The sequence below is a fragment of the Hemicordylus capensis genome, chromosome 3, assembly GCF_027244095.1.
Source record: "Hemicordylus capensis ecotype Gifberg chromosome 3, rHemCap1.1.pri, whole genome shotgun sequence".
Classification (NCBI taxonomy): domain Eukaryota; kingdom Metazoa; phylum Chordata; class Lepidosauria; order Squamata; family Cordylidae; genus Hemicordylus; species Hemicordylus capensis.
The window spans coordinates 287,566,329-287,832,638 of record NC_069659.1 but is presented as its reverse complement, the minus strand read 5'-3'; the positions used below and the strand labels follow the sequence as shown (position 1 = coordinate 287,832,638).

The window sequence follows — 266,310 nt, the reverse complement described above, 5'->3', positions numbered from 1 at the left end:
ATGGAAGTAATAGCAGCTTTACTAATGCTGTTCCATGCCTCTCTTTGTTTTATGTCACGTCCACCTTACGCACAGCTATTTTAGAATCGACAGCAATATCTGGAGGGAGGCACTGTGTCCACCTTAGGGCTGAATGCCTTTCTGTTTGAGAAGGGGGTGGAGAGGGGAGGGGGCAGATGGACAGTGGGAAGGAAGGAAGACGAGCACAACATAGGACTGGGCCTGCTTAGTACCGAGGAAGCAAACCCTCTGCCACTGATTACACAAGCCACCTTCCAAAAGCAGAAAATGCCGTTATTGGCCTGTTTTAACAGGTCCCTTCATTGTTAGAACCAATGATAGCCCCTGCTGTGGCATAGGCACCTTTCAAAGTGCTGATTCTCTTTAGAGTCAGCAGGGGGCCAGCAATTGTCCCTATCCAGCTCAGCACTGCATTTGGCGGCGGCTGCTGTCTTGCTTATGTTTCTTTTTCGATTGTGAACCCTTTGGGGAACAGGAAACCATCTTATTCCTTTTTCTATGTAAACCACTTGGATAACTTTTTTGTGTGGGGAAAAGTGGTATATAAATAATAATGGTAGTAATAGGTAACAGTCTAAAGGTGAAGTGTGCCGTCGAGTCGGTTTCGACTCCTGGCAATCACAGAGCCCTGTGGTTTTCTTTGGTAGAATACAGGAGGGGTTTACCATAGCCATCTCCCGCACAGTATGAGATGATGCCTTTCAGCATCTTCCTATATCGCTGCTGCCCGATATAGGTGTTTCCCATAGTCTGGGAAACATACCAGTGGGGATTCGAATCGGCAACCTCTGGCTTGCTAGTCAAGTCATTTCCCCATTGCACCATTAGGTGTCTAGGTAACAGTCTAGTGCCCCATAATTAGAGAGAATGCCTTACCAATGTGGTGTAGTGTTAAAGTGGTGTAGTTGCTGAGCCAGCACTGTAGAGACCTGAGTTCAAATCACCATTCATCCATAAAGCTTATTGGCTGGCTTTCATCCAATCTCAGCCTAAAGAAAAAGAGGATGCAGGAATGAAGAAGAAAGGAGGAAGACATCTAAAGTGTGCAACATATCCATGTACTCTGCCCAACATGTTTAAATTTAAAATGTAGAAATACCTCACTGAGGTCATTCACACAATCAAAAACTGTGTTCTAACTAGGTTTGGGAGCTGTGTGTGCACTATTGTTGGTTGTGTGGAAGCAAGAGGAAAATCTGGGTAGAACTGATTGTGTGGAAGCAAGGTAGGAGGAAAACCTGGGAAGCTTTTCTTCCCACATTGCTTCCACACAATCACTTCTACCCAGGTTTTCCTCTTACCTTGCACACAACTGAAAATTGGGAGCGCAGCAGTGATACAGCAAGGTGCTGAAAGGCATCATCTCGTACTGTGCAGGAGGACGCAATGGTAAACCCTTCCTGTGTTCTACCAAAGAAAACCACAGGGCTCTGTGGGCACCAGAAGTCAACACCGAGTCAACAGCATGATCGTTCCTTTCCTTTAATTACAATATTGCCCTACCTAATCCAGTTATTGTGAGGATAACATGGAAGGCAGAAACTTGTAAGATGCACTGAGCTCCTTGGGAGAAGGCCAGGGTAAAAATGAAATAAGTAAATAGAAAAGGTCAACTTCATGATCAGACATTTCCCAAGGAGCACAGAGTCCCCTTCATGCAAGGAGTCCCACCTAGGGGACTCCTGAGGATCACTTCTTGGGCCATAGTTTCCTACGTGGAGAGTAACATGACTGAGCAACCTGTGGGTGTTGGCTTCCCAGGACACAGTTTACTCATGGTGGTGGAAACAGCAAATGCCATGGGCTGCACTTCAGCAGTTAAGGCACCTTGAAGTCACATAAGGCTTTCCCTCCTCCTCCTCAGCCTTCTACCTGTCTTCAACCCTTATTTGACTTTGGGTTAATCATCCCTGCAGTCCCTGGACAATGCCACGACTTGGCATCTACTTGGCTTAGAAAATACGACTTGTTTTCCTCCCTGGGGTTGGCAAGCAACTGGCTCACCCTACCCCATGCCCCACCCATTGCCACTGGCCCAAATGTATCATAGGAGCACAGTTTCTCAAACTTGTTGAACTTGCCTTTCCTTAAATCTACTTTCCCTTCTATCCCCCATCCCAGCAGCACCAGTTTACTGTCCACAAGGTGCCACACGGAAATTCTAGCATACAGCTGAGGCACCAAACATACATTGACATTGGAGAGTAACAGAACAGGACATTTCTGGCTCCTTATTAACCTTGGGGAAAGGGAAACATAATTAGAACAAAGCAACAGCCTTCCTGGAGAGAGTTCTCCCAACCAAATTAGGTTGAATGATGAAGTAGTGAAGATGCAGTTATTGGGCTGTTACTGTACTGGTGGTAACAGCACATACTATGCACTGCAGGGGACAGTGTCCTTGTAGGGGGAAGAGGGTGTCATTTGAAGGTGGCCCAATGTTTATTTTGAGATATAAACATATTATTCCTTATTTCTAGGAACATAGAAAGCTGCCATATACTGAGTAGGACCATTTGTCTATCTAGCTCAGTATTGTCTTCACAGACTGGCAGAGGCTTCTCCAAGGTTGCAGGCAGGAATCTCTCTCAGCACTATCTTGGAGAAGCCAGAGAGGGAACTTGGAACCTTCTTTTCTTCCCAGAGCGGCTCCATCCCTTGAGGGGAATATCTTACAGAGCTCACAGTTCTAGTCTCCCATTCATATGCAACCAAGGCAGACCCTGTTTAGCTAAGGGGACAAGTCATGCTTGCTACCACAAGACCAGCTCTCCTAAGGGTTGCCTGTGAGTATTACATGCCAATGCATGTTACATTAACACAACACTTAGGGCCAGAAAGAATGCTACTGGTGTGCTTTGAAAGGGAAAGTCGCCCAGTTATGAAAGTGTATGACATGGAGTAGCCCAAAGCTTGTTTTGGAGTGCAAAGGTATGTACACTTCAGTTCCTGATTGAGGAGGTTGCTCATGCAGTTCAGTGTCAAATAAGGAATAGGGAACAACAAAGAGCCAACTTCAGCCTCGGAACATCCAATGAGAATCAGTAAGGGATCTTCAGCAGCGGACATTCCGCCCACCCACTTCACAGCTGGTTAGGGACTGGAGACTCTGCCTACCTCAGGAGTCCCTTATCCCAGTCCTTGCACGTGCTGTCCTTCAAGAGGAGGCTTGTTATTTGTAACCAAGCCTCTTCCCAGGAGAAATCTTCTGTGCCTTCCTTGAGATCTCTGGAGTGTTTCTGGACCATACTCAGCAGGGGGTTGGTGGACAGACTAGAAAACTTCCAAGGTACGCTCCACTTCTAAAATTCTGTGCTTCCGTGGTGTGTGGAAGGGGAGGAGTCACAGGAGCTAAACTGGAATGCTTAACAGGGCAAAGAGAACTTTGCAGCTACTACAGACTGGCACGTGGATGGCTACGGAGCAGCATCTCTGGTGTGGCAGCTAAGCGTGATCAGATTTGGACTGTAGCCAACTGCTATAGGAAATCTGTGGAGAATAGGCCATCCCCACAACAGTGGTGGTACAAAAAAAAAATCGAGGGGGGGAGGGCACAGAAGGGACAAAGAAGCGCATTTGAGTGGGCAAGCTGTGTCCCACATATTAGATTTCTGAAACATGAATGGGGTGTGTGTGTGTGTGCGCGCCCACACATGCCCCCCCCCGAGACACCCTTGCCCCCTGGACCCACCACCCTAGCCACCCTTGCCCCACACACCCCAGACGTGGCATTCGCCCAGAGGTGCGGAAGCACAGTTGCCCTCAAGCATCGCGCGTGACCTCTCTCTTCAAACCCAAGCCAGCTGCCAAAGTCGTCCCCCTAGTATCAGCAGATGCCTCCTAAGTTCCAGCCCCCTGTCGGAACAAGGGCCCTGCCGCCTGCCAGCACAGAGCCGCGCGCGCTCCGAGCCCCGCCTTCCCGGCCCTGCCTTGGTGGTGGCACCAGCCTCACGCGCAAAGGCGGGGGCTCCTGGTCTCGCGTGGGCAGGGCACCCACTCCCCGGCCAGGTGAAGAAGAAGAAGAAGAAGAACGTGCCGCCAGGCCTCCTCCTCTTCCCGGCCTTTGCGACCGGCCAGGGGTGAGAGGTGGGGGGATGTTCCCCGCCCGGCCTCGGCCTCCCAAACCTCCTCCTCCTGCTGCCGACGCTGCTCCCAGCTGAACTCCGTGCCCTGCCTGCCTGCCTCCCACCAGCCAGCCCCTAAATAAAACGTCTCCGGGAGGTGCTGCTGCACCTGAGACAGCTATATAAATATTGACGGGATGAGAATAGCTCCAGGCCGAGCTGTTTTTAGTGCTGCCTGCCTGAGCGGCTCCCAGCCCTGGGCTTAACCACAGCACAGGCCGGCCAAGGCGCTGATGACACGTGCTCCGGCGGCAGCTCGCAGGGAAGCAAAGCAAGCAGCCGCGCCGCGCCGCCGCCTCCTCCCCCTCCGCCCTGTGCCACGTCGGACTGGCGAGCGGGGTTGGCGGGCCCAGGCAAGGAATGACCCAGCCCTGGGGCGGCACAGAAGAGGAGCGAGAGGCAAGCAAGCAGGTGCCGCAGCCAGGGGAAGGCCATGAGGCTCACCCCACCGCCTGGTGGATGGCAGTGACGGCATCGGAGAAAGGAATGCTAGCGACTCACGGGAAGGGGAATCGTGGCCATATATTCTAAGGCTCTTTTCCTGTATCCAAGACTCGTGTTTTTTTGATGTTTCCATTCCAAATTCTTCAATGTTAGAAATGTGGGGGTGGGGGTATCGTCTTAATTTCAGGGTCGTCTTCTTTTCGGGTAACCTGTATTTATTAACCTGGTGTTTTTTTAGCGGAGGCGCGGGGTGGTGGGTGGTGGTCTGTGTCGTAAATTCAGATGCCTCTTCTATTCGGGTGAATACGGTAGCTCAGTGGTAGAAACTAGGATGCATATTTGAATACATAGAAACACAGGTTTCATCTCTAGTTTGAAGATCTTGGCGGGGAGAGCGGGGAGATTGGGACTAATCCTTTCATCTAGGCCCTGGAGAGTTGCTGCTGCGACAAGTTATGGCAGTGCCTCATGGGACAGGTGGATCTTTGGCAACATGCAAAGCACATCTCATTAATACAAAAGATTACTGACTGCTCCTGAAAGATGGACCACGCACTGCATTTGACAAATATAGATGGAAGTGGAGAGAGTGCTGGGCCTTTGTACATTGGCAATTTGCTAACCATTTGTCCTGCTTTGTATCCCATGTCTGAAAAGCACTGTGCTAAATCAGTGGGGTGACAGGCTCCCATTATAAGCCATGGGGTGAGGGTGGGGCTACAGAGGCTTTCATTGCACATTCATCTTTGCAGACCAGATAAGTTCTTGATGAGTGACCCAAGGCACAGCAGCATGCCTTGCCTGTTGTGGCAGGGCTGGGGATGGGAAGGGATCTACGCTTATTCTTTTTGGTATTCCTCTTGACCAAAAGGACAGCCAGTTTTGATCTGGCAGGCCTGCCTCATCCACAGAAGAAGTTTTCCATCTGCCACATTCAGCTACCTGGTTTTCTTTCTCTATTTAGCTTGTACAGATTCCACATATATCCATGCTTGCTGTATTGACAACCATCCCCATATAACCTAAGTCTAAACCTGCTTAGTTCTTCTATGCTACTAAGATAATAGTATCACAAGTGTGGAGACCAAGACTAGAAAGCCCTGTATCACCCCATGTAACTGGCATCAGCAGCTAGGTTTCCTGGTGGCCATTTGGGTGGCTGACTACATTGGGCCTGACACAGCTTTAAGAACCAGTGATGGTAGCAGCTGCCCCAGAACACCTTGGCTGGAGTGAGGATTAATTTCCCCCACACCAGCCCTTTCTGCTACTTAAAATCCCTGCAGAGAAGAGACAGCAGCTGAGGGGTACTCCTACATCTGGGAATGAATGGAGGTGTCCCTTCCCTTGTGGACCAATGGAAGAGATGCAGCTCCCTCTGTGGAATGAGGACAATCCCTTTCTCAGTGAACCAATGTAGGAGAAGCCCCACCCTGCTTTCAGTCAATGGAGAAGTCTCTACCTCTTTAGACCAATTAAGGAGAAGTCCCTCCCCCCTGTGGGCCAATGGAAGAGAAGCCATGCCCCATGGTGCCAGGTTTTCCTGGTGGCTGTTTTCATGGAGGGTATATTTATTATTATTTTCATTCGTTCGTTCATTCATTCATTACATTTCTATACCGCCCTATCCAAAGGCTCCGGGCTGTGTACAACAAGTAAAAAACAAAGGCAAACACCATTTCAAACAAGCTACTTAAAACAATGTTAAAAAATTAAAACTATTCAGAATAATTTAAAACCAATTAAAATACTTTAAAACAATTTAAAAACCTTTAATTACATCAAACCAGTTATAGCATTCAGAACCAGTGGCAAATGACTTGATTATTTTCCATTTCCTGTTGTATGTGAACGGCTGACCACAGCCTAAGCTCAAATATCAATAATCAAGCAAACAAACAATCTTTATTTTTACCTATGTTGTGACATCAGTGTGGTAAGGAAGTGGCAGATGCATTAAGAAAGGGGCCATTGTTAAGATGGTTCACCTATACCTGTTTTAGGCAACCCGGGGTGAGCTGCCATGTGAGAAAGGTGTTGGCTTGCTTGCATCACCCATAAGATCTATGATATTTACAATTCCCTGGTCACAGGTATGCCCTGGCCCATCTCCCCAGAACTGGCACAGGCTTTAATTTGTCCTTTTAATTTCAACGGGGGTACTTTCCCTCATCGTGTCGGCCACAGTGGGCATGAAACAACATTTCACGTTGTTGTGAGACTCCAAGGAGCAGGAGGGGTGCCCCGTCTGCTTCTGAGATGCTTGCTTGGGGAGGACAGCCCCCTTCTTGTGACTCATCCACCTTGACTACTCTCCACTTGTTTTGCACAGAACAGCTGTCCTATTGCTGACAGTCCTAGGTCACAGGCAATAACTCTGAAAGGAATCTAGTACTTTGGCAGCTGCGAGTGCCTTGACATCACTGAACCAGAAGCCATGCACCGGACAGAAATGCCAAAAGGTGCTGCTGTTGTCAACTTTTTGGCAGACAAAGTTGGACACAAGAAGGTATCCACAGGGCGTAGGACTGAGCACCAAGAAACAGGGCAGATGCTCCTTATGCCCATCCCATAAGGATGTGGCTGGCATGGCTATTCCTTTAATAGTGAATCCTTCCTTGTGAAGAACTCAGCAACATTGTAGTGATGAGCTCATGGGGGATTTGGGGCCATGTTTTTTCTGGCTTCTCTGGCCAGAAACATACTCCTTAAACTCTAAACAAACAGCCTGTAGCCACTGGCACATTCCTGCCTGGGATGCGGGCTACGGCATGGGCAACACTGCTTCCTGTTTATTTCTGGCCTCACAATTGGACTGATGGTGGACACTGTTGCTATTTGGCCACACATGCCACAGAGAGTCAAATAGGAGGAACCTCATGGGAGAATTGTTTGGGGAAGGCAACCACTCAGCAGGAGTGGAGCTGAGGACCAGGACTGGGTGGAGGCTTTCTCAAAGTTGCAGGAAGAACCCATAACTGGGAAGTGCTGGACAAGTTGCTTGGCAGGTTGGAATCAAAGGGTAGTATGCCTGTGTTTATTTATTTATTTGTTTGTTTGTTGTAAAATTTATATACTGCCTTTCATTAAAACAATCCCAAGGCGGTTTACAGCAAACATTTAAACACAAGATGGTAAAAAAGACACAATTAAAATATTAAGTGAAAAATATTAAACAAATCTGATTAAAAATTTAAAACAAAAGCATAAAAGCAATACAGAGTATAAAGAGCAGCAGCAGAGAATCAAATAAATGCCTGGGCAAAAAGCCAAGATTTTACACTCTTTCTAAAAGCTGTGATGGAGACCAAGGAGCGACTAGCCACCGGGAGAGCATTCCAGAGTCTGGGGGCAGCACAGAGGCATATTTAGGGAAAATAGCGCCTAGGGCAAGCATTGAAATTGCGCTCCCTGTCCAAACATCTGACACCCATCTTTCAGATAACTTTACCATAATATATGTGGAAAAATACAAGTCTGAAGGTCACATACAAGTCACATATCTGAACATGTGTACAGTGACTATATATCTATATCTATCTATCTATCTATCTATCTATCTATCTATCTATCTATCTATCTCTATCTATCTATCTATCTATCTATCTATCTATCTATCTATCTATCTATCTATCTCTGTAGAATTACCTGTAGAATTACTATCTATCTATCTATCTATCTACCTATCTATCTATCTATCTATCTGTAGAATTACCTGTAAAATTACCTGTAGCCCCTTCGGGGGGCTTCCTAAAGGCGGGGGGGGGTCTGCAAAGGTTCCCCTCCCCCCTGCTGGCCTCTAGGGCCTCACAGGGACCATTTAAGCATGTGCGGTGGCCATTTTTTAAAATATTTTTTTTAAATGGCAGCTTAAAACAAAATGGCCACCACAAATGCTCAGATGGCCTCTGTGAGGCCTGGTATGGCCTAGGGCCTCACAGAGGCAATTTGAGCATGCACGGTGGCTATTTTGTTTTCGGCAGCCTTTAAAAAAAATTAATTTTAAGAAATGGCGCCCCCCTTCAAGTGGCGCCCAGGGCACGTGCCCTGCCTGCCCCACCCTAGATACGCCCCTGGGGCAGCAACAGAAAAGGCCCTGTCCCACGTACACGACAACCGAGCCTCCCTCCTTGTCGGTACCTGGAGCAGAGCCCCCTCAGATGACCTCATCAAGTGGGCAGCAACCCTTGGGAGCAGGAGGTCCCTCAGGTATCCCGGGCCCAAACCTTTAAGGGCTTTAAAGGTCAAAACCAGCACCTTGAATTGGACCCGGAAACAAACTGGTAGCCAATGCAGCTCTTTCAAAATGGGTGTGATGTGCTCCCACTGGGCAGCTCCAGATAAAACCCTAGCTGCTGCATTTTGCACTAGCTGCAGTTTCTGGATATTCTTCAAGGGCAGCCCCACGTAGAGCACGTTACAGTAATCCAGCCATGACGTGACTAAGGCATGGGTAACTGTGGCCAGATCTGCTTTCTCAAGAAAGGATTGCAGTTGGTGCACTAGCCAAAGCCGTGCAAAGGTACCCCTGGCCATCGCCTCCACCTGAGCTTCCCAAAGCAGAGCCGGGTCCAGTAATACCCCCAAGCTGTGTACTTGCTCCTTCAAGGGGAGTGCAACCCCATCCAGAACCGGTAAAATCTCCTCATCCCGATTGGATCTCCTACTGACCAACATTACCTCCATCTTGTCCAGATTCAATTTCAGTTTATTAGCCCACATCCAACCCATCATGACCTCCAGCCCCCGATTCAGGACATCCACCGCCTCCCTAGGATCAGATGACAAGGAGAGATAGAGCTGAGTGTCATCCGCATATTGCTGACAACTCAGTCGAAGTCCCCAGATGACCTCTCGCAGCGGTTTCATGTAGATGTTAAACAGCATGGAGGACAAGACGGAACCCTGTGGGACCCCACAGGCCAATGGCCACGGAGCCGAGCATCAGTCCTCCAGCACCACCTTCTGGACCCTCCCCCCAAGAAAGGACCGGAACCACTGCAACGCAGTGCCTCCGATTCCCATACTCAAGAGGCGGCCCAGAAGGATACCATGGTCAATGGTATCGAACGCCACCGAGAGGTCCAGCAGAACCAACAGGGACGCACTCCCCCTGTCTAGTTCCCAGCATAAGTCATCCACTAGAGTGACCAAGGCAGTCTCAGTCCCATATCTGGGGCGGAAGCCAGATTGAAAAGGGTCCAGATAATCCGTATCATCCCTCTGCAGCTGGGACGCCACCACACACTCTATCACCTTGCCCAAAAAGGGCAGGTTAGAGACTGGTCTATAGTTGTCTGGGTTGGAGGAATCAAGGGAGGGCTTTTTAAATAATGGTCTTACCATCGCCTCCTTGAGGCACGATGGCATCTTGCCCTCCCTTAATGAGGCATTAATAATCACCTCCAACCATCTACCTGTCCCCTCCCTGGCAGCTTTTATTAGCCATGAAGGGCAAGGGTCAAGAGCACACAATGTCACCCGCACACTGCCCAGGATCTTGTTCACATCCTCAGGCTACACCAACTGAAAAGAATCCAACACAATAGGACCAGATGGTACCAGAGGCACGTCTGCCAGAACTGCCAAAACTCTGGAGTCCAAATCAGCACGGATGCGAGCGACTTTATCCGCAAAGTGACATGCAAACTGATCACAGCGGGCTGTGGATGGTTCCTCCCCCATTACCTGGGGGGATGTGTGCAGCAATGTCTTAGCTACACAAAACAGCTCCACCGGTCTGCACTGAGTAGATGCAATGGAGGCAGAGAAAAAGCATTTCTTCACCGCCCCCACCGCCACGGAATAGTCTCTAAAATGGGCTCTAGCCCGTTTTCAGTTGGATTCGTCACGACTCTTCCTCCAGCGTCATTCCAGCCATCGCCCAAGTTGTTTCATCACCCTAAGCTCCAAGGAAAACCAAGGAGCCGAACGGGCTCCACCAAGCTGGAGAGGGCGTTTAGGAGCAACTGTGTCAACAGCCCAGGCCGTCTCTTCATTCCAGAGATCAAACAGGGCCTCAACAGGGTCACCAGCTCTGGACACTGGAAACTCCCCGAGGGCCTTCTGGAATCCAATTGGATCCATAAGCTTCCGGGGGGCTGTTTAGATCCTAATGGGAATGGTGTCAAAAAGAGATGCAACCTAGAAATCATAAATGTGGGGGGAAGGCCTGTTTTTGGCCTCCCCTTCTTTTTTCATTTTGTTTTGGAGAAAGTGTGTGTGTGTCACAGTGTGTGTGTATGTGTGTGTCTGTGTGTGTGCATGTGTGAATATAGCGTCTTTTTAATATCATGCATGTATTTCTGCATAGATGGATACACACTCATGACCTAAAGCATATCTTTATACACTATTCATGTTCATGTGCTCATTTTTAAGTCATTAACAATTGATGTAAACATCTAAAACAAACAAACAAACAAACAAACAAGTGTGTCTTTTCACACCATGCATCATTAATCTTTGCAACTTGCAGTCAGAGGATGTAGTGATGGCCAGCATTACTGAACATGGTTAAAAGAAATGACTAGGCAAAATTATGGAAGATAGGCATATCAGTGGCTGTTAACTAAGACTGACAGGAGATAGATGGCCTTGCTGAGGGTGTCTTAGTCAATCAGCTCCTTGGAGGTGGAAATGATTGACGGGGAGTGGAGTTCTCTATTAGTGTTCTGAGTGGTTATACAACGTCCTCTTAAACCCTTGCTAGAAAGCAGTATGTGGCCTTGATGGGTAAATGGTCTGAATCAGTAAAGATTGTGCTTCTGCTCTAGAAAAATAATGCACACATTTGCACAAAGCTTTCCAGAGTGAGGCCATTACTCATTTGCTGCTTTCCTGCCATGCTCTACAACCACTGGACATATCCAATAATATTCTCATCCCAACAAAATGGTAACAGCTAATCTTGTTGCCAGAAGATACCCTTGCTGTAGGTGGAATATGTATTATGGTTCAAATAGTTCCACAGTGTGTTCAAATAGTTCCACATCTATTTTGTTGCTTAGATGCCCTTTTTCTTTCAGCATCATAATTCTCTAGCACCAGATATTATAGGATCCCTGTCCCCAAGTCTTACATTCTAAAGCACATGAGGAGAATAGAGATAAAGATAAGAAATAAACATAAACAAATTTAAAATGCATAGGCACAAATGTATTTACAATGGAGGAACAAAGAGGCAGATAGCTGTTAATTGTAACAGCTCTTCTTTAAGTAACCTTCTGTATTGTCACAACTGGAAGTGCCATATGCCTCCACAGCACAGCAGAAATTTATAGAAACCTAGAAATGATAGGTTTCTAGTAAGTGATAGTGCACATGAAAAGGATCAGATTATGTAGTCAAAAGAAGATCACTCTGTGATGTTTTGAAGAGCATGGTTGCAAATGACCAGCCATGGTTTTTTCTGGGCCTATACATCTCTGATATTGCAACCTCTTTTTAATTGGAAGCTAGTTACAGGAGGAACAATCTTAGGTTGAAATAGCCATGCAAGCACTGAAACTGTCCTGACTGGATGTAAGCTGCCTCCCCATTCCATGGGTGAAACATATTTTTAATTCTTTTCACAACCTAAACAGAGGGCAGTTCACACAACTGCCTGTAAACACTTATAAAGTAGTTATGAGAGGAACTGGAGGGCATAGAGATTGTGTGCTCCCATCGTCGGGTGTGACATATGAACCCACCCAAGTCTGGTTCCCAATCCCAGTTAGCCACTTCCACCTTAGATTTTACCAACTTTCAAGCCAACTTCAAATCCTGGCAGTGGGTGCAGAAAGTAAAAAAAATCTAAGGCAGAAATGGTTAACCAGGACCTGGACTTGGGCAGATTTAGATGTCACACCCTACGGGGGCATCTGCTCCCTGCTCATACCTACTTTGTAAGTACTTAACGGCAGTTTTGTGAACCCACCCTGTGTCTCCCAGCTGAATGGGAAAATGCAAATACAGATCTGATTCTTTCATTGGGATGAGTGGTGGGTACTCCTCGGAGCTCCTGCATTTGTATTCTTCAGAGTTCCTGCATCAGTAAAAAAAATTTGGATCAGAGTGTGTGTCTTTGTGTACATAACTTTTGAAACAAAGGTCTCTCATTTGATTGGATGACTTATTTTTGAAACTCACATATATAAAACAAATACAGCCAGCCAACCAACTAATAATCTTTTTGACTGTGAAATTTGGGTCCTTTGGAGAATGCATGGACATCAAGCTGATTCTTAGCGAAGCCAAACTGTACTGTTTTGACCTTCAAAACCCTAAACAGTTTGGGTCCTGGATACCTGATGGACCACCTGCTCCCAAGGGTTTCCTCTGCCTGCTCAACAAGGTCAACAGAGGGGGCCTTGCTCCATGTGTTGATAATGAGGGAGGCTCGCCTGTCATGTATGCAGGACAGGGCCTTCTCAGTCATTGCCCCCAGACTTTGGAATACTCTCCCGGTGAGCCTCCACTCCCCAGTCTCCATCACAGTTTTTAGAAAGCAAGTAAAATTTTGACTTTTTACCCAGGCTTTTAAATGAGTGTTTTGTTTGCTGCTGCTTTATATCTTATGGTTAGATTATACATTTAAAAAAAACTTTTAATTAGATTTGTATTTTTATATTCCATTTTAATTCTTATTGTGTAGTTTTTATGGTTTTATATTGTTGAATGTTTTGTAAACTGCCTTGAGATTATTTTAATGAAAGGTGGTATAGAAATTTACTAATACATACATACATACATTACCCACCTAATGGTGCAGTGGGGAAGTAACTTGCCTAGGGATCAAGAGGTTGCTGGTTTGAATCCCTGCTGCTATGTTTCCTAGACTATGGGAAACACCTATATCGGGCAGCAGAAATATAGGGAAATGCTGAAAGGCATCGTCTCATACTGTGTGGGAGATGGCAATGGTAAAACCCTCCTGGTAAAACCACATGGCTCCGTGGTCGCTAGGAGTCAACACCGACTTGATGGCACAACTTTATTTTACATACATACATACATACATACATACTGTAGAACTTAACCATGGCCACATTGGCAGTCTGTGGCAGAGCTGAGCATTGCTTTGCCTCTAGCACATGGCTGGATGTGTCAATGAGTCAATTTCAGAGTCCAGCTCTGCCTCAGAAGCTAAACTAATGTTTGGGATTCAGAAGGAGGAACATATTCTGTAGCCTCCTTAATCCACCAACTCCTAATATCCATTCCATAGGTAAGCCTTTAATTGCCTTCCACAGTTCCCTCTGGCTCTGATAATCCCATTGCCACATTGAGTCTCATGATCCCTACTTTATTTTGTGGCCCTCGCAGTCCTGGAGGTATGGAGTGGGAGTCTGTGTAGACAGTACTGAGCTAGATGGACCAAGGGTCTGACTCGGATAAGGCAGCTTCCTATGTTCCTATGGGCAGAGGCACACTTATCCCTGGACTACTTTGGGCCAAAGTCCAGGGCCTCCACACACCCTGCCCCCCCCCATAGTCCTTAGTCTGTCCTGGGTGGTGTGGTTTGTGCCCTCAAGAACCTACCTGTGAAAAAATGATGCTGAACTTGCTGGGGGGCTCCAAAGGCCTTTAGGTCCAGGCTCCAACGTTACCTGGGTGCAGCACCTCTGCCTATGAGGCACACAGGGATAGACGCTGGACCAGCCATGTCCAAGCAGGGACCTTTTCCATTCCTCCCTTCCCGTTTGCACACATCACTGCACTTGTCTGACCCCCTGAGCCTAACTGCTGCACGGCAGGCTGAAATCCAGTCAGGGAAAGTCCCCCGCTCTGCATTGATGCTTCGGCGGCTGGATTTCTGCCTATCCTAAAGCGCAGGGAGCGAGGTGGGCGGGTGGGGGTGGGGGTGGCGGCAACCCTATTTCTGGGCCGTTTGTGGAGCTCCCCCCCCTCCCGCTCTCTCTCCTAGTCAGTGGAGGCTCCCTCCTGCCCGCCCCCTCCACGAATTTGTCCAGGAGCCAGAATTCAGGGGCGGCTGCCAAGATAAAAAGGCTGGGACGGACGGGACGAGCTCCAGAGAGAAGTGAGGACGGGGCGGAGGGTCCCGAGGAGGTCGCGCCGGTCCCGAAGTGGCTCTTCTCGACTCGCCCTCGCTGCCAGGCACAGAGCCGCCCGCGGTCCCTTTCGAGCAGCAGGATCCTGCGCCCTTGGCCCCACTCTGCCCAGACCCACAAGCGCGCTCCTGCAGCCGTCCTTCGCCCACTGCTGCCAACAGCCCCCTCCTCATCCTGCTCCCCCTTTAGTGCTGCTGCCGCCTGGGTTGGTGACCCATTTTCCCCTCGGCCGGCAGGTGAGTAATGTTGGGGGGGGGCGCGCGGCGGGCTCTGAAACTGGCAAGCCCTGTTAGGGTTGGCGGTTGTAGGGGCGCCTCGGCATTTTCTGGCTGGTGATCCCCGCTGTGTCCCCTGGAATAAGAGTGTGCGGGCGGGAAAGAGCTGCTGCCGCTTGTGTTGACGCTGCTGCACCCCCCCCCCCGTGGGCAAACGCAGTTGTGTGGGTCGCGGGTCCCCACCAGCTGCAAGTGAAATGCCGCTCCAGCTGGGGAGAGGGGCTCGCTCTGGGGAATAAAGTTGGCACCGGGGAGGCTCTCAGGTAACGCGTTCCAACAAGTGAGCTCTCTGCATGCTCGGAGCGATCAGGTGTCCAGACGGAAAGACTGACCCCCGCCCCGCTTCTCCCCACCCCCCACCCCCGGAGGACCCGAGGCAGCAGCGCCTAAATATAGAAAAGCAAAGAGACAAATAAACACCGCACCCCAGGGATCTGGCGCAGGATTCTAGAGAAAATTACAAGTCACCATCCCCTGTCTGTGGGTGGTTAGGATGTGACACTGTGCCTTGGCTGAACCTGCCTTCGCTGTTTGCACCCACCCACCCATCCACATCTGCCCGACGTCACCCGTGTCTGTTGATCTGTCCACCAGGCTCTTTTCGGGGGCCGGCCGATTCGAGTCGAATTGTGTAGGTTCAGCGTGCTCCGCTCTCCCAAGGGGCAAGCCTCGGTATCTTTCTAATGTACTATACCCAGTGGCTTCCGTGCAGCTAGAAACAACAACCATAAATACTCCATCCATCGGGCTGGTTGGCTGACTCTACTACAGTCTTCTACTTGTCGGCCTGTCGCCAAAAGTGGAAACACTCAAGAGATGTTGGATCCTGCGAGAGGATATGTGATCTTGTGGCAGAGTGGGGGGTGCGTGGGGGTGGAGGCAGGAAGTGGTCTGTTTAGGATTTACATGTAATGTCCACCGCAACCCAACCCACCTGGTGCCCTAGCTGCTTGCTTGCTTGCTTGATTTATTTATCAATCACATTTGTACACCACCCCAAACTTTCATCTCTGGGTGTTTAACAATAGCATATAACAAGTTAAAAACATATACAAAAACTTAAAACAATTTAACAATTTAAAAATAAACCAGAGATTAAAACCCCCAAAATTTAGGAAGCTGAGAAAGCTTGGGCGAAAAGATGGGTTTTCAGCTGATTTTTGAAAATTGCCAGAGATGGGGGAGGATCATATCTCAGCAGGGAGCACATTCCACAATCTCGGGGCAGCAACCCTCGGTCCATCTCTGTGTAGCCACCAAACGAGTTGGCAGTAACTGGAGACAGACCTCCTCAGATGACCTCAATGGGCGGTGGGGTTCGTAGTGAAGAAGACACTCTCTTAAATACCCAGGACCTAAGCCGTTTAGGGCTTTATAAGTTATAACTAGCACTTTGTATTTTGTCTGGAAACCTATTGGCAGCCAGTGTAGTTCCATCAGTGAAGGTGTAATGTGGTCTCTCCGAGATGACCCAGAGACCAACCTGGCTGCCTCATTGTAAACCAACTGAAGTGTCCAGACTATGTACAAAGGCAGCCAGCCCCACGTAGAGCGCATTACAGAAGTCAAGTCTGGAGGTCACCAACAGATGTACCACTGTTTTGAGGTCACTGATCTCGAGAAACGGGCGCAGCTGGCTTATCAGCCAAAGCTGATAGAAAGCCCTGTCCTGTAACTTCCGGCTGGTATGCAGTGAATGTGGTGTAGTGGTTAGACTGGGACTTGAGAGACCCAGGTTCAAATTCCCACACAGCCATGAAACTCATTGGGTGAATTAGGACCAGTCACTCTCTCTGTGTGTGTCAGGCTATCCTATCTTGGAGGGCTGTTGTGAGGACAAAGTGCAGGCATGGCGGGACATACACTGTCCTCAGTTCCTGGGAAGAAGGGTGGGGTTAACATGTAGTATTGTGATGCTGCAGGGCACAAAAAGTCCAAAAGGAGTGAATCAGCTCTAAAAAGAGGGAGCTTTAAAGGGTGCATCCTTCCCAGTGCATGATGGGGCAAGTCAGCTCCCAAAGCAGGAAATTTAAACTCCCTGCTTTTGGAGTGGACTCAGAGCAAGTCTGGGCCACACACCAGTTGAGAAATGCTAGTATAGACACATCAGCTTCCGAAGGGGAGGGCAAGGGGAGGAGCAGCTGCAGCCCCCGCCCCTTGCATTGAGCCAGTATTAACATTGGACACAACCTGTTGTGTTTTGATCTCTATTTACATACTCTGTACGTAAATATCTTTTATATTTTGTGCACACACACCCCATTCAGAAAAAGTATTGTGGGTGCCCATGTAGAGACCACACACGTCCCTGGTTGCATATGAATCGGAGACTACATGTGTGGGCACTGTAAGAGATTGCCTCTTAGGGGATGAGGCCACTCTGGGAAGAGCAGAAGGTTCCCAGTTCCCTCCTTGGCATCTCCAAGACAGAGTTGAGAGAGATTCCTGCCTGCAACAACCTTGGAGAAGCCACTGCCAGTCTGTGTAGACAATACTGAGCTAGATGGACCAAGGGTCTGACTCTGTATATGGCAGCTTTCTATGCTCCTATGTTACTAGCTGGACTGATGGTCTGATGAGTAGGAGGCAGCTGCCTAAAAAGACGCGATACTCTTAGAGTAACCCTCCAACCCTACACTTGTTTACTCAAAAGCAAAGCCCACTGATTGCAATGGGGCTCATTCCCCAGGACGTGTGCTTAGAACTGCCCCCTTAATCGGGTTCCCTGTGTTCCTCAGGTACCGCTGTCATCCTTGGGCCAACGATGCTGACTCTTACTTGTCTTCTCCTGGGATGCTTGGCAGTGCCCAGCTGGGCACAGCGTGCAAAGATTCAGCTGAGGCTGGTGGGGCCCAGGAGCCAAGCAGGCGAAGGGCGGCTGGAAGTGCTGTACAACGGGCAGTGGGGCACAGTGTGCGACGACGACTTCAGCATCCATGCAGCAGGGGTTGCCTGCAGGGAGCTGGGCTATGAGGAGGCGGTGAACTGGGACCACAGTGCCAAGCACGGGCCAGGCAATGGTAAGGAAGGGCTGGGATGGAGGACCATAGCAATGCATGAGGTTGGGCTCTACGTAAGGCAGCTCTCACCAAATCTGAGCCCTGGGAACTTGCTCTCCGTGATAGAACTAAGTCTGGGAACTTGTAGGACTAAGTACTCTGTGCATGTCTAGAGTGCATTTCCCTTGAAGATGTTCCATCGGGGGCCTGCACCTGGTGATTGCTGCTCATGCCATGCATGCAGATCGTGGGTCAGAGACAGGGTGGCCCAAAGGATTGCAGCACCTGAGACAAGATGCCCAATGTTGCCCTGCCCCACAACCTTCATGGGACTCAACTCCCTTTCAAACTGACGGTTGCAAGCAAGTTATGCAGGGGGCAGGGAGGGAGGGAGGCGGACAGCAGCCTCTTCTCTCCTCCTGCTTACAAATTTTGCAAGGAGTGTGAGGGGAGAAGGGCTCACTGCAAAGCGTGCAAGGGTTAGATCCAAAGAGCTGCTCCAATGGTGGTGGTGGTGGTGAGTGTCTCACCTCTTGCCTCATGAAAGAGCCACCCCAGTCAGGGATTTCCCAATCAGAAGTGTTGCTTCCAGGCAGGTTTCAGCCTCAGCATCCCTCCCTCTTCTTGTAAACTGACCATTGAGGTGACGGCAGCAATACTCTCTGTGGGCAGGCGATAACCTACTTACATCATCACCAAAACAACCAGCAGTGTAGGGGAGTCTGTCTGGCACATCTCGGCACCAAGGGACACCATTCACAGTAGGGCAAGTGTGTTTCCTGCAGTCTCGTAGAGGGGACTCCCTACTATGGGTTTGTTTCAGCTCTCTTTACTGCTCCCTGGCACCTGGTGCTTTGCCAAGGGTACAAAGCTGCCACCCTGGAGTGGCATCAAAGGAACATAAATGAGCCTTTAGGAAACATGTTTGTGTAGTACTCCCAATGGCACATCCATCTTCAGTGTAAATCTCCATCTTGAATGTGGACTATTCAGGTCAAGAGGCCATGAAAGCCCCTATAAACGATGAGTCAGGCCACTTGACATCCCGTTACCTTCCTTTTACCATCCATCCTGTCCCCCAGTTCCGCAAGTATCTTCTGCAGGCTCAGAATGATTGCTCTAATTTGAGCCCCACGGATTTCTCTACCTTCCTCCAATGCCCAGTCAAATCAACGATTAAATGCAATCTTCATCTTAATATCAGTTGCTTTGGTTGGTTTCTCAAAATGTAACCTGTCCATGTTACGTGCATGCTGATACAGGCATGCAAAGGTTTGCCCTCCAGTCTAGCTGGGGCCGTGTGACTTTCTTCCCTAAGAAAACAGCAGACTCTTGGGGGGCAAGTGGGCCATTAGAGCAGTTCATGGGAAAGAATGGTTGGCCCTCCTAGTTGTAACGCTGTTGTGTCTGCAGGCCCCATCTGGCTGGACAACCTGCGTTGCTCAGGCACAGAGAGTTCCCTGGCTGAATGTGACTCCAATGGCTGGGGTGTGACTGACTGCAACCACAATGAGGACAGTAGCGTGGTGTGTTCAGGTCTGCGCCAACCGAACTCTGTGACTGCACGCCTCCAGCTCCAGGTGAGGGCCCCTCATTGCATTCTGTACCTGTTTTGTCCCCATATTCATCTGATGTTGATGATCCGGATCAGGAGTGCAGATTCCAAGGCAAAGAGTTGTGGTGTGCAAGGAAAAGGCAGTGGAGTGGAAGCAGGAATATTAATAGTTTAATGAAATAGCTATTATGTGCAGAGAGGCAAGTGCAGAGGCAAGTGCTTTTCAATGCTCTTGCTGCTGGCTGTTTGTTAGCCGTGGTCCTGCCTCTACCCCAGAACTGGAATGCAAATTTCTAAAGCCCCATTCAAAAGCTGGCCTGGATCGAGGAATGGGTTAGCAAAAAATACCACACTAACCTGAGGCTCTTCAGCTGTTGCTTGAATACACTTCCATCATTCATTCATCTATCCTATTTACAGACCACCTGATATGTATACCTCTAGGTAGGATTTTAAAATACAGGAACCATAAAGACAGCGGGGGGGGGGGAGTGGAGGACAATTAAAACAATTTTTACAGAATAAAAGCAATTCAAATATTTTTAAACTGTTTTAATTAAAAGCCTGAGAAAACAGGTGTATCTTAAGGGCGTTTTTAAAGGCAGCCAGAGATGGAGAAGCTCTTATTGTGACAGAGAGTGCATTTCAAAGTACTGAGGCAACCACAGAGAAGGCTCGGTCCTGAGCCACCACCAGATGAGGTGGAGGCAACCATAACTGGACCTCCCAGATGATCTTAACTGATGGTAGGGTTCATGACAGAGGAGGTGCTCTCTTAAATACGCTGGACCCAAGCCAGGGGCGTAGCAAGGTTGGAGTGGGCCCAGAGACGAGGTTTTAAAATGGGTCCCCAGCCCCTCCAAGTCCAGGGCCTCCGCACACCCCAGGCCCCCAAGGATTTAAGTCTGATATTCCAAAATAAGCGTGCTGCCTGGAAATACATTTCACTGAATGCACATACACACACTTCACAATATATAATGATATACATTGAATACTATATACAGTGGTCCCTCGACTTACGAAGATAATCTGATCCGAACGCACGTTCGTAGGTCGGAATTTTCGTAAGTCGAAAAGCGCATCCACGGAGGTCCGGAACACTCGTAAATTGAGGAAACCGCATCTAAAAATTCGTAGGTCGAGGAAGCCGCATCTAAACCGGCAACGACTTCCGGTATTTTTTGTCGTTCGTATGTCGAAACCTTTGGATGTCGAGTGCTTCGTAAGTCGAGGGACCACTGTATTTGTGCTACTTTTAATGCCTAGAACACACTAGAAACACTAATTATTAAAATGGGCCCCTCGCTGCAGATTAGCAAAGGAGACTGTCAACCATGTCTAGGTATGTTTTCTCAGAATTCTGAACAAATTCAGTCAAGTTTGATTCCAGGAGGTTTTTCACAGGGGGCTGTTAAAGCCCTTTAACACACCTCGTCTCCTCCTCTGGAATGATGGAAGTGCTGCATTCACAGGTGGGCCAGATTGACCCTGAAGTCCCTGCAAGTTATTGGGGAGCAGTTCACACACAAGAAAAATAAAATAAAATAAAATAAAAGCACAACATATGCATCACAGTTCTCACTCAGACCTTCTGGGTTGCAAAACAACTTGAACATAAGCACATTTATGAATGAATGAATAAATAGATCAGAGACTTCTCAGTCTCCCCCTCCCCATATCAAAGCCCTATGGCAAGCAGATCCCTATATATGGGTGGGGGTGGGGTAACCGCAAAAATGAATTCACATTCTACCTGATGCTGGCTGGCCTGGGCAGAGGGTCTGCTGCAGTGGTGGCTACTCTGGCTGCCTCCTTCCTTCCTTCTTGGGGCCTGCTGGCCTACTCGAGTTCAGGCTTCACTGAGGCCTACAGGGGCTGAGGGGCCTTGGGGCTGGGCAGGGGGCCATGGAGAGTCATGTGAGGTGTCTCTGGGGGGCCCCTCCAGGCAGTGGGGCCCCCAGACAACTGTCTCCCCTTGCCTAATGGTAGTTCCGCCCATGACCCAAGCTGTTGAGGGCTTTCTAGGTAATAACCAGTGCTTTGTAGTTTGCTTGGAAACATATTGGCAACCAGTGCAGTTTTTTAAAAAATTGGTGTTCTATGATCTCTTCAGGTTCTCCCAGAGATCAGTCTGGCAGCTGCATTCTGTACCAATTGTAGTTTCTGGACTAAGTATAAAGGCAGTCCTATGCAGAGCGTATTACAGAGCGTATTACAGTAGTCAAGCCTGGAGGTTATTACCAACACATGTACCACTGTTTCAAGGCTGTTTTACTCCAGAAATCCCATCACTGTGACTGGAGATTATGAGAGCTGTAGTCCAAAAAGCTGGAGAGTCTTTGGTTAACCACCCTTGATCTGGAGCTTGATTATTGTTTCAGTTTTGAATGTGGGGTATTTAACCTTATTGTTGTGCACCAGCTTGAGTGCCTTTAAATAGAAAGGTGGTATATAGCTTCTGTTACAAATAAAGATACAAGTGGAGCTTAGAGCCCAAACATATCTAAGAAGTAGGTTCCTCTGAGCATAATGGGACTTACTCCCAAGTAAGTGGGCATAAGATTGCAGCCTTAATTTGGAACGGGGCTCACTGGGACTTGACCCTTGAATGTGCCTGGCTTTCTTTCTGTGTCTTAAGGGAGAGAGAGAGAGAGCATGAGAGGGCCCTTTCCTTACCAGCTCTTTCTAGCAATTAGCCCAGCCCATCACCTAGAGAAGCTAAGTTGGAGGCCACCAACTTTACTTTACTTTCCCTGTACCCCAGTCCAAGCCAAGAGTAACCAAACCCTTTCCAGTTCCAGACAGGTAGCCATGTTAATCCCTTAGTGAAAAAACAGCCACGGCTTTTGTGGCCTTTAAAGAGTAACAAATATGTTGTAGCATAAGCTTTCTTAGACTAAAGCCCATCGACAGAAATCTGAAGTGATATCCTCAGTTGGGGATTTCTTTAGATCAGGCCTGCTCAATCCCCCCTCCCCCAGCTGTTTTTAGACTACAGCTCCCATGATTCTCAGGCACAGTGGCCAATAGACAGGGGTTATGGGAGTTGTAGCCACCTAATGGTGCAGCGGGGAAGTAACTTGCCTAGGGAGCAAGAGGTTGCCACTTTGAATCCCCGCTGGTATGTTTCCCGGACTATGGGAAACACCTATATCGGGCAGCAGCGATATAGGAAGATCCTGAAAGGCATCATCTCATACTGCGCAGGAGATGGCAATGGTAAACCCCTCCTGTATTCTACCAAAGAAAAACCACAGGGCTCTGTGGTCACCAGGAGTTGACACTGACTCGAGGGCACAACTTTACCTTTATGGGAGTTGTAGGCCAACATCTGCAGGAGGGCCAAAGCTGAGCAGCCCCTGCTTTGGATCCACGAAGTGGGCTCTGACTTCTCCTACAATAGATGTGTTCAGGGTGCCCAAGAAGACCTCTGTTTTTCAAGCTAGCCTCAGCTTGCTCTCTCCTGCCATCTCATGCCTGAGGCACATTCCACGGCAGAAGAAGTCGGTGGGTCCCTTAGCCCTGTTCCCTGACCTCCGGGCCTCTGCTGATGGATGTAGCCACACATCCCTTCTTTCTCTTGGGCAGGGCTCCAAAGTGGAAGAGGTGCGGATCAAGCCGATACTGGCCCGGGCCAAGTTAAGTTCCCCCATCACAGAAGGTGCTGTGGAAGTGAAACTCCAAGGACGCTGGCGCCAGGTGTGTGACGCTGGCTGGACTCGCAACAACACACGAGTGCTGTGCGGGATGCTGGGCTTCCCCCGTGAAGGACGGGTTGCCACAGGGTTCTACAGGTAAGAACGGGAGCGAGTGGGGAGGCGGGGCTCACGGGTTCTGTACATGCAGAACGTCACATTGCCATACGTGACGTGTTACTGGGAAAGTGATGGGTCCCCACGTGGGATCAAATCCCATGTGAATATATGCTTGAAGGTGCAGCAGGCAATGTACACATGCGCGGACGTAATGCGGTGCAATGTGTATGCCAAAAGGCATCGGTGTATATAGATAGATACTGAGGCACAATGCCCGCTCTGTGTCTCGCCTCAAGGTTTGTTTTTTTGTTTCTCACGAGGGACTGTCCAGTTCCTGTGGCTTTGTGGGCTCTGTTGCCCCTTCACATCCTGGTAGTCCCCATGTGCCTCTTCTGCTGCTGTTCCTCTTCGACACCCCACCCACCATTCTCTCTATAAATACAGCCTTGCAATAAGTAGGTGTGGGTGCCAGGGCTGTCTCACCATGGGGATCAGCCAAACCACAGTGGGGTAATTACAGAGAAGACTGGGCTGGTCCAGGCAGCTCCTCATGGAGAAGCAGAACCTGCTGTTTCTGGCTCTGGGCCTGCATCTCAGTCCTGTTGGACTTGCAATTGAGCTTTAGCCCCTAGATCAACACATTTCTTGCAGCCAAAGTGGACCATGGCCCATCTTCCCTGGTCTCAAGCGGGCAAGGATTTAGGCAATGATGCCAACAGCCTTGGGATGTCCTTTCTACACGAGGACAATTCGTCCCTTCCTATGGGCAGACCAGGCTGCTGGCACACTCGTAGCACTGGCTTGCCGGATACTTTAAAAAAAGCTAAGCCATAATTGTTGTGGCTGTAGAATTTCCTTGTAGGAGCATCAGTGCAGGTTCTAAGGATTGCAGTGGTGATGAGGGTGGAGGAAGTGGTATGAGCTAGTTGCCATATTTAGTGCTCTCACGCCTCCCAGAGGGGGAAAAATAGGAGCAGAGAAGGAGGCCTTTTTAAAAGGAAAATTCAGAACTGCACAATAGCATGCTATTCCTGTAAATAGCATACACCACTACAACACATGCTTATATATTTCCTGTGTCTGTACACTTTGTTGCCTAGAGTCACATTCCATGGCATTTAGAAGCCTACGTCAAATGGGAGCAAATCCTCAGAACTGGGCATCTGACAGCATTATTGCAGAGGAGGGTTATATTCATTACTGAAGAGTCTGCAGGGAGTATTTTTGGGAGGGGGAGGAGCACTGGGTAAACTTGATCAGGGTCTGGGTGCTAGAGGAGACTGGCGGACTCACTTTCCTTTTCTCATTGTTCTCAGTCACTTTTGACACCATCTAACATAATACAATTTTTGCGTGACTTAACTGCACAAATGTTCTTTTAGAATGGCACTTTTTAATCTTGGGGGAGGGGGCGGGGAGCAGGGGTGTAGCAAGGTTGGAGTGGGCCCAGAGACAAGATTTTAAAATGGGTCCCCCTCACTGAAGCTCAGTGTGTGTGTGTGTGTGTGTGTGTGTGTGTGTGTGTGTGTGTGTATATATATATATATATATATATATATATATATATATATATTTGTATCTCACCTATGTGCCACAACAGAAAATCTTCCTAATTTTTTTTTTAAGGTTTTGTAAATTGTAGACGATGCAAGTCATTTAATGGTACTAGAGAAAGACATGCTGTTCTGGTAGCTCCAGGTCTTAACACTCACATCCATTTCAGAGGATGAATACAACTGAAGGAAGCCCGGGCGGGTGCATGGCTGGGGGAGTCAGTCATGTGACTTGCCTCTGGGGGTCCCCCAAGGCAGTGGGCCCCCAGACAACTGTCTCCCCTTGCCCTATTATAGTTACGCCCCTGGCGGGGGGGACTGCATGTCTTGAAAAGCTGCACATTTTTAAAAGCCCTGGGCTAGAGTGGCGGAGGACCATTGCTCCACTGGGTATGCGAATTTGTTTAAATAATTGTTCAGAATGTTGGATGATGAGTTCTTCACATGAACCTCACAACAAAATTCCGGAACCAAAAAGGACCTTTGGATCCATACAGAACCAGCCCAGTAGCAACTGGGGTCCATACAGAACCAGCCTGGTAGTAGTCATGCACTAAGTAGTGTTTCTCACGGCCACTCCACACATGCACCCATTGATATTTGGCCTTCTAACCTTTCAGGAAGCTCTGGAACCAGAAGCTGAAGGATCCAAGGTCCAGGTGAGGAGCTAGTTTGCCTTCTGAGTTTTGCATTGTAAGACTCAAAATCTGCGGAGAGAAGATTTGGGCTGCTAGGAAAGAGGAGGGGCATTCTGGCTAGAGGGCAGGATGGACAGGGCTGGAGCTGAAGGTGGGAACACTGCCTCTTAGGGGATTCCTCACCAAATGTGTAGCATTGCACTTGGAGGTTCAGGCTGGGAGGGGTCTGACACAGATCAGAGGCAAAATGAGAGGTGGGTGATAGGAATTGAGGCACTACCCCCATTCTCGACTCCGGCCATGATTACTCCTGATGGAGCTCTGCAGTGAGTTCTCCAAGCCCAAAGAAGATTGCCAGCAGGAAGGTTATCTGAGAACAGGGCTACCTACTTCTCCATCACCTCTTGTTGTTTAGCTTAAAAAGCCTGAGTGAGAAGAACACCTTCTGGATCCACCGGATCAACTGCCTCGGCACAGAGTCCCACCTAGGTGAATGCAAGTTGCATGTGGCCCCACCAGCTCAGAAACAATCTGCCTGTCCCCGTGGCATGCATGCCCTGGTCAGCTGTACACCAGGCCCTGAATTCCAGCGCAGCAAAGGCAAGCTGCCTACGCATTCCAAGCCCCAAAAGGTAAGTAGGAGACAACACATGTTCCATAAAGTCAGGGTTTGTTCCAGATGTCCTGGGAAGTAGGAGAGGAGAGCTGGTCTTGCAGTGTAGTGAGCATGAATTGTCCCCTTTGCTAAGCAGATCCACCTTGGTTTGCATTTGGATGGGTGACTACATGTGATCGCTGTCTACTGTAAGATATTCCGCTGAGGAGATGGGCCTGTAGATCAGTGGTAGAGCATCTGTTTGCATGCAGAAAGTCCCAGGTTTATTCCCTGGCGTCTCCAGGTAGGGCTGGGAGAGACTCCAGCATGTAACCTTGGAGAGCTGCTACCAGTCTGTGTAGACAATACTGAGCTAGTTGGACCAATGGTCTGACTCGGTATACAGCAGCTTCCAATGTTCTTAGGCCAGAAGTGTTCGTCTCGAGGGCAGGAGCAATGGTTGTCTGGTGGAACGCCAGAATCTGCTAGCCATAGCACTGCTGGGGCAAAGACAAGGTGGTGTTTTTCATGTTCCTCTCCAATTCTCGCTTTCAGAAAGAGGTGCGGTCTCTTGGTCTTTAAATACACACACACACACACACACACACAGAGAGAGACAGCCACAATGCCTGCTTCTTTGCCTGTACTATCTCATCCTCTCTCCACTCCTGCAGGAAGCCAAGGTGCGCCTCCGAGCAGGTGCACAGGTAGGCGAGGGGCGTGTGGAAGTGCTGCTGGATGGCCAGTGGGGCACGGTGTGTGATGAGGGCTGGGACCTGCCTGCTGCCAGCGTGGTGTGTCGACAGCTGGGATACGGTACAGCACGAGAAGCTCTTCTTGGGGCCCAGCTGGGCCAAGGTGAGTGGAAGCCAGGATTATATGAGAGGGCTGAAGCAGAATCTCAGGACCTGACAATTCATGTGGGGAAGGGAAGACAGGAAAATAAAGGTCTAGTTCACACAGTCTAGGTTTGAATATAGGTTTCATGTGGGTTACTAACATTAATGTGATTGTGCGAACTCGCATCAAGGCGGGAATCTCAGATTAATCTCGGGCCATAAACCACCTTGACATGGGTTCACACAATCACGCTCATGTTGATAACCCATATGAAACCTAGATCCGGATGGATGTGTGAACCAGGTCAAAGGGACCCATTGTGGGCAGGATGCTCTTCATTTCGGAACATAACACATTGCTCCTTGGAATCACCCAGCTTGATGGGAGCAAATGAGAGCCACAACGCTTGACAGAGGCCCCTGCCATTCTCTCTGGGGCATATCTGGCGTTGGGAAAGGGAGTGTGGATTTGGGGTGAAAAAACTCAAATCACAAGACTTCCGGGCAGGTGGGCAGTTTGCAGCCGGAGGCAAAGGACAACATGATGCCCATGGACCCAATCCCAGACTGAAGGTGGGCACTCAGTATTCTCAGGCTATGCTGCCAAGGGAATGGCACCATGAACACACTCTGACTGTGCCATCAAACAAGGCAGTGATGGCAGGGCCGTTCCTAACCCAAGTCAGTAGTGTGGGGAGGGTGAATAGGTGATCCCCAGTGGGGCAAGGAATGGTGGCAGAAGTGGGCTGTGAGGTGGCACCTGTGATGGTGGGAGCCCAGCATTTGCCAGCCCCTGCTGCCCTCCCCACACCCCAAGGTGACTGCTTTGTTGAAGAACAGCCTCTCCCTCTCTCACAACACTAGAACCAGGGGTCAGCCCATGAAACTGAAGGTCGGGTAATTTAGGACCGACAAGAGGAAGTACTTTTTCACACAGCGCATAATTAATCTCTGGAATGCTTTGCCATGGGATGTGGTGATGAGCACCAGCTTGGATGGCTTTAAAAGGGACCTAAACAAATTCATGGTGGACAGGTATATCAGTTGCTACTAGTCTGGTAGCTGTGGGCCACCTCCAGCCTCAGAGGCATGATGCCTCTCAATACCAGTTGCAGGGGAGCAACCGCAGGAGAGAGGGCATGCACATACCTCTTGCCTGTGGGCTCCCCAGAGGCATCTGGTGGATCACTGTGTGAAACAGGATGCTGGACTAGATAATCCTTGGGCCTGATCCAGCAGGGCTGTTCTTATGCTTCTGAGGGAAGGTGCAGAAGCAGGGGAGGGGCAGAGTCAGGCAGAACCAAAGTTGGGGCAAGGCTACCAATGTAGGCAGGAAAGAGAGAGAGAACCATAGTACTGGTGGCAGTGGCAATGTACAATCTGGTAACTGTCCGCCCATCTCAACTGAGTCTTCTCTTGCAGGCCTGGGTCCCATCCACTTGACCAGGGTGCGGTGCAGGGGCTATGAGCGCTCGCTGGCTGAGTGCAGCTCCCAAGAGGCACGGCAGAGTGGGTGCCAGCATGAAGCTGATGCTGCTGTTCGCTGTAACATACCTCAAATAGATGCCCAAAGCCAGGTGAGATCCAATTCCTTGGCCACTCAGCCCTATCACCACCAACCAAAAAGTGAGATGAATAATGCAGGGAGGAAACTGGGTCATCGGTCTTGGGGTAGCAAGCATGAATTGTCCCCTTAGTTTAGCAGGGTCTGCCCTGGTTTGCATTTGAATGGGGGACTATATGTGTGAGCACTCTGAGATATTCCCCTTAGGGGGTGGAGCACCTGCATTATTATATGCAGAAGGTTCCCGGTTCCCTCCCTGGCATCTCCAAGACAGGGCTGAGAGAGACTCCTGCTTGTAACAACAACAAAAACAAAATATTTATATACCACTTTTCAACAAAAGTTTCCAAAGCCGTTTACATATAAGTAAGTAAGTAAATAAGATGGCTCCCTGTCCCCAAAGGGCTCACAGTCTAAAATGAAACACAAAATAGACACCAGCAACAGTCGCTGGAGGTATTGTGCTGGGGATGAATAGGGCCAGTTACTCTCCCCCTGCTTGGAGAAGCCACTAACCTTGGAGAAGCGACTGCCAGTCTGTGTAGACAATACTGAGCTAGATGGACCAAGGGTCGGACTCAGAATATGGCAGCTTCCTATGTTCCTATGATTAAAGAGGGCCTGAGAAAGTACACCTGAACCAGAAGCTGGATGGAAAGCTGCCAGGGGCCATGCAATGCCTAGAAAGTCATGGGACACAAGTGTCATTTGGCAGGTCAACGCAAGCAGCATTATGCCCCTCACATGCCAAAGCACTCTTACCCCTGGACCTCTGGGCCAAAGTTGAGGGCTTCCACACCTCCACAGCCCTTGGGCCCCCTCAAATCTTCTTTAGTCTTTCCCAGGTGGGGTGGTCGCCCAGCCGAGCATGATGATGATGCTTAATTTGCGGGGTGGGGGGGGGCTCCAAAGGGCTTTAGGTCCAGGCTCCAAAATTACCTAGCCTCACCTCTGCTCACATGCCCATCCCAAGATCCATCTCTGGTTCTTTGGGAATTTGGGCCTTGCTTCTCACAACTTTGATGGCTGCCTGGGACGCAGGTGTGTCCAAGGTGTCATGGTTGAGTTCCTTCACTCCATTCATCCATTTCCTCTCTCTTCAGGTACGTCTGGCTGGTGGACGCAGTCCAGAGGAAGGTGTGGTGGAGATACTGATGCCCAGGGGGAACACCTTGCGCTGGGGAGCTGTCTGTGGGGAGCACTGGGGCCTCAAGGAGGCCATGGTCGTGTGCCGGCAACTGGGACTGGGCTTTGCCAGCCATGCCCTCCAGGTGAGAGCTTGTCCATGAAAGTGGATTTGGGAACATCTTGGAGCAGTCAGCTGCACTGAGAGAGGCTTGGTTTCCTTACCCAGGCTCAGAGGTGGAGCTTGAGAGGAGGAGGCGGGACTTTCCTCTTCAGACCTTCCAGAGCTGAGTGTACTCTGGGGAAGGGTTCAGTAGGAAGCACTGGAGCTCTGTCTATGGTGGGGGCTCAACGCTTTCTTCTGGGAGCTGGGAGCCCTTCCCAGGCTTCTCGTCACCTCTCTTGTCACCTTTGCTCTCTTTCCAGGAGACGTGGTACTGGAAGGGCAACGCAAATGCTACCGAGGTGGTGCTGAGTGGCGTGCGCTGCAAAGGCACAGAACTCTCCGTCCTGCAGTGCCAGCATCATGGGCCCGTGCACTGCCCAAGTGGAGGGGGCCGCTTTTCGGCAGGGGTCACCTGCACCAGCAGTGAGTAGACATCGGCACAAAACCAACACGGGGGTGCTTAGAGCAAGCACACTGGTTAGGGTGTCATGATATGGCAGCGATCTCTGGGGGAACTGTAGTCACATAAGAAGAGACTTGCTGGATCAGGCCTGGATCAGGCCCAAGGCTTATCGGGTTCAGCATCCTGTTTCTCACAGTGGCCCATCAGTTGTCTCTAGGAAGGGAGGAGAGCTAGTCTTGCAGTAGCAAGCATGAACTGTCCCCTTTGCTAAGCAGGGCCTGCCCTGGTTTGCATTTGAACGGGAGACATGTGAGCACTGTAAGATATCTCTCTCAGGGGATGGGGCCGCTCTGGGAAGAGCATCTACACACTTGCATGCAGAAGGTTCCAAGTTCCCTCCCTGGCATCTCTAAAATAGGGCTGTGAGAGAATCCTGCCTGCTACCTTGGAGAAGCCTCTGCCAGTCTGTGCAGACAGTACTGCGCTAGATGGATCAATGATCGGACTCAGTATAAGGCAGCTTCCTAAGCCCACAAATCAGGAGGTGAAGGCACGTTGCTTCCACATGACTGGTGTTCAAAGGCATCCTGCCTCTGAACCTGGAGGTAGCCTATAGCCATCAAAACTAGTAGCCACTGATAGACCTGTTCTCCAGGAATTTGTCTAAGCCCCTTTTAAAGCCACCCAAGCTGGTGGCCTTCACTGCATCCAGTGGCAGAGCATTTAACAGATTTAATTATGTGCGGTATGAAAAAAATAGTTCCTTTTGTCTGTCCTGATTTTCCTGGCAATCCGTTTCATGGGATGACCCAATTCTTGTGTTGGGAGAGAGGGAGATATGGGAGTCTTTTCTTGGGGAAATAAAGGCTGATTTGCTTCATATTATGTCAAGGTATGGGATAGCAGTAGAGAGGAATGCATGGTGAGTTTAAAGATTTTGGCCAACAGAGTGCTTTCCAGATTGCACCCTGCAACAGAGTCATGGCGGATCTCTGAACTGTGCTTCCACACTTCCTGTGTTGTGACCCCACCGTCCCTACACCGACAGCAGGGTGCCGTTCATATTTCCGGTGCCCTGTTTTGAATTTAATTGCTGTGATCTAGTGCTATGGCATCATGTAACTGGCATTAAAAGGTTGCTGTTTTTTCGGGTTGTTAGTTTCCACGAGACTGCTCCCCCTGCTGTTTACGTTTCAAATGCAATTTGCCTGAATGGAAACATTCTGCTGCTGTTGAGCAGCTAAGCTGGAAAGCGCCATGGGGCAACTTGGAGGGAGTGATGCAGCTGGATGGGGGTGTCTGAGTCCTGCAGTGCATTGCACACCCTCCCCTTCAATGGGGTAGTCCCACATCACCCATGTGGGGTTTTTGAGATGGATCATTCCTTATCCCGCCCGCACCCTCTCCCTGCAGCTGCCCCAGACCTGGTGATGAATGCCCAAGCGGTGCAGGAGACAGCTTATCTCGAGGACCGTCCACTGAGCCAGCTGTACTGTGCCCATGAGGAAGGCTGCCTTTCCGCCTCTGCAGACCGCATGGAGTGGCCCTACGGGCATCGGCGCCTGCTGCGCTTCTCCTCCCAGATCCACAACCTGGGCCGGGCTGACTTCCTACCCAAAACTGGCCGCCATGCCTGGATCTGGCACGAGTGCCACAGGTAAGCCATGCCACATGCCACCAGCGTGGTCAACATTTGAAGGATGCCGAGTCCCCCTGGTGCACCTGCTCACTTTGGAGCAGAGAAGCTGGCTGCCAGAAGATTGTTGCCAGGCCAGCAACCTCTTCCTGCTGAGGTAGAGTCTTCTCTCCCGCAAGCCCAGCTCCTTCCTCTCGCCCTGTGAGATGACACTCACGTGTCCCAAGGAGAGGCATTCTGCCCCAACAAGCTGTTTTGTGGTGGGAGCTCAGTTGGTTGCAGCGGGGAAAATAGCAACGTTCACACCGGGGTTGTCATTATGGGTAAGCGCGGCTGAAGAACTATAATAGTAGCTGAGCCGACAGCCCCGCCTCATCCTTCTGCACCATCCTGTTTCATGGATCAGCAGATTTCTCCTCCTCCCCCACTTCCACCCCCCCCAGGCAAGGGTTGTCGCTGGCCTCTCCCCAACCCCCTTCTCCTCAAGCCTTACATTTCCTGACCTACAGCAGCCTCCTGATTTCCCTTCTCCCCACAGACACTACCACAGTATTGAGGTTTTCACCCACTACGACTTATTGACAGTCAATGGCTCTAAGGTGGCTGAGGGACATAAGGCCAGCTTCTGTTTGGAGGATACCAACTGCCCAGAAGGTAAGGGGCCATTCATGGGACAGGCTCACAAAGAGCAGCGGCACAATGGGAGGAGAGCGGGTCTTGTGGTAGCAAGCATGAATAGTCCCCTGGGCTAAGCAGGTTCCACCCCTCTGGTTTGTGTTTGAATGGGAGACTACATGTGTGAGCTGATCCCTCTGAGAGGAATCCCCTTAAGATATTCCCCTTAGGGGATGGGGCCGCTCTGGGAGGGGCATCTACTTCCTTTACGGAGAAGGTTCCATGTTCCCTCCCTGGCTTCTCCAGATAGGGCTGAGAGAAACTCCTGCCTGCAATCTTGTAGAACTGCTGCCAGTCTGTGTAGACCAGGGCTGCACAGCTTTGGCCCTCCTGCAGATGTTGGACCCCAACTCCCATCATCCCTCACTTGGCCACTGTGGCTGGGGATGATGGGAGCTGTAGTCCAACAACAGCTGGAGGGCCAAAGCTGTGCAGCTCTGGTGTAGACAATACTAAGCTAGATGGACCAATGTTCTGACTCAGTATAAAGCAGCTCCCTATGTTCCACAACAAACTAGAATCCAAACCACAGCTCCCAACTACAACTCCCATCACCCCCAGCTACCATTTATTGCATAATGGGATGATGGGAGTTGTAGTGCAGCGACATCTGGAGGCCCACAGCTTGGGCATCCCTGAGTTAGACATTGCCTCTTCCTGACTCTCTGCACTAGGGCTGCACAACTTTGGTCCTCCTGCAGATGCTGGAGCCCAACTCCCATCATCCCTGACAACTGGCCACTCTGGGGCTGGGGATGATGGGAGTTGTAGTCCAAGAACAGTTGGAGGCCCAAATCTGTGCAGCCGGGCTCCATAGCACCACCCTCCCTAGAACTGCCTCTCATTACTGTGTTGCATCTTTCTAGCCAAGAGAGGTACCCAACAGCCCTGCAAGCCATGGCAGCTGGGGAGATGCAGGGCAGCACCAGTTCCTTACCACCCACCCTCTTATCCTCCATACAGGGGCGCAGCGGCGGTTTGCCTGTGCTAATTTCGGAGAGCAGGGTGTCAGTGCGGGCTGCTGGGACACCTACAGACATGACATTGATTGCCAGTGGGTGGACATCACCGACGTGCCAACGGGGAGTTACATATTCCAGGTAAGAGCGGAAAGGAGGATGGCCAGATCTGGCTGTAGGGACATTCCCTTTCCCAGATGATATGTTTGCAATGTGTGTCCTGGACCCAGGAAGGTGGATGTCACTGTCCCCTGCTGTTGGCTTCTATGGAGGCAGGGCTGGAGGAAATGGGCCAGTTCAGGCTTGAACGGCCCTGGAGTGTGAGAAAACATCTCTCTCTCTCAATCCTCTTGACCACAAGCCACTCTTCTGGGTCTCCAGCTCCCTCTCACTCCTCCCTGCTTTCCTCTCCCTTGCCAGGTGGTTGTGAATCCCAAGCACGAGGTAGCAGAGTCCGATTTCTCCAACAATGTCCTTCGCTGCCAGTGTCAGTATGATGGACACCGCATCTGGATGCACGGGTGCCATACAGGTCAGCGCTCAGCAGGCAGCCTTGGTTAGCAATGCCAAACAACGTGCTACAGTCAGGTGGCCCGTGCTGCACCGGCGCCACAGAACCACCTCCTCAGGGCCGGCTCGGCTAACAGCCCCTTTCCTCCCTCTCTCTGCTAGGTGACGCCTATGGTGCCAACATAGAATGGGATGAGGAGGCACAGCAGCGATTGTCCAGCAACCTTGTTTAAGGCAACGGCTTCCCGAGGAACTGGGGTTACCGAGGATCCCTGGAGCCAGAGTTGCTCAAGGGCCAGAGGAGCCCAACAAGGGCTGTGTCAAGGTAGCAGCAGACACTGGCTGGCGGGAGAACTCTGGTCAGCTGAAAGGTTATCGGCGTGCCTCCCTCTGCCACCATACCACCTTCTGCCTTGGGCGGGGGGGACACCTGGCGGCAGCACCACCATCCAGTCGCCCCCAGCCCTGTTGCCCCTTTGTCTGCTTATCACAGCCCAGCCTGGTCTGCTTTCTGTATTTATTGAAGCCGGCAACTAGGACAGATAGGGGGCTGAAATGAGCAGTGGGGGGGGGCGTCTCCTCCCTACCCTCCAGCCAAGAAAGTAGCATTACTAAGAAGAGATGCTGTCCTGTGGCCTCTTTGGCAGAAGGAGCGTGTGAGCAGCACAGCACAACTACCTCAACCAGCTCCACCTTCCAGAGAATTTTGTCTCAGGAGTCCAGCTCATGATTCTGGGGCCACCCCAGAGGTGCTTTCCCATCCTGGGCGTGCCAGCTGCCTGTAGGCCAAAGATCCACCCACCTGCCACTGGCACAGAGATCTCTTCCTGGGTGGGCACCAATGCCCTGCCCTGAGTCCAAGAACACCCCCCCCCCACTGTGTTTTGGACATGGATCCATGGCAGAAGACAGAGAAGCCACCCCTGCCACAGGCATAGTCCATCCTCTCCCTGCCTCAGAGAACTTGCTCACCTGTGACCCCCAACTATGATCTGCCTCGGGCTTAAATACTAAGAAGGCAGAGAACAAGGGTCTGGTACTCTCTGTGGAGTTTTTTTTGTTGTTTTTGGTGTGCAATGAACTGTGATGGGCGATAACACAGAGGGTCAACCCCCCTACAAGGTAACACACTCACCTCAGGGAGGAGTCCCATGTCCCACTCCACAAAAAGGGCTCCCTATTTCCACATTTCATGGGGATGATTCTGCCAATAAAGGCTTTTCCAACCAGACTGTGGTTTTAATGACTGAGTTGCAGAGAGAAATGAAAACACAGAGGTGGATTAAGATTGCCCTCTGGGCTTGCTCCTTCTACTTTGGATATTTTATCCTGCTTTTCAACTAAAGTTCTCACAGTGGCTTACATACAAACAAACATGGTACCCTAGCCTAAAAGAGCTCACAATATAAAAGGAAACATAAGCAACAACCACAACAATGCTGGAGCTGGAGAGGGGCAGGGGCTTTAAGTACACCCTTTAAGAGACACACAGAAGAGGGACTCACACAGGAGGAAGAAAGACGGCCCTCGTCTGTGCATCTTTTAGGCCTGTCCTCTTTTCCATATGGCAGGCCTAGCCACAGGGTCCTCATTCTTCCTTTTTAAGGCCTGGATAGTTTAACGGGGGGGGGGGGCAGCGAGTGAATATGGAGCCACACAGAACACACACAAACAACCCTCCACTTGCAATACGACTGAGGCAGCTGCTGTCCCAGAGTTAAGGGGTCCAATAGGGGCAATGTGTGCGGTCAAAGGCAGCACCTTCTTCACAGGATGCAAAAGGAAGTCCGGTTCAGCACAGGCTGGAGCAAAGTGGAGTCAGTCCCAGCTCCTTCCACGGCCGGGCTCCCTCAGGCAAGCCTGGATAAATGGCAGATGAACAGCAGCAGCAACAGCAGTCGCCACCTGCAATCCATCAGGCACTCTGGCTTGGAGGGAGCAGCCCTCAGGCCTGTGTCAAGGAAAGAAGAGGAATGGGCAGGAGTGATTTATGCCTGCCTGCAGCAAAGCCAGGACCCTGGCGGCCTTATTGATCCCCAGTACTGCAGTGAAGGTGTGCCAAGACCAAAACTCCCCCCATACCTTTCTGCCCCCACCCCCCTTGCAAACAAACTCACTAGGAATGCCTGTCCCCACTCCTGGAATGCCTGGCCCCCACAGCAGGCCAGTAAGCACCCCAAAGCCTGGCTGACATGACAAAGCTTCTCCTGGAGTCAGATCCAAGCCTGACTGTTTTCGGAGTGAACCTTGGTCTAAGGCAGGGTTTCTTAGCCTTGGGCCCCCAGATGTTGATGGACTAGAACTCCCATCATCCCCAGCCCCAATGGACATGGCTGGGGATGATGGGAGTTGTAGTCCATCAACATCTGGGGGTCCAAGGCTAAGAAACCCTGGTCTAAGCTACCACTTGGGGAACAGAGGCATTTGGTCCCTATCCTGATGGGATGGAGGAACAGCACTACAGTCTATGGCACTACTCACCTCTGAAAAGTTGCCTAGGTAAGCTTTCACAAGGACAGGTTGAAAATGATGCCTGGAAGCACAAAATAAAAGAAACACCGGGGAGAAAAGGCACGGAAACAGGGGGTGAAGAAAGTGTCCCCTCAGTGCCTCTGCAGAGCATGTCCTTTTCATCCAGCATCCTTTAGCTGCATTGTCTGATAATACAGCTTTAAAAATGCAGCTGACATTTTGGGTAAAACACCAAAGAAGTTTTCATAGCTTCTTGTCCCAGTCACTTGTCCCATTCTCCTAGCAGCTCTCAGGCTAACTCTGGACGGCTGCAGACTTTCACAGATCTGGATGCCAAGTCCCGTGCCATCGTGGCCAAAAGAGTCAGCTGCGCCCAGGGAAGCCTGGGATTGCTCTCTCTCTCTGGTCTGCATGCTGCCAGATGGAACCTTCCTAGCTGAGCAGTCTGCCCATGCCTGGCTAAAGGCTGTTATGGCACTGATATAATACACCGCAGAGCATCTGAAAGGTTAGTGATTTTGTCACAAAGCTTCTGAGTGATGAACAGCCCAGCCAAGGCCATTTTCACACCAGATGGGAGAAAACACACACAGAGAGATTTCTTCTAGTTTGGGTTTTTTCAGGCTTCCTACCTCTAGGGAAACCCTTTCCACGTCAACTTGTCTGCTAGGAATCCCCAAGCGTCTGCCATGAAACCCCTGCATGCTCCAGAGGCTTCTGGATCATGCTCCACAGAACACAACATGGTTCATGGTGGGCCTCACCATTGCCCAGCATCAGCTGAGACCACCCCCTGGAATACTCCCAGCATTCCCCTGAAATTCTGGCTTTCATGGGGCAGGTTGCTAGTGACAGGCAAATACTGTTCTTGTACTAGCTCTTTGAGCTAGAAGTATCTGGCAATGTGCATCTATGAAAGAAGCCTTAGCTAGCTTCCTTCAGCAATTTGTCTCCTTGGCAGCAGTTTTTCAGGTGGGAGAAATGTCCGTACAGCTATGCACAAGCACAGGCCTCCACCCCTCAACTCAATGCCATGCTACCCTTTTCAGATATAAAACCGAAGCGATCCACCTGGATCTCATCTCTTTCCAACCCTCCCTGCTATCTTCCTGCTGGAGGAACAGGGATCAGTACCTTGGAGCTGATCTGAAATATTCCAGGGACCACTGCTAGCGCTTGCTTCCATGCCTCTGCCTTGTTCTCACTGGCTGACATCCTATGTGGGTTTCAGGTGGTATGTAAATACGTTGGAACAAATCCTAACAAAGCGGACACATTAGTGGGGGCTGCAGAGATGCAGGAGGAGCCCTCACCCAACTCCCCTAGTCTCCAGGCACTTGTGCAAGAACACGAATACTTCTGAGCACTGCCTGCATTCTGAAAGTGTTCTTACAAAGCAGAAACATGATGCGGAGGCAAGGCCCAGCAATGCATATAATAAACAAACCACCGTTGTGTGTATTGGCTGCTCCATAACCATTGTTCTCTGGGGGGCTCTTACAGAGTGCTTCCGGAGCATGGGCAGCGCTTGGGAGTAGGAGTGCTCTTGTGGAACAGCATGAGTGCAAGAGGACTGGGGGACTTGCACAAGAGCTCATGCTCAATCCCTAGAGACCCCATGGACATGTGAGCTGTTAGCCGGGAGGATGTCGGTCAATGTCTTGTCTTCATTATTTGCCTCACCCACTGAAACTGCCCTTCACTTCACTTCTCTGTCCCTTTTGCCCCCTTGGACACCCCTTCTCTCCCACCCTCACACACATACGCCTTGCATTCTTAGCGTTGTCTTTACCACCATCACCAAGCCTTCTCTCCACGGCTCCGCCTGTCTAACCAGGCACTCTTTCTACATTTCAAACACACTGCCATTTTGCCGACCCTGAAGAAACTGGCTCCTGCTTGTACACAGCCATTTCTCCTTCCTTCCTCCACGCTCAAACTCCGTGTCTAGCCTCTCAGTCTTGATCCACTGCAGTTTGGCCTATGGCTGCCCCACACACGTTGCCCTGAAGAAGCATCATTCGTGGCCACTTAATAACCAAACCCAACAGCTTTCCTCCCAACCATTGTAATTCTTTTTGACTTCTATGTACTTGATCATCACTTTCTCCTTGATTTGTCCCACTTCCATATTCTTATTTGTGTGTATACAATCTCCCACACACACACACACACTGTCCCTGACTTGCCTGCATGGCAGACTTAGAAGGAAATAAGAAACATCCGCTTAAACCATTGAGTCCGAGGTATCTAAGCCTTCCTTTGTTTGCACTCCTATCAGTTTCACCACCATCCAGCCTGTTGCCTAGCCATAGAGCCTTGACTTCATTTCACTGCTCAATGCCACTCCAAATTCAATCTGACTTCAGCTACGAACCTTTCCACCCTTGGAAGGAGAAGCCTTGCTTAGGGCCTCCATCACTAGGCTAGCAAGATGGTTTCAGAGATGTAGCATAGTATTTTCAATTGTGACCCCAATGCTGTGAAATTTGCTTTCACAAAAGGTCTGTTCCAGCCCAAACCTTGTTTTTAAGGAAGCAATGCAAGGCATTCCCTTTTAGAAAAACTCTGTGTGCGTTTTTATAGAACGGTTAGATATTAATAGAAGTCCTAAACAAAACATGTGTAGGGATAGTCTGGCATTCCAAATTGGTTGGCACTTTTAACTATATATATTGTGGCCACTTCTTTTTATTAGTTTCTGAATTATATGTTTGATTTCGGAAGCAGTTCTGTAAGCCACCTTGAGCATTTCTGGGTATGAGTTATAAATCGATTAAACTAATGACAGTTGCTTTTCTCTCTACAGTATTGCTTAGATTTGCCCTTTTCCTTCATTCTTATTAGCAAAACTCTGGTACATGCTGTTGTTTTGACAACAACCTTCCCTGACTTTCCTTTAGAGCACTTCCATCTGTTGGTCTCTGTTCTAAGCTCTGCTAGGATTAGCCAAATATACCTGCTACATTGATCCTGTCAAATCTCCATTGGCTTTCCTTCTCCTTGGAATCCTATGCAAAACTTGTCTTACTGTCCATGATCCTGCTTCTGCTCTGAATTTCAGCTCTCATCTTTTGTTACATCCCTTCCGCAGAGCTTTGCCCTCACCGTTCTGCCACCTGAATTGGCCTCCATGACTCCTGCACCTTTATATATTCCCTCATCTATATGCCTCCACCTTGGCTGTGCTGCTCCTCCCACATCTTGTTCAAACTTCATGCTCCCTTTACAGACTTCATTTAATTCTCATCTTCCTGATTTCACCCTCTAAGACTTAGCAATTTGGACAACTCTGTGTTCATAGTCTTCATCTCTGTCTCTTCCTCTCCTGCCCCAGATCTTGTTTCTTTTACTTCAATTCCTGTAAAAGGACCTGTCTTGCTTTAACTTCGAAAACACAACACATGCTAATAGTGGAATGCAAGTACCAAATACAAATAAACCTAGGCCCAGCTTCTTTTAACAAACATATTGCCTTATATTTTGGAGAACCCACTGCCAGTCTGTGTAGACAAGGCCTGCTCACCTAGCCCCCAGAGCTATTTTTGGACTATAGCTCCCATAATCCCCAGCTACAGAGGCCAATAGCCAGGGATTTTGGGAGTTAGGTCGGGCAGCAGCGATATAAGAAGATGCTGAAAGGCATCATCTCATACTGCGTGAGAGGAGGCAATGGTAAACCTCTTCTGTATTCTACCAAAAGAAAGCCACAGGGCTCTGTGGGCGCTAGGAGTCGAAATCGACTTGGCGGTACTCTTTACCTTTAGGCCTACATCTGCAGGAGGGCTGAAGTTGAGTAGCCCTGATGTAGACAATACTGAGCCAACGGTCTCACTCGGGAGGAGGCAGCTTCCTCTGTTCTTATGCTCTTTCCTCTCTAGCAACAGGAAGAAATCTCCATCTTCCCTGCTCCAGATATCTATGTACTTCATGCTCTTCTCTGTTCCCCCCCCCCACGTGCAATTTTTTTGCCCTAGGGGGAACATAACTTGCACCTGCAACCTTACCTTCCAATCTGCATTCTAAGCATTTCATCATTGACTTCTCTTTTCATTTGCTAATTGCTTGCAATACACTATCCAACCAAGAGAGAAGAGCAAAATGCAAAAACATACAGGGCCAGAAAGATTTAAAGTTCACTGGAATACAATCAAATGCTCTCCACCCCCTGTTAAGACTCTAATATGTGCCTTTAAACAGGCTTTGCACAATACTTCCACAAGTCCCTCGTAAATTACAACTCTAGTGACATCTCTTCCACACATTAACAGATTTGCTGGAGGAAGGAGGACAGCCTTGCTGAGGCAGACAGATGGACAAAGAGATACAAATAAAATTAAACACATTCAGAAAAGTGGCAGGGAAGCAAGGGTTTCTACACCAGTATTCTGCGGTGGGGCAGTACAAATAGTTTTAAAAGGTTCACAAGATTGTGGCTGGAAAACTGCATTGCTCATCTTGAACTGTGCAGCTTGGGGGTATTGCTGGACCCGGCTCTATTTTTGGATGCTTAGGTGGAGGTGTTGGCCAGGGGTGCTTTTGCCTGCCTCCCTTTCTCAAGTGATCTGGCCACAGTTACCCAAGCCTTGGTGATAGGAACATAGAGAGCTGCCATCAGGGGCGTAGCTACAATAGGGCAAGGGGAGACAGTTGTCTGGGGGCCCACTGCCTTGTGGGGGGGGTCCCAGAAGCAAGTCACATGACTGACTCCCCCAGCCGCACACCCACCCGGGCTTCCTTCCGTTGGATTCATCCTCCGAAATTGATGTGAGCGTGAAGACCTGGAGCTACCAGAACAGCATGTCTTTCTCTAGTACCATTAAATGACTTGCATCGTCCACAATTTATTAAACCTTTTGAAAAATAATTTATGATGAAGTTCTATTGTGGCACATAGGGGTGTGTGTGTGTGTTACCAATATTCAGCCTCATTTAAGATTTCTTTTCTTCATGAGCTGAGCTTCGGGGGGGGGGGATTTTAAAATCTTGTCTCTAGGCCCACTCCATCCTTGCTATGCCCCTGGCTGCCAAATATGGAATCAGACCATTGGTCTAACTAACTCAGTATTGTCATCAGATACTGGCAGCAGCTTCTCCAAGGTTGCAGGCAGGAAGCTCTCTCAGCCCTATCCTGGAGAAGCCAGCGAGGGAACTTGGAACCTTCTGCTCTTCCTAGAGCAGCTCCATCCCCCGAGGGGAATATCTTACAGGGCTCTCCCTTTCATTTGCAACCAGAGCGGACCCTGCTTAGCTAAGGGGACAAGTCATGCTTGCTACCACAAGACCAGCTGGATTACTGCAATCCACTTTACCTGGGACTGCCCTTGAAGAATATTCAGAAACTTCAGTTGGTGCAGAATGCAGCTGCCAGGGTTCTCTCTGGAACTACTTGCTCAGAGCATATTATGCCTATTTTGAAAGCACTGCACTGGATACCAATTTGTTTCTAGATGCAATTCAAGGTGCTGGTTATGACCTTTAAAGCCCTTAATGGTTGGGTCCTGTTTACCTTAAGGACTGCCTGCTCCCAAGGGTTTCTGCTCACCCAGCAAGGTTGTCATGGGTGCCTTTGCTCCATGTGCCCACGGTGAGAGAAGCTAAATCGTCATGCAAATAGGGATGTTGTTGCCTCCAGGTTCTGGAATGTTCTCCCAGTGAATGTCTGCTCTTTGACATTTGTGGCTGCTTTAGAAAAAAAAACACTAAAGACCTTATTTTTTCAGGTTTTTACCCCTTAGGGGCTGCCAGGTTTCTCAGCTCTCCTGCTTCTGTTTGTCTTTTTTAATGGTGGGTTTTGGGGGGTATTTTATGGTTTTTAAGGTTTTAAGGTTTTAAGGTTAACTGATTTTAAGGTTTTAAATGTGATTTTTATGGAGTTTTATTGTATTTAACTTTTGTATACCACCTTGGGATGCCTTTTGAACAGCACTATAAAAACAGATTAATTAAATAATTAAACAAATGCTAGAGCTAGTAGTTGCCTATGATAACATTCATGCAAGCGCATATCACAGAGCAACTGCAACAATGAACACATATCGGAGGCAGGGAGCATTGCATTTCCCTAGATACACAATATTGTTCAAACTGTTCAGTATTGTTCAAACAGGATTTGAGCAATATCGTTCAAATGCTGGTAAAATGCCATTTCTCTACAACAGAAAAGGCAACCTTGAGAAAACAAGTGAGGATTTTGTGCAACAGATGAATAACAAATGCACATTTATTGTGGACTAATAGATTGACTCACACAGTCCACACAAAAGGCCTCCGAGACCAAACTGGATCTCCACAGCAACGACTTACAGTGATTCAAGCCAGTTGTCTGGGAAGACCTGTGTGGCCAGAACAGCCACCCTGACACAAGTGAGGGAAGAAACCCATCCCATTGAGACCACCCCTGTGAGGATCCTAACCACCATCAAGCTAGCTGTCTGTGGGAATAGCTGTGTGTGGCAGGAACAGCCCTGCCTTCCTGCTCCTGCCCCAAACATTGTCATTGCTCTGGGAAGTGTGTCCTACGGGAGGGGTTGGTCTTTGTCCTGCCATCACCAGTGAGGTACTGCTGGAGGTCAACCCAGAGGGGCTGGCCTGGCCCTCCAGAGCAGATCTCAGGCACCGAGTATGGGAGTCAATGTTCCCTCTAAGGTGTGAGCACATGCCTGCACTCACTTTTTTTTTTTTTTTTAATGTCAGCTCGGTAATTTTAGATCCTGCTCAGGTTGAATCAGGAAGGCCCCATTCTGAATGCATGTGGGCACACATGCCTTGACACTCCCACCCAGAACAAAACTCATTCTGCACACAGATGAAAAAAGTTAGAGAGAACACTGGTGGGAGTCTCTCTTTGCTTTGTTCTAGAGTGGAAGCTCAGAGACCGAAAATGTCTTTATTCAACCGTGTTTGCAAGCCACTATGAAGACCTAATTGGCAGAAAAGCAGGATATTAAACTGAAATAATTACATTATATTGACAGTTGGGAAATATCCAGACTTTTCCCAGAAGCCAAAATGGATGTGATGCAGAGAATCTATGACATTAAAATAAATACATAAATTAGTAATTAACAGTCCCATGCAGCAGCTGCTTTGAAGATCAGGAAATGGCGCTCTGGAAGCACATATTTAACCCTTTCCCTGTTTGAAATCATACCCCTCTCAAAGCTGGAGGGCAGCGGGGGGAGAGGGAGGAAGATGTGGTACCTGCCCCCCACCCCCACCCCACCTTCTGTGGAGAGCTCAGACTGGGGAAAGAGCTAAACACCCTCTCACTTGATGCCACTTTCTTGACCTCTAAAGCAATAGGGCAGGGCTGCTAAGTTTTCTTTTTCCTTTTTTCCTTTTAAAGGAGATTCAGAATTAGAATCACATAATAATCACGTCTAGCTTGGCTCTGGAAGGCAGCATATTCAGGTGACACGATTATGGTAGACGTTGCTGGAGGCATCATTTCTGCTCCCTAAAGTTCCCCTTCCGTGCTGGAACCTGCTCAAAGAAAAAGCTGGATTACTTCTACCATGGAAGAGTCAGAAGATGCCTGTGGGCCAAACTGCTAGGATGGCTTCATCTAGCTCCCTGGGCATGCAAGTTGCTCTTCAAAGTCTTGAGCTAGACGGAGGTGGGTTCAGAGTTCAGGCAGAATATGCCTTCCCGTGAAGAACAGCCTCTTCCATGAACTTTCATCCCCAGGGACCAGCATCCATGCCACCATATCAATCGGTGGTTCAGGGTGTCTCCTCACTGAAGTCGCCGTCCTTATCAACAGGCCCACTTCTGTAGCTGGGTGCTGATACTCATCATCACGCTACCCTCAAGCACATAACGGAGTGCGGGGTGGGAGGGGACAAGTGGCCCTGGCCTGCTGGGACCCATGCAATTTCCGGGGGCCTCCAGAAGCTCCCCACCCCCATATTTTCTTGGGGCATCTGGTGCCCAGACACCCAACACTGCTGCACCACTGCTGCTCCCCTCTCTTGCTCCCTGCCTGCCTTTGGGGCCCCTGCCAGGCACCTGGTTGCTCGCCCACGCCACCAGCCCACCTCCCTTGGCTGGCCTGGATGCAGTCGAATAACAACTCTGCCGGCTTGTGCCATCATGAGACTACAATGCAGCCCAGCAAGGGGAAGCTGGATGAGTAGCTGGGCAGCAGGTGAGCAGCAGTGGCAGAGACAGGGGCAGCCTCTTCATGGCTACATCGCAGTTGCAGCTCCTTATTTTATTTTATTTATTTATTTACATTTATATCCCGCTTTTCCTCCAAGGAGCCCAGAGCGGTATACTACATACTTGAGTGTCTCCTCACATCAACCCTGTGAAGTAGGTTAGGCTGAGAGAGAAGTGACTGGCCCAGTCACCCAGCAAGTCTCATGGCTGAATGGGGATTTGAACTCAGCACTCCTAGTCCAGCACTCTAACCACGACACCTGTCAGGTGGTTGTTTTTTTTAAATTCTATTGTGCCAATCAGACTGTGTACTGATATTTGCCTGCACTGTGCCTCCAGCCTTGTGGTGGGCTACTGTGATGGGGAATTGAGCATGTGAAATCTAAGCATGGCTGTCCATGGATGCTGGGAACAAGCATAGCAGCTGCCACCACAATTGTAGGTCTACACGTGAGCGCTGCCTGCTGTAAGATGTTCCCATAAGGGAATGGGGCCGTAGCTTATCGGTAGAGTGGTACCTCTCTTGGTGGCAAAGCATCTGCTTGCATGCAGAAGGTCCCCGATCCAATCCCTGGTAGCATCTCCAGGTAGGGCTGGGAAAGACTCCTGCCTGAAACCTTGGAGCAGTCGCTGCCAGCCAGGGTGGACAATACTGAGAGAGCTGGAGCAATGGTCTGGCTTGGTAGAAGGCAGCTTCCTATGTTGAAGGAGGAGCAGAAGCCACCAGCATAGAAAATAAATAAATAAAACCTCTCAGACCATAGGAATGCTCTGCATGGTGGCATTAACCCAGGAAGTTCCCCGATGGAGGAGTTACAGAAACAGAGCCAGCTGAGCAGGCCTAGGAGAAAAAGAGTAGCCAAGGAGGTCTCCTTCCCGGGCTTTGGACTGATGGAAACCCATTCCAAAGTTGCTCACAAGGCATAGATGGCTCTTCTGTTCCAACTCCCCTGTTCCTGCCCTTTCCTCTCTCATGACAGGCCTCTGCAGGCTGCCAGGAGCTATAAACAGGGGTGGGCCACAGTTTCACCACTACACTGTATCAGTATTTAGACGGTTTAATTGGCCAAAATAGAAAGGGGCTTGTTTTCAGGGAAGAGCGGGCAGGGCAGGCCTCACTGGGGGGTTAGAGAATTGCCAGGAAAAGCAGTCAGCACCCACCCGCTCCATCCCAGCACACTGCCCACATCAGAGGCCTGCACTCCACCCTGCCCACGAGAAGACACAAGCAAGGGCTGTTCCAGGCAGGGAGAGGGCGGCAGGCTTGGCTGGCCCGTAAACACAAGGCTTGCCAGCACATTCCAGTCTTGCGAGCCACCTTGGCCTACCTTGACCTGACCCCAGGTAGCGTTAAAGGGGACTGGATGTTTTCTACAACACTTCCCAGGCAGCCTCCTCCTCTGGCTCGGAAAGGACGGCTCCAGGCTCCCTTTCCCCTCTCTGACCAGTTCATCGGCCAGGCCACACTGGGGAGACATCCCCTGAAGAACTCGGGGAGAGGATTCTGCCCTCCCCACCCCGCTGCTCCCATTACGGCCTACTCATCACCAGGCTGCGCTCCTGGGACGTGCTGTGCGGCTTCAGCCCTCGGACTGCAGTTGCAGCAGCTCCCACGCGGGTGTGCTTGGGTCTCACTCTTTGCGACGAGGAAGCAGTGACAGTCCAAGGCTTCCTGGCCCAAGCTGGTCCCAGAGTGTTGACCCCAAGCACAGCTGGGAGTGTCTGACCACAGGAATCTCCGGCAGGGCCTGGCCAAGGTGTGCAGAAGACGGAGCTGTGCGAGGAAGTGGCCAATCTGCCTGCTACTTAGGCGGTGGTAATGAAGCTGCCTGCGACAGAAGGGTCTTTGTCCATTGCTCCTGGAGGAGCATTCCTGAGGGGCCCACAACCGTCAGGAGAAATCCAACCTTTCCTGCAAGCTGCCCAGAGGCCAAAACAAGCATGTTTGTGCTGGTGCCCTGTGCCCGGCTGTTCTGAGTTGGCTATTCACTGAGTGGGGATGGTGTGCTGCAAAGGCTGCTGCCCAGACATTCTGGCCACGAGGAGGGGAATCCCACCAGCATGCCTAGCTTGGAAGGAAGTCCCTCTTCAGCAGAGCCCCAGGCATGGTCCTCTGACAAGCGGCTTCCCAGCAGCCACATCAGGAAGGAGCTGCTTCTGCCTCCGCAACAGCTGCTTCTCGGCACAGGAGAGCCACCCGGCTGAATCAGGGACCCTCCGTCTTGTCCAGCAGCCTGCCTTCCACACTGGCTAGCCAGGTATCTCTGAGGAGCCCACACACAGGGCTTGAAGACAACAGCTCTCCCCTTCGGTTGCTCTCTAGCAACAGCTATTTAGTGGTTACCACCTTTCAGCACGGAGAAGTCCACACAGCTATCCTGACTTAACAGCCACTGAGAAAGCGCTGTTCTCCTCCCTGAATTCATCAAACCCCCTTTTTGAACCATCTAAGCCAGTGGCCAGTACCACATCTGAAGTCCATAAGTAAATTCTGCTTGATGTGAATGTGCTTTCTTTTGTCTGCCCTGAATCTACGGCCATTCCATTTCACTTGATGGCCCCAAGGCTGAGCATTATGGAAGAGGGAGAAAAACCTCCCTTTCCTCCCAGTAACAGGAATTCCCAGAAGTTGCTGTCTACAGCTCCCAGCATCTCCAGCTGCAATGGTCTTTGGCCCGGGGATTACGGGAGCGGCCATCAACAACCTCTGGGAATCCCTGTTACAGGGAACACTGCAAGTCCCTTCCCCTCCCATGCACAGCTTTCTGATCTCTATCATGCCGTCATGCCATCACCAGCTCTCCCCCTGCCCCCCACCAACTAAAAAGCCCCTTGCAGGGAAGGTGCTCCAACCCCAGGCATTGCGGCTGCCCTTTTCTGAACTTTGCTGCATCACTAAGGCAGATGCCGACACTGTATACGGTGTCCCTTGTGCTGAGCTCAAGTGAGCATCCAGGCTTTCTGGAGTTTATGGCCAGCCCAGCCACAGTGATGGCAGCTCACTGACCTGCACCACGGACTAATCCCAGAGCAAGTAGCAAGGCTGCCTGCACCACACACAGTACTATGCAAAATAAAGAGAAACTTTAATAGCAAACTCAGTCGCGGGCACGGCTCCGTCTTGTGCAGGGGAGCCCTGGGGACAGCACTGCTCCGGGCTCTGCCCACTGCCCACAGCACAGAGAGGCCCCACTTCCAGGCTGAGAGGAGCCGGGCAGCAGAGTCACTTTTCCGCGGCACACCACCCTGCAGGGAGCCGTGGCTGGCAGACGCCTTGGGGCGTGAGGTCCAGGTGGCGGCTCTAGCAGAGGCACTGCCCAGCTCCAGCCCCTGTTTCAGGGGCTCCAAAACACCCGGGGGGATGTCTGCTTGGGTCCACACCTGCCACGGTGCAAGTCCGGCCACTCCAGAATTGCCCCACTTGGCTGCACACTCCCGATGGCACGGCAGCGCCTCCTCAGGGACCCAAGGGCAGCCTGCCCACTCGGCCCAGGGCCCCCCCCTCCAGTCCTCAGGGGGCTCTCCAGCAGCTCTCTCGCTCCTCCTGCTGGCCACGGCGCAGGCTCAGCCCCGGCCTTCCCAGGCATCCTCCCTCTGCTTGGCTTCGAGGCGCTTCCGCTCTGTGGAGAGAAAGGGGCAGCGGAAGCAGGCATCACTGGCGAGGCCGGGGGCAGCCCAGGAGACACTCCGGGGTGAGCCCAGGCATGAGCTCACCAACCACCTCGGCAGGCTTGGCGCTCGCTCTCCCTCCCTCCCTCCCTCTCAGCACACAGGTCTGGGCTTCTGTGGCGTGCCACACCACTTTCCTCAGCAAACTGTGGCCGACCACCCGGCTGGCACTCGGAACGGCGTGCCCTGTGCTAACTGTGCTCCAGCTTGGGGTATGCTCACTCCTCTGCGCTGAGCACTGGGCCTGCACCCGGCCCCTACCGTACAAGCCTCAGGCAGCGCGCTTCAGTGGGATGCAGATCTACCGGTGCCAGAATTAGAGATCCTCTCTGGTGACCCAGGAGAAAGGCTAGCGAGCAGAGAAGAACAGGGAGACTGCAGAGCTGACAGTTGTAATTAAAATAAATTAGTTGTCCCTATGCATGACTTACACTGCCTCCTGCAGCTGGGCTGGGCTCCCAGTTCTGTATCCTGAAGCAGTAGTTGGGGGCAGAGCGCCACCTAGTGTCCAACGTGGAACACTGCAGCCTGATGCTACCTCATTTCCCGCACAGCTTTCTCCTAGCGACGGGGCCAATCAGTCATATGGGTGCTTCTCCACCCCTAACCCTTGTTGCTGAGGCTTGTAGGTAGGGGTGGGGTGCAGGCACAGTGCTTGGCGCGGAAGACAGAGGAGTGAGAATACCCCAGGGTGGAGCACAGTTAGCACTGAAGGGCCTCATTTCCCTGCCTCACTTGAACCCGGGGCATTTGAGCAAAGTGATCTTGCCATTCCTTGCTCCCCTGAAGTACCACCAAGGAAAGAGGAAGGGAGAACAAGAATCCCTACCTGCAAGGATAGCGACCTAAGCAAAGAACAGCAAGACCGACATGTCAAGCCAAAACGAGGCTACAGTGACCTGGGCACTGAATGTCTACAATGTGAAATCGGACACAGGAACCATTCCAAAATGCGACATTCACAGGGCACATACAATCACTGGCAATGGTAATCGTGCTTGAAACACTACACTGATTATTGAATTCAGATCCTATTCAAAATGCTAATGCTATGGAGAAAAACAATCTTCTCCAACTTCTGATTATGCTGGGAATGTCATAGAGACCCAGAGTAATCAACGCTCATACTCCAGCTTTGAAAAGGAAAATTGGGCAGTGGGAACGTAAGAGACATTCTACAAGGGAACTTCCTAAGAATGAGCCATGGGGAAAAGCACGAGGGGGAAGCACAGAAGGTGTTCTGAGTGGACTGAAATTATCAGGAGGTAATCACATGAAAATTTATCGGCTAAACTGTCAGCACCTTCTTGATGTGCAAAAAGCTTGTTAAAGACAGAGACCCTCAATGACTAAAATATTTGCATTGTTAATTACTGGCACCTTTACTTCAGATTTTCATTTCTGCCTCAAGGGCCTCTGAAAGCTTGAAGCACTGGCTCACACACACACACCAGCTTCCATCCAGGCTGCAAGACAACGTGCACACAGTTGCTCACGTGCGCTCTTGTGCACATATGAGAACTGTGCAATCACAGTTGCGCAACAGTAAAGCCATTGGAAATCATGGCTGTACTGTCGCAATGGTGGTTGTGTGGTGTTTGCAAGTGTGCAAGAACACATGAGCACATGCATGCATGCTATATTACAACATGCACAGCATGTCAACCACTCCATTTTGTTACACCAACAGATCTTAGACCAATAAAAGTTCAAACCTAACTTGCTCTGTCTCTTGAGATCCAAGAAATGGCCCTTTGAGGTTGGAGGTCGTCCAGCCTCTGCTTTTTCTCTCGCCACCCTTATCCTGGATCGTGTCCAGAGGTTTAGGTTCTGCTGCTGGTTCTTTGGGACAAGAATTCAGCTGCGCCCCATCCTGCACCAGGACAGGGAAACTACTTTAATGGCCCCGCCCCACTCCCTTAAGTCAATTCTGCCCTTCCACACTGAAAGACATCTTTGCCCTAATAAACTTCAGAGGTTCTGGATACACTGAAGATATTCCCCTTAGGGGATGGAGCTGCTCTGGGAAGAGCATCTAGGCTCCAGGTTCCTTCCCTGGCATCTCCAAGATAGGGCTGAAAGAGATTGCTGCCAGTCTGTGTAGACAATACTGAGCAAGATGGACCAATGGTCTGACTCAGTATATGGCAGCTTTCTATGAAGACAAGACTGAACATGGAGACAATAGCGGAGTATTAGACTTTAGCTCCCTTACCCCAGAATATGAGGTAGGACACAAGGTGTTCAGGAGAGCCATCTAGATTGTTAGGTCAATAGGTCTATGCCTGACTGTATACACAGACAGTCATGTAGACCATTATCAGGAGAATGGAATCAACCCAGAAGCTGAGCAGAGGGAATATATTTGTCTGTGATTTTTATAACCAACTAAACATTGTGTGTCCTTTCTGTTAATGCAGTCAAGTTGCTCCTTTCATAAAGCCTTCTCTGTGAGTCCCATCTGTGACCCTCGGCTCTGTGTCTCCAGCTGCTGCTACACCAAAGGCAAATGGCTCTGGAGAGTCAAAGCCTCAGTCCATCAAGAGGATATGGTGCACACATTTGGATCTGGGCAACCCCACTGGGTGAGGTCAGGGGAAGCAAAGCTAGTCAGACTCCTAGGAAAAGGGGCACTAGCCTGACAAACAGGGACCGGGAAGGGGATGACCCTCATAGACAGGGGTCTGGAAGGCTGTGGCAGAACCACCAGCACTCTGTCACCCCCTCCTGACACCCCCTGCGAAGGATGCTAAAGATGTGGTTCAGGCACAGGACAGGACAGCACACTCCCCAGGCCCTCCTATGCACCTGACCGGCTGGGGGCAGGGCTTGCCCCTGGTTCCTGAGGCCAGCTAGCGAGGAGAGCCCCAACAGGGAAAGACACAAGATGCCCTGGGAATCGGCAAGGACTTCACGGATCTCATGGGGGCTCCCAAGCAAGTCGGGCCCAGCTGTGTGCTCCCCAGCTGGGCCAGCATGCTCCATCACTGTTCTCTGGCTGGTGCAGCTGAAGGGTAGGCAGGGAGCCAGCGACCACCACCCCAGAAAGGGGCCACCCGCCAGTGGCCTCCCTCTTCGCCCAGCAAGGCCACCTCCTTCCCCTTGGCTCTGAAGGGCCACACGGACGATGTCTTCACACACTGTGCCTCGGCAGCAGCGAGCGGGAGGAGGCTGCATGGCTGAGTGCAACGAGGGCACCCCCACCTTGCATCCCCGAATGCAACCCGACACCAGAGGGATTCTCCTCTCTCAAGGCCCACTTCTTGCCTCTGCTGACCGAGACAACGGCCTCACTGGCGGCCTCGGAGCCTCCCTGGGGGACTGAGAGAGGCAAAGCTGGCTGTGTGACAGCAGGGAGAGTGCCTGGCTGGTCCGGCTCACTTGTCCTCCTGCTCTGAAGCAGAGAGCTGGGCTGTGCAGACTCCCCAGGGCCTCCCCGGACGTGGCTAGTAAGTGAAAGCAGAGCAGCCTGACGCCAAGACGGCGAGAAACCCCGCAGGAGCCCCAACCCGCACTCCACCACGGCATCGCCCGGAGCACCTCCCAGGCTGGCTGGCTCCAGACCACAGCAGCTCCTCTCTCCGCCAAGGCCAAGGCCAGCACTGGGGCATCCCCACGCCTCCGGGCTTACCTCGGGCTGCCTGCAACTGCTTGCGTTCGGCTTCACGCTCTGCCTTGCTCTGGTTGCTCCGCACACCAAGGGCGCCGGTCACCAGCCTCCTGGCCAGGGCAGCAGAGGTCTCCGGGCGCTCTTTGGCTGGCTGCAGGAACTCTAACAAAGGAAGAGCAAAGAGCTCAGTGCTGGGACTCAATCCTGCACATCCTTCCTTATTCCCAGTAGTGGAGTGGGGAGTGTGCTTAGGCCCCAGGTTAGAAGACGGGTCCCTTCCCCAAAGCATGCACAGACTCAAAGGATATGGACGGCTTCCACTAGGGGGAAGAGACAACTCTGGCCACAGCCTGGATACTCTCCTTAGCCAAGAATGCACCAGGAGGAGTAGAACAGGCGGAGAGGGCACCTCTGAGGACCTTCTCACACGAGACTTACAAGTAGGTGTCAAAGGAACAGCACAGGGTTTCTTAACCTTGGGTCCCCAGATGTCGTTGGACTACAACACCCATCATCCCCAGACATGGCTGCTGTGGCTGAGGATGATGGGAGTTGTAGTCCAACAACATCTGGGGGCCCAAGGTTAAGAAACCCTGGAATAGCACATTGGACAAAGAGTGAGAGAGACCCTGGGGTCCATTCAGCCCAGTATTGTCTCCTCTGCCCGCAGTGCTCTTCAGGTTATCCCCCTTAGGGAAGGGGGCTGCTCTGGGAAAGGCACCTGCCTGCTTGCATGCAGAAGGTCCCAAGCTCCCTCCTTGGTATCTCCAAGGTAGGGTTGAGAGAGAGATTCCTGCCTTCAACCTTGGAGAAGCCGCTGCCAGTCTGTGAAGACAATACTAAGCTAGATGGATCAATGGCCTGATTTGGTAGAAGGCAACTTCCTATGATCCTATGGGTCTCAGGCAGGTGTATCTCCCCCATCAACTGCTACCTAAGAAGAAGAAGAAGATGATGATGATCATTTATATCCCGCTCTTCCTCCAAGGAGCCCAGAGCGGTGTACTACATACTTAAGTTTCTCCTCACAACAACCCTGTGAAGTAGGTTAGGCTGAGAGAGAAGTGACTGGCCCAGAGTCACCCAGCTAGTTTCATGGCTGAATGGGGATTTGAACTCGGGTCTCCCCGGTCCTAGTCCAGCACTCTAACCACTACACCACACTGGCTAAAATAACATTAACTGGAAATGCCAAGGATTGAACCTGGGGCCTTTGGCACTCAACGCCTATGCTCTGACACTGAGCAATGGCTCTTTCTGCTCCAAGCACCCTGAAGCAGCAGGGACAGTCGGAAATCCACTGGCTGGAGGTGGGGCATACAAGTACCAATAAGGGTATTTATAAATACTCTTGTCCGATTAAGAGTATTTGAGTTTGACTTGGCACATCGTCCCACTACAAACAAGTCCACGATCTGGGCTGTTGGTGCCCAGGAAGCATTCATGAGCACAACAACTTCATGAGGAGTGAGTGACGCTGGCAGCAACGGAGCTAAGCCATACACCTTTCTCTTCTCCACATGCTAGCTGGTGTGGGAGTCAAGCTGACTGCGCTTCGTGCTGATGTGACCCATGAGTGCTTCCAGTTTGCTTGGAGAGAGAAGCTAACGGACCAATGCAGTTGGCAGCATCTTTAAGAGGGTAACCCAACATTTAGCCTAAAGGAAGCTGCCTTATACTGAACCAGACTATTGTCCATCTTTCTCAGTCTCGTCTGCACTGACTGGCAGCGGCTCTCCAAGGTTTCAGGCAGGAGTCTTTCCCAGTCCTTCCTGGAGATGCTGCCAGGGATTGAACCTGGGACCTTCTCCATGCAAAGCAGATGCTCTACCCGCTGAGTGGCATCGCATCCTCGGGTGGATTCTTAGTAGCTGTAATACTGAAAAATTATCCTTCAGTACCAATGGGACATCCTCAGCTGGCAGAAATTGCAGCGGCTTCATTGGAGGAATGCTTGGAGGCTTTGGGAAACCCAATCTAAGAGGGAAGGAGACTTTCAGAAGAACCGCTTTCATGCGGTTCAGAGTCATTTTTCACCTGCACTACCTGAAAACCTGCACTGATTAAGACACGAAAGGCAGAGGGGCCAGGTGAACATCGCTGCCTATAATCAGGATGATTTGGGTTAGTATCTGTAGGAAGATTATATGCAGCACAGCTATGAGTTAATGTCTGGAGGCTATTTTGTGCGGTAGGAATGGGACCAGATGATCTTTGTGTCTCTTCTGGCCTCACCAGCATAGGCTCGTGCCTTGATCTTGGCTGCTCGCGTGGCCTGCGACAGTGGGCAGGTTTTCACCATCAAGTGCTTGGTGCTGAGAGCATCCCGGGCTGCATGAAAAGAAGCAGACATCACACAGGGAACAGGAGGAGGAAGCAAAGTGGGCAGGGCCCTGCGACTCCCTAGCCACTGAATACTGCTGAGAGACACACTCCCAAGACAGCCCTTCCCACCCAGCCAAGCCCGACCTGGACGCAGATCATACCTGTGATGGGACTGGAGAAGATGCCCAGTGCATGTGTGTCATCTACCCATTTAATGTCAAAACCCTTTTTCCTAGCGGAGGGAGAGAGAGAGAGAAACATATTAGGGATGTCTCGGTACTTGTGGTGGGGGAGGGAGGAAGAAAAAGCAAGAACATACAGTCCTGAAGGGAGCTCAGACAGGGGTGCAGTGCCAGGGGGCTTCATGAATCCACTCTGAACCTCACTGGAGGGTGGAAAGGACATCTGTGCAGCACTCCATCAATGGGGTGGCAGTGCCCAGTGTGGAGGATCTTGGGCGCAAGACAGGTGCTATTGACTTTGAGCCAGGGATCACCTCTGGCTCAAAGCTGTCTTGTACAAAAATAATTTTCAAGTTTAAATAAAATCCAAGGTGTGGCCACAAATCTCCTCTCTGCTAAAGGGGAACAAGCCTGAGAGGCTGGAGCAAAGGCATCACTCCAACGGCTGGGCGGAGGACACCAAGTCGGCAGGCAAGAGGAAAGGAAGTCCAAAGTGAGGGCAGGTCTCACACTTGTCACAAGCCCAGCATTTCAAGCCCTGCAGGCACAAAGGAGAAAGCACAGTGGGGGCTTCAGGAGGGGTGGGGCGAATGGCGCTTACTGGTAGCTGCAGAAGACACGCAGCAGGTCCTCCGTGCGAAATTCGGGCGGGAAGTCATAGATCTCGATGACATGGGGCAGCTCCGAGTCACTCAGGTCCAGATCAGCTGGAGAGTAGTTGTAGTAGTCAAAGCGTGGCTCCTGCAGCCCTGCAGGGGGTGGGCTGCGGACAGACAGCTGGAAGGGAGAGCAGTGGGCGACTATGAGCCAAATGTGCAAAGGCCCCCCCGGCTTGCCCCTTTCCTCCAAGCAGCACAGGCCACCGGGGAAGAAGCCCCTGGGGTCGCTGCCCGGGAGCAGCCAATCCTTAAGCTGGTCCCCCACCCACTGAATGACAGCCAGGCACAGCCTCCGACTGCCAAGCAACTCGGTGCATCCCAGCCCCTGGGCCTTTTGGCAGCCCTGGAGCGGGTGCACGAGCTGATTGATGGGGCCGTGGGCTCATGCTCTGGAGAAGGATTGATGGCCCACGGGAGATGGGGAGGTATTGATCAGTTATTCCTCCTGCCGCTTGCATACTTTCCCCATTAACCATTTCCTTCTGCCATTTGCCCAGGTCCAGGGAGGAAGCTGGAGCGGGTCCTTGCTCCCAGGAAGTACACATCCTGCCCCTTCAACGCTCCCCAGAAAGGGACTTGGCAGAAAAGGGGCTCAAACAGATTCCTAGCTAGTAGGGAATCTGCCAGCTAATGAAATTCCGCTTGCAAAGGAAGTGTGACAAACAGTCCCCTGATAAATGGCGCTGGGAGCCTGGAATAGAGATAAGGGGTGGGGGGGGGGGAAGGATAGGGGCAGGACTCAGACAGGGGTGGGATGGGGAACCAAAGTGGGCACGGCAATGGTGTGTGTGGCCGGGGGGCGGGGACAGGGACGGGGACGGGCTTGGATCTGGGGAAGGGGCTGCCCCTGCAGACTCTGAACCAGAGAGCAGAAGCCAGGCTAATGATACACAGTGGCCAGAGAGTAGGATTTAAAAAGGAAAGAAAAAAGGCAGACTCAACAGGTGATGAGAGAGGAGACCCTGTCATGTGTGCTGGCTTCCAATGGTACCATGAGTGGAGGTGCAAAACCAGTTGATTGCACAAACGGTTCTTTGTAGAAATTAGTTACTCTGGGGAGCTACAATCCCCCCCCCTCGCAAGAGGATCATCGTCGCACTGCCTGCCATGGCCTCCGTAGTTCTCAGAGTAGGCAAACCTGGTTCTTATCCCTGGAAGGAAGGAACGAAGCCCTCTGGGAACATCGCAAAATGCTGGCAGAGCCCGTACAAGGAAACCTTTGCTTCTGCCCCCACATCTGCACTGTGAGGAATTCATGAACAATGCCTGTCAGTCCCCGCAACAGATTGCCTTGGCCTGGCTACTCAGCCCCCCTCCAAGGGGGCGGCCTGATGAACCTTTACCCCAAGAGGGTGCCAAATTACCCATGGCTGCTCGGAGATGGATGGCTAGATGCAGGGCCCAGTTGCTGGCAATTTGCTAGTGAAACCCTGGTGCTGGGCCCCTTTGTTGCACAGATCAGCACACGTCCTCTTGGCGACAGAGTCCATAATTCAGGCAGGCAGTCCTGTCTGCTTCCCCAAGCACCTGCACCAACACCAGCGACGGCCGTACAGGGAGAGTCTATAAATTCCAGCCACTCGGGTCAATAAAAAGACGGTAATTCAGATAATTTCGCTGGGAAGGTGGATTTGTGGGCGGGTGGGGCCTGAGGGAATAAACCGGCGAATCGGAAACGAAGGGGTGGGCTTACAGCAAGAGGGACGTGAAGCAGCGTGTGCCTCGGTGGCTGAACAGGAGCCAGGCTGGGAACCTCCGCATGAGGAGCCTAAATGCACGACACGAGGCCCCAGCAGGACTGGACCCAAGACATGCTTCGGGGAGCAAGATGCTCATAACCGCAAGTGGCACGGCAGATTATTAGAGGCCAAGGAGCGCACACTGCATGAGCACCCCTGCCCTTCACAAGCCACTGGGTGCAGCAGAGGGACATGGACGGCTGGGGCTGGCTGCCGAGCAGGAGGTCCAAGCACAGCAGTTCACCATTCTTGAACACAGGGAGGATTCTCCCGATGAAGCCTACTAGGACGGGGCACTCCCAAAACCTGCATGCGCAGCACCTCTCCCGACCAGTGTTTTCTCTGATTTTTTTGGTCCTGTGTGTGCAGAATGAGTTTTCTTCTGGGCGGCAGTATCAAGCCAGTGGGTGCGCTCGTGCATTCCGAGTGGGGCCTTCCTGATTCAACCTGAAGAGGATCTAAAATTGACGGAGCAGACTGATCAAAAACGTGTGAGCGCATGCCCACGCACATGCCTTAGAAGGAACACTGCTCCCTACACCACTTCACTTTTGACCGATGCAAGGCTGCTGTGGGGCTATTTGATGCATGCATGTTTCGGGCGCTGCAGCTGGTGCGTGTTATCACATTATTACAAATACATTTGCAATGGCGCGCTCTCTCTCTCTCTCTCTCTCTCTCTCTCTCACACACACACACACACACACACACACACACAGCCCATTAATGCTGGCGTTTCCTGTGGTGGCTTGCTTACAGGAACCTTGCACCCTAGTGCCGCATTAACACAGTCCCCGCCTCCTGTTCACAGTCTCCTTCCCAGAGATGGCTAATGTGCAAGAGTTGTCCTGTGCTGGGAAAGGGTCTGCCGGCGGATGCACAGGCAGCAGGGAGCAAGAGGACACAGGAAATGAAGACTGTCTGCCACGGCTCAACGCTCTCTCAAGATTTATCCGCAGCCCTGTGCGTTCCAGGCAAGCAGGGCCGCGTGCTGATGCCGGCTTCTTTGCTCGGCCTCAAGAGCGAGGGGACATGCAACAAGAGGGGTGGGAGGGTGCGAGAGAAGCTTCATGCCCATGGGATATACAGGCCTTTCAGCAGGCGGCAGGAATTTGTCCCCTTGAAACCCTGTGCTAACTGCCACCCACCTCTGAGTACAGAGGTCCGGCCAGCCACAATTTCCCCAGCAGAAATGACAGATTGTATAAAAAAATGGATCTTCCACATACTGTACTGCTAATGATTGCATATTTTGTATGGGTGACTGAAGGAATGCACTGCACCCTTTGATATGCGGCTGGACACAATAGTCATATTGCTTGTGGTGTAGGGATCCAAATAATAATAATACCCATTGTTTTGAAAACAAAGGAAGGAAGGATTTTCAAATTGCCTATTGCAAACGAAAGTTTTTGTTCTGATTTGGGAAGATTATTTTTGTCTTGAGTGAGGAGCATGTCATTTTCTGACTGAGTCAGAGGATATGGGATGGGGCTGGATGTTCCCTTCCCACTTTGATTTTGTGAAACCAGCATCCTCCCTCGCCTTCGGAACGCCCCCCCCCCCAGGATGAAGCAAGGCCTCAAGCCTCCCCTGTCCACTGGAAACAGGGGGCCACACTAAGGCTAGGCCGAAGAAACAGATTCCAATGTGTCCTCCCTAACAGAAAACAGCCGCCGCAGCTCCTAGGCAGTGAAAAAATGCCACAGCACTGTGCCAATAGAAGGCAACCTTCACACACACACACACACACACACACACACACACTGTACCCTAACATCAATCGCAACCATTTCATCAACAGTATGCACAAACAGTCCCCTGCTCCCCAGGGAAAGATGCACAGATGTGCTCACCCACCCCCACCGCTCTCCCTCTCCCTCACACAAAGAGCAGAACTAAGCAGTCCTGGCTCCCATCCCATCTCTCTCACACATGATCTGCAGCACAGCGCCAACCAACTATGAGGCCATGCAAGGCACCCCCTTTGGCGTAGGGACTAAGAGGCGACCACCCCTCTTCCAAATCCTGTTCTTCACAAACCCCAATCACAGCACACAGCTATACCCCTATAAAACGGTAAGGTTTACATTGACCTTGGTGTGAGGAATTAGGGTAGGTTTTTCACTGGGGCGAGTCAAAGCACAGCCAGCTTTATTTAGACATCAATTGTTTTCTCAGGGTTGGGGTCCCCCCCCGCCCCTATTTTTATCTCACCTTCTTCTTTTTAAAACACAAGCAGGAAGATATGGATAAGTGCATCAACAGCCACAGGGCTGGAACTGCAGAAGAAATGCCAAGTCTGGACTGTGCCGATATCCTGCCTGTAAATGTTCACTTCCACATTTCTCCATCATACAGAGATACCCCAGTACCCAAACTCATGGTGCAATGACAGTTAAACATGGAGTGTTTTGACGTACAGCAGAAAGTCCCTGAATGGTTTAAAACATTCCAGTGAGTAATTTACCGTAGGACTCACACAAATTGACCCAAAGGAAGAGCGTGCCCTGCAGTGAACACCACAGCAAGTTCAGAAGCAACTGCAGGTGTTGAGTACACCCTCCGAGATATTGCCTACTCACAGTTTTTTGCATGTTCTGCTGCCGATATTCTTACAAGGAGAGAATGCAGCCCACACCACGTCTCAGGATCTGTCACGGCAACTCAAGCCCTGTTTTATCCACACAAATCTTGTACCTCATTAAAGAAGTACAAGCTTTTGTGTAACTGGTCTGGACAAAAGTCTCACACTATCCCTCTTCCCGGCTATTGTCCCACTTTTTTTCTTTCATTATCAAAGCCCTTTTATTTCCTTCTTATGGCAAATTTCCACCTCTATAACAGAGTGTCAAGGCAAAGGAGTACGCAAAACGGGTACACACTTTGTCTGTTAATTTTCTTTAGGAGACAGCAAACCTAGGTGTATCATGGCCCCAGAGATCTGGCTGTTTCACGAGCCGGACTCGAGGTTCCTGACTTTTCAGGAAGGAGGAGGGGTCAAATCCAACAATACATATTGGGGGAGGGATGCGTGGGTTTATTGATGCAATTACAAAAGTTTACTCAATGGGGGTGGGTGGGGGATGAGCATCCTGAACTACAATACAGAGAAAAATGTGTGTTGATAAGAGAAACACACAAAAATGTGCTTTAGGAGGACTGAGGTACAATCCTGAATTAGATTGCAATGTGACCAGTGCTAGTCTGGAGATCACCTAAACCAATCCCTTCTGTAATCCTTCCAGAACATGATATGAGAGAGAGAGTGAGAGAGAGAGAGTCACCAAAGTATCCTGCATACCAGCTTGGCTCATGCATCCATTTGAAAAAGATGCCCCCAAACTGCTGCTTGCTTGGGTCCATATCAAACCTGGCAAGCGGAACTTCTAAGATCTTCCAAGTCTAAGATCTTCTAAGATCTTCCATACAAAATAGTTTCTAAACTCTGTAAGCCATGCCTCCCCCAAAGTGGTTCTGTGTGAAATAATTGAAAGGAAGCTACTCCTGACTTTCTAAAATTAGTGCTTTCTAATGCATGCAGTTTACTGGTGTCAGTTCTCTTATAAAAACAGATGCTGGCGGTTCAAAACAGCAGAATGATTTTATAATGCAGAATTTATAATTCTGCCAATAGGTCATGCCCACACTTGGCCTAATCCATACATCAGCCCTGTGAAATCTCAAGTGGAAGCCCCACTCTTGCCACTGCAGGCCAAGCAGCTTCCAATTTGCTGTAAAACGGCTCCCTCCTGCCGTGACAGCACCAACAGAGCAGACCCAGCCTTATGGTTACTGAAAAGAAAGATAAGGACACAGTCCCAAGCAAGATAATCTAAATTGTTTTTCCATTTTCTCACATTTTTCAGCATGCAAACATTTCTCCTGCCCATTTCTCAGTCCAAAGCGGTACCCTAGCTATCAAAGCTCTAGAGACATGTGAAAATATGCAGGTAGTCTCTGCAAATGTGGGTCTAGAACAGTGTTTCTCATTTTTGGAGTCATGGACTGGTACATTATTCATGCGCAAGTTCCTGGACCAGCAGTTGGTAAGGGGGTCACCCCCCTCGCCCCCAACCCCCCAGGCACCCCCCAAAAAACAATTTTGGGCAGCTCTCCGGAGCTCGTTTCCAGACAGCCCTCGCTTCTGGATAATGTTCATTTCGAGGAAGTGAAATGAACATTATCCAGCAGCGAGGGCTGCCTGGAAATGAGCTCCAGAGAGCACTTGGTGGTCCCCGCCGGCCCAAAATTTTTTTGGGGGGTGGTGGTTTTTTATTAGTGATGCCTCACGGACCAGGACCCAATCCCTCGTGGACCAGCACCAGTCCGCAGACCGGTGGTTGAGAAACACTGGTCTAGAAGTGCCCAGGAACTGAGGAATGATGCTGTGCTCCTGAATATGTGGGACCAGTAGCACATGGGGGAAACTTGAGCCCTGTGTGTGCAATGAAGTGTACATACACACACACACACACACCTCTCTTTAAAGGCAATTCCATTCCTGCTGCTCCTTCGACACCTGTGGAGGACAATTCCACCTGATGCACTAGCACTTCCGTGGCAGGCATGGGAAAGGCATATGCTCCCCTTGTGCCAGATGCGCCAAGCACACAATCTAGGCTGGGTTTCGATTGGTAGGTTACCTGCCTAGAAAATGAGATTTAATTTCGATGCCATTACTGCCTGGAAGAAGCAGCAGTGAACCCAAAGCTACTTCCTGTAAGAGCTGCCCCCATGGAGTTTTAACAGCTTCCATTACCAGGAGTTTAGGATGGTTTATGAGCTAACCCTTGGTAATGAGGCTGCCTAGTTAATTTCAACGGTTCACAGCAGCTATTAGCATGCTGAATCCATTCAAATCAACCCTGACTCCTAAGGCCTGGATGCACTTCACAGCAATATTAGGCTACTTTGTTACTTTAGGCACCTTTGTGTCACTCTAAAAAGTACAGGGTTTATGGTATTGATTTAAGTTTTAATAAGGGGCTTTCAGCCATCCAGCCGACACAGAGCTTTCCCCATAAACGGAAGGCAACGCTGCACATTCCCCGTGTGGAGTGTCTCACTGCAAGACATTCAGCACTCTCCTTACAACAGGGCAATATGCTAACAAGCCGGGGCCAATTAAAAACCTGCCATTTCCATGAAACTTCACAGTACATCTCTCCACGCCTTTTGGTCATCGGGACGGCTCAGCTCCACAGCAATGCAGCTACCACGCGTAGCACTTCCGCCTGCTTTATTGCTCACGTTTTATATACTGTCAACCGAGCATATTTCTCCTTGAGTCAGAGGCATGGCCAGGCTGAGTCGCATTTTGGAGCTCACAGGCACTGGATTTCTTCGTCAACTGCTGCCCGTCTCTTTGTTTACCAACGCCTCAGCCATCACTTGGAGAACTCCATAGACCCGCCAGGCAGGGCAATGCTTTCCCTTGGGCAAGCACACACTCTCCTTCTCTGGCTGCATCACAGGGTGGGTGTGTCCCTCTTCCCACAGTTAATGGGGCGGGAGGGGGGAGAGAGAAATTTGCAGAGGACAGAACATGGTCACTGCCACACATCCTTTTGTACCAACTTTTTCAGAATCCTGAAACTCTCATCAACGCTTTCAAGAAGCAAGCTTTTCACCCTCCACGGCTGCAGAGAAAAGCTTCAAAGTAGGTGGGCAGTCTGTGCGGAAGGCCCCAAGCCAGAAAGGAACATGGGCAAGGCATTTCTTTGCCCTTGCTATGTCTGTCAGCCTCCAATTCCTTGTCCTTGTAAAGTACCCCATAGGGTCACCTCTTCCCTTCACTTTCAGAGAATTACAAAAATCTGGAAGCTATAAATCAAGGCTACACAACTCTGGCCCTCCAGCTGTTGTTGGACTACAACTCCCATCATCTCCAACCATGCCAATAATCAGGGATGATGGGCATGGTAGTCCAACAGGAGGGCTGAAGCTGTGCAGCCCTGGACTAAATGATTAAATAAACAAAAAGCTATCCTTTTGAATAAAGTTCACAGTTTATTCTGGGAACAGAGTTTGGCGTTTTCAATACAGAATTCTAGATCCAAAGCTTATGATACCATCTTGCAGGAGAAAGGGAAAGATAGGAAGCGTGCCTAATCACAGAATACAGACAACCCGGAGATGTGAGTCAGACTCCAAGCCGAGGCCATTGCTCAGGACCCAGAGATAAAAAGCTTCCACCTGACCCCAAACAGGCTCCCGCAAAGCGCACAGAGCTCCTACAAGCACATTTCATGGCTTTCAGCTGTGAAAGAGGTCCATGCAGAGTACTCACCCCCTCCAGCAAGCGTGGATCCAGGCAGTCGCCATCATCATTAAACAGAACATCCCAGCTCTCACTTTCCGTGTTGTCATCCTCACTATGGGCTGTAGGGCCAACATCGGTTCTAGTGGGCTCCTCCAAACTGGACAGCAAGCTCTGCTCCTCTTCTCCTTCCATCTTGGCTCCAGAGGGTTGCCACAACTTCATGCCCACATCCCCATGGATTGGCTTTTCCACAGAGGTGTCCCCTGAGGGTGCTTCTGCTCCATCCAGCAAGCCCTCTGGACTCTCCATAGCTGACAAACCTGCCATCTTCTCAGAGGCACATTCCAGTAAGCAGCTAGCTGCCGAGGAGGAGGAGGAGGAGGAGGAACCCCTTGCCTCAGCACTGTCCCTACCCTCAATGTTTTGATGACCCATGCCCAACACGGCATATCCTGCTGTCACCACAGCCTCAGAAGCATCAGCTTTGCACTGGCAGGTGCAACAAGAGAAGTCGCTTCCCCTCTCCTGTTCACTGCCACACACAGGCCCCAATTCCCCCTCCGTGATCCTGACAACACAACAGGGCAGACCATCCCACCTCCCACAGGAAGGAGGGGAAGAATGACGGCCTGCAGCCACTCCTAGGTCACCTGGGAATGGCTGGCTTGCATTCTCAGTCAGGCTACTTGTCACTGTCTGAATCAAGCTGCTCTCACCCATGTATTCAGACACATTATCCAAGCTCATACCAATCTGATCAGACAGGTGTTCAGCTGCATGACTGGAAACCCTACTTGCACTTTCCTTTCTCTGTGCGGGTGCAGGATGCTCTCTTGCTGCTTCTGCTTGAGCAGGAATGCTCCTTTCTGCATCCTCAGCCACACTGCCTTCCTTTACTCCCCTCTGATCTAGAACCCTCCTGTGTGCATATCCCAACACGCTGTTGCCACTCACCTCGGCCTGGCTGGAGTTGCTCTTGTCGGTGCATTTACATGTACCAAGCTCATTACGCCCTGTGTGAACCACAATCTCCTTGTCACTGCACTCCAATGCACAACTATTGCTTGCAACTGTTGGAGGGAATACTCCCTCACCTGCACACAGTGACGGGCTATCCTCATGCACCTCTGTGCCACTGGCTGGACACCCCTGAGCCTCGCTTTCCGACAGGTCATCTTCACTCACTCCAGTCAGTTCTGAGGGGCCTTTACTCCAAGGCTTCATTGGGCTACCCTTGCTAGCCGGCCCGCAATCTTCACTCACCTCTGTCTGATCTGAATACGTCTCATGGGTGTCCTCCAAGACATTCCCCTCACTCAACCCTACCTGATCTGGGAGATGTGCTGCTGTTGCCTGCTTGCTTGTGCCAGTGCTGCAGGTCCTTTCCAAAGACAAAAGGCCCTGCCCTGCCGACGGAAACATGTGCTCTTCTTCCCAAGTGCAGTCCACATCACCGGGTCCTGGCTGAAGTTGAAGCCCTGCCACCCTCTCCAGTGAGTTAGAGGAGAGTGCAGTGCAGCACTCAGCTGGTGCCGCTCCTGCACCACCTGGCAGAGGATGAAGAGCCGGATCTAGGAGGCTGGAGCATGGGAACAGCCTACGTGATTCGGGCTTCTGTTGGGACTGCAGGCCCTCCTCTTTCTGCATCTCTGAACTTGCACTGCTTTGGCATGATGAAGCACTATGAGTCCACTCTCCAGATGCAGTTCCCTTCTTGTCCCGGACTCTGTGAAGCAGGCCTCTCCCAGCTCGGGGACTCTGACTTGCCTTGCGTCCTTTAATTATCTCCTTCCCTGGGGGGCAACAGCTCTCCTCCCTCCCACATCTGGCGGCCTGCAAGGTGCTGCCTGTGGAGACTGCCATCTCGCGTCGTGCTCTGGGGACATACAGGGCCATGTCTGGTTTCTTGGGGCGCATCCGGGTCCTCTCTGTATCTGGCTGCATAGCACTGCCAACACCTGTAAGAAAGGGAGGCAATCAGTTCTGTGCACTACTACAGGGATGTAGGCCCAATGTGACAGGAGAGACCTGAAAGCAGCAGCACAATCTGCTGGTCTTGCCTGAACCAATCAGCTGCTCTTACCTAAGCCAAAAGTGTGTGGAAAGAGGGGGAACTGGAGGTGCAACAGGCTGAGACAGCAATTTCCTCTTGGCAAGGGGCAGGTATATTTGCACATGCCATTATGTGCTGTTATGACAGCATCACGGTCTCAATAGTATGATAATGAAATCCAAATTCCAAGCCCAAAACAAACTATTCTTCGGCATTTCCGTGTCACTCCACAATTCAAGTTTTCAGCACCTGTGCCAGATTTTTTTTTTTTAATTAAACACACACAAACTGGCACAGCAGTGACCTAGGTGAGGAAGAGGAGGAGGAGGAGGACACAAAAAAGAGCTGAAAATCCAGCCGAGTTGGGGGGTGGGAATAGTGAGTCATTGAGAAAGATGACAGAGAAATGAAAGCAATGAAACACCACCCACTGACCTTTTGGAAGCCTTTTGTACTCCTCATGCAGTTTTTTGCAAACATCTCTCTACAACCATAAGAGCTTGAAACAGACTTTTAAAAACAACAGTGGTGCTATATGTGATTCCATAACAACTTCTGAATCTGAAGTAGCAATATCTCTTTCAGTGTCCTTTCACTGCACATAGCAATGTATGGAATAAAATGTTTCTCTGAAGAAGAGCTCTACAGCCCAAACACCTGGGCATTTTGATTATTCTTTTGACTCCTCAAACTACCTGTACAGGGCACCTCTTATTGTCCTTGCATCAGGTTCTGACGGCATCAGCTCTAACACACTCAGATGCAGCTTCCCTAGGAAGCAAGACAGCTGCACCCAAATGAGCCACAGTGGGGCTGGGTGTGCACTGGGTGCAGAAGAGAGTGCTTACATCACAAGCTTCGTCAATATGTGGAATCCAAAAACCAAAGTGAACAAGTTCCTACTTGCTCTCTCCTGCACGTCAGCACTCTTGAACTCCACTGTCACAAGCCTTAACCAGGCTCCTCTAAAGCTTTTATCAGCTTTGCCACTATTTGGCAGGGAAGCACAGGTCTCTCTGCAACATTTTTCAGTCCCTGCCCCCCTTTTCTTCCTTCCTTCTCTCTCTCCTCTGTTTTTTGTTCCCCAGCCTGTTATCTCTAGTCTTCCTCTCTGGAGTTCAGTGGAAACAATACCCAGGGCTTTCACACTTCCAACAGTTCAGATGCTGAGAGAGTCCGAGGAGATGCAGGCAGACTGTGGGGCATGGCTGTCTGGCAGGTAATGCTGGTGCCCATCCCATCATGCGCTTGCCTCTGAATACATGGAAAGAAGCAAGGAATGCATCCATAGTGATGCAGGAATTCTCCCATTCCCAACCCCATTTTATGGGGTTTGGCGTGCCTTAGATGTTTCTACAAAGAAGTGGGATGGAGTCATAAACAATGGAATTCCCCACAGGGGACCAAAAACAGGCAAGGAAGGGCCCTGCGATCAGCCCAGTGTCTCAGCCCCTCCCCAAGAAGTGGGGAGAATGTCTGTTTAGACCTTCTTCTTTTTCCATTCAGACTTCATAACCACTCTGCCACTGGACTGGCAGTGGGTTCTTTCCTCTCCTTCCTTGACATTTCCACTTTCCAAACCCATCAAGTTAAACCTCTCTTCAATCCCCCTCCCTGCACTAGCAAGCCAGATCCTCACCTAGGTCTGCAAGGTGAAAACGAAGCCCTGATCACTGATCACCACTGTTGTGAATTAGCTGGCAGGGCAGATCAGCACACTGGGAACAAAGCTGTTTTCATCTAGTCTGTAAGTTAGGGCAGATTTCTGAGCAGTTGATAATTTGGGGGCAGGGCCAGCTCCAGAAGGTGTCAAGGTCAGGCATTTCCTGGGGCCGCAAGACCAGCAAAGCACCTGCAGCCCCAGCGGCGCTGCCATCCCTACTTTGCACAGAGCTGGGGTACTATCTGGGATACTACCTGGGGTGGTAGTCAGAAGCAGAGGGAGAGAATGCTCAAGGGATGGGCAATGAGAGCAGTTTGCTCAGCGGCCCCAAGAATCTTAGAGCCAGTACTGTTTTGGAGAAACAAGGACCCAAACAGGGAACCCAAGTCACTGAGGTGGCATTTATACTTTGAGCACATGGAGTGAGCAAATAATGAGCCATCTGGGACCACCTGCTTGTCTCTAGCTGGAGAGGAGCCTAGGCCAGCGTTTGTTTGTCGTTGATCCAGGGAGCAGCTCTTTCTGCTTCCTAAAGAGACAGCACCAAGCCCCACTTTGTTGCCTCCAGACTGCAGTTACCCAGGTAATTAAAGCCTTCCAAGTGTAGATAAGAACACAAGAGTGCTTCTCTGTACACTGTCTCCCCAACACTAATATCGATGCATTCAGCTCAGTGCTGGTGGAGAAGCAACAGGAAATAATTATGGGCAAAAGGAGGAGAATTGTACCCTTTTCTTTTTATGATCACAGTCCCAAGGAAACGCAGTAAGCACAGTACATACATCCTAAACTGGCAAGCGCCAAAGGGACAGATTTACACCCCTAAAAAACCTGCAAGTAAAAGGTCTTCAGAATATGCTCCTGTTAGCAACACTTTTCCTGCCATTCAATTAAGATTCATACATCAATATATCAGGAACAGAAGATGCTACACAGCACATGCCACACACCTGGCTTCAAGCTAAGTGCCTTCCTAGGAGCACCATCTAGTTCAATGGGCAAAATGACGGGTTACACGGAAGTGACTTGATGCCAAACCCTGCTTTGATGATGACCCCCCCACCCCACTCCCAGAGTAGGGGACAATAACCCCCACATAGGCCCAAAGTTACACAGAAAATGGACTCTGCGCCCTTCTCTCTCACTGCAACTGGCAGGGCCCAATGGATTGGATGGTGCTTGTGGGATGACATGGGAGATAACATAACCCCTGGACTGTTACACACAGGTGGTGTGTTCAGAGTAGAACCTTCTCATTCGTTTTATGCATATGCAAAATGTTCCTGACTCCCAGAAAAAGAAACCCGTGGCCCTAAAGAAAGCGAAAGCACAGCAATGTGTGCAGTGGAATGTCTGGTAATGGTTACACAGGCTCTGTTGTTACACGAAGCAAAGGTTACACTCATATACAGAATCTGATTTCCGCAAAGAACTAAGCAATTTAGTTACAACAGGGGGCAACTGAGCAGGGGAAATTGGCTGGATAGGACTAGCAGGGGGTGGGGTGCCTCTACCCACCCAACTGAGAGCAGGCCATTCAGAAAAAGAGAGAGGGGAGAGTGTCTAAGTTTGCCTTGGTCAGCTGTCACCAACCTTGAACTTCAGAAAATGGGAGAGCAGACCAGAAGCATCCAGAAGTGTTAGGAACAGGCCCACTGTCATACACACGCAGGGTCTTGCTCACTTGCCACTCACTAACTGGGACGGCAGGCGAGTCACCTTGGTGTTATCCGTTCTGGTCAACACCACAGACAAGTAAGGGAGGGAGAGGAAAGGGCCAGGTGAGGTTACCTCCGGCAGAGCGGAAAATGCCAAGTGTCCTGAGAATTATCACCCCATCAAAAGACAAACCAGCACCTCACATGCTCAAGGTACTGGAGCAATAAGGGACAGCAGGAAAGAGGACGAGCAAAAACCGACAGCATTTAGCTTGCCTTCTACCAGAACACCCGACCCAACTCATTTGGGAGTATGACTGCAATGCCTCCCATAGCCAGCGTGAGCAGCTCCTGAGCCCTCCACATGCACAAGGCATTTTAGAAACAAGTGCTCAGCCCGGTGCCACTTTAAGAAAGGATTCAATAGATCTACAAATCCACTTGGCAGCTCGCCAGCGCCCTCAGCCCTCTGACAAGCAAGACATCCAGCAACCTCACAGATCTCCTTGCCAGAGCTCTCATCTCCACTGCCATTTTTGAGAAGGTAAGAAAAAGCAGGAATCCTTTCTGAGCGGCAGGAGAGGGCTCGCCCTGTTTCTTACCATCTCTATATCCCAGCGCTAACTGAGCAAAGAGACACCTTTATAAAGTGGTGATTCTCTTTATTTAGGAGGGAGAGAGCAACTATCCATCCCCAGCACAGTGTCCTTCCAGTGACTGTTGCTGGTGTTTATCTTATGTTTCTTCTTTTTTTTAAGATTGTGAGCTCTTTGGGGTCAGGGAGCCATTTTTATTTATTTATGTCTATATAAACCACTTTGGGAACTTCGGTTGAAAAGCTGGATGTAAATACTTGTCATATTCATGTTCATAAATAACAGACGACCTACTTCTCTCCTAAGCCCTCTGCCTGTGGGCCAGAAAAGGATCTGATGGGATTGGTGGCAACCACAAACGATGGCTGGCTAGTAAACTAAGCCTAAACATGTGGAACCGCCCCCGGCCCACCTTCCCCTCCAAGGGCTGGAAGCACCACCTCAGACTCCTGCTTTGCTGTTTTGTTCACCAGAGCCCACCCCTTTTGCAATGTGGTAGAAACAGAGCCCAGGATCCCGGCCTCTCCGGCCTCTTAGCTCTGTGGCCACCTTCTCTTCCTCCTGTTCAAAACCTCTTGACCCCTTTCTCGAAACCCCAGACCGCACAGCCTCCAAGCCTAACCGCCACCCCGAGGCCCCACGGACTTGCGGCCCCCTCTTGCCAGAGAGATTTATTTTTCATAAGCTTTGGCACAAACAGCAAGGCTGCTATCTGCCAGGCCCCAGGCCCCTATAAATATGCATCAGGCCACGTTTATGGAGACGGATGGCTTGGGGGTCTGTCGTGTGGTTGGGGGGGAAAGGAAGAGTTGGGGAAGGGTGTGGCCACATGATTAATCACTGCCCACTCTGTTTAGGGGTATTCATCACGGCCCACTGTCAGGTAAATCATTGGAAAAACACCTCTCTGGTAATTAATGGGAAGTGACGGATGGACAGCCCCTGGGCCCATTAATCTGGACCATCAGCAGCAGACCAAGATTATGAATGTCAGGATGCATAAACTGTATACCAATCAATAGGGCCAGGAATTCATCCAAGGTTCTCATTTCCGAGGCACCTCCGGTGCATTAGGCTCCGTTTGCCTTCCCCGCCTTGCTCTGCTCTGCTCTCCCCTCCCCAGGTCTGAACTGAAAACGGATCCCATCCCCGGCACGTGGAGTGGATGGCTAGCACAGAGGGCAGGTATGCTGCACAGAAACTCACAGCCGCTTTAGACACACCACCATATAGGTAAATAACCCCTGAAAGAAATGTGGATTAGCTCAGCCAGGCTGGACATCTAACCTGCACTTCAATCTGTGATGGCTTTATTCCATCACAGAGACACCCACATCTAAGAAGTTAAAACCAAGTGGACTGCACATCACAGAGGGACACTGCGAATCCCACCTGGACTGTGCTAGTTGTCAGAAGGTACCTGCATACTCGGCCCCATGCCAAACCTCAGCCAACACCCTCAATCAGACTTCACAGAAAGTTCATTGAGTTTGGAACAGCCTGCTCCATCGAATATACAGTTTTCAGTTTGGGTTACACCTGCTTTCCCTGCTCCCATGGTTTTCACTGCTATATGCAGTCTCAGCACCAGGTGAGAACCATCATGCCAGACACAGAGCAAGGTGCCTGCTCCACACTTGAATATTATCCTGCTCTTGGGTCTTGAAGGAAATGACCAAGGATGGTGAATCCCATTCCTCTTCACGCACTCCAGACGGAAAGAAGACTTTCTCTAGGGCCTAGCCAACCCTTTGGAAACCAAAACTAAAACGGCAGCAAATGGTTCACGCTTTTGTAGGAGCACAAGGTAGTGATAACACTGGGAGCTGAGGTGTCAAAACAAGTTCGGGACAAACTTTAGACAGACTGCAGAGTCTAGAGAAGAGTCCAATCCATTTCCTAACCGAGATGCAGGCAGAGCCCGTTGGATCTTTTCCATTCCCCAATAAGCTAATTTCAGCAGCAGAATGCTCCCCTTCATCTTTATTGACTCGGTGAGAAAAGAACGCAACAAGAAGACAGCTTCAGCCCGGAGGAGTCATTTTTCAGCACAAAGCATAATCCATTTCTTTCCAAACAGCCACACCCACTGAACAAGGGACTGTGCTTGGCTAGCTAGGTGCTCCGGGGGGTCTCTCCAGCAACAAACTCTGCTACAGCTCTGAAAGGGCAAGGGCAGAAAAATGCACTGCTCATCATCACCTTTTAGAGCCCATCTGTGTGGTGCACACACAGAGCTGGGCACCAGTGAAGCAGCTCTACATTTGGAAAAGACTGTCATGTTAGAGCTATGAACGTAGCTAGCTGTCGTTATCAGAGAGTGCACCAGAATGGTGCAGATGCTGAGGTGGAACCCAAGTATCATCACAAGGACTTCCAGGCTTTGTAAGCTCCTCCTAGCTGATCTACTGGTCAGCTTGCTACAAAACCAGCAGGATGGAAAAGCGAACACTCACGGCTGATGCTGGGAAAGCCAAAGACTTCACCTTCACGTGCACACCAATAAATCTGCAAAGCCTTAGCACACAGCATTATGCCTAATTGCAAAGTCTGCAAACATGGCTAACAACTACGTCTGCAAACCTAATGCAAAGAACAATAAACCACCACCCATCAAATCTGATGGGCAGGGATGGAAAGTTCCAGTTCTTTCCTCAAACCCACTCACCACCCCCATTTCCCTACAGACTCTCTACCGGCTTTCATATATCCCAGCACCAGTACACCAAGCCATAACTCACCCTGCGTTTCCACACACTTCACAAAACCAGTAACTAATTACAAAATCACAAACACTAAGATACTTCAAGCATCAACCCCATTTGCAAAGATAGTTTCCCTTGACTTGAGTGACCTTCTATAGATTCACATTCAGATTATCTTTGAAATCTCCAACAAAGCAGATTCTTCTTTTTTCTATTGGAAATTTTCTTACAACTAGGAAGCATTTCCTGATATCCAGCCTAAACCTATCCGGTTGCCATTGGTTCTGGTCCTCCCACAAGTACCCATTAAAACCAGCCATTCTCATTACATAATAATAATTTCTGTATTTTTTCATCCAATTAATATTACATAATTCATACCATAGAATGAGGCCTGCTGGCCAACACACAGGGTGATGGGAAACAGCCTTTTAGACAGAGTTGGGGAAATCTCAGGTGTCTGGTTTCTAAAAATGTGATGCTAGCTCTGAGGAACTGAAGCATTTTTTCAGCTCTCTGCAAGGACCAGCTCCTAAAAATGCAGTGATGGCTCTTAGGAAGTTTATCAGACCTGCTCTCAGGCCAACCACATTCAGCAGCATGATGGCAACAGAGTGAATTTGGGGACACTTATTATCTCAAGCTGCTGACATTTGCTGATTTCAATGCTTCCTTGCCGTCACAGCTGCTGAAACAAAGGGGGTCTCAGGTTCTGTTCAATGCTTTTTAGTCCTGATGATCATAGAGATAAGGAAAAAACGTGACTGCAATGAATCTGAAAGCTCAAGGCTCAGTACCAGGAAGTCCGGAAACACAAATCCCAATGAACACAATATGTATGCTAAAGAGTGGGGACTCTGGAAGTGAGTCAGAAATTTTTATTTATCTACAGCGTTGGTGACCCTCTGATCTCCTAGACCAGTGATAGCCAATAGATGACCTGGATTTGGCCCCCAAAGCAGTTTTTTCGGGCTCTCAGTCATTCTGCCAAATTTTAATTGTGTGGTAAATTTTTTTGCACAGTTTTACTCTTAAGGAAAAGAAGCATCGATTCTGTGTACACCTTTCACTATCAATCTGTCACTTAAGGGGATCTTTTATGAAACACATTTGTTCCTCATCCCCCAACATCAGCATTCTCAGATCATCTGACTGCACGTGCTCCATACCTAAAAGGCCTTTTCTGCCAGATGATACTGTACTAACTTAATTATAGAATCTGACGAGGCATGAGGAGGTTGGGTTGCTCTGGCCAGAGACTACTGTCTGGAGAATACAGCAGTTAAGCAACAATTCCTATGCTAAGTCCAAACATCCACTGTAAGTCCAAACTGGGCCTACAAAGGGCAAGCCTCTGTGAAAACGTCTCCTCTGCTCCTTGCCCAGCCACCTCTGGGCTGGAGAATCATCCTTCATCTATGTTGCGACAACTCTTATCACTCATGTGCAACCTGCACCATGCCATGGCCAGAAGGTAGAAGATAGAAGAAGAAGAAGAAGAAATCACAGCCCCATTCAAACCTCTTTACTGTAAAAACTGCAGCCCTTTCAACAACTTCCAAGACTCCTTGTCTCATCCCTTAGGAAAGCCCCACATTTTATGCAGCAAACGTGATCACTGTGTATACACTGATGTTTTAAGTGTGGACACCACACATCTGGGAGCCTTTGCTTTCTCATGTACCCAGACATGTCTACAAGGGAACTCAACTGTAACAATAGGGTACACACAACAATGTTTGCTGGGTAAAGTGTAGAACTGTCATCATCCACAGGGTTAAATGATACATAGCAGCGTTGTACAGTTCCAATTGCCCCATCTCAAAGGGATATAATAGAGCTGGAAAATGTGCAGAAATGTACAATCAACACTATCGTTGGAGCACCTTCCTGACATGGAAAGCTTAAAGTGTTTGGAACATTTTTGTTTAGAAAAAAGGCAGACATGGTAGATATTTTAAATTATGAATGGTGCAGAGAAAAGAGAGAGTTCTTCCTCCTCCACCACCACTCTTACAATACAAGCACTTAGGGTCATACAACTGAAATTGGTTAGCAATATACGATTCAGGAAAGACAAAAGGAAGTCCTTCTTCACATAACATATTAACAGCTTGTGGAATTCACTGTCACAAGATATAGTGAGGGCAGCTGGCTTAGATGGCTTTAAAGGGGCTTTAGGCAAGTACACTGAAGATAGGTCTATCAACAGTGATATGAAACCTCACTGCTTATTTATATTTATATCCCTCTCTTCCTCCAAGGAGCCCAGGGTAAGTTTCTCCTCACAACAACTCCATGAGATATGTTAAGCTGAGAGATGCGACTGGTCCGCAGTCACCCAGTGAATTTCAAGGCTGAATGGGAATGTGAGCTTGAGTCTCCCCAGTTGTAGTCCAACGCTGTAACCACTACATCTGAATACCAATTGCTAGGAGACAAAGAGTGGGGGGAAGTGGTTACCTTCATGCCCTGCTGGTGGGCTTCTCCAAGGCATCTGGCAGTCGGAAGCAAGAAGCTGGACTAGGTGGATGTTCTTATCTCACTTGCCCTGCGATGCTCAAAGTCTAACTAGGCCACGGCTGCCGCATCAGTCTCTGCAGAGGTCTTTTGTTTTGTGTTTGGGGGCGGGGAGAGGAACCGCAGCTCACAAATTTCATTTCTCAGGATCCTGTATCTCCCTTGCATCCGCAGTCTATTACACACTCCATCAGATGCCCCCCGCCACGCCTCGGCACCAACTCATTTCATGCTCAGAGGGCTGAATCAGTGTCCCTTGGCGTGTCTCCTTTTCACACTACGCCAAGCAACATAACTCCAACTTGCACTGAGTTCTCCACCAAACCCTTTAATCCACACTGCAGAACATGGAAGCTGAAAACCAGGCAAGCAACAAAATGCCTGCTATGACTCGCCTTCCAAAGGCAGCACTGGCACAAGGCATCTCCCAACTGGAAGGAGCTAAACCTTGGCTCTCAGGCAGACAGCATCTAGGGCAAGGACACACCACTCAAGTTACTCTGGGGGACACTTGTTCATTGTAACTGACATGCAAGGACTATCACTATGCTGACCGCAGAAAAGCATTTTTTTTGGTTCAAATTTAACTGTTTCTTTTTTAGCCTGTTCTGTTAACCCTGTTTTGTTTGGGGCTTTTTGCTTTGTACCCCATAGCAAGCTCTCTTCTCTGTCTGCAAGCCATAGATCCTTCTAAAACTCTTTATTAACCCACCCTCCTTTTCCCTCTGCACCCCATAGGCACACACTTTCTCTCTCTCTCTCTTTCCTCTCTTTCTAAAAATCTCTCTGCCTATTATCTCTAATCCTCCTCATTGGAGTTCAGTGGCAACAATACACAAGGCTTTCACATCCCCAGCAATTCAGATACGGAGGGATTCTGAGATGCAGGCAGACTGTGGGGCACGGCTGTTTGGCAGGCAAAGCTGGTTCCCATTCTATCACCGGCTCCTGAATCCATGGAAAGGAGGAGCAATGCAAACATACTGATGCAGGAATTCTCCCATCCCCACCCCATTTTCAAGGGCTTTGGTATGCTTTAGATCTTCCCACAAAGAGGAAGGAATAGATCATGCTGGGTATCTGGAATCCCCCCCCCAGGGGGGCACAAATAGAGAAGGAAGGGGTTGCACAATCAGACCATTGGCCTTACTTTGTTGTACAGGTCTGCTAAGGACAGGAGACCTTAAGCTGACTGAGAAACATGGACCAGAGGTACATGTAGGGGACAGGACCATAGTTCAGTGATAAAACGTCTGCTTTGCTTGCAGAATGTCGAGGTTATATTTATTCAGCTATCTATCTATATTTATATACCACCTGATATGTGCATCTCTAGCTGGCATCTTCAGGTAGGGCTAGGAAAAACTCCTACATGAAACCTTGGAGAGCTGCTGCCAGCCAGTGCAGACACAACTGAGTGAGAGGAACCAGTAGCCCAACTCAGTATAAGGCAGCTTCCTACATGAGCAACAGGTGAGCACAAAACCACCCAGCAACAATCCTAGAGCAAACCCAAGGAAATGCAACACATCAAAATGCATTCCAACCCTCATGATGTGTTTCATCTGCAGTTGGCCTCCTGCTACATCTCACCCTTGGAATAGGATCCTGTTGGAGCCCAGATCCTGGCGGCAGCAGCAAGTGGACCCCATATACTGCATCCCACCGAGGCCAGCCGCCGAGAACAGCAGCTGCTGCTAGTGGAGGCAGAGCACTCATTCCTTTATGGGGAGACGGGGGAAATCCACGTAGCTGTTAGGCCAGAGGGCGCCTCCAGAGCACAAAGCCCTCCGCCAATCCAGCGCCAATGCAGCTGCCCATAGTAAAGGCTGAAGTGGCACCCCATGAACTCCCAGCAGCTGGGATGGCTTCCTGGCAGCAAACTGTATTTTTAGCCTTTGAGGTTTCCGATTCCACTCAATCCATAATTCCATCAATAGAATATTTAACCTTAGAGCCTTGATCACAGGAGAGAAGAGAAACGGCAACCCCCTGGGCTGGACAATGAAGGGAAGGCAGTGCCAGATATCCCTTGCCCCAGAACACAGAGAGGAAGCACAGCTTACACCAACTCCTTCCTTGGCCCTGTGGATTCGGCTGCCACCCTCTGCGGGCTCTTCAGTGACCAGAACTCCTCTTCCTGTCTGTCCCTGCCCCCACCCTCTTTTGCAAAGTGGGAGAAGCTCTGGATTGGTGCTTAGGGAGCAGTGAAGTGCCCTTGAGGGACAGCACCAGGTGTCACTCCGCACTCGCACATGCACAATGTCACTCTTTATGGCCTGCTGCAGAATGGGCACTTCCTACAAAATAATAACGCTAATAAAAAAAGAGAGAAGTGCAAGGAGACTCCAAACAGCCCAAATTAGAAAGCCCTTTGGACTGTTCCACTCATTTAGTCTCCAGGCACATGGCAAAAGTGCCTCTCCCTCTCCACAATGTGTCAGTGGGAACACCTTGGCAGAGGAAATATGAGGCTGCACCGCATTCATTTCCCCAAGTCTCCTACTATGAGCTGGAGGAGTACAATACAGACAGAATACCCTCTCGCACTCACACGCACACAACACCAACACTCACAGTACAGTCACACTGGCCCAGAACCTAACATCTAAGTCACCACGTGCGCACACGCACACACACGCACAGCCCCCAGATCTTGCAGCTGAGGGATCTTCCATACACAGCTAAGGTCTAACTACTGGGACAATTGATTGTACATTTACTCCTCACCCTGAAACCTTCATTGCTGTACAGGAGAAAAGGAATTTTGGTTCTGAACACATATTGCCTCCCAGAAACATACTTGCAACTATTATTATTATTATTATTATTATTTCTAAACTGCCATTCCAAAAATGGCTCAGGGCGGTTTACACAGAGAAATGAAACTAGTACCCAACTCTCTTGCAGCATGCAAAGCTAAGCAGCCAGCCTGGGACCAGCTACTCCTTCCAGCCTTCTGCACAAGCCACACAAACCCCAGCATATCCTGCCATCCATACACCACAGTGGCAAGTCCCACACCCAAACCACTGCCCCCTTTCCACCTCTCTCGCAGAGTGGCCTAGGCACGGTCTATTGTTCTAGGGTGGCCAGGGCTATGATGCTGGCATAATCCCTCACACACAGTGGTGGTGCCATGGAGCTATCAGTATCATATCATTAAGTCTGCCTTGGGAGTAAGAGAGATCAGAGCTCCCCATTCAGCAGCAAAAGCCTGAGCTGGCACACATCAGGAAGCAGCCTGCAAAGCACTGCCTCAGGGCTCTGTCATGCTCCCTTGCACTCCAGGAACACTTGCAACACTTGTCATAAAAGCCAGTAAGTAGCCTTGAATCCAGCCGCTGGATGTCAGGAGATCAGCTCCGTATCCCACCCCTGCCCTGATTCTCAATCACTGTTTAAAGTGAGACGGTGCCACATATGTTCTCTCTCCCTCATACCGCAAAAAGCTGAGGCCATATGATTCTACATCTCTTTATCGGCGAGGGGCAGGGGAGAGACTAACCTTCCACCCTTGCTTTCTCACAGGTGAGGAGAGATCCACAGAAAGAGTAGCAGATCAAATGCATTTCTCAAGGTCGGCCGGTCTGTCGGTCTGTGTCTCGCTCTCTCTCTCTCTCTCACACACACACACCCCAACCACTCATTTTCTTCCCATTTCGAGTTTCCTGAATAAAGTGCCGCTTCTTACATCAGTAACATTAAAATAGGGTTTGGCATCAATAGCATTTCTTTAAAGCTGCATGGAAAAGACAATGCAACAAAAGGAGGAAAGTGAATTAATGTCTGACCAAACGGACTAAAGAAATTAGGCAGGATTTTACAGATATATCAAGGGCAGAGACCTCGCTAGAGAGCACATCAATAAATAAGGAAAAAGATGAAATTAACACGGAGTCCAACTGGAATAAGATTTAAACAATCTGTCTCGAACAAAAAAAAAAAAAAAGATGAGAGGAATGACCTTGCGAAAAAAGCTGCTACATAGATCCATACATCTAAAACTAGTACCTCACGAGTGCCATGCAAAACGGGGCAAATTGGGTTTCACTAATTAACTTACTGAGCCCTGACTAGCTATTGTTAAAACATTGAATTCTGGTGAAGGGTCTAAGCAAAAGGCATTTTGGAACACTGGCTCCATCTGCCTCTTTCTTTCCTCCGATTGGCAACTTCTCCTAACTGTGTCCAGATTTCCAGCAGGAGATAGCTGTGAAATTTTGAAAGCATCTGCTGCCAAGTCTCACTTCAGAGTATTAAAAAAAAAAAAAAAAGACCAAGAAAGAGTGAACACAAGCCTGCACACATCTAGACAGTGAAGGGATCATGGGTGATCAGGGCAACCAGGATTAAAAGAGCACAAGATTGACTCTATCAGAATTGACATCAAAAGACACTGGGTGAAGAAACAGCATTAAAATTCAATGCAACTGAACTTCAGTGAAAGTTTCCCAAAATTTTATTTCCAAATGCCTGACAATTACATTTGCAGATGACACTAAAGGGGAATTTGCGGCAAAGAGCTGAGAGAACAAGGAAATAATTCAAAGGAAGTGAGTGAGGCTAGAAATAAAACACGATTCAGCCGGGCAAGGCGCAGCTTGCAGAGATGGGGAAATGCAGACATTGAGCGGGGACAGAAACCTGGAAAGAGACACAGGGTGAGAGCAAATTGGAGATGAGCTGACAATGATGAAAGAGCTGCTGCTATTTCAGGCTGCAGAGACATCACACCCCAGAGGAAGGGGGGATGACGGACAGGATGCACCCAGGATCAGGAAGATCAGCTTTGCCCAAAGCAACCTGGCAAACTGGATGGAATTGGTGGGGCGCACCAGGAGGATTAAGAGAGGTAGAGGCAAAAGCAAGTGACATGTCTGTGATGGATAGCCCTCTGATCTCCTGTCTCAGCAGCCCCTCCATCAATCACTGTGCAAGCTCCTCCCTCCTTCTCTACTTCAGCCTGGTTCTCGGGCAGTGGGATTCGACAATCATTCTGTCCCTCTGCAACAGGAAGAACCCTCTATGGTGGGAAGTTCATATAATATTCCTCAATGCTACCAGTTGAAGGATCGTAGCAAAACGTAGGGCTGCTGCTCAATGACAGATGCGATCCCTGTCATCTCCAGGCAGGGCTGAGAAAAGCTTCTGTGTCTGAAATCCTGGAGAGCTGCTGCTCGTCAGAGTAGATAGAACTGAGCTAGATGGACCAATGGCCCTGACTCCGTATAAGGCGCCTCTCTATGGAAAGGTCTCAAAGGGGGGGGGGGGCAAATCATGCTGTTAGAGGCTGAGCTTGTAGGACAGATAAGCTTCAGAGCGAGCGGATGGTTACACTGTCTTTCCAACACCTTGCTAGCATTCCCAAAGAGTGGGCTCCCTTCAGTCACTCGATACTTCCCTCTCTCTTGCTCTCTGGGGTTCCATGTGTATGTGTTTCTCTTACTGTATTAACTGTGTACATTTCCCCCCCAGGAGAGACCAATAATTTTAACAGGAGCAAAGGAGCACTTCTGATTTTAGTTCAGGGCATATAAGGGAAGCCTGGGTCATAGAAATGGGAAGTACATAACTACACCTGCACAGGGACACGGGGCGGGGGGTGGGGGAGGGTATAGTGAGTGGAGCCATAAAGCTCTGAAATGCAACATAATTAATGTTGTAGCTTTAGAAAAGCTATTATGAATGTATCAATGGTAAATTGCTAGATTCCAGAACACAATATTAATTTTGCTGCTGCCTGTGTCTACAAGAAGATCCAAGCCTCAGAATGGTTTCACAAGGAGGGTACTGGCATCCTCGATTAATGCCATTCTTTACAAAGCTCAGGCTTTGCTTTTGTTACTTGCATCTGCCTAAGGAAGAGCTCTGTGAAGCTCAGAAGTCTGCTGTCACATCAAGAAAAGTTGTTGCAAGCAAAACCATTGTATGCCCCAAAGCCCAGTCCCTGCATTAATCGCAACCCCTCCCAGTCCCACCAGAAATACAGTTCTTGCCAGAAAGTGACCCATCACACAGCTGGTCACCAGCAGCAGTGTATGAACGGGAGCTAAAATGCCACAATGAAGAATGGCAGTTATGGCGGGTGCTGGCAGGAGACAGTGAAAAACACAGCCTGGCAGCCAGGGGTATATGTTTTATGAGGCAAGTGCTTGGGACTGCGTGTTCGCCAGGAGAGGAGGGAGGTGCGGCACAACGCTGCTGAGGGACATCATATAACTTCCCTCATGCAGGGACTCTGACAAACAGAATCTCTTTGTAATTCAATAAAGGCCCAGCAGTTACAATACCGTAGTTCATCCATCGTAGCCAAAGGACTACAACTGCTGCTCATATAAATTGTCCCAGTCCAATATGCAGAGGGAGAGGGCTCACCTATTGGGTGGGGGGCACCTACACCCCTCCTCAAAAGACAGCACCAGCTACTAGACAGTGGGAACATAAAGAGCACTACAGCTCAGAGCAGAGGATTCGTGTAAGCAGTGAAAGCAATCAAGACTACTCCAAGGAAGATGGCTCCTTGTTAAACATGAATGGGGAGCAGGTATTTGCTCCCTAGTAAAAGTTGGGTGCTCCAAGTGCACATATTGAGTCTGCCTTGAAGGAAACCGCTGGATGGGGCTGCCTTGTGATATATTTAGGGAAGGCCTTCATACCACTACCATCTGATTAGCTAAATGGGTTACCTTTTCAGTGTGTCAGACTTTGGGCTCAGGCTAAAACTGTTACTCAGAAGAAAAAGAGGAAAAAAAGGAAGGGAAGTTCTTCAATTACTACAGCCATAATATGTTTGCAGGTTGCCTCAAACCCCTCCCTACAAAAGACATGGGAGGTACGATGGTGAGGAAATGTATAATGGCACAAGCAGTTTCAGTGCCAGACCATCATATGCAACATCTTAAAGCAGACAGTCATGGGCCCTCCTGTTTTCACATCCTATACAAAAGAATATTAGTAATAACAGAAAGCGCAAAGTGAAAACTGTGCCAAGGCAAGGGTGGGATCTAAATTACTTGGTCAGACTTATGCAAAGTAAGTTTCCCAATCATTTCATCATATGAAGAACACATTTGAATTTTTGAACAAGGAATTGAGTGATAGATGGATGGCCATTGCCTGTTAGGTCAGACAACAGCAGCAATTATAAGAAGAGAAAGAAACGTTGGACTTACCATGAAAAGCTCTTTTTCACAGTTGAGGAGGTCATCCTTCAATCATGGGTTGTGTACTAAGCATGCTCCAAAGACAGGACCAACTTTTAAACTGGAAGGCATGGCTAGCTTCCTGCCTAGAAGGAAGCAAATCCCCAGTTCCGGGACTGTTGCGCAGAAGGAAAAGGATGAAGAATCACACAGTCCCCAAATATACATAAGGAAGGAGATAGCTATATAGGCAACAGAGTATAATAAGGATAAAGGATACTATAAGGTTAGAACCATGGAAGTCCACAAAGGGAGACTGCAATACCAGCAAAAATGGTGAAAATCTTTTTTCGAGTGAATCAGATAACCTCAACTATGAAAGAGAAACTTTCACAGCAAGTCCAATGTTTCTTTTTCCACAGTTTGAGGCGGTCATCCTTCAGTCATTGGACATGCCCAAGCTGATGATGTTAGGGAGGGAGAGGATGAGAGTCATACCACCTGCTACAGGATGGTGCACGTAAGGGCTGCCTGAGCAGAGCGGAAGGAGGAAATTTTGTAGAGTCTGATGAAGGGTGTTTTGGAAGATCCTTGCCTATTTCCAGGATAGGAGCGATGGCTGAAGAAGGCTGCTTAAGTAGCCTTGCTGCATGAAGAATGAGCAGTAATGCCCTGAGTGTCTGGAAAGTTTGACACACCATATATCAATAAAATGGAGGATGTAATTCAGCTGACTAAGGTGACCTTAGAGACCTTTGTCCTCAAGGAGGGCTGGTGAAAGGAAATGGAGAGCAAGCAAGAATGGAGAACAGCTTTGGTTCTTCTTAATGTAGCTGTGGAGGGCCCTCTGAACACCCAAGCTATGCCACGCTGTTTCTTTTGGGTGAACAAGATGGGAGGGGGGTGGGGGAGAACCACATCTTGGAATCAATGAAAAACCAAGTTGACCTTGGGCAGGAAGGTCGGGTCAGTTAATACTACATAGTATGGTTGGAAAAGGAAAGCTCTTTCCAGACAGAGAGCCCCCAGCTCAGACACCCTGCGTGCCAAAGAGATCGCGGTAAGGAAAAAGCACCCTGAATTCATCCATTCATTCAATTTATGTACCGCCCTTCCTAAAGTGGCTCAGGGCGGTTTACACTAAACATTCCTTGAAGGAAAGGAACTGCAAGGGAGTATCCACCAAGGGTTTGAAGAAGACCTTGGTGAGTGCATTAAGCCCATGTGGAGATCCCCAGACAGAAATCTATGGATCATAAGTGGGGCAAGATCAGTAGCTCCCCTGAGGAACTGATGTAGCTAAGGATGTAGGAGGGAGGAATTATCAGTTAAGAGGTGAAGAACCAATGACAGAGCTTGATGCTCCAGAGCACTCAGATGAAGCCCAAAGTCTAATCCAGACTGAAGGAAAACCAGAACCTCCAGGATGCAGATGAAGAGAGGATGGAACTTCTTTCTGCAACACCAGTGAGAGAAAGCCACCCAAGACGTCTGGCATATGTGATTAGTAGAAGAGCATCTTGAAGCCAGGATGGTGTATTGGATCGCATTGGAGTAATCTTTTTCAAGCTAGGAGCAAGTGCTCAATCCCCAGGCGTAATGTTGGAGCCACTGGAGGTCTGGATGAAGTAGAAAGCCTTGCTCCAGGAGGTCTGCTCATGGAAGCAGATGCCAGAGAGGACTAGCTGAAAGGTTCTTCGGATTGGAGAACCAGGATCTCCGAGGCCAGTGGGGTGCGATAAGGATGAGGTCTGCCTGTTCTAGGCATAGTCTTCCTATGAATGCTGTCGGAGGGAAAGTGTAGAGGAGGCCTGTGGGCCAGGGCGAAGAAGCGGGAGAAGAACCTTGAAAGAAGATGATTGTGTGGGGAGGGGAAGAGGTCCACCTCAGGGTGCCCAAACTAGCGGGTGATCTGTGAAATACTGAAGGGTGAAGGGGCCACGTCAAGGGTCTGACAACTGAGCCAGTCAGCCTGAGAATTGGTTGTGTCCTGAACCACAGGTGAAGCTCTGCCCAGCACAAAAGTAGGAACGATTCTTCAATGAGAGAGCGGGACTTGGAGCTGCTCCGGAGATGGATGTGAGACTTTGTGGAATGTTGTCCATGCGTACGAGAATGTGAGTGTCCCAAATGATGGGCAGGAAGTGGAGCAGGGCTAGACGGACCGCATGAAGTTCTAGCCAACTGATGTTGTGCATCTTCTCCTGGGAGGTCCATGTGCCTTGTGCGTATTGGCCGTTGCAATGAACTCCTCGGCCAAGGACACTCACATGGGTAGTGACTATGACTTGTTCTGGCACTATCGGGGGAGTCCCTGGGGAATGGCTGAGGACAGCCACCAACCAAGGAGAGACGAACTGCCAGAGGAAGGAGAATATCAATTTCGACTCCTGGAGACCACAGAGCCCTGTGGTTGTCTTTGGTAGAATACAGGAGGGATTTACCATTGCCTCCTCCAGTGCAGTATGAGATGCATCTTTCAGCATCTCCCTATATCGCTGCTGCCCAATATAGTACCAGCGGGGATTCAAACCGGCAACCTTCTGCTTCCTAATAAAGCAAAACCATGGTTGAGAGCAAGAAGGGTGCAGTGGAGCACTTGATGAGCCTGAGGATGTGAACACCGCTCATCTTCAGGTGTGCAATGAGGGCTACCATGAGCTTTGTGAAGACCCTCAGGCTGATGACAGTCCAAAAGGTATTGATAGTGACGGTTGTTATAGCAAAACTTGAGGTATTTGCGGTGGTCTGGGAGGATCAGGATGAGAAGGTAAGCCTTGGGTAGGTCTATGGAGGCCAGGTAATGTGTGCATCATGATTAGAAATAGCCCCTTTAGAGTGAGAAACCTCTAAACCAGAGAGAGGTAGGTGGTTGGTCTCCTCCCCTTTTTCCTTTTCGTGTTTGTTTTTTAAGCACACCAGCAGGGATTGAACTCTCAGCCTCTGGCACTCCAGCTAGCAGCCTTCCCCGCTGCAGCACCACAGCTGATACTGAAGTAGTGATATTGGCGGAGGCCATGGGAGAGGAAGGGCCAGGTTCAGTTAAGGGAACAGCGGGAGGAGGAGACAGAGAACGAACCGGCCTTTTGGAAGCAAGCACCTCCTCAGAGGAGGAGGAAGGTGGTGATCTGGCCCTCTATTTACGCTGCAGGGTCCTACTTCATGGTGGGCAAAGGCAGCTGTGGCTTGAGGAAGAGTTGCATTGTCTGAAAATAAAATCTTTTAGCCATGAGTACCCGGGCGGGGGGGGGGTCCTTGACCGGCAAGGGGACTGTACTTACAACCTCCGTAGGTGGAGCACTACATTCAGCTGGCTCTGCTGGTTGATCAGGCGGCGGCTCCAAGAACAGCTGGGCTGGAAGCTGAGTTGGTTTACGCTATAGAGAGAACTCAATCCAGCACTGCAGGCTGTTTGAACGGGCAAAGCAGGCTAGAATGGAGGAGGGAGATGTGGCAGAGCCGTATCTCTTGCTCTTGGAGCCGATACTGGGCGCAAAAGCAGTGTAAGCCACAAATCCAGGGTAAGGCTGGCAGTGAAAAGCAGTGCAGCCAGCTCCTCCTAGGAGGGTGGCAGGGAGATCAGACCTCACAGACTGTCTGCAGGAAAAGCCACTCACTCAAGCAGATGGCGCTTGCTGGCATTGGGCACTTTCAAGCCTGTGGCACACCCCCTTTTCTTGTGCTCCTCCATGTAGGATATTTTCTTTGATGCGTTTTTGTGTGCCCTTTAGGGCTTCTCCTGAGTGTCACTGTGAGCCTCGGGGGATTGTGCGCAAAGTGCTCCCGGTGGGGGAGACACGGAGCGGGGCAACTTGGAACCCAAACTGGGCTCTTAATGCGAAGTTTGCTCCTGGTCTTTGAGTGAAAACCTTCCAAACCTTCCAATATGGCTCCAGCATGGAAGCGTTCCATAGTATAATGCTCTGTGCCTTAAGCAGATATGCCCAACAATCAAACAAGGAATAGGGAAACTAAAGTAAAAGAGATCCAATCACCCCAATGAGTAAATATAAATTTTGTTTTACATTTTAGTAAAACAATGCTTCCTTCCCATGCTGGAACAATGTTAAAGGCCAGAAAGAAGGAAAAAACACAAAAAGGCTAGCCAAAGGCAAAGGAAAATCAGAGCTCCTTCACAGTCCTATGTACTGAAGCAAGACAAGACCAGAACTGGGGATTTGCTGCCTTCTAGGCAGGAAGCTAGCCACGCCTTCCAGTTTAAAAATAGGTCCTGTCTTTGGAGCATGCTCAATACACAACCCATGACTGAAGGATAACCTCCTCAAACTGTGTAAAAAGAAAGATATGTAGGGCTAGATGACTGGAATACATTTTATATCATGTCCAGTAAAGATGTTCATTCTACCCAGGTGCAGTAGTCCATCTCTTAACTATCAATTCTCCAGTGCCTGTACTGGCTTCATATTGCTTTCCAGGCACCAAGCTGCTTGAGACTAATAAAGTCCTTAAGAAACTGAATCAACATTCCCATAGGATGACCTGTTTTCCTATACCTCATTGCAAAATGACCAAGGCTTCCCTATTGAGCTGCCATCTGTTTATTTAAGAGAACAGCTAAGAGATTTAGGGGCTTTCTTGAGTCTTACACCACATATGGAATCCCACCCCCAAGTCATGATTTTGTTGGAGTCAACTTAATAGATTTTTTAGATGATCTCAAATATATTTTATTGTAATAATCCCTGTTACAAATGCTTGGAATAAAAGATTACTATTAGACTTGCCAGGAGCTGAACATCTTCTCTAATTATTGAGAGGGTTTTGCGGGTGAGGGGCTGGCTCTGAGGGCTGCAGCTAAAGCAAGAGAAAATTGTAGTTCTCACTTTTTTTAGCTGAACTTTCACTGGGCATGTTGCACATATTGAAAAAATGTGTTGGAGAAAAGACAGACTATACATTCAGTAAGTTAAATAATGAAAACTTCATTGTCTGACCATGGAAGAGGTTATCCAGCCTCCCTCTAGCTTCTGTATCTTCACCAGATGATTATATTTCCACACTTTTCTAGAAGCAACTCAACCAGTCTTCTACGGATGTGCACGGAATGGGATTTGCATTCTGTTCCGAGCTCAGAATGGAACACAAATGCCCAAAACATTCTGTCAAAACAATTGGTGGAGTCGGTTGTTCCAACGGAATGAGCTCAGTACATTCTTAGTGTTCCAAGTGCCATTTTGGAGGTCTGTTTTTCCCTTGCTGACTGGTGCTGGCACTGGCTTCCAATGGGCTTGCAATCATACAAGTCAAGTTGATTTGTATGAACAACCAAGAAGCAAGGAAATCAACTCAGGTCTTATTTGAAAGGTGTTCTGTTTCGAGCTTGAAACGGCCCATTTTGAGTTGGAATGTTTCAAGCTCAAATCATTCTGCACATCCCTAGAGTCATCTTACACACACTGAAAGCTGCCTATAGAGAATGACTCCATATAAAGTCCTGATTCAAAATAATAAGAGAGACCAACATTTGAAGCTACTTCAGTTTAAATGAGCTCATATACTGGTTGAAGTCAATCTGAGCCAGAATTCAGCCCTGGAATCTGTTCCAAGAGTCAAGATGCAGTTCCAAAACACATAAAGTGCTAATAAAGTGGAGACTTCAAGGGCCTTTCTAGATATCCGTATCCCCCTCTCACCCGCTACATGCAGGCTAACAAGTACATGGAACCAGTACCACACTATGTAACCCCCATGAACTGGAAAGAGTAAACATACATAGGATCAGGCTATCATTCCCACAGGGTTCAATGAGACTTACTCCCAAGTAAGTATGCATAGGATTGCAGCCTTGTTGCTGGGGGAGGGGACAATCAGTTCACTGTTTTTAAAAAGAAGAGAAAATGAAAGAAAAAAGATAAGTGGGTATTCTAGCACTGGCAAGGAGGGGCACACAGCCTTCAAAACACTATGTCTCAAAAATAAAGATTACACGAACACTCTGAAAAAGCATACAATTTATCTCCCTTAAAAAAAAAATCCTGATGTAGAGTAAGATTTTTTAAGAATGCTGTAAAGTAGCAGAAGCACTGCGAAAAGAGCAGAGAGCTGTGCTCATCACAGCCAGCTTTGTCACAAGCGCTATCCTGCAGGGGTCCATCACACTTGCACAACTGTATTCCACAGTGTGAACTTTCAGAGGAAGTGTTAAAGAGGAGGAGGAAAGGGAAACAGAAAGTGATCACATCTGCTAGTGGCAAAATACAGTGGTGAACAGAGTTGCCAACTCTGAGTAAAGCTATTCCTGGAGACTTTCCCCCTTATCTTTTTCACAACAGCAAGATCTCCAGAACCGCTTGCCATAGCCTTCCGGCGATTGGTGGCAATGCCCCTGGAACCTCCAGTCCAATCCTGGACGGGTGACAAACGTGCGGGCAAACTACGAATCGCACTCCCCAGTCCCCTCAAAGCAGCCTACGGGACATTTATTGCACAACATGGTGCTCATTTGGAAAAGCCCTGGACAAAGGCTAGATCCCCCTCAAGAGCGACCTCCATCCGAATTAGTAGGGGGGGCAGGGCGCCTCGACCAAGGCACTCCCCACCTGTGGCTCTAACTTGAAGCAACTAAGCACGCAGCCCGAGAGCACAGCGGACCGGGTGGAAAGCAGGGGGCGGGGGGGGGGAGGCTGCTGAGCCAGCACTGAGAGCGACCAGCCCCAGGAAAGAGAGAGAGGAAGAGGGGAAAGCGCTTTCGCGAACGAAGCCTCTTTTAAAAGACCCGTCACGCAGGATTTGGGGAGAGGGGAAGAGAGACAGAGAGCCAGTTACCGGGCGCTGGGCGGTCGCGCCGCTGCCTCAGCCGCTTCCGTCTTCGCCGCTTCCGCCCGCCCCTGGCCTGGTCGTCCCCCTTCGCTGCGGAGGCCGCTGGGAAATGTAGTCTGGCCCGCAGAAAAGCCCGCGCCGAGGTCGGAGGAGGCGAAAAATATGAGATCCGAGTTGACTTCCCTCAGTCCTCCTCCCCTACTTCCCCTGTTGCTGGTCTCCAAGGAACTTTTCACCTCCCTCCGCGCGTTACCTGTTTCTGTGGCCAGTATGAGTCACATCGCGTAAGTTGAAGCCGCTGGTTCCGATTTGCTTTGCACAGTCTCTCCTGCATATAGCGCGTGAATAAGACGCCTAGGCATGCAAGTCATCCTCTAACCTCCCTGTGACCTGCTGGAGAGCAGTTTTCCTCCCGTGGGTCTCACGTGTGTGGGGCACGGCCTGGTTTCTGGTTACTCACCAGCGAAAGAAAGGCACTCTTGCACGTGCTCACGTGCACGCTTTGTAGAAATGAGAGGGCACGTCCAGACTCCAGTTAAAAACCAGCGTCGTTAACATGCCATGTCCTAAGCACCAGTAGACAACAAGTCTTCTTCTTTAACTTGAGGAAAAGACGCCAGAAAACTGCTGGGATAATGTCATTATCTCTGCCTAACTCACGGGGCTATGGAGCAAACGCATTATAAAGATAGCAGTAGCCGCAGTAAAAGTCAGATCTTAGTCAACCTCCAAAAGATTAGGAGGAAAGAAGCAGACCCAATCTCACAGGGGAGGGAGTTTCAAAGGATGGGGGCTTCTGCGGAGAAAGCCGCCAAACGAACTACACGCAACAGCAGCACACGCAGGAGGCCCCACTATACGATCTTGTCCATCAAGCAGGATTACCAACAGCCCCTTATTGGCAGGGATTGGACGTCCCTTTTTTCAGCCTCAAATTGTCTGTCCCTTACAAGATGTCACCTGCCCCTTATTTTCAGCTAATGAGAAGAACCTATGGCTCAGAACAAACCAGTTATTTTCACTAACAAAGAAATTATTAATAACCCCAACTCCTTCCCCTTCTTCCTCCCTACAAGAGAACTCTGTGGTTCTGGTGGGCTCCAGGCTTAGGGTTGCCAACGGTGTCCCCAGTATGGGAAATTAACAACAATATTAACATTAACAACCATCAATGATTGGCTAACTTGACATTATCCAGGTATCAGGATCATTAAAATCATGCAAGCAAATGACTATAGAGCTTGTGTGTGAAACCTTTTTTACTGGCTAACCGCGCTTCTCTTTATAGAAAACAAAATTACATCACATGCAGTTTGGCTAACCATGGTTATATCAATAAGCAGAGGATAAGCAATCTAAGTTGTAACTTATACTGTAGTTTAAGTTGAAAGTGGTAAAAACACATAGAGCACTCAGGCTACCAATTACTGATATGGGGGAAAGGGCAGATACCATGGCCGCAAACCATTTAGGGCTTTTAAACTATGACTAAAGGATATTTAGATGCTGTGACGTGTTTATACCTACAAATCATTCGGACAATGGTTTTCCCCATGACACTCTATGGATGTGAAAACTGGACTTTGAAGAAGCAAGATAGAAAAAGTATTGACGCTTTTGAACTTTGGTGCTGGAGAAGACTTTTGAGGATACCATGGACAGCCAGGAAAACAAACAAATGGATCCTAGAACAACTCAATGGAGAATTTTCACTCCAGGCACAAATGACCAGGCTCAAACTCTCATACTTCGGACACATGATGCAAAGACCCAGCTCCCTTGAGAAGTCCATAATGCTGGGGAAAATTGAAGGAAAGAGAAGAGGAGGATCAGCAGCAAGGTGGGTGGACTTCATTACGACAGCAATAAATGCACCAATGAGAGACCTTAAAGATCAAGTTGAAGACAAATCATCCTGGAGAGTCTCTTATCTATGTGGTCACTAAGAGTTGACACCAACTTGACAGCACTTAATCAATCAATCAATCAAAATATCACTACAAAGTAGAAGGTTGTGTTTATTAGTCTTTGTGTTGACTATCACTACTGTGGGTCAATGAAACAATACAATTGTGTTTGGGTATTTATCATATCCCTGAGCCTATCACAGTCAGAATACACACACTTACCTAGGAGTAAATCCCACTGAAATCAACATGTTTGGGGTCGTTGTAAAGCACATTTCCTCCCCAAGACCCAGGAATTATTGCTATCAATATCAGAAGTACCAGTTAGGCAAAAATAATGTGATGGGAGTGGGAGTAGTAGTCCCAGATCATACCTTTGGAGCCTGCATCCTTGGCACTGGATTTGCCCAAACTGAGTTTGCCCTTCTCTGCAACAGAGTTTTGCTATACTTGTATTATTTGGGGGGCTAACCGAGAATCACATTTAGGGTCAAACAAGAGTTTTTCCCAGGTCGAATTGGCAATGGTCTTGGAATGGAGGTCGCCTTCCTCTGCAAAAGGAGGATTGGTTCATTTGCTTGAATAGTCTTCTATTTGTTGTTGTGACAGCATCTTCAAGTCTGAATTTTGTAGGCTGATCTGCTGAGGGCTGGTGGCCCTGCACTTAGAAGCAGGTTGGACTAGATAGCTTCATGATGCCTTGTGTGATGGGAATCAAAAGACTGGCCCATTTGAGTTGTTAAATCCCTGGGTATTCAGGCTAAGCGGAGATGACATTTCTGCCCTGGACTTCTTTTCAATATGAATGCCTCTGTTTGAAGCTGCTTATCTGATTCTGGTGAGCGTGTTCATGTGTAACTGAAGAATGGCAATGCCACATTCCGATGTCACAGAAGCACCAACCAGCAGAATCTCTTGAGAACTGCCAGAAGCTGGAAGGCTGATGCTGATAACAAGACTTCCGACAGAATTGAAAATGCACATGTAAAAGCTAGAGCCAATGTGGATGGCAGTTGGGGAGGCACACACAACAAGGATTTATAGGATTGTCAGGATCCAGCTCTCTAGCCTGGTTTAGATTTTAGGGAGAAGAGTTCTGCAACCTTATCAAATTATTAAACTCCAGGAGTTACAAAGTACAGTACTAAGGATGCCAGATCTGTATTGTAATATTGGTCCACCCATTACATATTTACAGACCCTAAAAGGGCCTGAGTAGAAAAGAAGCTGTCATCTGCTTATAGCCTGTCAACTTGCCCTTGGGTCTAAATGGTTCTGTTTTAATCTAGGATCTTTGCAATTCCAAAAGAGACCTTTTATTGGAGACCTTGTCCACTAAGACTTGACTGCTAATACCTTACTCATATATTTTGCTTTATTAAGCACTGATCTTCTCTAGAGTCTTACACCCCAACAACAGACACCTCCTTCTTTATAAAACAAAAACAAAAGCCAAAATCTTGCTTGGTCTGTTCCTCATCCTGACTCTTATATCTTTATCCTTGAGTGTCAAAGCTTAACATATCTAGGATCATCTAAATGTACACACATGAAATGTAGTCTGCATCTTTCTTTCTCTTCAAGAAGCTTTTTATGGCTCAGAGCAGCAAATCAAGCAGTGGTGTGACTCCTATAGCACTATTGCTCCTGCAGCCACTGATCTCAAACCTGTCTTTGATATGAATACTTCCTGTGATTCCAGTTCTGAACTTATTATAATCTCTAACAATGGCAGTTCAAATTATTTGTATGTACAGAGTCCTAGGTTCTATCCCTGGCATCTTCAGTTAAAGGCTATCCGATAAGAAAGGGTGGAAAATAACTTGCTCTAAGTCCTGTGGTAAGCTGCATTGTCAGGCCAGGGAAAACTGATCGGGGTAGACCATGGATCTAATAAAGGCTATACATACGATTATTACCAGAGTGGGGAGCAGGTGGGGGGGGGGGGAAGCAAGGATGGACCTAGCTTCCCCCCAGACAATCAGTAGTTCCCTGTTCGGTGTGCTGCTGTGCACCCACATGATCCATGCTGCTCCCTGTTGGAGGCTAAGAAAATGAGTCCCGGCCTTCAGGAATCCCTAAATGCACCACACAAGCAGTGCGGTGCATTTAGGGATGCCCTCATGAATCGGGGACTCTAGGTGCACACTTAACCTTGTTGCACGGTGCATTGTGGGATATCCAGAGGCCAGGATGACCATTGTTAGAGGTTACAACAGGCCTAAGCCCTGATCTTCTCATGGGCTGCTACGGCAGCCCAGCCTTGGTTGGGCTGCTCATGTGCAGCACCAGAATCCACACAGATCCCGGTGCTGCCCACTTGCCTAACCCTACTCTGAAGCAAGTGGCCTGAGTGTACACAGAGACGAGTGCCTAGAGCACCTGTCTCACGAAGGTATTCCTCAATTCATAGTGCTCATGAATTGCATTGTGGGATATTTGGAGGCCGGGATGTCACGTCTCGGCCTCCGGAGACCTACACTGCAGTAAGCTTGGCTCATGCACCAAAGACAAGCTGAGCCATTGTCTGGGGGGAAGATAGATTGAACTCTCCCTTCCCCCCTGCTCACCCTCCCCACCTTGGTATTGGTCATGTGAACAACCTTGTGTATGTTCAGGCTGCGTGCAGCCTGAGCATACACATGACCCCAGTGCCAGCGTTAATGGCATGCTCACACCTTAACCCTGGCTAAAGGCCAGGGTTAAAAGTTGGGTTGGGCGGGAGGGCAGCACTCGGATCGGGCTCAATCCGAGCATTGCACACGAGCAGCCCAACTCAGGCTGGGCTGCCCTAGTTTGGGTTGGGCTGCTCTTGTGAATAGGCTTAATGTGTCATAATTAGGTCTTATGGTGTCATCTCTGGGTTTCTATTCATTGTCAGGGGCCAGTCCTTACCTGTGTCTCTAGAAATGTATCTGACAGGCAGTTACCCAAGAAAGGAGATTGACTGTCTGTCATCAAATACAACAGAGAAAGCTGTGAAAGTGACATTAACAAAAAAATCATTAACTCATACCTGACAATTTGTGGACGTGGGCCATCTCTTAGGAGCTCTGTTTCACCTATAGTCTAGTACCAATCACAATGGGGCATTTTTCCACTCAAAGATTGCTGCCCCTGATGCCAAAAATAGCAGAGAAGCTGTAGAGTGTGTGTGTGTGTGTGTGTGTGTGTGTGTGTGTGTGTGTGTGTGTGTGTGTGAAATGGTAGATCACCTGAACTTTACTAAAACATCAGTGCTTATGTTTCAAGATTCTTTAACTACACCAGACTTTGACAGGCTTTCTTTGGATCTAGGAGCCAGCCCAAACATTTAGGAGAGTCAGACAGCAGTCACCTGAAAAAATCACCAGACTTAATGATGGTCATTGTTGACAGATGCAGGCAGTACAGGTGAAACTCGAAAAATTAGAATATCGTGCAAAAGTTCATTAATTTCAGTAATGCAAATTAAAAGGTGAAACTGATATATGAGATAGACACATTACTGTACATGCAAAGCGAGATAAGTCAAGCCTTAATTTGTTATAATCTCAGAGTCAGCAATTGTGTGGGCGGCTGATCCGGCCACCCAAGACGCCCTCCCCATTCACTGCAACAAACCGGGTCTCACGGATCGTGAGACCCGGTCCTATGACTTTGTTAAATAACTCTGCCTATTAAATAACTCAGAAGGAGGTTCCAACCTCGAATTGGTATGTTAAAGGATGCCAAAGGACAGATAGTAACTGATTCAGAGAAGATCAAACAGAAGTGGAAGTATACTGAAAATCTGTACAGCAGGGACGTCAACATCCAAGATACTCTAGAAGATATTCCCTACTTGCAAGAACCTCTATTACAGGAAGATGAAGTTAGATCAGCACTCCAGTCATTACCAATTCGGAAGGCTACAGGAATTGATGGAATAGCTACAGAAATATGGCAGGCAACAGAAGAAGAATCAGTCAAGCCTCTAACCAAACTTTGTCGGCAAATCTGGAGAACTACACAGTGACCAACGGATTGGAAGAGGTCAGTCTACAAACCCATACCAAAGAAAGGAGACTTAAGAGATTGCGCAAACCATCGCACAATATTCTTAATTTCACATGCTAGCAAAATAATGCTCAGGATCATCCAATGCAGATTAGAGCCCTACATGGAAAGGGAAATGCTGGATGTTCAAGCTGGTTTCAGAAAAGGCCGAGGAACAAGAGACATCATTGCTGATACACGCTGGATAATTGAGAAAGCCAAAGAATACCAAAAAGAAGTCAATAAGTGCTTTATTGACTACAGAAAAGCCTTTGATTGTGTCGACCATGTCAAGTTGTAGAATATCCTTAGGAAAATGGGTGTCCCATAACATCTCATTGTTCTCATGAGAAACCTATACACAGGCCAGGAAGCCACAGTCTAGACGGAACATGGTGAAACAGACTGGTTCCAGATCGGCAAAGGAGTAAGACAAGGCTTTATACTTTCTCTTTATTTATTCAACTTATATGCTGAACATATACTGAGAGAAGCTGGATTGGAAGAAGATGAGTGTGGTTTTAAAGTTGGAGGAAGATATATAAATAACCTGCACTATGCTGATAACACATATGATAGCTGAGCATGCGGATGATCTGCAAGCTCTAGTGATGAAAGTCAATGAGCACAATGAAAAAATGGGACTATGAGTAAATGTAAAGAAGACTAAACTAATGACAACGGGTACAGCAACCAGTGTCAGAATTGATAATAAAGATACTGAAGTGGTAGGTAGCTTCTGCCTTTTTAGGGTCGACCATCAACAGTAAAGGATCCATCAGTCAAGAAATACATCACAGACTAGCGCTTGGTAGGGTTGCAATGAAGGCCTTGAAAAGGATATTTAGATGCCGTGAATTGTCTATGCCTACAAAGATTAGAATCGTTTGGACAATGGTTTCCTCTGCTCCCTTGAGAAGTCTATAATGCTGGGGAAAGTTGAAGGAAAGAGAAGAGGACGACCAGCAGCAAGGTGGATGGACTCGATTAATACAACAATGAATGCACCACTGAGAGACCTTAAAGGTTAAACTAGAACCAGGGGTCATCCCATGAAATTGATTGCCAGGAAGTTTAGAACCAACAAACTGAGGTACTTTTTCACACAACACATAATCAACTTGTGGAATTCTCTGATAGCCAACAACCTGGATGGCTTTAAGAGGGGTTTGGATAACTTCATGGAGGAGAGGTTGATCAATGGCTACTAGTCGGAGGGCTATAGGCCACCTCCAGCCTCAAAGGCAGGATGCCTTTGAGTACCAGTTGCAGGGGAGTAACAGCAGAAGAGCGGGCATGCCCTCAACTCCTGCCTGTAGGCTTCCAGTGGCATCTGGTGGGCCACTGTGTGAAACAGGATGCTGGACTAGATGGGTTTGGGGCCTGATCCAGCAGGGCTGTTCTTATGTTCTTAAAGGTCAAGTTAAAGACAGATCATCCTGGAGAGAATCTATCTATGTGGTCGCTAAGAGTCGACACCAACTTGACGGCACTTAACCAGTCAATCAATCAATTAAATAACTCTACTTTGAACACCACCTAGAGCTGTCTATACCGCCTGATATAGACATGTGATAGATCGATAGATAGACCGATAGATAGATAGATAGATAGATAGATAGATAGATAGATAGATAGATAGATAGATAGATATCCTAGTCCAGGTGCTACAGTTAAATTTCTAGATGCCATTGTCCCCTGATGCCTGGGGTTTGTCAAGCCCTGAATTATGCAACACACCAAGCCCAATTATGAAATCTCAGGAGTTAAAAATCTGGGGCAGCATCCAGACTAAACATTCCATCAATGTCGCTCCTTCCATTGATAGATGGATCCTTTGGCTTATGCAGGGATCTCTTGCATTAGCGCAACACTCTTTATGTTGACAGAAGGAATAATGCTGACTGGGTGCTTTGTCTGGATGCCACTCCTAGACCACTGTCAAGATAGTGCATAGTAAGTCATCCAACTCTAGTCAGATTCAGTTAACAGTTCAAAATGGGAAAGGGAGAGCACCTTCTTTTATTTGCCTTTCCTAAAATATTACAAGCACTCAACTGTGAGTGGCTCATGCACATTTAAATGGCTAGAACAACAAAAGAGTCTTGTGACACTTTAAAGGCTAACATGTTTACTTCATATGAAGTGGGCTCTAGTCCAAAAAACTGAAGGGGGAAAAAGCTAAATATGTCTTTCTTTAAATAAATATGTTCCTCTTTAAGGTACCACAAGGCTCTTGTTTTTGTTGCAGCAGACTAACATAGCTATCCCTCTAGAAGCAATCTGGAAACTAGATTGCCTTGCATTAAAAACCCAGAAGCATCCGAGTCTTTCCTGATTGCTGCTTCGGTGCTTAATACAGGGAAATCTGTGCATGTCAATGTGCATGCATCACACATGCATTTTGTCATTTGAAAACCGGCCAGGAATTAGCCCCTAATAACGAAGAGAAGGTGAACTGCCTGTTTCATCCAGCCATGTGTTTGCTTGGCTAGAGCTGGAACAAAGATTTGGTGAAAAGCTGATATTTGAGGGGGCTCCAAGAAAAGACTCCATCCCAGGAGTTTGAGTGTCTAGGGCTCCCCAAATTTATGTCTCCTTAAAATAGGGTGGAACTCTACAGTCTCTCTCAGTTGCTGGCTGGGCCAGTCCTTCCTAGGCCAGGGTGGCCATCAGCAGTGGGGGCCCTCAGGGCCCTCATAAGCAGCCCAAGGAATCCTTGTGCTAATGCCAGCCCTATTCCCACATCTGGAACAGATACAAGGTGGGCATCTACATCATGGGACATCCCAGGCCTCCTCCATCCCCATAACCTTGCCTGCCATAAGAGCATTATCACATCAGTATACTTGAAATAATATAGACAACAAGGACTAAACTTTTATTTCATATTGCTCTTCATCTTACTATGTTTCTCTCTTTTCCTTTTCAAGTACCTTCCCTGTCATCAATAAATTAATTCATTATAATTGGACATGAGATGTGTGTTTGAAGATGGAATATAGATCTGAAACAAAGTTTGGAGGGTTCCATCTCTTTGAAGACAGCTTGCAGCTCAGAGAGGCCACTCAAGCCAGTGATGAAGGTATAGTGCAGTTGGAAGCTTGCTTATGTTAGCTTTAGGCAGCAGCGGGGCTGAACTGACCTGGGGTAATGGAAGAGGGTGCATAAAAGGAGTTGCAGCAGTTGCTCTGTTCCAACAGTTTCTCTGCTTGAGCTTTTTCCTTTCTTGTTCCTGCCTTCCATTTTGTTGCTACAGCGTGTTCATTTTATGTCCAAATTAAGAAGGGTTCAAAGCAAGGAACAGGGCCATTAAAACATTGGTTTCAATTCCAATTCAGGTTCAACAGCATTTTTTAATTCTTTGTTTCAGTTCCAGCTCAGACACTGTCTTTAAAAATGGTGTGTTAAACAGTTAAAACTCTCAAACCAGTTTTGAATTGGTTTAGGATACATTTCATGATATGAAACTGTTTGGCCTGAACTGTAAATCTACAAAACGAGTTCAATGATAACTATTAACCTGGAAAAAAATTATTTTAAGCTGCTCATTGTTGAATTTTAAAATTGATTTTTAACACAAATAAAATAGATAACAGGATAGATTTGTAAGAAAATAATTTACATTAATGTTTTTATACCCCCTATCCTATAATTGCAGTAGAGCAACATAACATGATAATTGTTCCATCGTTCTTCTGGGTTAAAAAAATAAATAAATCTTAATTTGCCTGCAAACCTAAATAGAAATAATCAAGCAGAAAATATGCATTGAGTTTTCCATATGTCTGGGAAGGAAGAACCCTCTAATCATCAAGTCTTAGTGAGTGCCCAGAGGAGAAAAAGCTTTAGGCCCAGCCTAAAGGGATGGCAGACCTAGGGAAGGCCTCAACAAAATGATTATTAATCAGGTGTTCATATCCATCTCCCCTCCTCCCAACTCATTGGGGCTCTGTCTAAATATCCATCTCCCCTCTCAACTAGAACTCTACCCTAAGGTAACAAAAAGGAAAACTTTAGTAGCTTACCCTGCTTAGGATGAATGGTAAGGAAATAATAAAAGAAGCTTTCAGACCCCTGCAGCCTCATAGTCTAATGAGGCCTGGTGGCTGCTGGACAAAAACAACAGTCTATGAATGGGCAGTTTCTACTTGATTATCAGGCCTAGGCCCTACTGAACAACCTCTATTGGTCTTCCTCTGTTTCTTTTCAGATAATTTGCTGGCAAATATAATTTCTTTCATTTATAGCTGGAGCAGAGCGGCGCCCTTGTCACTCCTTGAAAAAGAATTTCTCAGTGCCAATTTATTGAATCATTTATTCTGAACTGGTTACCACTTTTTTTGTTGAGTGGTTCCATTCAGGTTCAAGTCAACTTTGCCATTTTAGATTCAGGTTCAATTCCGGTTCACTGAAAGAAACTCTCTGAACCAGTTTGTGGGTCCAGGTTGGGTTCAGCTCCTTGGTCCAAAGCAAGTAAAGTGGGCCCAGCCGAGTCTCCCTTCCTTGGCAAGGGCTCTGTGTGGACTTCGCTTTTGCACAGTTGGTTCAAAATGGACCTCCCAAAAAAGTGAACCTCCTCAGCTTCAGTAAGAATGTACTGAAGAGACCAGATCAGAGACAGAAGAGAGGGAATGAGAAAGAAATGGTGACTGTGGATGTAGCAGCAAAGGCTGCTGCTACATGGAGATGTCCGACTCTGACAGTATCCAGGACCCCAGAAAGTCCTGTCACCCTACATAAATAAACTCTACTTATACTGACATGTGCATCAAGAGTCCTATTTTACTCTCAAGCACACTAGGTCTGCAAGAATTATCCTTGCATGCATAGGAAAGTGCCTTATAGGAACATAGGAAGCTGCCTTATACAGTACCAAGTCAGACCATTGGTCCATCTCATTCAGTATTGCCTACCCAGACCGACAGCAGCTTCTCCAAGGTTGCAGACAGGAGTCTCTTTCAGTCCTATCTTGGAGATGCCGGCGGGGGGGGGGGGGGATGTTAGACCTTCTGCATGCAAGCATGCATGCAAGCATGCAGGTGCTCTTCCCAGAGTGGCCCCATCCCGTAAGGAAAATTTCTTACAGTGCTTACACGTGTAGTCTCCCATTCAAATGCAAACCAGAGTGGATCCTGCTTAGCAAAGGGGATAATTCATGCTTGCTACCACAAGACCAGCTCTCCTCCCATGAATACACAAATATGTTTCACACATGACATTTCCCCCACATGGATACAGTAAAGCCCATGTACAGAACATGTGCTTGATAATGTGTGAAAAGCACACATGCAGTTATGCATGCTTGAAAGCTGCAGCTGCTGGATATCTTCTTAATCAATCAGTCCACCTACCTGTTGTTTCCCCATCTGCAGAACAACCAGGGGCGTAGCTAGGGGAGAGGGGGCCTGTGTTCATCCCTCTCTCTGGTGGCCCCCTAGAGTGAGGGAGACAATGAAGAAAATAGGGAGGGATGGAACTGGAGGGCCCTCAGGAGCTGGGGGCCCGTGTTCTTTGAACCCTTTCGCTCAATTATAGCTACGCCCCTGAGAACAACACATATGCCAATCAGATATGTCAGGATTCATCATGCAGAATAAAGCTAGGTTTACTGTTTTACTGGGTTTGGTTTTTTTTTAACCTGGCTTACTTTGCACTTGGGGGTGGGGAACCTTTTTGTTACTATTAAACCTTAATGATATGCCAGAAGATTTTTTTAAAAAACATGCATTTATTTTAAGTGATTTAAAATATACGATTGAGCAATGTATCCCCCCACCCCAAGGCAGCAATCCTCATTAAGACAGCTGTGCCAGCTGTTGTGTCCCCTCTGGGGACCCAGCTGTGCCCATATGAAAAAGACTGAGAACATCTGCAACAACATGCAGCACTCCAATATCCACAGATTCCCTCCTGGACTGGATCACTCAAGTCTAGGAACCCACTGAGCAAAAGATGCCTGTGTATTAGTTTCCCTTCAGGCAGTAAAAGTTAATTATTCTTTGATTAATCTGTCTCTCAGGTAATGAAAGAGCAGTTATCACAGCCTTGAGCACACAGCACGCACCCAGCATCACTACATGCTTTCCTGCAGCCACACCTTATCCCTTCACCTCCCCTCACCTTACTCCAGGGCTCTTTCCCAAACAATTTGCCCTGAATCTATTCCTGCTTGCCTGCCTGCACTCTGGCACAAGCAGAGCCACGACTTCTGAGAACATGGTCCCCACTTGGTGCCATGTTGTGCATAATTAAAGCTTGCTTGGACGTGAATGCCAGGGTGTGTGTGTGTGTGTGTGTGTGTACATAGAGAGGAGGAGGAGGTGTTTCCAAACCATCAGAATTAATTCTCTCTGGGAGGGACAGGCTGCTCTGGAGCAAATTATTAGGTAGAGCAAGAAAGGCAGAGTCTTTTATGAGACCTTGGGCAGCTTCTTTTGAGGTGCCAATCTGGGACCCCTTCACATTAGAATCTATTGCACGCATGACATTGTTCACACAGGGCCCTCAGCTGTAAGCGTCGAGTGCCATGCCTCTCATTCTGGCAGGAGCTAGCACAGGTAATACCAGCCTGTGTGCTGTTCTGTGTTGTGTTTAATTTGCTAAGCAGGGAAGTTTTACTGATGAAAGTGATAAGCATCCATTTCTCTAGCACAGAGAGGATGTAATAACAGCGATAACTCCTGCCCTTCACTCCTGGGATATGAATGCTTCTTCAGCTCTTAATAACTCAACCTTGCATTAGCACATGCACGCCAGAGTGCAGGCTGAGGCAGGCATGCATACACATAAACATACACACAGCCATCAACCACCTTCACAAGTATCAAATTGCTGCCCCAAATCCATGCCTGCTCCTGGCTCCCACCACTGCTGATCAAAGGAATTCTGCACTGTTTGGGGTAGGTGCCGCTGGCACCTCTGTGAGGCTCTACTGAGACTCCTGCAGCCCACAGCCATCATGGCCATCACCACCCCTTACCAGCTGGTCACAGCCAGAATGATATGTCATCTGCTTTTGTGTCCACATCTTAAATAGGAATATAGGAAGCTGCCTTATACTACCAAGTCAGACCATTGATCCATCTAGCTGAGTATGACTGGCAGCGGCAGTGGCTCTCCAAGGTTTTAGGTAGGAGTCTTTCACAGGCCTACCGGGAGGTGCCAAGGAGTGAACCTGGGACCTTCTGTATGCAAAGCATGCATCTTCTAACCTAAAAACAAGCACAGTACTCTCTCCAGTGAAAGCGAGTCCTGCCATTTGGAGTTTCTGGGAAGTAAGTTGTCACCAGCACAGAACTGATGGATCACTTTCACCCCATACACTTATTTTGTTTGTTATTTGCTGTAAACCGCCCAGAGACATACATTTGGAGTGGTATACACATATACTCAATAAAATAAATAAACATTGTCAACTGCAGGCACCCATAACTGCAGGTCCTACACAGGAGGAATTTGGAGGTTGCCCTTTGAGCTTTTGTGCCTCTATTGGGTTTATAAGGTAGCTGCCAGGCTGGGATAAGATAGCCCAGTACTCTACCTTTGGCAGTGGCCAACGTTGCATCCAAAATAATAGAAACACCTGTTGGGCTACCCCAGAAATCCTGGGCATTGGGCTCACATTGAGACCGCACGATGCAGAGAGTGAGAGTTAATGGGATGTTAACATAAGAACATAAGAACAGCCCTGCTGGATCAAGCCCAGGGCCTACCTAGTCCAGCATCCTGTTTCACACAGTAGCCCACTAGATGCCTCTGAGAAGCCCACAGGCAAAAGCTGAGGGCATGCCTTCTCTCCTGCTGTTGCTCCCCTGCAACTGGTATTTACAGACTAGTAGCCATTGATAGACCTGTCCTCCATGAATTTATCCAAGCCCTTCTTCAAGCCATCCAAGCTGGTGGCTGTCACCACATCTTGTGGCAGATAATTCCATGAGTTAATTATGTGTTATGTGAAAAAGTACTTACTGTTTCTGGTCCTAAATTTCATGGCGATCGGTTTCATGGGATGACCCCTGGTTCTAGAGTTATTCAAGAGAGAGAGAGAATTGTATGTTACATAGAACTGTCAGCGTCTGAGTCTTTCTTCGGTGTGTACGAACCTTCACTTTAAAATGGGAGCTGGTGCTACATGAACATCCAGCTTCTGGCACAGCAAAAGGCATGCAGCACCTGACACCTCTGGCTCCCACGGCAGTGCCAAACAAATACTGCTGGTTCCTGTGTTGCACTTGCTGCTGAGGGAACCCTGCTGTTGCTGGGATTGATTTTCCCATTACCTTTTAATGTTGCATATTAAAGGCATATGGATCCACTCCGTTACTGCTTGGCTTTATTAGCTTCCGGCGGGGTTGAACTGGCATTGCTGCAACTTGCTAGGGCTGGGTAGCAAGGGTGCTGTGGGGCAGGAGTGGGCACTGAGCTGGATGGGGAGGGAAGTGGGGCTTGTGCCATGTAGTCAGAGAATCCACCCGTGGGAATGTCTCTGGCACAAAGACTTGAATAGATCAACAAATTGATTGAAACTGAGGGCCAGACCAAAAAGATGTGACCGCAGCAAATGCCAAATCCCTACAGTGGGGTGGGGTTGGAGTGTGTGTGTGCGGGGGGGGGGGGGGTGCTTTAAAGCACAGCATGGATTGGTGGAAGAGGGAAGAAAACCTGCCTGGGAAATTGGACATTCCATCTGTTAACTGGTTTAAGGGTGCAATATCTGTAAAACCAGCATAGGCGGATGAACGCTGGGGGAATGAGGGGGAAGTAACATACCACACAGCTGCAATTGGCTAGCAAGCCCTTGCTGTGACTACTGGGGAATGGAGAGAGAAATTGCTGACCAGAACTTTCCTATGGCGCACTCCACTCTTAGCCACTGCTAAGAGAAGAATATGATTTGGTGCAATGCAGGAATTAATCAGAGTCAAGGTTCAGCAGGGTTATGCCCTGGTTCCCATTTTCAGTACCACGGGCTAGCCCAAGAACATTTGACGTAATTTTAAAAAGTGTCACTGGTCATGTGCAGAGTACCTTTCCATCACACATGGGTAACTACAATGCCCCCCCTCCTAGGTTTAGGATCTGAGGATAGAGCAGGAGGCTATTCCCACGATCAGCCGAAATCAGGCTAGGGGAGCTTCCGAGGGCCACGCGGCCCCCGATCCTCCCAGGCCCCGCTGGCTCCGTCACGGAGCCGGCAGACCTGTGGGCAGCTGATCCAGCCGCCCAGGGCTCCCGCCCTGCTCGTCTGCTCGCCCCGCTCTCTCCGCTTACCTTCCTCACTGATCGTGAGACCCGGCTTCAGATGTATTTTATTATTTTATTTATTTGTTTGTTTATCATATTTTTATACCGCCTAATATATACGACTCTAGGCACTGTATGAAATGTAAAAACAATATAAATGTCACAGATTAAAATCCACAAAGCAGAATAAAAACAATAGCATAAAACAGTTATTAAAACAAATTATTAAAATTAATTCTAATTAAAAGCCTGAGAGAACAGGAGAGTCTTGAGGTTCTTCCTGAAAACAAACAGAGAAGAAGATGCTCTTATTTCAGCAGGGAGCATATTCCAAAGCCCCACGGCAGCCACAGAGAAAGCCCGGTCCTGGTCTGCCACCAAATGAGCTCTCAGGCAGACCTTTCCAGGCAGGATGAGACCCAGGCCTCTGCCCTTTTAATTAAGCACACAAAATTAAGCCAGAGAAAATACTGTTCTTGTAACCTTCTAAAGCCAGGACAGATCCATCCTCAAAGTCTGACACTTCTCAAGATAGACTAGCAGGTAAACAGATATGGAAAAGTGCAATTGCCCTCCACCCTCAGTACAAATCTGGTCCTTACCACGGTTCCACCACGGCTATGACTAGGGAATCCAGCAAAGCTTCTTGAGCCCTTACAGAGCACATCCCATTGGCAGCCATTCCTGGCCTAGAAAGAGCTCTCACCCCGCGCAAATTCCCCATGCGTTTGCTGGCGCCACAGCAGGAAGAGTGAGAGCATGAATCGTGGGGAAGTGACCCTCCACACAAGTAATCAATAGAGGGAGCCCCGGTCATTCCACCGTCAGATTATTATTATTTTCTTATGCATGTGTGCACAGGAGATTTATCACCGAGGCTGCCACGGCAAAATCAATTATTCATGTTATAAATTAGAAAATGATTTATGGCATCAGGAGGCGAAGGGAGTGGCAGGGAGCCCAGGCCTTGCACAAGACACAGCAAGTGTAGGTATGTCTTGCTCCACCTACTTGGGATACCCTCCTCCTAAAAAGGCTCCCAGCCCTCTGGCTACCCTGATGCACACGGTACCTTCTGGTGGCCAAAAGATGGTTTGCAGCTCTTTTTCTCAGTGAAGCTCAGTTTAAATGAGACACCAGTTATAAAAGAAAAACGCCCCCATTCAACATTCCATTGCAGCCAGCATCGTCTTTAAACAGTTGCCTCGCATCTGCGTGCATCATTCACATGCCAGAGATTTGTGACCCAGGTGGCTACTTTGTTGATGTGCTAATGATGCACACATAGAGATTGAGTGCCTGGCCTGAATGAGATGCCAGTTACAAGAAATGCTACACTGGTACTACATGTACATACAACATTTCTTACATGCTGGCACCACATTCAAATCAAGTCCAGTGGTCAAACTGCATGTTACTTTAAACATGCAAGTTGAGCTTCCCCGGCTTGTTTCTAAACCAAAACAGCAGGTGTGGATCAAGAGAGACAGCAGTACAGAGAGGGGCTTTACCTCTTGCCTCTGCTGCAGTCCCAATCCAGATCAGGGGCCATCTGCACCAATGCGTTTATCCTGGAGGAAGCTCCTACTGGCATCTTCATGTCTGAAGACAGAATCATCAGGACCACATTGTATGGGATAGCCACTCTTAAGAGGTTGGGCCCCCTGCCCAGTAACAGAAGCCCTTTGCACAAAGGTGGGACTGGGAGACCCTTTCATTTGCTGTTGCAGCAAAGGTATTGGTCCCTTCAAATGGGAGCAAAGAGGCACCTTTTTAAAGTGGTCATCCTCTTATTTAGCAAGGGGAGAGCAATTGGCCCTACCCACCCACAGCATAGCATCCTTCCAGTGGCTGTGGCTAGTGTCTATCATATGTTTCTGCACTAGGGAGTTTCTTCTAAGCTTCCAAGTAGTAAGGTCAGCTCTGCTCTGAAATGCTACCACAGTCCCATAAACAGTCCATGGGGCTGTGATTAAATATATGAAGCTGCTTTATATGAAACCAGACCATTGGTCCATCTAGGTCAGGATTGTCTTCACTGACTGATAGCAACTCTCCTGAATGTCAGACAGGGATCTTCCCCAGCCATACCAGGGGATGCCAAGGGTTGAACTTGGGGCCTTCTACATGCCAAGCAGATGCTCTACCACTGATCTAGACCTCTCCCTGAAATATAAATATGGTACTATAAAGCTGTCTTATACCAAGCTGGACCATTGGTCTGTCTAGGCCAGTATTATATATATTCAGGGGCATCAGAAGGTTGGAGGTGCCCCCCCTTCCCGCTGCCTTCATTCTCTGCTGCTGCCACTTACCTGTTTGGGCATCAGGGCACAGACATATCACCCTCTCCCAGCTGGCAACTGCTTTGTTTGCCAGTTGGCTGCTTCCTTTCTCTCTCTTACTCACGAGAAGAGGGCAACAGGCAGTGTGCCCATGCTCTGATGCAGGTCATGCCTTCTGTGTTGGCATGCTGGCACAAAGGGTGTGGCCAGCCTAAGAACATGGACACACCCACCTGTCGTCCTCTTCCCAGCTGGCAAGCACTGACTTGGGTGTCTGGGAGAGCTAGGAGCCCTCTCAGGAGGCCCCCAGATACTGGGGGAAATGTGTCCCTCAAAGTTCAGTGGCGTCTATGCTACAGGATATGCTGACTGGCAGGGGCTTCCCAGGTTTCCAGATGTGGGTTTTTCTTTCCCAGACCTACTTGGCAATGTCAAACACTGCATCTGGGACCCTCTGCATTCACTACCTCTGAGCTAGGGACCCTCTCATAAGGCAGGTGAGGACTCTGGATTCAGCATGAGGCATGCCTATTGCGGACGACTTGGGTGGAGGATTCACCACGAAATCTCTAGAATCAGAGTGGCGAGAGTTGCCAGCCCTACAGAACTGGCCTAGGAATCTGCATCAATCTCCAGGTGGCTAATGAAACCAATCCTAGAGAGGTTAATGGCTTGATGGTCGGTGTGTTGGGGGTGGGGATATCTGGGAATAGCTTCAGTTGGGGTGGGCTACTCTAAGAATGACCTTTCCGAGAGCCCTTCAGGGATGGGAGGCTTAAAGTTCCCTGGGGAACAAATCTCTTCCTGTTGCTATGCAAGACCACTGGGAGCATTGCAGGAATGTCCGGGTTAATACAGAACAGAGCTCCTGAAGACCCCGGTAAACCTGAGCAATTCAGCCTGTACCTCAGGACCTCCTGTCAGTCCAACCATGGACACTTCTCTGGCTTTAGCAGCTGTTTCCATAGCAGCAGCAGAGTATCAGATTGTAACCAAGTTCCTAAGGCAGACCGTCTCCCGCCCCCCCACCGCCCCGCTGCCACCCACCTCAGCATCCAGAGCACTGAGCAGCTGGGGACGAAAGCAACAGTAGCTCCAGTGAGTCTCTGCTGTGCCTCCCCATTTACAAGCCCTTGTCCCTCTCTGAACAGATTCTCCCATTCCTGATGCAAGCTCATTCAACCAGCACTGCTTTGCCTCTGTGGGATCCCAGGAAAAGTTCAGCATGAATCAGCATCCAGGCAGCAAATAGTACATAGGACTGGAGTCAGAATGAGAATTTCTAAATGACCACTCCAGGGCAGGATGACACCACAAATCTCTCACTAACCCCTTTTTTGTGCTCAGGCGGAGCTGCATGATGCTCTCTAACATTCAGACAGAAGGGCTGGCTTTATGGAAATGCCCTGTCAGGCATTGCAGGGCAGGGAAGGGGAGGGCAGGGAAGGGGTGGGGTGGGGAGGGGAGGGGAGGGCAGGGGAGGGCAGGGCAGGGGTGGGGAGGGGAGGGGAGGGCAGGGGAAGGGAGGGGAGGGGAGGGAGTTTCAACCCTGCACCTACCCTCACCAGATGCTGAAGAAAACATTCATTGAATTTACAGAGCTAATTATGTCCCATAACAGTATCTCCTGTCCTGTTGCAAACATAGTCTAAAGGAGGGTGCAGGGGAGTGTCATGACCTCCCCAATTGCATAGGATGGTTAAAACCAATTACTCAGTCCCTAGATAACCTTGGGCCACTGGGACACCGCCCCCCCCCACACCCACGCACACACACATGCACACATGAGAAGAACCAGGGGGACCTGAGCCAGCAGCTCCACCACAACCTAAAGATACAGCTGTGCCTTCATCCACTGATTCAGTGAAAGTGACTGAGGTCCCACCAGAGAGCCAGCGTGGTGTAGTGGTTAGAGTGCTGGACTAGGACCGGGGAGACCCAAGTTCAAATCCCTATTCAGCCATGAAACTAGCTGGGTGACTCTGGGCTAGTCACTTCTCTCTCAGCCTAGCCTACTTCACAGGGTTGTTGTGAGGAGAAACTTAAGTATGTAGTACACCGCTCTAGACTCCTTGGAGGAAGAGTGGGATATAAATGTAAAATAATAACAATAACAATAACACCTGTCAATAATAATAGTAATAATAATAATAATAATACCTGTCAATAGCACCTGTCTGACTGTGTAAACAACAACAACAACAACAACATAATAGTAGTAGTAATAGTAGTAGTAGTAGTAGTAGGACTGCCACCACCGTGTCACCAAAACCAATGCCTAAGAAATCAAGCAAGGTAGACACAGAGCCTTCCCTGGAGAAGAGGCAGCGCCAGTTTCCTCTGCCTGGGCAGCACCCATAAAAACCAGCTGTCTCCTTCAGGACACCACTAGAGCAACATTTTGGTAGTGCTGCATTACCCAGCCCCCTAGGACCCCGCTTGGCTCTAGCCAAGGTGCTGACTTTCTGCACTAGGAGCTGTCCATGGTGCTTATGCATTCCTTCCTCAGCTTACCTCTGAACAAGATAGCAAGAGGAAATAGCGTTGCCTACACTCCAGGTCCACATGGTGAGAGGGCTCCTGTGCTTTTAAGTGTTGCTTTCCCCATCGTTGATTTGCACTGTTGGGAAAAGCTGCTGCTACTGCTGCTGCTGCTGCTGCTGCTGCTGCTGCTGGTAGTGGGAGAACTTTACCTTTTGTGCAGCACTGGTCCTAAAACACTCAGAAGTAACATCCATTGGTTTCAATGGTACTTGCATCCATAAAGTATGTGAAAAATAGTTGCCTTAAAAGTTTAAGAGATCTCTAAGAGTCTAAAACTGGCAGCTCCACTTTTCTCAGTGCTGTGTGAGTCCCTTGAGCCTTAGTAAAATACAGGACTCCTTAAGCTTGCCCATGACTAGGGCTGGCATCTGGAAATTCTACTGTGCCTCTATACTGATGGCTTCAACATAGTACAGAAGGCCCTATGTGCAGCACATGGTGTTTGATTCAGCCTTGTTTTGGCTTCTGGCACTGTTTGCAGTCTCTATCCCCTTGTTGTCTGTTGATCTATAACTGCAGCTGGAAAGACCACAGGGACCTGGTGAGTGAAAGGGTGAGCAACAGAGAGAATGGAGCTGTCAGAGTCTTGCGGTGCCATTTGAGAAGGCCTTTCATGTCCAGCCATCGCCCCATAATGCAACTGGAGCCCCTCTTCGTGGAGAAGGTTCAGCCACGAGAAAATATCCAGATCAAAATTTTCCAAAACAAGGAACGGTCTGGAGCTGTGTTGTCAATTGTACAGAATTAGTCCTGAAACGGTGGTTATGTTCCATGCAGCAAATCATGTTCCAGAAAAATTGGATCCGCTTTTGAAATTCAAGTAGCTATTGAAATATGGGACACTAGAGCCCTGTTCCGGTGTTATAAAAATGCGGACACTGTGCATTCGCAAAAGCGTGCTCTGAAACCCCACCGCTGCTGACATGCTCAGAAGCTCCACCCTCGCCCCACCCCCCACCGTCCATTTGTTTAAAGCATTTTTCTGCAAAGACAAACATTGTACTCCTGGACAGATTCTTCCCATGATCAGAACACTAGCAGAACAGGAAGGATCTATCCATGAGTACAACATTTTTGTCTCTGGAGACAAATGCTGTAACCGTGGGCAGTGGGGCAGAGGGAGCTTCTGAGCACATCAGTACAGCCTCAGGGCTTCTGAGAGCACTCCCAAGGATTCTGATCAGTGCCCCTGCTTGTTGTAATGTCTGAAGACAACTCCCCACATTCAGGTCCAAAGCTCTCTATATAGGAGAGTCCTTTCCCGCACAAACATGCCAAGTAAAAATTACCTCCAATATCTCCCTGCTATTGGAGGTGAGACAGGCAGTGACTGGAAAGAAGCTTTTTAGTTATGGCACCCCTTCTTTGGAAATCTCTTTTACGGGGCGGCTCACCTGGCACTGTCTCTGCTTTATTTTTGTGCCTGATGAAGTCCTTTTTTATTTACCCAGGCCTTTCAGGCCTTTTAGGTGTATATCATCTGTGGGGGCGCAGCGGAGAAGCAGCTTGCCTAGAGTGCAAGAGGCTGTTAGTTCACATCCCGCCGGTGTGCTTCCCAGACTGTGCCTAGTAAATATATTTGTAGTCACCTATATTGGACAGCAGCGACATAGGGAGGTGCTGAAAGGCATCATTTCATACTGCATGGGAGAAGGCCCTGGTAAACCACTCCTGTATTCTACCAAGAAAATCACATGGACTGTGATCGCTAGGAGTCAACACCGACTTGACGGCACAATCTTTCTTTTTTCCTTTTAGGTGTATGCTGTGCTGGAATGTCTTTGTTCTGTTATTTTATTCTTTTGTCTTATTGTTTTGTATTGCTGCTGATATTTATATTTTGATCCAATGTATGCTGCTCTGAGAATCTTGTTGACTGAAGAGCCTGGTAAGCCACGTTCTAAATAAATAAATGTTTGAGGTGAGTGGGTGGGGATCTCCATTGGCAGGACTTAGTTTTGTGCCAACGAGTCATAAGGGAGCTCATTTTCAGCCATTGTCTCTGTGCCTGATGTGAATAGCCCCTCTTTGCACCCTATTCAGGAGAAGGCAAAAGTGTCAGAGCAATGGCAGCAATTTCACACTGGAAACTGCAGCCTGCGATTTTTAGACCAAGATCAGGCACTCAATAAAGAGGGCTGTTCATCATCTGCAGTGTTGCATATAATGAGTTTCCTGCAAAAACTCATGCCACAATAAATGTGATAGCCTTTAAGATGCCACAGGACTCAAACTGTTTTCATCATCTGCAATTGTGCTTGTGCAGTTTTATGTGATATCTAGTCCCTTACACAGAGTTTGGATCCCTGACAATCATAGCTTTTTCTTTTTCTTTTTTGTTATAGTCCTAGCTTTCATAGCTGTGAAGATAAGACGTTAAAATGTACAAGCTCCCCCTCTGTCCTGTCCTCCTCTCAGTCTCTAACCATGTTGTTTGTACTCATATACCCCTCCGTTGACCTTTTTTTGCCAATGCTGCTCTTCCAGCAAGCACAGTACTCCACATCAAAAGGATTCCACATGTGGCAGCACCTTAAACTGATCATCTTTCGGCAAAACAAGCATATTTTCATACACTGGGCAATATTCAGACTAAGGTAGTCCTGTTTAGGTTCTACGGAAATTAATGGGACTTGTTAGTCATGGACAACCTGCTTCATTGATTTCCAGGATATTGAATCAATTGCATTGGTTGCCACTATTGTTTTGAGAACCGAATATTCATTTTCTGGGAGCAGAATAGGGGAATCCTTAGTCCTTTTAAATGCTTTCAATTTAATTTTCATTTTGCAAACAAAATATAAATAGGTCTAAGTAATAGATAAGCTTAGGCCTACATATGTCTCGCTCTCCTCCTTTTCACCAAATCAAATATGAGATTCTTAGAAAGCTGAATTCTGTGTTTGTTCTGCACTACTCCTGAGGAAGCACAGCACACATACATCCCTGCCTCCAAGATACAGTCAGGATATGGATCCACTTACCTCACCTCCCAGCAGAGAAAATGGGAGCAGCAGACATCATAGACAGTTATACACAAGAGGTCCAATTTAACAGACAATCTTAAAGAAGGACTCCAGTGCTGTGGCCAGACCCAATCAGCTGCTTCTGTGGGTATAAATTCCAAACTAGAGCTCAGACCTTTCCCTCCAAATATCCCAAATCCTGGAGCTGAATTCAACATTCTGCATCTATTTAAAAGGAGGCCTTTTCTTTTAACAGATATACCAGCTACAAGTTTGATGTAGTCATAGCAAAGCAAGCCAACGTACAGCAGAGAGGGGTGAAAGATGATGGCAGATTGTGAGCAAAGATCCCAAATCAGGTTGTTGAGTCTCCCCTCCCTATCCCAAAGATTTGTTATAACCCATATATTGGAGTTTTGTTGTTGCTGTTGTACTTATTATTACATAAATGTCCATGGCACTTGCATTTATGTTCTTATATTCTAGTCTTCCTCCAAGGAGCCCAGAGCAGTGTACACGGTTATGTTTATCCCCACAACAACCCTGTGAGGTTAGTTAGGTTAAGAGATAAGTGACTGGCCAAGAGTAACCCGTGCGTTTCATGGCTGAATGGGGCTTTGAACTTGGGTCTCCCCAGTCCTAGTCCAACACTCTAACCACTACACTACACTGGCCACATAACAATGAATCCCTGCCCCAAGGCAATTACAATCTGCACTGAAAAGGGTGGGAAGGCAACAATGTAAAGGAAAGGAATAGGTGAGCCAAGGTAAGAGGTTTAGAGCAGCTTGGAGTGTGCACATTCCACTGACAGGCTAGGGTGGCCTAGTTTCCCTTCTTTCTCCTAATGCTAGGGACTGGGAAGGCAGCATGCCTGCACAAGCATTCATTCCTGCACTTTCCTGGAGGCCACAGAACGTTTCCTCTTCTTGCAGAGATGTGTGATTCATTGTCAGCGTAAAGAGGTACGCATCCCCCGGCTAGTTCAAGTGATCACCTCCGCGCTGAGCTCCCCATTCCTCTCTAACAGTGCACTGCCTTTGGGGGCTCCTGGGCTTGGTACCAACTGGTGGAGCTCGAGCAGAATTTGTGAGCAAGGCTCACTGTCAGCGTCTCCAAGTAACAACACGGCAAGTCCGTCCCCAGAGCTTCTTGGCGGAACGCAGACGTGATGCTGCTGAGCCAATTCAAATTGTGCCTCTGACCTTGCTGCAGAAAGGGTTAACCCCAGAGCTCCTGGCACATGGGCAGATGGGAGCAGCAGCTGTGTGGAAACAATCTAAAAAGATGTGCGGAGGAGCTGCAGCTCCGGGTTCTTCTAGCTCCATGGCTCCAAGCAGCTCCCTTGCATGGCTGGGTTGGGCTGGCCTCGACGAGAGACAGCAGCCAGGATCAGAGAACTGTCCAGCACACGAAAAGAGCCACAATCCCCGTGAAAGTGTGCCTGGAGGAGACTGTGTGAGGCAGACCAAGCAGAGAGCTGCACCGCTCAAAATCTGCTGACAGTTCTGATTCAGATTCATCAGTATATTTTAGCTCCCTGTTTCAGAGGGTAATTTTAAACAGTAGTTCAGTAGCTGATTCAAAATAAAAGGTTTGATATTTAATTTATTAATTTGTTTGTTTGTTTGTTTATTCAATTTTTATACCGCCCTTCCAAAATTGGCCTTCCAAATATGACACGTGTGCTGCCATGCTGTGCCCCAGCTGGCACTTAGCATAAATGGCACCTCATGCCTAGATGCAGCAACGGCTTCCTCCTGTCTTCTTGCCTTTTGGTGGGCAAAGAAACATGCTGGAGAGACCAGGGATGATGGGAGCATCTCTGGCAACTGCATGCGGTATTCAGGAACATTTGCAAACTGGAGGGGACACTTGGAAAGCTACCTTGGCAAGTTGGAAGGAAGATGCTATCAAGAGAGAAAGCTGAGACTGCCCTTCCAAAGCAAGCGGGGGGAGCTGGGCTTGCAGTAGCAAACATGAGTGGTCCCCTTGCCTTGGCTAAGCAGGGTCTGCCTTGGTTTGATTGCAATCACATGGTGGGTGATTACAAGTGTGAGCGCTGTAAGGTATTTTCCTTAGGGGATGAGGCCATAGCTCAGTGGAAGAGCATCTCAGGTTCACTCCAGGAAGGACTGGGAGAGACTCCTTGCTTAAACCTTGGAGAGCTGCTGCCAGTCAGTGTAGACAATATTGAGTGAGATGGACCAACAGTCTGATTCTGTATAAGGCAGCTTCCTGTGTTCCAATGTAAAGCAGATTCCAAATCCCCCTTTTTACTTGACAGCAATAGCCTGCCCTGACATGGAGATTGATTGATTGATTGATTGATTTTTACATGTATATCCCTCTCTTCCTCCAAGGAGCCCAGAGTTGTGTACACAGTTATTCTTATCCTCACAACAATCCTATGAGATAGGTTAGGCTAAGAGATAAGTGTCCCAGTAGATAAGTGCCCAGAGTCACCCAGTGAGTTTCATGGATTTCATGGGATTTGAACTTGGGTCTCCCCAGTCCTAGTCCAACACTGTAACCACTACACTACTCTGGTTCTCAATGCTGGCTTTGCTTGTGGCACTTAGAGCAGGAATGCACGACATAAGCTGCATACAACTTACAGAAACCTTTGGAGAGTGGCACAGCCAGGAGGCATGTGAGCAGCAGGGAGGGAAACTACCCGGCTTCTCCCTCCACCACTGAGCCTCATGAAAGATTGATTAGCACCAAATGGATCTTGCTGATTAATCCGTTCCAATCATTGTCTATCAGGAGTATTTGGGCTCCAAATGGATGGATACCTGACACCACAGCCCCTCCCAGCAGAAGCCGGTGCACACTGATAAGGAACATCTTTCTACTACTGCATGGATTGAAATGAGCGTGTTCTCTGGGCAGTGCCAAACTCTAGGCATTGTACACTGCAGCCATCCAAGCTTCCTTCTCCTAGAAATGGAGCGCAAAGGTCTGTGTCACCAAAAGTCCCTGTGGCTCAGAAGATCTAGCCAGTTAGCACCTTATAGCCAGGAAGGAATGACTTTCTTTCTTTCTTTCTTTCTTTCATATTTATTTATTTTACTGGTAGCTCCCAACCCTGCTGGAAGGTTATAACTTGCACATCTCCTGTGCTGGTCAAAGACCGAAATAAAGACTATGACTATACACATCTCTTTGTGGGTTATTCACCACTTTGGTTTCCATCCCATTCCTGGCCCTAGAGATTTGAGCCAAATCTGAACATGAACCTGGATCCAAACCCAAAGCCAGTTCAGAGAGGGGTTTTCAGTGGACAGAACTGAACCCAAACCAAAAGATTTATAGTTGCCTTCAACTTGATAATTTGCCTTTTGGAGGGGTCCCATTTCAGATCCCACAACAACCCCTGGATTCTGTGTGTCCTCAGAATAGGAGCAGGGCTAGCCAACCAATAAACAGGACAGGCAGATGCTGGGCGGGGGGGGGGGATCAGAAATTGAGAGGCAACTAAGCCAACTACTCTGAAAAACTCAAGGAGAGGAAACACAGCACTCCCCACCCCAGAATCCTGGGAGAGCATAGTTTGCAAGGGGAAATGTGTCCCACCCCAGCCTCTGGTTTTCTCAATTGCAGTCGCTTCCTTTCACTTTTAAGCAGGATTGTTCAAGAAATCCCTGAATACAACCCCTCTTCCCTGGCATAGCAGAGGCAGCAAAATTAACGCTCATCTAAGATAACAAAATAATTTGTGCCAGCCCTGCAGAGGGTTTAGTGAGGTGCCAACATGCATTTGGACATTATAGCTTGTGTGCAATCACGTATGCATGTTTGTTTACTTGTATGCACACTGAGTAATTCTCACAATGGGTACTTGGGAATGGTGCCATAATTCAATGGCAAGGCATATGCTTTGCTTGCAAAAGGTCTCAGGTTAAATCCCTGGCATTTCTAGGCAAGGTTAGGAAAGATTCCCTGTCTGAAACCCTAGAAAGCCACTGTCAGTTAGTGTAGACATTACTGAGCTAGATGGATCAATGATCTGATTTGGGCAGTTTTATATGTTCTGTGTATGCACATTTATTTTATGTGTTCAGTCCTAATTATGCATGCTTGGGCAAGCATGTTTCTGGATGATATCCCTTCCAGTGGAGACCACAGCCGAGATGAAGCAGGAAGCAGACATGCAAGAAATGTATCAAAATGCAAATGAGCAGCAGCACATGCTGGGTAGACAAATAGCATTGCTGCATAGTGTTTGGAAGACAACTGTACATAAATATACAGTTATCATGGATGCACTAGTTCACACAATTGCACATAAGTACCATGCATGCACAAGGGAACACACAATCATCTCCCAGGATTTATTTGGGTTCTCCAGCTATGCACATCTACTCTCATTCTTATGACCTCTTTTATATATATGTACACATGTTTGATGCCATGTGTAATGTCCACACAGGGCTTGAATCTCTGTCTGAAAACCCTAGCTCTATTTTCATGATATATCCAGGCCAGGGTGAGTGAATGTGCATATGTGACATGGCAGCAGATCCTACTCCTTGAGGTCATTCACACCATCAAGAACTGTGTTCTACCCAGGTTTGGGTGCTGTGTGTGCTCTCAATTTTCGGTTGTGTGGAAGCAAGGTAAGAGGAAAACCTAGATAGCTTTTCCTCCTACCTTGCTTCCACACAACCAAAAACTGGAAGCACACACAGCTCCCAAACCAGGGTAGAACACAGTATTTGATGGTGTGAATGAATTCCCTGAATCAATGCATGTTATCTTGACTGTCTGTGTGAAGTCAATGCATATACAACTGTACACATGAAGGCAATTTCCACACACTTTGTAACCCTGGGAAAACAAGGTCCCCATTGCAGGGAGAGAGCCCTGCATGCCTACAGACCCTTGCTAAGAGGCACCTTGCATGTGGCGGCAGGGGGAGAGCAAGTGGGCAGAGCCACTGTGACCCTCTTCATCCCCAGCACAGTGTTCTCCCAACAACTGTTGCTGGGGCCTCCTTGAGTATCTGTTTGGATTGTGAGTCCTCTGGGGACAGGGAACCATCTTATTCTTTTTCCCCCTATGAACCACTTTGAGACTTTTTGTTGGTTGAAAAGTGGTATAGGAAGGAAGGAAGGAAGGAAGGAAGGAAGGAAGGAAGGAAGGAAGGAAAAGAAAAGCAGACATTCAAGTGAATGGGCATTGATTTCTCCTCTCTGCACAGTCACTCACCCTGGCTATGTCATGAGAAGAGGGCTACCGGGAACCCAATGTACCGACAGAGAAGCCATACTTTTCTTCCTCCCACCCTGCCGTCTTGTTACAGGTGTTTAATTTTTTTCCACAGTTACTCCTTAGATTCAACTATGAAGCTAGCCCAGAATCCCCCAGTTGAGGAAGCTTGATTCCCCGTCATGTCTCTTCTCTCACTAGAGGAAGCCTGCAGCAGGATCCCTTCTAGACCAGGGATTCTCAGCGTTGGGTCCCCAGATGTTGTTGGACTTCAATTCCCATAATCCCTAGCCCCAGTGGTCTTTGGTTGGAGTTTATGGGAGTTGAAGTCCAAGAACATCTAGAGGCTCAATGGTGAGAATCCCTGCTCTAGACCACTCTAGACCAAAAGGATATCCTGCCCAGTTTGAACAAACTATTGTCTTTGGAGCCTTGGAATGGTCTGAAGAGGAGGACAGTGCAGGAGTGACAGCAAAATAACCAAACATTGATTCCTGCTCATCTCTACCCTGCTGCCCTTCTCTATATCAAGACCAGGGAGTCAGGAGCCTCAAAGAAAGATCCACCAGGAAGAGACCTGCCATGGCAACCAAGCCATGGCAACTCTGCCACAAGATGTAGTGACAGCCAACAGCCTGGATGGCTTTAAGAGGGGTTTAGATAAATTCATGGAGGACAGGACCATCAATCACTACTAGTCTGAGGGCTATAGGCCACTTCCAGCCTCAGAGGCAAGATGCCTCTCAATACCAGTTGCAGGGGAGCAACAGCAGGAGAGAGGGCTTGCCCTCTCCTCTTGTCTGTGGGCTTCTCAGAGGGCTCTGTGGTGAGCCACAGTGTGAAACAGAATGCTGGACTAGAGAGGCTTTCCTCCCCAACCCTGATACTGGGAGATAAACTCAAACTACCGTGAGACATCTTTTTCACAGGGTCATGGATCTTTTCTGAGCTTATGAGTATCTGCATAGCATACTGAGCAAGAAAATTATTGAGAACATAGGAGCTGAGAGGCATCCCTAGATGGGATGCTTGGACTAGATGGGCAGGGCTGTTCTTATGTTTTTATGTTCTTGACTATAGGAGATGCTCCAGCAAAGTGGCTTGGGCTTTCTGAGCAGGAATATCACGGTTGGCAGTCAATGTGTTCAAAGTTGCTCGAGGTCTAGAAGCACCTAGAAGCGTGGCTGAGGAAATGGCTGCCTTGGGCCCTGGTCTGCTTTCCCCAGCCCCCACACCATGTATGTTGGCAGCAGGTGGGGAGGTGACCGCAACGAAGGGGACTGTGTGGCAGTAGCTCCGGTTACACAGCAGTAGCAAGTGCTTGAGAACAGCAAGACAGCAAAAAGGGCTTTTAGTGAGAATGAATAATTCACATTTTGAGCAATGTCCTGGCGACAGGAAGAGTCCAAATAGGTCCCCAGGGCATGGCCCACCGAGGGAACAGTGCGAGGGAGATGTCATGAAAAGAGGGGCAGGGAGAGCAGAAGGGCGAAGTGTAACGGAGGGGAGCTTGGGTAGGGTTGGCAGAGGAAAGAAGGGAGCGGGCTTCCGAGCTTAGAATAGCCATGTAGAAGGGAGGGGCAGCTTCACTTTCTGTTGAAGAACTGCGTCAGGAGAAGCTGTGCCTACCCAAATTCCTCTTTCTGCATGGCTACTGAAGGCTGGTTGTCCTAGCTCTTGGTGGCGTACATAAGACCATACATAAGAACAGCCCGGCTGGATCAGGCTCAAGCTATGATGGATTAACGTAGGAGCAAATGGCCCCGTGTTTTTGAGGGCCCCGCATGCCTGGCTTCCAATAAATATCCCTTTCCTGCTAAATGTGCCTTTTAAGAGAAGGCCCAGCACAGCATCTGTCCAGTGGCTGTTGCTGGTGCTTACCACATTTTTCTTTTTAGAGTATGAGCCCTTTGGAGACTGAGAATCATCTATCCACTCTTTATTTTTCTATGTAAACCACTTTGAGAATTTTGATTGAAAAACAGTATATAAATGTTCACTGTTGTAGTAAGTTATGCTGGCCTTGGGCCGAAATAAACAAATAAACACTGTTGTAGTAAGTGTGAGTTTGTGGCTTGGCCTCCCATACTCCAAAATATAGCAAATGAAAAAAATTGAATTACTTTACTATGCAAGTAAATAATTTATGTTTTAATATTTATGTGCATTTTTGAAAATTTGGGGCCCCTTTATAAAATATGCTACAGGCCCCGCACTAGTTTAATCCAGCCCTGGGCTCAAGGCCTATCCAGTCCAGCATCCTGATTCACACAGTGGCCCACCAGATGCCTCTGGGAAGCCCATAGGCAAGAGCTGGGGGCATGCCCTCTCTCCTGCTGTGGCCCCCCTGCAACTGGTATTCAGGGGCATCTTGCCTCTGAGGCTGGAGGTGGCCTAAAGCCACCAGACTAGTAGTAACTGATAGACCTGTCCTCCATGAATTTATCTAAACCCTTCTTAAAGCCACCCAGGCTGCCGGCAGTCACCACATCCTGTAGCAGAGAATTCAACAAGTTGATTATGTGTTGTGTGAAAAAGTACTTCCTTTTGTTGATCCTAAATTTCTTGTCAATAAGTTTCATTGGATGATCTCTAGTTCTAGTGTTATGAGCTGCGGAGGGAGGAGAAAAACTTCCCTCTCTCCACACCACGCATAATTTTATAGACCTCTATCATGTCTCTCCTCAATCTTCGTTTTTCTAAACTAAAAAGCCCCAAGGTGCTGTAGCCTTACCTCATAACGAAGGTGCTCTAGTACATCATGGCAACTGAGGCAGAACCTAGAGAGGCTGAGATCTGGAGCAAGATAAAAGAGTTGTACTAAAGTAGCCCCACCTGCCTCTCTCTAGAACTAGCAAGACCCTAGAACCTTTATTAAAACACCCTTTTTGCTGCCAACTCTGGGAAAATTCACTTGGTCCTGCTTTCTTCTTCTCCCAGCCTGATACTGGGAGATAAAACTCAAACTACGGTGACACATCTTTTCCAAGGGGTTATGGATCTTTTCTTAGCTTATGGGTAGCTGTATAGAATGCCGGGCAACAAAATTAATGAGAGCATAGGAGCTGGGAGGCATCCAGAGAAGAAGGGAGAGGACAAGACTTGCAGGTCCGTATTTTCTTTCCAAATGCTTCATTTGATGTTTTCAAATCAAACACAAAACATATAAAATATTGGCAGGTGTGCTGGGAATTGGGATATGTAGAAATAAATGTTAAGTATATACTGAGGAAACACCTTACAAATTATATGTTGACTTTTATAGGACTCGTTTTATTGCAGGTCAGTATTGATGTGCACTGTTGACAAAAGGCAGGATTAAGAGATGACTTCTGTTTAAGAGATGACTTCTGTCCACATACTACTCATGAGCCATTTGGGGTGGGGGGCATCCTGTCTTTGGTGACATGATTTGGAAATGTCTCACCTTCCTTTGTTCTTGATGTGCAATCCCACCTGATTCTTAAAATATTATGAATTTTTAAAATATTGATTTTATGAATCCATAAAACTTTTTATGATTCATAAAATACTATGCATTTGGATTTTTTATCACTTGTTTTGAGTCTGGGCATGTAGAGAAACCATTACAAACCAATGCAGAGCGGGGGAAGTTGTTGGCTCAAGATCCCTGAGTTTCCTCTTGGCTTGGCTCGACTTTTCAGCTTGTAGCCCTTCTCCAGGTAACTGTGAATTCTACCTACTCTACGTCTAGCTACTCCCAGGAGAGAATTCCGACCTTCTTAAGTCAGTTATTTGAAAATAACATGGCTTGCTAAGATGAATTCAAGGGCCAACACATCCTTTTGCTTAAACAAAAGGATTTGTAATGTTTGGAATTAATTTAATGTTCATAATATGGAATGTTCGGAAGACTGGTTTGCAGTTAGAGAAAAGAAAGACCAGAATTATCTAGGCAGACAAACTTCAATGGCCTGGCAGAATCGGTCTACGTCATCACCCCACATAAAACGATCTCAGGCTTTCAGTCCTCAAATCCACTTGAATACCTTACTAACCCCTGGGATCTGTCTTCCTGAAGAAAATTACTTTGTTCTCTCTGTTCCTAGACATTCCATCATTTTTATACACAGGTGTCTAAAAGAATCTCTTTACCCTTTTCCATGCCCTGGTTGAAATCACTCTAGCAATTCCCAGGTCATCTTTTCCCCACCCACTAAAATGAAAGCTTGTTTGTGTATTCAACTTAAGCACCTTCTGTCTGGCCCTTTGTGAACCAAATCTGATCTGTTTTCCTTGTAATATCTCTATTCTGAATAATATTTTCTCTATCCTGTAATTTTTGGTTTCACAGTGTCCCTCTGAATGTGCTGATGTGAGACGAGTCTTTTGCAGTCCAGACCTGCCAGTTCACAGTGTTTTACCTTTTTAATTCATTCATTAGATCACACAAAGCTCCTTACACTTGTACAATGATGTCAGCGACAACATCTGTAATATTTAGACTTTTGCCAAACATGGACTGAAAGAGGAACACAAAACATGTGTGTGTGCGCGCGCATGCACACACACACACACACACACACATGCCTCTCCATGCAGGCCTTTCACTGCCATATCTCACTACCAGCTCCTGCCTAATATCCTGTCCATTGTTCCCAGCTCCTCAGCCCGCAACCCCCACTGTTTCTGTGCCTAGCCTAGCCATCACGTCTTGCTGCTTCAAGCCCCCTCCCACATTTGCCACTCTCCCTTTCATCACTTCTACCCCACCCGCTGCTGTTCTCTCTGCTGTTTTGACACCTCCCAATTTAGTATAAACCGCCAATATCGTTAGCACTGTTTATTCTTCTGCATTGTTAATGTGGAGACACCACCTGAGCAGGAGGTATCCAAATCATTCTTCCTGAGACCCTGGGCCCCAGCTCCAGTGCCTATTGCTCTGCTTTGCTCAAGGCAGCGCTCCTGGGGGCAAGATCCCTCCCCTTTGGTTATCTTACAGTCATCGGTATCATCTGTATCAATTTTACATACCTGGACTTAAAGTGACAGCCCCTTGCTGATTTCCAGACACAGCCACTATTGCAAGGGAGACAATAAGGACTGTTTCTTGTTAGGAACATGCATGAAGGAGCTCTACAAACAGAGTCAGGCCACTGATTTCTTTAGCTCAGTTACAGGTATACTGTGACTGGCAGCAGCTTTCCAAGAGATATCATTCCCAGCCCTACCTGGAGATGTCAGGAATTGAGCCTGGGACCCTCTTCGTGCAATGCATGTGCTCTGCCACTGAGCTATGCCCCACCACCACCACCACAAGGAGTGATGATGTCTAGGATGGAGATAGCATATCTGCCGACATATCCCTGCTTTCCCATTCAGGTGAATAGGAACATGTTGGCAGGTATGAGACAGGGGCGGGCAATCTTTACATGAGGAAGATGACAAATTAGGGGGGCACCATGAAGCAGCAAAAGGTGCACACGCGCACACACGCGCACACACACACACACACTGCTGCCGCTCTTCAGGGCTCTTCAGGGCCGATCCAACCCTTGCAAACTTTGCAAGAAGCACAGAGGGCAAAGAGACGGCTGTCCTCCCCTCCTCATGCTCCTTGTATCACTTGAAAGAAGCCCAAGGAGAAAAGAGAAGGCTGCTGGCAGCCCCTCCTCCCTGCTCCTCTGTGCCACTTTCAAAGCTTGCAAGGGTCAGTCCTGAAGGGGGGCTGGCTTCCATCAGGGGCATGGAGCAAAGCAGCATTTGGCCCCTTGCCTGCTTGGGCCACCCCTGGATGGAGACAAGAACTGTTAACAGCCCATACAGCCAGGCCTCACTCTCCTATTACCCTTTGTGGTCCTCTGGATGGTGCTAAAATCCATGCATTGAATTGGATCTAAAAGAGACAGTGAGAGCATATAAAGCTCTGGCAGGCAATCCCACTAGTTGGCTCAGAAAATGTGGGTTTCCTTCATTCTCGTATGTGTCTTCTGGTCTGGGTGATCTGGGGGAGGAAGCAGAAGTTCATTCCATCAATCCTATGCCCACACAGGCAAGTTCAAGCCAATGTACAATCCAAACAGGTGCCCCATTTCTGCTAGCAGAAATGTGCCTATTTATATGCACCGATTGCACATAAATTATAGCTGTGCTTGTGCCTGAACAGTTTTCTTTAATTTTGCTTTAATTTTCTCCCACCGAGCCTCAGCAGACACTTTCTCAAGGAAGTGAATGTTCCAGGCATATACTGCACAGCAGAGAATCCACTCAGATCAATGAAATCTTCCATTACCTCAAAAGGAGTAACAGTTCCAGGCACATGCTGTACACTAGTCAATGAAACTCACACAGATCTCAGTCATATTGATGCTCTGATAATAAAATTTATCAGAGTGAATCCCTGGGTGCCTAGATTTTGGGGAAAGACCAGTAATTGTTTCTGTGGCAAAAGTAAAAGGACTTTAAAGGAAAAATCAGTAAGAGCTGACCTGTCTGAAGTTCTGCTACAGTTACATGTGACTGCCTGCTTCTATTTCCCCCCCCCCCATTTCTGGGTTTTTTTAGATTATTTCATGTGCTTGAGAGATATGAAAGATTCAGCCTGTTATGTCTCCTGCTGACCCTCAAAAGTAGAGATGGCATTAATACATTTCACTCTCCGCACTTCTCTTCTATCCAACCCCATCACATACCTGCTTCCTAAACTGTTGCTAATCACTCCCATAGGGACATGTTAGTCCACACCTTACCTATGAGCCTCCAGAGCTCACTGTCCTCTTACAGAGATGAAACAGGAGCCCAAAACAATCAGACCACCAGAAGAGGATGAAATGAAGGTATCTCTGGCTGAATCTACACATGCAGCAGAATGAGTTGACTAAAGTCCTGAAGTGACAGAATGGACTATACCACTGTAGACTGCGGAGGGAGGTGGATCACAGTTTTGAATTCTCCCTTGCACAGAAAAACTCTTACAAGTAGAAAGATAGCACAGTAAGAAATAAGCTGGGCTAAAACTTTTCATTTTGATGTGCTAATTTTCTATTTGCAGGAAGTTTTTGTACATGGAGATAGTTTTTAAAAGGTATTCCCTGCCTCCAGTCTGAAATGGTGCAGTCAATTCTACAGCTTCAGGACTCTGCTATCTCATTCTATTGCATGTTTAGATCCAGCTTCTGCCTCTATTCCTGATAGCACACACACATTCACACGCATTATGCATATCTGTGTGCACATATACACATATGCACAGGAACATACAAATCCATAAACGGTCAGTCACGTATCCACCTACTACATATATGCAAGAAGAGTGTGTGAGCATGCAAGTACACTCATGTGCAAGTAGCTGACAGTGTGTATGAACAGGTATGTTTTTGTATCAGTTCATGTGTACCATATGTATGCTGCTACATATGTATTCATCTTGGTTTATTTATTTTATTTATTTAATAGAGACAGTGCACAGATCTGTTTTGCCAATGTATGCAGGCCGTAATTGTGTGTGTGTGTGTACACGTACTATCTGGAGTAGGAATAAAAATATCTTAACTTCTTCCACTTCTCTGTAGGAGATTTCATCTTGTGTGGAAGCAGCTCCTAATTCTCCCAAGAGGGAGAGGAGTCATCACGGTGCTTATAGCTCTAGTATGCTTAGTTGAGAGGAAGGAGCTCATAAATTTGTCCCCTAAAAGCAGCTGTTTGACATACTAGGAAAATATTATCTCCTCTAGTAGCTGTACTAAAACAGAATGAGCCATTATGTTTGTAACTGAGGTTATAGGAAAAGGAAACATGAGGAGTAAGTGTTTATGTTTTGCCACCTATTGCATATAAATTATAGCTGTGCTTGTGCTTGAACAGTTTTCTTTAATTTTGCTTTAATTTTCTCCCACCGAGCCTTGGAAGACACTTTCTCGAGGAAGTGAATGTTCCAGGCATATACTGCACAACAGAGAATCCACTCAGATCAATGAAATCTTCCATTGTCTCCAAAGGAGTAACGGTTCCAGGCACATGCTGCACACTAGTCAATGGAACACACACAGATCTCAATCATATTGATGCTCTGATAATAAAATTTATCAGAGTGAATCCCTGGGTGACTAGATTCTGGGGGAAAACCAGTAATTGTTTCTGTGGCAAAAGACCCTAAAAGGAAAACTCAGTAAGAGTTAACCTGTCTGAAGTTCTGCTACAGTTACATGTGACTTCCTGCTTGTATTTTTCAGTTCTGTTTTTCTTTGTGAACCTGAATTTTGGGCAGAATTATTGCTAGGTTCAAGACATTGTGTATAATAGCCATGAGAAGAGAAGTAAATATAGCCATGAGAAGAGAAGCAAATTAGCACTTGTCCTGCTATGAAATGTCCTGACTTGGAAATGAAATTACACTGTTGAAGGGGACAGTGGTTACATCTCCCACAGAGAATTCCAATATCTGATTGCATTTGGATGGCATGAGACATTACCATTTTCCCTGTGCATATTCAGCCACTCACATATTACTCACCTGATCAATGTACTTGTGATGCAAAAAACTACACTCATGCCACACTTGAAATGTCAGAGCATCCGTGCTTTTTCCTACCTGGAGATGTGTGATATATGAAACAGCCCTTCCAGTTTCTGATGATGGTGTGTATGTCTTGAACTGAACAAGCACCTATTAACTTTGCTTTTCTATTGATATTGGAGAAGTGGGATGTTATAATTTTCCCCCATTAAACTCAATATCTGCTTCAGAAGCAGCTGCAGTATAATTAATGTGACTGAGTAGCTAAACTGAGGATTAGTCTGCTGCTTTATAGCTTGGACATTTTATTCGCTGATTTGTACCCAGGACCACAGAACCCTGGAGTTCTTTGCAGAATCGTCAAGGACTGATATAGAAAGGAGAATAGTGTTGTGCTGCAAGATTGAGTTCCAAGATTTGCACATGGACTGAATCATCTGGGATCCTTGTTGTCACTTAGCTGAGAAAAAATCAAAATGCCACAATCTAGTGATACTTTTATTAAAAAGTAAAATATGCCATCAAGTCAATTTTGACTCCTGGTGCCCACAGAGCCCTGGGGTTTTCTTTGGTAGAATGCAGGAGGGGTTTACCATTGCCTCCTCCTGCACAGTAGGAGATTATGCCTTTCAGCATCTTCCTATATCGCTGCTGCCCAATATAGTACCAGTGGGGATTTGAACTGGCAACCTTCTGCTTGTTAGTCAAGCATTTCCCCGCTGCACCCAAAATGACACAAAAGCAAGCTTTTGAGTTCTCCAGAACTCTCCATCATATTGGATATTAAGCAAAACAAAAGCAGAAAGGGAGCCTGATTAAGAGTTCTGGAGAACACAAAAGCATGCTTTTGGGGTGTCATTTTGGTTGGTATTACTAGAGTGTGGTATTTGGTTTCCCCCCCCCCCCTTGGATGCACATGGCTGTGACTTTGGCTGAAAATTGCTGTGTATATCTTTGTCACTTCTCTGTGTTATATTTGACTACCATTCACTTCCTAGTATGCAGCTGTTGGAGACATTCCGAGGAGCTTTTGATTCTTCTACCCAACAGCAGCAGAGGAAATTCCAGATCTCTGTGTAGCATACTCCTTGCTAGCATACAATCTCCTGGAAGACTGTTTTGATCCGGTGCCAGTCTCCAGGAATGCTGCCATTGGTCAAAGAGATTATATCTAGAATGTGATCCATTCCGTATGAAAAACTTCTGACTAACGCAGCTGCAGAGGCAGCTTCTTATAAAGTGGAAAGTGGAAAACAAGCCTCTTTTTAACTTTCTGCAAGATGCTGCCTCATAATGCTGGTGCCAGGAACCCAGCAGTCAGAGACCTCCCCTCCCCTCCACACACACACCCCTCTCACAAAGCAGAAGGGGGCCCTCTCCTGGTAGGGGTAGGGTATAGGCCAACTAGGCAGCCGCCTAGGGCGCAGACCTCAGAGGGGCGCAGAGTGTAGAGTGTCAATGTGTTAAGGGTGTGAGAAACCAGAATAATGAGTAGAAATGTGAGGGGGGGAAACCAGTTCATTGTTTTCAACACTAAATACATTTAGCAGGTTCAAGTTTTGTGCTTTTCATTTTTTCTACAAAACATCTGTTTTTGAAAATCAAAGTTGGTTTTTTTGGGGGGTGGGGTGGGTGTGCAAGTACTTAGCCTTGCCTAGTGTGCAAAGTAGTCTGGCACCAGCCCTGCCTCGGGCTCCCTATGCCCTATCACCCCCTCACTCTCTGGAATCTCACATACATGTTGCGCACAGCCCTTCCTTAAGGTCAGGTGGGATTTTGTAAAACCTGCGCCAGTCCTTGGTGGGGTGGGAGAAGCGCTGTATGGTTGGCGGAAGCATTAACTGGCTCCTACCACTAGGCCCCGCTGTCTTCCACTCACCCTCACAAGTTCCTGGAACCAAAGAAGAGAGCATCTGCTCTCCCCATCTTCAACCAAAGTTATGGCGCAGTCATAATAGTTTTTTGCCAGGGGTGCACCAGGCAAAACCTCAGGGGCGTGTACTTGCACTAAGCGTTTGAGGACTCTCCCCGGCATTTTACTGAACCCCGCACCAGGGCCGAGGGTGTAGTCGAGAGGGGACGCGCAGGGACGAAGGAGCGCCGCTGGTATTTCTCGGCTTCTCTGGGGTGGGCATGGTCATTGGGCCGGGGCTGTCAAGGAGAGAGCCCGCACTTCTGAATTTGCAACGAGATCATTGTCCAAACCTAAAAACTGATATCTTTAATCCCCAAATATATCTCCCTTCCCAAAATGTGTTTGATCTCCCCCGCTGTCACACACACACACACACACACACACACACACACACACACACACACACCGAAATCAAGGGAGGAGTTTCTCCCCGAACTCCCCCTCTGTCTGCACCCCTGGAGAGCCTCATAGGCGAGAGGAATAATTGGAGGAAGGGCCGGTGTCTGTGGAGTGCATCAGTGTCAGAGACGGGAGAGCAGTGCTGAAGAGGCTGGGAGGGTGCAAGTTCCTCCCGAGGCTAGAGCGCAGCAGCGAGGATGGTGAGCGGTTGCCTACAGTTGCCGGGAGAAGCCGGCGTTGCGTTTCCAAGGCTACAGTCCGGCTTGGCAACCCGCGCCCACCCCGCGCCCGGACTCCAAAACATCCCGGGGATACTTCCCCGCGCCCTGTTCGGTTCCACTCATCCTTCACCCCAGTAGGCAGAAGAACTTCCATCTTCCCGACAAAGCCGCCGCCGATCGTATCTTCCCGGGAAAGGAACAGAAGGAGGATGTCACCGCTGCAGCAGAATGCATGGTGCCCGCCAAGACCAGCCTTCTGGGAGGCGCGGGGTGAGGGGGATTATGGCTCAGTCAGTGCCCTACCCGCTTGCTGCCCCGGGCTCTCGACGGTGCCCATCACCGGGCGTCGAGGCGGCGGGCATTGATTCGGGGCATGGTTCCTTCCCCGTTCCCCCCACCAGGCAAGCCCTGCCGCGCTGCGTGAAGGTTACAAGCCGCCGCGCTCTTGAAGGCTGCTCGATCGCACCCTCTCTCAGTCTACTACACACACACTCCCCTCCCTCCCCAGCGGCAGCAGCAGCAGCAGCAGCAGCAGCAGCATCCCCGCCCGTCACAGTTTGGCTCCGTATTGATCGGCGCTGCCTGGCCGCGCTTCCCCTGCAATTCCAGGTAGTAAATCAGTGCCAGGCGGCCCCACCCCCCGGCGTTGCCATTGGGCGGCGGGCTCCGCTCGGCCCGCGCGGATTGGCCGCCTCTCGAGCAGAAGGCTTTACATAAAGGGCGGCTCGCGCTGCCGGGCTTGCCCAAGCTGGAGAGAGACTGCGAGCCCGGAGCCGAGGAGCAGCGCCAGGCAGCCAGCGAGCGAGCGAGCGAGCCAGCCAGTGGGCAGCCACCAGCTGCTGCTACGGGCACCGGCGCGGGAGCAGAGCGGCTCGCCCGCCCGCGATGCTCCGTGGCCAGCTGGCGAGCATGGCACTCGCCGCGCGGCATCCCACCTACTCGGTGAGTAGAGCTGACCCCTGCCCGGCTGCCAGAGCGCCCCTGGTTTGGGGCAAACTTTCGGAAAGAGGTGGCGACTTCGTCGGGTAGAGGAGAAAAGTTGGGCGCTGGGCAAAGAGGCCAGGAGGAGGACCCGCCGGGCCGCGTGTGGCGCTTGGGAGCCGAGCGGACGGGCGTGCGGGCATCTCTATGGAGGATGGGATGGGATGCCTGGCGGGCGGGCGGTGGGGGCATCCGAGCCCATTCCAAGGCTGAACACGTGAATCTGGGACTGGGGGCTCTGGAAGTGAAGCTTGGCAATGGGAGGGACATCCAGAGCCGGGGAACGGTTGTGACCTGGACAATGGCCCCCTCCGCCTAGGAAATGCACCTTCTCAGCCCTTGCCAGAGGAAGGCTCCCGTCTCACGGCAGCGGGCACTGGGCAGGAAACGGAGGCGTCCCATCCAAGGGTGCCAGGGCCTCTCTGCTGTTTGTCTCCACACTGCACCGGCTTCTGCTGCTGGCGGAGCCCCTGCTACTCTGGGCTGGCTGGCCGGCAGCACCCCCTGCAGTGTGGCACAGCGGCCGGGAGCAACTCTGAAGTGCACCAACTCCGTGGGTCCTGCTGGGATGTCCCGCGGGGCGGGGGCACTGCTGCTCGGGATGGCTTTTGCAGGGGAGGGAGGCTCGGCTGCCTGCAGCGTTAATGCAGGTCCTGGGCTGGTCTAGTGGACTCGGGGAAGACAGCAGCAGTGCAGCCCAGGACAATCAGTAGCAGCTTTTTTTGTAGGGGCTCCAGAGGAACAGGATCCGAGCCAGCGGCAGCCCCCTCAGAGCTTGCCTGGGACCTTAACCTTGTCCTGGTGATGCCACACGATTCTCTTCCTGACTCTTTGGATCCTTGCCCCAACAGCAGCACTTTGGAAGCAACCATGGTGGCTCCAGGTCCTGTGATGCTACCAGGCTCCTCTGGTGCCACCACAATTCATTGGCTGGGGTGTGCTGATGTCACGGAGCAGGAGATGGGAATGCATTTTGATAATGGCATGGTGGGCATGTGACGTCACTAGCCCACAGTAAGGCAGAGGATGTTATGTCACTGTGAGCTTGTTGGAGGGGTATATTTTGCACTGAAGATATAGTGATGCCACAGGGGCCGGGATGCCATTTAGGATAAATGGCAAGCAGGAAGGCATGCAACAGCAACTGCTTGTTGGTGCAGAGCAAAGATAAAATTGAGTTTTAGTATCTGCTGAGACCATTGGTTTAGAAGCCTGGAGTTTGCCAAAGAAGCTGTCTCTGCCACATCCCTTTGGAGTGATGGGTGACGGAGGCCATGTAAGAGCTCTGAGGCATTTTCCTCTCTGAGGCAGACAAAGCTGCACCTCCACTCGGGGACTATTGCATATCCAAGCCCGTATGTCATGCAAATCCCATTCTTATCCCAGTATGCACAGCCCCACTGTCACCAACAGGACTAGTTGCCCTGCAAACCTCTGGTGACATTGGCACCTTGTGGCAGGGTTGACTGGATTAGGGGCATTGCATTTCACTTATACTGTGTAACCTGGTACCACTTTCAGTGTAATCAGCCACACCCTGCAGGAGCAAGCAAGTATGGAACTGGGCAGTTGCTGATATGACCAAAAGAATCTTCTTTTTCTGGACATAAACCAGTAGGTGCTAAAGTTACTCTGCACCTAGCATCATATCGCCATCTTAACCTTAGAGCCACTGGAAGGAACAGGTTGGGCAAGTTACACAAGATGTAGAGAAAAGAGCTCCATCCATTGTTGCAGCATGTTGCCCAACAGGGCAAACTTTCTGCAGTGTCAGCACAGGACGGGCATTCTTCTTGTATACATTGCATTATCTATCCAAAAGCTGGCCTATCGGTGGAGTAGAAAATGGTGCTCGGGGCACAAAGTCATGGCGGAGGCTTCCATCAATGTCTGTGTCTGGAACAAGATGGCGACCAGCTGTTTTTTTCCAACTGCCAAGGGCATCTCTACAAGTAGATCTGTACCTTGGAGCCCTGTTGGGCGCTTGCCAAGCTGCTTGATGCAGGTTCTGAGCCTGGTTTGACTAAAAGGCTGACTGAACTCAGAGCTTGGATGTCTTATCCAATCTCTGCTCTCCATTCTCGAAGCTGCCCAACAGACCAGTGAAGGAAAGGTCAGGTCATCTGGCACTGAGCAGGCAGAAGGAAAGGCCTTTCTACGGTCTGTCTTCTAGACATGGTTTTCAGTCTGGTCTTTCCTCTGTTTTCTGGTGGGTCTATCCTGTCCAGATGCTTGAGACCCTGGCTGACATTGTGCAGTGTTCACTTTTCCTGCAGTGATCTTCTGGGCGCATCACACTGTAGGTAGGAGAGCTGAACTCCTGACTGGAACCCTGGGTTTGGATGCAGTTATCCTGGGATTTGATCTTTGTCTTCAGTCACCAGTTCTCTTCTTTTTTTAGTGTTCCCAGAGTTAAATACAAGATGTTATCAGTTAGCGAAACGAAAGGACCAAATAAGGGCTACTTTACGCACCACAGAATTCATGCCTAGTAAAGGTAATTTAATGTAGGGATTTCTGGGGGGAAAGCATTTTCCCAGAAATCATCAAATAGCATTTTCCCAGAAATTATTCCCAGAAAGCATTTTATGTGTGCTCACTGTGCTCTGTGTGTATGCACATGCACGTGCATGCACGCCAGCTAGGAAACTGTGGCCAACTGTTTTCCTGCTGGGTGTACACTGTGTGTGCATTGCTGGGAGACACAAGGTATATGTTCACATCCTGATCTAAACCTACAGGTTTACTCCACAAAACCCTACATGGCAGTACCTTCTGTGTAAGGAGTTTCTAATGTTTTAAGCAACACCTGATAATATTGGGAATGTAATCTTCCTCCAAGCTCTGCTGGAAGACCTGAGAGCCCTCAAGGGGAAAAGCAGGGGTTACAAATAAGCATGTGAGTGTGTCCCTGAGCACAGGTATCAGGGGTGTGTGTGTATGCAGCTAGGAAAGCCAACTGAATTAATAGCCATTTCCCTAATGATCCATCTAGAAATGCTCACTGATGTATGAGTTTAATTAGCCCAAGCCAAATGCTGGGAACCCAGTGGTGGAGCACGCCATCTCTGTCACCATCTGCCTGTTACCATCCTGTTTTTATGGAAACGTGTTTAATGACAAGCTAATCTGGGCCTAAACTGGAGATCGGCCCTGGCACCCAGTCTGCCAGCTCTGTGTGATGGATAACTTTGCTGTGGCTCAGCTTGTGGGGGTGCATTTTGCTGTTGCCCTTCCTGCCTGGTCCCCATGCCTGAAGGAAACTGTTTCCCAGCCAGATTATTTCCAAGGTGAGTCTGTTCCAATAGCAGGATTGAGCAGAATGGTCCATGGCATATTGCATCACATGGTTCTCTGATACAGGGCTCTTCTCCTTCATATCTAGCACAAACTGAAGTTTGACCTTAGTGGAGCTTTTAAGCCAGTAATATCTATGATGCTGCCTGCCAGCTGTATAGCAACCACTTGCAAGAGCACACAGTGAATCCACTGCTCTAAGCTCTACCATAAAGTACAATGAATTACACAAACATCACCCCTAGAGAGGCATATGGTTATTCAGGCCAGGTTTTGGAGCTGGCCGGCCTTCAGCTAGGTGCTGAATAAATTTGGGATGCATCTGGTTCTGGCACCATGTGTCTGCTGCTGGCACAGGTGAGTCAGATGCTTCCAAGGCTGGTAGTCCACCTTTGTATCTTGGGTCCAAGCAGAAAATGTGCAGCAGTAATTTAGGATCATGTAGAAACATTTGCTTAGCTGAACCACAGTTGAGTGCCATGAAGTGAAGATGGGGGGATTCTTAGCAGGCCTATTTGCTAGTCTAGAACACAACAGAGTACTGCCAGAAGAGGTTGGGGCAGTCCCACATGACCAATAATCAAGCTAACAAAGTAGGAATTCTTCTGTAGGAATGTGTGCACAATATAGATTACATATTCCATAATGTGCTCTGACCACCCTTTTGTTCAATCAAAAGGAATAAAGCATGGTGAAAGAGTAGATTTTTCCTCTCTATCCTTCCCAAGGGACTCTAAAGGCAGTATTGATTCTAATTTACAGTAGCGATTATAAGAAGACTCAATGTTGACAGTCCCCGGGGAAAAAATAAAGATGCTGATTAACAAGACATGAGAGTTCCAATATGCAGCTGCTGACAAGATGAAAAAGTGTTTACCCAGTGTTGACCCTAATTGTGTACAAATGCAGGAGGTAGGTGGGAGCTTAATCTGTATGGAGGATTAGCTAATCTAGTTGTGAAAATGTATCCTAAAGTATGGGAGTGTGATCCTAATTTAAGGGATCTGATGATTATATCTTGAATTGGGAAGGTGTATTCTGGTGCAGGACACCTTGCTTGCTCTTTCTGCTTGTGCCACATGTGATGGCTCCACCTGTAGGAGGGGTCAATATGCACTGTGTGGTTGAACAGAGGACCCTGACTTAAGGGATGGAGAGACAAGACAGTGAGAACCTCGTAGACCTTTTAGCTTTATAGTGCTTAATCAGAGTATTAACAGAAGTATGCTCAGTTCTTGTAAAACTAGGGGCTAGAACAGAGAAGGGTGATAATGTGAAAATCCTTGCCTATCAGTGTTTGTCTCCTGGTGTGTACCCTAGGAACATAGGAAGCTTATACTGAGTCAGACCATTGGTCCATCAAGCTTAGTATTGTCTACACAGGCTTGGCAGCGGCTTCTCCAAGGTTGCAGACAGGAGTCTCTCTCTCAACCCTATCTTGGAGATGTCGGGGAGGGAACTTGGAACTTTCTGCATGCAAGTATGCAGGTGCTCTTCCCAGGGCGGCTCATCCCCTAAGGGGAATACCTTACAGTGCTCACATGTAGTCTCCTATTCAAATGCAAGCCAGGGCAGACCCTGCTTAGCAAAGGGGGGAACTCATGCTTGCTACCAGAAGACCAGCTCTCCAGCTGGTATGGCTACCCTATGCGGACTAAAATGCCTCTTCTTCCTCTCTGCTTTAAGTACTTATAGTGTCAGTTACTTAGGGAGTTGATTAGTTTTCAGACAGGGCTAGCTTTATAGTAAGTCAGAAGTTCCATGAATGTGGTGCAACAATGCACTATGGACATGAGTCCTGATATGCCAAATGGAGCCTCCATGATTAGAGGCTGTATACCTCTGATTAGATGTTGGAGGCAACTCACAGGGAATGGCTATTACAAACATGCCCTGCTGGGGAGATTCCTATGTAGTGGCATATGGCTGGCCACTGCTGTAGAGAAAATGCTGGGCTAGATGCACCCTTGGCCTGATGAAGTAAGATAATTATGTTCTTAATGAACCTTAGATTTCTGTGAAGTTTCTGCATCAGGAGAGACATTTTGTCCTGTCCCATTGAGACTTGCAAGGTAGCGAAGGCCTCCTCGCCTCCTTAGCTATTCTATATTTCTGTCTATTGATCACGCATAATATACTATGCTAATTTTCCTACTGGTGCTAATTTAACCTCACAATCACCAGCAAACGTGTGGCAGAAAGGAAGGACGTGCTATGTCTTCCTGTAGAAATTGCAGAACTCCCAGCTGAAGATAAGCACAAGTGCTGCTGTTGCCAGCCTAATGTTCTCTTAAGGCTGCTTTCCTCCTGCCCATCCAGAGACAGACACTTCTGCTCTCCTTGGATGTAGTCAAAGGGAAGACATGGGTTGTTCTGCTTGTAAGGCTGGGCGAGGGCTTTCCTTCAGCCTGTCAAGCCTCTGAGGATTGAAGGGTAAATGGGAGGTCTAATCCAGTGTCCTTCTGTTTCTCTTCAGCAGGGATGTGGAACTCTGGAGCAAGCCTGGTTTTGCATCCTAATGTGAATCCTGTGAGGCAGCTGAATTCACTTTAGGACACAACTTAGACATTCTGCATCGGCCCAAATCCCGACTTTCTGCTCTTGGCATCAGCTCAAACTTGTCAGAGTCTGGCATTCCAGAGCTTTCCCCCAACAAGCCCAGAGGATTAAGAAACATAATTCATTGCCTACCAATCATTCCTTCTTGCGCTGAATGCAAACTGCATTGGTTCTTGACTAACAGGCAACCAGATGACCAATCCCAAACCAGGAGGCTCTGGGCCAGCTGGCCCAGACCTTCAGCTAGAGTGGGTGATGATGGCTCTGTCTGAGCAATAGGGCAATAGATCTGCAGCAGATCCCCACCAAAAGACTATTTGTATGGGTCAATAACAATGTATTGGGTAAACCCTCCACAAGTCTATTGCAGATGGGTATTGGGGGAACTCCAGAGGCATGAATACCATCTGAGCCCGGACTAGAATAAGAAGTGAGCTGGATTCTCCTCTGCATCCAGGTGGGCAGGGCTGAGAGGCTCTTCCTTTTGAGGGACCAAGCACATATGTTGTCAATAGTGACCAGGAATGAATCTGGGCACAAGTTCTGGAATATTGTCCAGGATCCATGCAGGAATCAAATTATCCAGCTGCTCCACACATTGCTCAGAGCAACATGACTGACATAGGCATATGCCTCTCTGTTTGTAGGTGCCAAGGTGGCTGCTGCTGCTGTTGTGGAGCTTGCTTCTGGCTTGGCCTGGTGAAGGATCCCCGCGCAGTGAGCCCATGTTCACAGCCATCACGGACAGAGTCCTCCCCCCTGACTATGACAGCAACCCCACCCAGCTCAATTATGGCGTGGCTGTGACTGATGTGGACCAAGATGGAGACTTCGAGATTGTCGTGGCTGGGTGGGTACCATGGGCAATGATGGGTATTGCTAGGGGTGTGGGAACTGATTTGGCTGCCAGAAGAAAAGGTGCCATGGTTGCAGTGGGCAATGGGATAGGTTTGGCAAAATGCTGGCTGGGTGGGGGTTCTGGTAATTGTCAAATACTAGTTTAGGCTCTGTGTGCATGTTCTATCATGTTCAGTGGGAAAGGAATCCAGAGTTTTCCTGGGTTTAGCTTATTTTAAAGAATTTATATACTGCCCTTCAACACAGTTTGCAATAAAACACTATAATAGCACTAAAATGTTATTTAAATATAAAAGTTGTAGTAATGCAATAATTAAAACAGCAGTAAAAGAAGCAGCAGTGTATGCTTAAGACTTAAATGCAATAAAACCTGGTCCAAAAGCCTGGCAGTATGGAAAAAAGGTTTCGCCTGGTGCCAAAAGATAGCAGTTTTGGTGTCAGGTGAGCCTCATAAGGAAGGGGGCTATAGCTCAGTAATGGAGCCTCCGCTTTGCACACTGAGGGCCCCAGATTTAATCCCTGGCAGCCCCAACTAGGGTTGGGAGACTCCTGCCTAAAACCTTGGCAGCCACTGCTAGTCACAATACCAAATAGGATGGGCCAATGGTCTGGCAGCTTCTTGTGTTCCTATGAGTCTTCCTGGAGGGGGAGTTTCAACCCTGATAAGCTGAAACCATACAGAGCCGTGGCTCCCAAAAATGATCTTAGTGCTCGGACAGGTTGGTGCAGTGTGTGGTCTCTCTCTTCGATGCCACAAGAGATAGGGTCAAGGTGCAGTACCAACCTGCGATTAGCTGGTATCCAGAGCAATGGAGCACTTGCATAATAAGCACATTTGCGCCAGTGCAAGAAGCTAGCTTAGTTGTGCTAAAGAATGGGATTTGCAGGATTGCACTCTATAGCACTCTTGAGTAACTGTCCTCATTGAAACAAAGGAGGTGTGCTGCACTTGTGCCACTGTTGTGCAGTTGCAAGCATGTTTGTGGTAGTACAGCAAGCTCCAGGCGTACAACTAGCTAGCACACTAGGTTTGCAGTAAACCAATGTCCTCCTACAAGAGCTCTGTTGCTGTGGATGTTGGCAGAGGTGCTCTTACCCCTGGACTTCAGGGCCAAAGTCCAGGGCCCCCACACCCCCTGGGGTCCCCCAAATCCTCCTTAGTCTGTCCTGGGGGGTTGGTCACAGTGCCACACCATGGGCACGCACTGTGTTGGGTGGCTGAGTGCCATTGTGACCTGCGACAGGTGCTTTAGAGACAAAGGGGGAGTGGGGAAAGTGTTAAGTTGCATGTTGAAATGTTTCTGCTAATGCATAAATATACCCATTTTATATTCTTACATTTTTGTGAGTTCAGTTGCTGTTTGTGCCCTCAAAAACCCATATGTTAAAAATACTGTGTGTATGTCACGGATAATGCTTAACTTGTGTGTGTGTGGGGGGTGTGTGGCTCCAGTGGTGTGGGGGCTTCCAAACGCCTTTAGGTCAAGCCTCTAAAATTACCTGGATGCACCTCTGGATGTTGGCCATCATCTTTAGGGCCGCCAACTCAGATTGGGACAAAAATCTCCACAAAGAGCTGCAATATTTCTCCCCCTCCCCTCAAAAAAAAATTATTCGCAATATCTATCAAGCCATTAAAGCCTTCAGACTTGCTTTCAACAGTCACCTGGAGATTGAGGCAGATTCCTGCTGGAGACTCCAGGCCAATCCTGAAGGGTTAGCAACCTTGTTTTGACATAAACCAAAAGTAATAGCAGTGCAGACATGAATGTGCAGGCTATGAAACTTCCCTTTAGCAGCTTCCTCCAGGCATACAACTTAGCTGTCTTCCCAGTCATTTCTCTGACAAACTGTTTCAGCCTGCAGCCTGCTTTACTCCCCCCGCCCCGCGCCCCCCTCCCGCCACTACCTGGCCACTCGGGAGTCATGACCTAGTGAATGGGCACTGGAGGGGGCTATCCCTTTATATTTGGCCACCACTTGTATAACTTGTCCTGCCCGTAAAACATCTCTGAATTGTGCTGAGCTGGGGAGAGAGCATATATCCGTCAGAACTTTTATGTCTAGTATTTCCTGGAGAGCTGGATGGCGGGTCATATTTACATCTTCAGCGGAGTTCATTTCTCTGAGAAATCTCCTCTTCATAGCCGCCTTCCCTGCCGCTCCCTGCAAACCTTGAGTACTTGCTGAGTGGTTGGCTTGTTCTCTCCTTCCCTTGCCCTTCTCCTGGCCACACATCCCTTTTTGCTGTTTTCATCCCCATCAGACTGTGAGGCACCTTAATTTGTCCAAAGCCACATGATGTGCTTTTTATGGACGTTTCTACAGTATGCTTCATTAACAGGATCAGGGTTAACCATTTCGCTGCCAAGCCTGCTCCCCTCCTTCCACCCTGCTCCTCGCAAAGGCACATATTTGCATATGCCTGAGTGGGGTTAAGCACTTCCCAACCCTCCCACTCCAGTGTGTTTTGGCTGCCTCCTGAACCAGGACCGAATTCACTTCTTTGTATGATGACACATCGCAGCCACTAAGCGCGCAATCCCCTTTATAAGAAGCCAGGAGCTTCATTAGGAGGGGTCTCACTTGCTTTGTGATTCAGCTGCCTGACTTGTCTTTTTGGACATATATATATATATATATATATATATATATATATATATATATATATATATATGAATGATGGATGTCCTGGTATCTGGAATAATCTTGGGCTCCCATTCCTTAACTTTTGTCCCTATTCAACCCCAGCACAGCATCCCACCAGTGGTTGTTACTAGTGTGTAGCTTCAGTGTCATCTTGGACTGTGAGCCCTTTTGGGAAAGGGAAGCTTTTGGGAAACACTTTGAGAGATTATTTATTTATTTATCATATTTTTATACTGCCTGATATGTACGTCTTTAGAATTTAAAATAATAAATTACAAAATTTAAAATATTTTAAAGTCAACACAGATTAAAATACACGATACATAATAAAAATAGCATAAAAGTTATTAAAACAAATTATTAAAATTAATTCTAATTAAAAGCCTATAAGAACAGGTGAATCTTGAGGATCTTCTTGAAAACAGGAAGACAATTGAAAACCATTCCAGAGCTTTGGAATATGCTCCTTGCTGAAATAAGAGCATCTCCTTCTCTGTATTTCAGCAGGAAGCATATTCCAAATCCCCGGGGCATCCACAGAGAAAGCCTGATCCGGGTCACCACCTCTCCAGAAGATTGTAAGAAGTGGCAGGGTTTATGACAAAGGAGGCGCTCTCTTAAACAGCCTGGACCAAGGGCTTTATAGGTAATAACCAGCACTTTGTATTTCACCCAGAAACATATTGGCAGCCAGAACAGTTCTTTTAAAACCGGTGTTATGAGGTCCCTTCAAGTTGTCCCAGAGACCAAAGTGGCTGCCACATTCTGTACCAATTGTAGTTTCTGGACTACATACATAGGCAGCCCCATGTAAAGCACATTGTAGTAGTCAAGCCTGGAGGTTACTAGCATATATACCACTATTTTAAGGTCATTAACCTCCAGAAATGGACGTAGCTAAAGTATCAGCCGAAGCTGATAGAAAGCGCTCCTGGCCATTGAGAAACCTGGGAGAGAGATCTTTGGGGCTCAGAGCACTCCCAAGCTACATACCTGATCTTTGGGGGTATGTAACCCCATCTAGAACAGGCAGATCTAAACCATATCTTGGGTCCCACACCACCACCACCACCACCCCCAGTTAGTACCTCTGTCTTATTTGGATTCAACTTCAGTTTGTTATCCCTCATCCAGTCCATTACCACCTTCAGGCAGGCATTTAGGGAAGATATGCCATTTCCTGATGAGGTCAACATGGAGAAATAGATCTGGATGTCATCAGCATATTGATAACATCCAGCACCAAACCTCCTGATGATGTCTCCCAGCAGTTTCATGTAGATGTTCAAGAGCCTTGTGGAACTCAACACTTTAGTTCTTGCTTGAACTAAACAGTCTTGAACAGTCTCCAAGCAACACTATCTGGAATCTATCAAAGAGGTAGGAATGGAACCACTGTAAAACAGTGCCACCCAATCCCACCTCCAATCCTTCAACTTTGGATGAAAAGCAGTATATATAAATATTTGTACTAGTAGACACCCATCCAATTCACCCTCTCCCCTGTGCCCCAGTTACCTGTGATAACACCAAACTATTTTGGTGTGTATCCTTTAGCAGGTCCCCTCACTTGCCAGTCACTTGTACTGGCTAGGCAAGCATTCTCTTTTTCTTCTAGTCCCCTTGCCTGGATTAGGGTCAGCTGCTCTTGGTACAGCCTATTGGAGAAGCCATCTGCCACTCCCACTTACCCAGCATCTTTCTTCACAGCCACTGGGTTCCCTTTTTCAAGCATTTGAGTATCTGCTGCATAGCAGCGCCCAGCATTCTTCTGGGTTGGGGAGGCTCTCACTCACTCAGCAGGCTGGAGTCCGCGCCTCATTCTTTATGCTGAAGCATCCATCTTTGACACTTGAGCACATCAATCCCACAGCCTTTTGTGTGTAACAACTTGCCTAGAGACTAAGGATGGGGATGGGGGAGTAGATCAAGGTGGGGGAAAAGGCAGAGCAAGAGTAGCAAGTCAAGGCTATGGTCTATCCTGAGGAATAACAAAGCTTCTCTCTCACTGGCTGACTATGCTAACTGGATGCTACCCCGGCACCCCCTTGGAGGGAGGGCTGCCCTCTTCTTTCCGTGCTCACTTGATGTTTTGACAGGCCTCAGTGTGCACCTTGACATTGTGTTAATTGGCTGCAGAGTGAGGGAGTGCCCCCTCTCATTATGGGCATACTTGGCTTGGAAGGGCGCACAGGAGCCAGGAAGGCAGTCAGCTGTGTGCTCCCTGCATCCCCAGTCTGCTGGCAGTTCCCGTAGGATGGGGTGGGATGGAGCCGAAGCCTGACCAGCTGCGTGAAGAGCCAGCCAGCCAGCCAGGCATCCGGCTTATGTCAAATTGTTTGTTGTCTGATGGGGCAGAACACTTTGCACAGGGGGTGGGGAGACATACAGAGTGCACAGGGGATGTGCACGTATAGGGAAAGGAAGCTTCATGTACTAAGATTCCTGCATGCATCCTTAAGGGGAGAGATAAGGCAGACAGGTAGGGTTGTTACCCACTGATTCAATAACACTGGTCTAGCAGCAAGAGCTTTCTTGTACCCATAGGCCCCCTCAGCCTGCCTGCCAGGAATCCCATGGCTGGCACATCCATTAGACATACCTAGGTGGGCACCAAGGTGTGCGTGTGCGCGCTGCTGCACCCTCCAGTTGCGCACCCTATCACTGCCTCTGCCTCCAGCCCCACTGCCCACTCACGAATATGATGGATAATTATCTACCATTTCAACAAAAGTTCCCAAAGCAGTTTTACATATAAATAAATAAAATGCCCCCCTGTCCCCAAAGAGCTTACAAAAAAGACACATGTTTCTAAAAAAGAAACATAAGATAAACACCAGCAACAGCTGCTGCAGGGGTGTTGTACTGGGGATGGATAGGACCAGTTACTCTCCCACTGCTAAATAAAGGGAATTACCATTTTAAAAAACGTGCTTCTTTGTTCAGTTAGCACACTGCCTCCTGCCTGTCCACTTGCTTGCTTACCCACCACATCTGCTCTCTCTGGCGTTGTCAGCTTGAGCTTCTGCTAGACCTTGGAGAACTGCAGCACATTACAATGGTGTCACTGCGTGATATGAAGTGTTGCAACCTGTTATGATGTGCTCTGGTGATCTCATTACACATCACAGGACTTTGAGGCCCAGGCTGGCAGCACCAGACGTGGACATGGCAGCGATGAAGGTGGACAGGGTGGCAGGAGGCTGCTACAGGAACAGTAGCAAGTGGGCTTGCGGGCATCTTCAGGCATCTCCATGTTTTCTGCCTTCCGGTGGTGCAGGGGTGGGGTGGGGGTGGGATGTACCTGGGACCTTAAAGCCAGGCTTTGCCTGGGGCACTGAAATCCTTGAGTTGCCCCTGAGAGATCCTGCATCCCTCACAGAGCAAAAGAAATAATCACACTGATCATCCTGAATGCATTGCCAATTTTGACCCCTGCAAATAAATGTTCCAGATGGTCAGGTTCAGGACATACCGAGACTTTGGTCTGGGGCGGTATAAAAATCCATTAAATAAATAATAATAAATAAATACTGGGAGCTTTAAGAGGGAGCTGCAAATCACAATGTGTTAGTATTAGGAGACAAAATGTCTCGTAGCTGGGTTGTAGACACAGATCTGGGCAGCAAGGCGCTGATATTTCTAATGGCTGATAGGAGGAAACTTACTCAAAGAAGTCAGATTAAAAGATGACTTTTAATTTCGATTGGACTACTTTGAGTAATTTTCATCATATCAACCAATATTATTTACATGCATTTTAAGCACTAATAAATGTTTTGGAGACTCTAGGCCTTATGGCATAAACAATATGAAGGAAGCTGACATGGTATCGGACTGCAGTGACTGCTACAAAATCATAGATTAATGGGGTTGGAATGTTTCTCTGCAATACCATCTTACCTTCTCCTCCAAGGAACAATAATGCCCAGCATATCCCTGGCAATGTGTATCTATTCTAGCTTGTTAAAGTTCTAGGGAAAAGACACCTTTTGTACCAGCAGCCAGGAAACTTGCTCTTGCCCACTCACCTGTGCTTGTGGTTCACCTGAATCCATCCATCCTTTTTGTCCCATCATTCCACTGACCTTTCTTCATGCACTTTCATTCCAAACCCTTCATCTCCATCACTCTGTCTGGAACTGTCACCAATTTGTCAATGTTCTTATTAAAGGAGAAACGTTAATGACACTCCAGCTCTTCAGCTGAGGCTTGAGCAGGGCCGAGTGGAGCAATTGGGTCTGGCTTCTTGGATATACTGCTTCTGCTAAGACAGTCCCAAAATACCATTTGTGCCCTTTTGCCACACATTCACCTTCAGTTTGTGATCCACCATAACTCCAGAGCCTTCCCAGCAGTATAATTGCCGAGATAGGCATTCCTCTCTGAAGTTTATTTTAAAAACCTTTTCTACTTGCTCTTGTTTCAGCTCATTGGTAGCTGCAGTTCCTGATTTGTTGAACATCTTGAACTTGAATTCTATCCAGTAAAACGTTTGCAAGTTTTGTGTCACCTTTGAGTTTAAGAAGTATTTTCTCCAGGTTGTTAAAAGCAATATTAACTAGCACCACTCCCAACTTCAGTCGGTGTAGGAGGATTCTCAAAGCAACTATTCCCTGGATATGATTTCCACTATTTCTTCCAGTTGATGGTAGCTCATCTGGCCCACACCTCCCTTCTTAAGTTTCTGGTTTCATGGTGTAAAACTGTCCAGTACTGACATAACTCCAAGAAACATTCTGTAGCAAACAGCCCCTCATATGCCTATTCTCTTCCCCAGTTGGACCCAGAGAGCATATTGCAGTCCAAGATGTGTGTCCACATATCAGATATATACTTAGCTGCAGAAAGAGCAGTCTGTCCTGGAGAGATGGGTACAGGGCATAAGCCCATTAACATAGATATTCCTTGTCCATCTCTTCTGATATTCCTTATTCTCAATCAAGGAAGGTTTGCCTTCCAAGTGACCATGTAGATCTCTTATTCTAGATTCCACAGTGTCCATGTCCATCATACTCAGAGGCCCGGATCACTGCACTTACTATGCAACAGCAGCAGGGTGGTGTTTAAGGAGCTTAATGTATGAACTTAAAAGAGAACTTCAGGCACAGCTCTGTGGGCAGGACAGCTGGTCTTGTCAGGGGCAAAGCTACAATTGGGCGAACGGGTCTGTACCGTCTCGACCTGATAGGGGCTGCCCCCTCCCTCTCTGGCCAGCTTGTCGCGGCAATGACAGCACTGCCCATCCCCAGTGTGGCATTCCTGCAGCCTGCTGCTACTTCCCAGGCCCAGCGGCTAACTGCAGGCTGGAATCAGCTGGATCACAGGCATGTAGCCGCCCACCATCTTTCGGGGGGGGGGCAGCAGGGGAGCAAAGCAGCCAGTGAAGGGGCAGCAAGTGTGCTCCAAAGGTGCACCTGGGCTGCTTTCAACCTTGGTACACTACTGGGTCTTGTGGTAGCAAGCATGGATTATCCCCTTGCTTAAGCAGGGTTTGCCTTCGTTTGCATTTGAATGGGTGACTATATGTGAGCACTGTAAGAGATTCCCCTTAGGGCAGTGGTTCTTAATGTGAGGTCCATCCACCAGATGTTGCTGAACTACAATCCCCAGCGTCCTCGTGCACAATGTAAACTCTCCTTGGTCTCTCAGGTTGAGGCTGTGGCCAGGAGTGCTTTTTATTAGCTTCGGCTGATACGCCAGATACGTCCATTCTTGGAGACTAGTGACCTTAAAACAGTGGTGCATATACTGGTAACCTCTAGGCTTGACTACTGTAATGCACTCCACATGGGGCAGCCATTGTACATAGTTCAGAAACTACCATTGGTACAGAATGCGGCAGCCAGACTGGTCTCTGGGTTTACCCAAAGGGACCATATAACACCAATTCTAAAAGAATTGCACTGGCTGCTGCTATGTTTCCAAACGAAATACAAAGTGCTAGTTATTACCTATAAAGCCCTTAATAGCTTAGGTCCAGGGTATTTAAGAGAGCGCCTTCTCTATTGTGAACCCTGTTGCCTATTAAGATCATCTGGAGAGATCCGGTTAAAGTTGCCACAAACTCGTTTGGTGGCGACTCAGGACCGGGCCGTTTCTGTGGCTGCCCCAGGGCTTTGGAACATGCTCCCTGCTGAACTAAGAGCATCTCCTTCTGTTTGCTCTTAGGAAGACCCTGAAGACGTACCTGTTTTCCCAGGCCTTCAACTGAGACTCAATTTAAAAAATTAAATTAATGTGTTATTAATGTTTTTATTATGGTTTTATCTTTTTATACATTTTAAATGTGTTTTGTTTTTAATTCTGTACACCGCCTAGATTTTTTATACTTGGTGGTATATAAATTTAATAAATAATAATAATAATCTGATGGTCCTCACATTAAGAACCACTGCCTTAGGGGATGGGGCCATGGCTCAGTGGAAGGTCTTGGAGTCCAGAGGGTCCTAGGCTCACTCCCTGGCATCTCCAGAGAGCACTGAGAGAGACTCCTGCCTGAAACCGTGGAGAGGGGCTGCCGGTCAGTGCAGGCCAGGCTGAGCTAGATGGATCAGTGGTCTGACTTGATATAAGGCAGCTTCCTTGGTTCCTAGATAGGAACATAGGAAACTGCCATATACTGAGTCAGACCATTGGTCTATCTAGCTCAGTATTGTCTTCACAGACTGGCAGCAACTTCTCCAAGGTTGCAGGCAAGAATCTCTCTCAACCCTATCTTGGAGAAGCCAGGGAGGGAACTTGAAACCTTCTGCTCTTCCTAGAGTGGTTTCATCCCCTGAGGGGAATATCTTGCTGTGCTCACACATCAAGTCTCCCATTCATATGCAACCAGGGCAGACGCTGCTTAGTTATGGGGACAAGTCATGCTTGCTACCACAAAACCAGCTCTCCTCTCCTCCTCAAGCAGGGAGGCTTGCTGCTGTTTGTTTGCTTTCATCACTGACAAATGCCAACACATACATTTACTGTTCATCCCACAGTAAGAGCTCATGGTGCTCTGAAACTGGATCCTGCCCCTCCCTGCCCCTGCTGATTGCTAGTCTTTCTCTTTTGACAAGCTTCCCCCATCTGTGCTTTTGACAAGGGCAGTGCCCATACCAGCTACTGCTGCTCAGGATTTTTCAGCCTGAGTACCCAGGAGGCCGTGTGTGCACTCAAGAGGGGGGAGAGGCAGCTGATCGGGGAGGGGCCATGTGCAGATGCCCTTGCATAGATAGCAATGCCATGTGCATCTCTCCTGCACTGCATGGGTTGACTGGCCTTGCTGCCGCCAGACAGAAGCGTTTCTACCATCTCCAAGAGACTGTGGTGAGGCCGAGACATCCCAAACCCCAAGTCTGGAGTTTTCCTGGCTTGAGAATGAGGAGTGGATTGGCTGGATGGGAGGACGAGTTTAAGACTGTTTCTAGGAGATGGGCTGCAACCCCTCCAGGGGAGGTGGAGACAGGCAGTTTTGCCGCCTCCCTTCCATGCCAGACCATAGTCATAAACCAAGATGGGACATTTCATAACCAGCAGAATGTTGCTTGTATAACTTGTTTACCAGAGGCTGGGCCACGGCTCTTGCTGGGCCAGCCCAGGCAAAGTGCCTTAAGTTGGGAAGTGATGGTAGCTCTTATATAAAAGCCACACAGAACGCTCCAAAAGTGGGGAGATGGAGGACAAAACATTGTAGCTCCTCTCACATGCTTTTTGTGAGGAGGGCTCTCAGAAGTTAGTCACCAGTGTTGCATAAGGAGTGCTGATAGGTTGCCAGCTTGAGAGTCGGAGACTATACATGTACTTTTTGAGAGACCCGGGGCCATGAAAACACTTGCAGCAGCAGCAGCTTTTAGCCTTCTGGTCCAACCAGCCTAGCATCAGGAATAAGAGGGAAGAGAACCTCTACTCTCTACTGCAGGGGAGGCAACCCTGGCTCTCCAGCTGTTGTTAACTAAAACTTCCATGCATTATGGCTGGGGATGTGCTATGTTCACGGGAGAACCAAGATTGCCTACTCCTGCTATACTGTTTCTCTTTCCTGGAGATCTTAAAGCTATAGTGCTGTCTTCCATTCTGGAGTCTTTCTTACCAGCAAAATACTTTCCTCACCCCGTTGAAAGGGGGTGGAGAGGTGGTCTTGTGGTAAGCTAAAGTGTGCTGTCGAGTCGATTCAGACTTCTGGCGCCCACAGAGCCCTGTGATTTTCTTTAGTAGAATACAGGAGGGGTTTACCATTGCCTCCTCCCATTAAGTATGAGATGATGCCTTTCCAGTTTCTTCTTATATCGCTGCTGCCTGATATAGGTGTTTCCCATAGTCTGGGAAACATATCAGCGGGGATTCAAACTGCCAACCTTCTGCTAGGGGTGTGCACGGAACTGGCTGGTCCAGTTCGAGACCATACTGGACCCAAACCGGGCCAGTTTGTCCTGACATCTCCTCAAAACACCCCCCCACCCGGTTCAGTTTGGTCCGGGGTGGGTGGGTGTTGCAAACATTTTTCTAAAAAAAATTTTTTTAACGTTACCTTCTTTGGGGGAGTTGTTGGAGGCAGTGGGTGGGGGGTCTGTGGAGGTCCCCCCTCCCACCGCCGGCCTCTGCCGGCTCTTTGGCCCATTCAGGCCTTCCCCCTCTGGGTGGTGGCCATTTTGGAGGAGGGAGGCCCAAATGGGCCAAAGAGCCAGCCAAACGGCTGGTATGGACATGAAGGGGTGCCGGCAAGGGAGGGGGGACCTCTGCGGACCCCCCGCCACCTCCATCTCCCCCAAAGGGGGTAAGTTAAAAAACCCTGTTATTTAAAAATAAATAAATAATGCCTGTGACACCCCCCAAAAAAAGTCAGGGGGTGTTCGGTCTGGGGTCAGGCCGAACAGGGGATGGTTCGGTTCGACGTCAATCACGTTCACACATCCCTACCTTCTACTTGTTAGTCAAGCATTTTTCTGCTGCACCACTAAAGGTGACCTGAGTCTTGTGGTAGCAAGCATGAATTGTCCCCTCTGCTAAGCAGGGTCCAAGCTGGTTTGCATTTGAATGGGAGATGACATGTGTGAGCGCTATAAAATATTCCTCTTAGGCGATGGGGCCACTCTCGGAAGAGCATTTGCACACTTGCTTGCAGAAGGTTCCAAGCTCCTTCCCTGGAATCTCCAGACAGAGTTGAGAGAGACTCCTGCTTGTAACCTTAGAGAAGCCACTGCCAGTCTGTATAAACAATACTGAGCTAGATGGGCCAATGGTCTGACTTGGTATAAGGCAGCTTCCTATGTTCCTATGAAAAGCCCTTATCAAGGAGAACTGCCACTGCTCTTCCCAAAAGAGAGCCTGGGAGAAGTGGTCAAAGCTGAGCACCATCAGCAAACTGAACTGCGTTCTCTCATACCTTGCTACTTTCTGAGTCATTCTGAAAACCCTGGATCTCAGCTTCTTCCTTTCCAAATCAGGTATTTACCCAGCCATGCTATACTTTTTAGGGTGGCACATTTCCATTCAAGGAAAGGCTAAACAAGCCACAAAAACATTATATAGAGATAAGATACTGGAAGAATTCAAAGAACCAGTTAACTCTGTTTTGATCATGTGGAAGCTCCTTTCCTATTCATTGTTACAAATGGGGAAGGGGACAATCTTATAGTAGTTAGTCACCATGTGATGAAAGCTTCAAATAGTCAAGCTATCATGTGATAATTCCAATCATCATACAAATAATGCCATCTCAGTTTGCCTTCTGTCAGAGGAAGAAGAAACTATTGGTTATGAACTATCCAGAATTCAAACCAAACCCATGGTGGCAGAGATGGTGGTGTGTGTTTTCCAAAGCCTATGCGTCCTAGTCTTTCATAGAGCTTCCTTTACAGTACCACAGGCATCACCATTCTTCCCAGGGTATGTGGCCAATAAACAGGTACTCCCACTCAGCGCATCCTGGAGATGAGGAGCTTCTGATATAGTTAGGGCCCTTTTCATTAATTGGTCTCTAATTCCTTGCCGGATCCCTCTTGTGCCCCAGTCCAGAATGCGCGTCTCTTCCTGCTATTTTCTTCAGGACTTTGTAATGTTGTCCTCTAGGTTTGCTCAAGCTCTATATTTATCCCTAGTCACTGGAACTCTGTTCCCTATCCTCCTTTGCCTCTGCTGTATTAATTTGCTCTCTAAACTGTGCATTTCCAGGGCTAGCAAACTCTCCACTAACCACATTAGAGTCACACATCATTACCTGCCAGATGAAACCACTCAGGCATTTCTGCAACTTTGCATTGTGTGATGTTAACATGGATGGATGTCTTAAAAGAATCCAGAATTCACCCTGGATCAAATGATCAGAATATTGTAATTCTGGCTGCCCTGGGGCCTTGAGTGGGAGAATGCAGTTTGAAGTTGGCACCATCAGTAAGAACAGGTGTTGCATAAAGGAAGCATTCCTGACCTCATTCCCCCGGATCCTGGAACATAGGATGCTACCTTATTCCGAGTCAGACCACTAGTCCATCTAGCTCAGTATTGTCTGCACTGACTGGCAGTGGTTTCTCCAAGGTTTCAGAAAGGAGTCTTTACCAGCCCTACCTGGAGATCCTCTGGGACCCTGTCCCGGTCTTTGCCATCCCTCTACTAGAAGTACAGGCTCCTCTGCCTACCAAGAACTTCAGGCCAACTCAAATGTCATGGACCCCTTTGGTGTACCAGATCCAGGCAAAGCTTACAAATCTCCAAACTGAAGAGGGAAGCATCAACATGCAGGCATCAAAGCCCCGACAACAGATATTCAGTGTAACAAGCCAGCTTCTTTTAGGCCTTCACCAGCTGACCTTTACAAGCCCCTAGTGGTACCGCCCCTAGTGGTGCCTTTAATAGGGCAAGGGGAGACAGTTGTCTGCGGGCCCACTGCCTTGGGGGACCTCCCAGAGGCAAGTCACATGACTGACTCCCCCAGCCACGCACCTACCCGGGCTTCCTTCCGTTGTATTCATCCTCCGAAACTGATGTGTGTTAAGACCTGGAGCTACCAGAACAGCATGTCTTTCTCTAGTACCATTAAATGACTTCCATCGTCCACAATCTACAAAACCTTTTGAAAAATAATTTAGGATGATGTTTGCCCCTGTACCTCCCTGATCCGGGTTGTTAGGGATGAGAGAACAGAACTTGAAAAGGAACTCTGCCTCTATAGAAATGGGATCCTACACACACACATTCCCCTCCAAATTTTCATGTGACATTTCCTATCCAATGAGCCAAGCACATTTATTGTGGGTAACATAGATAGGGTAAGAAGCTACACAAGAAAGCACAATGAAGGCAAAGGCTTCATACCAAGTTAGCTGCTGACATGTTGTCTGGTAAGGGGCTGTTCTTCACTGCCTGCAGCACATGCCTGGCACTGGATCCGGAATCAAAGACCAAGCCTTCTATTCCTTCTCAATCTCTTTTTAAAAAATTTATTTAATCTAACCCCAGCCTTCATAAATGGCCTCCCTGCCTTCATGGATTGTCCCATGAGGTCTCTTAGGAAACCAGTACTATGAAATCTCCCCCAAACCAGTATGTCTAGTCTCTGCTTATTCTAGTCTCTGCTTATTCTGTTTGAGTCCATTCACCAGGAATGAGTTAGGTAGTGGCTTATAAGCTGACTACTTGCAGACTTGGGAAAAGGATCATATAGGAGAGAGACATAGACAGTATTTGCACGTAACACGGAGCCATGGGTCCAATGGAACCGTGGTTCTGCTCCCCACCCCCCACCCCACTCTCCTGTCCAAATTCAGATATAATGGAAAGCAGGGAGCCTGCGGTCAGCAAGACTGAAGAGAGGAGGAGGGACTGGCTGTGTGAGCTTCCTTCTTTCATGAAGGACAGCCTGCACAGACAATCACAGCCAGAGAGAGGGAGAAGCTTCCTCCCTCAATTCCAGATTCAGGGAATGCAGCCTGTGGTTCTGCATTCAGATGTAACACAGGCTGCGTTCAACCTCAGGTTGGGGTGGTGAAACTCACTACAACCCAAGGGTTCAAATTGGAGTTTGGAGAGCAGAACCTCAGGTTGCTTTCCATGCAATATTGGAGTTTGGAAGAAGTGTCCTGCATTTGGATGTACAGGTTTGGCAACCTCTGACCCCTTCAACTCAGGTTTCACGTTACATGCAAATAGGCTCATCGTTAACCCAACTCTGTAGAACTAGAAGTGGATTCTTGGCTTAATATTGTGGGAGAACCCTACAAGCTCCCCCCCAAATGTCATGTTCAGTTCCTCCTGAAGTGGAAGCCTTGCCCCATCCCCTGGTATCAACTCATCTTTGACATTCAACTCATCAAGATCGGCCTATCCCATGAAAATCACCTTACCATTATAGAAACCAATCGTTGCTCTGGCATGCCTTTTGCCATGCCGTCTCCACCTGATTTGGGACATTCTTGATACCATGTTTCCCAGCTGAGTTATGTCGTAAAACGGGTAAGAGTGCTGAATTTGGATCAGGGAGACTTGGGGTTGAGTCAGCATGAAGATCACAGGGTGACCTGGGCCTGTTGTACATCACTCTAACTTACCTTACAGGGTTGTTGTGAGGATAAAATGAAATAACCCCATTGTATGCCATTGCTGCCATGAATACAAATATTTATATACCACTTTTCAACAAAACTTCCCAAAGTGGTTTTCATAGATATAAACAATCAATCAAACAAATAAATAAAATGGCTCCCTGTTCCCAAAGGCCTCACAATCTAAAAAAGAAACATAAGAAAGACACCAACAGGGGCATAGCTAGGCCAGAAGGGGCCCATGTACACCCCTCTCTCTGGTGGCCCCTTGGAGTGAGGGAGATAATTAAGAAAATAGGGAGGGGTGGAGCTGGGGCCCCCAGGTTCTTTGAACCCCTTAGCTCAATTTTATCTACACCCCTGAACACCAGCTACAGCCACTGGAGGAACGCTGTGCTGGGGATGAGCTTTGTGGAAGAAGGATAGGGTATAAATGAAATTCATAAATCTTCAAGTCCTTCCATAGGAACAGGAAGTTGTTATACTGTGTCAGGCCATTCATCCATCTAGCTCAGTATTGTCTATGCTGACTGGCTGTGGTTCTCCAAAGTTCAGGCAGGAGTCTCTTCCAATGTCAGGGAGATGCCAGGGAGTGAACCCAGAACCTTCTGCATGCAAGCAGATGCACTATCACTGAGCTTACAGTCCCATCTCCATAGAAAACTATCTTACAGCAGGCAGTGTTCACACGTAGTTATCCCTCCAAAGGCAAAGCAGGGTGGACCCTGCTTAGCAAAGAAGGCAATTCATTCTCGCTACCACCAGACCAGTTCTCCCCATTTGGCTTCAATCACTGCCCCTCTGCCCTATTCTGTTCTCTCCCTTACCCAACAGCAACAGCTATTTGGGGAAATAACTGTTTAGGAAGGGTTGCTATCCAAACCCACCCATATCACATGTCCTGCTCTTTGTTCCTTCAGATACAATGGGCCCAACCTGGTGCTGAAGTATGACAAGGCACGGGGGCAGCTGGTGAACCTTGCGGTGGATGAACGTAGCTCCCCATACTATGCACTGCGGGATCGCCAAGGCAATGCAATTGGAGTGACAGCTTGTGACATTGATGGAGATGGGCAGGAAGAGATCTACTTCCTCAACACCAATAATGCCTTCTCTGGTGAGCATCAAACCCATCCATTGTTTTGATTCTCTGCTGCTGCTTTTTATAGTCTGTACTGCTTTTATGCCTTTGTTTTAAATTTTTAATCAGATTTGTTTAATATTTTTTTCACTTAATATTTTAATTGTGTCTTTTTTTGCCATCTTGTGTTTAAATTTTTTGCTGTAAACCGCCTTGGGATTGCTTTAATGAAAGGCGGTATATACATTTAACAATAAAATAAATAAATAAATATTTCTCCCATCCTTTGACATCCACCCTAGTTTGATATTCAACCCATCAAGAGCCACTTGTCCATCAAAAGTCACCTTGCTACACTCATCAGTCTCCCAACATTACACCACTTATTGGTTATCTAAAGTAAAGTGCCGTTGAGTCGGGGTCAACTCCTGGCGACCACAGAGCCATGTGGTTTTCTTTGGTAGAATACAGGAGGGATTTACCACTGCCATCTCCCGTGCAGTATGAGATGATGCCTTTCAGCAGCTTCCTATATCACTGCTGCCCGAAATAGGTGTTTCCCATAGTCTGGGAACATACCAGCGGGGATTCGAACCAGCAACCTCTTGCTCCCTAGGCAAGTTACTTTCCCACTGTGCCATTAGGTGGCTATCAGTTATCTAGCATGTGCCAATTATGTGCCCATCTTTCCAGTCTCACTCACCCATGTTCTGACCTTTCCATGCCATAATCCTCATCAAACTGATGGCACCCATCCTCAAGCTCATGTTCATTCACTGATGCCAGACCTCTGATACCTTCTTCTCAAACTGTTATTCCATTATAACAATCCCACCAACACCCAACCAGTTATCAGCATTTATCCTGCCAGCAGCAAACTGCAACGGGTATGGGAGTGATCCAAAGAGGGGCCTTTTGGGGGTGGGGGGATGACTAATGGCCTGTACCATCTGTCTCCTTTCTTGTTTGATGCGCCAGCAGAGCAGGCGCCCTTCCTTCACATAATTGTGCTTGGGGGCTTCTCCTGCCAGCCCCAAGCCACTGACTTCAGTTCCCTGACCTTCACTAGCCACCAGGGTGGGATGTTTTAAGGCTGGAGTTAATTTCCCAGCTGAGTGATTTTGTCGATTCTCTGGCAGCAGCAGGGTGGGGGTGAACATGGCTGCTGACTCAGGGCTTTGCCACATCTCTACTTGCCAGGAGGGATTGCAGCTCACGGAGCCCTGGAACGGCTGCGGGGTGGGCCAGTGCCTCCTGGGCAAGGAGACATTCCTTGAGACAAACAGGATTGGGATACACCAGGGTAGAAGTTGTAAATTTCCTAAGCATGCTTCCTCTGTCCCCTTCCCTACAGTTCTGCAATATGGTGCTGGTGGGTATTTTCTCTATGAGAAGGCAGTGTCCTAAATCCCAGCCTAGTGCCTGGTGCTACTGCAGAAGCAGAGATGTTCAGCATGCTGGCACAGTGCCCATGTGTGACAGCCCCAGACCTAACTGTGCACTGCCAGCTCTGCCCCAGGCCCTAGCCTCTCCCTTGAGGTTTAGATCCCAGTGAGAACTACACTGATCACCAGTATCATTGCTCGGGTGGTTCCATATATACTGGTGAATTTTAGGGAAATGTGGTTCTGGATCAGATTTGGCCCCACTCTCATAACTGCCTTGCCCTCTGGTTTCCATGTTGGATTCTGTGGCCTCTCCCAGATTCTTGTGGAATTTCTGTGGGCATGAGGATTACCCTTATCCTACACTTTGCCAGAATGCCTTCGCTCCAAACCACTGTTTGGAGACCCCTAACAATCTTCCTAGAAAGAAGCTCTGCCCCACAGTGTCCACTCAGAGCTGGGCTGGGCCCCACACCTGCACCATCGACCTGCTCTTGGCTCCACGTATCCGTCTTCCTGACACACCTAATTACTGCTTTGCAGCTGCCAAAGACTCCCGCTCCCTAAATCAGCCATTTACATTACTCCTGGCGTCGGGACTCGGCCAGGGCCTGCCATTGATTTTCCCTTTTCCCTTTATGATGTACATAGCTCCACGCCGCTCTGGCACATTTTACTTTAATGAGTTTATTCTTCTGGGCCTCCCTTACCAGCCCTTAAGCTTTGCTGGGGTTGCTGCATCCATTCTAGTGCATTCCGAGTCACAACCCTGCAGCAGTGATGAGCAATTAGGCATGAGGGAAGGCTATTGGGGTTTGGGGTGCCCAGAAGGCTGAGACTCTGATGGAGTGTCCATCAGCAGAGTGGGTGAGGCCTACATGAGAGAGCAATGAGGCTGCAGTCTGGAGTTCAGCAAGCAAAACACCTGCAAATGAGGTGTATATGGGGTGTCTCATCTGCCCAGAGTGTAATGTGACTGCTCAGGGCCCAGTTTATGCTAAGTCTCTGCAGAGAAGACATTTCTATTTCAGGAGCCTCAGTGAATACTCATCACCTAATCTCACAATTAGGACTCTGATGAAATCTATGCACAACACTGCCTGGTTTCCTGCCTTCTGAGGGAGCTGCCTCAGCAGATGGCCAAAGGCCCCTGAAGTGTCTCCTTTCTCTTCCCCAGGTGTAGCCACCTATACAGACAAGCTGTTCAAGTTCCGCAAGGGACGCTGGGAGGACATCTTGAGCGATGAGGTGAATCGGGGTGTGGCCAGCCGGTTTGCTGGGCGCTCGGTGGCTTGTGTGGACAGGACGGTGAGTAGGTGGGCAGGACAGAAGGGAGGGCTGGGGCAATACCTTCTGTGGGTCTTTGGCGAACTTGAGGGAGGTAGCCAGCTGGGAGCCAAACTACTACTGTTACTATGAATATTAATATACCGCTCTTCAACCAAAGTTCACAAACCAGTTTTCATAGAAAAGTAAACAATACATCAATAAAATGGTCCTCTGACCACTAAGGGCTCACAATCTAAAAACAACAACATAAGGCATATACTAGCAACAGCCACTGGAGGGATGTAGCGCTTGGGTTGGGCACAGAGGTATACCTAGGTAATTTGGGAGCCTGGACCTAAAGACCTTTGGAGGTCCCCCCCGCCGCCCTGCAAATTAAGCATCATCTTGGCCCGCCAGGTGAACACACCACCTGGGACAGACTAAAGGGAATTGGGGGGGCCCTGAGGCTATGGAGGCCCTGGACTTCAGCCCTGAAGTCCAAGGGTAAGAGCGCCTCTGGTTGGACAGGGCCAGTTGCTCTCCCCCTGCTAAACGAATAAAAATTAAAATGAATTAAAAGAATAAAAGAACTTTAAAAGGTGTCTCTTTGCTCAGTTAGCAGGACTTTGTACAACTTTAATGAACTGGCAAAGTTGTATGGCGAGAGAGAGAGAGAGCGCGCGCGCAGGGCTGAAGGGGCCTTGCTCTCTCCCAGGCTCCTCAGTGGCCAGGCCTTGCTGGCAGCTCTGCCCCCCTCCCCCACAGCTGTCAGGCCTCCCATCAGGGGCTGCAGTGCCAGGCGGGTGCCGTGCTGCTGATAAACACAGCCTGTCTGGGTGATTTATGCCCCTGTCACCTGCGCTTTCTTCTCCCTCTACCTTGCGTGGTTTGTTTTCAAACGATTATTGCTAAATCAGGGTGCCATAGGAGACTAATGGGGGCAGGGTGCTGGTTGGCGGCGAAGGCCGAGGCATGCAGTGGGCATGAGGACTCGCGTGTTCCTGTTGGAAGCCTGTGGCAAGGAAACAAACAGGGCTGGGGTGGCTCTGCTTGTGCGCCACTGTGTGGGGCCGAGTTTACCTTTACCAGACACACAGAAGTGAAGGGGGTCCCTTGTAGCGCCCTGAGTCTGAGATTCACTGGGTCTGCCTACACATGCCCACATACTACTTATGTGGAAACTCAGGGCCCCTCTCCTGTTTTTCCCACCACCACCATTTTCTGCAGGGTTCTGGCCGGTATGCCATCTACATAGCTAACTATGCCAATGGAAGAGTTGGCCCCCATGCCCTCATTGAGATGGACACTGCAGCCAGTGACCCAGAGCGTGGCATTGTGGCACTGAATGACGTGGCTGCAGATGCGGGAGTCAACAAATTCACAGGTATTGGGGGTTGGGGACTGCAGGTCAGAATGCCAGCCTTGCTTGAGGGTAGGCAAGATATCAAGCAGAGAAGGAGATCTCTGACCAATCAATCCCACCCCTGCTGAGAGGACATCTTAGTGGTCTTAGCCCTGCTCTTAGTCTCTGTGGCACTGAAATGTTGCTAAATAGTTCCAAGGCTGTAGATCCCTCTCTAATTTGAGGAGTTCCCCCTCATTTTACTGAACATGCTCCTTCCTGTCAAACCTAACAAGCTATATCTCCCCCACAAAAGTAACTTTCCTCTCCGCTCTCCAAACTTTAAATGAGGAATTGCTCCTCAAACTTTCCCTCTCTCTGCACCCTTGACTAGTTCCGTAATCATTGTGGTGACTTGATTGCTGCTGAAGAGTTGAACACCAGCATCCAAGTGAAGTGAAATGAGTCTCATGTGGGCTGGCTAATTGTGGGGAGAGGCGTGAGGGAGTGGGAGGATGAATCAACTGGTGGATGCATGGTTAGGCTCGGAACATCCCAACAGGATGGAGCGGATCCCATGTGCTGCTGCAGGGGAATCTACTGATAGGGCTGCCTTAGAGCTTTCACTATTCCTCTTCCCAGGGGGCCGGGGCGTGGCTGTGGGGCCCATCCTGAATGAAGCAGCCTCTGACATATTTTGTGACAATGAGAATGGGGCCAACTTCCTCTTCCGTAACCAGGGTGATGGTACCTTCATAGATGTAGCACCCAGTACTGGTGAGTATGTGGCAGGGGTGGGAGATGTTGAGAGGCCACTAATTGTAGGAGAGAAACGACCCTGAAGCTGCAGGCTCCACTCTGATCCTAATGGGCCCTGAGATCCCACCCACCCCCCCACAATATCCCCCTCCTTCTTGGCTGCTGGGGCTGGAGGAGGAGGGGGGAAATGATGAGTTCACACAGGCTCAGCCACCGGTAATTGAGCGTCTGGCTGATCACTGGAGTTTAACGAGGTGTCAGGGTGGCATCCATCACCATGATGCTGCAGATGACACCTATTCTCTTTAGAAACACTCCTTTCTTGTCAGCAGGAAAACAGGGTGGCTAGGGGAGGGAAAGGGGATGGGATGGGTGGAAATGGGATTCTGAGGACGGTGCTCTGCCTGCTCAACTATGCATCCCTTCCATATCCCACCCGCCTGCAGCCCTCACTGGTCCCGCTTCTGCTCTTCCCTGACAGGCTCAATTTGAACTTGTGGGGTAAGAGCTGCCACATAACCCTCCCCCCCCCCTCTCTCTACAACTCTGGGGCCTTGTTTTTCTCTCACCCCCACAGCAGCAGAAAGAAATGCACAGCTCAGTACATGGGGCTGTTTACCTTCAGGCATTAAACACACAGAGCCTTGCTGACTCCTCTGCTGCCCTCTGCAGGCCTGGATGACCCTTACCAGCACGGCCGGGGTGTGGCACTGGCCGACTTCAACCGTGATGGCAAAGTCGACATAATCTACGGCAACTGGAATGGACCCCACCGGCTCTATCTGCAGATGGGTGCAGGTGGGCGAGTCCGCTTCCGGGTAAGGACCACCCGAGGAAGGAGGGCCAGAGAGTTAATGTGCGCTGCCAGGATATCCTGGGCTGTGAGCAGGGACGTTAGGCCAGGGGGTTCCTCCGGTAGATGAAGTTTCAGAACCAGAGTGCCACACACACAGATTAGATCCACGCACCAAAGAGACTGCTGTCTCTGCCCGCTGCTGGGTTGCCAGATGTTCCTTGTTTTTAAAGGATTGCCTCGTATTTCAGCCCCACAGCTCTAGAGTGTTCCTTATTTCTGCAGTGTGCAGATCTGGCAGCCATTTCCTCACCTTGGTGTCCGGCCCAATCACCCTCCTTACAAGATACTATGGTTTCTGCCCTATCAGACCCCCCCGAGACTGCTGACCCCCCCGCCCAGCCACAACTCCTCCTGCCATGTAATCCCCTGCCTAGACCTGAGCTTCCCCATGGCCCTGCTCCAGCCCAAGCCAGCTCTCCCTGCCCCACTAATCCCCGTCCTTCCCCCAGGACATTGCCACGCCCAAACTGTCCATGCCATCACCTGTCCGCACCGTCATCGCTGCTGACTTTGACAATGACCAGGAGTTGGAGGTCTTCTTCAACAACATCGCCTATCGCGGCTCCTCCGCCAACCGCCTCTTCCGGTGGGTGAGAGCCACATGGCCGCCAGAGACTGGGGCAGTGGGCTCCCCATCTTGCTAGGCTCTGGGCAGGGCAGGAAGGGCTTCCCCACACCAGAGTCTGGTTGGTGTAAACCCATTGCCTCCTTAGACAGGCCTGCATGCAGAGCTATGGGGTAGGGGAGGAGGGAGGGCTGGATACTTGTGGTACAGAATACAGCCAGCCGTTTAGACCCCCAGTGCCATAATCCACAGTGCGGAGCTAATTGGCTCCCCTCGGATGGGGAGGGTGGGTCCTGCCCAGTTCTGTTCTTGCTCCAGCCAGCTGACAGAGCTGTGACTGAGCCTCTTCCCAGTCACCACCAACACAGCCGTCTGTGCTGCTTAGACCACATCCCTGGAGGTTCTGGCTTTCACTAATTAGCACTTATGCACGGTTCCCATTAATTGTAGGCAATCAATGGCTCGTTAAGCAGAGCCGCTTACATTTCTCAGGCTAATAAAGTGATAGCAGCAGCATGTGGCAAGTCTGGGGGAGTCCAGGCAGAAACCTGTCATCGTACGCATGGGCAGGGCCCCTTCTGGAGAAAAATGTCTTGGAAAGCGGGCCTGTTGTGTGGACAAAGGGCAATGTCAACTCAGTCTTAAGCTTGCCCCATTGAGGGGGCTTGTGTGGGAGGGGAGAGAATCCACTCTTCACTAGTACAATCCCCTTCTGCTACAGGGTTGCCCGCCGAGAGCATGCTGACCCAGCCATTGAGGAACTGAATCCTGGGGATTCCTTGGAACCTGAGGGACGTGGCACAGGTGAATCCTTCTGTGCGGGGAACGTGATTGTGTTGTTTCATTTAGTAACAGAATGAGGGTTATGTACAGAGTGGTTATTATGCCCACTGGAAGGCGGGGTTGGGGGTTGGGATAGGTTTTGTGCCAAAGACTCTGTTGATGACCCCTTTTCTGCCAGGAATAATCCAGACATCTAGTCCTTTGGCTCTTAGCATAGCCTTTAGCAGGTCCAAGGGTTGGCTATTAAGATTCAGACACTCCCGATGTCCTAAAGAGCTTGTACCGGGGTTTGAAGATGTGGGTATTACCCTGGAAGTGGCTGTAATGGGTGTCTCCTCACAATATGTGCAGCAGGGATGCCAAGGAGTAAGGGGAGGACCGGCAGGGTTTGCAGTCTGGGACCTTTGGTGCACCATGGCAGGATCAGTGCTACCTGGTTTGTTTCAGGCAGAGGAACAAAGTATCTGTGTGGCCAGAGCCACAAGACCTGTGGCCATTCACACAAGCTGCATCTTAGAGCATGCCAAATAAGGGAAAGATGGTCTTTGTATACAATCCAGGCTACCATATTCTTGGGTAACATTGGCAGGAAGGATACATATATTGTCATGACTCAGCATCTTGGAACATGGGAACCAGAGCTCTGGTTTCTGCAGGATGACGCAGAACGTTGTTAACGTAAAACTAAACTAATTACAAAAATAGGTAGCTGTGTTTATAGAAAGGCTCTTCTCTGATCAGAACAGAAGCAGCTCCTGGGTTAAACAGGCACAAGGATAGATATGTCATTGCAGGCAAGTCAGGGCTATAATTTGGTTGGAAGAGATGGAAGAAATCATATATCTCTTAGACTGTGTCTCATACTAGGCATGGTTTAGAAGGGGGAATATGATCCTGTCAGGGGGGAAAGGTTGAAAACAGATAACTGCTTATTGAAATTGTGTCATTCCAGGTGGGGCAGTGGTAGACTTTGATGGCGATGGAAAGCTGGACCTGATCCTGTCGCATGGAGAATCCATGGCACAGCCACTTTCCGTCTTTAAAGTCAATCAGGTGGGTTTGGGGGCATGTTCCTCGTCATGCAGTCAGGTCCCAGCCACAGGGTCTCCTTGTCAGCTCCATGTTTACCTCGTCCCTCTGCTGAGTATGTCTGTCCACCTCTACAGGATGCTGGCCACAACTGGCTGCGAGTGATTCCACGCACACGCTTTGGGGCATTTGCTCGTGGTGCAAAGGTGGTGCTGTTCACGAGGCATAGTGGTGCCCATCTGCGCATCATCGACGGAGGGTCTGGGTACTTGTGTGAGATGGAGCCCGTTGCCCATTTCGGCCTGGGTGAGTGAGGAGGGGCGGAGGCCGTGGGTTGTCCTGAGTCTTTTCTTCTCCAGTCTGTCCTCCCAGCCATTCCAGTATCACACAGTTCCTGGGCTTCCCAGACCTCCTCTGCCTTTCATCCCAAATAGTAACGGCCAGCCACCACTAGAACACATTACAAGAGACACAAACGTCTGCTTTCCCTAGCCCACCCCTTTACCGTTGCCCTTCGGTCCCAAAGCTCTGCCTCTTGTCCCATTACTGCTGATTCTGTATTACAGTAAATCTGATCAGCCCCTCATCCACAACCTCCCTTTTTCAAGAGGTGTTGGAAGTCTGTCCCACTTAACAAGTGGAAAGAGGGACACTATTAGAATTTTCCATTCCCGCTGAAGAGCGCACGCACTGCAGAGAGGCCCGGTTGCCCCCTCCAGCTGTTCTTGCAAAGAAGGCATGGTGTGTCTCCATACCTCATTACTCTTCCATGGCCCTGAGGTGGCACAGCTTAGTGGGGCATGGCCAGGTCGGACCGGGCTGTGAGTAGGGAAGCCAAGTGGCTCAGAGTCACAGGCTCCATGTGTCAGAATGCTCCACATCCCTGCTCACTGCTGGCCTTGTGCCTGGAAGCTGTACTGGTGCTGGCAGAGAGCGCTTGGTGGAAAGACACGGCCCCCTTGCATCCCAAGTCTTTTCATCTCTGTAGGGAAATCTGGTTAAAATGGAAGGGGAGATGCTGGATGGCGGAGAAAACTCTCCAGCAGCTATTCAGCTCCCCGAGTGGGCTGCAGTTTCCTCCCTGCCTCAACATTGCCTTGCCTTTCTTCCATGTAGGACAGGATGAGCCCAGCAGCCTAGAGGTGACCTGGCCGGATGGCAAGTTTTTCAGCCGCACTGTAGTGAGCAGCGAGACCAATTCAGTGCTGGAAATCCCCTACCCTCGTGATAGTGAGGGATTACCCCCTCTTGTACTTCCTCTGGAGGTAAGCCTCATGTCTTCTGGCTACCTGCAAGTTATTTGGAATGGAGCCCTCTGAGGAGGCTCCTCCGCCTCTATCTCCAAATCCACTTCTTTTGACAGATGCCCTAAGAGCCATGTGAAAGTCCTAATGGAGCCTCTCAGCTGACAGAGTTAAGATTTTTGTCCAGTTATTGAAGCCAGCTGATCACTAAGCTGAACTTCCTGCATACAGAATGTATGGGTCAAGAATCCTTATAATTGTGTAATGTGCCTAAAAGTGCCCAAAGTGTGTTAGAGGCCTTGCCTGCCGGCTGATCTTATATCTATTTCTGAAAGAGCTGGAAATGTCCTTATTCTAATGAATGCATAACCAGGGCACCTGTGGATGAGAGGGAGGGACCCGCAGACTCTGGGTGATCCATGATACATTGGTTTCACAAAACTCTGGAGAAGAGAAACTTCCAAAGCTATCCCAATGTAACTCAGTGGAGTGGAATGTTTGTGGACTTAACAAAGAGCCAGGTGGTCAGAGCTAATGGAACTCAGTGTGGAGGAGAGGGGAAAGTGGGCTTGAACAAAAAAGCGGGGTGGGGGTGGGGTGTGTGATTTCTTTTCAAGATAATCACAACCCCTTCTGTTTCTGAGAGGAAAAGGTACCTAAAATGTTCTTCATGCTCAGGAGCAGACTCAAGTAACACATGCACAGCAGGGATATACTGCAACATTTTGTGGCAGATCCATACTACTACTACTACTACTACTACTAGTAGTAGTAGTAGTAGTAGTAGTAGTAATTAATAAAAATATTAATAATTATACTAAATAAAGAATAATAAATAAATACATGAGGCAGATGGAGGGAGTAATTGGAGAGAGCGAGAAGTTCATTGGGTACCAGAATGAAAACAACAAAAAGAATAAAAGATTAATCAAGACAAGAAAGCAAATGAAAAAATATGGGGCTTTTAAGAGGCTGTTGTGTGGGGTTGTTGTTTTTTTAAGATGCTGAAAGGAAAGAAGCCAAACAAATGTCAAAAAGGATGCAACCAGACACTCAATCCCACACAGAATTTTAGGATTAATGACTCCCTTTTGCTAAACCTGGTCACACACTGAATGGCATTGTATGTCAGGTGTATGTAGCTGCAGTATCCTTACTGAAGGGTGCATGCAGTCAGTGATTTCACAGCAAGGACTGCTAGGTTCTATTAAGACGTAGCCAGCCAGCGGCCCCAGTTGTGCCTTCCTTGCTCCATAACGCTCCCTTTCCCCATCTGTTCAAGTGTGTTCCCTTCTAGCTGCCCTGTTCCACTGTCCTGGGGCTCCCTGAATTATGGCAGTAACACTGAAACTGATCAGAGTGGCTAGGAGCTATAAAAGAGTCCGAGGAGTCTTGGTGGATGATGGACAATAACTGAAGTGATGTTGTTACAAAATGTGCTTTTGTCAGCATAATGACTTTGAAAATTAGAGTTGCAGTGGCAGGAGGCAAAGAATGGCTGGACCTTCCGTGCCAGGAAGTTCTGCAACGCTACTCCTTCGGCTGTGGCTGCAGCTGCATTGCTGGATTCATTGCCTTGACTGAAGCAGCCCAACACAAACTTTGTCTGTCCTCAATCTTCTCTGCTTCTGCTACTGCCTCAGTGGGGGGAAATGGAGCCGAGCTCTAAAGGGTATTGTACTTTCCAAACATAATTTGAATATACCCTTCCTTTGATGAAATCCTGGATATGAATTTGCAATATATGCATGTCCTCTTCATATCCGCCCAGTGACAGCCGTTTGGGGCAGTGTACACATTTGACAAATAAATAAAAAAAATATCATTTGGCCACTGTACTTCAGATTTTTCCACCTAAGTAGCATAGGTTACTTGAGTGCAGGCTTCCTATTTTGTGATGGATGAATTCTCAGCTATGGTCAAAAGCAAATTTTGCAAATACTAGACAGATTTGGTTTTGCAACACAGAAATGAATGAGCCTTGTTAAATACAGAATTTGTTCTGACGGTTGACTCTCATTCCTATCCAGAAATGTGGTATTGAGGACATAGGAAGCTGCCTGATGCCAAGTCAGATCATTGGTCCATCTAGCTCAGCCTTGGCCACACTTGGGCAGTGGCTCTCCAAGGTTACGGACAGGAGTCTCTTCCAGCCCTACCTATAGATGCCAGGGAGTGAACCTTGGACTGCATGCAGAATGCTCTTCCACTGAGCTATAGCCCCGCCCCCTCAGATGAATGTCTTACAGTGCTCACATGCAGTCTCCCATCCAAATGCAAATCAAGGTGGACTCTGATTAGCAAAAGGGATGATTTATGCTCATTGCCACAAGACCAGCTCTCCTCCCCACTGATGCTTCCGTGAGCATGTAGTGTCTTCCACCCATAAGGATTACCCTGTTCACTTCCATGGAGGGAGCATCTCTACATGTGCATCCATTTGCATGTGTGAATTTCCTGCCTCCCCTAAAGTGAATGAGGAAGAACCCATGTGCAAGAGCATGACAGTGCACATGGGGCTCAGGATTTCCACGTTTGGTTGTGATTTTACTGCAACCTTAGCACAGTCATAGAAGCCACTGAGGTGCTGTTGCTGCAAACAAGAGGTGTTACACATCCCAGCTCCAGCAGTATAAGAGACTGCATAATGCTAGCATGAGCTCTGTGATAATAAGGGAACAAATTAAACAGTCCATCTCAGCAAAAGCGGGAAGGATGAATGACAGAGAAATTAAAGGAATTCAGTAACTTGGCACTAAAAAAACCCCTCAGCCTCCTATTTGAGAGACAGACTAAATTATACCAATAAAATACTGCATACATCTATTTTGTTTGCTTCATTTTGAGCTATGATGATGGGTGGAGTTGGGCAAGGTCTGGGGTCTGGTGCTCAGAGGCAACCAACCACAGATGCCATGGTGAGACTGCGTGGGGAAAGACTCGTACGAAATACTGGTGAAATCTGGAGTTCAAGCAAAACATGTAATCCCCTTCACCACTCATTTTAATATTTTGGAATAACATGCAGCCCTGTTTAATTGCTGCACAGATTGAGTGACAGAGGGTTTGCCATTCAAAGAGTACTGGGAAGCAATAGGTGCAGAGAGGCAAGGAAATGGAGGCCTTGGGGGATGGATGGGGGAAGGTACACAGGATGGGGACTGGGCCATCCTCAGTAGTAGAGTGTCTGCTTTGCATACAGAAGGTCCCAGGTTCAATCCCTGGCAGCATCACCAGGTAGGGCTGGGAGAGACTCCTGCCTGGAACCTTGGAGAGCCACTGCCCGTCAGTGCAGGTAAAACTGACCTAGAGTGACCAGTGATCTGACTCAGTATAAGGCAGCTTCCTGTGTTCCTTACATCCTCTGGCTGCTGAAAGCCTTGCTCAAATTCCCTGTGGATTCTAAGCATTGAGCAGAAACTGCACATAGATTTTTTCAGGCCTGACTCTATAACACATTTACTACAAACGGAGAGCTACCACATTAGCTACTAGATGGTGTGAGACACAAATTGCCGCCATAACCAATTCCTAGACTCCTTGGAAATAGAGTTGGCAAAGTAGTGGAGAAAGGGATGAGCCTGAGATGAAATTAACTGCTGCTGACAAGATAACTCCTCTCTTTCTCTCACAGTGCGGCCAAGGATTCTCTCAGCATGAAAATGGGCGCTGTGTTGGTGAGTCATCTGGCAGGGGCAGATCAAGGAATAGGAGTGTGCAATGACTGGTTGCTGCGGTTCAGTCCGAATTCGGACCAAACTGCAGGTCCGCGAACTGGTACAGTTGAACCCACTGGCTAGGCCAGTCGGGTGGACGAACCAACTGGCTCAAAGCAGTATGAAGCAATTTGTGATTGAACAGGCCCGGTTCACGGCGGACTGGTTTGTGGTTGGATTGGTCTGTGCACACCCCTATCAGGGAATGAGACAGAAATGCAATGTCCTGGGTAAGGATATTAGGTAATTTTGGAGCCTGGACCTAAAGACCTTTGGAGGCCCTACCCCCCACTGGAGGCCCACTTCCCACTGCAAGTAAAGTTTCATGCTCCTACACACACACACACACACACACACACACACACACACACACACACACACACCCCGTGGTGCAAACCGTATTTTTAACATGTGGGGCATATTTATGCAGATATGCAGTAGCAGAAACATTTCAACATGCAACTTAACATATTCTCATCCCACATTTTTTCTTTCCCCACTTCCCCTTCTGTCTCTAAAGCACCTGGCACAGGTCATAATCAAACTTGGCCACCCAGCACAGTGTAGGCCAGAAGCGACTACACCACCCAGGACAGTCTAAAGAGGATTTGGGGGTCCCCAGGGGGTGTGGAGGCCCTAGACTTCGGCCCCGAAGTCCAGGAGTAAGAGCACCACTGCCTGCACCCTCCTAACAGGGTGTGGGCTATTTGATATCCAGCAGCATGGCTGCATTCTGAGGATAAAGCAGCAGCCCAATGGCGGTGTTGACATGGCCTAGGCCTGTGTGTGCCATCTTCTCATGCCATCTTTCTCTCTTCTCCCTCCTTCTCCTCCTCAGATACAGATGAGTGTGTAGAGTTTCCTTTTGTCTGTCCACGGGACAGGCCTGTCTGCATCAACACATATGGTGGATACCGTTGCCGCAGCAACAAGCGCTGCAACCGGGGCTTTGAGCCCAGTGAGGATGGCACAGCTTGTGTTGGTGAGTGAGAGCTTGGGCAGAGCAGAGGGATTTGTTTCACTGGGGCTCACTTCCTGATACCAACCAATGGAAACATGGGTTTGGGGAGCAGCCACTTGCTGTGCCTAGCTTGGCTGGGGGTGGCTTTTTTCACTTTTACCAGGGGAGGGTTGGGGCAAGGGGGAGGGAGCAGACTGGCCAGTGAGTTTGGAGGCACAGCCACTTTTTTAGCCAAGGGGAAGATGGATTAGGGATAATACAGAACTTGTTTCCCCTTCTGACTGTGGCTATTGCTAAGTCACCTGGGTGCTTTCCAGACTAGCTGCTCAACAGCAGCAAAATGCCTTTGTTCAAGGCAAGTCACATTGAAAACGTAAACAGCAGGGGGAGCAGCCTCGCAGCAACTAACAACCTGAAAAAACAGCCACTTCCTTATGCTGGATATACAACGCCCTAGCTCTAAATCGCAGTGATTAATTTGGAGACAAGGCATTGGCAATGTGAACGGCACCCTGCTGTCCGCGTAGGGACTGCGGTGTCACAACGCAGGAAGTGTGGAAGCAAGATCTGACGTGACCAAGACTTCCAAAATCTGACGTGACCCGTTGCAGGGTCTAATCTGGAAAGCGCCCTGGGCAAACTAGGATAGCTATGGGAGGGAAATGGTACAGTCTGTTTCCAGACCCTGATAATTGCTACTAGACCCTGATAATTGCTGAACAGCTGCAAACTGGTGGGAAGAGAGCACAGTTTGCAGGAGCAATGTTGCAAGTTGGAAAAGGTTCTTTAAACTTTCCCCCACCCATCATTTTCCTCCTTCAGCCGCTTCACCACCACCACCACCACCACCACTCTGCAGCTGTTCACTGGCAACCTGGGTTTCTACAACCTTGCCTGTAGCCCAGTGGCAGAGTATCTGCTTAGTATGCAGAAGGTCTCAGGCTCAATCCCCAGCATCCCCAGGTAGGACTGAGACTAATCCAGGAGAAGTGCTGCTAGAGTCTGCTAAAAGAACATGCTGCTAGATGGACCAAAGGCTAGACTCAGTAGATGGTATCTCACTATGTCCAAATGGGTCAGAAGATGTATCGGGAGGGGGGAGGGGCAGTGGCAGAGCATCTGCTTTGCATGCACAAGGCCCCAGTTTCAATCCCTGGCATCTCCAGGCAGGGCTGCGAAAGACTCCTGCTTGAAACATTGGAGAGCTGCTGCCAATCAATGTAGACAATACTCAGCTAGCTGGGCCAATAGCCGGACTCAGTATATGGCGGCTTTTTATGTTCCTAAAGGTTTGGTCCAGTCTTTTTACTTCATTCTGATGCCCTCCCTCCTGTCAACTGCCACTAACTCTTGCCCTGTCCCCCTCTCTCTGTTTGTGTCTCTCTCTTTCTCTCCTCTCTTTCTGTTTCCCTCTCTGTGCAGCTCAAGTGGCCTTTTTTGGTGGATACCCTTCTTCAGGGAGCTGGCTGGGCCCCATCTTGCCCTCAGCCCCTCTCCTTCCACTCTGCCTCGGATTCTGCTTTCACTCCTATGCACTTTAAGCCTTGCCAATAAAGGACAGAAGCCGCCTTTATGGATGAACTGGCCTCCCCTGTACTCCTTCCCTCTGATTTCTCTCATCCAGTCTTCTCATGGTAGCCCTTGGGAACATGGACTGAGGTGGGGGCAGCCATCTTTGGAAAGGGCGCTGTGCAGCCCAGGCAGTGAGGCTGTCAGTACTGGCACACCCCTTGCATGTTTTCTGAGAAAACAGACAGGGCAGAGGCCCCACCACATGCTTTGTCTCCTCAGTGTGGCTGCCTTCTTCCTCAGAGCCTGCCCTTAACCAAAATGGAGGCTCCCGCTGGTAGTTGCTTGCTCAGTTAAAACTGATACAATTACCCTGTGCCTGCTGGTTTGGCCTGCAACATAACTGCTTCCCTCCCTCCCTTCCTCCTCCTCCTCCTCCTCCCCCAGCCCGACTGGACCGGGATTCACCTCTGATCTTGTTTTACCATTATGTGTCTGCAGTTTGAACCCGCTCAGTCTTCCAGCTGAAGCATTGCCCTCCTGTCCACCCAATAAACTCTACACTGTCTATAAGCACCTGCTTGCAGCCATGCTTGGGGAGTGGGTGGGAGTGTGAACAGCTCAGATTCAGAAGGCAAATGTAGGCCAGAATTAGGAGATACCAAGCAGTGGGCCTCCTCTCCTCCTCCCCAGGAGAGCTCCCCAATGCCCCAGGACCATTCCATGAAATATGCTCCCATTTTGTAAGATGGCTGCACTTTGCCCATTTGCCTCCCAGTATGCCCTGCATCATTCTCAGCACATGGCTTTTGCTGGCCGCCAACCTCCCAATCGGAGAGGGCACGTGAAGAGAGAGACAACCTGCCCTCACCCAGAGTAGCATTGCAATATTCTCCCACTTAGCCAAATGGTAAACTCTTCCTGGTAAGGGCTGAGGTGAGGTCTCCCAAATGAAACAACAACAACAATTTATATACTGCTTTTCAACAAAAGGTTCCAAAGCGGTTTCCATAGAGAAATAATAAATAAAAAAATAAGATGGATCCCTGTCCCCAAAGTGCTCACAATCTAAAAAGAAATGTGATAGACACCAGCAACAGTCACTGGAGGTACTGTGCTGGGATTGGATAGGGCCAGTGGCCTGAGCCCGTAAAATTTAGATGGTCCTCATGTGTTGCTGTCGTAAACACATGGACTGGAGACAACAGCAATGTGCAGCCTGGAAAGGTGGGGAGCAAAATGCTCCCTCCAAAGACTGTTCCAAGGCAAAAATGAGGGATGATTCACACTTTGCCAGGCAAATGTGTTTTCAGCATGGCCACAATGTACAAAATAACTCTGGAGGGGAGACAGATGTTTGTAACCAATACACAATGAGCGTGTGCCAGCCACAGTTGGCCATGGTTTCTCAGCATATGTCCATTGTGTGTTTACAAATGTGCAGTTCTAGTTCAGCCATTGTGCTCTCTTCTTCGCAGGGGTGCAGACAGAGGGAAAGCTTGAGGAGCAACTCCTCACTTAATTTTTGTGGGGGAAAGAGGAGACACTAGGCTGGGCGTGGCGGGGGGTGATGCCTGACATCCTGATTAATGCTGCAAACACCTGCATTTCCACTTCTAAAGTGCAAACACTCGTGCTTCAGAAGTGGGGATGCAGCCCCTTCACATGTGCTTCTTTTGACTGCACACATGCAGAGTTAATCAGGGTGTTGGCCTACATATTTTGGGAATTACATATATTAGGTTTGGTGGAGTGGGAATAAAATGAGGGGCGATATTCCTCAGATGAATGGGGGGATTTGCACCCTTGCATCTTAGATATACTAAAACTAAGGTTTCCTTTTTCTTTAAGTCATTTTCTGATATCAAAGAATGAGAAGAAAAAATCTTAGGGAAAGGGCAATCATGCTTGTCAGTCAACACCTTTATAAGCTTATTGGGCTCTCACTTGACTAATGATGTTACTGCTCTTTCGGCTGTTCTAGAGATCATTTCCAAGTTTCATTCCTTGGTTGCTTTATCTTATCTGCAGCCTTATAGTGAAGAACACAGAGCCATTTTCTCTTAAACTCCTTTAAGTGAAGCAATTTTCTTCCCAATGTGATGTAGAGTAAAATCAAAGCATTATAGACTCTTCTGATGTATCTTCAGAGCACTCTGTTTTGTGCGCTTGCTGGCTTCTGCTTGAGTCCCTGTCACATCTCTGACACTTTCTCCAGACCTTTGATCCGCCTGTTAGAAAACCCTGTTGGCCTTGCCGTGCAACAGAGCCTTATGTCCTGGGAACAAAACGACTTTTTCCTCTGCTGCTGTACAAAGAGAGCTGATACCTTTAGAAAGAGTAAGTGACACGATAGTAAGCCTTCAAGTCTGGTATCAGCAAGAGGAAGCTGAGATTTCACACCATTACCGGATCTTATTGTTCCCTGTTACTTCCATTAAAAGCAGACCGTCTTCCCCTTGCCCATGCTGGGGTGCCAAAGTCCGCATTGTATGTCTGCTCACTGTGTGTGTGTGTGTTTTTGTGTGTGTTCAGAGGGTAACTCTGAAGGAGGACAGATTGCATTCATTACACATCTGCTCCTCTACACTCTATACATGCTGACAGCGGCATCCTGCCTTAATTGTTGTCCATACCCGTTCACCCCGCTGCCATCAGTGAAACAAGCTATGAAGACTATGCACAATAACAATTGTATGATGAGTCTAAAATAAAAAAATGGTGCCACAGTTTGAAGACCTCCACTTCTCCAGCTTCCTGTTTAGCTCACAAGTACCAAGACCACATGCCGGAAGTTTTCATCTGAAGATGCATCCAGCAACGATGCATGGAACTAGGCTGGGGCACAGTTGTTCCTTTTTCAGGTGGGAATGGAATGTGTGTACTTCTTCTAACGCTCAGCCAGGACTGGAAACAAGCACAAGAAACCTGGAAGGTGGGAGGTAGCCAGAAAACAAGATCAGGAGGGGCTCCAGCTCAAAACAGTTAATTAATCCTCACTTCTTCAGCACTATGTTTGGGTTTGTCTGGTCTAAAGAATAAATGCCAAATACACCTGAGGAGGCAAGAAAAGGCTGGGCATCCATCTTTCAGAGCTAATTTAAACACAAATATGAATACTTATATACCACTTTTCAACAAAAGTTCCCAAAGTGGTTTACATAGATAGATAGATATAAATAAATAAATAAATTAAATAAAACGGCTCCCTGTGCCCAAAGGGCTCACAATCTTAAAAAAGACACCGACAACAGCCACTGGAGGGATGCTGTGCTAGGGATGGATAAGGCCAGTTGCTCTCCCCTGCTCAGTAAAGAGAATCACCACTTTTAAAAGCTGCCTCTTTGATCTGTTAGCAGGGGACTAACTATATATAGATCGTCCTTTTTCAGAGCAGGGGTTTGGTCTCTATCAGGGATGGTCAACTTTCAGTCAAGGGCTCCATCCAACCTTTCCCCTTGTTAAGGGGACCACTTTTGTCGTCCTAATCACCCCTCTAAGCATCACTAGTGGCAATTGCATTGCAAACCCTACTGGGACATCCTCTCCCCTCACGTCATAAGGAGCCACTACCAGGATGGAAGCAAAGGAATGCCTCACCAACTTTGGCTTTGTAGCCTGTGAAAGAGTTGCATGTTGTTTTCCAACCAGGCAGAGCACGGAGAGGAGAGCTGGTTTGGAGAGGAGAGCTGGTCTTGTGGTAGCAAGCATGACTTGTCCCCATAGCTAAGCAGGGTCTGCCCTGGTTGCATATGAATGGGAGACTTGATGTGTGAGCACTGAAAGATATTCCCCTCAGGGGATGAAGCCGCTCTGGGAAGAGCAGAAGGTTCCAAGTTCCCTCCCTGGCTTCTCCAAGATAGGGCTGAGCGAAATTCCTGCCTGCAACCTTGGAGAAGCCACTGCCAGTCTGTGAAGACAATACTGAGCTAGATAGACCAATGGTCTGACTCAGTATATGGCAGTTTCCTATGTTCCTATGCACCTTGCAGGCGATCCTCTTTTTTTGCCTAGCAACACTACTGCTTGTCTGAAGTCATGAAAGGAGAAGAGGTGCAATGACAGCTGCCGGGTACTTCAGCCTGGAGGGGCCTGCCTGCCAAAACTGCTCAAAGCCACTATGACGTCAGAAGGGTGGGATTGGTGCTTTTGAGCAGTTTGGCTAGGGAGAAGCCAGCCCACACCGAATAAGTTGTCCATTAGACTCTAGAGTGCCTTCCTGCTCTAGGAGTCTTGGTGTTTCCCCCTGCAAATTAGTACACCCCAGGCCATCTGCTCCTGTCCTTCATAGACAGAGGTTACCTATGTAGTCATATTTTCACAGGACTGGAAAACCATTAAATCTGGCTAAAACTGAGGACGGTGGGTATGCACACACATAGAAATTCTGGGTTTTCTATAAATCACTACCAGCGCAGGGGAAAGCAGGATGCCCATAGAACCAACAATAATTGTTCTGTGCTGAAGGCATACACAATGGCAATGTGATGTGCACATGTGCCACATGAGTTATATGTTAACATGGGTGTGTATGAATGGACCACAACTGAGTGCATGTAAGCATATCAATATGTGTTTGCCACATAAGCCTCATGGGAGTATGTTCATATCATTCTTGTGTGGCTGTTTGTTTCAAAGGTTGATAGTGCATGGGTGCCTGAGTGATACATTTGGATTGTATGATGTCTAGTCCTAGGGGGAAGGTCTGTTGTGTGGCCTGTGCTCCACTCTACCCTGCCCTAGCAGGGGTACCTCAACACCTACAACTAGACTGCTCTACCATACCAGCCAGTTGCTCTGCTGTGAAAGAGACACAGAACTCAGATCCCTGGGTAGCTGGGTTATAGTTCCATGGAGCCTCCATGAATCAGTGGAGCTACATCACTTGGCCAACTAGGCTCAGAATCACAGCCTGCGGCATGACAAACCCATTACTCCGTCTTTCCCTGCTGAATAATTTCATCCCTGAGATGGCAACAATCAAATATGGTGCCAATGCCCTCTAGGGGGCAGAAGCAGAATAGCTTCTGGTTGCAGGAGTCGCCACCATGCAGTATTCGTTACACAGCATAGGGAATGTGGGAGAACACGCCTGGTTCATACATATTGGGGCAGGGTGAAGGGAAGATGGATGGGGGAGAACTCCAGACAGTTGTGGGAGGAGGGGAGCAGGAAAGAATGTGCCTGCGGGGCTGTGTAAATGATAACCTAGCTCCAGGGCTGTGCTGAAGGGGCGAGAAGACTACTGAGGTCAAAGCTCTGCTTAAAGAAAGGGTGAGGACTGTGTTTCTCAATCAGGTGTTCTCATTCAGTGTCCTAACCAGGTTGCTTGGTTGGTTGGTTGGTTGGTTGGTTTCAACTGTCAGTTGAGGAAGGTGTATGTTCCTTTTGGGTCCATGTTTACTAAGCTGACCCCCGGGGCAACAGGTGTAGAAGTTTAACTAGGTTTCCCCCAGCAAGCCATGGAGGCTGAAGGCCCCTGTGTGCCTGAGGCAGAGTGTCAAATGCTGCCCCCCCTTATGTGCACCCTCCTCCATCCCCCCCTGCTTTTTAAAAAAAGGGGCAGGAGGGCATATTGCCACCCTCCTGGGGCCCCAATAATCTGCTGCCTGAGGCGACCATTTCACCTTGCCTTATGGAAGGGCCGCCCCTGCCATCAGGGCAGTGAGGCCAGTGCAGACATAGGCCAAGGGGGTGCCATGGGGTTTCCTGCTGATTCTGGAAGTGTGTGTATAAACACAAGCACTCCAGCCAACTGCTCCCCTTGGTGACCTATCGTTCCTCTTCTCTGCTCAGACATTGATGAATGTACCCTTGGTCTGCACAGCTGCAGCCAGGTCTGTGTCAACACCCAAGGGGGACACTCCTGTCGCTGCCACCCTGGCTTCAAGCCCGATGCCAATGATGTCAACAAGTGCCTGGGTAAGTAGTCAGCATCCTTCTAAGTGGGGTGGCAAATGGTGCTCCAAAAGCCATGCCAAAGTTATGCAAGGGATTGTCTGCCTTTAGCTTCCCTGGGGGTGAGGGTGGGGGCAGTGCCTGAGCATCTCCTCCCCTGGTCATCCTGGGATGTTCCCTGGTCCAGAAGTACGGAGGAGCAGACTGGTGACTGCTCCTGGCACAAATGATCATGGTGGCTTTGGACTGGGATTAGCCCTTTGGGAGGTGAGCTGGTCTTGCAATAGCAAGTATTAATTGCCCCCTTTGCTAAACAGAATCTGCCTTGGTTTGCATTTGGATGGGTGACTACATGTGAGCACTCTGTCTGCTGTAAGATATTTTCCTTAGCGGGTGGGGCCATAAGCTCAATGGTGGAGCATCTGCTGGCATGCCGAAGGTCCCCCAGGTTCACTCCCTAGCTTTTCCAGGTAGGACTAGGAGAGACTCCTGCCTCAAACCTTGGAGAGCCACTGCCAGTCTGTGTGACCAATACTGAGCTAGATGGACCAACATTCGGACTCCGAATAAGGCACTTCCTATGTACCTACTTGTCTCAGAGAAGGAGATTTGCAAGGTCACCACTGGGCGCAATTTTTTTTTGATCTGCAAAGAAGAGAATGGGGAGGCCCTGGTGGCTGTCTTGGCTGCTGTGCGCTCCACTTGTTCCTGCAGCTACCTGCTCCTTACCCCGGTCTTCCCCGTCCTGTCTTTCAGATGTAGATGAATGCAGAGCAAGGCCAGCCCCCTGTGATCACATCTGCCACAATGAACCTGGCTCTTTCCATTGCCACTGCAGGCAGGGCTTCTCATTGGAGCCGCAGGGGCAGCGCCGCTGTCTGCAGGACTGACGGATGGCAGGAGTGCTCCACGGCGGGCCCCAACTTGCAGCCAGTCCAGAATACATCACCAGCATTGCCCTGCACTTAGTGGCCCCTGCAGTTAATACTGCCCAGCAGCACAAGGGCTCTCTTCAACCCCAGCTTGAAGTTAGGGTTCCTTTTCCTCTAGATGGACTCTGTTCAGGGGATGGGGATCATTACTCTCTCTTTTGTTCTCTGAATCCAAATAAACCTCTCCTCTCACCTGCAAGGCTCAGAGTATGCTACCTTACTATGGCACCATCTCTCTAAGCATGACCACCGAGTCAACCGTGTGTAAACAGACCACTCTCTGTTCAATTTTTTAAAAAGCCTTCATTGGCAACTCACCCTTCCCTAAGGGAAAGGTACCATGTAGAAAATACAAGTGAAGATGGCGGGTGCTTGTGATACTTGGCAGGAGCAAGGGCAGCTACAGGGTGCCTTGACCCCTGCTAGTGCTAACTGAGTAAAGAGGCATCTCTTAAAGTGGTAATTATCTTCTCTTTAGAGCAACTGTCCCTATCCAGCCCCAGCACAGCATCCATCCAGTGCTTGTTGCTGCTATCTACCTTATGTTTCCTTTTCTTTTTCTGTGTAAATCTCTTTGAGAACTCAAGTTGAAAAGTGTATATATTGGTAGTCATAGTGGCTCTTTCCCAGTGCATTATGGGGGAATCGGCTCCAAACATGGAGTGTTAAAGTTCCCAGCTTTGTAGCTGACTTGTTCCATTATGACGGGGTAGAAGGCATCCTTTGCCCAGCATGATGTGTACTCGACCATGGATTAACCATAAGGCAAAACAAGCATGTGCTTAGGGCATCAAGGGAAGGGGGGCACCACAGAGTTTCCCCCCCTAGCTATCATGCCCTTAACTCTTTCACTGAACATAAGAACAGCCCTGCTGGATCAGGCCCAAGGCCCATCTAGTCCAGCATCCTGTTTCACACAGTGGCCCACCAGATGCTGTTGGAAGCCTACAGCAAGAGTTGAGGGCATGCCCTATCTCCTGCTGTTGCTCCCTTGCAACTGGTACTCAGAGGCATCCTGCCTTTGAGGCTGGAGGTGGCCTATAGCCCTCCGACTAGTAGCCGACAATAGACCTCTCTTCCATCAAGTTATCCAAACCCCTCTTAAAGCCTTCCAGGTTGTTGGCCGTCACCACATCCTGTGGCAGAGAATTCCACAAGTTGATTATGCAATGTATGAAAAAAAATACTTCTGTTTGCTGGTCTTAAATTTCACAGCAATCAATTTCATGGGATGACCCCTGGTTCTAGTATTATATGAGAGGGAAAAGAATTTCTCTCTATCCACTTTCGTCTTCGTCTTCGTCTTCTTCTTGTAGGGGATAATGGCGTACCAGGACCATAAGGTCCCACGAACGCCACCTACTGGAGATCCAAAAAATATACATAAACGTTCAAAAGGAGGAGATGGAGTCACAAAAATTCAAATTCAAATATTCAATATTCACTTTCTCCACACCATGCATGATTTTATAGACCTCTATCATGTCTCCCCACAGTCATCTTTTTTCTAAACTAAATAGCCCCAGGTGTTGTAGCCTGCCTCATAAAGAAGGTGCTCTAGGCCCCTGATCATCTTGGTTGCCCTCTTCTGCACCTTTTCCAGTTCTACAATGTCCTTTTTTAGATGTGGTGACCAGAATTGTACGCAGTACTCCAGGTGTGGCCATATCATCATTTTGTATAAAGGCGTTATAATATTAGCAGTTTTATTTTCAGTCCCCTCCCTAATGATCCCTAGCATGGAATTGGCCTTTTTCACAGCTGCCGCACATTGAGTAGATACTTTCAATTAGCTGCCCACCATGACCCCAAGATCCCTCTCCTGGTCCGTCACCGACAGCTCAGATCCCATCAGCATATACTTGAAGTTGGGGTTCTTCATCCCAATGTGCATCACTTTACACTTGCCAACATGGAAGTGCATTTGCCATTTTGTTGCCCACTCCCCCAGTTTGGAGAGATCCTTTTGAAGCTCATCACAATCCGTTTTGGATTTCACTACCCGAAAGAGTTTGGTATCATCTGCAAATTTGGCCATCTCTCTGTTCAACCCTACTTCTAGATCATTTTTGAATAAATTAGAAAGCACCGGTCCCAGTACAGATCATTGGGGGTCCCCACTTCTTACTTCCCTCCATTGTGAAAACTCTCCATTTATCCCTACCCTCTATTTCTTGTCTTTCAACCAGTTAGCAATCCACACATGTCCCCTTATCCCATGACCGCTAAGTGTTCTCAGGAGTCTTTCATGAGGAACTTTGTCAAAATCTTTTTGAACTCCAGGTATACAATGTCAACTGGATCACCTTGATCCACACACTTGTTGACACTCTCAAAGAACTCCAAAAGGTTGGTGAGGCAAGATTTACCTTTGTGGAAGCCATGCTGGTTCTCCCCCAGCAGGGCCTGTTCTTCTATGTGCTTTACAATTTTTTCCTTGAGGATCCTGTCCATCAATTTGCCTGGACAGACGTTAAGCTGACCAGCCTGTAATTTCCTGTATCACCCCTGGATCCCTTTTTGCAAATCGGTGTTACATTTGCTACTTTCCAATCCTCTGATACAGAACCTGATTGCAGGGATAAGTTATATATTTTAGCAAGAAGGTTGGCAATTTCACATTTGAGTTCTCTGAGGACTCTTGGATGGATGCCATCTGGCCCTGGCGATTTGTTAGTTTTCAGTTTTTCCAGACAGTTTAGAACATCATCCGTTGTCACTTCTATCTGGCTCATTTCTTTAGCCTCCATCCCTGAAAAGTCTGGTTCAGGAACAGGTATATGCTCTGTATCCTCTGCCGTGAAGATGGACACAAAGAACTCATTGAGCTTCTGTGCAACCTCCTTAATAATCCCTTTCACTCCCTCATTGTCTAATGGTCCAACAGCCTCCCTGGCAGGTTTCCTGCTTCTGATGTATTTTAAATAGTTTTTTATTATTCCCCTTGATACTTTTAGCTAAATGTTCCTCAAACTCTCTTTCCGCCACCTTGCATTTCACTGCCACACTCAGCTTTAGTTGGTTTTTTGTAATTGTTTTTATCTGCTGTGTTCGACTTTACTCTGCATTGTTAAAAAAAAAATTTCTTTGGCTCGGTGAGCGACTAAAGTTTTGAGAAACTACGAAACTATGTATCTGAAGTAAGTCATTTATTTGTGAAAGATTACTGTAAAGAGCAGTACAAAATATTGATAAAACTTCACGTAAAAGAGGGTCGTATATTATGATGTCTGACCTTGAGGATGAAATATTTTTCTCAATCATTCCTTCTGTTGCGGCTATTTATAAGAAATTATAGGCATTGGAACTCTTATTTTTTACCTTTTAAAATCTAGAAGAAAACTTTTTAAAATTTAAATAAATATTAAGGTATAAGTAAATAATTTGCTTGAGTCTTAATGTCTTGTCAGTTAAGCAATGGAGGGGGCCAAGGGTGGGCACCATTGTTGGGCTGTACTTAGGGCATCAGTTGCTCTTAACCCGGCCCTGTGTGTACTGGGATGATTTATAATAAAATCTTGTGTGCCCATTTTCCCACCATGTCCTTGTGACAGATGACTTATCACAATGTCGCCCTTGTGGACTTGGAATCCAGGCACAGGGAGTTATTCCCCCTTTTAGCACGGAACCTCCTGGTCACATTTTTAAAAAACAACAACTTTGTAATAGCAAGGAAATTGGCTCTGCCACAAACCCTAGTTTTAAATACTGCGATCATGTTGCTGCTTATTTTATAACCAGGCAGGCAACGATGCCTGAAGCAGGTAAGATCTGCACTTTGGGAAGACTCTCTCCTTGTTACTCATTTAACCCCAAACTTGCAATCCTTTCCAGTTCACTACTGCATATTCTATCATAGTAAGTTAGCTAGTTGTTTAGTTAATGGTTTAACCAATAGATAAAGGTCAAAAGCATGTGAGTCAAATGTGAATTTGCAAATGTCATTTCAGAACAATCCTCTCCTGATAATGTAGCAACACCAACCAACAACCCCCACATCATCCAGGGAACACTCCTGGCATCGCTACCTCTCTGTGTGACTCACTGCAGTGCAACCAGGAAGTGGATTGCTGCCTAATTCAGCTTCCTGTTCTCCTCCAGCCAGTGTTAAGTGGAGGATGAGGTTGTATTGCTAGAGTGGTTGACTGAGCCAAGGCAAGAAACCCTAGCAAGTTTGCCAGTCTTGTTGTTTGGAAACCATTTCATCAGAAAAGCTACTAAGACGATGGAATTGTTTTTGCCACAGGGTGTGGTGATGGCCACCAGCTTGGGTGTCTTTGAAAGAGCATTAGACATATTCATGGAGAACAAGTCTAGTGGCTGCAGGGGTGTAGGGAGGCTGAGGCACTCCCCCCTCCATAGTACGGCCTTCGCAGCCTGCCACCTACCTCTGGGAGTGGGTGATAGGCAGTGCTTCCGTGTTCTGATGCCAGCCATGCCCTCTTCCACCAGCATCAGAAGCACTCTCTTCCAGTCAGTGAGCAGTCCCTTTGCCAGTTCGATGCTTCTTTTCCCTCCTTGCTTTGAGCAAGGAAAAGAAAGGAAGCATCCAACTGGCGAACAAAGCACTTGCCAGCTGGAAGACAGGCAGGCTGTGCATGCCCTGAGGTTGGCCACGCCCACTGAGTCAACATGCTTTTGATGCTAGTGCAAGGGGCGTGGCCAGCCTTGGGACATGGAAGTGCCAACCATCTCCACTTCCCAGCCAGCAAGTGGTTCATTTGCTTGCTCGGTGCCCAGGGGTGAGGGGCAGGGGAGAGGTGCCCTGTAGGACAGAGAGTGGGCCCCAGGCAACAGCAGCCCAGGGATTTATGTCCCCACCCCAGTTCAGTTATGGCTACACCACTGAACTGGATATATATGCTGCCTGCCACCAGGCTCAGAGGCAGGATGCCTCTGGATTCCAGTTACAACAGGGGAGCGGCAGCAGCAGCAGGAGCGGGGGCATGCTTTCACCTCCTGCTTATGGGCTTCCCAGAGGCATCTGGCTGGCCCCTGTGGGAAAGAGGATGCTGGGCTACATAGACTAGGGCCTGATCCAGCAAGGCTCGTCTTATGTTTGTACTTTCTGCATTTCCAAAAGACTGACCTTTAATGAGCAATGTTTGGTTACCTGAAGTCTGAACTTGCCTTCAGGCAAACAAGTTTGCCTTTAAGTTTAGCAAAAATCATTCCATCCTAATCAAAAAGAATGCAAAGCAAACTGATATTAACAACATAACAATCTTAATCTAGATCATAGTTAATATAGGACATTAGTATCTGTCATAGTCAGCTCTGTCATTTCTCTCTCCTCCAGGCATCCTCTACAATTTTCCTAATCGTTGCAGTTGCTGACTGTGGGTGTGTGTGTGTGTAAGTAATGGAAATTATGTAAATGATGGAGCTGCTTGTCAAGAAGCTTAAGGCTGGTAATGTAACATCATATAAAGTTAAGATCATCTTGGTAGGTCTCCAAGCCACAGCACCATGCAGACACTGTCATGGGGACTGTAATATTCAATGATTATCACATATATAATATCTGCTTGCTAACCGCCAAGTCCATAATCCAGTTAAGCCAAAACACTTAGATTTAAGTTGGTTTTTTGCCATCAAATGAAATTAATGTAAGCAGATAGGCTGCCAGTGAGAAGGGCTGTCTGATGCCCAGCTCAGATCAGATCAATGCAGCTTCATGATGCTAATACCGTTACAGTGATGTCACATTTATATGTGATTACATATCTTTAATTTAGCATTTTACAATAGTTCTGAGCATCACATCCTATCCTGCATTTACAAAATGACAGGGTCATTTATTATGTCAGGCTGAAGTTTATGTCTCATCCCATTGACATGTTCTGTTGGAGAATGTCATGTATATGCAGAAAGACTTGGATTGTGTCATAGTCAGGTGCATCAGAATGCCTGTCTGTGGTTCAAGGTTTGTTCCCATTTCCTAGTTTGACCAAGGAGGGGACACAACTGATGATGAGAATCCACAGATCTCCCAGAATCTTCTATTTCTCCCACAAAGCAGCTCTGAAGTTGATTCTCTCTCTCTCTCTCTCTCTCTCTCTCTCTCTCTCTCTCTCTCTCTCTCTCTCTCTCTGAATTTCTCAATCCTGGTGGCAGGGGGATGACTGCCCTCCCTCCCTGCTTCACTCCAGACACCCATGCTTCTGGGCTGGTGTCTCCAACCCCTGCTGGACCCCATCTAACATCTGCCATCTACCACTGTGTTCGTCAGCAAGACAGGCCCCGGGCTGCACAATTATTCTGGTTTTGCTAGTCGTGAGAGAGGCAAGGACACTACAGCCAACCCCACCTCCACCCACCACTTAAAATCTTACTCAGCTAACTCCAAATGGGTTTGGGAGGGATTGGGGGAAGAAATGGTAGCAACCAATGGAAGTTGCTATCCCCTCCACCCCACTGAAGCCCTTGGGCATTGATGCTATTCCCAGAGCATTGGGCGGTTGGAGGAGGAGACTCATGGCCCTAGTGGGAGGTGGATACAGAGAAGAGCTGGAAAGAGCCATTGTGGCTACACACTGCCACCAAAGAAGTGGCAAAATAAAAATAAAATGGAAAGGACAGCAGCAACCACTGCAGTCACAAATCGGAGGTAACCTCCCTGATAATTTCTCATATATTCTCTCCCCAAATCATCTATGAGGCTGAGCCTCTGGAGTTGTGGCAGGCACACACACACACACACACACACACTATAAACACCCAGCCGCCCCAGCTCTGCCTCTTGCATCAGTTCCCCACTTGAGGGCACTGTTATACAAACATGAACCTCAAAAGGATTATAGAAAATGCCAACCATGTTTTATGGTTTATACACTCATACATATTCATACACTCCTTGTAAACTCAGTTTATCCCAATGGATGGCACTAAAGACCAGAGCATTGGTTCTGAAGACCCATGAAGAGAGGCGTTGAAAAGACAGGAATAAGAGACTCTTCAAACCCAGCTTGTTTTCCCGGTGCCTGAGGTGAGTGAGGCAGCATGTCTCACTGAGACTCCTGTCTGTACTCAATCACTTCGGTCCAAGAATGCCAAGTTAGTGCAATAGAGTAGCCCTATCCACACATCATGAGGCCCATTCACATGTTATGATCAACACTCATACGAGACTATGGTGTAGGGATGTGCACAAATCAGGTCTTTTTATTTGATTTGTACCCAAAACAAATCACCCCGATATGTTTTGTATCCAAATCTACCCCCTCCAAATCACACCAGATTTGATTTGTATTTGCTTTGATTTGTTTCGGATTTGGACCAATTTGGACCACTTAGCAAAATCCTAGGGACACCAAATTTGGGTGGTAGGTACATAATAGCAATAGCAAAAGCACTTACATTTATATACCGCTTTATAGCCGAAGCTCTCTAAGCGGTTTACAATGATTTAGCATATTGCCCCCAACATTCTGGGTACTCATTTTACCGACCTCAGAAGGATAGAAGGCTGCGTCAACCTTGAGCCCCTGGTCAGGATCAAACTTGTAACCTTCTGGTTACAGGGCGGCAGTTTTACCACTGCGCCACCAGGGGCTCTGCTGCCCTGCTGGATCAGGCCCAAGGCCCATCTAGTCCAGCATCCTGTTTCACACAGTGGCCTACCAGATGCCACTGGAAGCCACAGGCAGGAGTTGAGGGCATGCCCTATCTCCTGCTGTTACTCCCCCACTACTGGTACTCGGAGGCATCCTGCATTTGAGGCTGGAGGTGGCCTGTAGCCCTCTGACTAGTAGCCAATGATAGACCTCTTCTCCATGAAGTAATCCAAACCCCTCTTAAAGCCATCCAGGTTGTTGGCTGTCACCACATCTCGTGGCAGAGAATTCCACAAGTTGATTATGCGTTGTGTGAAAAAGTACTTCCGTTTGCTGGTCCTAGATTTCCTGGCAATCAATTTCATGGGATGACCCCTGGTTCTAGTGTTACGTGAGAGGGAGAAGAATTTCTCTCTATCCACTTTCTCCACAAAATGCATGATTTTATAGACCTCTATCATGTCTCCCCACAGTCGTCTTTTTTCTAAACTAAATAGCCCCAGGTATTGTAGCCTAGCCTCATAAGAAAGGTGCTCTAGGCCCTTGATCATCTTGGTTGCCCTCTTCTGCACCTTTTCCAGTTCTACAATGTCCTTTATTAGATGTGGTGACCAGAATTGTACGCAGTACTCCAGGTGTGGCCGCACCATAGTTTTGTATAAGGGCATTATAATATTAGCAGTTTTATTTTCAATCCTCTCCCTAATGATCCCTAGCATGGAATTGGCCTTTTTCACAGCTGCCGCACATTGAGTCAACACTTTCAATGAGCTGTCCACCACGACCCCAAGATCCCTCTCCTGGTCAGTCACCAACAGCTCAGATCCCATCAGCATATACTTGAAGTTGGGGTTCTTCATCCCAGTGTGCATCACTTTACACTTGCCAACATTGAAGTGCATTTGCCATTTTGTCACCCACTCCCCCAGGTTGGAGAGATCCTTTTGGAGCTCATCACAATCCGTTTTGGATTTCACTACCCGAAAGAGTTTGGTATCATCTGCAAATTTGGCCACCTCTCTGTTCAACCCTACTTCTAGATCATTTATGAATAAATTTAAAAGCACTGGTCCCAGTTCAGATCCCTGGGGGACCCCACTTCTTACTTCCCTCCATTGTGAAAACTCTCCATTTATCCCTACCCTCTATTTCTTGTCTTTCAACCAGTTAGCAATCCACACATGTACTTGTCCCCTTATCCCATGACCACTAAGTTTCCTCAGAAGTCTTTGATGAGGAACTTGGTCAAAAAGCTTTTTGGAAGTCCAAGTATACAATGTCAACTGGATCACCTTGATCCACACACTTGACACTCTCAGAGAACTCCAAAAGGTTGGTGAGGCAAGATTTACCTTTGCGGAAGCCATGCTGATTCAGTCCCAGCAGGGCCTGTTCTTCTATGCGCTTTACATTTTTATCCTTGATGGGTAGGGATCCCCATGGGTGCCACCTAGCACCCAAATTTCAAGGTAGTGATTTTTAATGACTTTTTTTTAGTTTTTACCGATTTTGAGCATTTCCACCATAGGAAACAATGGGGATTTGAAGTTGCCATATTGTAACCCTAAAACGGATCCCCAGCTTTCATTAAAAAAATAATAATAAAAGCTAAGCTCTAGCCCTTGTAGAAGTGGAATTATGGAGCAAAATGTGCAGTCATAATTTTTCAAGTGTTTGGATTCTTTGGTGTATAATAACTTTTCCTCTATTAATCCCTATGAGGATTCATTGCACACCTTCATTAATTCTGTTAATTTTGACTGTCACTGGACAGTGCCGACTGTCAACTGCCATGTGTCAACTGCACCCCACCCACATGCCCCCCCCACACACACACACTGGTGTACTCAGTTTATTTTTAGGTATTTTTGAAGTGTTTAGATTCTTTGGTGTCTTCATTACACACCTTCATTTCTTCTGTTCATTTTGACCCCACTGCTTTGCAGGTGGGGGTGGGGAATTAGTGGCATCCCATGTTCCAACTACCCCACAACCCACAAGCCACTGAGTACTCAGTTTATATATTAGGAATTTTTGAGGTGTTTAGGGTCTTTGGTGTGTAATGAATCCTCATAGGGATTCATTATGAGGAAAAGTTATTAGACACCAAAGAGCCTAAACACTTGAAAAAAATCATAGAGCATAAACTGAATAGTACCCCACTGCCTTGCGGGTGGAAGTGAGATGTAGTTGGCACATGGCAGTTGGCACTGTTGAAAAGACAGTCAAAATGAATAGAAGAAATGAAGGTGTGTAATGAATCCTCATAGGGATTCATTGAGGGGAAGTTATTATACACCAAATAATCCAAACACTTGAAAAATATTGACCACACATTTTGCTCCATAACTCCACTTCTACAAGGACTAGAGCTTAGCTTTTTAAAAAAAATGAAAGCTGGGAATCTGCAGGAATTAATAGGAGGGATCTGAATCTGAAATCGATTTGAATCGAATCAGGCACAATTAGATTTGAACCCAAATCTAGCCAATGGACCACAGGGGTGATTTGTTTTGTCTCCAAATCACCCAGATCAGCTAGATTTGGGTACAAATCGATTTCTACCCAAATCAATTTGCACATCCCTACTACAGTATACACAAGTACAGGTCTGTACACAGGCACTGTGTCCACATGTTATGCTGAATGCAGGTACAGAAGAACACTTCCTATCTGTACCATGCATCTGAATGAACATAGTCACCCACACAAACACATATACAAGTTTACAGACATCCGTACACTCATACAGCATAATGTCTGAATTGGGCTATGTTCAACACTCATACAAGTCATGATCATCATCCATGGAACACTGCTGGCACTCCCCAGTGGTGGCATGATGGCACGCCAGCAATGCACAGAAGGAACCAATCAGTGCTTGGCAATAGTAGAACACTTCAATAAGAGCCTCGGGCAGAGTTACAATAGGGTGGACAGATCCAAAGCAGCCACACTGCCCTGCCTCTAGAGCTGCCTCCCCCTCCCCCAGAGGCCGCCTCTCCATCTACCCTCCCCTACTGGCCTGCTTGCCAGCTGCTGCTGCCTCCCTCTGTGCTCCTCTCTGCGGCAGCAAGCATCCCGCACTGCCTATCCCAGGGCAGCTCAACTTCAGCTCTCCAGCTGCTTTTGGACTACAACTCCCATATTCCCCAGCCACAGTGGCCCATAGCCAGGGATTGTGGGAGTTGCAGACCAACATCTGCAGGAGGGCTGAAGTTGAGCAGCCCTGGACTATCCCCAGTGGCCCTCCTGCTGCTTCCCAGCCGCTTGAGGTTCCAACAGTCCTGAGGCAGCTGGGAACAAGGGTGTGTGCATGCGCATGCACATGTATGCTCTTCATTCCCAGCTGCCTTGGGGGTCAGAGCCAACCGGAGTGCAGGTGGCAGGAGCATGCCTCCACTATTGCTGGGGGTGGGGAGGTCGCCCCGCCATGCCCTGAGTAACCATCTCCGCCGCCAGAGTAGAGAGCCCACAGCCACTGGAGGGCAAATGTGAGTCTGCTTGCAAGTGTTATTATGGAACAATCCAACCTCAGATAGTATAGCAACACCAAGAGACACCTCCACTCATCCACGGAACACTGCTGGCACTCACCAGTCCTGGAGTGGCATGCCAGCCGTGCACCCTCATCTATGTGAGTCACTGCAGTGCAAGTAGCAAGAGGATTGCCACCTAGTTCAGCTTCCTGTTCTTGTCCTCCAGCCAATGTGAAGTGGAGGATGAAATTGTATTGCAAGGGCGGTTGACTGAGCCAAGTCAAGAAACCCTAGCAGGTCTGCCAGTCTTGTTGTTTAGGAACCATTTCATCAGAAAAGCTAATGTGGAATTTCTGTGTACACTGTACAGATCTGAATCCGTGTATGCATGTCTAGTTATTCACGTTATGTTGAACACAGGCGCAGCAGTAAATTTCTATCTGTACCAGGGGCCTGTATCCAGGTTCACTTTTAAATTTATGCAGTGACAGTCATTCACACAAAAACATGCAAGAGTGTACAGACTGTTGGAAGTTAAAGGACTTTGCGCTATCTCTTGTCTCAGACAGTGGAGGACAGACTAGTAAGTCAGAGGGCTAGAGGGTCAAGACATTGGTCACCCCTTCTCCACTGCTCTGACACTATCCCTTTGATATGTAGATTGCTAATCTCAGGGATTAACTTCCCTCCTCTCTCTTCCCTACCTGCCCTTCTACCTTGCAACATGGCAAGCCTCTCTCCCTGCACCATGTGTGCAGAGAAGATGCATCCAGCTAGATACAGTAGATAGATTAGAGATCCTAACTCCTCACTTTCCTATCTAGAATGGAGTTCCTTAATAAATGCCTTATATATTGGTTTGAAACTATGAATTGGCTCCAAGTTACTTTACTCTCAGCATACACGCATGCCTAACTAAATCCGCTGTGTTGTGCCTCTGTGCACTCTGCTATAATGAGAAAGGGATTCTCTCACCACAGAGAACTTCCAACACAGACATCTGTACACTCATACAACCTAATGGCTGGTATCAGAGGCGTAAGTATAATAGGGCAAGGGGAGATAATTGTCTGGGGGCCCACTGCCTCGCCCCCCCCAAAGCAAGTCACATGACTGACTCCCCCAGCCGTGCACCCGCCCAGGCTTCCTTCAGTTGTATTCATCCTCTGAAACTGATGTGAGTGTTAAGACCTGGAGCTACCAGAACAGCATGTCTTTCTCTAGTACCAGTAAATGACTTGCATCATCCACAATTTACAAAACTGAGCTTCACTGAGGGGTGGGAGCATTTTAAAATCTTGTCTCTGTGTCCAATCCAACCTTGCTATGCCCCTAGCTGGTATACTGCACAATGGGACGTGGGCAGCTAGCTTGAGCATCATCCCCACCCCTGCACTCGTGTAAACACTTGCAATGGAATTGTGCCATAGGGCAGCAGTGCCCAGCTGCAAGAGTTCTGTGGATGCAGTTATGTGAAGCAAGACCCAATAATTCCAATTTGCAACAAATGGGGATAAATAAAGTAATTTGGTTAAAATATGGTCAAAATTACTGTTTGAATCATCACCTAAGTGTGCTCCTGCAGTTATGCCTTTTACAGCCCTAGCGATACCTCCTGCTTCACTTCCCCTTTTGAGGGTGACCATGTCAATCATTTGACCAGAGACCTGATCAAGCAAGGACCCGTTAGTATATTTTGGCCATCCAGGGGGATGACCCCTCATTGTGATTTTTGACAAGGTCCACACCCCTAGAGAGGGAAAATAGGTGACAGCATTGAAATACTTTGTGTGTTATCATACCTTAATTGTCCTGACTATTGGGCCTACAGTGGCCAAATTTGCAGGGGTGTTTAAAAAGTATTTAAAAGCACAAAAACTACCAAAAAATATTGATGTTGTCAGAGGAATGGAAATGAAAATGGGCAGGAATGTCCTCCAAAGATTACTCCATGGAAGGAATACAATTTGTTCATTATTACTCTAATCCTGACCAATGTTCCCTCTAAGGTGTGCACACATGCACATGCTCACTTTAAAAAAACCAAAAACTCAGCTCAGTTCATTTTAGATCCCAATCAGGTTGAATCAGGAAGGTCCCACTCTGAATGCATGTGCGCACACACTGCCTTCATACTGCTGCCCAGAACAAAACTCATACCGCAGAGATGGAAAAAAATTAGAACACTTGGCTCCACTCTGAATGTACATGTTCTGCACACAAATGAAAAAAAAAATTAGGAGAAAACGCTGATCTCAACCCTTTCCTCTGTGCAAAAATGACTGCAATTTCACTCTGAGGGTAGGAATAAAGAAGGGGTTATAACACAGAGAAAGCTGTAAGTGTGACAATGCTATCATCTATTTTCCATCTGCGGGGGTGGGGGCAGACTGCCAAAAATCACTATGAGCATCCGTTCCCTGAGATGGTACCCACCATGCCCAAAATTTATGAGCCTGGCTTATAGACTATGTGTATGCAGCCCTAGATGCAGGGGGGTTTGACCTTTTTACTCCACTCAATACCTTTTTGTGCATGCAGGTCACATCAGAAAGGGAAATGGCATGCAGAAGCCTGTTTCTGTACATGATTCACCTTTGTTAGCTTGAAACAATTGCCTGCATACCTAAGCATCAATACTACCAACACAGACAGGTCAGTTGACATCAGCTGCTTTCAGCCAAAGAGTGGGGGCTTCGCAGCAGACCAGTGCGGTCTCTGGTACAACCATTATTCAGGAATCTGTACCTGTTTTAGAAGCTGTGTTAGCACCAAGTCATCCTCTCCACATTTTCCAAAATGGTCAAAGCATAATTTATGTATCAGCCATTTCACCCATTTAGTGGCTGGGTCAAAACTCTGGTTCTGGCTTACAGTATATAGACACAGCCATAAAAACAAAAAGGTGCTACCAAATTCAGCCCAAAGCAGAATTTAGACATAAATTAGGGGTTCTGCTAAAACAGAGTGGTGTTCTAAAATTGTAGGCCTACTTACTGAAACCTGCATCTTCTCCTCCGATCTGCTGCACAGTCATCCATGAAGGGCATTCTGCATTTTCACGCTACAATTTACTATTAATACTAGCCATTTATATAGCAATAAGACCACAAAACACATGACGCAGTATGACTGTAAATGAGAGGCACATTTGGGAACCAGTTCTTTTGTTTGTAAAGAAAACAGACTAGAAGAAGCAACCTTGGTAGACTCTCACTTGCCATTTATTGTCAGAGGTTTCCATGTAGAAACAGAAGGGCACAACCAAGACCAGATCCATATGGCACAAGGAATGTCTGACACTTGGCGTGGGGAGCAGCCGCTCAAGGCATCTGGGCACAGGGGGAAGTCCTCCCAGGCTCATGCGGGGAAAACCTCTATGGTCCTTGAAGCTTTCCCATCCCCTTGTGGCACAAAACAGGGGCTGGTCATTCTCCAAATCCCTGCCCACCGTCAAAAGGATAGAGGTCTTGTTTTGAAATCAAAGTATTTGGAGACGTTGGAGACATTGGAAGCATTGAAGGAGCTGCTGTCTATTGCTGGAAGTGGTGGTGGGCTTCACCCATGGTTCTCGGAGGCCTATTCATTGGGAAAGCTGGCACGGTCTTCTATCCTTACCTTCCCAGCTTGGTTCACAGAGCAGCATGGGGCGGAGGGGGATGGGGAGACAGGGGAATGGTGCTGTAGCCCCAATGTCAAGAGCATCTCAGACACATGTGGGACACAGAGAGCTATTTACGTGGGAAGGGAGAGGGTACATGCAACCAGAAAGCAACCTGTGCGTGCAGGTGAGAAAGTGATGCCATAGAACACCCGTGTATTTGTTGGGGAAGGAGGGGATCCGGTGTGACAGGACAGAGAGAATTACCCCCACTTTTGGAGTGGCCTCCTCCTCCTCTTCATCCTGCTTGCCAGAAAACTGTGCAGAGGGGTGAGGCTAGAACTTTGGTTGTTAGGGCAACAGCAATATATATTTACACATATATTTAAAAATGATGCATATTGTACTGGACTGAGCATGGAAGGAGTCAGACTCACTTCCCTCCAAGCACCTCCAACAACATTCTCCATCTTCTACTGCTCTCCATGTTCCCAGAATTCACTGAAACCCACCGGAGTTGCTCAGAGCCGCTGTGGCACCATCTCTTCCAAATGCAGAAGAATATACAGTCCTCAGTAGTATCCATGCTGCTACCCCACAGGAGAAGACAGAAGCACCTCCCACCCTCCTAGTGCCCTGAAGGGACTAGAGGACACAGGGCACGAGTACACGGACCCTCCTAGCATCAGTGAGAGGACATGCTTTTGCCAAAACAGGTACCCACACTGTAGGGTCTAGTATATAATAGGGGCAGGGGCAGGGGCAGGCACCGGAGACATCAGCAGCACCCTAGCACTGTGGATGCTGAATGCTTTATGCACATAACGTGCCACAAGGGCCAGGAGAGGGACATGCAGAGCAGCAGGCCAAGGCAGGAGCCAGGATGGTCTCCGTGCCATGTGGGAGGAAACAGGAGAGTGGCGCTCAGGGGAAGAACGGTGACAGGGAGGGTCCCACACCACACACCAGTTCCCCCACCCGGCCTCACCCCCTCCCATCCCATCCCACCAGGCTGGATTGATCTTTGTCAGTCATTAGGCCTTTAGCAAGAGGGCTCTGTCAGTCAGGATAATGGGCCCAAAGCTCGGGAGGGCAGACTTCAGGCAGTGACTGATCCAAGGGGACCCTGACGGGGGGAGGGGGGTCAGTGTCCCCAGGAGCCTCCAGGAAGCATTTGTGTCCTCAAGTATCCAGGCCCCGGACGCCGAGAGTGAGCGGGCTCACATGGGAGTGAGGCCCCTTTGGACAGAGGTCAAGCTCGAGCACCCTTGAAGAAGGACTTTGCCCCCCACCGATTGCCCCAGAGCCCAGGAGTGTCACCACGCTCTTTGTTGGCACCCCAACCCCCCTGGGGGAGCTCAGAAGCGAGTGCTCTGATAGTGCAGCCTGCGGACCTCGGAGACACCGTCGTCCCGGCAGTACAAGTCCCTGCCGGGACTCTGTGCCAGTCACCGGCCCCCTTGGCCCCCACCTCCGCCCCCGGCGCTGCTGGCGCTACTGCTGCTGGAGCTGCCGGAGCTGGAGCTGCTGCAGCGATCCTCATAGATGGAGATCTCAATCTGAAGGCAAAGGGTTAAGGACAGGGAAGCAGCAAGCAGCAGACCCCGGTCACCCGACCAGGCCCACAGGGAGTGTTCCATTGTCTGACCCCAATACAAGCTTACCTGGCTATACTGTGGACCAGGGGCTCCCAATCCTGGGTCTCCAGGTGATGCTGGACTACAACTCCCATCATCCCCAACCACAGTGGCCTTTGATCACGGAGGCCGGGAATAATGGGAGCTGTAGCCAACAACATCTAAGGACCCACCATTAGGAATCCCTGCTGTAGACCATCAGCATAGCTGGCAAGAACAAATCATTATTTATTCGATTTCTATACCGCCCTTCCAAAAATAGCTCAGGGCTGTTTACACAGAGAAATAATAAATAAATAAGATGGATTCCTGTCCCCAAAGGGCTCACAATCTAAAAAGAAGCATAAGATAGACACCAGCAAAAGTCACCAGAGGTACTGTGCTGGGGGTGGATAGGGCCAGCCTATTCCAGCAGTGCTTGGAAGAACCTTGGGCTCTTTGGTAAGTGCCACACAAATGTGAAATAAAAGCCTACCTTGCCGGCAGCTGCTCAAAACACATGTGGGGGGAGGGAGGGAGAGGGAAAGAGAGAGAGAGAGATTCCTGCTCCCAGCACCTATGTGAAATGTGTGGTTGGGAGGTTAACAAATACAAAACCCCGCTCAACCCTCTTCTGGACACACTCACAGCCACCAAATCTCACCATCAAAAGGCCATTGTGTGTTTCACCACATCTTCATCATTTCTAGCTCACTGGGCTGTGTTTCTGGAATGTGAACTCCCCACAACTGTTCAGTAGTCACATAGGAAGCTGCCATCCAGCGAGTCAGACCAGTGGTCCATCTAGCTCAGTATTGTCTACACTGGCTAGCAGTGGCTTCTCCAAGGCTGCAAACAGGAGTCTCTCTCAGCCCTACCTGGAGATGCCAGGGAGTGAGCCTGGGACCTTCTGCATGCAAAGCAGATGCTCTGCAACTGAGCGATGGCCCCCATTCCTCCTAGCCCTGGAGAGAAGGGTGATTGCTAATCCTCCTAATAGTATATTTTCTTAGCAATATTTGTTGTAGTAGTTGCAGAGGCTGTAATTTTTTGAGTATTGCTTAATTCCACCCTTCACCTAGGAACTCATTAAGTTTTATATATAATACACACACACAAATATACAGTGAGGTAGGGTAAACAGGGTAGAGTAAGAGAAAAAGTGGGCCCCTGCAGCATGTCCCTGCTTGCCCACCCAACTGAGCTGTGCAGTGTTTGTGGACTGGGGGGAGAAATACATTAAGGCTATTCACACAACCGGGTGGACAGGAATGAACCTACCTTTCCCCCAGATGATAGTAGCTGAATTTATTCGGTGCGCTGGCGCACAACCACACTGCTCCTGGCAGCGTGGATCACTGGAGGAGGATCACTGGAGGAAAACGAGTCCCAGTCTCAAGGAATCCCATCACGAACTGTGCAACGAACACAGTGCATTGTGGGATTCCCCCAGGAGTTTGGTGCTCTAGGTACCCGGTGGTGTGCACTTGGGCTACGTGCAGCCAAAGCGCACGCATGCGCACACACGCACACCTGTTTACCTGTATAGGAGGATGTGCTCACACCCTTCTACCAAGATAAGCCATCGGATGAAATACCTGGACAACCCGGGAGGGCAATGCTGGGATCGCTGCACTCGAACAGCTCAACCCAGGCTGGGCTGCTCTAACCTAGGTTGAGCTGCTCATGTGCATTGCTGTATTGTCTGTGTTCTCTACCATTCAATATCTTTTTGTTCTAATGGTATGTTAGGAAGTGTTAAACAGTTGTTCTCCCAACGCTTCTTGGCTTTGTATCTTTGTCTAATATCCCTCCTTAGCTGCCACTTTTCTAAGCCAAATAGTTCAAAAGGCTGCAAAGCTATGAGTATGTGGGAGTAAGCCCCATTGAATTCAGTGGGGCTAACTTCTCATTAAAGAGGCATAAGACTGAGTTGTTAAATGGGTCCTTTCCGACAGGGGCCGACATGATCCACTGCCCTCTGGTGACAGGAGGACTGCGTTTTTGCACTGACAGCTTCTTTGCACAGTGGACCAGGCATGGAGGGAGAGGGGAGTGATTTTTGCATTTCACCCCTCCCTCCAAAAGCCCTGTCTGGAATAAATAGGTTTCTGAGGGTTGCACAACCCTCTGGACCACACTTATACAAGTAGAAAGAGCTTTTAAGCGGAGGGGAGAAACACGAAAATCACTCTCCCCTGACCACCTCCATGCTCGGTCCATTGTGCAAAGAAGCCTTCAGCACAGCAGTACTGTAGGCTCCTTTGGACCCGCAGGCCTCTTTACACCACCAGAGGGCTGTGGATCATGTCAGCTAGTGTTTTTAATCTGGGATTGCCACACCTTATTCACTCATTTTGATATGGCCATCCATTTGTTGTCCACTGGTGTTTTCCAAACACTTAATTCATCAGATGCATTAATGCAGAAAATCTGAATGTTTTAGAAGATCAGTGCAATGGCTGCATTTGTGTTGTTAGAGCCATGGTTGAGAGATGCGTGCCCAGACAACAGGAAAGGAAAAGCAGAAGGGGGGGGGGGTCAGTCAGTGTCTCAAAAGCACACTTTACCTACATAAGTACATAAGTATTGGTACAGTACAGAAATCTACTAATAAGTATTGGTGGTCGTTGTACTAGTAGTGTGGAAGTAGTGATGCAATTCCACTTGGGATTCCTTCCTAGTAGAAAAGCAACAGCTGGGTGGCGCTGCAAGCAACATGTCTGGGAGGTCCCTGTCTTTGCTTGCAGAGAAAGCAATCTTTGCCCTTGACTGCTGCACAACTTCAGCTCTCCAGCAGATATTGGACTACAACTCCCATCATCCCTATTGGCCACTGTGGCTGGGGATGATGGGAGCTATAGTCCAACAACAGCTGGAGGGCCAAAGTTGTGCAGCCCTGCCCTTGACCATCATATTGCCTTTCTACTGCTTCTTCCAGTTCTATTAGCTGAGAGCCCAGATGCTACATATTCCTTTATTGCATATGCCTTATGAGATTTTCTATGTTATTTTCAACTCTTTTTAATAATCCCTACAATTATCTCAAAATTAAATTTCTCCCATAATAGACCCCATAATTTTATTTGTGTTTATGAAGGCTGCAGTGCATTTTGCTGATGAGTTTGGGGAACTCTCTCTAACATGATCCCACAACTTCCTTTTTTAGCCTGAATGGCTGATTTGGAAGAGAGAATCTCAGCGGGAGTGCAGGGAGGATCATGTGCATGACAGTGAGGCTCTATCACGTAAATAAGAGCTAGTTATACGGAAGAGTATACTTCCCTTTCACCCCTGTACCAGTCAGGAAGGATACAACCCGCATGCCCCTTTCCACTGGGTCTGTCAGCAACAGTCCTCGTGGAGCATAAATTTTCTCATTCTGCTCCTGAATGTACTTGGAGATCTTCTTCAGAACCTGGGGAAAGAAATTGGACAACTATTCAGCAACTGTCTGGCAAAGATGATGACCAGTTTGACATCCAAAAAATGAGAAACACAGGTTAGGGAAGAGGACAGCTTTAACTGAACCCTCTTAAGTTCTCTTTGGAATTGTTATGTTCACCACTTTCAGAATGAAAAAAGGTTCCACAAAACCTAAACAGAAGCATCCCCAAACCTGCAGAAGCTACTGTGTTGACTAATGTACCCTATTACCTGGTTCAGGTCAGCAATTGTTGACCATCTAACTAAGACTTGAGCGTTTCCAGTTTTCCAGGACAACTCATCCTATTGCTTAACTGTTCTTATGTTCAATATGTTACCCCAATAGTCATTTTCATAAATGAGACAAAAAACAACCCAATCCTTTTAGCCTCTCTCACACATGATTTATGCAAATATGAACGACTGCAATGCATTTTAAAGGGACAGAAATCCAGTGTCTGAGTCAACTGAAGGTCATGCAGGAAGGATTTACATTCAGGTGGAGAATACAAAACCTGGAGGATGGGCTATTCAGTGCATCAGAATGTGCAGCTATTTTACCAGCTCTGAAAAACTGCAAGCGGGCAAGTCTCACATTTGAAGCAGAACCTGTGACAAACAGTGTGCTCCCGAAACTTAGAGCAGGGAAAGCTACTTGACAGTTTAATTCATATGCCTTTCCCTTTGAATCAAGCCTATTCTATTCTAACCAGAGTTCTTTCCTAGGAAAGTGTTGGATATAAATAAATTTAACAGATGGGGTCAGATCAATGGGTTCTAGAGAACAAAACTGAAACCCTAGGCTTCCCACCTGCCCCCAGGAACCAAATGTATTCATTAAGTGCATCCAGTTCTGCAAGCCGCATGTATTCTGAACTCAATGTGTCTTGGGTCCCCACCACATACACAGCAACCGAGCCAGCACAGATTTCTTTGTCTACATGGCCCAATGTGGAGTTCTCCTCACATTGGTCCAGGGTTCTCCTAGACCCGAACATACTTAATGGGTTTTGGAATAAGGTAGAGGTTGCCCTGAAAACAAATATACAATGCCGTTTCTAATTCCAAATGGCCAAGTCTGCTTCACCATGGCTGCATTCACACATAATGGAAAACCTGAGTTGCAGGCACCTGCGGTTTCCTTACCATTATGTCTGAACACGTCCAACTCTGGTCCCGTCCATTGTGTGACCTGAGGTTTCTCTCAAGAGACTCCAGTTTGAACCCTCAATCTGTAGGGAGTTTTGCTGCTCAAAACTGAGGGTTCACAGAGTCTCTGTTCTGTTTGAATGCATCACTGGAGGCTGCATTTGGCTGGACTGGTGTTGAGGGAGGAAGATCCTCCCTCTCTCCCTCCATGATGGGCTGCACAGGCTGTCCTTAAAGCAAGAAGGAAGCCTGCACAGCCAGTTCCCCCTCCTTTATACAATCTCGCTGACTGCAGAGAGGACACTCTTCCTTTTGTTCAAATGCGGATAGGAGAGCGGGGTGTATGTGGGGGCAGAACTGTGGGTCCACCAGACCTCCGGTTCCACGTGACGTGCGAATATGGCCAGTGTCTTTAAAAACCAGTCTCCTCCTTACCAGCATCAAGAGAGACTAGGAACACAGGGAGCTGCCTTATTGAGTCAGGCCATTGGTCCACCTAACTCAGTACTGTATTCACTAATTGGCAGCAGCTCTCCAAGATTTCAAGCAGGAACCTCTCAGCAGTAGCACAGGGGGTGTCGCCTCCCCCTGCGCAGCACCCCTTCTCTCCCCGCCAAGTGCAGGGAGCCCCTCTTCTCCCCACCATGTGTGTGGCAGCAGCCCTGACTGAGCAGCCTGGGGTTGGAGGCTGCACTGCCACCACCGCTCAGCTGGCCGCCATGTGCTCAGTGGGAGAAAAAGGGGCACCCCATGCACACGGCAGGGAGAGACCAGTGGAGACAGGGCAACCTACTACCCCAGGCTGCTTGCTTAGGGCTGCTACCACATGCACAGCCCATCATGGCAAGGGTGGCAGCCCCAGGGGCAGCTGTGCACTGGTTCTTGGAGCCTGTGTGCACAATTACAGCTCTGTCTCTCTTTCTCAGTCCTACCTGGAGATGTCAGGGCTTGAACCTGGGACCTTTTGCATGCAAAGCAGATGTGCTTTCACTGAGCTATGGCCTCGTCCCCATAGAGCTGGGGTAGAAAATTAGGGTTTCCAACTCCCTAGGAATTGGCATCACTCTCCAGGTGTTAATGAAATCAATCTGGAAGTGTGTAATGGCTTGATATTGAGAAAACTACTGGGGTAGGCGAATGGGGGGGAAATCTCCAGAGGCGACAGCGCTAGTGAAGATGCAGATTTAGCACTCAGCTTTTTAAAAAAACAAACACAAACACATCATTCATTGTACGGATGCTACACCATTCTAAACTTTGTTACAAGAGTTGCATTCATCTCTGTTCAATGATGCCCCTCCCACTCTAGGTAATATTATACCCTTTCATTCATTCCTCCTCACTCTGTCCCACTCACAAGATTCACAATTGGGATTACTGACGCACAAAAAGGATGATTAAATGCCTGCTAGAATAGATGATCCACGTTATCCAGCATGGATAGCAGTGTGTAAGCCAATTCCCTGGGCTCCCTAAACTATGCAAGCCCTCTGAGCACAAATTCTGAGTCAGTTGCCAAGCTTCTCCACCCACAGTCAGAAGTTGCCCATACCGTCTATGTGAGCTTTTATACTTCCATATTTGCTCTCTATGTTTATTGCATTTTAATCCAGAGGTTTGCACGCCATTTCACAGATTATGCAAGCAACTGCTAATTTGGCACTGTGGATACTTGGCAGGAATCATGGCTTCCTGAGAAATGTACCTGTGAAACACATTCACATTTCACAGATTTAGCTGTACACCTAAAACATCTTTAGTGTGTGATGCATCCCTTATTGCGGAAGCAAGAACTCACGGATAAGAATCTGCCTGTCATAGTGACAATGTTGAATTCAGTGAAGTGCTGCAATTTTTATAATATCTGAGGCTGAAGAGAGACCATCATTTAAAAAGAGCTGAAAGTGGTTTCAGAGGGGCTTTGTTTTCCTGGTATATAGTCATTTCTTTTGTCCTCTGGTCAAACAGGTTTTAGAAATAATACAAAAACTTACCAAATCTGTTCATCCATGGCTAAAGTGTGATGAATATATACCAAAAACAGGGGTCCCTTTATCAAATCACTTTCCATTCTCTGAAAAAACTATGATTTGTTTCCAGACTGAATGCACCAACAGTACTGGCTGTTCAGGAGGAGGAAGACAGACTAAAAAAAATTAAGCTTTGGAGCTGAATTAAGTTCTCAGGTTACCACCTGTTTGCCTACAAGACAAATCTGTTGCCAGCTTATTGATTCTGCTTTAACAAAAAGGGAGATGTTTTGCAGGTTCTGTAGATTACAGACAATGGAACACTTCACAAGGAAGGAACCCTAACCACCTTGCCAAAAGAGAGAATAGTGTTCACGAACTGTTGCTTGCCTTTGTGCACAGACTGCATATCTACACAGCAGTGCCATATTCCATTTAGCACCAAGATAAGCCTGTAGATTCTGAAAGACCTCAGCAAGTTTGCAAGGCTTGCTTATTTGAATCACCATATATGACGCTTGAATCAATCATATATGATTCCTGGAGGGACCAGCCTGGGTTTAAGGATGTGCTTGCGCCCTTAAACCCAGGTTAAAGCCTGAGGCCAATTCCTGGGCTTGCAGCCAAGGCAGAGCTGGGATCGGGCTCTAGTCCAGCAGCCAAGTCCAGGCTGAGCTGCCCAAGCCTGGGCTTGTCTGGCCACGTGAAGAGCTTCAAAGTATCTCTCCCCTCCCCGGCAACTGTTTCCCCAGGAAGACAAATAGCAGCTTTCACGGGGAAGGTAGAATTTAGGTCAGGAAAACAGCACGAGGGGAAGGGTTAGGTCTCCATCCCATAGCACTATGGCCCCAATCCAATGCACTCATACACTCACAGAACCATTTTGAAGGCCAAAATAATAATAATAAATAAATAAAAGGAAGAGTGGGATGGGCTTAGAGATTTGCTGTGTGTCAACTAGCCTGGCCCTAAGTCAGTGGACCCCAAAGCAGCACGTGGTTTCTCTGCCTCTGCAATTCTGCACCCTGCAGTACATCTGGTTTACAGCTTCAAGCTACATATGGGGCCCATCAGGGGCGTAACTATAATAGGGCAAGGGGAGACAGTTGTCTGCAGGCCTACTGCCTTGGGGGAGCCCCCCAGAAGCAAGTCACATGACTGACTCCCCCAGCCGCACACCCGCCCGGGCTTCCTTCCGTTGTATTCATCCTCCAAAATTGATGTGAGTGTTAAGACCTGGAGCTACCAGAACAGCATGTCTTTCTCTAGTACCATTAAATGACTTGCATCATCCACAATTTTGCTTTTTGTTACCACTATTCATCCTCATTTAAGATTTCTTTACTTCATGAGCTGAGCTTCAGTGAGGGGGGGGCATTTTAAAATCTTGTCTCTGGGCCCACTCCAACCTTGCTACGCCCCTGGGGCCCATCAATACATGATCACATTATCCATATTTCAACAACAACAACAACTTATATACCACTTTTCAACAAAAGTTTCCAAAGCGGTTTACAAAGAGAAATAAAAAATAAATAAGCTAACTTGGCAAAGAGGCACCTTTTACTGTGGTGATTCTCTTTATTTAGCAGGGGGAGAGTAACTGTCCCTATCCACCCCCAGCAAAGTACTTCCAGTGACTGTTGCTGCTGTCTATCTGATGTTTCTTTTTAGATTGTAAGCCCTTTGGGGACAGGGATTTATTTACTATTTCCCTGTGTAAACCACCCTGAGCCATTTTTGGAAAGGTGATATAGAAATCGAATTAATCATCACCATCATCATCCCTGTCCCCAAAGGGCTCACAATCTAAAAAGAAACATAAGACAGACACCAGCAACAGTCACTGGAGGTACTGTGCTGGGGGTGGATAGGGCCAGCTACTCTCCCCCTGCTAAATAAAAGAGAATCACCATGTTAAAAGGTGCCTCTTTGCCAAGTTAGCAGGGGTAACTCTACAACCATCTCCCTTGTCCTCCTTGCCCCACTGTGCTCCCAAACCTTTTCATAGCGGGTCTCCATGCAGAGGAAGATGAAGTAGGCTGTCGCACAGGCCAGGCATCCTTCCAGATAGGAGCTGCCCCCAATTTTCTCAGCCTCTGCATAGAAACTGTTGAGGGTCTTCACTGTTTCCTCAAAAAGTTGCCGCTCAATCTTTGGCAGGGAGAGAAAAGAGAGAAAGCACCATGAGGGCATGGGCAGAAAACAGTTCTGTGACCCTTACCTCGCAACCCTCCTCCAAATGCAAATAGGCACAACACTGACAGTACCATGGAGAAGTGGGGTAGAGTCTAGAGCATGCTGGGTGGGATTTATGAGAGTGTGTACATTCATACCTTGGAGAGTATGAGTGCTCTCTAGGCTACCTAGGTCTGTCTAGTGGATGGGCTGACCCTGTATTTGGGTACAAAAGTTTGCAAACTGGAAGGAATGCCTAAAAGAAATAAGTTGTACCCAGGCCTGTAAGAACCTCTCCGAGGTTTCCATAACATCTGGAATTATAGTGGTGCCCTAATAGCCTGGGCTGACCTACAGGCTCTCGTATTATGGTCTAAGGCAGGGGTGGGCAACCTTTGGCACTCCAGACGTGTTGAACTACAACTACCATCAGTCACAATTGTGGCTGGGGATGATGGGAGTTGTTGTAGTCCAACAACATCTGGTGTGCCAAAGGTTGCCCACCCCTGGTCTAAGGATTTATCACACACTGTTAGAGTCCAAGTGTAAACCAATGCAACTCTGTGAGACAACTGACTGTACCCGGCTGTCCAGCTCAGGGGGGAATTTGGTCTGGAACTGGCACATGGTCCCATCACTGTAGTCCCGCTGCACAAAGACCTTGGTGGCCAACGAGGCACTTCGCCGGAGTTCTTGGAGATTGTGGACCTGTAAAATCAAAGGCTGGTGGTTACAAAAAGGCAAAACACCCACTAAGAAAGCAGAGGAAGCTCACACTCCCTGTCCTGGCACCTGCGGCTCCAGTAGCACCTATCTTCATTAATGGGTTGCCCCATGCCTCATAGAGGTCATTCGCATGACCAGCCTGACCCAGGTAGGGCAGTGCTAGCCCAGGTATGGCTGGCCATGGAACCACGGGGATTGGGACTGATCCTGATGCTCCTCTGCTCTGTAGCCCGGGTTTTGTACACAGGCTAGAAGTGAGGTAGAAGGGAGCATGCACGCCCTTCTACCTCACTACCCGGTCGTGTAGATCAGGGGTTCTCAACGTTGGGTCCCCAGATGTTATCGGACTTCAACTCCCATAATCCCCAGCCCCAGGGCCTTTGGTTGGGGATTATGGAAGTTGAAGTCCAATAACATCTGGGGACCCAACGTTGAGAATCCCTGGTGTAGATGCTCTGGCTGCCAGCATTCACAGAGCCAGGCAGAAGGAGCACCCAGCAGTGTGGAATTCCCTCAATGTACCACACTCCTCGCGCAGTACATTGTGTGATACCGGAGGACTTTCTGCTCTGGATCCCAGCTCCGCCACTCGCCACTGTGCCGCTTGTGTGGGCGCATGATCGGTAGAGCAAGGAAGAGCTGCCAGTCATCCGGGAGAGGGCATGTAGGAGCCCAGCTACCCTACCCTACCCCGCCTATCCCTCAGCCTTCCAGTTTGGTCATGTGAACAACCTTATAGTGTCCTCCTATTCAATGATCTTTCATGGAGACAAATTTGTTAATTCTCCCCATTGACAGCAATTTCATCTACTGACTGATATCCTCCTCAAGGCAATCTTCCCACTTACTTGCCCTTTTCCCTAAGAGGGAACACATCGGGAGAAGTGGACATCTTGCTAAACAGCATCAGATGGAAGAACTGCCATTGGGGAGAACATTACTAAAGATTATGTCTGTCATGCAGTTAAGGACATCTTAATCAGTTAATCCCATATACAGTAAACCAAGAACTATAATGGCCTTTAGATGTTCTCCCAGCTTCATGGAAGCTGCTTATCCATGAGCAATATCTGAAAGGCTGAGAAAACATTTCAGTGACCCACTTACATGGGTGGGGCCAATTGCATGGGTGTTTCCCATGGAACTGACCCTGCTCCAGATGCACTGATTCTTAAGAAAGTTCAAACCTGGCTTCATAATGAGGTGAATGAAAATGGTCACCTCAGCCGATGGATTATTAGGACAGCAGCTGCTGCCCCGTATCCTCCCATCCAATACCACCACTTGATGCCAGTGTGAATCCTCCTCCTCAGCACTCTGGATTTAAGGAGTGGAGCAGAAGAAGCATAGAGGAGAGGGCTAGAGAGTCTCCTGACCATTCTCCTCTACACTTCCTCTTCTGCTCCATCTCCTTCCTGCTTTTCAGATCAAGTGTGCTGAGGAGGAGGGAAGACTTGGAGCATTTCTTCCAGCAGCAAGAGGCAATGGGGCAAGTGAGTTGGGAGCAGGCAGAGAAAGCATCTGGCCATAAGGTTGTACTCACAACCATGAGAGGGGCAGGGAGGAACTGCATCACACACACACACACACACAGACAATCAACCATCTTCTCTTCGGCAGGGTACCCACACAATCCACATTGCTCCAAGCATTACGGATCACTGGAGATCGAGAAAACAAGACCCGGCCTCCAGGAATCCCAAAATGCACCACACAGGCATTGGGAGATTCCCTTGTGAGTTGGGCACTCTAGATGCCCGGGCCGGCGCTGTGACTGCTTGGGATGCTTGGGCATGTTTGGGCATGCCCTCAACTCCTGCCTGTGGCTTCCAGCAGCATCTGGTGGGCCACTGTGTGAAACAGGATGCTGGACTAGATGGGCCTTGGGCCCAATCCAGCAGGGCTGTTCTTATGTTCTTATGCCTGCAACCCAAGCATTCACATGACTCTGGGCCTGGGGGTCATTCACACGCTGTTGCCCTTTACTCCAGGTAAAAACCACAGGCTATCGGGGGAGGCAGAGCTGGAATTGGCCTCAATCCCAGCACTTCACATGAGCAGCCCTACCCAGGTAGGGCTGCTCGTATGGAGAGCCTTCACAACAGGCATCTAAAAGTCTTTGGCTGTGCCTGTGAAAGATCCCTGTGATCAGCCTCATTCAAGTGGCTGGGTCATTTAAATGTCATCACAGCCATGCAGATGCAGCTCAGGCATAAACAACTCCCATAAAGCTGGAGGATGTCTAGAGCAGGGCTGCAGAGCTTTGGCCCTCTTACAGGTGTTGGACTACAACTCCCATCACCCCCAACTATTGGATTGTAGCCCAACAACAGCTGGAGGGCCCAAGTTGTGCAGCCCTGGTATAAAGGATGCCTAAATCTGCTTCAGCTGGCATATGAATAAAAACAGTAGTTGTGAAGGGGGTCACAACTACACTGATGTATAGCTGAGTAGGCACTGAGCAGCCCCCACCTCTGCTAGGAGGGCAGTTGGGTTGTTGGCTGGTATGGAAGCAGCAAGCAGGCCCCATGGGTGGCTCATTGCACAGAATGTAAGCCATTGTCTCTCTTTAGATGATGTATGTATGTATCCAAGCAGGCATCACCTTAGTAGGAGCATTGCATCATGTGTAAGGGAGAAGAGGAAATGCCTTTTCTAAGATAGCATCTTCTACCTACTGTCTTTTGTAAATATTTGTGTTAAAACTAATTATTCTTTCTAAATGGGCTGCCCAATTAATTGGGGGCAGCTCTAGAGTTGATCAAAAAGGTTTCCCAGTGAGAATCTAACCAATTAATTGACTAAACATTGCAGTCTACCAAAAAGGCATTAAAAGACCTTATATGTAGTTGTGGTTAAGAACAATTGGTGAGCCCTATACCAGTATAGGGCAGGATAGATGGGAACCCACAGTTCCTTAACTTTAAATGTTGCCTTGGGCTATAAGGATTTTAGATTTAGGAATATAATCTAAAATTTATGGGGTAAATTCACAAACACACACTTCTTAACTTACATTTGTAAAAACAGTCATCAAATCAAACCCATATAGCTTTTATAATACATGAGGATACAATAATTTCACAGGGATTTAATGTGAACTAACTGTGGAGATTCAGTGGTTATGGGGATATCAGTTAGTGTACATGCATGTGTGAATCATCCCTTGCTTTCTATTTTGTGTGGACAGCTATCCCTGTGTGCAACCAATATTTGCATAACAACTTTGTTAGCTGCCCCATAACAATTTTTCTCTAGGCTGCTCTCACAAAGTAAAACAAAGCAATTGAATAAAAGCATACAATTAAAACCAATTAAAATAAAATAAAGCTATGATGAAACACATTTTAAACTTCTTGTTTTTAACTGCTTACTGTCGGTAGGGACCAGAGCTATTTATGGAATAGCTGCTAAGGCCAAAACATAACAGGAGGCTTGGCAGGAGAAGATGGAGCAGTTTTACCAAGACAAATAATGAGCGGAACGTCTGAAGAAATTGGGCTACATAGCTACAAGGAGTGGGACTGCCAGAACCCTGTATTTGGAAAGAAGAGATATACAAGAGAAAACACAAAACTATCGTCAAAGAAGGGTCTGTCTTCAAGGCAAGGGCAGATCCTCCCAGAATTAACCATGAAGATGTTTTCCTTTAAATTCTCCATCTGCTGTCAGGTCCCAGCCAAGTGGGGACAGGACTGAGCTGAAAATGCAGACCCACCCCACTTGCATTCTGAATCCCAGCCAAGGTCACAGATCAAAAGGTGAGACCAGGAGAGAATGCACAATACAAGCTTGAGAGCCTAGGACTGATATGTAGACCAGCCTTTGCATCTGTCTCTCTTATTTAAGGCAGAGTCCAGAACTCCAGTCCTAGAGCAGGCTCTTCCATGAACACTGCAGACTCCTGCCACATAATGTTAGAGAGCCAAGGTTTTATTCTTCCCGAGGCAAACCCATTATAAACAATTTATCAAAAGCTCTGGGTGGCGCCTGCCTTCTCCAGATTTGTGGATACACTAACATGTCTCTTTATGCTGTCAGGCTGCAGCTGAATTCAGCCTGGCAATTCTTTCTTCCCCTTTCCCTGTGATGCTCCACAAGGTGAAGCCCTTTTTACTGTTGTTGTTGATTAATGTAAATGTAACTTAGGGTGTTTCTGTTTCATGAGCAGCATAACTCAATGGATGGGGCAATAGATTGGATTCTGGGGAACCTGGACTCATGTCCCATCTCTGCCATCAGCTTATTTGCATGATGGTAATACTTAAGCTGCAATACATTAATTTCACCCATGAAACAATACATCAAGTCACATGTCTCTAACAATTACACACCTGCCCCAGTGATTATGCTCAGCAGCTTAGTCTCTGCCACAGCTTATTAACTTTGCGTCTCTTGATGCAGTCATTGCATAAACCAAAATTATCTGAGCCTCTGAGAGGCCCATGCAGCTGGTTCAAGAAGTGCCTGACCTACCTGATAATTGCATCCAAACACCTCTTTTTATTCTTTCCCAAGAATGCATTTTGAGTAAGGTCTAGATCCTATCTTCAGTGTAGTATCTGTAGTGTTTTATGCCAATACCAGAATCACACATTGTCCTGTAGCTGTAGCAAAGCGAGTTCCAGACTGTACTTGCTTCAAAAGCTTCTTAAGTTAGTATAACTGAACACAGATTGTCAGATGGACAAATAGGCAGACAGAGTACTGGGTAAGCAAGTTCAAATAAATGACAAAGTGGGGCAATACTTTCTTATTATATACAAAATGCTGTTTATTCATGCATCCATTCCTCTTTGCTCTCAAAAATCAGCTCACCAACCTCCTAAAGAGATATTCAGCCACCCTGTTTCCCCAAAAGTAAGACCTACCCTGAAAGTAAGACCTAGCAGTAATTTCTGATGTACCACTAATTGCCCTAGTGCATTTTGGGGGGCTAAAATTAATATAAGACACTGTCTTATTTTCGGGGAAACACGGTACCACTGAAGGACAGCCTGCCCCACGCGCACACACACACACCCCGCCGAAATTAACACCTTGCCAGACTAAACCAACAAAGGAAAAAAAGCTACGCTATAGGAAGGTTTTTAAGGAACCCTGACAGCTTTCAAAGTTGTATTCCTGCATTGGATTTGCCTCTTAGAGAGGCATGACTGATATCCATAAAATGGCAGCAGACGTTGGGTCTCAAGCTATTCTGTCCCTCATTATGATGAACTCCATAATGCTGATCAGTCTGGAATTCAACACTTCATCTCCCTTACCCATCCCAATGGCCTCCGTTTCCAACAACATTTGAGTGATTGTAGCTCCCTAAACTTCTTTTCACTGCCCAAGATATACAGTCCAAGTGTCCTTCCTGCCCAGCTTCCAAGCTTCAGTGGTACAGCCAGGTTCACAGGCAGTATGCTTTGAATCTGAACGTTGTAGGAGTGCAATGGTTGGAGAGTGAGAGGAGGTATGCCTTTATCTCCTGTCTGTGGGCTTCCCAAAAGCATCTGGGTAACCATTGTAGGAAACAAGATGCTGGATTAGATAGGTCTTGGCTTGATCCAACATGCAGACATGTTAATACATTCACAAATCTGAAAGAGGAAGGCACCTCCCAGAGCTCATACTAAAAATTTCTGTTCTTATTTCAGGTCCTGTAGGAAGCAAATGTAGGGTCGCATCTTCCTGAAGTCAGAGGATGGATTATTGAACTGCAACATGAGCCCACCAGAGTAAAAACTCCAGCCACAAGGGCTGCAAGTCTGAAAATCTGCTATTGTGGTTAAAATTAGGAACATAAGAAACATAGGAAACTGCCATATACTGAGTCAGACCATTGGTCTGTCTAGCTCAGTATTGTCTGCACAGACTGGCAGCGGCTTCTCCAAGGTTGCAGACAGGAATCTCTCTCAGCCCTATCTTAGAGAAGCCAGGGAGGGAACTTGAAACCTTCTGCTTTTCCCAGAGCAGCTCCATCCCCTGAGGGGGAATATCTTGCAGTGCACACACATCAAGCCTCCCATTCATATGCAACCAGGGCAGACTCTGCTTAGCTATGGGGACAAGACAAGCTCTCCTCTCCAAAATTTACAATTTTGTACTGTCCAATTTACAATACAAAATTTTGTATTGTACAATTTACAAAATTAAAATATATGTCTCTAGAAATAGGAAGGGGTTAGGTTTCATGACCTCCACCCAGAGGTACACCTAGGTAATTTTGGAACCTAGACCTAAAAGCCTTTTGGTACCCACCCTCCTGCCACTACTGTTACCACCACCACCACCACCACCACCACCAGATAAGCTGCAATGCACTATGTTTTACAACAGAACATGCTCAGGGAAAAGCTGGAAACTCTTTTTTTTAAAGAAGAGATTCTGAATTAGATACTTCCCACTGACTTGCAGAGATACACCACATTTTGCATGCTTAGCATTTGGAGGCCCCTCCTCCAGGCCTGCGGGGGACATTATGTCTGTGTGTGCATAGAGTGTTGGGTGTTTTGGCCCTTTTGCAGTCTGAAGTGTCCTGATGTGGCTTCAACAAGCTGCTCTCACAGTACTGCTTCCCGTTAGAGTGCTGCCCGCGTTAGCCCAACAGCACTCGCTCTGGGCTGCATCTTGCATTGGCACGGGCATGGCCAGTTGTGGCAAACAGGCTCTTCTAGGGTGGGTTGGGGGATAAAGGGAGAACAGTCATTCCCAGGGTCCACTGAATTGGCACAGGCTGTGACTGCAGCTCTGAGGGAAGGGGATGAGGTGTGAAAGGCAAAGGCTGACTTGGGAGGACTCCTGGGTGTAGTTCTGCTGGGAGAAAGCCCTTGCTCCTCCTGCCTGCCGTGCCTGCCACACAGAGCAATTAGTGGCTTTGGGCAGCTGCTCACGGGTAGATAACCAGCCTAGAAAATGCGGAGCCCACACCCGAGAGGCCAAGCCACAGGTGTCGCCCCAGGGTTGCGGGGCAAGGACAGTAGGAAGTGGAGCGGGCGATGGCGTCCCTCGCTCCTGGCACACGCCGGGTTTTCTCAGCGCCTTCTTCCTCTAACCCGAGCAGGCGCTGCCGAAGTCGGGGAAGACTCAGGAGGAGACTCACTCGGCCTGCAGCACAAACCAGGGGACGTGCTGCTGCAGGAGCAGCCAACGGTGGTTGGCGGGGGGGGCGGGCGCTGATCTGCTGGTTCTTGCCGCATCCGGCAGAACTAACGCGCAGCCCAGCCAAGCAGAGATTCTGCCCGGCGGCAGCTGCTGCCATGACTCGACAGAGCCGTCGCCTCTTGTGTGCCCGCCGTGCGTACAGTCCTGCTTCCCCCGCGCGACTCACCTCGGTTGCCATGTTGTGCCAGCGTGGAGGAGCCACGCTGCCGGTGCGCCAGGAGGCTGGAGCTGGAGCAGGAACAGGCTGGGGATGAAGACGATTCCTCGCCCCCCCAGGAAGGCGGATGAAGGGCGCTGTCCCCGGTGCTGTACGAAGGAGGAAGTGCTCCAATCCCGGAGCTGCTGCCGGCAGGGATGGCAACTAGTCTGCGCTGGGGCGGCGTCCGCGGTGAGGAGGGAGCGCGCTGGGGAAGGGGCGCGGAGAGTTCGGCGCTATCCTCGGTGCTGGAGCCTGGTATTGGACCCGGAAGCGGGAGCCAGCGCCCCACTTAGCGTTCTCCCGCGCTGCTGACTAAGCATTTCCCACCCACCTCGAGTCCTTCAATGGGTAGCTGGTCCATTCACCCCCAGCTTCAAGGCTGCTCAGTCTTGCTCAGTGACTGGCATCATAAAGCGCGCGCGCGGGGTCGGGGAGGGGGGCGCATCCTTCGTGGGCGCCGCATCCCCCCAAGGCGTCCCCACGCTGGAGCGCCGGGCGCCGACTCCGGCACTGACTGAGGGGAGGGGCCAGGACAGAGAGGCGGAGTTGTACAGAGTCAGGCAAAGCCCAACTGGGCCGCCCCTCAGTTCTTGCTTGTCCTCTGGGAGCTAGGATGCGGGCAGCCTGCGGTACTCCTCTCCATCCTTGCCAAGCAGAGATGCCCAAAGCTCCAGATCCCGGTGCAGCTCTGGCAGACGCCGTTGTTGTCGTCTCCACCTCCAGGACAGTGAACGCTTCATTGAGTGAACGCTTGGTCCCGCTCCCAGTTAACTGCCCCCCCCCCGCCCGCCCGCCCGCAAAAAGAACTTGAATAGGGTTTGGGGCAGACTCCTTTACTACACTTGTGTACACAGTGACAGAAGGGTGACTTGACTTAACTCACCACCTCCACCTTTATTTTTTCCGGGGTCCATCTACACTCAACTTATCCTCCATGTTTCCTGTCCAGAATAATATTCCTTTTCAGTGGAAGTAGACATTTAAAGATTCCGTTGTCTCCAATCGCTTGCAAAATAAAGGACGGAACTGATAGATACTAGTAATCACGGATTTTCAGTGGCTTTGAAATCAAATATATTTATTTATGCCTGTTTCTCCACAGTTCAAAGCTGAGCGGCAGCAACCTCAGTTAAACAGGACAACCAACCAAACGTTTGGCTGGCCAGTGCCCAGTTCAAATCAATAAGCAAAATTCAATCTCCTGCCTTCAGCATTGCCTATGTAGGTTTAAAAGGTTCAACCGTGATGGATTCCTGTACTTTTAAGAATCAGGTTAGGAAAACTTCAGCTCCAAGTGTGCCTTTCCCACACCTGGGTAGAATTTTCCTTATCATGCAACTTTTAGAAGTACAAGAAAGGAGCACTCCCAGAGTCTGGATATGGAAAAACCCTGTGCTCAGATCACTCCCCAACCTACAGAGTCCCAAGGCATGGTTTGAGGATATGTACATTTGTGTCCACCAGAATTTCCTTAGGTGTCTGTGTCAGAGTATATACATACACAAATCTAGAAATAAAGTATGTAAACAGGAATCTAATCTGGTCATGAATCTGGCAACTACCCCCTGCAGACACCCATGAGCACATGCTGCCAACACTTTGCTGGAGCAAAGCAGGTCTATGTCTGGTCACTGGCTGGCTGGCTGGCTGGCTGGGTAGGTGATGTCTGGGAATCCTGTCTACACTGCCATGAGTTCCATGACTAAAGAACAGCCAGATATTAATGAATTACTAGCTTAACCCACACAGAGCATCTGCGCGCTAGTACTTGATTGCTCCCCTCACCCCATGCCACAGCCCCCCCCACCTCAGAGATCTCTCCACCCTCACCGCACTCCTGCTTCTCCTCCTCCTCCACCCAGTTGCTTCCATCCCCTTCACCCCTCTTGGTCACTCCTCTGGCCCTCTACTCCATCCGCCTCACTCCTCTTGGTCATGGCTGCAGCATTGCTGATGCCTATTGGCCAAGCTGCAGCCCCCATCCCCTGAGACCTTCCCACCCTCACCCAAGCCCAACTTCTGCTCAACCCCACAGGAGCAGCAGCAGCGGTTGACCAGGCCATTCCTCACTGCTGCCACCACCATGGCCATTTGTTCCTCTCAGGCCACTGACAGGCCCAGGCCCATCCCTTGCCTGTCTCCCTCCGCCAATGGCTTCAGTAGCCCCAAACAGCAGGAGTGGTTGACTGGGCCCTTCCTTGCTGCCAATAGGCACCGCCATGGCTGCTCATTCCCCTCAGCCACTGACAGGCCCGGGTCCGTCCCTCGCCCTTCCTTCCTTCTCTCTTCCCCTCCCTTCTTATTCTCTCTCCCCCACTCGCTCGTCCCCTCTCTCATGCTCTCGCTTCCAGAGTTAACAGATCTTGTTTCCCTCATCTAATTCACACAACAGCAGCCTCCTTCTCCTGAAGGGGCTCTTTCCTCCCTCACGACCCCTCCCTTTGCATACCCCTGCCCATTATCCTTAAATAGATAGATACCTCTCCTCTACAGTCAAGAGTATCTTCCGACCAGTAACATTTGCATTCCAACTGACCTTAACCATCACAGGTTCCTCCCCCATATCTGCATATGGAATCCCCACTGCCCAATCACCACGATGCTTCTGCTTGCAAACTCTCGCAAGAGCTGCCATGTATGGGATTCGCCACAGGTACGACTTAGATAATTATATAGAGAGATAGATTACCTTCAAGCCACTTATGCCTGTCCACTTCCTTCCTGACAATTGCAAGCAGTCTCTGGGTCTTGTGTGAGGGTGTTCACCAGTTCCATTCTCTTCTTGGTCCCTTTTTGATTCAGTGTCCATGTGTCCACCACTCATTTCCTCAGGTTCCTTCTCCCTTCTTCCACTCTTGACTCTTGCCAGCCTTTCTGCTTGCCAGTGCCTAGTCTTCTCTTCCCACTCCCATCATACACACTCCTACCAACATGTCCTTAGGCCCTGTCACAGCCCATTCTCAACCAGTCCCATGAACATAAGCTTCACTGCTGCCACCGAGTGTGTGCATATGTGTACGTGCACACACACACACACACACACACACACTCGCTCTCTACAAAAACAGCCTTCAAAACCTCTGTTTCCTTCAAGCTAGATAGGGTGGAAAGGCTTCTAAGCATGGGGTGGGGAAAACAGAGGTTACAGTCTGTTAAATTCAAAAAGAGAGAAATTTTTACTTTAAAACAGTTCAGTTCTAAAGAGTAGTTCCTTTGGAAATTTTAGTACAGCCAACAGCCAAATGAGCATAAAGAACAACAGCCAAATGAGCATAAAGAACAAATAAAATATGAGAAAAACACATCCAAACTAACCCACACCTAATACTGTGCCTTAACCTAGAGATCCTATCAGGAATTCTCTTATAAGTAACTCCAATCAGAGCTCATTGAAAGTGTCAACTCAGTGCGTAGCAGTGGTGAAAAAGGTAAATTCCATGCTAGGGATCATTAGGAAGGGGATTTAAGATTGAAATGCTCATATTATAATGTCGTTATACAAATCTATGGTGCAGACTCATTTGGAGTACTGCGTACAGTTCTGGTCACTGTATCTAAATGAGGACATTGTAGACCTGGAAAGGTGAAGAAGAAGGCAACTAAACTGATCGGGGCCTGGAGCACCTTCTTTATGAAGCAAGGCTACAGCATCTGGGGCTTTTTGTTTGGAAAAGAGGCGACTACAGGGAGACATGGTAGAGATTATGCATGGAGTAGAGGGAGTTGACAGAGATATGTTTTTCTCCATCTCTCACAACACTAGAACCAAGGGTCATCCCATAAAACTAAAAGGCTAGGAAATTTAGGAATGACAAAAGGAAGTACTTTTTCCACACAGCACATAATCTATGGAATTCTCTGCCACGGGAAGTGGTGATGGTGACGCAGCGAACGCAGCACCAGTCTTAGCTCCCGAAGGGGCCGCGCGGCCCCTGCTCGGGAGCTAAACTACCGCCCCCGCATCTGACATCAGACGTGGGGGGCGTGTCGGGGCCGCCCTCGCGGTTCCTGATTGGCCACCGGCCCAGGTTCTTTGAACCTGTTGACCCAATGGTGGCTCCGCCCCTGGCTCAACCCCCTGGCAATTATTGCTATGGGGTTCCACAAGGTTCCATTCTTTCCCCTATGCTGTTTAACATCTACATGAAACCACTGGGAGAGGTCATCAGGAGATTTGGCTCGAGGTGTTATCAATACGTGGATGACACCCAGTTGTATCTCTCTGTTTCATCAGACTCAGGTGAAGTGGTGACTGTCTTGATTCAGTGCTTGGATGCTGTAATGTATGAGGGTGAATAAGCTGAGACTCAGTCCAGACAAGACAGAAGTACTGTTGGTTGCTGGTTCCTCTGCCTGGGTGAATGATGTTCAGCCTGTTCTAGATGGGGTTGCACTCCCCCTGAAGGAACAGTTTGCAGTTTGGGGGTGCTCATTGATCCAGCACTGTAGAGGCTCAAGTGGCCGCTGTGGCTCAGAGCTTTTTATCAACTTCGGCTGATATGCTAACTGCGACCTTACCTGGACAGAGATAACTTGGCCACAGTTACTCATGCTCTGGTAGCCTCTCGCTTGGATTACTGCAATGTGTTGTACTTGGGGCTGCCTTTGAAAATTGTCCAGAAACTGCAGCTAGTATAAAATAGGACTACAAGATTATTAACTGGGACTAGACATTTTGATCATATGATACCAGTGCTTCATCAGCTGCACTGGCTCCCAGTCAATTTCCTGGCCCAATACAAAGTGCTGGTTTTAACCTTTAAAACCCAAAATGGCTTGGGACCAGATTACCTGAGAGCGCGCCTTGCCCCATATGTTTCTACCCAAACTTTAAGATATTCTTCAGAGGCCTTCCTCCAGGTGCCCTTGCCAAACAATGTGAGTGGTTATGAGAAAGAGGGCCTTTTCATTGTTTGCACCCCATTTATGGAATAGCTCCCCAGTGAAGTACACCTGGCTTCATCACTTTGTTCTTTTAGATGCCAGGTAAAGACCTTTTTGTTCACCAGGCCTTTAAAGTTTTGGTTTTCAGATTTGATCTGATTTTTAAACTAATTTTAAAATGAGTTTTTAAGCTGGGGTGTTTTGTTTTGTTTTGACTGTATTTTGCATTTTCATCTCTTTTTTTGTCTGTTATGATTTAATGTGTTATGTGTTTTTATTGTATGTTTTAAGCCTCTGTTCTGAGCCACTCAGAGAACAATTTGTTATGGGGCAGCTAACAAATAAAGATTATTTTATCATCATCAACGACACAAATTCTGTGTTTTCCTGCACTTACATGGACTAAATCATGGACTAAACACAACCCTGACATAGTTCCTCCTTCTGCATGCAAGTGTTTTCCCAGGCAAACCGACCTTTCATTTGCCCCATACAGTGGACTGTTGTGTCCTCCTTCTATTGCAAGTTCTGCTCGGAGAATGGAGATAATTTCTGAGCATTCCAAGGCAAAAATGCTCAGATTTAGGGAGATTGTGGTGGGGTGGGTTAGTTTTGGGTACGTGTGTATGCTACTTCAGTTGTGTGTGCACATGTGATTCGTGTACTCCTTCAAGAACAAGGAAGGGGACAAGGTTTAGATTTGAAAATATGGGGCTGTATATGTATCCAAAAAACTCCAGACATGCATGCACGCACCCACCCTCTCCTGCATGCTTAGTACAACCCAGCATACATCTGCACAAGCACTGTACCCAGCTCTCATGCCAGGAATATGATCCTCCTGTCTCACCCTGAAAGCTAACCTGCCACTCAGACCCTTCCCCACTCTACCATTCCCAACCCTTTCCAATTACTACAACCTAAGGCCCTGACAGGCACACTGTGCAAAGATATGTCGGAAATTTCCCACCAGGGTCTTGTAATGAAGGAAAAGTCAAGGAGCAGTAATATGGATTGCTGAAAAGCCCGTCACTCCTGAATGATCTCTTCATCTCTCCAACAGCAGAGTGGATGTTTCAGAGCCCATGGTAAGCCAGCTATTAGACATTATCAGCACTGCCATATCAGCAGACGGTAGGGCTGTGTGGCCCAGAGCCAGGACTGATACCTTGTGCTGGGAGCCTGCATTTGTCTGCAGAGCAGTTTTGCCCTGTAAATGTCTTAACATTTCTCATTGCTACCATTCTGAGCAGGGGTTTCTAAAATATGGCCTACGTTCAATTTTTTTTTTAAATCTTCCATTTTGGTTCTCTTCTCCAAGGTGAAGATCTGGAAACAAAACGTAGGCCACTCATCAGAGAACACTGCACAGAATGGTATCCATGAGAGATACTAGAACACTCCCGGTCAGCCACTGCTCATCTTCTACTAGAAGTGTGCTACAGAACAGCAGAGCAACTGGAGAGGGTCTGTACTTGCAAGATCTAGGCAGGCAGAGACTGCCGCTTGGGAATAGGGAGAGGCAGGATGGCTGAAGAGAGCAATAGTCGAGGCACTTTGAACCCAATGAAAGGCATCATGCCAGGGGAGGAACCGGTTTGGAACTGCCCCAAGTAAATACAGAGCCTTATAATCATATGCTTATAATTAAAGGCCTTGCCAGAATAGGTCTTGAGCCTCACTCCAGGGGAATGTTGATGATGATGATGTGTGTGTATATATGTCATTTACAATATATGTCATACACAATTTAGTGTGTATATATGTCATTTCTATAACCTTCTCTGTCTATATGGACACATGGACCATAGGCAAGAAGTCCTGAGTAACCTGGACTACTCCACTATGCTCTGGGCTGGGATGAAATCTTGCAACTGAGAAATCATTAAGGGTATCTCGGACCAACCAGAGACTTTTCTATGGCTGCTGTCATTTCCCCAAAGATTTTGCTGACATCTAAAAACAAGTTTCCCTGCAGGACATGAGCTGCCCTTGGGAAGGAAGCAAGCCTCACAAATCACTTGCACTATTCAGTGGAGGGAGGAATCTGCCTGCATCAGTGCTTTACAGCAAGGAATTATGCCTGCTGCCTAATGGGCTCAAGCTAGCCTCTTCGTGACTGCCACAGCCAGATACATTGTGCCTTGCAGTGGAAAGAGCCAGACTGACTACAACCGTGATAGAATTGAGAGGAGGAAGCCTGCAGCACTCTCAGTTCAAGGGGTAAAGACGAGGCATGGCTACTAATGGAATCGCAGCGCAAGAGCAGAATGACAGCCTGTGTTGCCCATTTCTACACCTTGGAGTTCCCCAAAGCAGTCCATGTATGGAAACTGCTGATACTAGGATGATCAGCCAATTAAGTGTTTTGATTAATCTCTACAAATTAGATTGGTTGGTTGGTTGTGCCATCGAGTTGGTGTCGACTCCTGGTGACCACAGAGCCATATGGTTTTTTTGGTAGAATACAGGAGGGGTTTACCATTGCCATCTCCCATGCAGTATGTGGGAGAGCCAGCGTGATGTAGTGGTTAGAGTGCCGGACTAGGACCAAGGAGACCCGAATTCAAATCCCTATTCAGCCATGAAACTTGCTGGGTGACTCTGGGCCAGTCACTTCTCTCTCAGCCTAACCTACTTCACAGGGTTGTTGTGAAGAGAAACCTAAGTATGTAGTACACTGCTCTGGGCTCCTTGGAGGAAGAGCGGGATATAAAATGAAAAAAGAGAGAGAGAGTTGATGCCTTTCCACACCTTCCTATATCGCTGCTGCCTGATATAGGAGTTTCCCATATTCTCGAAAACACACCAGTGGGGATTCGAACCATCAGCCTCCTGCTCTCTAGGCAAGTTAAAAGCAAGTGCATTCCCTGCTGCACCATTAGGTGGCTTAGATCAGCAAATTAAATTGCCGATCTGTTAACCAGTTTATTACAATGATCTTCACTATTTTTCCAAGCAGGGGGTACTTTGTCAAAATATCTTCAGTTTGAGAACCATTTCCCACTGTGCTGACCTCTGCACAGTACTGCACTTTTCTCAGTACTGGGAGATAGGGATGTGCACAATACCGGGATTTTGTGTGTGTGTGTGCCTGGCTGAACCAGACCTGGTTCAAACTAGCTTGGAGCTTTACTGGTAAAGGGGCAAGGGGACTTGCCTAAGGGCAGAGCAGGTGGGAGGGGAGAAAGTAACACGTGCATCGCCACCAGTTGCAGTGGCTCCCTGTCACTCCTGCCATCCTTGCCCCAAGTAGACAAGGCCACCAGCGGCCGAATTTGGACTTTGTTTGGCCCAGTTCTGGCCTCTGTGCACATGTGGAGGCCATTTTAGTGACTTCCACCCATGCGCAAAGGCGATTTGCACGGCCATGCCACCGGCACTTGTAAGTAGTTAGTTACTCCTCCCACCTGCTCTACCCTTAGGCAAGACCCCCCTGCCCTTTACTGACAAAGGGGAATCCTCACCGGATTCCCCTTTACCAGTAGAGCTCCGAGCTGGCTTGGTTCGAACTTGGACCAGTATTCAGCCCCAAATCCGTTGAGCCGAGCTGGCTCAACATCGAGCCTGGCTTGAACCGAGCAGACTTGCACACCCCTACTGGGAGAACCCTTTAAGGGGAGGTGGAGCCCACTCTTAAGAGCTCTAGGAGAAAAGCCTGGGAAGGGCTACACTTCCCGGAACTCTGTGCACAGCTTCCAAGCTGGTGCAGGGGCTCAAGAGGGCTCCTTTCCCCTCAAACACCTGCCTCTACCCCAGCCGGGCAAAGCACAGCACTGAACAGTGAGAAAAGTTATCTCTGCCTGGGTGAGGAAATGCACTACATAATGAAGACAACAGCGCACAAAGCAAGCTGTGCTACATGTTATAGAGGGGGACGGGGAGAACTCAACTCAGGGTTGCCCTTTTTGATAGCAGTCCAGTGTTTCTGCAATTTCGTTTATTTAATGAATAAACCATGCCATTCAATGTACATATTCCCAGGCTGCCTATGCCCAGTTCTGCCCTTTGAAGCAACTGATTAAAAAGTAGCATTTTTCTCCAGTATGAGATAATGTAGTTTCATACAAAAGGTATCACTCATAGCTGGAATCCAAGGCAATCTTTAATATTTTGTTTTCCAATTAGGTGTATGCATATATTCACCAGACTCAAAAACTGAACTACTTTTAATCTCATCAGTGCTATGGAAAACAGAGTCAGAAGACATATTGACATTGATTTCATCTGAGCACTGTCAGCTTCAGTTGACCGTAATGCAAAGTCTCCACTTGCTGTGGATGTAAGTTGGAATGGAAATATCTATACATTTCCCCCATAATATTAGGCACAGAGAAGAGGGAGCCAACATGTCTGAACAATGGTTCCCATTCAATATCAGCTCCACCTATTAATCATACTGCTAATTTTAACCTGCAGCTGAAGCTCTAGTTGATTAACCTACCAAGTAAATTGATTAAAGCTTGCAGCCTTAGCCGAAACGGATACAACCACTATCGGCCCCATTACATCTGCACACTGCATGAAAGTCTCCCTGGTAGTCACATCAATTGCAAAAGCAATGGGTGGCAATGCTGACCCAGCTACGTCTCTGCAGTGATTTTGCAGTGGCAGTAACACAGCAGGAAAATACCAAGAGATGCAGTGGGCCTGGGGAATGCATGCAGCGAGCCAGGGACTGCTTCTCCTGTCAATCCGCAGAGCAGCACAAAAACTGACACAGAACCTGCACTTGGCAGGAAAACCAAAGGAATTGGATGGGATCTGACCAGAAAGCAGGTGGAAAGTCCCCTGCCATATGGATTTCAAACATCCTGAGCCGAGCTACCAAAGGGGAGGGGAGAGAACAGAACCTCTTGTACTGAACCCAGAGGCTGCGGAGGGCCTGGCAGGGGAAGCACCATCCTTCCTCCTTGCTGTCATCATTGCTGGCCTCAAGAGTCTCTGCAGGGTAGTTCTTAGCCAGCACTCTACTGGCCTCAATGTACTTCTGCTCCACTGTTGCTTTCCAAAAGAAGAGCCAGAGGATGGAGCAGAATTAGAGGACACTGTTAAAGAAGCGCCCCCGCCCCCCCCCCCACACACACACCAGGGAGAGAAGGGACAGAGAGAAGGCAGGCAGGCAATCTGAACTGAGGGATGCAAATAACTGCTTGGTGCACTTTGTGTCCCAAGCAGGGCAGCCACCCTCTACACAGTTGCCAATAAATTAGGGAGGGTCTAATCCAAATACAGTGGACTGGGTGGAGAAAATCCTGTTGGCAAACCTGATCCCAAGATCCATGGTCAGTCAAATAAATAACAAATCAGCCGCTGCTGCCACAGAGACATCCCCTGCTCCTGATAAGGTCTGGATAGGAAGCAAGAGGGGCCACCAAAGAGCGTTTCTCTTTCAGTCATTAAACAGTACGCACTGCTAGGGAAAGTCATGTTAAACTCTGTCTCAAACCAGAAAATGCAGCCTGCTCCATTTGATAGCATAAATGTGTGAGGCATCGGTTTGCTGGGGATCAGCCACCCTTTATGGAGAGGCGCCTTAAACGAGGAAAGGGTAAGAAAACAGGGTGTCTAGGAATACAGAAGAACTACTACAATAGGAATGGATTGGGCTGAATCTGAAAATAACCAGCTGAAAGAGAGCGGAATGCTATAAAGCTAGTTCTGGATGATAAAATGAACTGCCTTTTAACCCTGCAATTCCATGTCATCTTCTGTACTAGGTGGGTGGAGACTCTGTCTGTGCAGCACAGGGATCCCAGCCAGTGGTATTCAGCTACAGAAGGCCGTGCGGTTTTTCTTGTCTCTCCCAATCCTCTCACGTCTGTGTTCCTTTTATGTTACTGGAGTCCAGTTTTTGGACTGAGGTTGTATAAAATATCTTAAAGGATATTTAGTTCATTTCAGAAAACACTGTTCTTTATTTCAGAGAATACTGCCTGCGCCCAAGTCTGGCAGGGCAAGGGAGGCCTGCGTTAGGCAGCAAGGCAAGGGCAGGTGCAAGATGGGAAGCAGGTGTGGGTAGGTGCAGGGAGGAGCGAGAAGCAGGCAAGGCTTGGAGCCCCCCCTGGTAAGGTCTGAGATCAGAGTGGGACGGAGCTGGAGTGCAACAAAAGGTCAGGTTCTGAATCAAAGGTTGACCTGGGAGCCCGAAGCCCCGCCCCTTCCTAGACCTCAAATGGACTCAACCCAAGGCAGGCACTTGAGCTGGCCATCCCATCCTCCTGAGTAAGCCCACTGAGAAGGAGGGCTCAAGCAGCTGGGCATGCACTTTGCCTCCATTGCTGGAGCTCGGCCCTGGCCTAGCAATGGAGAGGGTCCTGGGGATGGGATTGGAGCCTTGCCAGGGGATATTGGGTGGAGTTCCTGGCCTCCTCCAAAGAAGTGAGTGTAGGAGGGGCAAGCTCTGGCTGTTCAATGTCACTGGCTCCAGGGGCAGTTCTAGTCAGGGCTGGGGGCGGGGTCTTCTTGTCTGGGCTTCCTCTTCTTCTACCTCCTTTGAGAAGGCCTCATCAGGGTCCGAGTGTCCCGATAATCATGCTTCTCATTCAGAGGCGCTCTAACCCCCAGACCTTGTCCGGTCCTCCAAGGTCCGGGGGAGCTTCCAAATGGCCAGGGGCCTCCGGCAGCTGCCCCACCAAACCTCTGTGATTTTAAAAATATTATTATTATTATTATTACTACCACGGCTGGGGGGGGGAGCAGAGCAGTCCTTCTCCCCTCTCCCCCAGTGGGGGTGGGGGGCAGAGCAACGCTGGGCCTGTCTATTTGGGCCAGCCACTTTTGTCAGCTGTGAGGTGCACCTGCACAGTTGAGAGATTGTCGTGAGCCCATGATAAGCGGATATGTCAGCAATGCAATGCACATATTAACTCCTCGACTCTCAACAAAAAGACGCTTTATTGAACAAAAAGAAATAAAAGTTGGCATACAGAAACAAAACATTTCAGTGTAACACACCATCATCATTTAAACAAACAAATGAGCACAGATAAAGACCTCCACCATTCCCCAGCTGTGAAATTCCTGGGGGCTAGTGCTCTTTTTGTTCATCTAGAAAGGCTGTGAATGGTTGATTCTAGACAGCCAACACATTCAGGGGATCTCTAAGATGTCCTGGGTGGTTCAAGGCTCAGAGTGTGTTTACTGCAACCAATTTTAAAAATTGCGCACACATGCGCACACACACAAACCAGAATGTCGCAGGGCTAGTGGTAACCCCAGTACAGGTGAAACTCGGAAAATTAGAATATCGTGCAAAAGTCCATTAATTTCAGTAATGCAAATTAAAAGGTGAAACTGATATATGAGACAGACGCATTACATGCAAAGCGAGATAAGTCAAGCCTCAATTTGTTATAGTTGTGATGATCATGGCGTACAGCTCATGAAAACCCCAAATCCACAATCCCAGAAAATTAGAATATTACATGGAACCAAGAAGACAAGGATTGTAGAATAGAACAATATCGGACCTATGAAAAGTATAAGCATGCATATGTATTCAGTACTTGGTTTGGGCCCCTTTTGCAGCAATTACTGCCTCAATGCGGTGTGGCATGGATGCTATCAGCCTGTGGCACTGATGAGGTATTATGGAAGACCAGGATGCTTCATTAGCAGCCTTTAGCTCTTCTGCATTGTTTGGTCTCATGTCTCTCATCCTTCTCTCGGCAATGCCCCATAGATTCTCTATGGTGTCAGGTCAGGCGAGTTTGCTGGCCAATCAAGCACAGTACACTGTATACTTTTCAGAGGTCTGATATTATTCTATTCTACAATCCTTGTCTTCTTGGTTCCATGTAATATTCTAATTTTCTGGGATTGTGGATTTGGGGTTTTCATGAGCTGTACGCCATGATCATCACAATTATAACAAATTAAGGCTTGACTTATCTCGCTTTGCATGTAATGCGTCTGTCTCATATATCAGTTTCACCTTTTAATTTGCATTACTGAAATTAATGGACTTTTGCACGATATTCTAATTTTCCGAGTTTCACCTGTATATGTCCTTGCTGCATAGAAACATAAGAAGCTGCCTTATACCAAGTCAGACCATTGCTCCATCCAGCTCAGTATTATCTACACAGACTGGCAGCCGCTTATACAGAGTCTGTGCTCAGGGTCCAAGAGGCCAAGCAACATGGAGAGTTGCCCTCATAGAATCCGTGGTCAGGGTCCAAGTAATAGGGCTGCATGGAGTAAAAGGGGCCCCTCAACTTGGGTTCCCTTTAGGTTACGTAGTACATCTTCCTTGTCCCCAGCTGCTCAGCCAGACCCTTGCCAGGGCTCTGCAGCCAGGCCCGAGGGTGGGACCAAGATGGCCTCCTCATAAAGAGTGCTTGCGGGTGAAGAGGTATGGGGCTCGCTGAAGGGGCTGTTGGGATGCTGCTTACCCCTTAGGTTCTGGCAACCACTAGGGGACCCTAGGGCCACAGGGCAGACTGGCAGAAAGAGGATTTGCGACAGCCACCTCCAAGCCAAGGCTGCCTCCAAGAGTCCCTGGAAACACCAGGGGCAGCCTTTCATGAGGCGGTTGCCTCAGGCAGCAGATTACCGGGGTGCCAGCAAGGCAGTCCACCTCCCCTCATTTGAGAGAGAGAGAGAGGGGAGGGAGGAGCAGGAGGGTGCATGCAAGGGGGACAGCTTTGGCAACCTGCCTCAGGCATACAGAAGCCTCGAGCCATCAATGCCTCCCCCCCACCCCCCGCCACACACAGACAGTTTCCATACTAGATTTGGCTGTCTAGGTCAATGGCAAGGTGTGTAAAGCAAGCAGTCCAACACTTCCCTTTCCCGTCTCTGTCACAAGGGCCATAGCCCCCACCCCTCCCCATGCCACGCTTATGTCATCCCCTCTGACGCCAGCCAGGAGGCTTCTCCCCCCCCCTGCCACCTGACAAAAGGGATGTGCTGCGTTTCTATGGCAACACTTCTGCTTTTGGATGTATGAATAAAAGATGCACTCTCACAAGGGTCTGCCACTCCTTGCCTCGTGGAGGAGGAGGAGGCAGGGGCTTTTAAGAGCATTGCTGCCCATCTCTCAGTCCTCCCATCTTCAGGGGAGAAAGCTGCCCCCGCAAAAGCACCATCTCCTGGGGACCCACTTCTCAGCTCCTCACTGGTTTGTGAATAGCAGGAATGCCACCTTTGCTGCTGCTTCAGTCTCAGCGAGTTGCTGTGGTGGTGGGGGGTTGTGTGTATGGATTTAAGATGACATGACTGAACTTCAGGTTTCCACCCCACTGCTCAGCTGCAAAAGCAAAGGTCTCTGTGATGGGGCACACAGCCCCACCCCCCCACTGCCACCCAAGAGCAGGGTTAAGATGCCCCAAATCTGGAGTCTAAGGAGAATTATCTTGGCTGCCTCCTTAAAAGCACCGTTTGAAGGAGGAGGGTTTTCTCAAAGAGGATCTGACAATAGCTTAAGCTTGTGAACATTCAGTCAATGGATTCTATGTCTGAGTCACTGAAAAGCCGGGAAATGAAATTTCCTATACCAGCTCAGCTAATTCATAGGTTCACTTATGCCAGTATAGTCTGACTCTTCAGGCAGAGGTTACTGGAGGTCCTTCCTGTTGGAGCGAGAACCCTGGCAGCATCAGCTCTCAGCTGCAATGTTTCCTAGTGACCACTGGGTTGGGTCATGGATAAAAGTGCTGGGCTCCTCCCCTCTTTGTTCTTTCAGTGTTAGTCTCCATTTTGTCTCTCCAGAGATGGCCATTTGTTTTGGTCTCTCTCTTCAGCCATGAGCTACAGCTGAAATTAAGCTGCAGGCTTTTTCACATTTGTTTGTAACCTTTTCTTTAAACAAATCCTTCTAGTTCTTCCGTACTAAAGAAGTGGCTCAAAACCTCTTGCTTTGCGGCTTTCTCAAACTGGTTTTGCTTTGCCATTTGGGGGACTGAACTGCCATTCTTCCCCTATGTTTCTGGCTACCTACGGTCCCTTTTTAATGGAGATGTGAGGGATCTTCTGCATGCAAGGCAGCATGTGCTCTACCCACTGAACTATGACCCTCCACAGGGCAGAAGGCGCAGCCTCATATTCTGGATGTGTCTCAGGGCTCGGCTTAGGTCGGGGAAGTAGGGGCCCCTTAAGGAAATCCACAAGTTCCATCCCCTGACTTTCCCCCAGTTTCAGCCAAACTGTGCTCTCATGCAGCCTTCTAAAAATAGTTGCTAAGGGGGGCAGCATAAAGGTAAGGGGGCTGGATCCCTCTGCCTCCCTGTAATTCAAGCACTGGTATTTCTAGGTGTGGGGTTCTGCAAGCCCTAGCTGTGCCTAGGCATGTAAGCACAGAGCCTCAACACAAAGTCTCACTCCTAAGTGGTGGCATGGGGGGGATCAGGGGGGCATAGAAGGGGCAAAATGCATTTCTGGATGAGTGAGCTGTGTCCCACATGTTAGATTTCTCAAAGCAAAATGGGGACACCTACTCTTCTGAGGGGGTGCTTGCCCTCTCTTGCCCCTGCTCTGGGGACACCCTTGTTCCTCACCTGGTCTAACTGCTTACATTCAACATGTTACATTCTGAAAGCACTGGGTTCTTCATGTTTTTTCCATTTGTTCTGCTAATAGAGTGCTTTAGAGTTCAGATTAGATCAACAGGAGGCTTTACACACAGGGCTTCCACTCTGAATCTCTTTCCGAAGAGAGTGTGTGCGTTCACACACCAGCCAAACTTACCCCGAAGTCCCTCCGAGATTCTTGGACCAACTCCACACACAAATCGGGCTTTGGGATGCAAATTCTAGCTTATCTTGACATATTTCTGGATTTATAAAATGTTTTTTAAGCTACTTTCTCTGAAAACACCAGAGCAAACAGGGAGAGGCACTGATGTAGACTCATTAGCATAATAAGGGGGATGCTCTTTTTAGAAATGATAAAAAGATATCGCTTTTTAGGAATCTCTCCCCCCCCCCCCCACACACACACCCAATTGTCTAGAAGGAAAACATAGATGCCTGCCATGTGAACTTGTTTCAAAACAAAAGTTGGAAGTAGCTTTGCTCAACATTTACCCTGAAGCATGAAGCCATGTGCAAATAACACAGGGAAACATTTATTCCATGCTTTCCCAGAAGCACCCCAACCCGACTGTTTTCAAAAATGGGATATAGGACTGGGTGGAACATTTGTGCACCCACACCTAGTCATTAGGGCTTCCCTTGCCTTCTAAAGCAGAGTCACACAAGCTGCTGGGAGTATAATCTCTGTAGGACAAGATTACACAGAGTGAGAAGAGCAGGATAATGAGCAATCAGTCCCCACAGCAAGCTCCTCCGGGCTCTCCCAGCCCCTGCAGAGCCCTATGGGCACTCTTGCCTCCTGCTCAGAGCCACGGCTGCTCTGCGCTATCCCATCCATCATTCACACCCGCGGCAGGAAAGCAAGTATGCGCCAAATCAGGGCTGGGACTGAGCTAGCCAAACTGCTTTGTGCATTATCGATTCCACTAGTGCGTCGCGGGCTCATCACTTATCGAGACACAGAGGGCAAGAGGGCAATGTGAAAATGAGCCACAAACAGAGGAGCTCTCCATCCCTCTAGTGCATCTGTCCATTCATCAGGGTGCACAGAAGGAACCATGGTCAGAGGCCAATCAACCAGAAACAGTCTGAACTGTTGCTCTTCAAGCCCCTCAATGATCAGTTTCCCACTGCCAGGCAGAAAATGTAGGGTCATAGGTAGCTGCCTTATACTGAGTCAGGCCATTGGTCCCTCTAGCCCAGTATGGTTTGCACAGACTGGAAGCAGCTTCTCCAAGCTTTCAGGCAGGACTCTTTCTCAGCCCTCCCTGGAGGTGCCAGGGATTGAACCTGGGACCTTCTGCATGCACAGCAGTTGCTCTACTACCGAGCTACAGCCTCAATCCATACTACCGAGCTACAGCCTCAAACGCATAGTATTGGTGTCAAGCACCATCTCTAGGGAAGGCTACTCCTGACCACTACACCATACCAGCAGTATGCAGAGGCCTCCTTCAGTTCCTACCAAGGGAATGAGCCAGGGCTGAGCAAAGATAAGCACGAAGCCCCATGAGTTTACTACCTTATCATGTTTATCTGACAAGCAATGTGGATTCTTCCATCTGACACAATCTAGTTTCAGAGAGAGAGAGAGAGAGAGAGAAGCTGGACATGACGGCCAAAGATAGCATCCTGATGGGACAAAAGGAGCAGTGTCATCTGTGGCGAGATCATGGCCTGAGAGATCAAGTTTGGGTCTTAGAAAAGAAGTCGGCACCACTGCAACTGACAACAATGTGTGAAAGCAGCCTCAGCTCTACTTCAGCCATTCTAGCAGAGAAAATACAGGTGGCTGAACACAAGAATATATTTTAAGAGATCTGTAAGTGCTTGGAGAAAGATATTCTTCCCGCAGTGCACACATACATTTCCTTTCTTCCACTGTTTCCTCTGATCAAATGCATTTTTCAGGGCTTCGCATCATTTAAAAAAGAAAAAAAAACCTGCACGACCTGTTTGACCAGAGGCAAAAGCAAAATAAATGTAAGCGACACAAGCAATGATCTCTCTTTCAATTTACATTCAGCAGTCTACAAAGCAGCAACAATCTACTGCTTTGTCTCAGTCGCAGGACTTGTCCTGGACAATTTCCAGATTAGCCGTTCAACAGCAGCAAATGCTTCCGTTCAGGCAAACCACTTTCAAAACATAAACAGCAGGGAGAGCAGTCTCACAAAAACTAACAACCCGAAAAAACAGCAACTTCTTTATGCCGGATATACGACGTCGTTGCACTATATCACAGCAATTAAATTCAAATCAAGGCATTGGAAATATGAACAGCACCCTGGGGTCAGTGTAGGAACTGCGGTGTCAAACACAACCTTGGGCTGCTGCTGCTGCTGCTATATAGGGCAGGCTAGCCCAAGAGCCTGGGGGAAGAAGACAGAAGGGGAACAGCTTGGATGGGGCTGGGGCACTGACTGACTGCTGTCTTTGCCTCTGCCCCACCTTTCCTCAGGTGTGTGTGCTACATCTCCTTGGGCGGCTGCTGCTGCTGCTATTTAGGGCAGGCTAGCCCAAGGGCGCGAGCCTCTTGGCGGGAGCACAAGGGCTCTCGTCCTTGTGGCTCTCTGCCGTGGGGTGAGCTGCCTGGGGGCCCAGAAGATTTCTCTCCTTTCTGCCTTGAAGATACTTCTTCCCTCAATTAAGAAGCCAGCAGGAGTTTACGCGAGTCTGGTTCTGGTTTTTAATAAGCCAAGAGGCCGTGGTGGGTCAGTCTGGGGAGATGTGCCTGGGAGAGCGAAAAATTGGGTATGGATTGGGGGCAGCAATATCACGGGTAGCGGGCAGAGGGAGGTATGGCGTGGGAGTTGGGCAGGCTGTTACAGGGGAAAACGGTCCAGGCAATTGAGGCCTGTTCCTTTTTCCGGCCCTTCTCCCAACCCTCTGACCCTAGGGAGCTCTGAGAACACTCCTTCGAGGATTAGGGTGCTGCTGCTGAATGCCAGGTCAGTTAACGCAAAAACATCTCTCATCCACGATCTGATTGTGGATGAGCGTGCTGACCTGGTATGTGTGACGGAGACCTGGTTGGATGCGCTGGGCGGGGTTGGTCTCTCTCAGCTTTGTCCTCCAGATTTCCATATCGTGCAGCAGCCCCGCCTTGAGGGTCGGGGAGGAGGCGTTGCAGTCATCTTTCGAGAGACCCTCCCCGTTTCCAGGTGCCCGGTCAGGCAATCTCAGAATTTCGAGTGTTTGTCCTTGAGGGTGGGCCTCCGAGATAGGCTGGGGATTCTGTTGGTGTATCGACCACCCCGCTGCACTTCAGTCTCCCTACCTGAGCTGGCAGGGGTGGTTTCGGAGGTGGCCTTGGGTTTCCCCAGGCTTATTGTTTTGGGGGATTTCAATGTTCACGCTGAGGCCCCCCTAGTGGGTGCGGCTCAGGATTTCATGGCCTCCATGGCAACCATGGGCTTGTCTCAATTGGTATCAGGCCCTACCCATGTGGCGGGACACACTCTGGATCTGGTTTTTGCCGACCGGGAAATAAATGATCTGGAGGTGGGGGAATTTGAGACCACTCTCTTGTCATGGACAGATCATCACCTGGTGGGGTTTAGTTTGACTGCTCCGTCTGCCCTCTGCAGGGGTGGTGGGCCGATTAAGATGGTCCACCCCCGGAGGCTTATGGATCCGCTTGGATTTCAGACGGCCCTCGGGGAGTTTCCAGTGTCCAGAGCTGGTGACCCTGTTGAGGCCTTGGTTGATCTCTGGAATGGAGAGATGGCCCGGGCTGTTGACACGGTTGCCCCCAAGCGCCCTCTCCGGCTTGGTGGAGCCCGTTCTGCTCCTTGGTTTTCCTCGGAGCTTAGGGTGATGAAGCAACTCAGACGACGGCTGGAACGACGCTAGAGGAAGAGTCGTCACTAATCCGACCGAACATGGGCTAGAGCCCATTTTAGGGACTATGCCGTGGCGGTGGGGGCAGCAAAGAAATGCTTTTTCTCCGCCTCCATTGTGTCTGCTCAGTGCAGACAAACAGAGCTGTTTCGTGTGGTGAAAACCTTGCTCCACACATCCCCCCGGACAATGGGGGAGGAGTCATCTACAGCTCTTTGTGATCGGTTTGCCTGTCGCTTTGCAGATAAAGTCGCTCGCATCCATGCTGACCTGGACTCTAGAGTTTTGGCAGTTCCGGCAGACGTGCCTCTGGTACCATCTGGTCCCGTTGTGTTGGATTCTTTTTGGTTGGTGCGGCCTGAGGATGGGGACAAGATCCTGGGCAGTGTGCGGGCGACTTCGTGCGCTCTTGACCCTTGCCCTTCATGGCTAATAAAAGCTGCCAGGGAGGGGACAGGCAGATGGCTGGAGGTGAGCGTTAATGCTTCATTAAGGGAGGGCAGGATGCCATCGTGCCTCAAGGAGGCGGTGGTAAGACCTCTATTAAAAAAGCCCTCCCTTGATTCCTCCAACCTGGATAACTATAGACCTGTGTCTAACCTTCCCTTTTTGGGCAAGGTGATGGAGCGTGCAGAGGGTCTTGGATGATACGGATTATCTGGACCCTTTTCAATCTGGCTTCTGCCCCGGGTATGGGACTGAGACTGCCTTGGTCGCTCTAGTGGATGACCTACGCCGGGAACTAGACAGGGGGAGTGCGTCCCTGTTGGTTCTGCTGGACCTCTCGGCGGTGTTCGATACCATCGACCATGGTATCCTTCTGGGCCGCTTCTCGAGTATGGGAATCGGAGGCACTGCGTTGCAGTGGTTCCGGTCCTTTCTTGAGGGGAGGGTCCAGAAGGTGGTGCTGGGGGACTACTGCTTGGCCCCGTGGCCATTGGCCTGTGGGGTCCCGCAGGGTTCGGTCTTGTCCCCCATGCTGTTTAACATCTACATGAAGCCACTGGGAGAGGTCATCCGGGGATTTGGACTGAGTTGTCAGCAATATGCGGATGACACTCAGCTCTCTCTCTCCTTGTCATCTGATCCTAGGGAGGCGGTGGATGTCCTGAATCGGGGGCTGGAGGCCGTGATGGGTTGGATGTGGGCTAACAAACTGAAATTGAATCCGGATAAGATGGAGGTACTGTTGATCAGTAGGAGAGCCAATCGGGGAGATTTTACTGGTTCTGGATGGGGTTGCACTCCCCTTGAAGGAGCAAGTACACAGCTTGGGGGTACTACTGGACCCGGCTCTGCTTTTGGAAGCTCAGGTGGAGGCGGTGGCCAGGGGTGCCTTTGCACGGCTTCAGCTGGTGCGCCAGCTGCGTCCCTTTCTCCAGAAGGCAGATCTGGCCACAGTTACCCACACCTTAGTCACGTCACAGCTGGATTACTGTAACGCGCGCTACATGGGGCTGCCCTTGAAGAATATCCGGAAACTGCAGCTAGTGCAAAATGCGGCAGCGAAGGTTTTATCCAGAGCTGCCCATTGGGAACATATCACCCCCATTTTGAAAGAGCTGCACTGGCTACCGGTTCGTTTCCGGGTCCAATTCAAGGTGCTGGTTTTGACCTTTAAAGCCCTAAATGGTTTGGGCCCGGGGTATTTGAGGGACCGCCTGCTCCCAAAGGTTGCTGCCCGCTTGACGAGGACATCTGAGGGGGCCCTGCTCCGGGTGCCGACAATGAGAGAGGCCCAGCTGTTGTGCACTCGGGACAGGGCCTTCTCTGTTGCTGCCCCCAGACTCTGGAATGCTCTCCCAGTGGCCATTCATTCCTCGGACTCCATCACGGCTTTTAGAAAGCTTGTAAGGACTTGGCTTTTTACCCAGGCTTTTACATAATCGTTTTTACTGCTGCTTCTGGGTGTTTTTATCTGTTGTATTGTTTTATGCCTGTTTTTATATGTTTTTATACTTTTAGCATGATGATTTTATTGTATGTTTTTAACTTTTGTAAACCGCCTTGGGGCTATCTTTTTAACGAAAGGCGGTATAAAAATGCAAAAATAAAATAAATAAAATAAAACAAACACAGGAAGTGCAGAAGCACACTTCAGAGATTCATCGTGACCCTGTTGCAGGGCGTAATCTGGAAAGCACCCAGGTGGCAGATAAGGAGTCCGCTTTGTGCGGCGATTTGCCACTGCCAGGATCAGACATCGAATTCCCAATATAGTCTGCTTTGGAATGCTCCTACCAGGTTTAGGGACAATGAGACTACCTATCCTGAAAAACATACTGGAGGAAACTACCTGAAAAACATGGTTCAGGGGGCAGCTATGGTGTTTTGTCAAGCCTTGTGTGGGAGAGAATTAAAAAACCTGTAGAATCCAGTCTCTCCCACCCACCTTTCACAGTTTCCCCGATGCCAAAATTGGAGACCTGTTCTACTGGGATCTGACTATCCCTCTCCTCCACCACCACCACCCTACATTACTAGCAATGCAGTTTTGTGTCCTCCGTGGCAGCAAGTATTTTGCAGCACATTCATTTTGTTCCGCAGAAAAAAAAACTTTTATCTGGCATAGGAAGCTATTGGCAACATGTGCTATAAAAGCACAGTTTGACAGCAGGGGCATAGGGAGCTGCCTTATACCGGATCAGACCATTGGTCCATCTAGCTCTGTGTTGTCTACCCAGACTGGCAGCAGCTTCTCCAAGGTTACAAGCAAGAGCCTCTCTCAGCCCTAACTCGGAGATGGCAGAGAGGGAACTTGGAACCTCCTGGATGCAGCATGCAGGTACCCTTCCCAGAGCAGCCCCATCCCTTAAGGGGAAGATCTTACAGTGCTCGCACATGTATTCTCCCATTCAACTTGTAAGCCATTGCAGACCCTGCTTAGCAAAAGGGGAAATTCATGCTTGCCACCACAAGACCAGCTCTCCTCTTGCTGGATTGTGGGGAGACATGTCACCAGGACTTCCTTTACGCTCACAAGAAAAGGTCAACAATCCCACTCTCATCTGGAGATAAGTCTACGGAGCCCAATTACCTTGCTCCTGATGAGGGATGTGAGGAGGAGAAATATTAAAAATTCTCACACAGCAGAGTATGCTCGGGTAGTAAAGAAGTTTAGCCCAAGAGATTATTTGGAGAGTGTAGGATGAGTGCAAACAACAAAAAACAAATAAAGATATATTAAGAAACTAAACATCATGTACTGAGAGAAACATGATAGAACGTACCCAAACTTCTGCTCTTAACTGGACAAGATACCTATTAACATAACTCCTCATGCCTCTAGTGGCCAAAAGAGGTTACTGTGGAGCTAAGAGCAATTCTTTAGAATTCTCACTTCTAACAGCTCGGTCATTATCTCTGTGCTTCAGCTTTCTCTTGAATGGCTAGAGGTTTCTCATGGGGGTGTGCATGAATCAAAATCTGTGATTCGATCCAGAGAACAGGAATTCATCACCCCATATGTACTGGGGGAGGTGGGAGAGGGTGTTCACAGGTGGTTGGGTTAGGCAATGCTGAGTTATTTTTAGTACTGACTCAGTGTAATGTTTATGGAGCATTTCTTCCATGATCCAATCCAGCATATAAGAAGAGAATCCAGAAAGTAACCATTCCAGCATAATCCATTCCAGGTTTTATGTTGGTCTGGGAGATAAGGGGTACTTAGGGAAAGAGCTGGCAGTTAGTTATAATATATTGTACTGCACAGTGTATAATTAAAGTTGTCTGCCTGTCTGGCCTCAAAAGCATATTGTAGCTGCTGTGTCTTTCCTTTTTAAAGAGCTTCCAGTCCTCTGGGACACAGAAGTGCACGTGGACGCTCTTGAAAGAAGGAGATGGGGAGAGTGGAGAGTACGCTGAGGCTAGAAAAATCTCAGAGCTTAATGAGTGGCTCCTAGCACAACATAGAAGGTCCTAAGGGGAACATAAAAGGGATTCTCTCTCCCTCAGCAGAGCAAAGACATGCAGTGGAAGTTTTATTTTATTTAAAACATTTTTATCTTGCCTTCCATAGAACTTACAGCATCCAGAATCACAAATGTTTGGGAGGAGAGCTGATCTTGTGGTAGCAAGCATGACTTGTCCCCTTAGTTAAGCAGGGTCCGCCCTGGTTCCATATGAATGGGAGACTAGAAGTGTGAGCACTGTAAGATATTCCCCTCAGGGGATGGAGCCACTCTGGGAAGAACAGGTGGTTCCAAGTTCCCTCTCTGGCATCTCCAAGATAAGGCTGAGAGAGAGTCCTGCCTCCAACCTTGGAGAAGTTGCTGCCAGTCTGTGAAGACAATACTGAGCTAGATGGACCTATGGTCTGACTCAGTATATGGCAGTTTCCTATGTATAAAACTACAAAATGCAATCAAAAAATACATAATTATTCAGACACTAGATAAGAGAACTAACACACTTTTCTAGCCAATGGAAAAGCCAACCAAGTATCCTTAAAAGGTGCTGAAAAGAAGGAGGGGGCAGTCATACTTCCCAGGAGAGGATGTCCAAAAAGGAAGCAGCCACTGCAGAAGAAGTCCTAACCCATGTGGCTACCAGATAGATCCCAGTAAAGGTGGCACATGCAAGACACACTCCCTGCCACTACTTATCAGCCAGTCAGATTCCTAAATTAGGAATCTGAAAAAATAGAGTAATATGGTCTCTACGGGTAGTCCCAGAAACCAACCTGGCTGCCACATTCTGCACCAGTTGCAGTTTCCGAACGATGTACAGAGACAGCCCAACACAAAGTGCATTGCAGTAATCAAGCCTGGATGTTGCCAAAATATGCACCACTGTTTTAAGGTCATTTGTCTTGAGAAATGGACAGCGCTGGTGTATCAGCTAAAGCTGATAAAAAGCACTCCTGGCCACTGCCTCGGCTTAAGATATTAGGGAGAGGTTTGGGTCCAGAAGTACTCCCAAGCTACATATCTGATCTTTCAGGGGAAGTGTAACCCCATCCAGAACAGGCAGATCTAATCCACTTCCTAAGTTCCAGCCTCCCACAACGAGCACCTCCGTCTTGTTTGGATTCAACTTCAGTTTGTTCTCCCTCGATTCCAAGCAAGCATTTAGAGAGGTTAAGCATTTAGAGAGGTGAAGCCATCTCCTGACGAAGTTGATATGGAGAAAGATCTGGGTGTCATCAGCATATTGATAGCACCCTGCACAAAATCTCCTGATGATCTCTCCCAGCAGTTTCATGTAGATGTTTTTTTAAAAGCACTGGAGATAGAATAGAGCCCTGTGGGACACCATACAATAGCTCTTGCTTTGAAGAGCAACGATCTCCATTACCCCTGCTAAACTGAGCAAGATGCATCTTTTAAAGTGGTGATTCTCTTATATCTAGCAGGGAGAGAGCAACTGTCCCTAATGAACCGCAGTGATGGCTGTTGCTGGCATCTACCTTATGTTACATTTTAGATTGTGAGATGGTTCCTTTTGCAACAGGAAACCACTTTGTTGACATAGAAAAAATAAACTGCTTTGAGAGCCTTTGTTAAAAAGTATATCAATATTCATAGTAGTAATAACATTAGTAATGTCCTTAGCCACCTCTAAGCTTCCTAGCAATCATTTCAAGGCCACTTCATAGATTACATTTTTATAACAGGGAAAGACACTTACGTGTTCAAAAAAGCATGAAAAAAGGCACATGAATCATCACACATCGCAGTCGCATAGTCATACAGAACATGAGGAGACAGGATTAACCATGGCTTCCAAGCATGTGCACGCACAGTGAAAAGATATGTGTATGCTCACCACTCCCGATGACCTACATGAATTTCCCCATTTCCCCTCCTAGTCCCGTGTGGAGAAAACATAAGGTGTCCCTAATCCGCAGTGAAAGGGAGGCAGCACTTCCCGGAAGAATGACAATCGGCTCCTGGCAGGGCTGCTCTCTCTTCACCCAGTGAGCTGGCTTGGACAGCACCTGGCAGATGGTGCCTCTTCCCAGGTGTCCCTGCCTGGTTCACTATTGCCAAGGCAGCCACAGCACCACACGGCACAGCTAATAAAAAGAAGGAGGAGAATGACAGCAAATCACATGGATGGGCTAGAGACAGGATTCAGAGGAACCCACTGCCCCTTGCCAGCCCTGGAGTAACCCTTTGTGCTCAATGGGAGTTGCACAACTTCAGCCCTACAGCTGTTTTTGGATTACAGCTCCTATAATCACAGTGGCCAATAGTCAGGACTAATGGGAATTGTAGTTTAACATCTGCATGCAGGCCAAAGTGGTGCAGCACTGTGCTAAGCAAACTATAGAGCTGGGCCCCAGCTAAATTGCAGGCCTTCCTGCTGCATGATGAACTGAGGAACATGGGAGACTACCTTATACCGAGTCAGACCATTGGTCCATCTAGCTCAGTATTGTCTAGACTGGCAATGGCTCTCCAAGGTTTCCAGCAGGAGTCTTTCCCAGCCCTACCCAGAGAATCCAGGGATTGAACCTGGGAGTTTTTGCATGCAAAGCAGATGCTCCACTCCTAAGCTCTGGCTTCATCCCTGTCTATGCAAGAACAATATTCCTGTCCCTCTAGACTAGAGGGAATGTTCTCTTCAGAACGTTCTGGCTGTTTTCTTCAAATACAACACAGGAAGAGTAGCCACATTCAGAGTTGCAAGGGAATATAAAATACCTGCACAGCATGAAGAACAGAATGGCCATGTGTGTTCTTTTGCAATATATTATTAGAGAGGTTGTTTGTACAAATGCATCTATGAATTAGGGGGAGAAGGGAGTGTGGCACCCTTATGGCTCTGGGAGGTATAAGTGTGCTCTAGAATACATTCAATTGTCCTTTGATCCAATGCTCTCCCTCCTCTTTCTCCCCCCTCCCACACAAACAGAGAACTGGAGAAAGCTTCAACTAATGAACTTCTGCCACTGCCAGTCATGTAGCTTTTAAAGGCACAGAACTTCTACAATAAAACATTTGCAAGCCTACTATTGAGTTTGACCTTATGGAAAATGTGTGCCTTGATCATTCCAGTGAACACTGTATCCAGGTTTTGGAAGTTCCTCATGTACGACTCCCTTAAAATATGATTAATGCAGTGAACTGCACTGTTTTTCAAGCAGGGGCCACTTTGGGGGAAAGAAAAGAAAAACCTTCAATGTAAGAGCACACATTTCCCACTGTGCTGACCTCTGCAGTACTGTGCTTTTTTCAGTGTTGGGAGGGCCCTTTAAGAGAGACAGAGTCCTCTCTTTAGAGCTCCATGGGGAAGCACTGGCAAGAGCTACACTCCCAGGGCTCTGTGTAGGCCTTCCAAGATGGTGCAGAGGCTCAAGAGGGCTCCCTTTCCCTTAAAGGAGTCTCAATGGTGCTGGACAAAGCGCAGCACTGCACAGTGGGAATGTTTACCTCTGAATGGTGCCAGGGGGGCTGTGCAGAGTATTCCACTTTGGTCAAAATGTCACACAAGCCCAACAGACCATTTGTCGGGGAGCTAAGCTTAGGGGTGATGAGGGCCACCACTGGCCCCCGGGGCCTTACAATGAAGAACACTAAAGTAATGCATCCACCCCTCTCACTGGCTTGCAGCAGAGGGCAGCAAGAAATGAAAATTGGCAGAAATGTCCTCCAAAGATCACTGCATGGGAGTACTATTTGTTGATTATTACCCTGACCCTAACCCTTTCCTCGGTACAAAAATGACGGCAATTATATGCAGGGGCGTATCTATGGTAGGGCAGGCAGGGCACGTGCCCTGGGTGCCACTTGAAGGGGGGTGCCATTTTTTAAAATGAAAAAAAAAAGTGTTTTAATGGCTACTGAAAACAAGATGGCCACCACACATGCTCAAATGGCCTCTCCAAGGCCGTAGTATCTGGGAAAAGTCAAATTCTCCATTTATTTTTAAAATTTATGTAATAGTGATGCTACAATGCATAGTAGAGAATTAGACAGGTACTTCTGTTTAGTTTTCCAAGTACACCTCCACATAGTATTTGGGTATTTTATGAGCCCCAGCATACAGAAATTTGTGGTTTTCGAGCATTTTTTGGTATGGCTACGTCCACTGCTAAATAGTTTTTGAAATATTAAAAGATGAATGAGCTTGACTTGTATTTTTGAGCTGATATTATGGTAAAGTTATCATCATCATGTTTATTTACGGTCATAGACCAAAATTTACATACATAATAATACACATAATATAGCAGTAATATATACATAATATAATCAGGAACTTGGACTCATGCTAATCAGCAGTTTCCCGTTTGCATAATCTGGTTTACCATCTGTTTTCTAGCCTTCTTAGCTGCCTCACAGAACTTAGCAACTTTAAATGTTACTTCCTCCTTCTGATCTGAGAGCAGATAGTTGACGTAAAATGCATCTGTATGACCTGGGAAATCAGTCAGTAATGAGGAAATATAACAAGTTCGTAAGTCCCTATAGAAGAGACAGTGGAGTAAAATGTGAAAGATAGACTCCTGTTCTCCAGAGCCACAAGGGCATAATCTCTGTTCTTTTGGGATCCCTCTAAATTTACCTTCTAGTTCAGCTGAAGGTAGCACATTAAATCTGGCCAATGTAAACATCCTGCGATACTTAGTAATGGTAATCTTACCCAGGTAATTCGCAGGTTTAGTGTTATACATTTGTAGACCTAGGAAAACTTCTTTAGAGATTAAAGATAAATCAGTCTGCATTTCCATATCATAGATCCGCTGCTTTAATATCAGTCTTGCGCGACAAAAACCCATTTCTAATAAACCATCCAGACTAAAGCCATATAAACTTATTTGGCGAAATATTGACTGCTTCCAACTAGAATTAAATTTATCAATAAAAATTAGATTGGCAAGGCCTGTAGAAAAAAAGACAATCTTAACCAGAAGCTGAGAATGGAAAACCACATCCGGGCTTCCATCTTAGGCATACCAGTTTCCATCCTCAATATTACATTGGGAACACATCTAGGGATCTGTAAAATAGATCTCAAAAACTTTGTCTGAACTATCTCTAGTGGTGTGCAGTTAGTATACGGGCCCAACTGCGACCCATAAAGCAACTGAGAGCAGGCTTTAGCTGTAAATAACCTAAGGGAGGCTGGTACAAATTGAGCCCCATCTTGGTGGAAATATGATTGGATGGCCAATGCCGATTTACGTGCATTTTGGGTAACATATTGCAGATGTGCTTGGCATTTCGTAGAGGCCTGGAAAACAACCCCTAGATATTTAAAGGTCTTAACCTGTTCTAGTTTATGTCCCGCCAAAGACCAATTCAAGGTCTTCGGGTGTTTAGCAAAGGCCATAATTTTGGTCTTGCTATAATTGATTTCCAGAGCGTATTCATGGCAAAAATTAGCCAGAGAGCAAAGCGCTCTACAGAGACCAACAGGAGTCCGAGATAAAATTACTACATCATCTGCATAGAGCAGAATATTAACCTGTCTATTGGCCAGTTTAGGTGGATGAAAAGATGGATTAGTGATAATATCCATAATGGGGTTGATATAATAATTAAAAAGAGCTGGAGCAAGTATACAGCCTTGCCTCACTCCTCGAAAGGTAGGGATTTCCTTAGTGAGGATTCCAGCTGAGCTGCATCGGACCTTCAGTCGTGAGTTCTTATAGAGTTTATAAATTAAAAGTAGCAGACGTTGATCAATAGAGGAATTAAACAGTCTTTCCCATAATTTATCTCTGGATATGGAATTGAATGCCGATTTAAAATCCACAAAGGCAGCAAAAAGAGTGGAATGGGATAGATTAGAATATTTCTCCGCTAGATGTTGTAAGACTAAAGCATGCTCAATAGTAGAGTGATTGGCCCTAAAGCCTGCCTGCTCATCAGCCAGCACCTGCTCTTTGTCCATCCAATCCTGGAGTTTATTAAGTAGGTGAAATGCATACATTTTGTCAATAACATTAAGAAGGCTGATAGGGCAATAGTTAGATGGTAAATGTCTTTGGCCTCTTTTGTAAAGTTATCTGAAAGATGGGTGTCAGATGTTTGGACAGGGGGCACAATTTCAGTGCTTGCCCTAGGCGCTATTTCCCCTAGATACGCCTCTGATTATATGCTAACTGATTGGGGTAGGGATAAAGAAGAGATGATAACACATAGAAATCTGTAAGTGCAACAAGGCTATCACCCCATTTTCCATCTCCAGGGGGGCAGACATTGCAAAAAAAAATCCCTATGAGCATCCATCCTCTGAGATACTACCGATAGCTAAAGACTGTGGGCCTGGCTCATGGACTAACTGGCAGAGTTCCTCTACTAGGTTCTGGGCTCCAGCAGGTGTGCAACAAGGCTAACTTCCAATGCCAGGTCTGCACTACATTATATCTGCATAGGAGTCATAATACATTAGCAATGTCATAAAGAGCATGGGAGAAGCAGATCCACACAGAACAACTGTTCCGCTCCCAATTGGTCTTGTGGTAGCAAGCAGAGGAGAGCTGGTCTTGTGGTAGCAAGCATGAATTGTTCCCTTTGCTAAGCAGGGTCCACCCTGGTTGCATATGAATGGGAGACCACATGTGAGCACTGTAAGATACTCCCCTCAGGGGATGAAGCCGTTCTGGGAAGAGCAGACGGTTCCAAGTTGCCTCCCTAAGATAGGGCTGAGAGAGATTCCTGCCTGCAGCCTTGGAGAAGCTTCTGCCAGTCAATACTGGCAGAAGACAATAGTGAGCTATATGGACCTGTGGTCTGACTCAGTATATGGCACCTTCCTATGTTCCTAACTCAACCTCAGATGAACAAGTCTCCTCCCACAGGTAAACAGGTTTAAATAATGGTAGCCAACATGAAAGCATAGGATGCAAGTAGCTCATGTAACGCTGTAATGATTCACAGATCTGAAGTAAGTTTTGAAAACAATTTGCCCTTGAGAAAGAAGCCTATTAATTTAGATGATCAGAGTCCTCTGTGCCAAGAAGAATTATGGAGAGGTGAAGAGGAGCTTTCCTTGGGAAAGCAATTAAAGTAAAGGACTTTCACACTGCCAAAAAGGGGATGGTGCATTTGTGTTTACACTTTGGCTAGCAGGACAGGATGATTTGCGGGAGACAAGCAAGAAGAAGACAGTTTACAATAAAATTACAGTAAATCCCCCTGACTGACGTCAATCAGTTTGAACACACGGGAATCTTTCAACGCAGTCTAGAACAGGGTTGTCAGCCTTGTGTCCCCAGATGTTGTTGTACTACAACTCCCATCATCCCCAGCCACAATGGCCAAGGCTGGGAACCCCCTAAGCTAAAACACGGCTGCCATATCAGTTGCATTTTGGGTTGCCCACCCTCTAGGACTGGCCTAGAGTCCCCAGGACCAGGCATCAATCTCCAGCTGACTCTTGAAAGTAATTCTGAATTTTTTTAAGCAGCTTGATATTGTGAACAAGTATTGGAAAAACAGATTCCATTCAGAGGCAACCCTTGTTGCATTGCCCATATTGATGTGTTCTGAAGTTGCTGGATTGGTCTCAAGGACTGCAGAATATCACTTTCCAGAACAAAGATGTGTGCATAGCAACAACCTGGCCTCCTCCCTGACACCCAATGCACTTTCAAAGCTTGCAAGGGTTACTTTTGATGGGGGGTGGCTGGCCCCCAACTGGTGCATGGGGCAAGGCAGCATTTTGCCTCAGGTGTCACACCACCTTGGTTCACCCCTGAATGGGACAAATGAAACATACTTCATATGAGCCATATGCCAAAACCTAACCTGACTCATGGGGGGCGGAATCTTGAATCCAAGAGATCTGCTGGTGTCAAGCTCGACGTTTAGGTACACTGGATCCTGCTTCAATGTAGGGAATGAACTTTTAAATCTCTTTCAGCTTTGTCATTTTAGGATTGATGGTTCCATGTTCATTCTCTGTGGACAGTTTGCACTAAAGACTCTTGAGGATCTGCCATCCAGATCTGGCTCTACCCCTCTAGCTCATCCCACCCAACCTTCTGCTGATCCTCCTTGCATGCAATGAAGGCCAAAGAGAGAGAGAGCACAGCCCCCACTGTGGACACTCTTCTCCCTGTTAGCTTTCATCACAACCTGCAGCTGTTGTCCCAGTTCATTAAGTCCATTGTGGCTGGGCTGTCATCAGCTGCCTGCTCAAACTCTCTTCAAAGTAATAGAAAGTACAAGCGGTTTGGCGAGGAGCCGGTCAGCTGCACTCAGAAGCAAAGCCGAGGAGGGGCCAACTCTGACTGAATCATTAGGGTGAAGGGCGACACAATAGCCAAGTCAGGTGATAGCAGAAGCTGCTGGAGATATGGGTTGACCTTTCCAGAAAGGCACCAGGTGTATGTGGAGTGGGGGGCATGGGATCTCCAAAGACCTGCTTCTATGGTGCCTTTGTGTGTGGCAGATACTTTCAGATTCATGACCTTTTGGGGAGAGTCTAAAGCAGGTTTCGTCTCCCTCTCACACATAGATCTGAGATCTCCCTGGTAGGCACAGGACTCAAAGCAAAGGGCATGATTCATTAAGAAGGCCAGCAGTGTTCCCTCTAATATTTTCCATCGGTGTGCAGAATGGGTTCTGTTCTGGGTGGCAGTATCAAGGCAGTGTTTGCACACATGTGCATTCAGAGTGGGACCGTCCCGATTCAACTGGAGCAGAATCTAGAATTAACTGAGTGGGCATCAGAAGATTTGTTTTTGTTACATTTTATATCCTGCTCTTCCTCCAAGGAACCCAGAGCAGTGTACTACATACTTAAGTTTCTCCTCACAACAACCTTGTGAAGTAGGTTAGGCTGAGAGAGAAGTGACTGGCCCAGAGTCACCCAGCAAGTATCGTGGCTGAATGGGGACTTGAACACGGGTCTCCCTGGTCCTAGTCCAGCGCTCTAACCACTACACCACGCTGGCCTCCACAATTTGTGAGTGTGCACACAGGTGCACGCCATAGATATCAGGACAGACCTTGGTACTAAAGGTACCAGCCCCCCTTGGTTTAGAGCAGCTCTTTTGCCTTTATTGTGCGGACCTTGTGAAAAGCCATTGGGGAGTGGTGGTTCCAACACCCAAGTTCTGGTGGAGAATACCAGCCACAAGAGTGTTTTTCGCCAGACAGGACCAGAGCCATTAAAAAAAACCTAGCCCAATAAGAATTCAGGGGGTAAACTGCTTGGAAAGGGACATCAGGCCAGCCAGGCAGAACCTGCCAAGCCTATCCAAGGTAAACTGGGTTCCTCATCCATAGAGTATCTAGTCCTAGAGAGTGATGTCATAGGGCAGGGCTGCTCAACTTCAGCCCTCCTCCTGATGTATATGGAAGGAGAAACTGTGGTTTTCTCCTTCCATATACATCAGGGCTAATATCTCACGTCAACACGTGATATACATCAACACGTCAGCTCCTACAGATGTTGGCCTACAACTCCCATAATCCCTGGCTATTGGCTACTGTGGCTGGGGGATTATGGGAGCTGTAGTCCAGAATACAGCTGGGGGGCCTAAATTGAGCAGGCCTGCCATAGGGCATCAGAGCACATGGGTTCTATGACTGTGATGCATGGATTTATTTATTTCTTAAAGGAACCAACAGCATAGTGCAGAGAACGCTGCCTTATACCAAGGCAGCTCAACTTCAGCTCTCCAGCTGTTTTTGGATGACAACTCCCATAATCCCCAGCCACAGTGGCCTATAACCAGGGATTATGGGAGTTGTAGGCCAACATCTGCAGGAGGAGGGCCGAAGCAGCCCTGCCATATACCAAGTCAGACCACTGGTCCATCTAGCTCAGTGGTACAATGACTGGCAGAGGCTCTCCAAGGTTTCAGGCAGGACTCTTTCCCAGCCCTACCTGGAAGTGCCAGGAATTGAACTGGGGGCCTTCTGCATGCACAGCAGATGCTCTACCATTGAGCTACAGCCTCATCCTTATGAAGAGAGTAACTTGGAAACCAGCAAGAGGAGGGTCTGATAAATCCAGGGTTCGTCTACATCTTCCGAATGCCAACCCTCAAGTCCCAACATTCCAGTCCCCTGTGACCTGTGCAGCCACTCGTGCCCCATCTTGCCCCAGACATTGTCCAGTATCCCAGGGCTGCACAACTTCAGCCCTCCAGCTCTTGTTAGACTACAGCTGCCATCATCCCTCGCTATGGGCCACTGAGGCTGGGGCTAACAGGAGCTGTAGTCCAGTAGCAGCTGGAGAGCCAGAATTGTGCAGCCCCTACATCTCCGGCCTCCATCGCATCTCCTGGAGCCGGAGGAAACCAGCAGGGGGCTTCATCCACCGCTGCCAGAAGTATCCAGACCCCAGGGAGAGAGTAAAAGAAAAATCCCCTGCATGCCTGCAGAATGGTGGAGATGTGGTCAGGGGCCTGGATCTCAGCAAAGCCTGTGTTCCCAAAAAGGTAGCTTGGAGGGGGTTGCTGGAGAGAAGCTGGCACCGATCCACCCAGCACACCTTCTGGGATACCCTCCAGTACAAAGCACTTTTCAGTTCATATTTCATACTCTCCCTGTCTGTCAGGCAGCCAGCTCTGCGAGACAGGGAGAGCATTATGTATGCCACACGCCAGGAAGAGATCAGAGCCGGCTGTACCCCAAAGGGGCAGGAAAGGTCCACGGCTCCTCCCCGAGGCCCTCTGAGTTCCCTGACATCGTTCTGGGGAAAGGGGCTCAGCCCTGGACGGAGAGAAGGGGATGCGGGACAGAGGCAGCCTCTCTGCAGTCTCTCCAGCCGCCAAGAAGGGTTGATTAATATGGGGAGCGTGAGCTGCAGTAGGGCACAGCCCAAGCTGGGCAGCCTCCAGATGCACTGCACTCCCCTCCCAGCCAGGCTGAGCCTCGGCCAAGGACACATTCCAGAGCGCCGGGGACAAGAGCCCAAGTGTGTCACAGAGGCGAGGAGGATTGGTCAGCCGCCAAGAGGTGTGCGAGGCCACCAGGACTCCTCTCTGAAGAAGGAAAGGGGTGCTGTAAGGAGCCCGACTTCTCCAAGGGGCTCCCTCCAGCCCTGCTCCGTCTCGAGCCAAGAGCGTGAGCGGATTACTGCCCTTCTGCGGGCCTCACAAGAAGACGGGTTTTGCCTGCCCTATGAGGGCACCGTTCTATATTACACAGGGGCATCGCAAGGTCAAGAGTGGGCCCTGGGACAAGAAGGGAAGATGGGTCCATGCACCCCCAACAGGGCCCCTGCTGCCTTCCCCCCACCCACCTCCACGGCTTTACCACAGAAGAACTGTAAATACATGGTTAAAAATTGAAACCTTCTCAGCATGCCCTTTCCCTATGCACAACAATGAAGGGCAAGCTGTTGCTGTTCGTCAGGGGCCCAGGGACATTTGTCCTACCTTGTACATTTATAGCTATGCCCTTGCTATCACACAGACACACACACACATGTTATCACATCACTGTGCAACCTCACCACTCTGTCATATTTTTTTTCTTGCCAAGCATCAGCCTGTGTCCCCAATATTTTCCTTTACACACAGTCCCCCTGCCTCAACAAAAGCATCACTCCATCCGATCTCCCCTTATAGCACTTTCTTGCCCGCTCCTTTGCTACCTACAGATCTGAGCAACCAGTTGTAACCAACAGCCTCAATCAATCTAAGCAGCTGGGAGAGAATGCCAGAGTCATGAAAGCATCAGAGCTGGGGGAATGAAACCAAATGGACAGAGGCTAGGGTGAGGGGCCCTCTGGACGAATATCACCTCAAGGCCTCTGTGTGCCTGAAGGCAGAGTATTAAATGCTTCCTCCCCCCTTGAGTGTACCCTCCCCCACTTTTTTAGAAGAAGGGAACAGGAGAGCATCTTTCTACCTTTCTGGTGTCCTAATAATCTGCTGCCTGAGGCAGCTGTCTTACCTTGCCTCATGGAAGGGCCACCCTGCTCTGGACCAAGGGGAATTGTTTGTTCAAGCTGACAACACCAGCCAATCCTTAAACCGAAGTGGATGGGGAACAAACCAGAGGCTGTTCCAGGGCTGGAGGAGGAGAAGCCCAACAGTAGTCTCTGGCCTTATAGACTGGAGCAATGGAGTAGTAAGAAGCTCTACTGTTGTGGTGGCAACAATACTGACAAGGTAAAGGAAGACTGTGGCAGTACCTGTAATGCAAGTGTTGTCTCAGTTGAGGGTCCCACAGCATTGTCAGATGAGCTTCCAGCTCCTCTGGACCTGCAGCAAACACGCTCCTGCTTTCGGTTCCTGTCTCCCATGCTGCCCTGCTGAGATAGTGGGCTGGTTCCAGCATGCCACTGAGATATACTGACAGGCACAGGTGCTCAACAGGCCCAGCCAGCTGTCAGTCATTCATCCATCCACGAACCAGCTCCTGCTATTGTATGCAGAGCCAGTTACAGAATTCCCTAAACTATCAGGGAGCAGACAGCCGGGAGAGAAGGGGAAGTCATGCAGGTGCTGGTGATTACAAGCTGCCCCTAGTTTGAATCAGAGCCCTTCATTCCCCACCCCTGAATGGAGGCTGCCATTCAGGTATGTGGGAAAGTAACAGACTCCAGAAAGTTGGGAAATGGAAGGGAGAGTTTGGAAGGGGAACTCCAGTGCTCCCTTTTGCAGGGGGCTCTGTGAAGTCTGTGGGGAGCAAACAGGAAGGATCCTGGAACCAACGCCTTTTGGATTTCTCACACCAGGGTTTCTCACACCTTGGTCGCATCCAGATTAGGTTACTGTAAACTACGCTGCATGGGGCTGCCTTTGGGAAGTTTTGGGGAACTGCAACTAGTCCAGAAAGTGGAAGTAAGAATGTTCACTGGTGCATGATGCACAGTCAGCGCATACAATTTGGCAAATTGGCACCAAGTTCGCTGGCTCCCAGCTGGTGTTGGGGCCCACGTCAATAAGCTGTTTTTGACCTCAAAAGCCCTCAAGGGTCTGAATCCAGGATATCTGAAGGACCATGTTCTTCCATATGAACCTACCTGCTATTGCCTTAGATCATCTCTGAAGGCCCTGCTCCATATGGCCCCACTGTCTGTTCTGTGGCTTATGCCGCCGCTCAGGGCTTCTTCGGTGCTGGTGCCTACATGATGGCACTTCCTCCCAAGAGAGACTCTCCTGGCTCCCTCACAGATACATTTCAGTCAGCAAGTAAACACTTGGTTATTTTGGAGAGCAGACTTTGAGGCTCTTCCCGCGACCGCTGGAAAGTGGGCTAAGGGAGCCCAGCCCGCTTTCCAGCAGCCATGTGCTACAACGGGAGCTGCGTGGCTCCCGGCAGCAAACCCCTCTACACCCCCCACCCCACCCCACCCCGTTCAATGAGGTTAGCGGAGCAAGTGCTCCACTAACCCCATTTCCCTGATTGTAAGTGGCCATGGTGCAGCTCCGCACCGTGGTGACTCATGAGGAGACCCCTGACCAGGAGGCTACAACAAGCCTCCTGGCATGGGGGGTCTCCCCAGAATGACCCATGCACTCACGTGGGGCATGCTGGGATTTCCAGGGGCCAGGCAGCCCCCGATCTCCACCACCCCTACTGGCTCTGTGACAGAGCCGGTGATCGTGTGGGTGGCCGATCCAGCCGCCCAGAGAGGACGGAATGCTCGTGTGCTCTCCCCACCAAACACCGTCCGGCTCTCCACACTGCTGCTGTGGAGAGCCTCAGACAGTTGCTGTTTTTATGTCCTTATTCAGCTCTATTGTATTGCTACTAGTACTATGATAGTATTGCTATGTTATTATGCATTTATACTTTTTTGTTTTTATATGGATGTTAAGCCACCTTGCAGATCCTTTTGGATAGAAAGGCAGGACAGAGGCATTTTAAATAAATAAATCCTTGTTTTATTATGTTTTAATATGTGTTATGGCCTGTGGTTATAACAATAAACTTATATTCAAATTAAATAAATCCATCTGCCCAGCTAGCTAGCCCATGTTTATAATCAGTTTCTGTCACCTTTTGCACGCAGATGGAAAAACTGCAAACATTGGAGAAGACCCTAGAGCAGGGAGAGGCAACCTTAGCCCCCCCCCTCCCCAGTTGTTGTTGAACTAGAACTCCTATCATCCCCAGCCACAATGAATAAACTGCCGCTGGGGGTGATGGGAGTTGCAATCCAACCACAGTTGGGGAGCCTCAGGTTGGCCACCCCTCCCTTACAGGCAACCCAGTATGAATCCTTGGAGAAGCTGCTGCCAGTCTGTGAAGATGATACTGAGCTAGATAGAACAACGGTCTGACTCAGTACATGGCAGCTTCCTGTGTTCCTATGTTCCTATAAATATTTATATACTGCTTCTCAACAAGAGTTCCCAAAGTGGTCCACATAGATATAAATAAACAAATAAAATGGCTCCTTCCCCAAAGAGTTCACAATCCAAAAAGGAAATACAGGATGGACACCAGCAACAGCTGCTGGAGGGATGCTTTGCTGGGGATGGATAGGGCCAGTTGCTCTCCCCCTGCTAAACAAAGAGAATCACCACTTTTTAAAGGCACTTATTTGCTCTGTTAGCAGGGGACTGCTAAGGGTTGGAACCGCCGCAGGAAGCTACATGCTCTGAAAAGACTCAAATTGCAGATGGAACTCAGAGTAAACTGCCAAAGTCAAGACACACCGGGAAACTGGTATTTTGCAAGAAACAGCTATAGGAATCATGAGAGGAGTTAGAACAAATATGGTGCAGGATGGAAGCCACAGGTGTGAGAAACAGACCCTGTGCAATCAGCCAGAGGCAAGTGGCAAGAGCTTGCTAAGCCCAAGTGCCTTTCTTCTCAAAGCTCAATGCCACGATGTCCTCTATGCCAGGTGATCAGAGGGTGCAGTAATGAAGGTGTCTTGACAGACAGGGAGAAACAGGCGAGCTGGCTGTGAGCCCACCATGTGCAAACCTTCTATTCTCCTGACCAGAAAGATAGTGGTAGTCTTTGAGTCCATTCCTCCTAGTTCCTGAGTTGATGCCTGGGATCTGGGGGATGTGGTGGGGTTGCTTCCCCGAGCCCCAGGTATGGAGCTTAGAAAATAGCCAGAGGCCACAGAATCTCAGGGGACACAAATCTTGCCTCTTCACAAGAAAGACAGATCCCTCACTCTGCAAGCAAAGGGGTTTCTGGATGTCTCTTTTCACTCTTCCCCACTCCAGAACTTTGCAGAATTCAAGACCAGCATTCCCACTCTGCATTCCCACTCTGGAAGGACACCTGGAAACAACAAGAAAACCAGACTGAGAAGACAACAAAGGGAGCTCGCCCATCAACATCAAGGTCTGTGTTAGCCGCGAAGCGCTGTGCCACCAAAAGCAGGATTAGAGCTCAGTGGGGGACACTCTTCCCTTGGAATCAGAGATGCCCCATATTCCCAGTATGACACTAGCGGGCGCTGTACTACTCTCTTGAAGAAAAAGAAGCAGAAGCAGCAGGCTGTTCAGAGAAAAGAGCCCTATGGAGTGGTAAAGTTGGGGAACAGGCAGGGGGTGTCGCTAACACCTGCTAACTGAGCAAAAAGACCTTTTAAAAGTGGTGATTCTCTTCTATTTAGCAGGGGGAGAGCAACTGGCCCTATCCAACTGCAGCACAGCATTCCTCCAGAGGCTGTTGCTGGTGTGCTTCTTTTTAGACTGTGAGCCCTTTGGGGACAGGGGACCCTCTTAGTTATGTATTATTCATTGTTCTATGCAAAAAGCTTTGAGAACATTGACTGAAGAGCAGTATATACATATATTAGTAGTAGTAATAGTAGTGTAGCTCTAATTGAGCAAGTAGGGCCCCTTATCCCTGGGCCCATCCATGAGTGAGGAGGGCCCCGCGCTGGCTGGTAAACCACTCTCTCCTCCTGCCTCCCTGCCTCACTGGCAAGCTGCTGGATCCTGATTGGAGTATGTGGAGTTGGTGATATCATTTGCATAGGGACTAGCAAGTGGTGGTGGTGGGGGGGTGAGGGGCCCATCTTCACTTCTTGTCCCAGGGCCCACTTCAACCTTGCTATGACCCTCTTGGGGAATCTAACCATAGCACTGCGTATTCTGCTCTGGAGTTCTCTTCTCGCCTCCCTGGGTCGTGGTCATCAACCCTCTCCATACTGCGTATGTATAGGGCCCCTCAACACCACACATCCTGCACAAATCATCCATCAACATATCCTGTTTCCACACAGGCTTCCAAAGTGGGTAATGAGCTCTAATGGCCATGACAGTATTTTCCTGCAGCAGGTTCCGTCAGGAACCTTAGACATATTTGCATGGGATTAATCAGCATGTCATGAATGGACATCTTACTCTTTCTTGTCTCATTTTTCAGCATCCCTCGTGGAAAGGAAAAAAAGGTTAAGTGGTTCTTTGCTCCCACCAGAAGTTAATCTCCGTCCTCGAGGCTGGGTCCCTGAACCGCACCATGCCATCATCACTCCACCTCAAAGCTGGAGGGAACCAGGCAGGTTTTGTATCGAAAAGACAGAAAGGAAAACCCGAATGGGGTGGGAGGGGGGCCGTAAAGCCTCCCTCCCCACCCCCTGCCAAGGCTGCTGCATGTGGTGGTGGGGGGCTGGCAGGAAGCTGTGCCTGCCTGGGGGATGCCGTTAAGTCTGGCCACGCTATTCACAGTCAGTAACACTAATTGGTATCTTGTGGCTGGCCTAGCCGCAGGCACATGTGATGGGCTTGCTGCTGCTCTCTGAGGAGACAGTAATTGCAGCAGCTCTAGGCCGGGCTGAGCTTTGATGGACAGGGAGCAGATCGACTTTAATGAGGCTGAGGACAAGCACCTCATGCATAGCACCCTATCATGGTGGAGGAGGAACTGGAATACATACCTGGTACCAAGAAGAGGCCCCTAACACAGTGGGTGTGGGAAGGAGAGCAGCCAGCAGAATGGCCATCGGCCCGTCTTTTTCTGAATTCAGCTGCATGCCAGGAAGACATTCAACAGGTGCTGCTTTCTGGCTGATTTTTTTGCCTGTTGAGCAGATTATAAGGAGCTGTGCTAGAGGGGGGGAAATGGCAACCCAAGCAGTGAAAGGCTTAGCACAGAGGCTTATGAAAACGTAGCACCTGCCCCATTCCACAGACCAGCTGTTTCCCCAAAGTGAAACTGATTTAGCAGAAGGTTAGTACGGAACAGGATTTCAGAAATGCCCTGAGGTCCATGATATACCCACTCATAAACTGCACCAGACTCAAACCTTTCCTTTAAGAAATATTTGTGTAACATTTTTTTAAAATGTCCAATGATGGGGTCTCCCAGTTGTCCTAATGATTAGAGATGCATTGCAAGAAAATATCTCTGCTTCCTCCAGAAATCATTCCCTTTAGTTCTAGGTTTGGTTTCTTTAGAAAAGTTTGGAATTATCATTCTAATCAAAGCAGCCTCTGATTTACTAGAGAGCAAAATAAATCAGTGGGAAAGTGTCCTGTCCACCTTTCCTGCACTTTCTGTTTAGTGATCTGGCTCAGATGTTTAATCTTACCTCATGGGCCAATAGCCTCCCTCCCCTCACTTTCCTCTAAACTGTCTCCAGATGCCAGCATCCTTATTAAAAGGAGAAGCACAAAACTGGCCACAATTCCCCAGGGATGCCAAGTGGGGTGGAATAATCAAATCTTATGTTTTACTATAATGCTGCTGATAAAGAAGAAGCACAGATTACCATTTGCCACTGTGTAGCTCTGTCTTTGCAGAATGGATGCCCAAAGGAGATGGGGTGAAACTGGAATCTGCACACAGGCATGTAACACAAGCAGTAGCCACCCACCTTCTAGCTTCAGAGATTCACATGAAGGAATCCTTCAAAGGAGTTTGCTCAGAAATTACAGCCCTTGGGCTGTTAAGATTACTGAAAGCCAATTCACCTGACAAGTTGCTCAGGTCTGGCCTGTCCATTATGCAACTAGGCAGTCACCTAGGGTACCATGTGGGGAAGGGCGCCAACAGATTAGGTCTTGTGCCACTCTTGCAGATGCCCCCTGCCCCCACAGACAGGTGTGCATACCTCCCATTGTCAGAGCGGGTGGGTGGGCAGGTGGGCAACTCCCCATCCTTGTTGCCCACCTGGCCGCCCACTTGCTCTCCTCTCTGCCTCCACCCACCGCTCCTGCCACTGGCTGCTTCTGGATAGCCAGCCTGCCAGATCATCGTGTTATAATCACATTGCTGCATCAAACAGCAATCTAATGCACCCCGGCAGGATGGCTGCCCAGGAGCAACAGGCAGAGGCAGCGAGGAGAGCAAGTAGATGGCCAAGCCTGATGGGAAGCACCTGCCAGTGCCTACATAGGCAAAGGTGTGAGGGCACCCGAGGCGAAGGGGGCTCCAAAGCCAGGCTTTGGCTGGGCATCACCAATCCTTGGGCTAGCACTGAAGTTGCTCACTGAGAATTTGAAGGGTTTTTTTTTTTTTTTTAAGATTGTGAGCCCTTTGAGGACAGGGTTCCATCTTATTTATTTATTATTTCTCTGTGTAAACCACCCTGAGCCATTTTTGGAAGGCCGGTATAGAAATTGAATAAATAAATAAATTATTATTATTATTATTATTATTAATCCCCCAGTGAGACACTACCTTGGTGTGGTTGTGGGGCTTGCGTGCTCTGAGGAAGGTGAGAGCTATGCCAGAGGTCCAACCATACTGGACAGGTCTCATCAGGGAGCCAGACAAAGAGTGCCTCTCCCATAAACAATATGGTGAGACATAACTTTAATAAATCTATACCGGATCGGTCGTCGTCCAGGTCAACAAGGACCGCACCAGGTGCTCGAGTCCCTGGACATCTGGTGGCAAGTGGGCTACGGGACTCAGGATCTTCAGTTGAGCAACCAGGGCTGGAGACTGCAGGGTTACTGGAAGAAATATCGCTTAACCGGAAAAAATATACGAAAAATGCCAACAAAGAAATAATGATCTGCTATTACAAGTCTAGTCCAACTAGAAGAGGTTATTTTAAAAGAATGTACCAAATCTGGAAAGAGAGGCATCCAGATACAGAAATAACAGAACAAAGGCTAGCAGACCAGAGAAGATTCATAATAAGAAATAAAGTATTCACAGAAGTCGAGCTGGAAGAACTGCAAAGAGCAACACAGGCTCAAGATATGGAAGAAGAATTACCACCAACTGAAGAAGTTGCTCAGGCGCAGGTGGAGGAGGTGTTGGAAATAGAGGATGCCACTGTGGCTGAACTGTTCCAAAATCAAAACCAGGCAACCTCCCCTTTGCCTTCACCTCAAAATCCTGAATGCCATTTAACAGAAAAGCAACAAAAACTAAAGCAAAAAATAACTGAGCACATGAACCAAACAACCACCAGGGTTCGACTTCCAGCTCTAAAAACAGTTGCCAAAAAACAACTTGCTCAGGCATTAAAAGATGTCAATGCTGCACTTGCAGAAATAACAACCAGTAATTTGCAAGAAACAAACCAACTAATGTACAGTGCAGCAACAATAACAACACAAGAGCTTGGATATAAGATCAGTGGACCTGTAAAAAAAGAAAGTAGTACATCACCTAAATGGAAGATTAGATTAGAAAATAAAATCGCCAGGCTTAGCTCAGATGCTAGTAAATTGAAAGATATGAAAGACAAGAAGCTGAAGAATGAAAACACCAAACAGTATCTGATCCAAAAATACCATCTAGATTCAAGGAAAATTAGAGAAGTCCTGGAAATAATAAAGCAGCAAATAACAGCAGTGTCAAAGAAGATTAGCAGATCCGAAGCTAGGATTACACATCACAGGCAGAATCTCCAATTCCAGTCGAATCGGAGACATTTCTACCAAAGCATAGAAGGAGAAACTGCAAGAAACATCGAAACACCAAATGAAGAAACAGTGCAATTCTGGGGGAAACTATGGGACAATCCAATAGATTATAATAAAAAAGCAGACTGGGTGAATGAAGTCGGAAAATGTAACCAACAAATGCAAGATGTAACAATAACACCAGAATTAATAAGTGAAAGAGCAAAGAAAATTAAAAATTGGACTGCACCAGGCAACAATGAACTGCATGGCTTTTGGCTTAAACACCTAACAAGCCTTCATAAACAGATATCAAAACAGTTCAAGCACATTTTGCAAGGAGGTGATATTGAACAATGGCTAACAACTGGGAAAACTCATCTCATCATGAAAGGCCCAGCAAAAGGTGCAGTACCAAGTAATTATAGACCAATAACCTGCCTGCCAACCATGTTCAAATTATTAACTGGAATAACAGCAGATGAAGTAATGCAACACTTATTAACTAAAAAGCAGCTTCCAGTTGAACAGAAAGGAAATTGCCCGAACACCAGAGGCACAAAAGACCAGCTGTTGATTGACAAAATGATTTTAGAAAATTGCAAGAGAAGAAAAACAAATCTAAGTGTTGCTTGGATTGACTACAAGAAAGCATTCAACTCATTGCCTCACACATGGATACTAAAATGTTTAGAAACAACTGGTGTCAGCAAAAACATTGAGATATTTATTTTTAAAAGCAATGAGAATGTGGAGTACACTGTTAACAACAATCAATGGCAAGACACTTGGACAGGTTAGCATTAGAAGAGGTATTTTCCAAGGGGACTCACTATCCCCTCTGTTGTTTGTGATTGCCATGACTCCACTTTCACAAATACTAAACAAAACAGGCCTCGGATACCAAACATCTAAAACATCAAGTAAAATCAACCATCTGCTGTACATGGACGATCTGAAGTTGTATGGAAAGTCCCAGTCAGAAATCGAATCACTGCTAAACACTGTCCGTATATTCAGTAGCAATATAGCAATGGAGTTTGGACTAGACAAGTGTGCTGCATTAATAATGAACAGAGGAAAATTAAGAAAAACAGAAGGAATAGAACTGCCCAATGGAAGCAACATCAAGAACCTGGAAGAGAAAGAACATTACAAATACTTGGGCATTCTCCAGGATGATAATGTCACACACACTGAAGTTAAAAGAAAAATTGTAAGTGAATACATCGGAGAGTTAGAAAAATCCTAAAGTCCAAACTCAATAGCGGGAACACCTAACAAGTCATAAACACCTGGGCTATACCTATTATCAGATACAGAGCAGGAATAATAGACTGGACCCAGGCAGAGCTAGAGATGCTAGATCATAAGACCAGGAAAATAATGACCATCAATCATGCTCTGCACCCCCACAATGATGTCGATAGGCTATACCTCCCTCGCAGCTCAGGTGGAAGAGGAATGCTGCAAGTCCATCAAACAGTAGAGGAGGAGAAAAGAGGCCTTGAAGAATACATAAAGGACAGTGAAGAAGATGCACTTCAAATGGTCAATAATGCGAAACTATTCAACACCAATGAAACAAAGCGGGCCTACAAGAAAGAACAAGTCAAGAACCGAGCAGAAAAATGGAAAAATAAGCCACTGCATGGTCAATATTTGCACAATATAAGTGGAAAATCAGACATCACCAAGACCTGGCAATGGCTAAAGAATGGCAACTTGAAGAAAGAAACAGAGGGTTTAATACTGGCTGCACAAGAACAGGCACTAAGAACAAATGCAATAAGAGCAAAAGTAGAAAAATCCACCACAAACAGCAAGTGCCGCCTTTGTAAAGAAGCAGATGAAACCGTGGACCACCTAATCAGAAGTTGTAAAAAGATTGCACAGACTGACTACAAACAAAGGCATGACAAGGTAGCAGGGATGATACACTGGAACATCTGCAAAAAATACAAGCTACCTGTAGCCAAAAATCTGTGGGACCATCAAATTGAAAAAGCTGTAGAAAATGAACCTGCAAATATATTATGGGACTTCCGACTACAAACAGACAAACATCTGCCACATAATACATCAGATATAACTGTAGTCGAGAAGAAAGAAAAACAAGTTAAAATAATCGACATAGCAGTACCAGGGGATAGCAGAATAGAAGAAAAAGAAATAGAAAAAATCACCAAATACAAAGATCTACAAATTGAAATTGAACGGCTGTGGCAGAAAAAGACCAAAATAATCCCAGTGGTAATTAGCACCCTAGGTGCAATTCCAAAACAACTTGAAGAGAACCTCAACACCATGGGGCCACAGAAATCACCATCAGCCAGTTACAAAAAGCAGCTTTAGTGGGAACAGCCTATATTCTGCGACGATACCTATAACAACAGCAACAACATTGACAATAAAATCCAGCCATACCAGGCCCTTGGGAAAGACTCGATGTCTGGATAAAACAAACCAGTCAATAACACCTGTCTGACTGTGTAAACAACAACAACAACAATAATAATAATATAACTTTTGGTAAATTTTAAAGTATCATTTCATCATACACCCAGTGAGGCGATTCTCACGATTAGTGGAAAGCGAGCTAAGGGTGTTTAACCCACTGTCCACAGATTGTGGGAACCACCGGGCTTGCAGGCGAGCCCAGTTTCCCCAAAGTGGGTCACCCACTTACCTACCCCTCCCCTTAGCCCAGGTTAGTGGAGCGGGTTTTGTGGTCGTGTGTTGCTGCGGTGTGGCTCCGCATCGCGGCAACACATGAGGAGACCCCCGACCAGGAGGCTGCAAGCAGCCTCCTGGGCTCAGGGGTCTCTCCAGCCTGCCCCGTCGGCTTGTGCGGGGCATCCTGGAACTTCCGGGGGCTGCACAGGCCCCGATCCCCACAGCTCCTGCCAGCTCCGTGGCAGAGCCGGCAGTCGTGTGGGCGACCGATCCGGCCGCCCAGGGCTGCAACAGTGCTCATCTGCAGGGAGCGTGGGCTGAGCCCGCTCTCCCTGCAAACCTCATTTTGGCGAGGCTCACCAATCACGAGACTCGCCTCAGTGTCTCACATTAGCAGGATCTCAAACCAGGGATCCCAGCAACTAAACCTGGGCACTTGCTCTCCTGTCCCACCAGTGTTCTGTATCAATCACAGTCCACAACAGACTTCCTGTCACCTGGGCACTTTTCAGACTAGCTGCTCATCAGCCGCAAAATGCCTCCGTTCGGGCAAGTCGCATTCGGAACGTAAATAGCAGGGGGAGCAGTCTCACAGCAACTAACAACCCCAAAAACCCAGCAACTTTTTCACGTCAGATACACAACGTTCTTGCTCTATATCGCAGCCATTAAATTCGCAACAAGGCATTGGAAATGTGATGAACACCCTGCTGTCTGCATAGGGACTGTGGTGTCACAACAAAGGAAGTGTGGAAACACACTTCCGAGATACATCCTGACCCCGTTGTAGGGTCCAGTCTGGAAAGCACCCTGGCTAAGTCAGCTGACACCAGGGGTTAATCCTTGTTCACCAGAGTCTGTAAAGCCCCGAGCCTCAGGCTTGCTCCACAGACTTTCTTCGTCAATGTAGACTTTGCCTAGCAAAGCATTTGCTCCCTTCTGAAGCCTGCCTTTGCCTACATCTCTGCCTTTGGCCATTAGTTTCATGCCTGATTTGGACTACTTTATCTGCCTCTGCACATGACCGATGTGGACCATGGGACTGTGCTGCTTTCTCTGGCCTCTCTGACTGACAGCCAGCTCCCCCTATGGGCTCTGCAACTCACAACTCATTTAGTTTGAACAATGGCACAGTAAATGTGAGCTGAATTGCAAGCTGTGTGTGTGGCAAAGCAATTTCATGACTGCTTGATCATGTGCCATGCTCTGCATGAATTCACCCAACGCACAAATTGGTGCATATGAATTGAGAGATTCATTGCACAGAGAGCCATCAATTTTGCAACTACCGTATACTTCAGGTGTGATATTGAGCCAGGTCTCACGATCAGTGAGACCCGTTTCTGCAGCAGAGTGGGGAGAGTGGGCGATGCCCGCTCTCCCCGCTCACGATCAGGGATCGCCTGCGAGCCTGGTGGTTTACATGAGCAGCAAAAATCGGGCTAGACTCTCCTAGCCCGATTTTTGCTGCTCATGAGAATAGCCCCATTGTCTTCCAATATTACATTAGTCAAAGTGGAATCTACTGGAAATGTAATCCAGTAGGCATAGGGCTGTATTTAGACCTGGATCCAAGCCTCAGATCTGTCATGACATCATTAGATAGTGAATTCAACTCATAGGAACATAGGAAGCTGCGATATACTGAGTCAGAGCATAGGCCCATCTACTGTAGCTCAGTATTGTCTACACAGACTGGCAGTGGTTTCTCCAAGGTTGTAGGCAGGAATCTCTCTCAGCCTTATCTTGGAAAAACTAAGGAGGAAACTTGGAACCTTCTGCTCTTCCCAGAGCGGCTCCATCCCCTGAGGAGAATATCTTACAGTGCTCACACATCAAGTCTCCCATTCATTCCCATTCAAGAACCAGCGTGGTGTAGTGGTTAGAGTGTTGGACTAGGACCGTGGAGACCCAGGTTCAAATCCCCATTCAGCCATGATACTTGCTGGGTGACTCTGGTCTGGTCACGTCTCTCTCAGCCTAACCTACTTCACACGCTTGTTGTGAGGAGAAACTTAAGTACGTAGAACACCGCTCTGGACTCCTTGGAGGAAGAGCGGGATATAAAATGTAAAAATAAATAAATAATGATAATATGCTACCAGGGTGGACCCTGCTTAACTAAGGGGACACGTCATGCTTGCTACCACAAGACCAGTTCTACCCACAACACTCAAATCCTCTTCTGTAACAAAATAACAACACCAACTTGCAGGGATATAAGGATGAATAAAGTAAGGACTGAAAACGAGTGCATTCACGAAAATTACTATAGGAAAGAATAATGACAATGGTACCACTGCAAAACCAAGGAGCACACCAGCCTCTGGCCTCACCCCCTCACCTGAGTTGTTTAGCAATTTTGCAGCAAGGACATGGGATCAAATGTAAAGAAATCATTGAGGGTGATCTACTCCATCATTTTCGGCCCAGTGCAGTAGTGATGGGAACATATGCAAGGGAGCCACTAAACTGGCATATGGGCACCCATGTCTCAGAATGCAGATGAAAATCACTCCGTCCTGAAAATCCAGGCAGGGGAGGCAACTGAATCCCTTCCATTCTGTCAGTGTTTGCGTGTGCTACTAAGGCAAGGGACCTGAGAACTCAAAATTTACAGTGAGGCAAAGAAAACTGATCTAAGCAACAGAGGGTTAACGACATACCTACATTCTGTGCCGTGACTGCCTAAAATGTACAGCGATCCAGTTATCTGTATCTTTCAGACACAGTGAGCCAGCAGTGACCCTGCCCACCATATCCCCACTTTTCCAGGTTTCAGGTTATGCTGGAAACTGCCTTGAATCGAGTCCGATTGTTGGTCCATCTAGCTCATATTGCCTACTCTGAGTGGCCGCAGCTCTGAAGGGCTTCAGATGGGTATGTCTCACGCCTACCTGGAGATGCCAGGGACTGAACCGGGCCCTTTGGCCTGCAAAGCAGATGCTCTTCCACCATCCCCAATAGGGAAGGGACTACAGGGACAGCAGGAGTGTGGTGACTTTCAGCTCACAGCAGTCTTGGAGGCTACTGATGGCCAACCTTCCCTGTAGATGCAGCCACCCTATAAAGAGCCGTCATGCAGGAAATGGCCATGAAATTCAACCACCAGAAAAGGCACCAGTGAGGTGCCCTGCCGAGCACATTGGTGCCACAGGAAGGTCAAGTTGCTGTTGGATGCGCTCTAGCTAGCTTGTATGGTTATAAACCCTTTGCAAAGTAATCCACAATAGATAAAGAGTGGTGTCCCCTCCCCGCCAGGCTGTGCTGTCAATATGTGGTATTCCCTCTATTCTCCTTGTCCAAGCAGAACCCCCCAAGGCCCCACTCCTCATTCCCAGGCAGGCGTCACTTTGTCTCGCAATAATGTCTCTCAGCAAAAAAGCAAACACAAAGACCCCACAGGGAAATCAATTTGCCCCTCCCAGACTCCAGGCCTTGCTGGCTATCCCTTCCTAGAGCCAAGGATTAACCCCTGCTCTTCCACTAGTAGCTAGCCACCCTTTGAGCTCAGTTTTAACTCCTTCCTTTCTGACCTAGCCACACATAATGGGGATGACTGACCCTGGCAGCTTTTTGCCGGGATTAGAGAACACTGGTCCATGAGGGTTGCAACCCTTTTTTGTTCATTTCCTTTGGAACGGACTGCCTAGGGCAGGGGTGGGGAACCTTGGCACTCCAGCTGTTTTTGAACTACAACTCCCATCATCCCCAGCCAATTGTGGCTGGGGATGATGGGAGTTGTAGTTCAAAAACAGCTGGAGTGCCAAGGTTCCCCACCCCTGGTCTAGGGCAAATCTAATTACACCATTTACAAGCTGGTTGTTGAATAAACTAGAGGTGGTACTTGTAGGTAATCTGGTAAAGGTTACACACTGAGCCATGGAAATCCTAGAAGCCTAGCAACGTAATACGATGTTATTCAGACATTATGCTGTAGACGTGTACAGGTGTCTGTACAGATGTGCATGTTTTTGTGTGAATGACTATACCTGCATCTACTTAAAATGAATGGTGGGCACAGACCCGCAGAAAACATAGGTAACAGGTAGGAAGTATACTTCTATGCATGCCTTACATGCCTTTAAGATAATGTGTGAATAACTCTACCTGTGTGCAGGTCTGTACATATATATACTATACACAGATTGTACGTGTGTTGACCATAACATATGAATAGGGCTTAAATGATTATTTGGTGCTATTGCTTCCACAGCCTTTGCCACTTCTCCTCTCCCTCTCATCAACACTGCCCCCACTCACACTGCTCCTTCTGCTGCTCATTGTGGTTGAAACGAAGCACTCCAGTTCCAGCCACTGTATTTCCTTCTTGTGTGCCCATGTGCATGGTGAGTATCATAAGAAAAAAGAAACATGGCCACTCAGAGTGGGCATAGGAGTAGTAGGTGTTGACATGTAGCAGAGTCCTCTAGAGCAGCAGGTCAAGGAAGGAGAGGTTGTGTGTTGTCTGTTAAACCTTGGCCGCCTTCACGCATAACGCCAAACTGGAGGCAAACGAGCCTGAGGTTCCATTTCGTGGTCATCCGAATGCATGAAGCCGCGGTTTCGTTACGAGAGCAACCCAGGGTTTTCAAGCTGAAACCATAATCTGAACCTTCAGTTTGTAGTGAGTTTTGCTACTCCAAAATGAGGTTTGAAGGCGGCATCCTGTTGTCTGAATTCTGCTGCCACCGTAACCTGTGTTTGGGGCTATGACTGCTGCCAAAACCATAGAGAGGGTGGCTCAGACCAGCCCAGAGATGCGCCAACTCTATGCCTGCTGCACGTCTCCCTGGCCATCTCTGCAAGCACTTGCCCCACCCTCCACTGTCACTGCACTCCTCCAACTGTTGCCTGGCAACAGGGATGCCATCTTGCCGCGTCCCAAGCTTCACAGCATGTCAAAGGGGAAAGCCACAATGGGGGATGCCCACTTTCCACTGTGTCTCATGGTCCCCCCTTTGTCAATCTGCAGGGAAAGGGTATGGGATGACAAGTCGGGCACTTTGTGGAGAGGTCTCCACACATTAAGTCATGAAGAAGTATTTGCACATGGAGTCCTGGTGGCACCATAAACTGGGCAGCCTAGTTGTTTCCCAACAAAGAAAACACGTCGGGGGAGTGATGCTCAGGGTCTGGGTTAAAAGGCAGCCCCTGGAATGCTTGAGTGGCTCTGCTCTATTTTTTACAAATGAGTAGGGGAAAGGGGACCCAGCCCCTTCCCCTTGGGTGCAAGCATGCAGTCTCTGGCATTACTCGTGTGAAGAACCATCTTGGGGTATACTGAAATGATGTTTCAGGGACATGATTGCTAATAATGTATGATGACAAAACGTGATCGTCCCTTCTCCCAAGGACTGCTCTCTTATGAGAGTGGGAGGCCACAGAGATACACATGGGCGGGAGGTCTGTCACCGCCCAGCCCCATTGCTAGATCCCTGCCAACCCCAGGGAAGGGTACCACACCAACACAGGTTGCAGCAACTGGAGGACAGCCGAAGTGAAAGCACTCATTCTGGCAGTCTCTGGTTGTCCCTCGACACATATGCTTGTTGATTTTTGCCCAGCATGGCCATTGGCCACCTCGAAACAGCCGGACACATGGAGCAGCCCAGAATCCTTGGGAGTCTGTAGGGGTTGAGTGTAGAGGGGAAGGTGAGGAGTATTATTTTAAACAGATATACATCAGTGGGGGCCCCCATAGTTGGATTGCCTAACTCATGAGGGCACAGTCCTATGGAGACCCAAAGCCCACGGAGTTTCTGGTCCTCCCCAGTGAACTGGCCCTCTCATGAGAGGGCTAATCCCCATCTGGCAAGCCAACCCAGGGGCAGAAGTGTGCCGGGGCTCCCTGGACTGCTTGGCCCAGGTCTATAAGTCCAATAGCATCCCAGGAACTGACTCCAGGCTCCTTTGCCTGCCCTCATATACATATTCCCTCCTAGGAAGGCATCATGGCTCCCTTCCCACAGTAAAAGAAAAATAGTGCTCTTCTCCATCCCCCTTACCAGTAATCATGCTTGTGTGAGACTGTTTGGCTGCGGGGCCCTTGCTAGGGTAGTGGTGCAAGTGTCATGAGGGAAAGGATTTGAATGCCAATTAAAAGGGTTTAATTGCCCTTTCCCTACCGAGTGTGGGTGGTCCAGGCCAAAAAAGCACAATCGCACTGGGCACACCCCCTTGAAGATCGTGGCCAATGGTTGATGCCTTGCCCGCAGTCTGGCGTTGCGAGCTCTATGGAGTTTGTTAGGATGCAGCCTCAGCAAACCAGGAAGAGGGAGGGAATCCTCCTGCCAGAGGCGGCTGAACTGTGATTGGGCAATTGTCTGCAGGACGATTCCAGGCTTCACCAATTAACTTTGGGTTCATCAACCTGTGTGTGGTTTCCCACTATGTCCAAAAGCGGCCCTTGTCTTTGGCACTCAGGCTCCACATAAGAGTTGTTGATAATTGAACTGATTTATTTACAGGGTTATATACCGCTCCCCTGGTAGGGCTCCTAACACTGGCCTGCACACAATTTCTCCATGTCTAAGTGATGAGAGGAAGGGGAGAAGCTGGAGGCTGGGCTGTAATTAAGGGAAGAGCACACAGTTAATCCAGTGTGTCTGTAAACAACAGAAGCTGGCCACAGTTCATTTGAGTAACATCAATGAAGCAGATCATGTTTATAGCCAGTATTGGTGGAAACATTTATCTTTAAAGGATCTGAGTTAACATTGTTAATGTTAACATTGAGTTAACATTAAATTAACAACCTTATTTTTTCCCGTTGGTTCCTGCAGACAGCAGTATGGTCAAAGGTGTTTCACAAAGGACAATATGTGGGTTAATTCCTTGCCTATTCAACTGTACATCAAAGTGGGGAGGGGGATTTGGGGGTGCAAGCCTGTGGAATGCATTATCATGAACCTGTGTGTGTGCCTGCATGTGAAGCTAAGCCATGTTCCAAGGACCTGGCAGGACAGCCTGTTCCTGGATCAAGCCTCTCCTCCTCAACCTTGGCCCAGGTTTACTGGGGCTTTTCTCTCCTTCCCACCAAGTCAGCATCTGGGAGTGATTACCTCTTGGAACAGACCAGGAATGAGAAAGGGAGTGAAGCCTGCAGGAGGCACTGTTGCACACAGAGAGCATTCCATGCACACAAAAATCTCCCCTATTAAGAGGAATTTTGCAAATACTGTAGCTTGAAAATGTAGATTGGAAATAAAAATGCTAATATTATAATGCCCTTATACAAATCTATGGTATGGCCACATTTGAAGTACTGCGTAAAGTTCTGGTCACCGTATCTTAAGAAGGACATTGTAGAACCAGAAAAACTGCAGAAGAGGGCAACCAAGATGATCAGGGGCCTGGAGCACAGCATCTGGGGTTGGAACCTAGGAACATAGGAAGCTGCCTTATACTGAGTCAGACCATTGGTCCATCTAGCTCAGTATTTTCTATCCAGACTGGCAGCAGCTTCTCCAAGGTTGCAGGCAAAAGTCTCTCTCAGCCCTATCTTGGAGATGCCAGGGAGAGAACTTGGAACCTTCTGCATACAAGCATGCAGGTGCTCTTCCCAGAGTGGACCCATACCCTTAGGAGAATTTCTTACAGTGCTCACACATGTATTATCCCCTGCTAACTGGGCAAAGAGGCAACTTTTACCATGGTGATTCCCTTTATTTAGCAGGGGGAGAATAACTGGCCCCAGCACAGTACTTCCAGTGACTGTTGCTGGTGTGTGTCTTATGTTTCTTTTTAGAATGTGAGCCCTTTGGGGACAGGGAGCCATCTTATTTGTTTGTTATTTCTCTTTGTAAACCGCCTTGAGCCATTTTTGGAAGGGCAGTATAGAAATCAAATTATTTCTTGTTTACACAGTCAGACAGGTTTGTTTTATCCAGACATCGAGTCCTTCCCAAGGACCTGGGATGGCTGAATTTTATTGTCAGTTGTTATAGATATCGTCGCAGAATATAGGCTGTTCCCACTAAAGCTGCTTTTTGTAATTGGCTGATGGTGATTTCTGTGGCCCCTATGGTGTTGAGGTGCTCTTCAAGGTCTTTTGGAACTGCACCCAGGGCGCCAATTACCACTGGGATTATTTTGGTCTTTTTCTGCCACAGCCTTTCAATTTCCATTTGTAGATCTTTGTATTTGGTGATTTTTTCTTTTTCTTCTATTCTGCTATCCCCTGGTATTGCTATGTCGATTATTTTGACTTGTTTTTCTTTCTTCTCAACTACAGTTATATCTGGTGTATTGTGTGGCAGATGTTTGTCTGTTTGTAGTCGGAAGTCCCATAACATTTTTACATCTTCATTTTCTTCAACTTTTTCAATTTGATGGTCCCACCAATGTTTGGCTACAGGTAGCTTGTATTTTTTGCAGATGTTCCAGTGTATCATCCCTGCTACCTTGTCATGCCTTTGTTTGTAGTCAGTCTGTGCAATCTTTTTACAACAGCTGATTAGGTGGTCCACGGTTTCATCTGCTTCTTTACAAAGGCGGCACTTGCTGTTTGTGGTGGATTTTTCTACTTTTGCTCTTATTGCATTTGTTCTTAGTGCCTGTTCTTGTGCAGCCAGTATTAAACCCTCTGTTTCTTTCTTCAAGTTGCCATTCTTAAGCCATTGCCAGGTCTTGGTGATGTCTGATTTTCCACTTATATTGTGCAAATATTGACCATGCAGTGGCTTATTTCTCCATTTTTCTGCTCGGTTCTTGACTTGTTCTTTCTTGTAGGCCTGCTTTTTTTCCATTGGTGTTGAATAGTTTCTCGTTCTTGACCATTTGAAGTGCATCTTCTTCACTGACCCTTATATATTCTTCAAGGCCTCTTTTCTCCTCCTCTACTGTTTGATGGACTTGCAGCATTCCTCTTCCACCTGAGCTGCGAGGGAGGTATATTATTATTAATTATTATCCCATTCAAATGCAAACCAGGGCAGACCCTGCTTAGCAAAGGGGACAATTCCTGCTTTTTGCCCACAAGACCAGCTCTCCTCCCATTCCTCATGGGGTTGGGAAAGATATTCCCCATCCCTTAATGGGAATAGCTCTTTTTAGTTTGGAAAAGAAGCAGCTACAGGGAGATTTGGTGTGTAAAATTATACATGCAGTACAGAGAATGGACAGAGAAATTTTTCTCCCCCTCTCACAACAGTAGAAGCACGGTCATCCTATGAAACTGAAGGATAGGAAATTTAGGACCAGCAAAAGGAAGTACTTTTTCACACGACACATAATTAATATCTGGAATTCTCTGCCAAGAGAAGTGATGATAGCCACGAACTTGGATGGCTTTAAAGGGGGCTTAGACAAATTCATAGAGGATAATTCTATCAATGGCTACTAGTTGGAGTGCTATAGACCACCTCCAGCCTCAGAGGCAAGATGCCACTACTAAATACCAATTGAAGAGGAGCAACAGCAAGAGAGAGGGCATGCCCTCACCTCTTGCCGGTGGCCTTCTCAGAGGCATCTGGTGGGCCACTTTGTAAAGGAGGATGTTAGACTGGATGGGCCTTGGGCCTGATCCAGCAGGGCTGTTCTTGTCTGCCATCCACAAAGAGGCAGAGTATCTGGGTTGTACTGCTTTTCATTGGGTCATTTATTCAGCAGGTGCACATGCAGTCTTTCTAATCTGACCAATTTCACAAGAGCTGTATGAAGATAAAGGTTTTACTCTTTTTAAAAAAATATTAGCAGTCAGCCCCAAGGCATTAAAAATGCTGTTTCACAAGAAGCTTACTTCTACTTCTGCACTCTGACAAATTCCCACATGCACAGTCTCACTTTGTGATACACACACACCCCTCCAAGACCTCCCCTTCCTCCCCGCCACCAAAAACTGCTCATTGCCAGATCTATCCCAGCGCATTTATCACAAGCCAGTGATTTTCTGTCAGTACCAGAGGCTGCTGAGCTTATCTTGTTCCTACCTGTGATAACTGGGGGCCTCAGGCCACCTCCCCTTACCCCAGTGGGCTTGATAAAGCCATGGCTTTATCTTATCGGCAGCCACAGATTAATGGGACAAAGAGATGGTGGTGTCTCTCCAGTACAGCTGAGAAGTGAAAGGCTGGGTCCATCCAAAGTGCACGTCCACGCAAAAGAGTTAACTGTGGGATGAGAGATGTGCAGGGGGAAGGACATGGGGCAACAATCCGATGAAAAGTGTGGAATACAGGCATACCCAATGACAGCAACATTTGCAAAGTGGCTTGAAATGCAGAATACCTTCACCGGAAGCCATGTTACACAAGGGTGGCCTGGCTACAAAGGAAAAACACATCAGGTATTATCTAGAATGCAGAGTGAAGTTGGATGTGCACCAGTGGAAGGGCAAGATCCCATGACTGGGCCCAAAACCCAATTTCCATTAAGGAGTTTTCATAACTCCAAAACTTCATCTTTCCTGTGAAGTCATCATTCAGTGATGACTAGCTACATGGGATGACTAGCTACCGCCAAAGCGGCCCTCTCTCCATTGTGTTGCTTTTCAAATAAGAGCTACTGTGTGATCCCTGGAAATTACTGCTGCTACTACTACTACTACCAACACCACCAACACCAATATTTATATACTGCTTTTCAACACAAGTTCTGAAAGCAGTTCACGCAGAACAATAATCAATCAATCAATCAATCAGATGGCTCCCTGTACCAAAGAGCTCATGATCTAAAAGAAACATAAGGTAGATACCAGCAACAGCCAATAGAGAGATGCTGTGCTGGGGCTGGATAGGGCTGGTTGCTCTCCCCCTGCTAAATGAAAGAGACTCACCACTTTAAAAGGTGCCTCTTTGCTCAGTTAGCAGGGGCTAATTTTCCATTCACTACCATGTGGTCAGATTGCTAAAACAGAAAATTTCTGTCATGCCACCCCATCACATTCCTTGCGTCATATCTCTTGTTTGGTTTGGGGGTTGCCATCAATCAATCAATCAATCAATCAATCAATCTTTATTACGGTCACAGACGAGCATAAGGGTTGCCACCATTAAACAGAGACTCTATACCGTTAAGAGACATATAGCAGGTATAAATTTTCCAAGTCTATCCTTTGTTTCTGGCCAGAAGTCCAGAACAATTTTTTTGCTAGCAGGATTTTTGGGTCTTTGAGAGATGTGTGATAGGGGAAAATTTGAAAGGCAAGGTTTCCCTCAACACTGCATCTCTGTATGCTGTGAAGAGATGCACCGGATGCATTGTTGCTTGTCAAAAAGGCTCAGAAGCATGGGTGTAGCGTCCACTGGACAAGCAGAGACAAATGTCCCTGGACCCAGAGGGTCAGGGGGCCCCCAGGGGGCCACCAAGCAGGCTGCCCCCCTGTCCCGCCATGCCTCCGCCCTTGCCCCACTGCCCTTGCCCTGCCGCCGCTTCTTATCTTTGTCCCCGTGCGGTGGAGGGGACGGTGGCTTAGGTGGGCCTCACCGGCTGGCCGGCCACCATGCCTCTCTCTCTCTCTCTCTCTCTCTCTCTCTCTCTCTCTCTCTCTCACCGGCTGGCCGAATTGCACGCTTGCACAGTTCAACTATGGAAGTCACATGTCCGTGACATCACAGGCATGCAACATCCATCGTCGAACTGCACAGGCACGCAGTTTAGCTGGTGAGAGAGAGAGAGGCATGCCGGCTGGCCAGAGAGGCCCGGCCCAGCCCCAGCACCCACTGCTGTCACAGGGGCAAAGATAAGAAGCGGTAGTGGGGCAGGGGCGATGGCGGGGCAGGGGTGATGGCAGGGGCAGGAGATGTTTGTTGCCCTGTTCCTTGCATCTATTGACAGATGCAGGGGGCATGGCTTGGGGCACGCACACGCGTTGCACGCACCATGGGGGGCCCCCTACAAAGACTTTGTCTCTGGGCCCCTGGGGGTCTTGCTACGCCCCTGCAAAAGCTCTGCTAGGAAAAGGTGGTCACCCTAAAAAAGTTGGCGCTTTACTCCACCTCTATGCATCACCACCTCCATGCATTAGGAGAGGAGAGCTGGTCTTGTGGTAGCAAGCATGACTTGTCCCCATAGCTAAGCAGGGTCTGCCCAGGTTGCATATGAAAGGGAGACTAGAAGTGTGAGCACTGTAAGATATTCCCCTCGGGATGGAGCCGCTCTGGGAAGAGCAGAAGGTTCCAAGTTCCCTCCCTGGCTTCTCCAAGATAGGGCTGAGAGAGATTCCTGCCTGTAACCTTGGAGGAGCCGCTGCCAGTCTGTGAAGACAATACTGAGCTAGATAGACCAAATGGTCTGACTCAGTATATGGCAGCTTCCTATGTTCCTATCACTGTTATGCAGCGACAGGGCCCCAGACAGGACCTTAGGCATCCCTTCAAACTGGAACTTTTCCTGGATGTTTCTGCTTCCCAGAGGCAGCTGCAGGACTCTTCACACCCAGTCCTGTGTGAGCAAGGCTCTTTGTCTTCCTCCCTAGGACAAAGCAGGTGTGCCAGCACAAGGAGGATATCACTTCCATGGTCTGCTAGAGATTTCCCAACGTCCCCTCCCCATGGGACAAAGGTCACAGTAGGGGGCATGACTAATTGTTCCTCAAAGGTTAACAGTGCCCCCTTCCCACCCACGTGCCAGCAATCACAAGGGCTGGGCCATGGATAGCCCAGATAAAACACAGAGAAAAATCACTTTCTAATGGGCTTGGGACCCACCCTCAGAGGGGCACCCCGCCCCGGCAAGTCTGTTTCCAGGGGATCGAAGGTATGTAGTCTGACACTCTCTACAATCTTCTGTGTGTGTGGAGCCTGGATCAACTAGGAAAGTAGGGAGGGAAGAACTCTTCTCCTTATGAATGCCCCAGCCTCTTCCCTGTGGAAACAGAGGGAAATCAGCAGAGGAACATTTCAGTCTCCCCAATCTCTCTGGGGATGCCATGTTTAATCTGAGCAGCTTCAGTACAATTATGCCAGGAGGCTGTTGCCGAACCGAAATTCATTAGCAAGTTTGACTGAAGCTGTATTAGTCTTTAGCAACAAAAAGCAGATGTGGCTGGTGAGTGGTTTAGGGTGGCATGAAAGTTCCTGAAGGGCAGGGACCTACAACCCCTCAGTTAAACCTATTTATTTAATAGGTCTTAAGCATGCTTTGGATTGTGACCACTGGAGTAGGTTTTGCCCTAAAAATATAAGTTTTCTCCCTTTTCAATGTGTACTATGCTTAGATATGTTTTGTGCTATTCTCTTAAGGACTGCCAACTTTTTAGTGTTTCTTGCTCCTATACCTTTAATAGGACCTTGATGCACAGGTATTAGCAGGTGCCTTTGTTTAACACCATTACATACAAAGCAGATCCTGCTATTTCTGCAGATTAATTCACTATTAAATTATTTTAACTTTCACTTTAGTTCTAATCTTATTGCCTTGGTTTTGAGCACCATTGTGCTTCTGCCTACATACCTCCAACATTCACTTCTTCAACCTTCCTACATTTGATGAAGTTAGTATTGCAGTCAAAACTGGCTAGAGTAGACCAGAATCTCATCTTGCTGACTCTGTACTGCTCTTTTGATTCCCATTTCCCAACAGCCCAGAATGCTTTAGGAAGATGGTGCAGCTGGAAAAATCCAAGGATTCTGCCAGTGGCAACTAAGCAGGCCCTGGTAGAGTGAAACTGGCATGGGATTGGATAACATAGCTGTGGTATGAGAATCTACTAGGGTTGTTGCACCATCAGAACACACCACCTGTCCTGAATACCTATTATCATGATTGGTTAACATGATACACAGCATTACTACTCCATAACGCTGCGTGCCCCAGGACTGTTCCGGACTTCAAAGGCAGTCCTGACGCTGTTCAAAAAGGGAACTGGAAGCAGCATGTCTGTGGCATGTTTGTAGTGGTTAGAGTACTGGACTAGCACCAGGGAGACCCGAGTTCAAATCCCCATTCAGCCATGATACTAGCTGGGTGACTCTGGGCCAGTCACTTCTCTCTCAGACTAACCTACTTCATAGGGTTGTTGTGAGGAGAAACTCAAGTATTTAGTACACTGCTCTGGGCTCCTTGGAGGAGGAGCAGGATATAAATGTAAAAATAAATAAATAAAATAAACAATTGGGCAACCTGCCTAAACATTGATTCCACAACTGCTGCTTCGGAACAGCATCGGGGCTGCCTTTGGAGTCCGCCCCAGGACACAGAGTTATGGAACTGCAACTATTAGTTATTATATTACTTTTAAAATATTTATATACCA

At 48.3% G+C, this 266,310-nt stretch overlaps 4 protein-coding genes and 2 long non-coding RNA genes across 26 annotated transcripts; 4 read left to right on the top strand and 2 right to left on the bottom strand.

Moving 5' to 3' along the window:
- Positions 1-14,651: 14,651 nt before the first annotated feature.
- On the top strand, positions 14,652-35,123 carry LOXL4 (lysyl oxidase like 4). Of its 2 annotated transcripts, XM_053309526.1 has the most exons (15): positions 14,652-14,880; positions 17,658-17,939; positions 19,332-19,498; positions 23,065-23,270; positions 25,405-25,443; positions 25,838-26,054; positions 26,692-26,875; positions 28,279-28,433; positions 29,524-29,691; positions 29,972-30,134; positions 31,528-31,771; positions 32,289-32,404; positions 33,389-33,525; positions 33,805-33,916; positions 34,057-35,123. In XM_053309526.1, exons 2-15 carry the CDS (start codon positions 17,684-17,686, stop codon positions 34,125-34,127), a joined length of 2,235 nt encoding a protein of 744 aa, XP_053165501.1. In that variant the 5' UTR covers positions 14,652-14,880; positions 17,658-17,683; the 3' UTR covers positions 34,128-35,123. The 2 variants fall into 2 exon arrangements, with proteins under 2 accessions (XP_053165501.1, XP_053165502.1); XM_053309527.1 differs by lacking the exons at positions 14,652-14,880; positions 17,658-17,939; positions 19,332-19,498 and adding an exon at positions 21,418-21,501.
- Positions 35,124-47,594: 12,471 nt separating this feature from the next.
- On the bottom strand, positions 47,595-98,134 carry R3HCC1L (R3H domain and coiled-coil containing 1 like). 13 transcript variants are annotated; one of them, XM_053309813.1, is made up of 8 exons: positions 98,051-98,134; positions 97,168-97,275; positions 63,006-64,936; positions 54,917-55,092; positions 54,295-54,365; positions 54,044-54,139; positions 51,830-51,970; positions 47,595-48,149 (listed from the first exon to the last, which is right to left on the bottom strand). In XM_053309813.1, exons 1-8 carry the CDS (start codon positions 98,109-98,111, stop codon positions 48,094-48,096), a joined length of 2,640 nt encoding a protein of 879 aa, XP_053165788.1. In that variant the 5' UTR covers positions 98,112-98,134; the 3' UTR covers positions 47,595-48,093. The 13 variants fall into 13 exon arrangements, with proteins under 13 accessions (XP_053165788.1, XP_053165798.1, XP_053165790.1 ...); XM_053309823.1 differs by having other exon boundaries at positions 64,305-64,936; XM_053309815.1 differs by lacking the exon at positions 97,168-97,275 and having other exon boundaries at positions 98,051-98,127.
- LOC128350924 (uncharacterized) lies at positions 88,244-112,674 on the top strand. Of its 2 annotated transcripts, XR_008319513.1 has the most exons (4): positions 88,244-88,382; positions 96,956-97,107; positions 109,856-109,985; positions 111,320-112,674. It is a non-coding gene; the product is annotated as an uncharacterized LOC128350924 (long non-coding RNA). The 2 variants fall into 2 exon arrangements; XR_008319512.1 differs by lacking the exon at positions 111,320-112,674 and having other exon boundaries at positions 109,856-110,319.
- A 15,371-nt stretch (positions 112,675-128,045) lies between these two features.
- On the top strand, positions 128,046-177,953 carry CRTAC1 (cartilage acidic protein 1). 6 transcript variants are annotated; one of them, XM_053309230.1, is made up of 17 exons: positions 128,131-128,230; positions 132,329-132,478; positions 134,773-134,975; positions 151,074-151,270; positions 153,797-153,927; positions 155,116-155,272; positions 155,873-156,007; positions 156,662-156,807; positions 157,295-157,431; positions 158,132-158,214; positions 159,146-159,246; positions 159,360-159,528; positions 160,339-160,487; positions 164,101-164,143; positions 165,021-165,164; positions 172,449-172,574; positions 173,307-173,681. In XM_053309230.1, exons 2-17 carry the CDS (start codon positions 132,428-132,430, stop codon positions 173,438-173,440), a joined length of 2,106 nt encoding a protein of 701 aa, XP_053165205.1. In that variant the 5' UTR covers positions 128,131-128,230; positions 132,329-132,427; the 3' UTR covers positions 173,441-173,681. The 6 variants fall into 6 exon arrangements, with proteins under 6 accessions (XP_053165206.1, XP_053165204.1, XP_053165208.1 ...); XM_053309231.1 differs by lacking the exons at positions 132,329-132,478; positions 173,307-173,681 and adding an exon at positions 177,433-177,953 and having other exon boundaries at positions 128,046-128,230; XM_053309229.1 differs by lacking the exon at positions 132,329-132,478 and having other exon boundaries at positions 128,046-128,230.
- Positions 177,954-187,723: 9,770 nt separating this feature from the next.
- Positions 187,724-242,020, bottom strand: GOLGA7B (golgin A7 family member B). Of its 2 annotated transcripts, none has more exons than XM_053309236.1 (5): positions 241,847-242,020; positions 199,040-199,165; positions 198,281-198,433; positions 193,051-193,152; positions 187,724-189,677 (listed from the first exon to the last, which is right to left on the bottom strand). In XM_053309236.1, the coding sequence occupies exons 1-5, from the start codon at positions 241,955-241,957 to the stop codon at positions 189,567-189,569; spliced, it is 603 nt and encodes a 200-aa protein (XP_053165211.1). In that variant the 5' UTR covers positions 241,958-242,020; the 3' UTR covers positions 187,724-189,566. The 2 variants fall into 2 exon arrangements, with proteins under 2 accessions (XP_053165211.1, XP_053165212.1); XM_053309237.1 differs by lacking the exon at positions 241,847-242,020 and adding an exon at positions 206,502-207,046.
- Positions 200,591-204,920, top strand: LOC128350704 (uncharacterized). The gene is made up of 3 exons (XR_008319416.1): positions 200,591-200,676; positions 202,567-202,944; positions 204,829-204,920. It is a non-coding gene; the product is annotated as an uncharacterized LOC128350704 (long non-coding RNA).
- Positions 242,021-266,310: the final 24,290 nt, after the last annotated feature.

Excerpts from the sequence above, each read along its gene's own strand:
- R3HCC1L (XM_053309813.1), bottom strand. The coding sequence starts at position 98,111 with ATGAGGCTGCAGGGGTCTGAAAGCTTCTTTTATTATTTCCTTACCATT. Across the intron at positions 54,366-54,916 it reads CGTGTCTTCTGCAGCTACCA|GAAAAAGGGTTTTGACATTA; the intron begins GTAAGCGCCATT and ends TCCCTCCGCTAG. Across the intron at positions 51,971-54,043 it reads CAAGGCACGAGCCTATGCTG|AGTTCCTGCAGCCAGCCAAA; the intron begins GTGAGGCCAGAA and ends TTCCTTTGTTAG.
- GOLGA7B (XM_053309236.1), bottom strand. The coding sequence starts at position 241,957 with ATGGGAGACAGGAACCGAAAGCAGGAGCGTGTTTGCTGCAGGTCCAGA. Across the intron at positions 199,166-241,846 it reads AGACAACACTTGCATTACAG|GTCCACAATCTCCAAGAACT; the intron begins GTACTGCCACAG and ends TTGATTTTACAG. Across the intron at positions 198,434-199,039 it reads CCCCTGAGCTGGACAGCCGG|ATTGAGCGGCAACTTTTTGA; the intron begins GTACAGTCAGTT and ends TCCCTGCCAAAG.
- LOXL4 (XM_053309526.1), top strand. The coding sequence starts at position 17,684 with ATGCTGACTCTTACTTGTCTTCTCCTGGGATGCTTGGCAGTGCCCAGC. Across the intron at positions 17,940-19,331 it reads CAAGCACGGGCCAGGCAATG|GCCCCATCTGGCTGGACAAC; the intron begins GTAAGGAAGGGC and ends TTGTGTCTGCAG. Across the intron at positions 28,434-29,523 it reads AAATAGATGCCCAAAGCCAG|GTACGTCTGGCTGGTGGACG; the intron begins GTGAGATCCAAT and ends CTCTCTCTTCAG.
- CRTAC1 (XM_053309229.1), top strand. The coding sequence starts at position 128,174 with ATGCTCCGTGGCCAGCTGGCGAGCATGGCACTCGCCGCGCGGCATCCC. Across the intron at positions 128,231-134,772 it reads CGCGGCATCCCACCTACTCG|GTGCCAAGGTGGCTGCTGCT; the intron begins GTGAGTAGAGCT and ends CTCTGTTTGTAG. Across the intron at positions 156,808-157,294 it reads GTGGGCGAGTCCGCTTCCGG|GACATTGCCACGCCCAAACT; the intron begins GTAAGGACCACC and ends TCCTTCCCCCAG.